The sequence below is a fragment of the Miniopterus schreibersii genome (assembly GCF_964146895.1).
Source record: "Miniopterus schreibersii genome assembly, chromosome: 3".
NCBI classification, from domain to species: domain Eukaryota; kingdom Metazoa; phylum Chordata; class Mammalia; order Chiroptera; family Miniopteridae; genus Miniopterus; species Miniopterus schreibersii.
The window spans coordinates 85,020,137-85,308,494 of NC_138103.1; the positions used below are offsets into that span (position 1 = coordinate 85,020,137).

Below are 288,358 nucleotides of genomic sequence, written 5' to 3' on the forward strand. Positions count from 1 at the left end.
TGGGGGTTAGGACTTCAACATAAGAATTTTGGGGGGGGATACAATTCAGTCCAGAGCAGATATTGAGGTTCTTAAGAGTATGAAATTCCATTTCAGATGCTCTCCAAATAAATTAAGATTATCATATGCCTGGATGATTTCCTTAGGATGGAATTCTGTTTAGCTGGAGGTCAATGACTAGTTTAATATTTTCCAGAATTCCAAGTCTTTGTATAACTCCATTCTCTGTCATCTGCTTGTGTACAAAATGGTTTCATTTTCAAGATAAAGTAAATTTCATTATGACCCGTACTTCTCCCAAGAAAAACTCTTGGGGACAGTTTTGGGGGTTTCCAGGTAAACTAATATTACGGTAAAATATGTTTTCTAATGAACTATTTCTCCTATTTTTTTCCTCTATACATTTATTTTTTCTAGTCTCAGAACTGCAAAGACATAGTAGGTCCCCCCTTCCCATCCTATTAAAAAATAATGAGCATTCCACAATCAAGAGCAAAAGAGGGTCATATAAGTGGGGTATTTCTAGAGTAATTTCTGTGTGAAACTAGCAATACTTCCTTCCAAGCTTGAGTGCAGTAGGTGAACCTGTGAAACTAGAATAAACCAAAAAGTACCTTTCCTGTAAATACCTTGAAGTTGGTGTACAGAATACCATTGAAATCTATTTTTTATTTCTGTGACAGTGGGGAATTCCATAAAGTAATAATGTAGGGTGTTTTGATTTTGTCATAAAATATGATATTTATGGTATTGAAAATGGAGATATGCATCCAACTTGTACTAAGTTCCTTACAGAGAATTAAAAAATCAATCAAACAAACAAAACAAACCCTCTAATGGCTCAGCAGTGTTCTTCATGAACAATTACTGTAAGTAAGGGTTAGCGTGTTCAAGAAAGAGGAACCACGAGTCTTTCATGCTTTATCTATTCTAGGTAAGGCGACTGAAATAGCGATATCAATTTGAGATGATTAAAAATGTAAGTTACCGGTGCCGAACAAGATGGCGCGTAGGTCACAGCTTCACCTGCCTCCCGCAACCACATCAAAATCACAACTAAAATACAGAACCACCATCACTCAGAACCTCCTGAAATCTGGCTGAACAAGCACCAAGACCAGTAGGAGGGGCGGAGACGCACGTGGATCGGGCTGAATCATGGAGACGCGGCCGTGGGCCCGCACCCAGGGCCTCCATTTAAACCCGGGAGGGAATCTTGGCGGTGGAGGATTCCCGGAGGAGGGAGGGGTCCCAGCCGCACAGCAGGCCCCCAGCCCAGGGCTCCAGGGCCGGGAAGAGACATCCCCACACCTTGGGGCTGTGAAACCAGAGGGGACTGTCCCTGAGGGTTGCCGAGGCTGCGGGAGCCCCAGGCTTTCCTATTACAGGGCTAGCGCACGGACTCCCTCAGACGCGCTCCCTCCGAGCCCAGCGCCGGGCAGCAGCCTGAAAGGACCTGGGACACTCGGGGAGGAACTAACCTGCCTGAAATCCGGGCGAGAGGTGGAGGGCGGCTTCCTCCCACGCAGAAGGGCTGGAAAAGGCCGTTGCTCCTTTGGCGAGTCCTCCCCGCACACAGCCGGCAGGCAGGCGCCATGTTTGAATCGCCAGCACCTGACTCACGCCTTTGGCCCCGCCCCGTGATTCCTGGAGGCCCCGCCCCTCCCCACCTGCAGCTCATCCAGGCCATTTCCAGGGGCTTTTCTGTGCAAAAGGCCTCTAGAGCCTCATGCTTAGGACTTTCCTAAAATCTCTCAAACAAGCAGCAGCTGGCCTCAGTGTGCCCCATACCTCTCGATAAGTGGCCCCAGGCCTGGCACTAGTGGCAGCCTGCATTGATTCATAGCTTGGCCTCTCCTGGGCACCTCCAAGCCCAGCACAAGGAGCAGCCAACTACGGTTTGCTGTGTAGCTCATGCTGGGTGGCCCTGGGCAAGGCACTGGCACAGGCTGACTTTGCACCTCCTGGGAGGCCCCAGAGGCAGTGCACCTGGTGGTCAGACTCGACCACACTAGATTACAACCCTACCACATCCACGAGTGATACTCAAGGGGCACGCTTGGTGACCACCAAAGCCCCACTGAAGGAAACCCTGCTCCCCAGGGGTGTCTCCAGCACAGCAGCTCTTCAGCTGTAGCTGCAGCTGGTCCTCACAGCTGATTGGCCTGGGGGTCAGTTCCTCCCAGTGATGCCAACAGCAACCAAGGCTCAATTACAACAGGACAGTGCACACAGCCCACACAGGGGAGCATCTAGAAGACCCAGCTCGGGACTGGGGAGGCTGAGCCACTGGTCCCTACAGGACACCTACTACACAAAGCCACTCTACCAATTCCAGGAGACATGGCAGCTCTACCTAAAACATAGAAACAAACACCTGGAAGCAGCCAAAATGTGGAGGCAAAGAAACATGTCACAAAGGAAAGAACAGAAGAAATCTGTAGAAGAGGAACTAAATGAAATAGATCCAAGCACGCTAACAGATAGAGAGTTCAGAATTTTGGTTATAAGGATGTTTAAACAGACTATTAGGGAAATAAGGGAGAAAATCGATAACATAATAAAGTACCAATTTGAAATGAAGGCTACAGGAACTGATATGAAGAATAATCTACAGGGAATCAACAGTAGAGTAGAGGACGCTGAGAATCAAATCAGCAATTTGGTACATGAGGAAACAAAAAACACCCAACCAGAAGAGCAAAAAGAAAAAAGAATCCAGAAATATGAAGATAGTATAAGGAGCCTCTGGGAAAACTTCAAAAGGCTCAACATTAGTATTATTGGGGTGCCAGAAGGGGAAGATGGAGATCAAGAAATTGAAAACCTATTTGAAAAAATAATTACAGAAAACGTCCCCTTCCTGGGGAAAGAAATCGACTTACAAGTCCAGGAAGCACAGCGGTCCCAAAGAAGAGGAACCCAAAGAGGCCCACAGCAAGACACATCATCATTAAAATGCCAAAGGTTAAAGACATAGAGAGAATCTTAAAAGCAGCAAGAGAAAAGCAATTAGTTACCTACAAGGGAGCACCCATACGACTGTCAGCTGATTTCTCAACAGAAACTTTGCAGGCCAGAAGGGAGTGGCAAGAAATATTCAAACTGATGAAAAACATGGAACTACAACCAAGATTGCTCTACCCAGCAAAGCTATCATTTACAATTGAAGGTCAGATAAAGAGCTTCACAGATAAGAAAAAGCTAAAGGAGTTCATCACCACCAGACCAGCACTACAGGAAAAGTTGAAGGGTCTTCTTTAAGAAGAAGCTAATGAACAAAAGAATCTGATAAAATAAATAGGTCCAGAGACACTGACGCATGCAACAGATGATCATATTTCAGAGGAAAGAGGGAAGGGGGGTGGAGGGTGGGAAGAGGTTAACCAAAGAAGTTATATGCATATATGCATAACCCATGGACACAGTCAATAACGGGATGAAGGCCTGGGGAAGGGGTGGGAGCGAAGTGGAGGGGGTCAATTGGGGGGAAAAATGGGACACCTGTAATACTTTCAACAATAAAGATAAATTTTTTAAAAAAGTAAGTTACCAAGTCTAAGGACTTAAAAGTTATAATATCATTATAAAACTTTTAGTTATCTAATTTAGGAATGTTTGATTGTAAGGGGAAGCTGGAAACTAAATGTTATTGTCTCTAGCAATTTTATTATATAGGCTTTTACTTTAGCTTATAGATTTTTGTTATTTATTGATATTGATATAAGAATAAGCTAATTGTTATAATTATATTACAGTTCATAGGCTTCTCACAATTTCCTCTAAGAAATTCTAATTTAGTTTTTTACTTACTTAGTTCAATATACTTGCTCTGTAATAATTTATTTCTATAATGTTAATAAAAACTGTTGGCATATCCCAATATATATACACATATATATATGTACACACATGTACCTGTGTTTTTATGTATTATGTATGCTATAAACTATAAAACATATACACAATAGAAATTTTAAAAAGATGAAGTAATTAAATTTAAAATTTTCCATTGAAGTTCAAAATAAGGACAATGTAACTAGTTATTTGTTATTTGGGACTGTCTTGGTTTAACACTGTAACATGGCCATTGAGTTTGATATTTTCTTAATAGGCTTTATTTTTTTTAAATAGTGTGGTTAGACTTACAGAAAAATGGAGGAGATAGTAAAGAGTTCTTATATACCCTGCACCCAGTTTTCCCTATTTTTAACATCTTACATTAATATGGTACATTTTTACACTTAATAACCAATATTGAGACATTATTAACTAAAGTCAAGGTTATTCAGACCTCCTTTACTCTAATGTCTTTTTCAGTTCCAGGATCCCATCCAGGACATTACCTTACATTCAGCTCTCATGTCTCCTTAGGCTCCTCGACTGTGAGAATTTCTCAGACTTTTTTTGTTTTTGATGACCTTGGCAGTTTTGAAGAGTGCTAGTCAATTATTATGTAGGATGCCTCTCTAATGGAATGTGTAATTTGTCTGATGTTTTTCTCATAATTATACTGGGGCTACGGTTTGGGGGAAGATCAAAGAAGGGCAGTGCCATTTTCATCAGATTACATCAAGGTTACAATCTATTAACATGACTTTTCACTGTACTCAGGTCTCATGTTGAGTTGGGGGCAAATGGATAAACGTTCAGTCTCTTTTGAGAAACCAAAAGCTGTTTCTCAAAAGTAGAGTCGTTACCCACAGAGGACGGCAGGACTTTGCTTCAAAATCCTGAGGGTGTGCAGTGTGATTCCCTATTGGGGCTTGTCAAAGACTACAAATAGCAGCTCTTTGCACCACTGCCACTTCAAGCACCATTAAATCTGTTGGATTGTATGACCCAAGTGGCAGAGCAGCTAGACCTGTTATAATTTTCTCTTCTCTCACTAGCTGTTGTGCCTCTTTTTAAGTAGTAGGAGGGGCCAGATGGAACAACTTACCCCTTTCCTTGACATACTCCACACTACTGGGTTCCCAGAAATTTCACTGAATTGGAAGGCCCTTGAATTTGAGCGGATTTGGTTCCCATCCTCTAGTATGCAAATATCTTACCAATATGTGTACAGTAATTGCTATTTCCCGTTTGCCAGGACAAATCAGCATACCATCATCAATATAATAGACCCGTGTGATGTTCTGTGGAAGGGGGAGAGGGATGAAAATCCCTGCAGCCTAAATTATGACATAGGGCTGAAGAGTTGCTCTATCCTGTGTTTGGACAGTGAGAATGTATTGCTTGCTTTGCCGGTTGAATTAAATTCCTTCTGGCAGTCTTTTTCAACAAGTGTAGAGGGAAAAGGCATTTGCCAGATCAATAGCTGTATACCAGGTACTAGGAAATGTATTGATTTACTCAAGCAACAAAACCACATCTGGAAAAGCAGTGTAACTGGAGTCACCACATAATCAGATTTATAAAAATCTACTGTCATTATCCAAGATCCAGCTGTCCTATGCACATGCCAAATAGGTGAGCTGAAAAGGTATGTGGTTGATACCACAACCTCTGCAACGTTCAGATCCTTGGTGGTGGCGCTACTCTTTACAATTCCTCCAAGAATGTGGTATTGCTTTTGGTTTACATTTTTACAGGTAGAAACAGTTCTAGTGCCTTCCATTCAGTCTTTCCTATCATAACAGCCTTCACTTTACAGGTCAGGTACCAATGTGGGGATTCTGCTAGTTGCTGAGCATGCCTATTTTAATCATGCATCCTCGAACTGGGGAAATAACCACAGGATGTGTTCCAGAAAGCCACTGGGCCTACTGTGAGATGAACCTGAGCTAAAATACCATTGATCTCTTGACCTCCCTAAGTCCCTACTGTTAGGTAGATACAGTGATGTTTTGGGTTTCCACGAATTAGTAGTGTCTACTAATCCCCCCAAAGTCTGATTTCCTTTCCCCCAATGCACAGTTGCCCTGGTAGATGGCCATAGGACATTTTAGGGAAGGCTGGGGAAGAGATTGACAATATACATTTTTGGCAATGTAGCAGGGTACTTCCTCAAGAGGACCTGCCTCCCCTTCATTCAGAGAATGCTGGGGTATAAACTGGCTCAAGTCTGTGAATTGTCAGACATTTCTGATTACTGCTTTAGTTCAACTGTCCGTTACAGTAACCACATCCACCTAGATTTTGGCAATTAAGTGCAACCCTTGGTTCCTGACACTGTGGGATCCCATAATTCTCACTGCTTTTAGGAATCCCAGTTTGATGATAGCAGTTTCCATTTTAAGATATATCTGACTCGAGAGAAAAGCAGTTGTGTATTTCTTCAAGGATGCTAAGGCTCCCATAACAAATTCATTTCTCATAGTCATGGTGAAGGGTAATGTCCTCGGGACCCTCCTGAGGTGAGTGAGCAGGTCTTACATGAAAAATCCACTCCAATATTGCAATCTTCCTATGACTTTTGATAGCTTCCTCTACAGTATCCTAGGCAGTTCTGGCACTTTAGTGTAGACACTTTTGGGTGGATGGAAGTCAAGTGATGAAAGGAGTTTTCACTCAGGTTCTTCTCACAGTGGGCCCAGTGGGTCCCCAAAGCCATCTTGTGGTTAACTTCTCAGTTTCACATTATGCATGACAGGAAAAGACAATCAAACAGTTAAGCTTTCCTAACTCTTTGGGGGAAAATGTTGTATCTAGAATATCTTAGTGGGCCCATATCAATAAATTTGGCCTGATAGCACTTTGTAATTCTTCATCTCGATCCCTGTATTAGATTCCTGGGGATGCTATAGCCAAGTACCACACACTGAGTCGCTTAAAACAACAGAAAATTATTCTCTCACAGTTCTGGAGGTTAGATATCTGAAACCAAGTTGTTGGCAGGGTTATGCTTCTTCCAAAGGCTCTTTGGAATAAACTTTCCTTGCCTTTTCCTAGCTCCTACTGGCTCCCAGTATTTCTTGGCTTGTAGCTACATCACTCTAGTCTCTGGTTCCATCTTCACACATCCTTAGTCCTCTGTGTCTATATATCTTGGCATCCTCTCCTCTTATAAGGACACCAGTCATTAGATTTAAGGCCCAGTCTATTCCAGCATTACCTCATCTTAACTGATTCAATCTGCAAAGACCCTATTTCCAAATAAGGTCACACTGAGGTTCCAAGTGGACATGAATTTGGGGGACATTATTCAACCCAATATAATCCTTCAATATCCGTAAGATGTATAATTCACGTATTCTTTTATTTGCTCTGATTTTTAAGCATGTGTATTTATTACTATTTCAAATAAAACTAAAGAGAAAAAACCCCATAATTCTTTGCCTTAAAATGCAAATATTCTTTCCATCCAGTTTCTCCCTTTGGTGCCCGCTACCACTTAGTCTCCCTACGCCGGTCTCCCAGGCTTGCCCTTCGCCAGTCTTTCCTCTAACTGCAAAGTGATCTTCCAAAGTAATATCCTTCCTGTCTTTCAGCCGGGATTAAGCACAAGTTCCCTAGTTAGCCCAAGGTGGTTTTCATGACCTGGTTCCCAGCATCCTCCCTCCGTTTCACCCGAGTAGAACCCCCCCCCGCCCCCCGCCCGGCACGCGCGCAGGTTCCCCGGCTGCCGCGCCGGGCCCCCGCCTGCACCCCGGTTCTGCGCCGGGCCCCCGCCTGCACCCCGGTTCTGCGCCTCTTGCTTGACGACGCCCCTTGCACCCCTGCCTGCTGCTCATCTTCAGAGGCTACTCCTGTTCCCTCCCCAGAGATGAAACGTTTCGCCTTCTGATCTTTGACGTCTGTTCATCTTTCCCTTTTGTTCCGGTTCCTCTAAAATCAAATGTTCTACCTGAAAGAATACAGCCCAAGAGCACACACTGCTCTTTGCTCAACTGTCCGGGGAACAGGCTCTCCTTCCCGCCCTCGCGCCGGGGACGGACCGCAACTGCCAGCCCGCTGACGACACCGACGGCCGAGGTTCTCCAGGCTCGGGCCGGGCGCGACGGGCCGTCGCTCAGGGAAGGCCGGCGTCGCTCGGTCGCCCACCTCCCTCTACGGCCGAGGAGACCGGGTCGGCGCAGGGCGACACCTGGAGGCCCGGAGTGACTGCAAGGTGCGCGAACACGCAGCGCCCTTCACACCTCGGGCCGGTTTCCTCCTGCCGCCCGAGGACGCGGCCGGTTACGCGTCCAGCGTTCCCTCCTCTTAAGCCGCGGGCTGCCGGCGGCACCCAGGACCAGGGAGGCGCCGCGCGCACAGGCTCTGGGGCCCGGCGACGGCTCGAGGGGGCGGAGCATGCGCAGTGGCCACGCCGCGTCTGACCCCAGGAGGCGCATGCGCAGGCCCCGCGTCCTCCGACTCCCCGCCCCCGCGGGCCGCGCCCCCTCCGTAAGGGTCAGAGGCCGCGGGGCGGGCGGCGGTGACGCGCGCGGAAGCGCCCTGCGCACCGTCGGAAGCCAGTCCGCCGACAGCAGAGCGGCGGCGGCGGCCACGGCCGGGCGCCCCGACGGGAGGCGCCCCGATCGCTCGGAGGAGCTGACCCTCTGCGGCGCGGCCGCCGCCGTGGTCGGCAACCCTATGAGTCGCGGGACCATGCCCCAGCCTGGCGCGTGGTCCGGCGCGAGCTGCGCCGAGAAGCTGGCGCGGGAGGCGGGGGCCGTGTCTCCGGGCCCGGTCGGAGCAGCGGCGCGGGAGGGCGGGAAGGCGGCGGCCGGCGGGCAGCCGCGGGCCCCGGTGGGGTGCCCGGCCGAGCAGTGAGTCGCGGGGCACGGCGGGGTGGGAGGGGGCACCGGGCTCGGTCCCCTCGGGAGGGCCGGGCGTGGGGTGGGCTAGGGGCTGGCGGGCGGAGGGCCCTTGGTACCCTCGGCTCTAAGTGAGGCGGTCGGGGACAGAGGCGTTTAAAGACACTTGTGTCCAGTGTCTCAGTAGAGATGGTTTTCCGGAGGGTCCCTCTCACAGTTATGGTCACCTAGTGCCTCCTCCCTCCCCCCTTTGACTATCTCCATAACTCTAAAGTTAAAGAAAGCTCCAGAAACTTGGGAAACGAACCCGAGAAGCGTATTATGTTAAAACCAGCACCCAGTGGATTTTTCCTTCACCCGGTGGGAAAGTGGAGCCGCGCGACATGTGTGTTCTTGAAGGCAAGTCGCTGCTTGACGAGCGTCCCACCTGTTGGGTAGACTTTGGAAGGAGTCTGACCCAGTTCTGTTTGCTCCTTAACGGCTTCGCCGAATATCCCCGCTCCCCCTTTATTTTTAAATACTGAAGGCAGTGCCGGTCAGGCCAGTTCCCTACAGAACTGTGAAGAAGGCGGCGTAAGTCGGAAGCGTTTATACTTTCTGCAGGGGGGTGGGAGCAGAATATAGACTTGAAGACTGAAACTTTCCCCACACTTTCCAAGCTCTACGCACATATAAATGTCTTTGAATTCCCAAATTGAGGAAAGCACTCGTATAACCAGTTTGACAGATAGCGTGACTGTAAAGTTAAATTGTAAAGTGTGTTAAAATGCTTTTTTTCCCCTATAGTTTTGCATTTCCTAAAAAGGGGTCCATTGCAGGCCTGTTATGCAGCTAGTGTATTATAATAACTCTCCTTTGTGTAGTTCTTTACCATGGGCTATGACGTTTCTCATTTATTGAGCACCCAAACGCCTTGGGTTGTAATTATCCACACTTAATGGCCACTGGGAAGTATTTGGAGTAGGAGGTCTCAAAGTCCTGCCCCCAGGAGTGAGGCAGGTAACCTGAGTAAAGCTGGCCAGGTAGGTGTTCTGGAAAGCTGGGGGCATCTCTGTTGGAGGTAGTCTGTTAAATTTCAGTCTATAGTGGCTGGCTTTTCTGTATTTAAAAAATGCAGCTATCCCGGCTTTTGTATGAAATGGCCTGATTTTTAAATAGTAGCATTTTATTTTATATTTTAGTTGAAAGCACCTAGCAGGCCCATGTGTGAGCTGATGTGGCCTGTGGCTTCAGTTTTGCTGCCTGAATTGGAGACCTACCTCAGACTCACTCCTAAGCTGATAAAATAGGAAGAGGGTCTTCTGCCCCTCTCCCTCCACAGCCCATGGGGATTCCTAATTGCTACTACTACACTTCTGCCCCGGCTTAATGGCCCTGGTCCTCAGATGCTGCTCCTCAGCATTGGACTGAGCATCATGCAGCTTGGGGTGATGCAGAAACTGTGAAGCGAGACTGACTTCCCGAAAGAATACATAGTTATTTGGCAACTTTTCCTGATGGATTTGTTTTTGAGTCTGAGCACCTGGGGAAGTGTGCCACGGTGTGGAAGTAGCACTCCTTCCTGATGAAAAGGTTTTGTGCCATATTCTGGCTCCTGTCAGTAGAATTATAGACCTAGAGCGGAAAGGAATCTAAGAAACCCAGCCTGTGCCTGGGTGGGAACCTCCTCCCATCTCTTTCTGGCTCCCTCAGCAAAGCAAGCAGAGGGACATGGTTTATGACAGCAAACTTCAGATTTTTCTTCTGGAATAGATGTTTCAATTTGCAGTTTATTTAGAGCTTCATTTCTTTTTCTTCCTGCTTTTGTTGTCTTCGATGATCTTACTCTCTTTTAACTCTCATAAGAGAACAAGGGGGAGCGAGGGAAAGGAGGTGAAGATAACTTCAGGTGTCAGCAACTTCTGAACATCACATCCTATATTTTGAGCTTTCTTGCCTATTATATAGGCAGTGAAGCTATTTCTGTTTGCTCTGTGATACTTTCTTAAGGACTAGAGAAACTGTACTGCGTCATATAAACTGCTTATTTTATAGTTTGCAATATAATGTGTGCATATCAGTTCTTACATGATGAATATGTAGCCTAATACTTGGGTATAGATTTAAATAAATAGTGTAATGCCTGGATTACAACCTAAAATACTTTTTAAACTGTGTTTTTCTGTCATTGGAGCCAAGACTGTTCTCAACGAAAGAATCAGGTTTGCCCTGTACAGGAATTGAGTAAAATATTTGCACCTGATGAGTATATGAAACACCATAAAACTGCAGGTGTTTTGTGATACCCTGCAGTCATTTTTAATGCAATCAGTAGACAGTAATTAGGAATATGAACCATAGCCCAGCTTTGCAGCCATTAATCATTTGGGATATGACTCTTTGAAGGTTGCAGTGATGTGAATGGGAGCATTGGATCATTTCCTAGGTAGTATTGTAAGATACTGATTCCTTTAGACCAGTGATTTTCAACTGGTGTGCTACAGGAATTTTTAAAACATGCAATGCCTGACTATTTAGTCAGGGCTACTGACCTCTTTTCCCTTAGATTGTTAAATTACAAGCACCGCCCTGGTCTGTGTGGCTTGGTTGGATTGTTGACTTGTATATCTAGGTTGCAGGTTTGATCCCCTGTCAAGGCATGTACAGAAGGCATCCATTTGATGTTCTTTCTAACATCGATGTTTCTCTCTCCCCAGCCCCCCTTCCCCTCTCTCTGAAATCAGTAAGCATATCCTTGGGTGAGGTTTAAAAAAAAATGACAACAGCCAACACAACAATAGCTGTCTGGTGTGAATGAATCAAAATTAAACCTATTATTTTTGGTCCGATCAGCAAAATTAGTTTATGTGTGCTATGAGATGAAAAAGATTGGAAATTGCTGCTGTAGACTAAGCTCACTGCATTTCACAAGGGAGAGAAATGGTGGGAGAGGGATATAAACACCACACAGATAAGCTACATTCTAAATCTCTCCCTCCATCCCTCTCCCCCTTCCTTCTTTACTTCTTAGCTCCTTTGAGAACTGTGGTTGACTGGTATCTCCCCCCCCCCCCCCCAAAGCCCTGAGGATGGCTCACAAGATGACTTAGGGTCCCATTTAAAGACATCTCAGGTCAGATCAGATTCAGTTGGCTTTTTTTGATGCTTCCTCATTGCTTTACCAGCAGGTCTATTATGCTTTATCCCCCGCTCACCCCACTCCTGCATTTGAAACTTAAGCTATGTCTGCTTCTTGCCTTTAGCTAAGCTAATCCATACTGTAGTCCTTGAGGACCAAGATGCTCCTGGGACATGGTTGGTGGCCAGGCCAGACATGCTTAGAGAATTGAGAAGTGAGACTACATGGCTCTTCTGCCTGCCTGCCTGATGGTGGGACAGGGTTTGAATCTGGGGTCCACAGACTGGTGATAGGTGGGTTGGGGGGAGCATGTCTATGAACTGCTCTGAAATTGAAGGCAAAATTTTTTGTGTATGTTTTTCTGGGCTGAGGTTCTGATGAAAGCTGTGGCTTCTCAAAGGGTCTATGAGTAACAACAGATTGTTAAACTATTGTTTTTGGGTGTTGCTAAATATACTATTGTGCCAGTGTGTCTATGAGTAACAGCAGATTGTTAAACTATTATTCTTGGGTGTTGCTAAATATACTATTGTGCCAATGTGTTTTCCCACCCACCTCACACCTTAGGAGCTCCTAGAGGTTGTATTTGATGGGATAACAGCTACTCCCTCCCGCCCCTTCCCCCACCTGAATGTAGAACGTGATTCAGGATTTAGAGTTTAGATGTCTCTGAGATTCACACCTCATTGAGCGTTCTGGGTTGTCCCCATATACCTCTGGAAGTCACATGAGCCAGTCATGGAAAGTACAGTTGCAGAAGGGAGGTGGAATTTTGGCCTGGGTGCTGGTACTTTCCTGCATTTGATGTGTTGTTCACCCATCTCTACAACCGGTAAGCGGTGGAGAAAGGCTGGGTTGAGTGGTCTTTGCTCTTCCTGTGTAGGAAGGTGCATTGGTGTCACAGTGGTTGACACTGTCTCACCAACACTGCCTGCGCCATTAGTCTCCTAGTGCAGGCCACGTTAAGCATGAACTGCAGTGTTCAAGTGCAGAGAGCTGAACAAAGTCATACTCAGTTTGGCTTTTTTAGACAAGTAAGGGGAAGTTGATACAAGTGTTCATAATGGTGAGTGATTAAAATCTTGTCTTGTTAGCTTTGCATATATGTCAACATTGACTTTTTTTATATTACATCTTTACTGATATTAGAAATTGAAAAATTGACTTCACAGAAAGGTCGTCTGCTTCACTGAGCTGTTTTTTGGCTTATAGCTTTTGTTCTTAGGAATAGTGTATTTTTTGTATATGTATGTAGTAAGCATTTTTAAGTTAAGTTTTCAAAATTTACTGTTATGCAGTCTTTGAACAGAGCAAAAGGAAGGTTATAATTTAGAATGCAACGTCATGTAACTTAATGATGTATATTAAGAATAAATATGTATATATTAAGAAGAAATATGTTACCTCTAGCTTAAGAGAAAATGGGAGCTTGAATACATACACTTTAAAATAACATTATGGTGCTAAACTAAAAATTTTCTAAGGAGGAATTGCTAACATTTTGGATTTAAAATTTAACTCAACTGTATAATTGTGACTTGCATGCCATGGTCCCCATGAAATCAAGTCACATTTACGACTTTGTCTTACTTTTCTTTACTACTTTTCTGGGTATCTGTATGCTTTCTAGAAGGAAACTCTGGTGTGGTGATCGTTTAAGTCTGTGGGCTTCAGTGACCTCTTTTGTGCCAAATGGTAGACATTCCCCACCCTGCCTCAACTTGGCACTTACAAAAGATTGCCAAATTTCGAAACTGCAGTGTTTTATCTTATCATTTAATATCCCTTTCCTATCATTGTTTCACTATTTTCCTTTCCCATAACAAAAATTCAAACCTTTAGCTATTTCAGATTCACGGTTTTAAATATAATTTCATTTTGTTGTTATTTTCAGTTTTAATATTTTGATGCTTAAAAAAGTAAAAGCAAATGTTTATTGAGTGAAGTATCTTCTTAAATAAAATTAGTTTTTCTTGCTCTTAGACAGCTCTCTCCAGTTGGTTGTCCTTATGTTGGATAAATATCTCATTTTGACTGTTAAGTGTCTTCTTTTTTGACCATATTGATTAAGCTTTATTGCTTAAATTTAAAATTTACCTTCTCTCCAAGGCAATACAACTTTAGGATAATTTTTAAGGTGGCCTTTAAAGGCCATATTACAATTTCCTTGATGACCTTGAAAAGCTAGCAAATGTCCTTGATGGCTATGGAAGTTAGGAAACATTTGTGCATAAGATCTGAATGAAATCTAGTTGTGGCCTAAGTATTTGAATATACTCTAGACCTCATTCATCAATTCCTGCTTTGCTGCTTTTGTATATCATGAAACACTCCTTTTTTATTTTCAGTAATCTCGCTTTCTCTTTCTGTCTTCCCTTTGATTTCTTTCTGTTCCTCTCCTGTTGGCCTTTGTGGGAGCTTGTAATTGTGGCTGTACTGAGAAATGTTTGTTCAGAGAACCCCATCTGGACACTGGTGTTGTGATTGCACTTTGGTTATTTTGTAGATTGAAAAGGGAGAGGACAAAGTAGAGCCAAATGTACTTTGTACGAAGTAGAATGTGTAGCAACTCATAGAGTCCTCGTCTGTTAGAAGTAAGAACTGGAAGAGGAACATGTAGATCAGCGACGTTCAACCGGTGTGCCGCAGGAATTTTAAAACATGCAATACCTGCCTATTTAGCCAGGGGCACAGACCTCTTTTCCCTTAGGTTATCAAAGAAAAAAAATGACAACAGCCAACGCCACAGTAGCTGTTTGGTATGAATGAATCAAAATTATACCTATTTTTGTCAGATTGGCAAAAAATATATTTTTTGATGTGCCACAGAATTTTAGTAGTTAGTTTATGTGTGCCAGAGATGAAAAAGGTTGAAAATCGCTGATGTAGATCATGTAGATCTTGTCCAGTCTTCTCATTGTGAAGATGAGAGAACTGAGGCCAAGATTAGGGAAGTGCTTGCCCAAAGACATGCTTCTGATAATATTTTGAAGTGATTCACTTGAGTGCCTGTTTTATAGGATCAGAATGTTTTATGTTTGATAAAGCTAGGAAGGTGGCTGAAAGGTATCATTAAATTAGTGAAAGAAGAACTAACATATTTAGTCACTTTTTATTTTAGGTGTTTGATGTATAGTCTCTGGGAATGTGGTTTCTGTTTGCTTTGAACTCTGGCACAGGCTCTGTGGGTGACATCACACCTTTTACTTGAAATCTGACTGGAGCCAGAGTACATGGAAAGTACCTTTTCCTTAATATGACCCCTTACCCCCAGAACATTAAAAAAATAGGCGCACATACACCATCACCTTTATTTTAGAGAGAAAAAAGGGATGAGAAATGGTCATTGGGCAAAATGTTTATTAATACTTTTTGCACCAATGGATATAGTATGAGAATTTATAAGAATAGCTAACTTTTTTGAGTGCTGAGTATTTTACATGTCTCTTCTCACAGCAGTCTTTTGAGGTGGATACTTTTATTGTCCTTTACAGTGGTTAAATTTAGGCGCTGAGAGGTGTAGTTACTTCAGTTCCATGGTTATACATATGGCTAATAAGGGCTTTAGTGAGGAGTGGTTAAACCCTGGCCTTCTAACTTTGGGTTTCTGTTCCATCCATGGCTCTCTAGCAGGGTCACCACAAAGCACACGTCCTGATGTGTTAGGCTGTGTGTCTATTGGGCAGAGGGAATAGGCAGAGCCAGTCACAGGTGTGAAAGCAGAAGGCTGAAACCTTGGACAGGTGTGGGTGTGTGTAGTGAATCCTGGAACACTGGCTAGACTGGTGGGTTAGGTCCAGATTTTAGACTTTGCTGCTTATTTGGGAGCATTGAAGGTTTCAGTGGGGTGGGGAGAGGCAGGTATGTTAGATTCAGCTGTAGTAGGCTGTGGAGGGGGGGGAACGACACGGGGACAGAGATGGGACACGGGATGGGAGGACTAAGGGAATTGGGGATGGGAGTGTTTCAGTGGTTCACTTAATTCCATATTGTTTATTGACCTTATTAACTCCCCCTTCCTGTGTTCCATTGTGCTTTGAGCCTCCCATCTTGTGTGAGGGTTGTGGTGTGCTGTCATCAGGAGGCAGTATAGGGAATTGAAGGTCTGATTACTCGTTTTGTGTACATCAGCCAATTTCCTTTTTAGCTCTGGGTGTCTCCTGTGCTTTCTGAAGTACTTGGCACCTCCAGATCCCAAGCCTTTCTGGGATTCTGCAGGGTTTACTGGTTATCCCTTCAGCAGATGCCCTTCCACAGGCAACGAGGCTCTCTGTCCTCCATCATTTTCTACTCCTTCATCCACTTTTGTACTTTCACATGTTTTGTGGTTTCAGCAAAGGATAGCGTTTCTGTTTCCCATCATTGTCATGTTGTGGTGGATGTTGAGGGGAAGAGAAGGCATCCTAAAACCAGAGGTCCCATTGTTCATCCTTGTCTAGCACCCAATAGTGTTATCTCCCTTTCTGGTATTTAGTAGGTTCTTTTTAGTTCACTAACTGAGACTAGAGACTCTTGAGGAAGCGATTATATAAGCACCAAGTTAGTAGCAGTGGCAGCAGTAAGCGTATGTGGGACAGAAGGGATAAGCTCAGTGGAACATAGGTGGCTGCTTGAATGTGAGGGTCAGGGAGCAGGGGGAACCTTGGGAAATATTTTTTTTAGCTTTGGGGATTTGTAATAATTGATGCTCGCCTGTTGTTTTCAAAGTAGCTATTGTAAAGTTTGCTTGTGACATTTGAAGTGGCCATCGGCCTGCATTCCTGTATAAATACTTATAATAGCACTATACCTATTCTTGGAACTTGATAGAATCTGACAGTGCTTCATTGATAGGACACATGCTAACATGCTTACATGTGTAGAAGAGGCATTAATAGACATTACAATTAAAGTGACCTCAGAGTCACGTGGCAAATGGAATGATTTAAAATGTCTCATTTAAAGTAAAAGTCTCTTAAGTGGAATGATAGAAACATGAGCATCTAAGATGAAAAACCCGTATTTTATCCAATTGTTATTGTGTAATATGAAAAAAATTAAACTTTAAATGTCTTATTAATTTTTTAAACACCTGCATTTGTGATAAGAGGGCAAATGTCAGTGTAACAAATTTTTGAAATGTCTCATTTGGTATGATTTCAGCGAGGAGGACATGTATCGTGCCGCGGATGAAATAGAAAAGGAGAAAGAGTTACTTATACATGAAAGAGGGTTATCAGGTATGTTGGGAGTTGTTTTACTTATAGAGTTCTTACTGTTTATAGCAGAAAATGATATTAAATCAGTCTGTCCATTTTCATAAAATATTAAGATGTACTTCCCAGAAAATATGTATAAGGTCTTACTTGCATGCAATTATTCACTTACTAAAGTCTGTTTGGAGAGTACTATTTCCTGAGGTTTTAACATTTTAATGAAAGTATTCTCTCTATGTCCTTTACATTTATGTCATTTTTGCACCTGTGAGGATTTGTTGAATCTCTTCACACCAAAGAAAGAATGGTCATGGGATCAGTAGCACTAATTCTTTCATTGTTTCATGATTTTGTGTCCATGTTTCTTCTCAGTCATACCTGCTCTTCTCACCTCAACCAGGGCCCTTTGACCCATCATTGCTGCTAGGGTGAGACATTACATCCTGGCCTCCTCCACTGTGGGCATGGCAGGTAGGGCTGTGTGTGAAGTACCTCCTTACTTCTCTGGCTAGCCTTGTGCAGGAGCCAAGTGGGGATGCTCAAGTGGCATTTTCTCTCTTAATGTAGTATAATGTGTGTGTTCTACTGGTTTGTCTTGAGAACTAGCTTCTGTTTACTTTATGGTTAACAAAAGTATTACCATATGTGTAATTATGAAGAAATGATACAAAGTGACGTTTTGTTGATAATTTTCAAGTCTCGCTCAACAAGGAATTGGTGGAACTCCTCACTGATGGCCATAGGAGATGTTTTTTGTAGGGGTCCAGTGACATGTGTTCCTGGGCCACACTGTTCTGGTCCTCCTTGAAATTGCTGAGGACGCTTGATTTCTTCTCCTATGGTTGCACAAAATTCACTCCTCATACAGAGTCCTTATTAGTCATATCTCTGAGGAGGAGGTGATTTTTGGCTATTGTGTATTCCTGCTACATTTGCAGAGACTTCTTACTTTGTCCTTCATTGTGAACGTTCTGTTGTGATTCCTTTCTGTCTGCCAGTATAGCCCTCCGCTCGTATGGCCCTTTGTAGTCCGTTTAGCTTTTCAGTGGGCCTTGTCACTTCCAGCTTTAGTCTGAGATTAAAATGGACCCCTTTATATTCTTTCTTGCATTTTAGCCCTCCGGGTTTATTCATTGCCTTCTTGAAATAACCTCCTTTGAAAGTGGCTGTGTAAGGGTCTGTTGGTGGGAAGCTCTGTATGTTTGAAAAAATTTTTATTTCATTTCCTTTCTTGAATAACTCCAGATGACTAGTGTTTTCTCTAATCTTTTTGAAGGTTTTATTGCTTTGTCTTCTGGTTTCTGTTGTAGTTAAAACACTGCAGCCATACTAACCCTTGGTAGATAATTTGCCTTTTCCTTCTTTCTTTGTCTTAGGTGTTTTCCCTTGATAACTCTTAAGTGTGGATTTTTTTTAACATATTGCTTGAGATTTTTGTTTGTTTGTATCCCTGGGTACCTAGTTTTCATCAATTTGGGAGAATTCTCAGCCATTATCTTTATGAATATTGCCTTTTTCCATTTCTCTGTATTTACTCCTTCCAGAACTCCAATTAGATATTTGCCAGCTCCCATTCACTCATCCGAGGCTCCCAGTTGCACAGGCTTTCACACATATTTTTGATCTTGTAGCCTCTGTTGCATTCTGGATAGTTTATTCAGATCTCTTTTCTTTTTCTTTCTTTTTTGGAAAAGTTCTGTCCCCCACCCCCCTAATTTGCATGGTTGTAAGTCTAATTATGCCAATTGCTATTTTTGCTTATTTCTTGTTTCTTCAAAGTTTGAATTGTAAGTTCAGCTCTTACATGTATCTGTGTACAGAGTTTGTGCAACTTGGCTTGAGTGTGAGAAAATTTGACCTTATTTTTGCCAGGCACCCAGGGTGTCAGCTGCCTTGGGCCACCTTATCTGAATTTCTAGACTTGGATTTCAGGGTCTTGTGGCAAATCTGAATCCATGCCCTGTGTCTGTATGAGAGCCGGCCTGTGGTTATGAATTCTCAGGAGAGATTTCCTCTCCCCCATGTCAGAGCCCAGGTCAAGACGAAGTTTTCTTAAAGTTCTCTTTTAAAGTTAGTGAAAAGGTTTCTTTCACCTTCTCCAAGGATGAGCGTACTGTGGCTCCCTAGCCAAATTTGATGTTTCACCTGGTTTTGTAAATAAAGTTTTATTAGAACATCTTAGTCTACATATTGTCCATGGTGGCTTTTATGCATGGTAAATTTGAGTAGTTGTGACAGAACTTTTAACTTCCCATCTTCCAAGAGTCTGATCTTTGTCTTTGTCAGTGCATGGTGGTGAAGGACCAGACCTTTGTTTACTTCATCTCCTGGTTACCATCTGTGTTTCAGCCCCCCTCCCTTTTTCTCCATTAGAATGTTCTTCCCTGGTGGAGTCTATGTAGTCTGCAGTTAAACAAAGAAAGGAGCTATTGTACTCTCTCAGCTGCTTGATTGAGGTCAGGCACTGCCTGTCTTGCACCTCCAGCCCCTGGCCTAGAGGATGGCATGCAGTGGCTGTTGGTGCCCTCCTCTCAAAAAACAGCAGCAGGATGGGCATTAAAGTACCATTTTGATGCTAGCAGCTGTGCCAGTACCCCATTTCCTCACCCTCACTGCCTCATACCTGAATCTGACTTAGCACTGGATTGTGGCCTGTGGCTGGCTTTTTGGCTAGGTGAGGTCCCCTGGCCCTATCCACCCTGCCCAGGGAGCAGGTGTCATCGTGGCATGTGCAGGAATGAGGGCTCCAATGGAGGAGGCCCCTCCTGAGCAGGAAGCGTGCTCCTGGTGGGAGAATATGGCCCAGTAAATGTCCTCGATTCTGGACATTAGCAGTTCCTCGTGGTTTGTGGGGAGGACAGTGGAGGGGTAGATACAAGGCAACCCTTCCCTCTAATAAGTAGACATTCAAAAAGTGGTTCTTGAATTTCAACAGTGATAGTTCTTTATTTGAAGATTGACTGTGCAGCATTGGTATTTGTGGTCTCTACATAATGGTTCAGGGGTCTGATTCACTTGTAAGCCAATCCTGACTTATGCCACAGATACATGCATCTATATTATCTGTATATGTGTTATTTCTCCTTTTACATACAAGGTTTATTTTCTTTATAAAGGAATTCAACATGAGATTTTTAAAAAATAGGCAGTTCTTAATGTTTTGCATTAAAAAAAATGATTTACTTGAACTGCAGGAAGGGCTTAGGGGTTCCTCTTTTATGCTCCTAATCAGTCATCTCAGCATCCATCACACCCTGGCTTGTGAATGCCTGTTGTCTTTTTCTTCAGTGGACTTTAAACCCATTCAGGGCAGAATCTTGGTCTTAAGCCTTCATATTCCTAGCTCAATGCTTGATGTGTGTTAGACACTCAGTAAATGTTTGTTGAGTTGAGCCGAATCTAATATTTTAATTTTACATACAACTTCCTCTGGAGTGAATATGTTGTAAGGTACTTATGTGTTTATATCCTCATTTTTTTCTAACATTTACTTCTTCAATAATTTTAAAAAAAGGAAATCAAGATATGCCTGATTATTTACTTCCCTTTTTTCCTAAAACATACACAGACATACGTGTGTGCATGCGTATGCGTAGACCACAAAATCAAACCTCAGGCAACAAAGAAAACTAAAGGCCATTTTCTTACTATATCACCATAAGTTGTACTTTTAATTTTGTTTTGTTAGAGTCTAATGAGGTCTGTGGTTCAACTAATGTTGAGAGCCCCATTAGTTTCTGGCTTATTATCAATAACTTGTAGTCTTTGGGGATCAGGGCAGGATATAAATTAATAAAATCAGTTAAATGTACGTTTTGTTATAGAAATGTTATCTCTTTGTATAATGGGTGAAAAAAACTTATTACAAATCATTAGATGTATTTTCTCATAGCTCAGATTTTTGCATGTTATTGATTCAGAACAGTATTCATGGACACCTGCGTTCAAGCAGTTGCAGGTGCTGAGGACACAGCCAAGAAATAAAACAAGCCCCTGCCCTCAAGGAGCTCCTGTTATGCTCTTTTTTGGGTGTGAGTGTAGATGTGGGTGTGAAGCAGGATGAGGAATACAGAAAAAGAAATATGTTGGGTGTTAGTCAGTGCCAGGAAGAAAAACAGAACAGTGTAAGAGAAATATAGAATGAAGGTATGTGACAGACATTATGATATGCTCAGAGGTGAGCAGAGACCTGCTTGGAATGTGGGAACAGGTACCTGGAATGAGATACCTGGGAGCTCTCAGAACCCAGGAGTGATGGATATTGTTAAAATGCATCACTCTGGCTGCCCTGTGGAGACTAGTTAGTAGAGTGTGGTGATAAGGCAGATCCATTGGGAGACCTCTGTGGTTATCTAGGAATGAGGGGATAGCGGTCTAGACCAGGTGGTGGACAATGGTGGGATTCTGGATTTTTTGAAATGAAGTGAAAGAGAAAGTAATCCCCACATAAAGCAGTACCATTGTTCTGATTATGCTTTGTTTCATTATTTCCCCCTCCCCACTTTTGTTTGACTCTTTAACAGAACCTAAATTAAGTGTGGCTCCTGAAATGGATATCATGGACTACTGCAAAAAAGAATGGAGGGGAAATACGCAAAAAGCTACATGTATGAAAAAGGTATGACACCTAGATGCACATATTTCAAGCCTTTCAAATAGTCTATCATAGGTAATTATTTAGTGTGTCCTTTTATATTTTTAGACATTTATTATGACAACTGCTGTTACACTATATAAATACTGGTGTTTGATTTTAGAAATAAGAAAACAGACCCCAAAGATAAGGAACTTTTTTGAGTCACAGTATTAAAATAGAATCAGCATCAGTATTTAAGTAAAATGATTTCTTTGAAAAACACAGAAATGACTCTGTGCTGTTTAGAATTGGTCCAGCCATTGCTTTTACTCTTAGGGTCATTTGGGAATGCCCTTCTGGCCTGGTGAGGTAAAAGATGTCCTATCCCCTACTGCCCCCACCTGGGTTTGATTTCATGCCTTCCAGTCTTATGGGCCTGCACTCCCTATGCACAAGAATCTGGAACTACTCCCCTCATTAGGGTGTCCCAGGAGCTGCTCCCTCCCAACAACATTGCATAGATGGTGACCCTAAGGTAGTCTCCAAGGCTGCGGGACATTAGGGATTCCCATGCCGTGGTCCTCTTTTGACTGGTCTGGATCATTGCTCAGGCCCCCATCCCTTGACTCACTCCCATTGCACAGCCAGCTGAGCAGCACATCCTATTGGTTGCCCATGAATGCATCCTGATTCAAACATTCCTTAGTAGTGTGAACTGTGTGAAACTGCTACCATTCGACCTTTCTGAGCTGCAGAAATGACACTTTCCATCTAACACTTCCACCACCTCTCGAAACCTTTGCTCATTTTGCCCTTGGGTGTATTTACATTATAAATTTGAGTGCAATTCATGTATATTAAAGATATTGATCTGTCATATTTGGTAGAAATTTTTCTAATATATGTTTTTTGTTTATAACTGTATTGTTTAGGATTTTAAATTTATAAATATTTGAATACATTTGTTCTTATCCTCAGAACTTGTTTTTGTACAAAGTATTGCACTTCTTTCAGCAGGAACCTCAGCTGCCCAGGCTGCCCGGAAATGGGCTGATCTTACTCAGAGTGTAGCTGCTGCTATTCAAGCTCAGAGCAAATGTCATCTTTGCTCCCTGCAAGTCTGGACTGTAGGGTCTTCGTGTCTCAGTCCCTTGTAAGAGAACTCAATCATGAAATAACAGGGACTCTCAGTTCCTGCCAGAGGTGAAGAACATTTAGATTTGTGAGGCCATCTGCTGAATATGCATATCTGCCACTCACAGATTTTGTAACAACCTTCAGCCTGGTATCAAACTAGATAACCAGTAGGCCAGGTATCTAAACTATACAGACATACTTCATTTTACTGTGCTTTGCTTTGTTGCCTTTTTTACAAATTGAAGGTTTATGGCAGCCCTGCATTGAGCAGATGTATTGATGTGATTTTTCCTGCAGGCTCAGATGATGGTTAGCTTTTTTTTTTTTTTTAGCAATAAACTGGTGGGGTTTTTTTTCATTCTTTTTAAAAAATTTTAGCTTTCAATTACAGTTTACATTTAATATTATTTTGTATTAGTTTCAGGTATACGGCATAGTGTTTAGATAATTATATACTTTACAAAATGTTCCCCCGATATTTCCAGTACCCAGCTGGCACCATATGTAGTTATTACAATATTATTAACTATATCCCCTATGCTGTACTTTACATCCCCGTGACTGGTAATTACCAGTTTGGTTTTTTAAATTAAGGTATATATATTGCTTTTTTAGACATAATGCTCTTTGCATACTTAATAGACTACAGTAGAGTGTAAACATAACTTTTATCTGCACTGGGGAACCCAAACATTCATGTGACTCACTTTATTGAGATAGTTGCTTTGTTGCAGTGGTCTGGAACTGAACCTGCAATATCTCTGAGGTGTGCCTATATTTTTTTCATCTTCCCCAGAAATGCTTTCACTGACTTGAAATTTTATTTTATGACCTCAGCCTCTTTAAGGATCTGTTCTAACAACTGGCACCTGAGGTTCCTTAATTGAAGATGACTCCTAAGTTATCCAAATATTCCGTATTTTGGAACTCATGCTAAAATCATTCCTCTCTCATTTTATTTCAAGAGAAAGATTTGACCCTGTCGTTGGACTTTTCAGTGACCAAATAATCAAAGGCACATCAGTTCAGAAAATGTCATATCAGGACCCATGGCAGTAATTAGAGCATCTCAGAGCTGGATAAGAGATTGGATCTTTGTTCTTTGTTTAGTCCTTATTTGTCTATTTTTGTTTTGGATCTTCTTTTTTTTTCCTTCCAAATATGTTTTTATTGATTTTAGGGAGGAAGGGAGAGGGATAGAGAGGTAGAAACATCGATCAGCTGCCTCCTGCATGCCCCCTACTGGTGACTGATCCCACAACCCCGACATGTGCCCTGACTGGGAATCAGACAGGTGACCTCTTGGTTCTTGGGTCAACACTCAACCATTGGGCCACACCGGCCAGGCTGTTTTGGATATTCATTTGGAGGTGTATATAAATCCAAATTTAATTTTAAAAGTTTGATTCACCTCTGAAATAGCTTGAGTAATTTATGCATTTGGAGAGGTGCAGTTGCTTTTGAACTAGCCATTGTGAATATTCAAGGCAATTGGGGTTCCACAGTAGGGAAGAGATGCACATTAGTAGACATGAGTCTGCTTGATGGACCCTTATTTGTCACAGTGATTGAACCACTACATAAAAATGGGACCCTTGCCCGGCCAGGTGTGGCTCAGCTATTGAACATCGTCGACCTAGGATCCAGGAGATCGTGGTTCGATTCCTGGTCAGGGCATATACCAGGATTGCGGGCTTGATCCCCAGTCAGGGGCCTGCAGGAGGCAGCCAATCAATGACTCTGTCATCATTGATGCTTCTATCTCTCTCTCTCCATCTCCCTTCCTCTCTCTGAAATCAATAAAGATATACTTTAAAAAAATGGGATTCTTAAAATTTTATTATTATAAAGAAGTTCTTTCATATCCACTGAGAACATTGTCCTGGACTTGAACCTTGAAAACTAATAATGAGAGTCCAGCATGACAGTCTGTGTAGTGAGAGTGATATTCCTTCCTTTGTGTGAGTACAGGGTAGGAAGCAGGTTTCTAGTGACTGTCCAGGAAGAGCAGGACAAAGGATGGACAGGATGGAAGTGAGTGAGGTGGGGGAGCACTGAAGTTGATACTGATGCCTGAGCAGTGCCCACCCAGGGAAATCAGGTGAGCAGGTGTCTATGGACCAGGTCACTAGGATTTTATGGTGTTCTTTTTTGGAGTATGCCTCAAAATGTTCCATTTCAGTGGCTGTGTTTGAGTGATGAGCGTGTCACTGAACATTTCATTTCCTCTTTTCACTTCCAGACTGAACAAGAATGACAAATCCACTTTTTAACAAGTCTAACAGAATTATCCAGATACTTCCAAGCATGTAGACTTTTTAAAATGTACCATGGAAATTTGGAATTTTGGGGTGTGTGTGTGTGTGTGTGTGTGTGTTAATACGGAGATACAAAGTTAGTATATCTCTCTCTCCTTTCCTATCTCTTCATTAAAGAATTCAGGGTCAATTTAAATACAGATTAAACCCTTCAGAAATCAGTTATCAATACATGTGTTGCAACAGTTGCTTAGAAAGAGATATATAACTCCAACTTTGGGAGTGGTTAGTGTTTTAATAATACTTGGTGTAGCCCGGCCGGGTGTGGCTCAGCGGTTGAGCGTTGACCTAGGATCCAGGCGATCGGGGTTCGATTCCCGGTCAGAGCACATGCCCAGATTGTGGGCTCAATCAATGACACTCTCATCATTGATGTTTCTATCTCTCTCTCTCCCTCTCCTTTCCTCTCTCTGAAATCAATAAAGATATATTTAAAAAATAATAATAATAATACTTGGTGTATTATTTATATGTTTTAGTGTGTTACATCTGTTAACATGCCAATATTTTGTACAGTACTAACATTTGTTAATATCTTTTGATTAATTAAAAAGGAATTAGACTGTTTTACATATAGGACTCAGCCAGTCTTGATTCCAATCTTTCAGGGGCACATTTTTCCACAGGAATAAAACTCTCCCTGAAGTCAGTAACAACCATTTTAAATTCTTTGATGCTTTCACCTAGGGCTATGAAGAGGTATCTCAGAAATTCACTTCCATAAGGCGAGTCCGCGGAGATAATTACTGTGCGCTGAGGGCCACACTGTTCCAGGCGATGAGCCAGCCAGCGGTGCTGCCCTCCTGGCTGCAGGACCCGGAGCTCACGCTGGTACGCTGCTGCTGCAGGTTTGCGTCTGTAATGTTTCAAATCGTTTTTGTGAGAAAAACTTCCCTTTTTTGCCCGTGCTCTGTGCTAGAAATGCCTGCAGTATGACGTCAGCATGTAGGTTCATTGGGTTTTGTGTGGTTGGGATGGTTTTGCATAGTAAAGCAACCAAAAATAGTACTTCCCAGAAGAAAAAAATGATAAAATTTATTTGAACAGTTGAACTGAATTAGCAGGTGTTTAGAGTTTGTAAAAAGCTCTTAGGAGCAGTTTGACTTCAGTTTTGGTGTCTGAATTAAATGGGGTGTACATTGTACTCTGAGAACCTGCTGAGGTTTTAGAATGCACATTTCTGTAATTCTAGCTCCAGTTCAAGAAACTAGCATCCTCTGTGTAGTGTTAGGAAGATTGGCTTAGTAGGTAGTTGAACAGCAGCACTCAAAGAGTGATGATTAATGTCACCCTGGGAGAGGCTTCCTGCAGAGGTGAAGGTCAGGGGCTGTGTCCCATGCTAGGCCCTTTTCAGTGGTTTAAATCTGAAATGTGGTAGTGACACCCCAGGAAGTCATATATCATTGTGTCATGTGTCCATGACACACATCAGATGAGGTCACATAATAGGTTGGATGATAGGATATCCCAAGAGAGTTTGTTGTACAGGAATGACTGAGCAGAACTGACAATATGACATTAACTATAAGAAGAAAATCTTGTGCTTATATTTTTTAAAAAGGCAAAAACAAAACTCAGAGTGCTAGCTGTGGGAAATCTACCTTACCAGCAACTTATGAGGGGGGGAAAAAAGACATGAGGATCTTAATTGGTTGCAAGCCCCATATGAGCCCACGTGACGGCATGGCTGGCAGTGATAGGGAAGCCCTGCTTTAAAAGGAGAGCTTCTAAAACAGTGACAGCCCCATCTTGAACTGGCTGGTCAGCTCCCATCTCAAGGAGCAAGTGCAGCTCTGTGCCTATATCCTCAGGACAGATGGGAGTGTGACCAAAATGATTCATCTCGTTTTGGGAACAATTGAAGGAGCTGGGGTATTTGGAGTTGAAAGGGCCTAGAATAAAGAGGACTTTTAGAGAAAACCGGTAGCCAGCTAAGCTAACTAGAAGTCTGTTAGGTGGATGAGGGATCACACACCCTCAGTGGGCAAAACCAGGACCAGTGAGTGGAGGATACTGCTTGCCCATCCTGTGATTATCAATTTTATAAACTGGTATAAAATCAGCACACCTGTACAAACTGTGAAAGCTATTTTTTCCTAAGCAAAGATATTTGTCATCTTAAGCAGGTTACTCAGTATTAGCTTACTGGTTTTTTTTGACATAGAAGCAAAAGCAGTTGATCCACTAGACTGTTTTATCCTTTGCAAATCCTGACATATTTCAGTAATGAAAAACTTCAGACTTGCTGATTACTTGGCAAAGCCTGCCCGTGCCTGTAAGACACAGTTAGGGAAGCAAACATGAGTGATTTCACTCTTTTTTGTATTAACTTCAGTGTTTGACAATCATAATAGATTATGATATAAAATCCTTCTCAATTTTAGGCTGAGTTTTCCTTTAAGCCTTTTTTTTCCCAAGGGGCTGTTTAGATTTATGGATTTGACACAATGAATTTGAATTTTTATATTTTCCAAGAAACTCTGGTACAAGTAGTGCTTTACATAATTAAACATATAAAATATGCCCCATAAAAGCAAAGCACAATGTCCCTTTTATTTTATTAACAGGATGCCTTTGGGTATTAAAAATCAAGGTGAACTGTACTTGCTTTCTGATCATTGTTAAAATATGTTGTGTGTATGAGCAATGGGGCTTTAAGGTGGTTTTCCTGATTTGAGTCACGTGGAAATAGCTTTTAAATTCTCAAGTGCTCTTTCCAATTTCTTCCCTTTTCTGTGTATATCAGCCAACAAATACAGTTTCTCTCTTGGGAGCATAATCTGATTGATTGGTCACAGTGGTATTATTTTTGTCGTCTAACCTTTATTTGAATGCCAAGAAGCCTTTGCCACAGAAAGTGCCTCATGCCTGCCTGTGACTTTAGTATTTAAGTTTATTAAATGTTAGTTCTGTTAAATGTCAGCTGAAGAAATGACTGTTCTTTTCTTGTTCTACTCTTACTAGAAGACTTGTGCTCCTGTTGGCTTCCAGCCCTCAGCAGCTTGCCTTGGTTTGAGCCTTTTTTTGTTTTACAGGGCCAGTTTTGCTGTATCACTTGAGCAGGTGACAGATGCTCCACATACTTCACATGAAATGCCAGTGCAGGAAGGGGTACCAGACTTGGTTGCACTTGACCAAACTGTTTCTAAGCACCTCCCTGCCCCCCCTCGTGCCCTCTGTGGACGCCATTGCACTCCTGTTCTCACTGACAAGGGCCAGGTTGAGTGCGAGTGGGTAGTGCAGCGTGACCATAGACATTGGGGTGGAAGGAACTAAGTGCATAGATGGAGGGGTTGGTGTGGCCTACTGAGGCTGGCAGTTCGCCCAAGGGTTTTGGGGTACCTGGACCAACTCACCCCAGAAGTGGAGTCTCTCTATTTCCAGGTATTACTTGTGTAACTCTGGAATAAGTAAACATCTTAATATTTATTTGTTAACACAGATGCTTAAGACAAGCAGATCTAGTGAAACTTAAATAATTCTATGGCTACAAAACAAAATTTTCCAGGGGTCTTGGTATGAAAGTCAGTGTTGCTATTTCCTACCCATCTTCTGCTATAGCAGAATAACTTGTGTTGTGTCATATTAAGTAAAACCCTGCTTGCTGTTAGAACTTGGCATAAATTGTTTGTTATAGTGGGGTTGGTTTGGTATATTAACTACTTGGATTAGACCCACAATAAGTATGACAATGGATCTATCTCAGTTTACCCTGATCCTTAGTCTTTCTGAAATGCTGAGGGCCTCTTCTGAACACAACCCTGTGTCTAGTGACAGTCATATGCCCTGGCCGGATCATGGCACAACACCTCTGGTTATTGTGTGTCCATGGGTCTTTTAGAAGACCTGGCCAGTTGTGGGGACACAAAAAGGTTGCTCCAGCAGGCAGGTTGGAGGGAATCTAGTTTCAGCGTTGTTAGGGTCTACGGAACTGTGCTGGCTTAAGTAACCCACCTCTTCAGCTTTTGGGGCTGGACAGGTCTTGGGACACCTAAGTTTTTGCATGAATCTGTAGAGCCAGAACTAGCTTCAGCCCATGGCCACATCTATGCTAAACATCCCTTGACCTCAGTGTACATTCCATCAAGGATTCATGTGATCCCAGTGGAGCCGTATTTTGTTGCCCAGGAACACGCACTCTTTAGCTAGCTGTATTTAAAAGTGTTCTCTGTAGCATTTTGCCCTCTTTCGTCGCTCATAGAACAGGGCATGAAAGGGATGTGGGAGAGCTGGGCGAGGAGGCCCTCCCCCAAGTCTGATCTCAGTGGAAGAGGGCCTGCACTTGGCTTTCTGCCGGTGCTCTGCTCCTCTGCCTTACTCCCTTCTCCGCCTGGAACGTTGGGCTTTGTCCTCCTTGCCCCAGGACAGTTCAGCTGTCCCTCACCTCCTTTCATCTTGCCTGGGCTCCCTATGTGTTTCTGCATCTGTCAGATCCCAGTTTTGGTGTTTGACAGCAGTCAGATTATCTATCCTGACCCCAACCTTGGAGGTGCTTGGTGTGGTTGTTCTTGGAACAGTGCCTGGGTCCCTGAGAGGTGGTGTCCTTCAGGTAGATTCCTTTGGTTTCCAAGTTTTCTAAGTTTTAGAATGTCTCTGAGTGGGTGGGACCTGTGACAGTGTTTTCTTAGAGTGGGTTAGACTGTACAGTATGTTGAAACTCATTTTATGAGTTAGTTTTAGGGATGGCACATTTTTATTTGCTATCTTTTTAATCATGGTGTTGATTTCAAGAGTTATAGACACTTGTTAGAAAAAACAGGCTGTTTTTATAGTTCAGTCACAAATGAAATTATACTTAAGCTAATTACCTACTTTATTCTTAAATATTTCCCATCATTATTTCTTGTTTAAGTTTTGTTTCTTGCTCAGATTTCTCTTATTATAACAGAAGTCCAGACTTTCTCTGCGTAGGAGAAAAGAATGGCTAAAGTTTCATTCACTGCTTTCTTCTGAATAAATAATTCCACCTCAATTATTTTTCTTTTTGTAGTTTCTTTTTCACACCTTATTTTTTGGACTTTCTCCACTGTCTCCCAGAAGTATGCAACCTGTGCTGGAGAGTTACTCTAGCGACACTTTGGGCAATACATGGAAGGAACGAGAAGACAGACTTTTATTGGGTTTCTCTCTGCGTAATTAGATCTTTGGGGTCTCCTGAGTAATTCATTTGAGTGTTGTGCATGCTTTAGATACCTGCACAGTGTCCTGTGATGCTAAGGTGGGCTTCTGGGCTTCCCTTTACTGGGTTCCTAGCTCACATCTGTGTAGCCAGAATTCTGCTCACTTGCAGTTCTCTGTGCCCAGTTGTGATTTCAGCTTGTTGCCACTTGAGGGCATTTTAGGTTCTGGATAAACCTGGGAACCTAATTGAAGGTTTGCAGCAGAGTTCCCCACATTCTGAAATGCAGGACAGTGTGGCGACGGAGCTGGGTGGCTCTTGGGTGGGTGGTCATTTGTTGTCACGATGAGCCTTCCCCCCCCCCCCCCCCCCCCCGCTTAGTGAGTGAATGTGGATCAGCATCACTGTGGTAACCCCAAGAGGAATTTGCATTCCCATTGTGGTTTTGTTTTTTTAGAGATGAAAGGACCTTTGTTTTACGTGATTGCTATAGATTGAGAAGGTAAAACTGGGATTATCATTTATGGAAGGGTCATCAGGGTCTTAGATTCCAGAAGAACTGAACAGATGATCTCATTTAAAACTATTTACAACTGTTAAACAAGCTCAGGTTCCACATAGGATATTGTAGGAATTAATTATTCTTTAGTGATGTTTTACTTGGAGGTGAATATTTGTTTCCTTTATAAATTTTATAGCAGTGACATGACATGCCTATGCCCAACCTAATTATATGGATTTTTCTCCCGACACACCCAAAACTGTTAGGAGAGTCTGAGTTCCCATGCTGTCATCCATCAAGTTTTGTCGCAGCTTGCCTTTCAGACTCCAGATTCCACTCATGATTGGGGGAAAATATCAAATGCTCTAGGAAAAAAGGGAAACAGGCGAAGTATTAATTTAGCTGTAATTTCTTCTTTTTTTTTTTTTTTTTTAATATTTATTGAGAGCATACTATATGCCACTTGTCCTCATTCTTTTTTTTTTTTTTTTTTAAATATATCTTTATTGATTTGAGGGAGAGACAGATAGAAACATCAATGATGAGAGAGTCATGGATCGAGCCCACAACCCGGGCATGTGCCCTGACCGGGAATCGAACCCCGATCGCCTGGATCCCAGGTCCACGCTCAACCGCTGAGCCACGCCCAGCTGGGCTAGCTTTCACTTCTTTAATGAGCTAGGCCATCAGTCACAGCTCCCCTAACCCCTGCTTCTTACTCTCAGTGGTATTTTTTATCTTATTATACTAAGCAGTTGAACTAGATACAATATTGCTTCATTGAATATTAAAACTTTGAGTATATGTGTTAATATCAAAATTAGGTTTTATTTTTCTAATCAGGAAGGGACCAGATTTTTACTCAATCCTAAACCACCTCACATGCTCCAAAATGCCTTTTAGAGTCAGGCATTAGGGAGGGCTAGGGAGTTTGCCAGCGAGTCCAGTGGCTACCGGAAGGTTTCTGTGAAGACGCTCCTTTACATACTCTCACAAATTGCTGTGTAGGGCTCTTGGCTGGGGTCATTGCACAAGGTAGATTATGCCCCTGTATCTCAACCTGAACTACCATTTCACGCTAGCTGTCCTCCTTACAGTGGTACTTTCTGAGTTCCTGACTTCCAGATTTAGGTGATCCATCCTAAACCACATGACAGGTTTGCAGGATGAATTCTGGAAATGAAGGTCTGTTTTGTAGGCTTTGTGGTTTCTTACAGCTTGGAACGTGTGATGGACTTTTTGGAAGGTTAACGTTCTTCTTCTCTGTTTTTTGATACTGCAGTTACCAGAAAAACTCATAAGTAAATACAGCTGGATCAAGCAGTGGAAACTTGGATTGAAATTTGAGGGGAAAAGCGAGGACCTGGCTGATAAAATTAAGGAGTCTCTCACTCTGCTAAGGAAGAAGGTTTGGACATGGATTTTCCTTTCTCTGAGAAGCGCAAACTCCTGCTCCTAATGGCCCCAGCACACCATTTCTTGTTTTGTTTTTTCTTGAATTTATTGGGGTGACATTGGTTAATAAAATTATGTAGGATTCAGGTGTACAATTCTATAATACATCATCTGTGTATTGTATTGTGTGCTCACCACACCAAGTCAAGTCTCTTTCCATCACCACTTGTCCCCCTCAGCAGACCACGTCTTAGTCCTCACTAGTGGACTATCAAGCATCCTTGGCTGGTTTTTAGGCAAAATAATTTTGGATGAACACAAACTCTTCCAGTGAGGTCTTTGGCAAAATTGAGAAATATCAACATCTTGTATTCTCAGAGGAGATATATTTAATGAATTGTTTAACTTTCTTAAAAGGAAACCGTAACAAATGTAGTCTTTGTGCTAAGTCATACTAACAAGTTTCAGCAATACTCTAGTCCACATTTCTTTCTTTTTTTTTAAAGAAAATGCTTTTATTGATTTTGGGGAGAGAGAGAAACATCAATCTGAGAGAAACATTGATCGGCTGCCTTCCTCATGCTCCCTGACCAGGGATTGAGCCCGTAAACTGGGCATGTGCCCTGACTGGTAACTGAACCGGTGACCTTTCAGTACCCAGGACAACACTCAACCAGCTGAACCACACCAGCCAGGGCTAGCCCATATTTCTTACAGTATTTTCAGTGATCATGAATTCGTGTACCACAAGCTCCATGCCACCTCCATTAGACTTTTAGCTCCATGAAAGACTATTGCTTTATAACCAGCGCCTAGACCTGAGCCTGACACATAATAGGCATTTGGTAAATACCTTGTTGATGAATGAACTAAGGACCCTGACTTCTTGGAACCTAGTTTGTATTTACAATCATAAGAAGTATTTACTGGAAAATACACTGTCCAAGGAACACTAGTGATAAGGAAATGGGAGGAAGAGAAGGACAGGGATTTTATTGTTCTTGCCTGTTAAGCAGAGCATAGGATTCATGGGGGCTGAAGGCCTGTGCTGCCCTGTCTCTGTGTCAGTGGAGGGTTGAGGGCAGGGCTCTGACCCTGGGGGAGTGAGTGAGTGGGAAGGCTCTACAGCTCAGCCACTGATGATGAGTTCCTTTTTATCTCTTTTTAAGTTCTTGTGAAATTGCAAGTTTTGCTTTTTTTAGTGTGTCTGCTGTAACTAGATCCTCATTTTGGGGAATGTTTAAGTGATTTCAATTTACAATAATACGAAAATGATTCATTAATAATCTGAGCCACATTAGTAGCACTTCCTATTGGCCAGGCCGTGACTAAAAGTTTTATGTATTTAATTATTACAGCTACCAAGGTATTGTTGCTATGGTTATCCCATTTTACAGATGAGAAGACTAAGGCCCAGCAATTGGTTAATGCCTTGCAAAAGCCACCAGCTGCTCTGGCGAGGGCTTCATTCCATGCTGACTCTGACTCTAGAGCCGTGCTCTTGACTGGCAGCTTATCTACTTCTGGAAAATAAGTTCCAGCTTTCAACCCACATGTTGGAGAGTCCTGTGGTGTAGTGATTACCATTAAAATTTACTCTTGAATTTAAAATTTCAATGGGTTTCAGAGGAACAGCGGTTACTGGTGATTCGTAAGGACTAGTGTTCTGTTGGCACCTTTCGTCCTCATTTCCTTTAGCTTAAAGTGACGTGCACATGGGGTCTTCTCGTTCACATACAGAGCTTGCCTGTTTTGATTGAATACCTAACACTTCTCTATTCTTAATCAGCAGTTAATAAGAATTTCCTGAGTGGATTTATTCATTTGAAACTCACATATAGATATATATATTTTTCAAACGAAATGTAAAGCATTTATTAGATGATCACTAAGAGTAAATGGAGGCCCTTAACAATAAGCTGCGCCCTTAAAATTTTCATTTTCTAGACCTGCAGATTTTTAAGAGGTTAGAAGGTTAAGTTTAGTACACTAATACTCAGGAGACCCCACAGTCTTCCTTGCCCATCTTCATTTTTGAAGGTTGGCTTGGAGTTTCTGGGTAACTGTACCTGTAAGCCCCTTACGGAGAGGAGTAATTTCAGCTACCCTTCACAGCTTCACCCCCAGGCCTCACACGCACGTTAGGTCACACGCACGTTAGGTCTTCCATGAATATTTCTGATTGACTGATTCAGTCACATTGCCTGGGAAGTTAGGGTTCATAATTGCCATTCCACGGTCCCAGTGTTTCTCCTTAGTACATTGTTCTTTTGTTTCAAATTAATGGGGCAAAAGCTGAATGAGGAATTTGTGTGGTCTGAAGAGTAGTACCATTGTTTGAGTTGGAAAGTTGAACGTTGTGATCATTGGTACGTGACCCATGGTTGCCTACTTTTGAAAATGATTTTGTGCTCGTAGTATGGAAGTATACCAGGAACTTTTAGAACAAAAATGTAATTATTACGTAACTTTTTTTTTATTGCAGTGGGCAGGCTTGGCTGAACTGAGGACTGCTGAGGCAAGGCAGATAGCTTGTGATGAACTGTTCACAAATGAAGAGGAAGAATATAGCCTTTATGAAGCTGTAAAATTTTTAATGCTACACAGAGCCATTGAACTATATGATGATAAAGAGAAGGGAAAGGAAGTACCATTTTTCTCTGTGCTTCTGTTTGCTCGGGACACATCCAGTGACCCTGGACAGCTACTGAGGAACCATCTAAACCAGGTGGGAAACACTGGTGGCCTCGAACAGGTGAGTTACTACCTTTGGGAGTATATTATCCCAAAATACCAGCATTAAGCATCAAACATTATCTCACAGCTTTTTGGGGTCAGGAATTCAGGAGCAGCTTAGTTGGGTGGTTCTAGCTTGGGGTCTCAGGTGGTTGCAATATGAGGACTCGAGTGGGGCTAGAGGATCCATGTCCAACATGGCTCACTCACCTGGCTATTGGCAGGAAGCCTCAGCCCCTCACTGGTAGGTGATAGTACCTTGCCGTGTGGGGCTTTTTATAGATAGGGCTGCGTGAGTGTCCTCACAACATGACAACTGGCTTCTCTCAGAAAGTAGTTCAAGAAGACAGGAAGAAGCCACAATGTCTTTTATGATCTATTCTTGGAAGTCATACCCCATTACTTACACCATATTATATTTTTTAGCAAGTCTGCCCCACACTTAAAAAATTGTGAACCTATTTTAGAACCACCATGGTTATCTCAGCCTGGGCTTTCTTCTGCAGGGCGGTGGATGGGATCAGTATCTTTGGTTCTGGTAGTCTACAAAAAAAAAAAAAAAGTCATCTAAAGGGCCTCTTTTAATCTTGGCAGCTGTAGCTGTATTAGCTACAAATATAGAAATGGAGTCACCTTAGCCAGTAGAGCGCAGCCTGCTCTTGGACCTTTTACAGATGTGCTAAGTTTGGAGTTTACACAGAGACCCAGTGTAGTACTGTCCCGTGAGCCAGCAGTTGACTCACTTTGCACTTTCTATCGTTGGTGAGTTCATTACGTTGCCCTAAAAAGCTTTAGTCTTTTTTTAGCAGAATAGCCAACCACTAAAGTAGCCTTAAGGTTATCCTTCCAAAGTGCTACCTTCCTACTTCCATGGCTGACTCTTTGGCTTGCCTATTCCTGGTTCTGTAGGAAAGAGCAAAGAGATGGTCAGGCAGGATTGAAGATAATTATTTAAAAATTTATCTGTACTTGTAATGTAGATGACCTACGTCTCCTGAACGTAGCTAATAACTTGTAGTAAAGTGTGTTTTGCATATCAGACTAAGTTAGTCCTTTCTGGGTCTCCACAAGGTCTGCTGTAATGGAGAGTCCAATTTTTAAAAAACAGCTTTATTGAGATATAATTTACCTACCATAAAGTTTACCCTTTTAAAGTGTGCAGCTCAGTGGTTTTTAGTATGTTTACAGAGTTTTGCAGCCATTACAACAGTCTAATTTTAGGCCATTTTATCACCCCTAGAAGAAACCTCATACCCATTAGTACTCATCCCCCATTCTTCCCAGTCCTAGGCAGCCACTAACCTATTTTCCATCACAATAGATTTGCCTGTTACAGACATTTCATATAAATGGAATCATATAATACATGGTCTTTTGTGACTGGTTTCTTTTACAGCCTAATGTTTTTAAGGCTCATGCATATTGTATCATGCGTCAGTTCTTCATTCCTGTTTATTGACAAATACTATTCCATTGTATGGATATATTATGTTTTATTCACCCATTCATCAGTTGATGGGTATATGGGTCATTTCCATTTTTAGCTATTATGAATAATCCTGCTATGAACATTCATGTACAAGTCTTTTGTGTGGACATGTTTTCAGTTCTCTTGAGTATAGGCCTAGGAGTGGAATTGTGGGATCATATGGCAGTTCTTTGTTTAGAGATTTGAGGAACTGCCACAGTTTTCTAAAGCAGCTGTATCATTTGTCCTTTCTACCAGCAGAGTTTCAGAGTCCCATTTCTCCACATCCTCACATGCTTCTTTTTTATTGAGGTGAAGCTCACATAACATACAAATAGCCTTTTTATTTTTTTAAATATATCTTTATTGATTTCAGAGAGAGGAAGGGAGAGGGAGAGAGAGAGAGAAACATCAATGATGAGAGAGTCGTCATTGATCGGCTGCCTCATGCATGCCCCTAACTGGGGATTGATCCTGCAACCCGGGCATGTGCCCTGACTGGGAATTGAACCGTGATCTCCTGGATCCTAGGTCGATGCTCAACTGCTGAGCCATGCCCGGCTGGGCCAAATAGCCATTTTAAAGTGTACAGCTCAGTGACCTTTAGTACATTTACACTGTGTGGCCACCACCTGTATCAAATTCCAAAATATTTCGTCGCCCCAAAAGAAAAACACATACGTGGTAAGCAGTCACTCCCCCACATCTGTCTTTTTGATCATAGCCATTCTAGAGGCTGTGCAGTGGTGTCTCACTGTGGTTTGTATTTCCATTCCCCTGATGACTCTTCATGTGCATATTGGCCATTTGCATATCTTCTTTGGAGAACTAGCTATTCAGATCCTTTGCTCAATTTTTAAACTGGTCATTTTTTTTGTTGTTGAGTTGTAAGAGCTCTTTACAAATTCTGGTTACAAGTCCCTCATCAGACATGATGTGATCCATTCTTGGCGATTTGCTTGTTTATAACGGCCACATGTAAGAGGACTGGGGCTGGACCCACAGGGAAGAAGAAAGGTTTTTGCTTAGCTGTCATAGCCTGGGATACCTGGGATGGAGCTGGTGGTAAGTGGCATCTTTCATGGTTGCTGCCCCCTACTTACTCGTTTGGTCTCCCCCCAGATTGAAATGTTCCTTCTCGCCTATGCTGTGTGCCACACCATCCAGGTGTACCGGCTCTCCAAGTACGGCACTGAAGAGTTCATTACAGTCTACCCCACAGACCCACCCAGGGACTGGCCAGTGGTGACCCTGATCGCCGAGGACGATCGGCACTACAATATCCCCGTGAGAGTGTGCGAGGAGACTAGTCTGTGAGAGACGTGCACCTGGACAGCCTGGCAGTGGGGCCAAGGTGTGCACGCAGCTCCTTGGCGCCACCCTCGGCCTGCTGGTCTCTTAGAATGAATTACACGAACTCTTGGACCCTGTCAAGTGGCCTGGGATATTCTGAAGACTAACTTTTGATAATAAGAGTTAACCAGGCTTTTCCCTCATGATGCAATATGTTTTAGTGGGGCCCTTCAGAGCACACCTGTTGGAAGGTGCAAACTACATTTTTTTCCGTAAATACTTTCGTATCAGGAGACTCGTTTTGGGAGGAATATTCCTTATATCTCAAATCAAACTTTCTCTAATAGTAAACTGGCTTTCAGTTTTTCTTTTTGAACAGTAATTTTTTTTGTTTTGGTGGTAATGGGTCTCTCTTGTGCCCTTCCTATGCAGTCTGCTTACGCAGTGTATTTCTGGGATCTGTTAATGGCACAGTCTGAACATCCTCTGATAGTCTCGTCAAGCAGTGGTTTGGATTTACATAATAATTAAAGATGTTCTAAACAGATTATTTAATAGAAGATTAAGAATTGGGTCCAAAAGTGAGTTATTCAGAGGCTGAAGCAGGAGCTGGAGCAGGAGGGAGGCGGTAGTATCTGGAAATTCTTGCTATTCCAGTACTTGACAGGTGTTGAGGCCACAGCCACACCGGGTCTGATGCTGGGTGCAAGTGGTGCTCTGTAGCTGCTTGTAGTTGAGTTCTAGTGTCGGGAGCTTTTATTACTGTGCTCATAGATTCACCATTATAGTCAGAACAGTGCTGAGACCTACCTGCGTTTTTAGAGGAGAAAGCCAAGGCCAAATGAGCTCAGGCACTTGAGTTCAGGGTGGGATGAGCTGGATCCAGGTCTTCCTGTTCCCTTTTCATGCTGTTTTTTTAGGGTGTTTCTATTGCCAAATTCATCTGCAGGTAGGGGATGAGTAGCAGCACAGTGTCTAAGGTTTTTCATGAGTTAGTATAAGCAGAAGTGACTAAAACTGAGTGCAAAAGTATGGCTGAGCCATATCTGTCCTTGATTTGGTATGGAAAGCCTGAGGGAGGCAGTGTTCCTGGCCGTGAGTGATTGCCTGCATGGTCACAGGCTAGCATGGTGACCAGATAGTGGTTATAGGGCAGCCTAGCTGAGCATGGTCAGCATGAGGGCCTGAATTGTCCATGTGAGGCATGGACTGTGGACACTGTTCCCAGTAACCAGACACGTCGCTCTTTAGGGTTGTATCAGCAGCTCCTGAATTGGCTCAGCATTTGTGGGGTGGTGTTTCCTTGAAGTACTGAGCTTTACTTTAGAATAACTTAAATCTTTTTATTTGGTCCAATTTAATAAAGTTTATAATCTTTCTAATCTGTTTTTTTCTCCAGAGGGGCAAACCTTTTTTAAAAATCTAAGTTTTGCTTTCACTTAAAAATTCAAATTCTTAGTTCAGAAAACTCAGAGGCCACACAGAACTGTGCAGACTGTTACATTAGTATGTTCCCCATTACCTCATCAGTAATAGTCACCACATTTTGGTAGATGCTAATTCACTGAATCAAATTCTCTAAATGTGTGTGGATTGGAGAGGCTTGTGTTTTTCACTGTGAAATGCAATGGTGCCTCGGATAGGAGGTGCCTAGAAGCCAAGTTCAAGTAATAATAATGACTTCTTGTTGGTTTTGATGTTTCATTTTAGTAGTTGTAACACAGGAAATAGGTACCATTCATTCTTGAATATTTTTAAAAGCTTTAATGTTTAGGTTGAACAAAGCAGTAGGGATCTGTGTTCCTCTGACTTTGTTCATACCCACTGTTGAATTTAATGATACTCATGATAATAACACGATCATTTGTCTTTGAGTTTTGAAAATAATCTAATCTCAGTGAACTTGAACTGGACTTCTGGGCAACTTAATTGTTTACATTTTATACTTTTTTCTTGTTCCTGTGTATGATATTGTTAGAGTGTGTGCAGAAATTGTGGTCTTCACCACCACACTGATAAAAATTCAAAAGGATGAGTTTAACTTATTTTCTGTCTCAAGGCCTTATTGTACTGCTCTCAGACTGTTGTCCAGGCTTAGCGGGATCATAGCATGAGAAGCAAAGCTGCAATGAAACAGAACCTCAGGAAATATAGATGGTTGGCCAACTTTAACATTTCTTTGTTGCACCATGCAACTTCAGTTACCCAGAGTCCTAATCCCATTTCTTGTTCCTGGTCTTGGGCTGGTCAGGTGACATGAGCAGAATGGAAATTAAATTCAGATCAAAATGGATTCAGGAGGATAATTACTTAGAGGGATCTCTAAAATGATTAAACTATCTAAAAGGAAGGTAGTGGGAACTACCCTGTGCTTATTTTCAGTCCAAGAGTTTATTGTAAGAGTTCAGAGGTTTTGGACCCTACGATTTTAACAGAAAGATGATCTCTCCCTTAAGCAGGCATGACTTACACCTTTGAGCTCATTTAAGGTGCATTTAAACCTAAAAGAATTTCCATCTAACAAGTTCCATGGAATTAACATTGCTCCTTCGGAACTCCTTCCCGGTCCCCCTCCTCACCTACATATACAGCGTCCATTCATTTCATTCATACACATGGAGCAGTGATGGCAGCGGTTGAGAACAAAAGGCCAGTGTGTGGTCTTTCACTTACCATCTAGGTGTAGGGGGAATTTGATCTGAAATGTTTGCAGTTTCTCTTCCTTTGGATACAGCATATCTGAAAATGTTTTAAATGCACAGAACAAGACTGACCCTGTTTTCTTTATATAGCCATTTACACTTCTATTATACTGTTATATATTCACTTAATGCCTGATGAAATTTTTCTTTGATTAAGGGAAACAGACATTGCCTTTGCATTCTTTCATTAGTTGTTTCCCCTCCAATTCTAGAGCTTATCAGGTAAAATCTGAGGCCACATGAGTCTAACACCTCTGACAGAGAAGCGACCTTTGCGACGAAACGACCTTTGTGGTTGTGTGGTTTGGTTTTTTTTAAGAGACTGTGTTATTCTCCTGCTCTCACCCTCACCCCAAGGTGTTGTTTTCCTTGTGAGCTCGTAGTTTAGTTTTTAAAGATCTTCCAGATAATGACTGTGAAGTGCTGCTGTATTGCATTTAATGATCTAGTTCCCGCCCTTACCATGGCATATATGTAGGACTCCAGTAGTCTCCCTGGCTGTGTCACTTTTCTGATGTTAAAATAAAGTTAAATTATTTTCTCTCTTAAGCAACACTTTGCAGATACTTCCCCTGGAAAGCCAGAAAGTATTTTCAGAAGTATATACCTCCAGGGCATCTCACTTGCAGGCATACATAAAAATAAATGCCTTTTAAAAAAGATCTGTGACTACTGTGAAGTGAATCTGAAATGTGAGAAACGCCTGGAGTCCCCAAATAGTTCAGCAGAAGCAGGGCCCAAGGAACTGTAAGAGGTGAACTGAAGAAGGACTGATTTTAGATGAGAAATCCCGCTTAGAAACAAAGCAGCAGATGCCCAACAGACCTGAGCTTCAGTTAGAAACGGATAAAAGTCTGAGAGTGGAGGGACTTATATGCGTGGGTTCTGCAAATTCCTTTTTTCTAAAGTTAATAAGTCCCCATGTAACAGAAGTGTAACATTTAATGCTTTACGGAAACCTCATTGTTGATCTTTTCTGAGGGGATGGAGAGACCAGGGAGTCAGTGCTGAGCTGTACGGAGAATAAAGGTGGGCACCTCTTTTTAATGCTTGTGTAATTCCATTTATAAGCTGGAGCTGTGAAAAGCACAGAACTAAACTGGTTTGACTGCCCAGCACCCTGTTGGCAGTAGCATTGGGGGCAATGTGGGCTCACCATGCCCAGGAGGGGCGTGTGTGTTGTATGTGCATGCACGTGCGTGTATGCGAGTGCTTGTGCTGGTCTGCACTCCCATTGTGACTGTGTTATGCGCAGGAGGCCTCACAGCAGGGGCCCAGCAGACTTGGGTATGGTGGAGGGGAGCTGTCCCATTTGTATTTTTTTAATGGTAAATTGAAATTTATGACTGGGAAGGATGGAATGGATTAGCCTGTATAATTAAACTATACAGAGTGGCCATTAAGTCTGGAAATACATTAATTGTATTGAAATGTCATATCAACAAACCATTTGTTGTGTATGTGTCTGTTCCTGGGCCTTATGCCACCTGTATATTTAAATATTTTGAGCGCTCATTAATAGCCAGACGATTAATGGAGAACACTGACTGGAGTTTTATCTCAGTCCTGTTGATTTCTTGGGTGTAAGTCTGGGTCAGGGATGAAATTGCCAAAGCCTGGGTAATACAAGGAAACGGTCAGGGGCTTGGAATGTCAGTTGATAGTCGTTTCCCTGTGATTGAACTTAATTATGAACTTTAAAGTAATTTCATATTTAAGGGTTTTATATATTGAACAATGCCTTCACATAAATGGTGCTAAAATATGGTACCCCTCCCTTTCAGGAGCACAGCAGTCCACGGTTCACTTTGATTTTTCTGAGCGTTTAGATACGGGAACAAAGCCAAAATGAATGTATTTAATGAGTTATCTGCTTGTTTCCATTGCTTTTATTAAAATGTTTTGGTATTGTCACCTGCACTTTAGCAGCTTCTAACTTTCTATAATGCGAATTTGGAAAGGAAACCCTGGGACTGATGCCCAGGGGGTGGTTCCCCCTCTGCAGGCTGGACTGGGAAGGGAGAGAGAAGTGCAGGAACATGTGGTGTGAACCTGGGCATGCTTGTCTTGGCTTGTTTAGCCAAGTCTCTGTTTACACTGTAAAATGTCAACATTTGTCAAAAATTCTCCTGCTCTGAAAAACATGGCCCCAGGCTCTGGTCAGTTTGGGGCCTCGCCTCCCACCTGCATCTGTGGAGAGACACCTGGGTCGGGGTGAGAGTTTCCTCTGTAACTTGCTGAATCTCTTCTTCACAGAGGCCCAGATGACCTGTGGCTTCGCTGTAGATCCCCTTTAGCAACCCTGGCCACTGAGGATTGTAAAAACAACTAAAAATAAACAGAAAATAAAAACTCAGAAGGCTGGCTGTGTTGCTGTGGTTCAGTGCCTGCCTTTGAGGACTTGGGGAGTTTGGGGTCCAATGCTTTAACTTTCCAGCACCCCAAGACAGGCCTGTGATGCCCAATGCCTTTACATGCCAAACCCATAGGAAGTGCTCCCCCCAAATTAGGTGCCTGGTTCTGGACTTGGGTCTGGATTCAGTAGCAGTTCTATCACCCATTATTAGGGTGAGTTCCGGCCAGTCACTTGACCTCTCCTTTCTGTCTTCATCCCCACCACACAGCCTGTCTTGGGTGGGAATGGGGGTGAAGTGAGGTAAAAGCACTTGAGAGACTGAGGCCGGGCAGCAGCCATAATCCAGACCCAGACTTCCTGGGTGTTTGCCAAAGAGAGGCCTGTGGTCCGTGCGACATCTGAGGTGTTCAAAACCATTCTGACTGATGGAAATGCACTCAGGAGTGTTTTAGCAAGAACTTCTATGCGTTGTCTGAATCAGACTGCCACTGAGAGAATGATTTGGAGTGGGGGAAGACGGTGGGCTTTCAAAGGTATTCTTGGGGATAGAGAACGAAGGATGAGCCAGTAGAGACCTGCCTGCCTGTTAGTGGAAGAACTTCTGCCCCCAGCACAGCCCCAGAGAGGCAGAACAGAATTGGCCCTTGGATGGAAAAACTGGGTGACACTCAAGCCCCCAGTGACTAGAGCTGATCGAGGATTTTTCCGCCATTCCCTCCATGACGCTGCAGCCCAGCCCTCCACCCTCAAGGATGGCTGTGAGGTTTGGTGACAGTGGTCTGCTACTTTACATTCATTAACAGTTTAGAATATTTCTTACAGCCTAGGATAATGCCTTCCAAATACTTCTGTAGTGCCATCTCCCCAAGTCAACTAGAATGCAGTTTAGGGCAGATAAAGTGCTCTCGTGCTGTGCTGTGCTGTGCTGTCCTGTATATTTAGGAAATGGCCCTCCTCAAAATGTCAAAATGCTGAGGAAATAAAAAGTAAGTACACTGTAGTAGTTGTCAGTTTATTTACATGATCGCATCCTAATTGTGCTAGATGGTGAGAAATAATGATATACTAAAGGCTTTTTAAAAATCTGTAAGAAACATATTAATACCATTGAGAATTTCAAGTTGTCACAGTTGTAAGTAGTGCTATAATGAGCCTTCTTATGAATCTTTTTATGCACCTCTAAGTTGAACTTGGTTAAGGCTCTTTTTTTTCTTTAATATGTCTTTATTGACTTCAGAGAGAGGAAAGGAGAGGGAGAGAGAAACATAAATGATGAGAGTCATTGATCGGCTGCCTCCTGCATGCCCCCTACTGGGGAGCGAGCCTGTAACCCGGGCATGTGCCCTGACTGGAAATCGAACCTTGGTCTCCCGGATCCTAGGTCCATGCTCAACTGCTGAGCCACACGCCGGCCAGGCCTTGGTTAAGGCTCTTGAAACAAATTTCCAAACAACCCTCCAAAAAAGTTGCAGGAATTTCACTAGGGGTAATTTCATTTTTAACTTTGACAATTCAGCAAGAAAAAGAAACGGAAAGAGAAAGACATCTCATTTTAATTGGCTTAGATTTAGTAACTGAACATTTTCCTTCGATATGTATCGGTCCCTTGTATTGCTTTCCTGCACTGCTTTTCCACGTTCTTTGCCTGTGATATTAATCTCTTAGTTGAGTGTGCTAAAACATCTTCCACATTTCCCTCTGAAGAAGTCTCATAGATTGGCATCCTGGGGAGCAGGAGTGCTGGTTACCTTAGGCCTTTGCCCACACGGAGCTCTCTCCAACTCCTTCATCTTGGCTGTGTTGATAGTTGGACTTTCAGTCTACACTCCTTTACTGGAGCAAGGCTGAGCCTGTTTGTAGAAGTCATTCTCGGGTCATTCTCTGGGAGCCATCTGCTCATGTCCTTTGCCCATCTGTCACAGTTTCTAACTAGACTGTTTGGCTTTCCTATCTGTATTTCACAGTACATGTAGGGGTGGTAACATCTGGAGGGGAAGGCTGACAGAGGGGTGATCAGGGATCCGTGTCGAGCCCTTTTGGTTGCAAGTGACAAGAACTGGGTCAGGTTATTTTAGGTCATGGAGGGGGTTGGAGAAGGTCACAGGAGGGAGGGCTGATGTGCAAGTGACCTAGGGTCAGAGCATGTTCAGGCAAGGAAGGTATGAATGCCTTCATTGATTCACTGAAGAGTGCCTGGTCTGGGCAGCACAATTCCAAACTCGGGGAGCTGGCCCAGCTCTCCCCTTCCTGTCCCTCCCTGGCCCTCTCCTATCCTCCCCAACCTTCGAGAGCTCATGTGCGTCTGTAGCAATGAGCTGAACTTGCACGACTCCAGGGGTAGAATCACAAAGCAACTTTATTTCTGTCTCCCACAGTTCAAGTAGAACACCTCCCCTCGCCAGGATGAAAACTCAGCCGTCCCATGACCCTTCTGAGCACACCTGGATGATACAGAGACCTTGTAATCATTTTAAGTTGCCAAATGTGATTCCAGTTGTAAAGTGGGAATTACCCATCTCGTATAGGAGTCAAAGCCATGACTAATTGCTAACCCCCTGTCTGGCCCTCGGAGTTGGGGCAGGAAGATGGAGGCAGGGCAGGAGGGCAAGGGAGCAGACCTTACCCGATGGCTGCCGTCCTAAACCAGCCTCCCTGCCTGGGCTGGGTGTTCTCGTTGTCACATTCTTGCCTGGGGTTCTCTCTGGGATCTTTGGAAACCCCTTCACCCCCAGCTCAGGGCCTCTCATCAGCAGCACCCTTGACGTGGCTGGTGCTCTCGCCTCTGGCCCACCACTTCGCCTCTGCAGCGATACCCCTCTTCTTTCTCTGAGCCCTGTTTACCTGCTCAGGACCAAAGACGACCCAGGTCAGCTTGTTGATCTGTGAGGCCCAGGTCTGGTTCATGGGAAGGAGCACCTTCTGCTGTGTCAGACTTGGCACGTGCCAGCCAGCCCCAGAGCCCCTCTCCTGCAGCCCTCTGGCTGTCAGATTTGACAGGACACCTAGACACGGAGTCCCCACTGTGGTAGGGGCCCATTTCAAGCTCCCCGAGTGCCTCCCGAAAAGTGCTATCCCTACACTTAAGGTATTGAGCTACTCTCGGCCCCTCCCCCACACGTGCACACACCCCTGAGGAGGAGAGGGGCTCCTCTGCAAAGAAATAATCTCTACAGACCCTTTTTCTAAATATCTGCTCTTGGTCCTTTTATGCCCTCATGGTGGACTAGGAACAGAAGAGTCGGGGAGAAGATCTCAGAATGGGGCCAGGTGTTCAGATGCCTGCAGCAGGAGGCTGGGTCCCAGCAGGAGTCCCCATTATCTGTTGCTGCTTCTCTTTGGGGGTCAGCACCCTCCTCCTCCCTGGCTGGGCTCTCGTTTACTACATGTAGCCCAGGCTGAGCCTGGTGCCCACCCATGTCGGTATGGGGCTGTCTCAGCAGCAATCCAGGGCCTGAATGAGAGGAAGGCCAGCCCGCAAAGACAGGAGAGGTGGGTGGGGGGTGGGTGGCAGACTGCTGAGAATGGTGGTATGGGTCATGCACTGCAGAATTCCAGGAGGTGTCGTCTACATCACGGTCCATGGGGACGTGAGCCCGGAGAAGGCTCCCATAGCCTCCAGGCCCCAGGTGACCGGGGTGCCTGGTTTGAGGACAAAGGGAGGGAGAGAAGTGAGCTGGCTGGACTGCGGGAGGGTGGGGCCTGGAGCAGTTTCTGGGTGGAGCTGAGGTGATTCACCTAGTTAGGAGAACGCATGCAGTGGGGCGGGAGGGGCTGAAGGCCAAGCCCGCTCTGGGCCCCTCTGAGATGTTGGGAGGTGGCTGGCCTGCGGCTCGGGAGCAAGACAGGGCTGGGAAAGCAGCCCGAAGGATCACCGTGTGCATTTGGAACTGGAAGCAGGCCCAGATTAGGTCACCTGGAGGCATGTGGAACCGGATTCCCAAGTAAGGTGGGAGTAAGCCTGGGGCCTGGGCATGGGGACCGTTTTCATTCTTTTCCAAAGAAGATGGAATTAAACAGCGCTTAGAAACAGTTGCGTGGCGAGAAGGCTGCTGAAATCTGGGCAAAGGCAGCGTGTGGGGGAAGGCAGAGCAGAGCCACGGTAGGACCTGGCCTTGCCAGGCGTGGGGGAGAAACCACTCTGACTGTCGCGCATGAACTTGTGAGCTTCTGTCCTGCTTTGACTCAGTCGTGCACAAACTTGTGAGCTTCTGTCCTGCTGGGGTCTGGGCGCTGGAGCAGCCTGGAGCCGGCCACAGCCAGTGTTGCTCAGCCACTTGTGTTCCGAGCAAGACAGCTTTTCACATGAATGAGATGGAAGAACTTAGGTGTGTGGTGTGAAGTAGAGTTTAATGATAACCGTTGTATTTGTTCATTCTGCACTGGTCTTTGGATTCAAAACCCCCAGTGGGACTAGAGAGGATACAGAGGGATGGACATGAGACACAGAGGGAGAGCAGATGGGGGTTAGTGGGATCCCGCTGGTGGGGGTGGGGTGCCATGGAGTAGAGTTCTGGGTGGATGGTAAAGTGATGCACCTGCGAGCACTATCAGGTGGGAGCGTCATGAGAGGGGTGCAGATTTGCCCTCGTGGCAGTACTGCCGTGGGGAAATTCACGATCTGAGGCCAGCACAGCTCCCCAGTCTGACATTAGAGCTGGGCAGGAAGACACGCCATCTCCCAAGTGCCATGGTGGAAAGAAAGATGACTTCCTAGACTTAAAATCATGGTAGCATTAAAGCATTAGAGGCAGTAAAAGGGAAGCACGGCAGAGGTGGGGCTGAGGCCTGGGATTTTAACTCAAAGACATGTAATAAAGCAGCTCAGGAAAAATAGGCCATTTCCACAAGTCAGCAGAATGCTTATAGCCTTGTTATTATAGGTGTGTTAAAATACCTTCTCCATGTCATCTCCCATAGGAAGTTATAAAAAGTGAGACCCCACATTCTCTGAGGTTAAGACATTCATTTTAAAAAGAGGCATGCTTTTTACATAAAGATTGATCAGGATGATCTCTTAGATGTGGGCAGGAGGGGTTTTCGGGTTCTGTTCCTCTGGCTTTCCTGACCCGGCTAAGTTTGGCACCCTTTTTTAGAAGGGCTGTGGAGAAGTTGGGCCTCAAAGAAGTACTTTCAGCATTACTGTAGTTATGGGAAGTAAAAATTCATTTTAATACAGAGTAAAATTTGAAGAAATAGGTCATATTTAAATAAGAGAAGGTATTTAGAGAACTACCCCAGTGGTTAGAGGTTTTAGCTACTAAGGCGAAATTTTAATATCTCCTGCATGTTTGACAAAAAAGGAAATTGTAGTCAGCAACCATGTGATTTGGGCGTGTAAACAGACTGAGGGTAGAATAAGGAAATCAAGAAGCTAAAAGCAATCTCAATTGTATCCAACTGTTGAAACTTTACTTAAACTAGAGTATGAAAGCTACTTGACAATATGAGCACAAAGCCCCCCCCAAATAATTAAAAAAAGGAAAGCAGATATGAATGCTCTTAACAGTGCAAAAACTCACATCTGTTAAACGCACACAGCACCTGTTTAAATGCAACATATATTTTATATTGACCTCTGCAGTCAATTTTAATCAAAGGTCGCGCAACTATTTTAACGTGATTGGTTTCAACGGTTTAAATTAAACCCACAGTTTTGCTGTGAAACTGAAAAGCTTGTGAACTGACAGCCAGGCACACGTGGAATGACTTCCAGTAGACTTCTATTTTTAAAAAATCTGGATCACTGTGTTCTAAATCCTAGATCATACATAGAATGTTGGCCCAAGAAGGATCCTTAGCAAGAATGGCCCAAGCCTCTCATTAGACAGGTGACCAAGGTGAGGCCGGAGAGGTGTGAGTGACACGGATGGTCATGCTATGAATCCATGGCCTCCAGCTCGGAAGCTCTCCTGAAATGAACGAGGGTAGGCTTGAACAGACCCGTGTGGCTCTGTCGAGATTTCTGAAGCTCTACAACTAGCTCCCTGGTCATTCCAGCTTTAGGCCTTTGCCCTCTCAATACATGGCTAGGCAAACCAAATATATCAGAGACCTAAGGAGCTGTGTATTTGCCCCACAAGCCTTGTGGACATGGCACCCCTGGGGAAGGGGCTGCCTTGTGGTGACTGTCCATGCTGCAGGTGCTGAGGGATTGGTGTGGATGTGCACCCTGTACTCCTTTGTTAGACCGGGGTGGTTTGAACTTCACCTTCAGTAGCAAGTTCATCCAAATAGTGGGTCCCCCATGTTCACGGCCCCATGCTTCAGGGATCCAGAGTCCACTGGCTGTAATGTTTCCTCCAAAGGCACCATTCCCTGTCCCTGGTACACAGTTCGAGAACATCTACCTCTAAATCTTAGCATACCAATTTCCTCATGCCATTGGCTTGTCTGTCTCCACCTTCCCCCCTTCATGTGTACTTCTGGAGAGAGAAAGGGATCCTAGCTCTTGTGCACTTTTGTTTTACAACGACTATAGAAGCTAATGCCAAGTTTTGTTAGTGAAGTGCACTTGAAGTCATCTTAGAAAGAGGTACCCTGTAAGAAGCGTGCTGAATCCATGTGGAGCTGGCCGCTGTCTATTAAAGTGCGTCTATCTTTGCAGTCTCTTAGAGACCCTGGTTGATTACAGAGAAAAATGTTCGTTTGGAACCACTTGGACTTGGCAAAGGTAATTTAAAAAACACACAACTTGGGTCCATTTGTGGTGCTCCTCTTAGCAGAGGCTGCAACCGCTAATAGTTCCAACTTCCCCTCTGGAGAAGCAAACGACATCAACTTAAAACAAGATCTCACCACCCCTCCTCATTACTTTTCCCTTTTAGACCTGACAGTAAACTACATAATTTGTCACTCCTTTTCTGACTCCGAAGTGGGTTATTTTGATTCCATGATACAATTTCTCTCGTTTGGAACTGGAGTGCTTTTCAGACGTGCAGCCTTGACAAGGACCGGCAGCTGGGCTTTCCTGCATCTGGCCTCAGGCTTTTTCTACAACCTGCTTTACCAGTGGATAGATCAGCTGATGAGTCACATGGTGTTTTGCTGCCGCAAATGACAGAAATAGAGACTCAACCACATGGAGGGGCATCTCAAATGTTTACCAAACACACTGCTCAAAAACATGCTTTTCTATAGTTCAAATGCTTTTTATGAAAGAGCTGTGTGTGAGGGTGGCTATCTACAGGAGGCAGGCAGGAGCGGCTGGTTGTAGGGAATCGGCTGCACGTGCAAAGCAGATGTCTCAACACTTGGAAAGCCCTGCCCATCACAATTGGGGTTACCAACACACACACAGACACACACACACAGACACACACACACACACAGACACACACAGACACACACACACCCCCCCCCCCCAACAATAACAACAAAAAGGGCAGGACCTGGAACACAAAAGACCCCTTTTCCTGGACGGTGCATCACTTTGGAGACTTCATCTTAAGTTCAGAAGTCAGCTCACCTGCAAAGTGAGAGGCCAGAAACCACGGCCAGTTAAGGCACGTGCTGTCTGGGGCCCTGGTCTGCTTAGAGAGTTATGGAGTAGAAAGATTTTGAAATACAAGAAAATATTTTTCAAGGTCATGTAATTTAATTACTATAGTATAAATACTTTCTATTTTTCAACACAGGTTCTCATTCTCCCACTCTCACAATCCAGAGAACTATTGTCTTAAAATTGTGTTTATAGAAGCTAAAGGTACATAAAAAGTTAGTCTCCCCCCACACCTTCCTACCCTTAAGAAAAGACCCCCAAATGAAGAACAATTGGAGGGAGCTGTTGACTTTTTTTACTTCTTACTCTGAGATATCACTGAATAACCTTTCTGATATTTGGGGATGGACTGACTAACCCAACCCCAAGAGAGATCCAGAAAAGGCTGCTTGTGAGGGCCACAGAGCCGGGGCCTGGTTGGGAAGCACCCTGGAGGCCAGAGAACATCCAGCTGCTGGAGCTGAACCGCAGTAGAGACTGGGCCTCCCTCATTGTGGGCCTCCTGCCCCCGCCCCTCCCATGGCTATTTACTGGGAGACTCAAGGAGTGGAAAAGTGCATTTATGACGGTGGAACTTTACTTGGTCCCACCCAATATATCCTAACCAACTCTAAATGTTTCCGGTTCTGAAGGTATCAGCCATCCTTGGACATTTCCAAGGCTAAACTACCTGCTAATGCTAAAACACAACACAGAACAAAACACAAAAACAAAACAGGAAAAGAGGATTTTAGGCACAAGATGAGCCCAATGCAGGCAGGAAGGGGGCACACCTGGCTTTTATGGAGTGATGTAAACCAACAGCTTTCTGGGCCCAGATTAAAGAATCTCAAACAGGTGAGGGGTTCCTATCAACATTCAAACACATCCGGAGCCCCGTGGCCGGCGGGCCCAACCCTATTGAGGCTTTCCTGGAGCAAGCCTTGCCTGGTTCTTCCTGCTCAATTCCTGGGTGTCTTACTGGTGCCCAGGGCCACCAAGATCCCGACTATTGGAGGCAGAGCACACACATGTTTAGAATAACCTCACATATGCCCCTCAAAAGGGCAGGGAGGCCACAGAAGTTGCTGCTCTGACCTGGGCTTGTGCAGAGAAAACCTTCCACCCAGAAAGACTGCTTTGAGCTGCCCAAACTCTCATTAGCATTTAAATAAATTCCTTTATGCTCCTGTAGTTTTAGATTCTCTTTGTCCACAAGCAATCACTCAACAGGAAAGTCACACCAGGTCTTTTCATGGTCCTTGACCTGAGACCCTCACGGGCATCACACCTTTCTAAATGTATCAGCTGAGCTACCTGCAATTAAAAAAAAAACCTGTGTTGTCCTGGCAGGTGTGGCTCAGTTGGTTGGGCATTGTCCCATGCACCTAAAGGTTGCTGGTTCGATCCCCGGTCAGGGCACATGCCCGGGTTTTGGGCTCGATCCCTGGCAGGGGCATGCAGAAGGCAGCCCATCGATGTTCTGGTCTCACATTGATGTTTCTCTTTCCCTCTCCCTTCCTCTCTCTAAAAAAAAATCAGTAAAAAAATATGTATTTTTTAAAGGCCCAAAACCTGTGTTGGGAGAACGTTTCTTTGGTCAGCAAAGTCAAAAGAGTGCCCCTCCCTACTCTGAAAAGTGGGAAGACGTGCCCCCACTTCTCTGGTTTGGATGCCTTTCCTGTCCATGGTGGTCGGAATAGATGCAGAAGATCCTGCCAGTAATAGGTTTTGCTTTGGAAGGTAAGGTGTGTGTTATTGTCAGGCTGGGACCTGTGTAGCCCAAGTGAAGGAATTGTGGGAGAGGTCATGTGCGTCAAGGCCAAAGGACTTGGACACGTCCTGCACAATCCCAGTTCTGTCATCGTGGTCTGGGTCTGGGGGTTGCTTCCTGTGTTCTCCAAAATTCTACCAAAATATCATAGTCTGTGAATCTGTCACCGAGGGGGCGTGTGAAGTCCTACCAACATGTTCTAGTTACCTAATGGAGTCTCTAGTTGATCTTTCTCTGATTTAGAGAATTAGCTTTCTCACTTTTAAACTCTAACCCCACAGCATGAAATAGTCACCCATGTTTTTTAAAAAAAAAATACTGCTGTTTTATTTTCTAGTTATGTACTTTAAAAAAGCCAATACAATTAGATTTCCCCCCATCTTCTCCAGATCTGCCCCTGAAACCACCCCAAAGCTATGCATCTTGATTTTCAGTGCTTGTATCTACAGAGGAGCACATGTGGGTTTGTCCTGGTGGGGGCACCCCCAAGCATCACCGGGTGTCCAGAAATGTGAACGCAGCCCTGTGATGCTCACGGCTGACTTTATGCCCTAACACTCTTTTTTCTATGAGGAACAACAGGATCACACAGCACTGAAAACAATACATACAAAAGTCTTGCCTTTTAAAAAAGTCTTTTTTGCCCTTCCAGCATCTATTTCCATCCTCACCAGTGCCTACACCAGCTGACTCATTTATCCCTGTTAACCATGGTTAAAAATAGTTCTGTCATTTACTGGTCCTTATATTTATGTACAAATGACAGGCTTTGTAAAACTGCTACAAATACGAGACAATGTTCACCGATACAATATGTTTCAACTGCAGATATGCCGACACACAAGCAATCACCTTATTGTATTAGAGACATTTTATTGAAAATGCGAAAATAGGAAATGTATTATAGCCTAAAATAAATTACATAACATATACAGTATATATTTATATCTTTAAAATATTTTTGTGTCTAGGTTCTTTCAGTCTAGGAATTTTGACGAAATCAAGAATTTACTGAACTGTGTCCATATTTTTTTTTTTTTAAAGAAAAAACCCGCTTTCCAAAACTTAGAAAAATATACTGCACTAAATGGATTTCAAATATGTCATCTCAGGGAACATCACATAGTGACTCTGAAATTGTTTATAAAATGTCTTGCTTTATCTTGTGAGAGGGGAGTACATGTAGAATTACCTGTACCGCATAGTTATGACTAAGAATGGCTGAACCAGGTCGTACATCTACTGCAGAAGTTATGATACGGCCGCCTGGCATTAGAATGCTAGATTATGACTTAAAGCTGCAGTTCACGGTAAAAACTAAAAGTGTAGAGTTAGAGCAACTCCATTTCCCTTGCTCTAGTGCCACCTTCAGGAGAGGTGAGTGAAAAACGAGCCTTCGGGGGAAGCCATGCGGAAGGATGTGCAGTTTGGAGGTGCGGTGTGTGACGGGTGTGTGACAGGACAGGGTTACAGTTAGCTCAGGTATGTACACGCGGGCGGGCGGGCGGGCGGGCGCGGTGTGAGCGCTCGCGACCCGGGAGGAGGGAGGAGGCGGCGCCGTCGGCTGGCGGCTCCGGGGGCATCTCAAGCTTCCCTGCGGGAGATCATTTCCCTCCCTCTGCCCAGCGCGCTCTCAGGTCCTTCCTTCAGCGTGAACAGCCCGTCCAGGCCGCAGCTCTGCCCAGGTGCAGCGCACAGGCGACGATTCCGCGGTGGAGGCCACCGGGGTTGCCTCGCTCTGCACAGCCACGTTCACAGAAAGCCCAGTTGTAACCTGTTGAATCTGAAGGGAGATGCACAGGGACAGGGTGGAGCGTGTGGCCTGCTGGGCAGTGGTGGCCACGGGGTGACGGATGGCAGAGCCGTAGTCCTTTGGTTCCAAGCAGAGATCGTCCGTGGGAGAGGGGGACAACTTGGACTACGAGGCAGCTATGTCTTTTGAGTTTTCATGAAGCGGGGGCATGGAGTCAAGTGTTTTGTTGGTTTTTACAAAGCAACGGCAGAGACCATTCTCTAGGTCCCCGCCTGGGTGTGGGCACACCCAGGATGCCAGAGTTTACACGAAACCTTCGAATCGAGGCCTCTTTCGTCACCAAAACCAAAGCAACTACGCGACGGGAGAGGAGATGCTGCTGGAGTGTGATCCCAGCCGTCCCTGCAGCGCCCGTGTGCCGCGAGCTACTCATTCTCCTCTCTCATTTCCACGATATCCGTCCCCTCCTCTGCTGGAGGTATGTCCGTCATGGCGGAGTCCTCCCCCTCCACGGCTGGCCCGCTCTCCTTCTTTTTCTAGACCAAAGAAGACACGTCAGGGTGGGCTGTGCCAGGGGCACATCAGAGCAGAGCCAAGAGCAGGGGAGGCCGCCAGGGACCTGGGGAATGGTTGGGGTGACCTCACCGAGGCTGCGCCTTAGCTCGGCTCGTGCCTCTCCGTTTCGTGACTTGGGCTCTGGCTGTGTGCCTGGCACTGTGTCAGGCACTCTGGGTGATCCTGTCCCAATGACTCCCCCCGGTGCCCTTTGGAACGCACCGTCAGCTGATGGATACCCGCCTCTACCTGGGGACACCTCTTCCCCGCCACCCTGCCCTTTCTGGCGGGGCTGTGCTCCCCCCTTCTCCCCGCACCCGTGCAGTCCCCTTCCCTCGGGAAGAGCATGTGACCTGACGCTGCTCCTCCCTCGGGGCCAGCCCCAGGCTCGCTGCCCTGCTCTCCCACCCTGCCCTCGGCCTGTCCTAATTCCAGGCGGCTGCCCTGCCACGCTGCCCAACTTGCGGGAACCGGCCTCTTGATGCCCTGACCCTGCGGAGGGGGCCAGAAGGACCAGATGAATATGAGGTGTCTCAGGGAGCCCAGTCTTCCCACACTTGGGAGAGGGCTTCCCAGACACGGCAGGCGTGTGTCTGTGACCATGTCTTACCTGTTTCCGGTAGACATAGCAGGCGGCTATGGCTACCATGGTGGATTCTCCCACAAAGCCCGCGAGGAGGGAGCCCACACCCAGGGTGGCTCCGTGTACCCTGGCGATGAGAGTGCAAAAGCCGTTAGTTTGTCAAAGCTATGCTGAGGCACACAAAGCCCAGCCGGAGCCCAGGACAGGCCGGGTGCAAACAACAGAGGCACCGGACAACTGCATTCAAGGTCTGCACCTAATAAATGGTGCACTGCATGGGGAGGGGGACCTGGGCCTCCAGGCAGGGCCATCCCCCACTCCCCCTCCGGGTCTCAGCTCCGTATCTGCAGGTGGCCGGGCCATGTCCCCACCCTTTGTGAGCCCGCAGCGCCTCCCACTGTCCTCTGCGCAGTGTGGGTTTCCAGGCTGGAGGGACTGAATAACACCCCTCCCGTGGGAGACTGGGAGCCATGGTTGGTGCTCAGTGAACATTATGTATGGGCGTGACCTCGAAAGTACTTTTCTAGAATGATCTCAACAGCCTCCCGTCTAGTGCACAGGCAGAAGGGCTCACAGACCCAGCCCGGACGACTTACCCCAGGTAGGGCAGGACCACAAGGCTGGTGATGAGGACAATGATCCGAAGCACGGAGCTGGGGGCCAGGACAAAGGTCTTCTTCAGCGTCATCAGCCACCCAGTGAAATGGGCCCTCACAGTGACTAAGGGGAGAGCAGAGGGTTCGTCAGCAATGACCTACTTCTCCAGGTCCCGCAGCCTTTAGCTTCTAGCCTCTGGGCAGCACATCAGGGCCCCTGGGCAGCTGGCTGGGACCCAGACCTTGCTGCTGCCCGGGCGTCACCTTTTTCTGCCAGGTTCCTTATCCCTGCTTCTGGGCCTGGGGCCCTACCCTACCTCACCTCCTACCTCATCTCCTGCCCCATCCCTACCGCAGCTCCCGCCCCATCAGAGCCCTTAGGGTCCAGACGGTGAGTGGCTGCAGGCAGCTCCCTTCCTCCACGGTGACTGCTCCTGGGACAGTCCTGTCCACTTCTGCCCCACCCCACCCTCAGCCTCAAGCTCTGATCCTTCTTCCCTAGAAGAGAAAACTCAGAGAAAAAAGACAACTTGATGGCGATCAAACCTGATTCTGAGTGAAGAGAAAAGCTGGACCGGAGCCCAGAGGCAGAGGTGTTGGGGACAGGGGGCTGCTCTTGTCCACTTCCCCTGTTTCCTCCCAGCCATCCCCGGCCACTGAAGCCTCAGGCATCTCCCTTCCTCCTTCTCCCGACAGTTCCCGGCTATTCTGATAGGCGGACATTTACAGAGACCTCGTCCTGCCTCCCCATCCAGACACGAACTGCGGGAGGGCCGGGCGCTCAGCCTGAGAGCAGCGGGGGGCTCCGGCGACATGTGTGAATTTAGTTTGGAGGAAATGAACACTGTTATCGGCAAGAAGTGCCCTGGATGTCTAATCTGAAGCTGGGGGTGGGTTTAAGGAAGCGCGAGGCCTAGTTCCTTCTCCCCTGTGGGTGGGACCTTGTGAAGGGGAAGGAAGTGCTCACTCCTGGGGTGAAAGCTCCTGTCCAGGGTACATTTGGAAGTGGAGCTGCTGTCCTCCTGGTCTAAGGGTGTGCCCTGCCCACACTGTATTTAAGAGGCACAGACACACACTTGGGTCTGGCCAAGGGCAAAGGCGAGGGTGTGCAGATGGAATGCTAACCTGGTTGCCCTGAACCCAGAGGGTTGCAAAGATAGGTGGAAGCTGATGGCTGTCCAGAAGCCCTTAGGATGACAAGGGAGGAAGTCTGGGCCAGAGGAGAGAGAGGTGAGCCCCACCCCAGTCTAGCTGGAGTTCTCTGGGACCTCCAGCCCCTCCTCCGGTCAATACTATGCCTTAATTACAGTGAGGGCAGCCACCTTTAGGTGGCATCTCCTTCTAAAACTTGGCTCCCCAGTGTCCTGTCTCCCCTCCGCCCCAACAAGTGGCCCTGATCCTCCATTCCTCCATTTCTGCCGCAGCTGAGAAGGTGACACGGCGAGAACCAGCCTCCAGGAATGCTCAGCCTCTAAGAGCAGGGCGGCTTGTGGCCGTCTCGGGGACAGCATGGGGCTGGCGGGAGCGCCACTGGCTCTGGCCTGGCTTCATGGCCCATTTCTCAGCCTCACTGTGGCTCTCCAGATTTTGGCTTCTCAGCTCAATGATTGGGGTGGAATTTGGGGGCCATAAAATTTGTAACAGGTAACAACATGCACTTGGTACGGAATATAGTACAAAGGTCTTCCTCCCAGTCCTGACTCCCTGGGGCCCTTGTCCTTCCCAGAGGCAACCGCTGTTAGCACTTTGGTGAGTTACTGCTAGAAATGGTCCGTAGACACGCAAGCTCTTAACCTAAACATAGTATATACAGACCTACATATACGTGTGACACATGTTATAGAAAAGGCAGCATAGTAATCAACCGCTCTGCAGCCCGTTTTTGTCGTTCCATAAAGAACTACCCCCTCCTTTATGGCATACCTCCCACTACTCTGTCGGTTGGGGAATTTTTAAACCGGCTTCTATTTTGGTGATGGGCTTTTCCCGCCTGGCCATGTGCCACCTGGCCTCAACTTCTGCCTCCCCAGCAGTCCCTCTCTTTTTTTGTACCTCTCCAGGTTTTACAGTCTACCTCCCCCCATTTTACTTGTTAAATTAACACACCTAAAGATTGACTTTTGAATATACAGTTCTAAGAATTTTAATACAGGCCTAGATTCGTGTCACTAATACCACAATCAGAATGCAGAGCAGTTCTCTGCCCCCAAATTTCTCACACTGTCCCTCTGGGTCTACTTTCTTTTCACTGTGTGTGCAACCGCTGTCCTCGAAGAAACAAATTGTTCCGGTTCGATTGGTTTCTTGAACTTTCATCCTATTGTGTAACATCTTTGTGTCTATCTTTCCAATCCACTGTGAAAACTTACATTTTTGTTTGGGACATGATTGCACACATTTCCAAAGAAAGAAGACAGAATCGGGCATGAAGGTAAATAGAAAGGTGTCTTTCATTCTGTTTTTCTGTACCTGGGACCGGGAAGAAGGAGAAGATGCGCAGAGGAACGACACAGAGTTCTGCAAAGGCGAAGTCCACGCCAATGATGTCTATCAAAATTTTCTCGGAAACGTTGGGGGTCCAGAACATCACGAAACAGAGCTGAGGGGGGAAATAATCAGCCAGGTTGTGAGGAAAACGCATAAAAGAGTGGAACAAGAGAGTCACGTGTTCTGTCACCCCGCAGAGCTCAGAGAGAGGTGATCCTGCCCAAGCAGGTGGCTGGCTACCCGTCCCCGAGCCACCATCACCCTGCTTTGTCCTTACCTGGCCCACCTGCCACATCCACCCCACAGGGCCCGGGGCGGCAGGGCAGATGTGGACGCGGCTGAGTGGGTGACCAGGCCAGGGAGGGGGACCAGTGTGCTCTCATGGAAGGCTTAACCAGACTGCTAGTTAAGGGCGAGCATATTAATTAACGCAATTTTTACAGCTTTCACCAAATAATAAAAAGTGAGCATCAGAACCACTGAATCAGCACAGCCAATGAAAACGGAAATGGCAATGCTTAGGTGAACTACAGGCCAGAGAATGAGAGACAGCAGCCATGGAATGGGGAACTTTGCGGAGCAGGGGGAAGTGGGGCGAAATCATGCCCGTTCCCAAATAATTCTCTCCCTTTCTTAAGATGCAAGTGAGCGATTCTTTTCTAAAACAAAAGTGAATATATTATAAGATGAATTACGGTCTTGTAAAAAGAGAACACTGAAATTTTAGATTACCACGCTCTTTAGGCTTTGGGTAAATTAAGTTTCATGGAATTAGGCTAGTCCTATTTACAATGTCATCTTGAAATATTAAAAAAAAAAAGTGCCTTGGAGGATCTAGTACATGTTTCACTTGATAAGTGCAATGGAGTTTTTATTCTGTTGTGTATTTTTCAGCACCTGGGAAGAACATCCCCTTGGTTTTCAAAAGTGACAGATGTACTATCATTGAACCCTATTGCCTGCTGCCAGTACTTACAGCCCGTCTTTGAGATGAAGGGAAAAATACTTCCTTAGATGTGGCAACTCGGAGCTCAGAGGCTTTATCACCTAGTGGCCTGGGTAAGTAGCCCTGTCATCATTTGTCCCACGGCAAAGCTGCCAGCCTGAAACCGTGGGCGTGGTATGGCTCACGCCTACAGCCCAGGTACGGCGGCAATTTCATATCACAGCCTCAAAATGACACTGAGCACAGCAGTGGGACACAATTGATTTCCCTGAGGAATATTTTCCATGGCGGTAAAGCTGTAATGATTAAGATAAGTGAACACTGCCCCAAGTCCAGACTTGATTTGTGTCTCAGGACCCACGGAGGGTAAGTCATCCTGTGCATCCTCAGTGGTTGGAGTGAGACCCCTAGGCCATACTCTGCTAAAAATTAGAGTTTCCAGGACGATCGCTGTAGAGCTGTGTGTATTTTATAGCCAGCGATGATCTGAATCTGAGATAATGTCTCATGCTGCAATCTCTCTGTGCTTTGCAAAATCACTGTAAAGTGGCTTTTAGGTTACAACAAACCGAGGGGAAAGGAGGGTGTCGTTGCATGTCAGCCAGGATGGTGCAAGCAAGCGCATCCGTAAAGCCAGGTGATTCCCCTCTCCGGATTCTCTGCATGGACGATGGGCACCTGGAGGCTTTTTACAGTCTTGGAGGACATGACCAATAACCTTTGGAGGAGGGAATCCAATTGGAGGACACAACAATAGTGTGTGCACCCAAATCACTTGATATATCTACATAAATACTCAGGAACCAGGGCCGATGACCACAGTTCTGGCCCCTTGAAAACAAAATGTTAAGCTTTGATGGATCCCTAATAGAGCTTCCCAGGACAGCGGTTACAATATTCCATTTCCAAAATTCCACAGTGTGATTGAACTTGGCACCACTAAACCACTCTGTTCTCTCTCTGGTACCTATCTTTGCCACGCATGCCCTAAATACCCCTACCCAGGCCACATGCTCCTGAGGTGCCTCTTCAGAGTTTTCAGCCACAGAGGTCTACAGCCTAGGTGGTGTCTTCTAGAACAACTAACTGAAAGCTGTGAGCATGGTCTGGGCTTGAGCAATTACAGGTAATTATTTAAAGGGAAAGAATGCCACATGTAACAAATCGGAGCTTCCTTTTTTTTTCTGAAATCTCTGAATTCCACCCTTGGCCTTCGCTGTGCTTCCAGTATGAAAATGCTCCTTGCTTTCCAGTAAGTTCCTAAAAAAGTGACTATTTCTTGCATTTCCCAGAAAGGAATACATGCAACACAGAAGTAGGTATGGTGGTGGTTAAAAGCTGCAATACCACCCTGGCCGGAGGTGGCTCAGCGGTTGAGCATCGACCTAGGATCCAGGAGATGGCAGTTCTATTCCCAGTCAGGGCACATGCCCGGGTTGCGGGCTTGATCCCCGGTCAGTTGGGGGCCTGCAGGTGCAGGAGGCAGCCGATCAATGATAACTCATCATTGATGTTTCTCTCTCTCTCTCCCCCTCTCCCTTCCTCTCTCTGAAATCAATAAAGATATATATATATTTTTAAAAAGCTGCAATACCTATCTGCAGGTTAATGTTTCCTAAGAAAAATATTGAGCCCCAGCATAATAATCAGAGCAAATGTAACCAGTCTGCCTCAGAAAACAGGAAGCTTTAGGAGTTAACCTAACAAAGAATATTTCAGGAAAGTGTCATTCTAATGAGCTCACCCAGAGTAGTATTGACTTAGAACATGCCCTCCCAGTTGACCATGACTTGCCGTGTTCCTCAAATATTTGCAGAGCCTAACGACATTGACTTTTCTAAATCAGGACACAAACCTAATAATAAACTACTGACAATGAACGTGATTTGTTCCTTTGAGCAGCTGCAGGGCTGGCTTTTCTGCTGCAGAGCTTGCTGTCAATATTATCTCATTAGGAAGCAGCCATTTAACCACCCACTCGGTGCCCAGATCTTCGTTTTTCTATTTATCTTCCAATAGAAGGACCCAGGGCTTCGTGGCGAGATGGCTCATTCTAGGACTAGGGCTGGAAATATACAAGATGATCAGCCTGGAATAATAGTAAAAGGACACGAGAGCCCAGCAGAAAGTGTTCCCAATGGGCAAGGCTGAAACAATTTGAGCAACAAAATATACAGTGTAGTGCTGAATCATGACCCAGAGTACACAGTAAATACCCATGAGTCAATACTGATATAAACAAGCAAACGGCAGATCTCTTGCACAGAATTTCAACTAATGTATGTAGATGCTGCCCTCTCAGGGAGGCGGAGCACATCTACACCTCCCCATCCACAAATGTGGGCTGACCACGGGAACTTCCTTCCAGGGAGACTGTGGCAGGGAAAGGGGGGGAAAGTACCTTTACAGTGGAGAGACCTGGCAAAAGACCTCGGCCAGGTGACCAAGGTCAACATCAGCAGTGATAAGCCATGTTGATAGCAGGTACTATTGATAGGATGTAACGGGACTGGCATGTTACCTAGGTGGTCTTCCTCCCCCAAATCCAAAGCCTCCTCTAACCTCAGCAAAACCTCAAATTGAGGCAATTTCTACACAAAACCTAATGAGTACTCCTTAAATTCACAGACCAGAGGAGGCTAAGGAGACAAGATGGCAACGTGGATGGGGGCCTAGAGCAGAACAGGGATGTGAGGGGAAAGCTAGTGAAACCTGAATGACCCGTGGTGTTTAGCTGATAGTAACGTATCAGTGCTGGTTTCTTAGCTGTGACAAATGAACCACAGCAAAGGAAATGTAAAATAATTCTGAAATAAAAAGGTTATGAAGGAGGGGGAGGGGGAGGGGGAGGGAGAGGAAGGGAAGGGGGAAGGGGAAGGAGAGGAGAGGAAGGGGGAGGAGGGGGAGGGGAGGGGAGGAAGGGGAGGGGGAAGAGGTGATCTGTGACCTACTACCCTTTTATTTGACAGACTGTGGGATCCTTTTTCTGAGGACGAGGCACTGGCCATGACATTTCTACTTTGAACTTTGAAACCCCTATTTGTATTTCAACATATATTCATCTCTCTAGAGTGCAGTCCACTCCAGACACATCTTCTGCCTTCACGATCACTGGCATTCTTTTCTTTCCTTGTATTAGCCTCCTTGGAAATGAACCCTGGTTGGGCTGCAGTCATACTCGCGGCCTTAACACGCAGTTTCTGGTCAGATTTCTAATGATGGATTGGTTGGCAGGTCAATGAGTAATGTAACGTCTTCCTAAGGCGCAATCCATTAAGCAGGCTTTACCAATGTGTAGTTGTTCTGCGTTGGGGGAAGCATTTAACCTTTCACTTCTAAATGCCTAAGCTAAGTTATGACACGATTTTACCATAGATCAAGATCTCCAAATAGGATTATAGTGTGCAGAAGGATGGAGGAAGTCCAGCCCTTACAGATATAACACCCTGTCTAAGATGCTACAGTCTGAGAACATGGGACTAGACCCACAGAAGGGGCATCCTTCCCAAGACCTGCTTCTTCACCCAGAGTCCGTTTCTGACCTGCCCTGGACAATCCCAGATGCTTTCCCAAGAATTTGAGATTGGGACTTGAAGAAGCCAGTCGTCTCCACCAGCATTTGAACTCCAAGCACATACCAACCCAGCCATAGTGGGGCAGCCATTTCTGCACTTCGGAGAGGGTTCCACTCCACAAGGAACACTGCCTAGAGCTCTGGTTTTGACTTAGTTTCCAGAGCTCCCAGAGTTCTCGCCATTACCCTGAATAATCAGGATTAGTACTAAGTCATAGATTCTTGTCCCCTGCAGTTAGAAGTAAAACATATGCAGCTGTTATGAATTAAAATAGCTGGCCCTGGGCATCATTTTTATTTGGAGCCTTTACTTAGAAAGAAAGGTTCAACAGCTGTTTAATTGCATTTAAGTCTCCACTAGGTAAACCAGTGGATAACCCTCAACAATACCGCATACAAAGAGGTGGTTACAGCCTGGCTCTAGACTGTGTGTTTGGTGAATAAGTCGATTTACATTCTGGTTCCAGCTCCTTGCATCTCGGATGGCCAGGCCACCAGCGTGTCTGTGGCCCCGTGATCTGCACAAATGCTTCTACCTGTGTGGGGCACAGTGAGTGTGATCCATCGGCCTTCCTATTATTATTGTAAAAGGTTTCCTGAGGCTGTAATAAAATGTGAACAGTGGAGCCATCTGTGGGTGGTGAGATCAGAATTGATTTAATTTTTTTCTTTGTACTTTTCCCTGTTTTCCACAAAGAGCGTGTATTTCTTTTTCTTTATCAGAGAAACATTTAAAAATAACAGGGACCCCTGTATCTGTCAATCTAAACATGTGCTTAGGACAGGGACGTGCGAAGTCTTGACTCAGAGAGAGGGGCTGACAGCTGGGCTTTCTCAGCCAGCATCCTGGGAAACTTTGTCCGGTATCACTCCACGGAAGGCACACTAATTTGATTTACATGGGAGTGGAGGGGCCCAAATAGGGCAGGACCCTGTCAGATAACCCCCACGCCTACCTTGCTTGAGTTTTCAGAGAGCTGATATAGATCCAAGGAATGCCATTTGGCCTTTGATTCTTAGCATCAAATTGCACTGGCTGTACACAGGTGGCATCAGGGTGCGTGGGGTGGGGAAGTTCATTAAGTGTTTTGTGGGTCATGGTCATGACTCCAGCTTTGCTCCCAGAGAGCCATGAGAAGTGGTGAGTAGAAGAGTGATGTGAACAGATTGTCATTTAGACCGGCTATGTGAGAACAAACTGGGGGGAGGGGAGACAGGGCAGAAGCAGGGGTCCCATCAGGGGCTACTGTGACAGTGAGGGGAGATGGCCTTGGGTCACCAGGAGGTGAGAGATGGTGGAATTTGGAGATACCTGCAGTCAGCGCTAACAGGATGTGACGAGGGACCAATGTGGGATATGAAGGAGAGAGAGTGATGTGAATGAGAGTATCTCTGTCTTCAGGCTGGAGGCCTGGCTGCCCTCTGGGGACCCTTGTCCTGTCCTCTCCATGGTTTCTCACTCTCGCTTGCTGACTGTCAACTGAACTAGATGGGGTCGTTTCTTAGAGCCTTCCTAACACTACCAGCGAGTTCAGGAGAAGTCACCACATCCACTATGGAATGACACAGCAGTCTATAAGGATCACTCCTAGAACCAAGGTGAACTCCAATTTTGAAGGAAAATATGCCATTTTATTAGAGTGCAAATGCCTAATGTGTAAAATAACATGTGAAAATGGCCAATGAGCCCACTTTCTGGGGAACAGCATTATAGAGGGAGACAGGGAGTGAGCCTGTAGTAATGGCCAGAGGAATGGGGTAAAAGCCATGTGGGTGGGCAGGAAAACCGCAGCAAGCACAGGAGAAAGTCATTATGAGAAAGGATCATTATTATTACAATATATATACATAATATATAATAATATATAGCATTATATATTATTATTACAATAATATACAGTGAGGAGATGCAGGTGACTTTTTATGTAAGGTCAGGCAGGTAAAAATTGTATCAGACTGAAATAGATGGAATAAACTCCATCCATTACTGAGAGAAACAGAGCTTGGTTTCCAGTTAAGCTAGGAAGCTTGGATACACATATTACAAAGTGTTTACACAGTACCTCATATTCCCAATGTGGCTTGTGGGCCATCGTAACTACTGTCACACACCTATCTGGAATATTTTCATAAGGGAGTTGACGCAACCACTATTATAGTACATCTAAGGGTAAATGGTTAACATTTTCAGATGTAGTTTTAAAATCAGTTATTTTTAAAGATTATGAAAACTAAATCAGCCCAACTATCATTTAGATTTAATGAAACTGCCAACAGACACTTCATCAGAGCACTCTGTTCCTTTCTAATCTAAGTGACTCAATTATTAGGAAGGCAAAATATTAATTCAAAGCAAAAACACACTTCAACCAGCAGGGGGTGCCACGCACCAAGCCTGCAGAGGGCACTCTGGCTGTCAGACTTCTGCCCATTCCATCTACCTGCAGAGTGTTTAATTCTTTCCTGTTCTTACTGTGATTTGGAGAATATTTAAAAGGTTCCAATCCAGCTTCTGTTTAGCCTTTACTTTTTCTTGACTGTTAACAGTCAGACTGGAACTTGCTGGGGCTGGGAGCAGGGGGATGGGGAGGAAGTGTTCAACGGGTCTAGAGTTTCAGTTTTGCAAGATGAAAAGAGCTCTGCGGATGAACGGTGGCGACGGCATAGTAACAATGTGCACGTACTGACCTGCACACGTAGAAATGGCTCAGATGCTAAGTTTTATGTTAGAGTGTATTTTACAATTAAAACTTTTATTTTTTTAATTGGAACCTGCTGATAACATCCTAGTGTGCTCCTTCATCTGCTAGTTGTTTTAAGAGTGCACTGTGGATTTGTACTGTCATTTTATCATGAGGACTTAGGTAGAGATTTGGGGACCAGTCTTAATTGCTTTAATCTCTTCTGAGTTTCCCTGAAAAAACCAGTCAACTGAGGCTCTGGAGACAAGTGTGAAGGGAGGGCAGAGGGTCGGTGGGAAGGAACTTACTAGTCATTATACACCAAGAGCTTTCCACAGGTTATTTCATTCAACCCTCATAATATCCTGGGTGAGTGGCAGGATTTTTTTGCTCCTTTACCAAGGACACCAGGGCCTGGAAGGGCTGTGTGACTTGCCCCAGGTCCCTTTGTTGGTAAAGGGTGGGGCCTTGGGGGCTCAGAAGCCTCGCTCCCTCCATATTTCTGGGATGTCTAAGGGTGTCCAAAGGGCACACACTATGCTCCCAGGGGCGCCAGATGAGAGTTTTCAGTTGTTTCTTTACCGCTGGTCCTTTCTGTCTTCCCCCCATGCACAAGAGAGTCATTTTCTCCGGGTTAATGTGAACAATGAGAAGGCAGGCTGGCGGCGCGGGGGTGGGGCCGCCCAGCAGAAACAAAGCCTCAAAACAGGCTGTCCTTGTTGGAGACACAGGGTCAGCGTGGCACGGCGGCCAGGGCCCGAATGAGGCGAATGGTGTCCCTGCGGGGCTGAGTGACAGCTCATGGGTGAGGTCAGCAACAGGAAGGTGAGGCCGGGTCACCATGCTAGTGGGAGCAGCATAAACTGCATTTTAAGATCAGCTGACCCTCACTGAAAGGGACTGTCTCAGTGTGTCGCGGAGATAACCTGGGCGCAGACATAGATAGGCCGCTGTTCGCTTCCCTCCCCTGCTGGCCCGGGCCCTCGGGCTTAAAATTCTGACGCTTTGGGCCTAAAATATTTTAAATACTAAATATCTTCACCTTAAATTCTGTGTGGCCTCCACCCCTTGATGACATCTATTGTCCTCCTGGCCTCAAGGTCTCTGGCGGGCAAGGTGTGACGGGGACAATTGGCTTTGCTGTCTACAGGCCACTATGTCACCCTCCTTCCTTTCCAGCAGTGGCCAACCTAATCCCCCCTAACAAGGCTTATCTTGGGAAGCTGGGGGCCAAAAGTACACCCTCTTCTCAATCCTTAAAAATAAAAAAGGGCAGGAAGGTGCCATGAGAGCCCAGGGACGTTCATCTGAACCCGTCTCTAGTTCAGAGATGATGGCTCCGGCATGTGCCCCACGGCTCTCTGGAAACTTATTGGTTTTTTTTGTGTGTTGTTTTTTAGTAAGTGCCACCTCCCAGGGAGGAATAGAGACAGGCCCTTGAAAACCTCCTGGGACCTGATGAAAGGTGAGTAGGTTTTCTAGGCACTATTGTTTGCCATGAGTGCTTTTTCTCAACGTCGCATACTGGTTCTTTGAAGCTTGCCCTGGGTTCAGAAGGTCCGAAAAGATCCCCAGAATAATCTCATGGCACAATTCATGGTGTTAAACTCACTGTGCCCAAATGAAGGGCCATCTGACCCAGAGCTGAAAATGCAGTAATAAACTCATTAAGGTAAAAATAAAGAATTTTTCAGCAGCCCGGCTGGGCGTAGCTCAGCAATTGAGCGTCGACCTAGGATCCAGGAGATCAGGGTTCGATTCCTGGTCAGGGCACATGCCCGGGTACGGGCTAGGCAGCCGATCAATGACTCTCTCTCTCTCTCCCTCTCCTTTCCTCTCTCTGAAATCAATTAAGATATATCTGGGGAAAAAAAGAAAGAAAAGAGTTTTTCAGCAAAGGCCATATGTCAATCTGCTAAAAGCAACTTTCCTTTCCAGGTCACTTCTGTAGTTTGTCTGCAGATGTAGGTGACAGCTAAGTGCCAGGAGAGGTCAGCCAGGGACATACTTCTGTGGGACCAGGTGGTTTTTTATTGTTTTCTTTTGTTCCTGGGTCTAATGGCTTCTGGCTTCATTAAACATACAAAATGACCACTTAGCATGCTAATCGGGTGTTGTGTGTCCTTGCCTTGCTCATTTCACACACTGCCTGATGTTCATCCTTCAATTGGGTGTTTCTTGATATGTTTTTGAGATAATTTACAAAAACTATTTTGAAATGTTTGACTTGGGCTTTGCTGAATCCCCATATGCGGAACTGATGTAAATCAATAAGACACAGAGAGCTTCGGGACACCAGGAATGTGCTCCTGTTCAGAGCCCAACGCCCCTTAGGGGGTGTGAGCAGGTGCTGAAATTGGAAACTCAGGCGCCACAAGCACCACAGCCATGTCTGGTCCCCCACGACTTATTGTGATTATTGTCAGAAGGGCCTGGACTACGCATCTGATCCAGCCGAGGTGTGGGTCCTACACACTGTAACGTGCCCCCTGGGTAAGAAGAAAAGTGCTCCCTAGACTGGTTCTGTCTTTAAGCTGAGACTAATAAAAATGATTTTTGTTTTTAAAAGCCATAGAGAGTCACAAAATAAAATTCCTGGACGTCTATGGGCTAATCCCCGCTGAGTTACTTTGCCATTTTCATGGCACAACAGTTTGTGACTGCCAGCTGCCAAATTGTTCCCTGAAAATTGGGGACATGTTTTGGATTTTCAGTGTTAATATTAACAGTGGATTCTGCAAGGGCCTGGTTGAGGTGCATTATAATATTCAAATAATGGAAAGCAGAAAAAAAGCAAATTAACTTAAATTTAGTACAGGTACTTCTAGTGGGTGCTATGATGCCAATTACACCCCTCTCCCCCAAAGCCATTCACAAAGACATAATTCACATGAAGAACATTTCTAAGCAAATCCTCTGCTCAGAGTATTTCATGGAGAATATGGAATAAAGTAACAGAGATGTCTTTTGGAATCACTAAATGGAGAATTTAAAAAGGAAATAAGTCACTCGAATAGTTATGTCTGGTTAATCAATCTATGTCACTGTAAATGGCAAGAAGATCCCAAACATCAGTGTATGAGTTTGCTAGGGCTGCTATAATGAAGTGCCACACAACAGTGGTTAAAACAACTGGTAGTATTGCCTCACAGTTGTGGGGATGTGGGCAGGGCCACGCTCCCTCTGCAGGCACCAGGGAAGGATCTGTGCCAGGCATGTCCTGGCTTCTGGTAGCATAACCCTAATCTTCACATGTCCAAATGCCCCCTTCTATACGAACACCAGTCATATTGAGTGAGGGGACCACCTTACCCACCAGGATCTCACCTTAACCCTATTTCCAAACAAGGCCACATTCCGAGGTACTGCGAATTAGGGCTTCAACAGGAATTTTTGGTGGACACAATTCAACCCATAAAAATAGAGTAGAAGATTCAGGTTTGAGCACAAATTCACACTTTCCCTTTTTACTACCCGCTGACATCAAAAAGCAAAGCTCAGAAAGATCCAGAGTGAAAGCCTATTTTAACCTTTTAAAGAAATGTTTCTATTAAATGTATTGAGATGACATTGGTTAATCAGATCATATAGGTTTCAGGTGTGGATTTCTATGTTACAGGATCTGTATATGGCACTGTGCCCACCACCCTAAGTCAGACCTTGCACCCTCCTGTGGGAAGCACTGTAGTTTGATGGCATACAGGCAGGCTCCCTTAACTCTCTGTCTTAAGTGACAGCAACACACACACACACACCACCACCACCACCACCACCTAACCCTAAACCTAATCCTAATGCCACCCCAACCCCAATCCTAACCCCAACCCCAATCCTAACCGTAACTCCAACCCTAACCCCAACCCTAACCCCAACCCCAACCCTAACCCCAACCCCAACTCTAACCCTAACACTCCTCAGGTTATCTGGGACATCAATCACTAAGTGCTTGCCCCACAGTCCTAAAGGCTGCTGGGAGAAGTGAAGGAAAGATGCTAAGAGGAAAATGTTACTTTTCTAGTCTATACTCCTAAATCCACCTCCCCTTCCAAGTGGGGAGAGGACATTTGTTGCTTTTCTTGAAGCCCCGTGGTTCAAAAGAAGATCCTGGATAAGAAAGAATATGAGGGAAGAGCCCACTTTTGGGGAAGGAAATACCCTAAATTTAAATAGGAATTCTATGCTAGGGGAAAAGCGTGTATTGTAGCATGCTGACACACTAACTGTTGAAAGTGGCAGCCACATGTTTTCACAGGCAAAGGGAGAGGTCGAACCCACGATGTCAGGGCCTAAGAGTGCACCTGTTCTGACGGGAAGATGGATTTTCGTCCAGGACAGTACGCACTTCCCTCTGAGTGTCTGCAGGACCCATGGGGTGAGCTCTTCTCAGAGACACAGGGAACAGAGCCTGACAGTGCAGGAGTCCTAGAAGATGCATGGAAAGCTGTGGGACCTTCAGAAAGCTTGTCTTCAGTATGAAATATTGTCCCCTGGAACAAACATGAAGTGTGCCACTCTGGAGTCTCAGCGACCTCTGCCATGTTCATTTCCTGACACTAAGAAGTTTTAAAATTAAAAAAGAAAAGAGACTCGAGAATAAAGAGCCTCTTAAAACTTTAAAAATAGGATAAACTGAGTATAAATAAGGGGACTGTCGCTCACAAGGATGCCATCGATGCCTTTCTGATCTTTATCTCACAGTTTAGTATTGATGGACTCGCGTGTTTATTAACCTTTTACTGTGTGTGCACCTTCTATGTCAGGCAGGGGGCTGGGTCCTGCAGATAAAAGGTGACTACGTCGCAGACCCTACACTTCAGGAAGCTCGCAGCCTTGGAGGAGAAATAGATGTAAGGAATAAATATGGTAAGTGCCATAAAAATGTATATACACAGTATAGTGACAGCTTAACATTTAATTTGGGGGGAAAAACCTCACATTTTTTAATCACAATTCCTTTAGCCAAGATGTTGGACCAACTGATTGAATCACTATAAGAATAATGTATGTGAGACACTTCATAAGCTGCAAACTGAAATCCTACTGTTTTTAGTGTTGACAAAAGCTCCGTTTCAGGCATGGCAGCAGGTGCCTGGACCGGCGCCTCTGGGCCACACATCTGTTCCTGCTCGCTGAGCGTGAGCATGGTTCAGAGGAGTGGGCCCTGGAGTCGGCCTGCAAGGCTGGCTTCTAACTGGTACACTGGCAAGTCACTCACCCTCTCTGAGCCCTTTCTTTCCCTAAAATATGATGGGTCTTGACTAGTTTACAGCCAAGGTCCTTTCCAACAGAGGATTCTCAGTGTCTATTTTTATGGTGGAAATCTACCCTCGGATACTTCCAGTTACAGATGGTAGCATTAGAATAACTAAATAAATAAAGCCTCTACATGGGAAACCAAAACATTTTTCTAGATCTTAGGTAGTAGTCATGTCAAAATAAACCTGTACTTGTTTTAGAGCTGAAGAAGAGATGGAATATCCTTAAACCATCTGGTCAAGTTCTCCATCAGACTCAACTGTAGGAGTGGGAAGATGATTTGATAGAAGGAAAGGAGACAGGGGAGGTCATGCTCAGTAGCAGAGCCAGCAACAACCCAGAGCTTCCAGTTTCCTATGAGGTCCAAGTCACAGAACCTGGCATCCCAGTCAACTCAATTTTGACTCCCAGTCATTTAACACGGTCTCCAAACGCTGAGGTCTGTTTCCGGAACAGAAAACTTCTCTGTTTTTCCTAAAATACTCTTAAACAGATTCACAGTTGTTCAGAGTTTTTCTAATATGTTACAGAATTATGGAAAAACTTGCAAAGCATAGAGAGAAATAATGCAAACAGGGGAGCTGTGTTGCATGGGGTAACCTGTCCTGACTCAAACAGAAAGTCCTCTGGTCAGGTGGCACTGGAATACATTTCTGACACCCCACCCCCTCCCCCAGTTCCATGGGAGACAGCTGGGAGGGGCTGGGTTGGAGTGACGGGTGGCTGAGAACGCAAGGTCATCGGCTGTCAGAGGTGTTATGCGATGGTCTCTTTGTCCTGTGTTGCCCTTGTTACAACCCATTCAGGTGTTGGATCAATAGATCCGACAAAGACCTGTGGACTTTGAATAAAAGATTCATTAATGGTTTAAAACATATGTAGGGCTTGATTTTAAAGGCCCACTGCCATGATTCATCCAGCTTAATGGTTCTGTGATGATGGTAAGAAGGGCTACAGTTACTGTGTCCCTGTCGCCAGCACAACCGAACACTTCTCACTGCCGTAGGTCCCGTTATCAGTCACCTACGATGAGAACTGCACACAGGCATTCCGGCAAGATGCTCACGCGCTAGATAAACGGGGAATCCCTGCAGGACTCAACAGGCAACGCGACCACCACCACAAGGGAAAGCCGAACAGTACAAAAGACCTGCGTTTCTTTTGCTTCGCTTCTCGTCTCCATCCAAAGGGCACAGTCCACAGTGTAAGTTTGTTTATAAATAGTATGTGTTTGTTCTTGGTTTTTTGCTACTGTTGGTGTCATAAACAACCTTAAATTATGTACCATGTGCGTTGGATTACAGCGTGCGTAAGTATTTTCTCCGTGTTTTTGAACACCATGTTCTACCTCTGGACTGCCGCGGGCCTGAAGAACCATGTGCGGCTGTGTGTTTAAGGCTGTGTGACCCACGCCTGCTCACAGCTGTGTCTGGGAAGAGGGCACAGCCCTTGGGATGCAGTAGGTGCTCCATCAATACGCGTGGAACGGAGACCAAATAAGCAGGATACATCAACATCAACGTAATTAGGAAATTTACCAGGGAAATCAAAATATCACCAATTACGCTTGGAAAAGGGGCACGGATGGTAATACGGTTGACTCTGGATGCTTAAAAACGGGCTGGAAATTATGCAGCAAGACAAGAGTACGATTAAAGGCAAAGTCTGCCTTTCCTCAGCACATAAGAAGTCCCAAGAAACACTGACGACCCTTTGTTCCCGGATTCAATGACTTCCTCAAACAACAATCGTTCATATTTTGGGATGAAATGTTTCAAAGACGTTAATTCATCCAGCATAACGTCACATTATGGAATATACGATGTCTCCCTTTAAAATAACCACTTCTCCTTTTCCAAAAACTAAAACGGGGTGGGGGTCTCTCTCCTTACCGTGAGCGACAGGGCCATGCACACGAACGTGAACCTCTTGATGTGGGCAGCTGTGACCGTGCTGCTCGTGGTCACCAGCTTATTGCTGGGGTTATTCTAGGGGGAAGAAAGAGACAATGGTGACCAGGCTCCAGGCATCTTTGATTGACCACACATGCATCTTAAAGAGCATCTCATTTGTGTTCTATTTGATGTGTCTAAAGTATAGATTTCAGGTGACAGCTTGGAAAATGGCTGTCACTTTGAGTCTCTCCTTCAGACAGCTGTTAGGTTTCTGGATGTGAACAGTAACCAGAGGGAGTTGCAGACCAAACACCAGGCGGTATCTCCTGAATCAGTCCCCGCCCCTTGGTGCTGGGTGCCCACCTAGCTAGCCCCTGGCTTCGGCCCTGTGTGCCCCTTCCTGGCCACTGTGGGCATCTACCTGAATGCCATGCCATGGCCCTGCTCTGTGACCTTTGGCCCTTCCTCCCCACCAAATGGGTTGTAAGCTGGACTGGCCATTCAAGGCCCTGCTTGCCCTGACCCACACTCACTTCCCTGCCGTGATTTTTCAACCTGAATCCCAAAGGGAACCTCCTGCTCTTCCTCTAACACACTACGTGCTTCCAGGTTTCTGTACTTCTGTTACTCCTTCTCTTGTTGGATCTTCTGATCGTCAAACACACCCCTTTATTCAAGGCTCATCATCGTCACAGCCCAAGGATCCTTAAAGCCTCTCTAATCTTTTAGGGGCCTCTGGCCTCTTCCTGTGGTGCAGACCACCGAGGTCAGATCTGGCATCCTGGTCTGTACTCAGGGGCTTGTGTCAAAGCCCCGTGAGGTGTAGGCTCGCTCTCTGAGATAAAGGGCTGTGTATCCCACCCATCTCTTTAGCTCCTGCAACTCAGCACAATCTTTCCTGAGTATAAACAGTGCTCAAAATCCTTTGTTAAAATGAATTTTAAGTAAATAATGCAGATGGCTCAGCTGTTTAATTACACATCCCTGAATCTGAGCCTTGCTGAGGCCTTCCCAGTGCCACTGCTAAGCATGCCCATCACCCAGTCCAAACGAGTGCCTGGAAACCAGCAGAGAAGAATAATTCTTGCCTTGTTAGGGATCCAATTAGTCCCAGAGCAGACTAATGCAAACATACTCCGCATCCAGCCTGATGAAAGACATACATGCAGAGATATTACAGGTTCCACTTGGAAAAGAGCTATTGATGCTTCCTTGACTTCAGAGGCTAAGGCAATCTCTCCAATCCCTTCCCCTTACAGACGCCACCAGCACAGACAGTGGATGAACTGACATTGTCTTATTTCCAGTCTCTAAAGCGTATCTGCTTTTCTGAATGAGAGACTGCTGCCCCGGCAAAGTGCAAATCACAGTGGGTAGGACATCCGTACATATCCACCCACCCCAGGGATCTGTGGGAGTGGTGCCTGGTGGGCTGAGCAAGAAAGTGGCCACCCTGGGAAGAATTAGGCACATGTCGCTGTGGTGACAGTCACGTGCCACGGCTCCTTCAGGGGCACTTTTATTTTTAAAGTAGCTAATATTTCTGCACATGGAGTTAGAATAAATGAGCATGTATCATTAGACTGGTATCTGTGCTTTGTTTTGTTTGCCCAATCTGCTCAGAAACATGCTCTTTGGCAGATGATAACTGAACATTAGAGAGAATGCATGCAAGGAGAAAACTCTCCCAGTTCAATATTGAGCTAGAACCATCAGAAGTTATATGAGAAAATTTAAATCTCTTATTCTGCAACCCACAAAGAGGCTAAGGATTTCAACTGTCAGTGTGGCGAATTCTGGAAGTCCACACAGAGGTGTCTGAGATCGGGTGAATAGATGCATTCCCACGAATGGCTGGGGCTGCTCAGTGGAACGCCTGGAAACAATGGGTGGGGTTTCAAAAAGGGTTCTGAGCAAGTACCTACAGCTTCTGGCTAGAGGTACGCTCGTTAAAGAAATTTTCTCATAGCGCCTAACCATTGTGATCATGAATAAAACAATGTTGTTCTTGGATGCTCCTAGCGAAACTGTATAGTGTATTGTTAAGTTTTATTATTTCAAGGGAGTCGAAAACAATTTCAGATGAGACTTTCAAGGATAGGAGGTTCTAACACTTCAATACCTGCTATTCTCATCAAGCTTTATTATATAATCTTATTTTCCAAGAGCTAGAAATTTAGCAAGACGACTTAGGTCCACTTTGGTTTTCTAGGATTTACTTGTATACACATGTTCCTTGAAATGAAAACAGTGATTTCTAGACTGGGTGAAACCCACTTAAACACAGACTGTCCGCTTTCTCCCGCGAGTGACTCATGCCTCTGAAGTCCACACTCAAAGGCCTGGGAAGCAGAAATCAAATGCTTTTTCTAAGAGATGCCCTGCATCCTGACGTTGCAAAGAATGTTTGCACTAGGTGGAGGGTCCAACCAATGGTCTACTGAGGGAACTCCATGCCTGGTAAAGAGTTCCGGGCAACACCCCCACTGCCCTATCTCTCGTGAGGCTGTGTGGCGGCGGCAATCCAAGGAGTGTTTTGAGGTGAGTTGCTATTCAAGGGTGATTATGGGTGTGGGAATAGAGGCAGGTGATCTGCTGGAGACCCTGGCAAAGAGGCTTCCTCTCCTTGCTTCACAGGGCTCTTGCTGGGATAAGATAAATTGATATTGGTGATCACTTCTTAAGGTATACAAATGTCTAATCACTATGGGGCACACCCAAAAGTATTATAACATTGTATTTTAACTGTAATTTGAAAATAGATTTAAAAAAGAAGATAAAATGACATTGGCAATGGCTCTGTGCCAGTTCTGTAGAAATTCAAGAGTATTAAGAGTATCAGGAACAGTGCTCCTTGCCTACTTTTATTTTAAAGCTTTGCACACTGTCTTTTTAGGGGTCTGTTTTGCTAGACATTTGTTTTAGGGTAAAAAGTTTTAGGTTCAAATAATTAAGCTTAATGAAACAGACATTTATAGGATGGTCTTGACTCAGCCAAAGGCTACATATCCAAAGGGTTAAGTGCCTCCCTGGGCTGTGTCAGCAGCAGCAGGACCACAGAGCTGCTGTCAGCAGAGACCTTCAGCTGCAATGAGTCTGCTGCACCCAGACCAGCATGGACCCCAGCCAGCTGCATGGAAAACTTCTGCGTGCATGTGCCCCACACGCGAAGCCTTCCGCAAGCTTCTGAGCTCAAGCACACACTCCTGTCTGTACCTTCACATCTGCTATGACATCAGTAAGTATTATTTAACTAAAAGAACAATCCATAGAAACAAAATCCAATGTATTAATTTTTTTGAGAGTATATTTTCCCTTTTGCAAACAATTTCTCAATAGGATTAACCTAAACATGAACATCAGTTTGGAGAGGCATTATAGGCTCAGCAGAAAGGTAAGCTTCAAGTTGCCTCTGCTATTTTCTGAGGGAAATATTCCACAATTACCTTTGATATCCCCAACACCGCATTAACCTTCCCAAGGGAGGTAAGATTGGGAAACATCAAAGTGCTCCTCACCAGAGATCCCTGTCTATCAAATACTAATTTATAGAGTGTGTTTCAGATATCACAAGGCATGGGTTCTCACCTTGTCAAAAGCAGGGTAGACAGCACGGATTTCCGTCAACCAACCATATGGCATGTGACCCACGGGGTACGTGGCTGTCAGAATTGCCACTGCCTGTAAGAGGAAGAGCCAGCAGTTACCATCGGCATGCATAGAGAGCATCTCCAGTAGGTGCCATCTGCCACGTGACAAAGCAAGCTGTCTCAGGTGTGACCGTAGCTAACAAGTCACTCTACAATGGGTGACAAGCATCAGCTAGCCACAGGATGGCCTGGTCAGTGGAGGAAGGGGCAGGTGCTCCACTGTGGCCCTGGGAGAGCACCTGAGGCCAGGGGCATGGGTCTTGTTTTAACGAAAATCGAACAAGAAACAGGTCCAAGTCCAGATTGCTGGTTCAAGAAGCCAAAATTTCAACCCAGGTCCAGACTCCAGAATCTTTGCTCTTTCCATAGAGCGAAACCAAACCCTCTAATCCAGCCCAATTCTTGAGTCTCAAATTGTGATTCTGAACCCTCTCTGCTCTCTAGATAGTCTTTGGCAAGGACTATCTATGCCTCCATTCTGTCTTTCAGAGCGACTGATGGTACACATTTGTTGATGGCTTTTTGTACTCTCTCCTCTGAGTCAACTCACTTCCAATCTGTTCAGGCACCATGGCCCAATTTTTAATCTAAGAAGACGAAATAACTTTTTCTTACAGGAAGTCAAACATGTTCTTCCATGAAAGTAGGTTTCTTTCCTTCTGTGAATGACAAGGAAGGAAATGAAGAAAAAGCATCTAACCCTACGTTGTGGCCGACTCCAACTCTCTAGCTAGGGAGCAAAGGAGAGCAGGCTTCACCGATTTTAATTAACATAACAGCCACGCCAGCTGTGGGGAAGGAACAAGGGTCCTGGAATTAGGCGGGCCCGTTTTCAAACCTCCACTTTCTCACCTACCAGCTGTGTGAAGCATGAACCTGCCAGGCCTCCCCCTCTGCTCCCCCAGCGGAACCAGGGCAATAACACCACCCACCCATCGCACAGGGTTGTGGGGAGTCAACGAAATGTGCACAAATGCCGACACGTAAGTAGGTGATCAATAAACGTCCATTCTGTACCCCACATGCAGAGCCTCTATGCCATTGAGGTCACTTGAGAAATGGCTCTAATATACAAGGTTGCCTTGTTTATTTTAAGGGGAAGATGGAGTTCTAGCACACAGGTGATGGGGTCACATACTTTTTACTGGGCAACTTAGACTCCGGTATTTAAGTAAAACAGCGCTGTGTTCCAGAAGCCACCCAAGATGATATGACTCAATACACAAAATCCAGGAACAAACAGGCAAGAGAAGGCGTTCTGCTTGTGATTTATGTGCTCCTCTTTCCAAGCCAACATGAGCTGCTTCCCAGGACATGGAAACTGGCAGGAGACCCCGGGCTGGAGACATGCTGACAGCGCAGGCAGGGAGATGTGTAAACAGGAGGCCCTGAGGAGCAGCCACCAGCCTTCCCGAAGGATCAGCCGTTCCAGAGACAGAATTCCTTCTCAGAGGGCGGCGGCCGAGGAAACAAATGAAGTCATTCTATTTGTTCACACCATACTTGAAAGATGGAAAAGGGGATTTGACTCTTTCTCTGGAGTAGCTGCCAGTTTCCAGGTAAATTTCTTGAGTCGTGAGTGAGCTCCCCGTTTGGAGGAGGGCAGACTGCCAACGAGCACATACAGCCACGAAGGGTTGGGTGGTGTGTGCAGGAGGGCAGAGAAAAAACAGCAGATGGTCCAAATGGAAGCATCGGGCCTGAACCTGGGTATTTCCACTTCTGCAGCCGCCTGGGCTGCTCCACTATCCTCTGCAGCTACAGTGAAGGGGCATCATGCTGACTCCATGGAAAAATGGAGGGGCCCCTGGGCCAGAGTCGGAAAATCTGGATTCTAATACTAGCCCAGCTTCTTGCTAGTTTTGTGTCCTAAACCATGTGGCCTTGCCTCAGTTTCCTCATATGGTCATTGAGGGGCATGAATGAGATGTTTTCTTTTGTACTCATAAAGATATAAAATGAAATGATTCTAAGTCACCAAATGAGATGCTCATGGCTTCCTAGTGTGAATGTGTCACATAATTTATTATCACAGAATTACTTGTGCTCTCAAGACAAACTGGAAACAAATTTGCTCTCCACCTCCCCCGCCCCCATTCTTTACAAGATGACAACGAGTGCCCACATCCCCAGAAATCACCCTACCTCTGTAGCCGCAGAGCTGCCACCAAGGTCCCGGGAAACAAAGAGATTGACGATAGGCCTGCTGATCCTCTGTGTGGCCAAGATAAGAGCCAACGGCCACCAGAAGCTCAGCATCTTTCTTATTGTTGCATCTCCCTGCGTCAAGAAATAGAGGCATGAAATAAGCCAGCCAGAGAAAGACAAGTACCACCTGATTTCACTCATATGTGGAACTGAATGAACAAACTGAACTACCGAGCAAAGTAGAGACAGATTCATAGAGGAGAACAGGCACATGGCTCTGGGGGGCGGCGGGGAGGGGGGCGGATCTTGGGGTGTGTGTGGAGGAATTGAGCAAAAACGGAAAAAAAAGGGAGCGAACTCATGGATATGTATCACACTGTGGTGATTGCAGGGGTGGGGTAGGGGGAGGGGGAAGAGGGCATAGAGGGGATAAATGGCAATGGAAAAAATAAATAAATAAAGGTGAAAACAAAGAACAAATGGAGGTAAAAGTTCACTAAACTCTAGAAGCAGACAGGAAGAACAATTCGGAGTCAAAGCCTTTCCTTTTGGTGTCAATCATGAGTCAATTCACTATACTCAAAAATAATATAAAGAAAAGCATCTGTAGACAAGCCAAGCTGAATTAAAATAAAATGTACAGTGAAAATAAAATGAACTCAGACAAGTTGGCAAGCTACTGTAAAATCAAAACACACATTTAGCCTTGAGGGAGCCAAACCACTATTTTCCACACAGGGCAACTCTAACCCAGGCAGAAACCAATGCCATGGCCTGAGAAACAAGTTGGAAATTAGTTTTTGTTTAAAATCACCAAGCTGACTGCGCTAGAAGCGATGTCAGTAAGAAGTAACTATTTTTTATTATTATTCTTTTTTTGAAATGGAATTTATTGGGGTTACATTGGTCAATAAAAGTATATAGGTTTCAAGTGTCCAAGTCTATAATACATCATCTGTATATTGTATTGTACACTCACCATCCAAAGTCTGTTCTCCCTCTGTCACCATTTATCCCGTTTACCCTCTTCTGCCTGCCCCCACCCCCAAGGGGTAACTCTTAAAAGTAAAAAATTATTATAATTTTAAAAAGTATTTTGGAATCAGCTCACAAACGTGCCTGATTATTTGGGCCGTATACACACTTCCTACAGAGGTCCTTATTCTCAAAGCTCTAATGGAAGTCACGGAAAGGTTCAGAAGCGTAAGTAAAATAAAAGCATGGTAAGGAAAATGTGATTTGTTGAGAATTCTAGAGCAGAGATGTGTGCTACCTCTAGCCTGGCTTTCGCTATTTAACTTCAGTTTATATTCTTCATGACAGTATAAGTTACATCAGGGGACCGTCTCAGCCACTTTGTTCATTTCCCTTTGCTGGTGGCTGCATGTTAAGAGATGAAGTGTGCTCCCATCAAGACCAATTTGATGTGGATGTCCTTGGGACGGAAATAACTAGGTCAGGTTTTATTGGTGGCCTGACCTGGGACTGAGGTAAGTGAGCAATCCAATTAATGTTCTGACACGACAAAAGTAACATGTGGTCAGAGGTGGGGTCAGGGGTGGAGTGTGGTGATTTATTCAGGGCTACATATAATCACGCACATCTGCCTTATAGCCAGATGGAAATAAATCCAAATGATGTCTAATACAATGGAGAGGAAAGATCAGCATACATACAAGCAGACACTGAATACCTATGCTGAAAAGGAAGCTTTGGTCATTTGTGTAAGATTGTACCCTGCTTGTATCTTACTCAAATTTCGAAGCATGGGCTAAGCTCTGCCTCCACCAGGGAGGCATCTCAGCCCAGCTCTGCCTCCATCGGGGAGGTGTCTCGGCCACATCACCAGCTTCCCCCTCTCGGCATCAGTGCCTTATGTGTTCTCACTGCATCTATGTACTGTCTTGGGTTCACGTCTGTTGCTTCTGTACTGGTCTTACCTGCCAAATGGGACGTAAAGCTGCTTAACAGTAGATATCATATTTTAAAATTTTCTTTGTCTCCCTATGGTACCTAAATGCCCCTCACTCCACAGAAGGTACCTGAATGAGCAACTGTGTTTGGCCAACATAGAAAGTAGGAACAAAGCCTGGATATCTGGTGTAAATGAAACATAATCAAGTGTGAGTTCATAGGTACCATGGGGTTAACGTCTTTGTTGACTGTAGACTGACTTACTTTTGACAATACAGAGTAAGAAAACCATCAACGCTGTATGAACTCCTCGGCCTGACTTGCTCCGTGCCCCAGTCTCACAGAGATGAGGAGGCTGGAGAGCGACCCCTGAGATGGCTTCCACCTCCAGGGGCCATGAATTCCCCACCTGCCTGTCCTGTGGACACTCCCCGGCCCCTGACACATCAGCGAGCGTGCGGGGTGACACGATCCCACTCCGTGCACAGGCGGGCTGCCGGGGCCCTGAGGACCTACCCCCAGCTCGGGCCCGCTGCGGTCGGGGATGATGTCGTGGATGTTCCGGTAGTAGCCCAGGCACAGGGTGGCGCAGCGCACCAGGGCGCCCATGTACAAGGAGAGGATCGGGATGAGCAGCGGCTCCCGGCACTCCAGGTGGCTGTGCAGCAGGATGGCCACGAAAACGACCTGCGAAGGGAGGCGAGAACGGGTCAGAGGGGGGAGGACAGCACCAAGCAAGAGGCACGGCCCGACTGCCCGCACCCGGAGGAGGCTGATTTCGGAGCGGAAACCTCCGTGTCGATGAGAAAGAGGAAGAAATTGGGCTGCGGCTCCACGCTGCTCTGGCGGGACTCAGGGCCAGACGCCTGGGAGTCACAGGGCGAGCACACGATCATTGTCACATTCACCACCAGGATTCTTTGAAGGCAACTGCACATCTGGTTAAGGCTACTGCTAAAAAATATCTACAAATGTTGGCTTCCCAGACCCCAAAAGATACATTAGAGCTTTTCCCTCTGAGGCTGGATACTGAAGTGCACATATAATCCACACCTGAGGACCTAAGTTACTTTACACACACACACACACACACACACACACACACACACACACTCAGTGGTGATCAATGACAGTATACAGAAAAGTAGACATTAGCATTTATAAGATGGAATTCACTAAAAGTGCTACAAAAGCACCCATATTAGTTATTATAAAACAAGCTAAGTTTAAAATATTAACTTATAAAAATGGAATTGGTAAAAAATAGGCAAGAGGGATATAAGTAATAATAAAGTCTCTAACACAAATATAATAATATACTTAACCTCCCTGTCCTGCAGAAATCTGCAAAGCAACCCAGCCTCCGTCTAGAGTCCTGGGACTCACACGTTCAGAAGACCACTGAGGTGTACTGAGTGTAAAAGTTGGGTAATGGGCAAGGGGGGGATAGCCCTGAGTTACACCAACCTTAATAGCCAAATATCCACCAAATGACAGGCATGTAAAATACACCACCACTGAGTGATCCTGACCAAAGGAGGCTTATCCCAATCACTGCATTATCAAGAAATCCGTGATGACAGAAAGGTAAAAATGAAGCTGGAGGCTGAGCATGATCCATTGAATGAGCCCACTCATTGCCATAGTGACCACAGAAAAGCAAGGTGGTCCAGAGAAACTCTTCTGAACGAAATAAAAGTGTTATCTATACAGGCAATTTGCTCATAGCACAGACTGGCACTTGTGCCCAGGCTGTAGTTTCAAACCCACTAAATGGATCAGACTCCAGCACAGATGCCCTTAGAGGGGTAGACAGAGGTACTGCATGGCTGAGTAGACACACCAGGCTGCTCGAAGCACACATGATGTGAGCAGACACAGGTTGGGGTGGCACTCAAAGCCACACGCATGCTCATGCTCTTCCAGGATACAGCAGAGTCCAAAGGCAAAAGCAGAGATGCCCATGGCTGTCGCCATGACTGTTGCTTCCCAGTAGAACAACTATCCTGTTGACTAAAAACTGCAGAGACCAACTGGGGAAACCTTGTGAAGAATCCATTGTGTTTGGATCAGAAGATTGAGAGTTTTGTGCTGGGGCCAAGATGCCCACATATTTCACTAATGAATTAGGGGCATTTAAGGCGCCCTAACATGAAAACTCAGACTAGTATGTCTACAGCAAGCATAACATCAGACACATGCAAACCTACAGTGAAAACTGAGATGATCAAATTTAGAAATTTAAAGCTTGCATGAAAAATGAATAGGTGAAGGCCAATCCTTTCTCTGCCAAGTCCAGGAAGGCTTCTGGGGCCATCAGGACGGCCATGCAAGACCAAAAAGGAGGATCTGGACTTGAAGGAATAGGGAGCCACAGGCACAGACATAAGTGTGGAGATGACAAGAAAATGGTCTGAGGAGCACGGTGGGCTAGAGCGGGGTGGAGGGGCAGGAGGCTGCATTCAGCCAGCAGTGCTCCTGAGGTCAAGGTGAAGATTTCGTCAGTCTCTCCCATCTTTTTAATGACTTGGTGCCATGTGGTCCAATACTTATCATAGCCCTCACATCTTTCATGGTAGATTGTATCATTTATCAATTTAAAACAGCCCCTGAGCCTTTGCGTTTCAATCCAGAAATACGATTTTGAATCTGACATAGCCGTCAAAGAATGTTGGATTATTTTCTGAGGGAAACCTACTGTCTCAGTGCTGAGGGTTTTCCCAGTGAGAGCCTGTTATGTGCTGGCCCCATACTAGGTTCTGAGGAGTCAGCGATAAATCACAGTCCCGGGCTCTGTAATCTTGGAGCTGACAGTCTGGTGGAGAAGACAGAAATGTTGATCAAACAATGATGCCAGCGAGCGACCGCTGACACACTGTGACAAGGCCTGAGAGGGAACGAGGATGGTGGCTAGAGAGCCAGGCTGTGGGGTAAGGGAGGGCGCCCCAAGTGGAGTGTGTCTGAGACCTACTGCCTCAGCAGAAGCAGAGGGGGGAGGTGGGGAGTCAAGGGAGGCGGAGAGAATTGAGGCAAACACTACCTTCTGGGCAGAGGGATCCGGGCAAAGACCCCAGTGGGAGGGGGCTGGGCCACACCGAGGTCCAGAAAGGAGGACCTGCAGCTGGAGTGCCGAGAGCAAGGGGACAAGAGGCCAGTGCCCGCTGGAGAGGAAGCGGGGACCATGGGTCTTCAGCCCCATGCAGGCCATGATCAGGACTTTGGCTTTTATCTCATGAACACCAGGAAGCGATTTTAAAGCAGGTTCCAGGCAGGGGGTGAGGTGGCTGGAATTTCACTGAGAACAGATCACCATGGCTGAGGGGGGAAGGATGGAGAAGAGCCAGGGCAGAAAGGAGGAGAGTTAGGACGTGTCTCAGGTAGTGCTGGTGACAGGGGTGATCCCTCGGACCAGGGCGAGCACAGCAGAGATGGGGAGAAGAGGGTACGGAAAAAAAAGTCTAGGGTTAAAACTGAAAAGACTTGGTGATGAGAAGGGATGCTCTAGGGTGGCTCTCAGGTGTGTGACCAGATCCGTGGGATCTAGCTGACTTCAGAGGGCAAGTGCTGCCCAGGCCAGGTAGCCCAGTTGGTTAGAGCGTCGTCCCAATATGCTAAGGTTGCGGGTTTGATCCCTGATCATAGCATATACAAGAATCAACTAATGAATGCATAAATAAGTGGAACAACGAATTGATGTTTCTCTCTCTTTCAAATCAATCACTAAATTAAAAAATTTTTTAAAAAGAAGGCGAGGGTTGATGACAGCAGAAAGGTTAAAGGGCTGGAGATCCCAGGGAAGTCCAACAACCAACCTCAAGAGAATTCTCATTTTGATATTGAGAAAGCGAGGGACGGCCAGGTGATTGTGATATTAAACAAACACAGCAATATTTTTCATAAATCCCTTGGCAATATAATTTTAACATATGGCTATTACAATAATAGTGGCACAGAAAAGCATTGTGTGTTTGAACCAAACCAAGAGGCTTTTTTTGTACTACCGTGTGAAATCAATTAACTTAGTAAAAATTTTTTAAAAAATAGGAGTTACCACTGCAATCCAAAGCATTAGCAACTATTTTCCTTTTATCACTGGTGATTACTTGCTATCTATGCCATAGTAGTATTTCAAAGGACTTTGCCTAGGATCTATTTACTCACTATCAAATTCAGTAATTAACAAATGCTATCAGGTAATAAGAGGAATGAAGCTGAGGGTGGAAGGGTGGGTGGGGGTGGGGGTAAAAGACTTAAGAACAAAAATCAAATTTACTCCCCCAACCATACTGTGTTAGGAACTCAAACTACACAATAACGGTTTAAAATAACGACTTCACCAGAAATAGACAGAAGCCAGATGCCAACTGAATCCAGCTTCCATGGCTCCTACTAACCAGACACATTTATTCTGAACTTGGGAGCCCTCCCAACAGGCCAGGGCCAGGACCAGGTTTACAGCTGAGGAGGAAAACGGCTGCAGGTTCACACGCACGTGGGTATGCACGAGGCACACACAGTGCTGGCGGAAATGAATTTAAATTACTTTCAATTGTGATCCATGGAGCAGATGCAATTAACCGGGAGATTTAACTCTTGGTCTTTAGGGAGGGACTGACAGTTTAACAGGAGGTTATTTTAAAAAGATGGCTCAAGGACCAGCGTGTACACCAGGGGAAAACCAGGAATGTTCACGGGCTGGAAGGGAGGATTGGGAGGGGAGCGTAGAAATCAGTCTCACCTCCTCTACCACGAAGAAATCATTCCCCTAAACCCCCGAGGGAAGGAGCTAAGTCTAATTTATAGATTACAGAAATTAAATCTAATTTTCTGCCGAAATTTTTCATGTGGTATCCTTGGTGGAAGAAGAAAGGACAGAGAACGGAAAACCAGGGCTGGTGCCAGACCCCAGGGAACTGGACTCGGCAGAAAGTGCAATGAGGCTCCTTCTCAAGCAGCATCTGACTGCCTGGTTCTTTTAAATGTGGGGAGATGATGCGAGGATGGCAGCCCTGTGTGGCAGCAACGTGGGCAACAACATTTAAGAAGAATTCCTAAGAGCTCTCTCTAGAACCGAGCAACAGGCCACACACAGCGCCGAGTGTCCATGCAGCCAAGTGCACAGCGACCCTGTGATGACCCCAAAATGCCCACCTGTGGCTTTTTAGTTATTCCACATGCAAGCTCTTTAAAAATAAAGGTTAGAACCTCTGATACTGAATTTAACTTCCTAACACCTTAATTCTAGCAAGATTACACACACTTGTATCACAGGAGGCTCATTTTCTCATTTGTTTCAAAAACATTTACTGAAGCCCACGTTTGATTTGAGTAATGCAGGAACATAGCACAGAGTGAATGAATGGAGTCTGTCCGTGAGTCTGTCACTCATCAGAAAAGGGCTCCAAGAGCTCTGACACCCAGACCATATTTACCTGAGCTATGACATCTGAGATTGAGGCGCATCCCACCAGGAAGCTGTATTTGTGTTTTAAGAGGATGCCAGCATGGGTCCATGCCTGCCAGAAGAAAAAGAATTGGCATGAGGTACACCTTTGGGATTATATTATTTCTGGTCATTGTGATATAATGGACATCCCTGAAATAGACTTTATGCCCTCTAAAACCTCAGTAGTGCAGGTTGGTATATCTTTGGTTGGTAAAATGATTGTAACTGGTGGCTACATCCCTGTTAGATTTTTAAAGAGGAATCAGTGACTGCACAGTATTTATCTTATACCAACTATATGCAGATTAGTGCACCGGTTAGGTTCACAGGCCTGGTGGGAGAGCTGGGTGGACACCAAGAATGGAGAAAGCTGGTCACTCTCTTGGAGCAGTCGGAATCACAGAGCAGCAGCTTCTCCGTAGAAAAAGCATGTCATAATGAGGGCTCTCACTTGGTCCTGAGTTACTACAGTCATTACAAGCTCTCACTCATTGATTAGGGTTCCACTGTTACCTTCTCTTCAAGTTTGGGCAGGACTTGACCTGCCACTTTGTGCCTTTGAGGGAAATTAAGAGGAAAGCCCTTTAAGGGGAGTAGGTGATGAAAAGCCCAGGGGACAGCAGGTTTGGAGAAGGCTTGAAGTTCACGAGAAGATTGCTATAAGGACTATCCTAACTGGAAAGGTCGACCGGCCTGACCAGAAATAGCATTCAGCTGTGCTAAACAGGTCTGTGTCAAGACTTTACATAGCAGCTGCTACATCTACTTCCTTCCTCAGCCTATGGGTCCCAAGGTGCCAAATGTGAAAAGAAATGCAAACTATAGATAACATTTGCAAACAGCAGCTTCTGGGCTATCTTTGTTGACCAAAAGCCATCTGGATGATAAGCTTTGTGGTTCTCAAACATTATCTCTCCAACCAATATATCAGGGCCATGCTGCAGGGGTGTGTGTGTGTGTGTGTGTGTGTGTCTGTGTGGGCATATGTGTTTGGGGAGATGACCTGCTCTTTAGAAATGCTCCTTAATTTGTTTTTTATTAGAAATCTCTTACCTTTGGGGTCTTTGGGGGAACCGATAGAGAAACATGGAAGAAAAGGGTGCCAATCACACACGTTTTTGGTGTTATACGGAGTGTTAGAAACTCTACCATGGCAAATATATGCCCTACGAACTGGTGGAAAGCTGTCAATAATCTAACTGGAGGCAAACTAAGACTTTGGTAACATCTGAGAAGATGGGCCATTTATTTTTACCTGGCTTCATTCTTCCATGGATTTGGGGCTGCAGCCTCACTTTAATACAGATATCCACTCCCTCATGCGTCTAATGTATATAAAACCTGAGGCTGGGATGGTAAAAACTGTACAGATTAACATATTAAGTCTCCTTCCAAGGGTAATTTAAAATGAAGCCCAAAGAAAGGGCTTATTTTTCAGCATTGCATATGATTGGCACATGTATACATATGGGTTTTTTTTTTGGTTTTTTGTCTTTGCTAGGCCTCCTTTATGTCTATAACACAGATGGATAGAAAAAAAGCATTGTATGAGAGGTCTTCAGAATCCTGACAAAGAACTTAATCTATGGAAGTGAGCTGCCCCCTTAGCTAATGTGGTAAAGCTGGTGTTTAAAGGAATGAAATCCTATAGTACGTTAAAGAGATTCTTATTCTAAAAAGCTTTAGGTGTTTATACCACACAAGTGGTAAGTTTATCAGAAAGCTATCCTGATCCCTCAATCCTGAATATATCAGAAGAGAACTTTACATTTAAATCAAAATTTTCAAATGGGCTCTGGTGCTGCTTGCCAGAACTTACCACAAGTACAGACAATTCTCATAATATAAACTGACAAGATGGACTGGTTCAAGGCCAATGGTTGATTGGAACCCTTCTGACTACTGTATAAAATTGTGCAGCCACTATGGAAATCAGTATGGTGGTTACCCCAAAAAGTAAAAAGAAAATTACTATATGATCCAGCAATTCCACTTTTGGGTATATACCCAAGAGAATTAAAACAGGGACTGAAAGAGATATTTGTACCCCCATGTTCATAGCATATTATTTACAATAGCCAAATGGTGGAGGTAACCCAAATGTCCATTTTTTGAATGAATAAATAAAATGTGGTATATACATACAACAGAATATTATTTATCCTGATACAGGACATTCTGATACATGCTACAACATGGATGAATCTTGAAGACATTATACGAAGCAGGTCACAAGAAGACAAATGCTGTATGATTCCACTTATATGAGGTCCTTAGAGTAGTCAAATTCATAGATGCAGAAAGTAGAAGGGTGGTTGCCAGGGGCTGGGGGAGGGGGCATGGGGAGTTAAGAGTTTAGTGGGGACAGGGTTTCAGTTTTATAAGTTGAAAAGAATTCTGAAGATTCACAACAGCGTGACTGTACTTCATGCCGCTGAATTGTATACATAAAAATGGTTAAAACGGTAAATTTTACGTTCTCTCTGTTTTACCAATGATATTCTCTACTCACCATCGCATCCATGAAAGGGAAGGCAGCAAGATAGAGGAAGGCCCTTCTCGTTTTGCTCCCCACGGATTCGTCCACATGGTGCAGTTTGTTGATAATGTAGTAGCCTAGGTCACTATAAGCTGCGAAGGGTCCAAAGAACATACAGGGCAATATTTAGAAAACGTTACCTTTATATGCTTTTCTCTCAAAAGTTTAAATGCAATTTTAAATATAATATATTTTTTAATTAGAAAATTTAGATGAGCAAAAAGGAAACCATCTACAATCTCATCCCTCTACCGGGGTGGGTGGGAGGGGTCATGGTAAAATACTCTAGGCCCTAACTACCCAGTTCTTTTATGGGGGGGGGGAGTGTGTGGGGCATGCACGTGTGTTTTAACAGAAAATGTGCTCATACTTATATATACTCCTTCGTAAATCCTGAACACCTTTTCATGACATGCTTCTACATTTTAATGGTTGCACTGAATTCCTTTCTGTAGGTTTACTTAGTATCAACTTACTCAGTCTCCTATTATTGTACATTTAGGCGGTTTCCATTATTTTGATATTATAAAAGAAGGCTTGATGGATAGGTTTGAAGCTAAATGTTTACACATATTCTTAATCATTTGCTAAGAGAAAATTCCTAGATATTACTATGCCCTTTCAGTAAAAATTTTACAGCTAGTTTTTCGCCATTTGCTATTTGTTTTGTTTCATTTTTGTGGGGAGGAGGGCGGCAACCTTGGGTATAGCCCTGCCCAGTGGAAAAATGATATCTCTGAGGTGCTTTTGAAGTCCCTCCAACATCAGGATTTTCGACCAGTGTGTGACTGGAACATAATGGGAACTTGACAGAAGTGGGCTGAATGGCTGTGCAGGTGCCAAACAGATATAAAGGCAGAAAAACGGTCTCGTGTCAGCCAGCCATCCCCGTGGAGAGCGGCAGCCAGGACGAAGCAAAACGGTGAGGTTTTCTGCCTCGTTGATACATGTTCAGACTCCATGGCAGATGATCGTCTCTGTGCTCCTCCTAGTGTCTGACATAGTGCTCTAATGGCAGTGCCCCTGGCAGTGCTCTTTCATAAGTAAGAGCATCCGTGCACTTGACGACCAGAGAAGCTGCTTCGAAAGCAGAAAGGAGATAGACGCAGCGAGAGTCCCACTTCATGAGAAACAATAAGAACCTCCCCCCACTGAAAAGCTTGGGGGATGACTTATTACTATATTACTGGTAAAAAAAAACACCCCACAATTCTCCATCCTTTGTCAGGGTTAGTATTGAATTATGGGAATTGAGGTCTTCAGGATACCACAGATATTTAAATGCACAAATGGGAATCCCACTGCGGGCAGAGGTGCAAATAAGTGATTTCAAGGGGTAGAGGCAGGAAGGGCTAAGACATGCAGAGAACAAAGAAGGTGGGGGAGACAAATGCAGGAGCAGAGGGCCAAGTCCTCCAAGGAGGGCAGAGGGGAAATCCGTAAGGGGAGCCGCCAGGTGAGCAAAGGTGTCGGGTGTGGAATGTGGCGAGGCCATCAGGGCCCCTGCAGCAGCAAGAAGATACATCCAGGAGGGGAGGTGCCACGTGGCAGAAAGAAGAAAGATGTGGGAGGGTGGGATTAGTGACAGCCAAGGGACAGGGAAGGAAGGAGGCAGCTGCATGTGTTTGGATCAGAAGGCACACGGACAAAACTGGATTAGAGAAGGCTTGACTGAGGCACTAAGACAAGAGATAAGCTGACAGAATCACAAAGCAATGTGAAGATGTACTTCATCACACAAACTGTCTATTTCAGGCACCAAACCTTGGAAATTTCATCTCAGAGTTTATTGTTGCTCCTATTTATCTGTACATGTGCTTTCATTCAGTCAGGAAACGTCCATGGTGCTGGGACCTGCAAGCAGATGGTGCTGACCTTGCCCACATCACTGCCCCACCCCGGCAGGGGCCACCCCAGCATAGCCACACACAAGCTACTCATGCTGGCGAGCAGAGCAGTGCGATGCCAAGTGCAAGAGCCCGGGCCTGGCTATGAATAGCTCAGGAGCTAAATCTCCCTGGTAAAGGTTAGGGTTGATATAAAATGCCAGCTGAGTGGACTTGAATGTACAGCCAAAGCTGGGGCCACACAACTGGTGAAAGACGGAGATCTAGAGGGTGGTGGAATGGCTTGAACTGTGTCCCCCCACAATCCCTATGTTGAATCCTAGCCCTCAGTCCTCAGAACATGACCTTATTTGGCAACAGGGTCACTGCAGATATAATTAGTTAAGATGAGGTCATCCTGGAGTAGAGTGGGCTCCCAATCCAATACAACTGGTGTCCTTCGCATTTGGACAGAGATAGACACACACAAGCGGAACTCACATGAACCTGAAGACAGAGAGCAGGTGATGCCTGCACAGACCAAAGAAGGTCTCAGATGCCAGCAAAGCACTTGTAGCTGGGGGACAGGCCTGAACAGAGTGGTCCTCCCAGCCTCAGAAGGAACCAACCCTGCTAACACCTTGATCTTCTGGCTCCAGAACTGGGAGGCAACACATTTCTGTTGTTTGAGCTGCCCCGTCTGTGCTACTTTGTTAGGACAGCGCTAGCAAGCTCATATAGGAGGCTTCTGAGAAAGGGGTAGAGAAGTATTTTCCTGGGAGACTCCGGGGCAGTGGCAGGAAAGATGGGACCTGTGCTTGAGAGCGGGGCATCTTGTTAGCTGTGTGGCCTACAGGGTAGAGATCAATGTAAATAAGCTGTTCTACCCTTTGTAAATATACCTACTTATGTCAGAATATTTTAACTAACAGCGCCTTTCTGCAGGGTAACAGAGGAAACATTACAAGCTTAACAGGGTCTGAAGGGTTGATGGGGGATGAGCCCAGCCCAGCTTTCTAATGCCACCAGAACGTCCCTCTCATCCCTGCCCTTTCCAGCCTGCAGCTGGTGCTGGCTCCTCCAGGGTCCCCAGGCCCCAGGGTACTTAGAGACCTATGGGTCCAAGGCTGCCTTCGCTTCTCTCTGCTTCTTTTCCTCTTTTAGGTACTAGAAAAATTCAGAGGCCAAGGACGCCCCCCCACCCCATTCATTTTTTCCTTCCTCCTACTCCTCCCCTACATGGTGGAAGAAGAGTCACAAAAGTGGTTTTCACCCTGTGAGCTGGGAATATAAAATCCCAGCAGCTGTCTACCTCCTCCCCTTCCCTCCCAGCCTGTGCCCTGGAGCTGCTTCTGGCTGGAGCTGTCGGCTGGGGGTAATTTGTTTAAAGGGCTTTGCATAATCCCTAATTACCAGGCTAGCTGCCTTAACAACACCTAGTAACCTTCAACTTCTATAAATTGCTTTCCCAAGATTGTTCTGAAACAGCTTGTATTCCTTATAAAAAGCAGAACATTAAAAAGAAAAATTAAACAAGGTTTTTAAGCAGATGTAAATGGGTTTCCTGACGTGGCTGCAGCAAGAGGACATTGACCTGACCTATTTACAGGTCAGCAGCTTTGACCCCACCCAAACAAGAAGAAACCAGAGGTCCCATTCAGATCCCTGGCTCCTCTGACCTGAGCCCGCCTGCGGCATGGGCCCTGTCCAGAATCAGTGGTTCTCAAGCTTGTTCATCCAGTAGTTACCAGCCCTTGTTGCAAAATGCCACGAAATAGTAATATTAACAGAAACAAGTCTATATACCTGTATTTTCCCATGGGAATTGAGGAGAAAGCCCTCCTCCCATTTTAACAAAAGGATAATATGTGTATTGCCAAGAGGCAAATTTGAGAACCCTTACTCTAATTCAAATCCCCAAGTTACCATGCTTGAAAGTCTCAATGTTGATCGGCTCACTATGTTCTGTTCATTAGGCTTTTCACAGGGGCCGGTAACTTCACCCTTGTGTCTCTAATGTATCATTTCCAAAGTGTGTGTTTGCATGACTGATATTTAAATCACTTTAACACAAATGGTTGAATGACTTATGTGTCTAGCAGTGTGCCACCTAACCCAGCAGTAGAGAGGCTGGTCATCTGCGTCAGGCTGAGTCACAGACATGCGATAAGTTGGTCTATAATCCGCACCATGCAACGTTCATCTGGAAGATGTGGGGATGGGAGGTAAAACATTGCCCAGGCCTTGGAGAGGTAGCATAAACCTATACACAAAGTAAGTAAAGTTAATGTAACAAAAACTCTATCTCACTGGTATCAAGACTTGGAAGAGTGGGTTTTGTAATGATTTACTGTATAATATGTGCTTATTCCCTAGAGAACATGCCTTAGTCATGTCTGAATTCCTAGGATCTAGCCCAGCATTTGCCATATAGGAGGTGCTTAATATATATTGATTGAATAAATGCATGAATCCATACTCCCCAAAGAGGTGATTGGGACAGACTGACTGCAAACATGTCCCAGCAGAGGCCATGTAGATGAACCAGCGAGCCCACCAAGATCAGGAGAGCCTCCTCCTGACTGTCAGCTGACCACAGAGGCATAAGCACAGCCACGTCCAAAAGAACCGCCCAGCCAACCCATGGTCTGGTGAGCAAGAATAAATGCTTGTGCTGTTAATCACTGAGTATAGGGGTGGTTTGCTTCTATAGCGATAAATTATGAGACTATAATGAAACTGCCTGTTCCTTCCTAACATCCTTGTTGGTTAAATTACATCGAACTGTACCAATTCACCCTTTACAGGGCTGCTTTATGATCTATTAATAATGGGAAAGTCTGTTGACAAAGGAAGACTGAGAAACAGAACCATCCAGAAATAACTTCACCTGTTCACCAAAAAAGTGCTGTTCCTCTGAGCTCTGCTGACTGCCAAGGCTGTTTTGGGACATGGAAGAGGCCTTACAGGTCACTGCTGACAATAAACATGTCAAGAAATAAGAAATCCACAGCAGTGGTTTCTACATCTATGTGAATTAGGGGGTCAGGCAACACTAATGCCACACAAGTGAGATTAAGTTGAAACTGAAACCAAATGCAAGGTCATCAAGTTTTCCTCTCTTTTATAGATTGAGGGAGAAACAGGATAACACCCACTGGCCTAATTTAAGATCCGGCGATAGTAAACCCTATGATTGCAATTTTAAAAAATGGTGTCTCATGCCCTAACTAGTTTGACTCAGTGGTTAGAGTATCGGCCTGAAGGGTCCTGGGTTCAATTCTAACCAAGGGCACCTGACTTGGCTGCAGGCTCAAACCTTGGTGCCGGTCAGGGCGTGCGAGGGAGGCAACCAGTTGATGTGTCTCTCTCACATCGATGTTTCTCTCTCTATATATCTCTCTTTCTCTCTCCCTCTCTCTCTCCTCTCCCCCTTCCACTCTCTCTGAAAGGCAATGGAAAAATTATCTCTGGGTGAAGATTAAAAAAAAAAAATGGTGTCTCATAGATGAGTCCATGACAAGAGTAATGGCTGCTGCAATTTACTTAAAAAGGGACACTTATTGGCAAGTGTCCAAAAAGGCCAAAAACAAAAAGCCAAAAATACTCTAAAGTATTCTATGTGTGTGCACAGAATAGACATGAACTTCTGGGCCAGTGGATCTTCCAGTCTTCAAGTCTGTCAGTCCAATACCATTTGAAGTGTCTTCTCATTGGGCGTACTGCACAAGGTTTTGGGGTGGGTGGTTGTTGGATACATTTTTTCCTGCAGCTATCTTTCCCCCACAAACTCCACCACACATTGCCAGGGAAGTGCCTGTGCAGTTAGTAGGATCTGCTCCAGCCACGTTTAGGGAAACCCATAACCATGTACAATCTCTCAAGGACAGGACACTGCCTGGCTCACTGGTGGGGTCCACAGAGAAAGAAAAAAAATCAGAGAAAACAAATATGAAACACAAGGAAGAAAAATTCTTCAACCGCTGCAAATGTAATGAAAAGGACCTAGTACTGGGGCAAACACAGTTACAGAGCTTTTGGTGCTCTTTGACCTGAGGCTGCCTCTAAAGTCCTACTGTGACCCGTTAACTGATGTGCAGAGATGACGCAGAGGGAAGGTAAGGAGCTATGTCTGAAACTGGTTTTTCAAAGCTGGAGATGCTCACATTCGAAATGCCTTCTTAGTGAGGAGGACCTTCCAGCAATTGATAAATTATGAGTAGATACTGAAGAGTATGAAGCGTCAAAATTTATCCAGATTGGGGGGAAAAGCAAAGGGAGAGAAGATTGTGCTGGGAACCAGGATTTTTCTAATGCCTGGAAGCATCATGGAATACACAATCTTGGAAAAAAATAACCTTAGAGTACCTAGCCATGGCACTAGTTGGTAACCAAGGAGATTATGCAGAATGATAAAATGCATCTAACTTCTCTAAATATTAAAAATTTCTTTGGAGATCTTGAGGTTATAAAGAAGCAAAAAGCAGAATATATAGCTCTTTCTTGGCTAAAGCTGTATTAAACATTATCACACAAATGCTAGAATAAATCTGCTTAATTCAATATGGTTGTCCCTGACACGTCACAAAAAAAGCCCACTGCTATGAAAGGGCCTCCAAGTTACATGGATACAGCCATAGGGCTCCCTGCATAATGTCCCCCTGCTCGTTTCTGCTTCCTACTTGGCACTTCCCTGATCTCTTTCCCTTTCTCTCTTCCTCCCTCCCCCTTTTGCTATCTGGGTTGTCTACTGAGCTCTTCTATAGTCTCAGGCTCCATACTTCCTTTACCTGGTCACCTGCCCCAATCCTAGTACAGGGTGCCTCTCACATTCAACACTGAACTTTTTTTTTTTTTTTTAATATATCTTTACTGATTTCAGCGAGAGGAAAGGAGAGGGAGAGAGAGAGAGACAGAAACATCAATGATGAGAGAGTCATTGATCAAGCCCACAACCCGGGAATGTGCCTTGACCTGGAATCGAACCCCGATTGCCTGGATCCTAGGTCGATGCTCAACCGCTGAGCCATACCCGGCCGGGCAACACTGAACTCTTTCTTGCTTTATTTCCCAATTTCTAAATGCATGACTACTGTGTGGCTCCCACATCCTTTCCTCACCAAGAGCTCCTTCCCTCCTATTTGCTCACTGCTACTCTGCTTTCTCAAGTCCAGGGGTGGTTTTTAAGTCTCCCAACTTTGACTTTGGTTTACCTTTACCATCTCTCAAAAGCTCTCACTAGCTGCAAATGGCTTTTGCCAGCATTCCTCCAGAAGTTGGTGCTAAACAAGCATGTTTCCCTTTGGACTGCATCTACTCAAGGAGAAGGGTGTATCTGGCCACCATATCTTCTGTACCTATCACACCTCTGTCCCCAACTTTTGATCAATGGGACCTGGAATAACATGCACATCCTATTTGCTCAATAAATCTTTTGTTGGACCAGTGATAGGACAGATGGGGATTAGATTATTTTAAAAGCGAGTTAAAGAGCAATTCTTACTTTCGTTCTTCTTTAGTCAAAGCAGGAAGATCAGCTCTGTTAATACCAGTGGTATATCTATTTACAGTTAACATTCATATTAATAACATCATAAGGGAAGATGGATGAATTGAGAAAAATTTTTCTTTTTGAGGCATCATGCTGGGAAAAGTAACTAATATTGAAAAGAATAAAATGAATAAAAGATTAAGTAGGAAACAAAGCAGATAGAAACCAAGAAAAGTTGGCCATTTAGCTGGAATAAAAAAAAAAAGCAGAACGCTGGGGTGTTTGTTGTTAAAACCACAAGCTACGTAATAGGCAAGAAGAGCCACCTTTTGGAATTTTATATAGCTATAGCAAAATATTAACTTAGAGCACTGGGTCAAATTCTCGACCCTATCTTATATCAAAGAGAAGGGAAAAATTAGAAACAGTTGTGCTGAAATACAACTCACGCATTCAGAGCCAGGTAAGAGATAACCCACTCCCTCCATGAGGCCTTTCTGAACCAACCCCTAAGAGAAGGAATCTTTCTCCTCTACACTCTCACATGTCCTCATATAAATGCCATTGAAAAATTGGAAGATCTTGATAAGAAAATAAATTCACTAAGGCAATGGGGAAACAGCGCCTAAAAGGGGAAGTTTAAGACCATCAGGCTAGCTTCACCTGAACAAAAAAATATAGCGAAGTTAACTTTCAAGCCTGGATTCCCCTGGTTCGTATTTCTACTCTGTGAGTTAAGCATGGTGAGTTTGTGACATATATATGGCTTCCTGTGCTTCCTGCAGGCCCCTCAGGAGCTGTGCATGAATGGAGTAGATATTCATTTCAATATCTGTCCAAGCAAGTATCATTAGGAAGACAGCCTGAGAGCACACAATGGCTTCTCGAGTCTGATATATTTGGAATATTTGCCTTTTTGGTTAATCTATTGTCATTGTTCCCCTGCCACAAGCAGTTATCCAAGAGGTGACTGGTAAAGGAGAAATGTAAGCAGCTGTTTTCAGCATTACTAAGACATGCATATGGGTTTAAGTGTCTAGTGTAGGTGACACATATAGTAGAATCTGAATGGGGGGATGTTTATTGATGGTAGAAAAATAGTTTTGGAAAATATTGGGGATGGCGAGAGAGCCACATATGTCTGGAGCCTGTGGTCAAGTTAATGGGAAACAAAAAATGAGCAAGGCCTGGATGTAGAAAAGCTAATGGGATTACTAAAAAGGGGGGAGGAAGGAAGGGGAGCAAAGATGCTCGCTGCGGCAGACAACAGCAGGCAGAGGGGTTAAAGACAGTGACATGAGGCCACCAAACTAGAAGAGGGCAAGTCATTAAAATCTGAGTTTTGAGTGTTCAGAAGAAACTGATATGTGCTTTCTCAGCCACTGTAGAAAGCACCTGTTTGGTGGAAGGAAAAACACTATGATTGTAAAAATATTAGAAGTGAAAAAACTAATTGCTAAGTATATCTGGAATGTAGAACCACTTTGGTTCAAAGTTAAGATGTTATGATTCTACTTTAAACTGGAAAAGCCTCGATTTAACTTGGAAAATGGCACTGACATTTTTCTTCATGACCACACGCCCCTCAGAGTTTCCTAACACAGGACACAGCTCTTATCTTCCATAGTTCCTGACAGCTACTGGCAAGCTATTCCTCCCGAAGCCTTATTCAACTGTGACTGAGACACAGAGCGGTGGGTTTATCCAGAAGCCCAAATAAAAAGACTAGTAGCAAAAAGGAACTAATCTATCTGTTTAGACAAAAATTTATTTAGACCTAATTCATATCATGTACGGGAATTGTCTCAAATACATATACCATCTTTGAAAATAGCCCAGATCAAATTTAGCTGCAGAAAGTTTCTTTAAAACTTAGTTCACCAGCTAGTATTTGGGGCATAAGTTGGGGAGAGAAAGGCATCTCCTCTCAACCCCACACCCTAAAGCTCTGAGCTCACATTAAATGGTGAATGTCAACACTTTGGCTGAACATTTGGCTCATGAGCAGCAGCATCCTCTCATCCCCACTGTTCTTAGCACAAAATTCTATGCTACACTGAAAAGGCAAACCACAAGGACCTTACTCCATTAGCTTACAGATTCACAGTTAGGCGAGTAAACATTAGCTGCCATCTGAATCCACTGGAAATGGCTTGGGGTTATCCTCTGGCTCCTTTATTCAACATTGTTCTCCTACACCCAGTGCCAGTTTTAAGGTACACAATGGGTTTATGAAATGTCATTCACAGGTTCTGGGCAACTGGGTTCAATAGGTGTGCCATTCAATTTTTATGCCAGGTAAGTCGAGTTGTTTTAAAGCCAAGAAGTCCTAACATTATGGCCTTGAGGTTTTATCACGGAGAAGGCAGCAGAAGTAGAACTCCCGCCCTAAAGGAAGGTTTGCCGAGGTCTTGGCGTAACTGTAGGCGAGTGACTGACTATATGTATGACACAGCTTCCTTGTTACAAGGAAAGAATTCTATGACAAGAGTATTGAGTCTTGCCTTTGAATAAAACAGAATAATGAAGTCCTTTGGAAGAAGTTAATTTTAATACATAAACTGTCATTTGTTCTCACTACTGACAAGTGCTAATTTTAAACAACATCCTTTTATACTTATTCTTCAGGTTAAGTGAGTGTATGAGAATGCACGTCCCTAACAAAAGCCCCTGCTACCCTGTGGACCCTGCTGAATGCTGATCCTAGACCGCATCACCTATTCATGAAATCTCTCCCTCTGCGGCACAGCGTTTGGAAATCAGGGAAAGGAAACTACAGCTTCCCAGAGAAATCACATCTTTTCTTGAGCTAGGAGCACAAGCTCCATTCCTTCCAGCTCTTGAAATTTGCATGAGAAAGTTAATCATTACCGTTTAAATCACTTGTTATAATAAATGCTTTTAAATGAATGAAGAAGACTGAGAAATTACCAAAGCTAGATTCTTAAGTGATGTGTCAACAGCCTTACCTATGAGGGTGTGAAAGACAGCGGCGATGGCACCAGCGACCACCATGCACAGGACAGCTTTGGTTCTGTCGCGCTTGCTGTTGACAAACACCAGGCCCACGTTTTTAAAGTCACTCATGGGGCCCGTGAAGAACTTCATGAGGGAATAGGCGAGCCCATAGCTGGCCAGCATCTCCACTGCGTCCTCCTTGACAGCCGCGATGCCCCGGTTCAAGGCCTGAGGGAAGACAACCCACAAACAGATTAGAACGGTCTCCTCTCCTGGGAATCACACCTCAGAAAGCAAGCACAACAGAGTATGTTCCCATGGAAACACTAAGCAGCTTATAGGGTAAACATCACTGTAATTTCATGAAAGTTATTAGTTTTCATTTTCATCCGTATTAGCTTCAGTTTGAAGTAGCTTCCTGTGGGGGAGATGCCTGTCCATTAAAGTCATAGAAGAAACCTCAACGAGCATTTTATGTTAATATCAGGAAATAATTTGAAAATGTTCTGGTTAAAAGCTTAACATGTTAAATGTTATTTGTAGGCTGAATTTGTTTAACAGCAATAGGCATTCTGGAAATGAGTCAACCACTTTAGATGGAGCAGATGATTTTTTTTTAAATGAATGTGTGTGTGTGTATGCACATGCCCAAGCATGTGCATAACCTGAAATACTGTGCATGTATTAGGTAGGTATCCTTCATAGCCTAGAGTGAGTTCTAGGCTGTGAAAAAAGGTATTGAATAAATTTATTATACCATCAATGGATGCTATTTACCTGAATCCTACTGTATTTTAACTTGAAATACATTCCTAAATTCTGTGCAGACAGATATGAAAAGAAAACCTTTAAACCATAAGTACTATTTTTTTTTTAATTTATTTTTTTACTTTTTAAATTTATCTTTATTGTTGAGAGTATTACAGGTATACCATTTTCCCCCCCAATTGATCCCCTCCACTTCCCTCCCACCTCCTTCCCAGGCCTTCACCCCGTTATTAACTGTGTCCATGGGTTATACATATAACTTCTTTGGTTAATCTCTTCCCACCCTCCACCCCCCTTCCCTCTTTCCCCTGAAATATGATCATCTGTTACATGTGTCAATGTCTCTGGATCTATTTAGTCCATTAGATTCTTTTGTTCATTAGCTTCTTGTTAAAGAAGACCCTTCAACATTTCCTGTAGTGCTGGTCTGGTGGTGATGAACTCCTTTAGCTTTTCCTTGTCTGAGAAGCTCTTTATTTGACCTTCAATTCTAAATGATAGCTTTGCTGGGTAGAACAATCTTGGTTGTAGTTCCATGATTTTCATCACTTTGAATATTTCTTGCCACTCCCTTCTGGCCTGCAAAGCTTCTGTTGAGAAATCAGCTGACAGTCGTATGGGTGCTCCCTTGTAGGTAACTAATTGCTTTTCTCTTGCTGCTTTTAAGATTCTCTCTTTGTCTTTAACCTTTGGCATTTAAATTATGATGTGTCTTGCTGTGGGCCTCTTTGGGTTCCTCTTCTTTGGGACCCTCAGTGCTTCCTGGACTTGTAAGTCGATTTCTTTCCCCAGGAAGGGGACGTTTCCTGTAATTATTTTTTCAAATAGGTTTTCAATTCCTTGGTCTCTTTCTTCCCCTTCTGGCACCCCAATAATACAAATGTTGGGCCTCTTGAAGTTGTCCCAGAGGCTCCTTATACTATTTTTCATATTTCTGGATTCTTTTTTCTTTTTGCTCTTCTGATTTGGTGTTTTTTGTTTCCTCATGTTCCAAATTGCTGGTTTGATTCTCAGTGTCCTCTATTCTGCTGTTGATTCCCTGTAAATTATTCTTCATTTCAGTTCCTGTAGCCTTCATTTCAAATTGGTACTTTATTATGTATATGTTATCGATTTTCTCAGTTATTTCCCTAACAGTCTGCTTAAACATCCTTATAACCAAAATTCTGAACTCTCTATCTGTTAGCGTGCTTGGATCTATTTCATTTAGTTCCTCTTCTAGAGATTTCTTGTGTTCTTTCCTTTGTGACATCTTTCTTTGCCTCTGCATTTTGGCTGCTTCCTGGTGTTTGTTTCTATGTATTAGGTAGAGCTGCCATGTCTCCTGGAATTGGTAGAGTGGCTTTGTGTAGTAGGTGTCCTGTAGGGTCCAGCGGCTCAGCTTCCCCAGTCACCTGAGCTGGGCCTTCTAGGTGCTCCCCTGTGTGGGCTGTGTGCACTGTCCTGTTGTAGCTGAGCCTTGGTTGCTGTTGGCGTCCCTGGGAGGAACTGACCCCCAGACCAATCAGCTGTGAGGACCAGCTGCAGCTACAGCCCGAGAGCTTCTGTGCTGGAGACACCCTTATGGATCAGGATTTACTTCAGTGGAGCTTTGGTGTTCACCAAGTGCGCCCCTTGAGTGTCACTCATGGATGTGGTAGGATTGTAATCCAGTGTGGTAGACTCTGATAACCAGGTGCACTGTCTCTGGGGCCTCCCGGGAGGTGCAAAGTCAGCCTCTGCCAGTGCCTTGCCCAGGGCCACCCAGCATGAGCTACACAACAAACTGTAGTTGGCTGCTCCTTGTGCTGGGCTTGGAGGTGTCCAGGAGAGGCCAAGCTATGAGCCAATGCAGGCTGCCGCTAGTGCCAGGCCTGGGGCCGCTTATCAAGCTGTATGGGGCACACTGAGGCCAGCTGCTGCTTGTTTGAGAGATTTTAGGAAAGTCCTAAGCATGAGGCTCGAGAGGTCACTTGCATAGAAAAGCCCCTGGAAATGGCCCGGATGAGCTTCAGGTGGGGAGGGGCGGGGCCTCCGGGAATCACGGGGGGGGGGGGGGGCCGAAGGTGTGAGTCAGGTGCTGGAGGTTCAGAGAAGCGCCTGCCTGCCGGCCATGTGCGGGGAGGACTCGCCACAGGAGCAACAGCCTCTGCCAGCCCTTCTGCCTGGGAGGAAGCCGCCCCCCAGCTCTCGCCCGGATTCCAGGCAGGTTAGTTCCTCCCCGAGTGTCCCAGGTCCTTTCAGGCTGCTGCCCGGCGCTGGGCTCAGAGGGAGCGTCTGAGGGAGTCCGTGCCGGGCCCTTTAGAGGAGCTGCTGGGGCTCCCGCAGCCTCCCTGACCCTCAGGGACAGTCCTGGCTGGTTTCACAGCCCAGAGTTGTGGGGACGTCTCTTCCCGGCCTGGAGCCCTGGGCTGGGGGCCTGCTGTGGGGCTGGGACCCCTCCTTCCTCCGGGAAACCTCCGCTGCCGAGATTCCCTCCCGGGTTTCAACCATGGACCTGGGTGTGGGCCTGCAGCACGTCTTTGTGATTCAGCCCCGATCCGCCCGCGTCTGCGCCCCTTCTACCGGTCTCGGTGCTCCTTCAGGTCCCTGGTTGTCGGGCTTCTGTTCAGCCAGATTTCAGGAGGCTCAGAGTGTCGGTGGTTCTGTATTTTAGTTGTAATTTTGATGTGGTTGCGGATGCGGCGGGTGCAGCTGTTACCTGCGCCGCCATCTTGTTGTTCCTCTACATATGATTTTCCAGTAGTATTTTTAAATAATGCTTGCTCAAGGAGATGGGACCATAGCATACTCTGATTATGTTAACCATCCTCCGTGAGGGACACTCTGAGGTACTGAGTTCCTGGTCAGGATGGTATTTCCAAAGGAACTTTCCCACCAACCAGACAAAAATCAGTTACATGGGAGATGGTGGCAATGGATGTCCAAGTGGAGAGAATTTTATTTTTAAAATGTGACCAGAACACTCTCTCTGTCGTTAGGAAGAGACAACAGACTAAGTCAGCTTTTTGTAGAGTTATATACTTTTAAAAATAGATGTTATGGCCCAGGTGTGGCTCAGTGGTTGAGCATCGACCTATGATCCAGGAGATGGAGGTTCGATTCCCGGTCGGGGCACATGCCCGGGTTGGGGGCTCGATCCGCAGCAGGGGGCGTGCAGGAGGCAGCCGATCAATGACTCTCTCATCATTGATGTTTCTATCTCTCTCCATCTCCCTTCCTCTCCCTGAAATCAATAAGGATATATATTTTTTAAAAAGATATTATGTTTTAGAGTAGTTTTAGGTTCACAGCAAAATGGAGCAGAAAGTACAGACTGTTTCCATACAGCCAACACTCCAACACACACACAGCCGCCCCCTCTATCAGTGTTCCCCACCAGCGTGGGACATTTATTACATCAATGCACCTACAGTGACGCATCATTATCACTCAAAGCCCATAGTTTGTTAGGGTCCACGCTTGGTGTTGTACATTCTAGGGGGTTTTGACAAATATGTAATGACATGTGTCCACCATTATATAGCTGAACATTCTATGCAAAGCACTGTTAGCAAAATATGTATTTATAGGAAAGTACCAATGTGCAAAATGATTTGAGAAAAATCTAGAATAAAAATGAATGATAGCTACAGGAATTCAGTACCATTCTTCTGACAAAGTTGGTATTATATAAGGTAGTTTCTGGTATTTGTTTCCAATTATTTCTCTAACCCTCTTTGCGTTTTTTCCAATAATAACATAAAAATTTCCATAAGAACCTTCTTAGCCTTTGCAGAGCACACCTACCACAATGCTTTCCTTAAAAGCAAATTTCCCTTCTGCCAAAGCTGATCTAATACCTTACACCCCAAAGCACGATAAAAACTGAGAAGCTCCCTGATGCTAAGTCCTGTGTTCAATAGGCAGATTTAGTCAGAGGGCTCCTGCTATGTCAAAACCTACCACTTGGTAATCTTCCAAATTAATTTCGTTTTGGACTTCTGCAGTGGATGGCGTTGGCATCCCGCCCAGATCCCTGTACTGGGCAATGCACCCATCCCCAGATATTGTGAATTGGCCACTAATGGCTCACAGCTGCCTGCTTCGCAGGGAAAACTGCCCCCAGCCACTTTGGGTAGGTTAAACTACATTTGACCCCCAGGCAGCACGCGGCCAATGGATGGCTGACACGGGGGTGTAAAAGGTCAGCTCCCCTGCCTTAGTGAGGGACCATTCTGGTACAATTCATGCTCCAGAGCTCCCCGTGGGATCAGGAGGAAGCTCATCTCCAGAGGAGACCACATCCCTACTTAACGCTTCCCTGCCACCCACTGCTTCCCTCTCCTTCTCCTGAAAGCACTTGCTGCGTGTGTCACTTGACAAGAATCCCCAACATGGGACCTTCCACAGAACCCAGCTCAGGAAACCTGCTAACTACGTTCCTCTCAGGCACTGAGAACGGTGTACAGTGGGTTCTTTTCCCTTCTTGTCCTTCCCCAAACCTATAGCTGTAAGTTGTTTACTTGTGTCATTGCTAAAATTTTGGTTAAATTTAAATGATACATGTGACTTAGCACAAGTTTTAAAAGCATACAGGAGGGCACCTAAATAATGTAGGATTAGGCTTTTATGTGTCCACTGTGATGCTTTCTATTTGCACCAACAGTTCACTGACTGAATCCGACACCTAGGGAGGGGCAGGTGACAAGGAAGCAGGCACAGGAACGACAGCGCTGTCAGCGAGGCTGAGTGTGAGAATCACGGTCACTTAGCTCAAGAATCATGGTCATTTGAAGAAAGACGACTGGGTTTAGAGCCATGCAGACCGGAGTTGGATCTGCTCCTATCACTAAACTACTGAGTGGCCTTGGCCAAGTTCCTTATTTTCGCTGAAACAACCCAACTGATCTTAGACTGATATAAGCAGTGGACAGGGCACCAAGCAGTGACCAGAGAAGGCACTTAAAAGCATGGATTTTTGCCTATTTTGCTTATCACTCTACACCTACCCCCTTGCTACAGCACAAGCACGCAAATATTTGTTAAATGAATGAGCTATTTTCTACCAGGAACTTTAATGTTCATACTAATTTTTGTGAACTTAAAAAAAATAACATTGATTGCAAGATGTTATTATTTTTAAGATATACCATTGATCTAATATTTTTAATGATCACATTAAATGTACATGGTGGTTGAAAAACATCCTGATTTTGAGAAACATTAAAATGCAAGGGAAAGGTGGGGGTGGGGAAGAAGGGGTCAGTGGGGAAGAAAGGACATCTATAATACTTTCTACAATAAAGATAAATTTAAAAAATAAAATGCAAGGGGGAAAAAGAGCTTTAGAATTGAAGACATGTGATATATTAACATTATCAGACTTTTTATTAGTCCCATTTGTAGCAAGTATTTCCCCCAATTTGTTCCCTTTCTTAACTTCATGATTCTTTTGACACAGAAATATTAAGTTATTATGTAGCTGATCAATCATTTTATGGCGTTTCTTTCCTTACACATGGACTCTGCCATTCATACCCACCCATAGATAAGGTAATTTTGTTCTAGTTTATGGTTTCACTTGCACACTTAGCTTTTTAATCCTCCTGGAACTCATGCTGTGAGATATGGCTTAAAATTAATTTTCTCAAAATAGTTTATTGCTTTAAAACCAGTTTGAATAAAACACCCGTTGCCCATTTATTTGGGATGTTTCCTTATCAGTCATTAGTTCTTACATGGCCTTCAGTCACTGATTGTTTGCATCATCTGTTGGTCTCAATTTGCTTACCCTGTTTTTCTTCACAGTATGTTCATCATCTGACATTATATTGTCTATTTACTTGTTATTTGTCTATTGTCTCTCTTCTGCATTTGAAAGCAAACTCCAGGGCACAGAGAACTTTGTCTGGTTCACGTTACATCCCCAGACCTACAAAATGATAGGGGATCACATGACCACTATTTGACAGAATGAAGTGAAATGTACACAAGCAGTATAAATGTTTTCTGTGGCAGGTGAAGAAATGAAACATGCTAATGAGCCGGGGACTCCTTAGAGGAGCTTATTCAGATAGACTAGACCAGGAGACCCCTCCAAGGAGGTGACATTTGAGCTGAATCCTGAAGTACAAGAATGAAGAGCTAGAGGAAGGCAGAGGCCTGCAGGAGGGTCTTTAAGGAACAGAAGGGAGGCCAGTAAGAGAAGCAGAGAGGGGTAGGGTGAGTTTGGAAAAACAGGCCATGGTGAGGTCATTCCAGGTCATGATGAAGAATGTGTATTTTGTTCTAAGAGCAGTGGGGAGCCATTAAAGGGAGGCTCACACTGGCTGTGGGGATAAGAGTGCAGTGGAGAGGGAAAGGCAGAAGCAGGCAGTCAAGAGTTTTGTGGTTCCAGGAAAGAGAGGCGCTGGCTAGGACTAGGGTGGGATGGTAGAGATGAAGAGAAGTAGAGTGATTGAGAGCTTTTTTGGAGGTAAAAAGAATGGAACTGGTGGTGGATGACATGGTAGACATGAAGAAAAGGGAGAAACCAAAGATGACTTGAATTTTTTGGCTTGAGTCAGTGGTTAAATGGGGTAGCTACTGACTGAGATAAAGGGACTGGGTGGAGAAGATTTGGGAGGAAAAAGCAAGACCTCCATTTGGGAGCCCCCTGTGGAGTCTGAGCTGCCCACTGAATTCCAACAGAGAAGTCAAGTCGGATAGTTGGCTACATGAGTTTGGAGTCCAGGGGAGACATCTGGGTGATGGATATAACACATTTGGAGGTCGTCAGCATATAGATAGCATTGAAAGGCAGGAGATGACTGAGATAATCTAGACAGACTATACATAGAAAGGACTCCAAGATTCAGCCCTATAGCACTCTAGGAATAAGTTTAAACACTGTAAGGATGAAGCAAGCCTTCCATGCCATATCAGTGTTAGAACTATGCTGCAGTTGAGCATTAATGAGCTAGCTAATGCTGTTCTGGCCATGCTACCCCCAAACACTGCTGCATCTCTAGCCAAGACCAGAAAGAACAGTTGCTGTGGCTGGTAAAGAAGAAGAGCTACGGTCTTCAAATTCAGCTAAACAAGTGTCTGAGATGTCTTTGGAATGAATCAGGCCTTGAGTCAGAATTCTGTCCCCAGATAGTCATAAGTAGAGGTTCACCTGTTATTTAAAGGCAAGTTTCTAAACACTCGTGAACTTCCAAAAGGGAAGACATGTCATTAGATGAGGGCCAGATTTAACAGTACTCCAACCATTGTAAATATGAAGCTGCCCTTCAATCACAGCCTAGTTTCGTCCCAGATGGAATGGGATGGGACCTTGCTCACACGCAGCGATGTGGAACATCTTACTTAAAAACGTACCAGGGTCTAGAAGGTGTTTAGTGGGTCCTAGATGTCTTAGTTTCTCCCAGTGTCTGCCAAGTTCATGGTGTTCTGTTGTATGATTTTTACCGCCCCCAGAAAGTTAGCAAATGAGAAGATATTAAAACGTAAGAAAGAAAAAAACAACCTCCAGGGAATTGGCTAAAAAATCCCACATGTCATCTCCTTGGTATGAACGGTCTTAGATCGTTACACCCTAAGGGAGATACTGACATTTTAAACTTGGGCTCTGGAAACCAGAAACATCTCTGTACTGCATGGAGATTCTTCAGACCAAGAGTCAGCCAACTTGCCTCAATCCTGCCAATCATCTCATGCAATTGTTAACAGTAAGCATTCCTTGCTAGCTGGGAGAATGCTGTGCTCCCTGGGGAACGGGTCCAGGAGGGAGCACCTCCTCCCTGAGAGCAGGTCTGGAGCACAGCTCATCTTCTGTCTGGGAGATCTGAGGCTCTCTCTCCGTTTCTCCCACTTTATCTATTCTAATCATTACTCTTGTCACTCTCTTGACTCCTCTGCCTTCTCTATCTTGGCTCCTCCTGTCTGCCCTTCCTTACTACTCTAGCTTACATTTTATGATCATTCCTTTGACCACACCCATGTCAATACCCACAACTTATTATCTGAAAATCTCTGACCCTGAGTCATCGAATCATTTAACTATTCCACTCTTATCTATATTTATAGACTTCTACTTGGGCTTTGAAAGCGGCTGAAATCAAACATACAACAACACAGATTGCGGCCGCTACACACTCATCATCTCCACCCTCCACCGCTCTGTTACCCTTTCATCTTTTCCGTTCTCTGCTCTCAATAATCCCTCTTACTCAGCAGATAAAGTCACCTCTTATTTCATCTGGAATATGAAATCCATCAGGTAGAAAGTAAATTTTTTGTTACTTCTCCCCCTAAAACAAACCTCCACAAAACTCATTTGCCCCCAACCGTTCCTCACCTCCTCTCTCCTACTCCAACCGAAGGGTCAGTCTGACCAAGGTGAGCTTAGGGCTGTCTTCCTAGGTCTTTGCATTTTGTCCCTCCAACCTTGTCAGGAGCCTTGTCATGAGCCACCATCTTCCTATTCTGCTCGTCTGATTTTTGCCACTTGCCTGGCTTTTTCCCATCATCACCTTTCCCCCTTAGCCATAATGACTTGGAGGTTTCTAGGTTTTTCTCTCATCTCTTCTGCTTCAGCTCTTTCTCCTGATGCTTTCTTTTTTTCATCTCTTAAATACTGGTGTTCTCAGATATCTGTCTGGGGCTGTCTCCTCTTCTCACTCTATTCTTGCTCAGTGGTCCCACCCCCTCCCACACTGCAATTACTTTCTGTCTGCTCAGTGTTCTCAGAGCCACCTCTCCAGACTTTCTGGACTTTTCTTGAGCTCCAAATCCACATATTTCCAGCTGAGTATCCCACTGACACCTCACAGTCTATATTTCCAAAACTGAGTTCACCAACTAGGCTACTTGGGTTCCTGCAGACCCGGCTTCAATAAATGTATGCAATAGAAAATTTATCCATACTTGGAACAGAGCTCTGGCTATCTCAAGCAGAAGAGCGATAAGCTGATGTCCATGAGAAAGGTTAGGGGGGCTAAGCAGATGCAAAATTCGAAACAGAAGGGAAAACCTACTGGGAGGTACAGGAAATGACAGAGAAACCAGAAATGACAGCAGAGGAGAAGCAAACATTACTAAAGAGGAGACCGCTTGCAGACGAACTTAAAGATGTTTGTAACAAGTAAATTTAAAACTAATTTAGCCAGACCCCCAGACCAGCTAAGGTTTTTGAGCTGCAGGTTGCCCAAGAGAACTGGTGAGGAGTTGCCCTCGCAGTCACCCTGCCACCTGGGCTATGTGTTTTATGAGGCCTCAACTGTTTGCAGTTTCCTGGATATACCATGCTCTCTCTGGTCTAAGGGCCTTCGCTTAAGCCCTTTTCTCTACATAGAACCACCTTTACCCCTGTTCCTACCCCATTTACCTGGTAAACTAGTCATCAGTTTAGGAATCGCATTTTCTGGGAAGTGTCTCCTAAGCCCAGCTCCTTGTCTGTGCTCTGCACCCTGCACGGATCCTGGGCCCCATTACTGCAGTCATCAGGTGTGCTGTGGTTGCCTGTGTACTTGACCCCATCTCACTAGACTACTTGAGACAGGGATTGGCTTATTTGTCACCAGTTTTCCTACATCTACCCAGCACAGTGCCTGACACAGTTGAAAATCATTACATTCACAAATGAATGTGTTGTTAACTGTATCATACAGCTCATAGCTGGTAGCAAATCTGGTATCTTATGTCTGATAAATAAAATCTCCAACTGCAGATTTGGTTTTCTGGGTAAATAAACCTATGTTTGGTAGGTTCTATATATTTAAAATATGCAAAGTGATGGCAGTAGCACCGTACACATTCTTGCAGTCCTGTCCTGATATTTTCTCAAGAGATAGGCAAGGACATCCACTGGCATTTCTACTCTGCCACACTGGGCACCCAGGATGTACTGGATAAAAGTTGGCTGCTTTACTGCAGACATAAATAGAATTCAACACTGGGCCACATGATTAGTCTCTTAGGTGTAAAGCTTAAGCAAAGATTATTTCTGACTTTTTTTTTTCATGTCCTTTGGACGTCAACTGGGATACAGGACAAACTGTTCCTCTATGGAGTCAAATCCTATAACAGAAATCAGCTGCTATCAGAAGAAAACAAGAAGTTTAGATTCAAAGGATAAGAGAACTTCCCTGCCCAGATCCTGGAGAAGTCGAGAGAACCATGCCAAGAGCTCGGTATGCCACTGACAGATAACCAGGGCATGATCTCCAAATACTGAAAAGTGGGTACTTGTATGGGCAACAAGGCATCGAGAGAGATGGCCACACGATTCAGGAAGTACCAAGGGCTGGTGGACCCTGATCTTGTAACTGACATTCATGGTCACATGGTAAAAAATTGATCATGTTGCTCACATAGAAATGGCTTTCCAAAATCTTCCACACAGAGGTGATGAGTTGGAAACTGATACTGTTCCCTAAAATAGCGAGAGACTATTATATGAAATGCTAAAGTCCCTTTTTTCCCCTTTGAGTAAGATGAATACTCCCTTCGCTGGCCTCATCCTGGATTAGAAAAACCAATGGCACACAGGGCTGGCTAATAACTCTGTCTTGCTAGACTGCCATCTAATCTCTTTGATAAAAGACCACTCCTGACTACAGCTTCGACATAAAGCAAACTCACTCCTGTTGCAGATGAAATATAGTTTAAAAATCTTTCTCAAACCCGAGATCCTCAGAAATTTGACATCTGTGGAAGTGGGAAAATTCAGAAATCCACGTGCAGCCAAAGAGACCTGTGGGAATCGCTTCTCCCAAAGACGTGGATCATCACCGTCTCTGGATTTCAGTCCTCTCCGGGAGCCCGGGTTCCTGTAATTTTCCACTGTTATTGTTCTGCTGGTCTGTATTTTAGAAAGTGGTTTGGGTTAAATTAGATCATTTGTCTTCCCGGTAGTTTTCCAGCCACGCTTTATTTTCTCAAGATCTATAGTGCTCTAAATGAGACACCCTCGCTCTGTTTAGCTGGAGCTCCAGCCAAGAACTTGACACCCACACATGAGGTTGTGGTTTGGAGGGAGCAGCAGTCAGACGAAGCCTGGCCTCCGTACTAGTCACTGCTCCGTGTAGTGGTGTCCACATTTAGTGCTTCCTGAACACCCGGAGACAACACAGGGCAAGTCCCAAATATGACACTTTTATTGTCACTTCCCGCACCTAGAGAGGAGTCTAGAATAGATAAACTGCTGAACAGGTAGGGAGAGGGGCCAACTCACTTCTCTCCTGTAGGTTTCTTCAATACTTCAGGGGAAATAAAAGCACATCACTTTTGACCTAATACAAGTATGTTAGTTCATTAAATATATTGTAGTGTCACAGGACCCTCCTCAAATCCTCTTGACTCTTTCGTTTAAACATGAAGCTTATTCACCTAAATTTAACTTTAATTCAAGATGGTGGGAGGCTTGGCAGGGAAGAAATGTTACTGTGAAAATTCCAGCGAGCTTAAAAACCCAAAGTCTCCCGGGCCATTTAAGGATCTTACTCCCGTCTTGGCCTCACATCTTTATTACAGAAATGCCCGCATTCTAATAAGACTAATGAGTACATTAGTCTTATACTTATGAAGTTTACATGGTCTCCAAATAGTAATATTTCTTGGTTAATATCTCAAGATTATATTCATCCCACTTCAGAACTGAGTTTAAAATGCTTTTATACTTAAGAAAACATGACAACTCCATAAAAAATAGTCTGGAATAGAAGATTAACTCAGATCCGGGGAGTTTTGTTTTTATTTGCTAACTTGCCATAACTTTCTCCCTGCCTACATACCTATATACCTACATACCATCTCCATGCTTAGTACCAGATTTTTTTTCCCTGATTACTCTAGCACCTTAAATTTAGCTGTGGACCTGTTTTTCCGAATCAGCTGTTAAGTTCAGAAGTGCCGTCTATTGCCTCCTATTGACATTTATAATGCGTTTATACTAGGAGAAGAAGGGGTGCCTACTGCATTTGGATCTTACACAACCCAGAAAGCACAATCATGATGGTGACGAAAATATCTTAGCAGCCATTTACGGAGTGCTTGCTCTGTGACGGACGCTGTTCTAAGATCTTTACCTCTCCCGAAAACTCTGTGAGGCAGGTACTACTACTTCCCAGCTGACTGGTGGAGAAGCTGGTGCAAGGAGAGGCTAAGTCACCTTGCCTAGGGTGACACAGAGCCGGGGAAGAATCCAGACAGCTTGACCTCAGGTCTTTGAATCACAACCATCACTCTATGATACTGAAACCAAGCCCTCCTCCACAGTTAGTGCCATTTGCTTCCTTTTACAGAGAGAATTTGCTGATTGAGCAGATCAAAGAGAACTTTCAGACAAAGGCAAAATTATAAAAAATTCCAAAGGCCCTGAAATGAAGATTACTTTTTCTATAGTAATGTGTAGCAAGCACTACAACTGCAAATGTGGAAGATGAATGGAGTGAAACTGAAGTCATCCTACATTTGAGTCATGACAAGGAAATGAGAATAAAAGAAATCAGATCAGTTGTGCTCTGCAATGGGCACCACACAGCGTGGGGAAGGGCACAGACCTGAAACCGCAAGGCCACCAGGGATGCCTGGAAGGCCAGGCACCGGTTCCACCATCACCAGTGTGGCAGGAATGCTCCGTGGCCCTGGACAGTGGACAGGAATATTTATGGGCTTCTTTTATACACGGGATAATGCATCACCCCAGTATCCATAACTTGTCCAAGTTTTATTCGCTTCCCAGCTGTGGAATTCATTTATCTTTGCGTGGGTTCAGCTATGACTCACTGCTGGTATTTACGACTGGCACACATCAAGCTTAGCAAAAGATTTCTAAGGGTCTGAGCTTTTGAACTGATTGCTTTTCGGTGGCGGGTACAAGAGGGTAAAAGCAAGTTATTAAACAGGTCAGTCCATCTAGACCATGAATGTTCTATGCCAGTGACCTACACACATGCACAGACATGTACATACACACCCAGAAAGGAATCCCAACAAAACTCAGAGACAATATTGAATGTGACAAAGCTGTCTTCAGTGTTTGCCTTGTAGACGCCTCCAGGGAGGTCCCTGTGTAAGAACCTGGCAAGGGTGTCCGTCAAAACAGAACAGGTACAATCAAGTTTCCAATGATTCCTAACAGAGGAAGACTTGTGGTGTCCACAGTGACAGCTGGACAGTAACTGTGGCACCACCTGACCCCGAAGGGTCTACTGGTCAAACCCAGCACTTGCTCTCAGTGGCCCTGGATACTGTGTGGAATCGTATACATGCCATGGGCTTGGGGTCTTTCCTTAGTTTCTGTTATATTTCTGACAGTTGAAGGCTAGTGTAACTGGCCCGGCACAAACTGAGAACAGACGGTGAAGCTCCTTCAAAATACCCTCCGCCCAAATGGGGTTATTGAAGCCTCTGCACGTCCTGTGAGAGTTCCACTAGGAGCAGGAATTCCAAAGCAAGGACACACATGTAGCACAAGAACTGAATCTTACCAGCTGAAACTGAAACTGGTATTTTAAAGCATCATTTGGGAAAAGCTGAATATAAATGAGTATGAGAATAAGTCTAACGAAATTCCTTTCTGCGTGCTTATTATTTAAAAGCACAGTGTCGAGGAAAAAAAGAAAAGCCTATTTTCTCTGTTTTTGACAGTACGGTCTGTCTTATTAAATTAATAAGCTTATTAGACCAATATTAGACCAATAAGCTGCCTTTCTCTCTCCAACTGTAAAAGACGAAACTATAACATTCTTGGGAATAAATTCAACAACGAGTAGTTCCTAAATGAAGAAAACCACAGAATTTTCCTGAAGTGTGTAAACTAAGACCTGGATAAATGGAGAGGCAAGCTTTGGTCCTTGATGACAAGACCTAACGTGATAAAAATATGAAGGATCTTTCTGAATTCATCTGTAAGCTGACTGGAGTTTCAATCAAAATGCCAGTGATGTGGGTTTTCATTTGGACCTGGGTAAAATGATTTTCAACTGTATATGGGAGGATAACCAAAAAAATATGATAAAGGAGTCAGGAAGGTGTTAAGTTAACAAGAGAAGGTGACTCACAGAAGGAGAAATGCTAGTGGGGCACGAACAGATGAACAGATGCTCTACCACAAGAGCAGTCGGGGAAATAAAAATGGAAACGACTGCCATCAGATTAAAAAGTTTTAATTATCAACAAAGTAACAGCACTAGCACCTAACGGTATGCAGACAAAGACGTTCATTAAGGCATTATTTGCAATGGCAGACAGCTGACAACAACCTGTCTGTTAATATGGGAAAAGCTCAATAATGATGGTGCATCCACACAGGGCAATGGTACCCAGCTATCGCAATGCTTGGGGTGGGATTCACTGTATCAGACTAGAAAGAAGCCCACGATACAGGGTGAAATAGAAGTAAGGTGCCCCTCAAGCAATACAGTATATTCACACTCCATTGAAAAGATAAAAAAGACCCTCAAAAATGTGTAAACATATCTGTATGAGCAGAAAGAAAGCTGGAGAGTGACATGTCAAACTATTAATACTGATTAAATTAGAAAAGGGATTAAGAGGGTGGGTGGGAAGGGGAAAATTATTAACTTTATACACACAGTTATATTGTTTTACTTATGACAAAGAGCCCGTGTGACTTTTATAGTTTAAAGTTTAAAAAAGAGCAATTTCATTAATGCACTAATTTCCACTCATTTTGATCACTTTGAATTAAGTTGAATAATCAAAATAAATGAAATGCCTGATTTTGGGGTGCAAAGCCAGGTAACCACCCCACAAAGCAAATGATGCTGGCACATTTTTTGTAATACCTGGGATGAGACCTCTTAGAAGAATTCCCTCTGTTCATCTCACTTGAGATATGCCATGATTTCGGGCAGTTTTAACAAAGCTGAATACTAGAAGCTGTGTGCTGGCCAAAAAACAGTTGTAAAATCTCCACTTTGGGGCAGGAGAAAAGAGGAATCCCCTCTCCTTTAACACTCTGACCTGCTGCTGCTTATAAGGTGACCTACTCCCACCTTTTTTGACTTTAGCACCTAAATCATGATTTGTTTACAAATAGATAAAACAAATATTCTAACGCAGTCTGACTAGAGCATAACCCAGTCTCCAGAGTCAGAGGAGCTTCCTGGAGTCCTACTAACTCAACAGGCCATCAATGCCCCCCCTTGAATTTCCTCACTGTGCTCTTGATCCAGCTAAAATGCCAGCATTGTCTTTGTACCTTCAGCCCATCCTCTGAGATCAAGATCAAGTCTCTCCTCCCCCAGGAACCCTTCCCTAACCACCCTCAGCCACATGCTTGCTCCTGTCACAGGTCATCCCTTATTTATTTATAGAACTATTTCATTCATTCAAGTATGCTACATGAGTGTGGCATATTGTCCTGGCACCATGGGCTTCACTGGCCAATGAACAAGATACAGTGGTCAAAGTGTTAACCTTTGATGGCCACCGAGTCATGCACATTAGTCAATAAAGAGTATGGTGCCAGGCCAACAGCACACACTTCCTAAGTATATTTGAATCTTTATATCCCTCACAAATCTTAGAACTAGGGGCTTGTATGAATACTCCCTGGTTAACCGTCATAAGGACTAGGGCAGTTTTGTTTGACAAGGAGAAGGACAGGTTTAAGGCGCCGAAGATGGAAAAAGTGGTGGGTGGGGAAAACGGTATAAAGGCTGAGAGAGATACATGTGGAAGGGCTAACACTGAAACAAGAGCTGAAATAGAAACACAACACTACAGCTATTGAAATCATACAGACAAGACGACAATTCCAATTGATCAAATGGGACGAAAAGGGAACTTCCAAACAAAGGCACATGGAATGTGTCCTAAATATCTGTGCAAAAGAAAAAACAGCAGCTTGGACTCTGGGTATAACCACATCTAAACTCATTTGGCATTACCTATAACAGCATTTATATAAGAATTTAAGAAGCATTCCTGCCTCAATGTTAGAACTGTTTTACCAAGTCTAACTCTTGAGCTTCCTTATGGGTTAAACTCATTTTTTGAAAAGCAAATTTAATATCCCCACAACATATTCCAATTACCCTAGTCTAGTTCAATTACCCTAAACTTATGTTGTGTTCCCAGAGTGGGAGTGATAAAAAAAAAAAAAGCCCCTTTTCTAGAAACCCTTTGAAGTGTTCCATGCTTTGGCCCGGTAACCTCTCCTTAACACCAAACAATAAACCAAGGGAAACATTTCTTCCTATTTTACTGAAAGTAAAAGGGAATCTCCTAAGGTTATTTGTTAAGTTTCTAAATGGCAAAGTGCAGATCTTTTAAATTCCACTTTAAGGATAAAAACAATGGTAATTCTGGACTTTGAGTAGTAAATAGATTTCCTTTCTCATTGTGTAAAATTAATAACTCTGACAGTAAAATGTAACCCACTTTAAAATAAGCTTTATAATGCCTGTCAATTGTTCAGCATAGAGTATGATGCTTCCTCACACATTAAAATGCATTCAGATTTTCCCCTTGGCCTTTCTAAAAGACCCTTTCTACAGAACAAAAGACACTTCTCTAAAATTACTCACTTCTATGTGAAGATGAAAGTACACTCAATAGAGAAAATATGACATAAACTATTATAGCATGTAATTTCTAGTCCTCTCATTTAGGACCCGTCCCATATGACTGTCATTTAGGACCTGCCCCATATGGCTGCCGTTTAGGACCTGTCCCATATGACTGCCATTTAGGACCCACCCCATATGACTGCCATTTAGGACCTGTCCCATATGATTGACATTTAGGACCTGTCCCATATGATTGCCATTTAGGACCCATCACATATGACTGGACTACACATTTTCTCGGCTGATGCAAACATGGAAGAAGTCAAAGAGAAAAACACCGATCAGGGAAAAACAGGAAGTCCCAACTTGGAAAAACACTCATTCCACCTTCTATGCAAACCGCAAAAAGATTAGACAAACTAAGTATTTGTTGACCTTGGCTGTAAATTTTGAAAACGAACAGAGCCTTAAAAATATTCTGGAAGGAGACTCAAATTCCCTTTTTACTGGTTCTTTTCTAATTCTTTCCTTTTGTAAAATATATTTTAGAAGAACTGCTAAGTAGAAATCTAAAATTATTTTCTAGTTCCTCCCTGTATAGATAAGTAGAGTTGTATGAAGCTCCAACTGGTGCCAAGCAACCTCTTAAGCAGGTACAGGGGTCTGTGCTGGGCATTTTCTCTTGAGTTATCACATTTCATTTCATCCTCTGAAAACCCAGCAAGGTAGGGAGTCTCAGCTCTTGTGGAAGATGGGAAAACTGAGGCTCATGGAAAAAACCAGAGCTATTAGTGGCAGAATTGGACTCTGGCCTCTAAATCCAGTAAGGTACCCTGGAAGCATGTGGGTCATCAGTTTAGACCCAAGCTTCCCCACGTACTAGCTGTGCGGTCTTGGGCACATGACTTCACCTCTCTGAGATTCAGGATTCTTGGCAGAATAGGAATGCTCACCCAAATCTGTCTCCTGTAGGACAGATTTTAGGATTAACTGAGATTATGTGTGTGAAAGAGCTTAGTACCACAGGAGACATGTTACCAACCTTCTCTCCCTCCTCCAGTTAGATGATCAGAGATACAATGTTTGGGTGTGAGTCCCTGACTCAGACCACAGGCCCTGACACATCAGGGATGGCCAAGTGCCCATGGGGCCTCAGGATGCAGTTTTGGTTCAGGGCAGACTGAAAATTAAGAAACTCATAGACACAGACAACAATATGGTGGCTGCCAGATGGAAGTGGTGGGGGACAGTAAAGGGTAAAAGGGGCCAAATATATGGTGAGAGAAGATGAGTTGACTTTGTGTGGTGGGCACACAATGCAATATACAGATCATGTATCATAGAAATGTACCCTTGAAACTTATATGATCTTATTAACCAATGTCACCCCAATAAATTTAATAAAAAAATTAGTCCTGAAGACCTGTGGAAGGTCTAAATATCTTCTGGAATTTACCTGCTTTTTAGAATAGCCACAGCCAGTGGAGTGATCCAAGGCAAAAATAACTTCCTTGACCCATGGGGTCGCGCCCACTTGGCCCCTCAGTGTGGTCTCATGGGGACTGTGAGGGACCCTAACTCTGGGTGATGGGCAAGCTCAGTTTTCCAGAAGTGACCATGCTGACCCAAACTGCCTCAGAGTTCATGCCTCTCCAGCCAGTAGGGAGGAGAGGGGCAGCAAGAAAACAGAAAACTGTGGTGGTTGCTTTGTGATTTCTATAAAAAATGCAAAGACACAGATTCAATGATGTAACCCCAAAAGCACCTTCTATACCATGTCCCAGCGCTGCCCGGCCAGGCTCCTCCAACTGTAATAACCCTGTCTGCCCCTCATTGTCTTCTTATAAGCAGGCTCCCTGGCTTCAAAAATTCAGCCTCACAGTCAAAAGCAGTGGTAGCTAAGCAAAATCAAGCAATCTTCTCATTACGCAATATTTGTCCTCATTAATCTGACAGCTTTAGAGGGAAATGTGCACAGTGTGTGCCATATACACGTTCAAAAGCAGCTTTCAGTGACACCTCATTATGTCAGAAATCTACCCTGCCTCCAAGATCATGGAGAGGCCACTTGAAGGACAGCTGAGTGGAGGGGGTAGGGCTGGGGGGGAGGGGATCAGCTGGGGTCATGTGATTCCCAGGCACAGGAATTTAGGTTGGATGTGACAGGCAATAGGAAAGACCTGGAACTTGTGAGTATAGAATTTATGAAGACTGATCTGGTAGGAATGTGTGTAATGGACTAAAATGGCAAGAAAGTAGAATTAGAAAACCACCTCTTGCCTCAGTACCCCAGGGAAGAGGTGTGGCTTCCAGGACCCATGGCGTTGGTGGCAGGAAAGTTGGGAGCCAAAAGTTATTTTGATGCAAGAAATAAGGTCTGTTTCTCATCTGCCTCGAACATCCCACTTCTGAGTCAGACTCCCTGAGGGCAGGGCCTGTATTTAGATTGTCAATCAACACTGGTTGTCTAGCTGAGGCTCACCAGGGGTGCCACTGCCTGAAATTGGGTACCAGTGACACAAGCTGAGAATACCACCTGGAACTATCCATCCTCCAAGTCACGTAAAATAAAAGTAAAATAACACTTCGTTACAACGAAGCCTAAAATAAAAGAGGTGAACTTCCCGCCAAAGTTTAAAGGGGGATATAATCCACAGGGAAGGATGTGTGGCCAGAGCCAAGCTGCCTCAGGCTCCGTCAGCCTTGACCCTGATGTCCGAGGATCCTGGACATGAAAAATGGAGATATTGGGAGTTGCTGTAGACTATACTTCTGTCACTCAGTCAGCCACACACTGATTCCACCCTGTGTGCAGTGACAGCTCAAAGGACCCCATTGATGGCTGGACCATGCATGTCACAGACCTAACTGTTACGTGCCCCTTGCCTTCAGTGGCTTTGCCCTGAGAGACTGTGCCTATGTGGAACTGGTAGCCTGGCAAGGACACAAGGGATCAGGGCCAGTGAGACCACCAGACAGCTAGCAGCACAGTTCCCCAAGAGGGACAGCAGGCTAAGTGGTGAGACGCACAGGGATGAAGAGGAAAAGGCCAGGTGGCAGAACCAGGACACTGACAGCATCAGGGGACACAGAAAAAGATAGTCAAGACAGGCGATGGCAAGAAGGGACCCTGTTGCTGTTCTTGCCTTCACTGCACCTATTCCCACAGTGAAGACCCCCAATCCCAAGTGAGTTTGCCCTGGAAGTTTGCAGGTGATGGTTCTGGTAGCCTCGGGAGGGCAGCAGGCAGGGCCCTGGCAGGAGCAGTTCCTGCCCTGTTTGCCCTCTCGTGGGGCAGTAAGTCCTCTCCCTCTTCATCTGCTATCATTGCTTTGCTTTGTTGCTGACTGTTGAACAATGAATGCGGTGACCGCCCACTGGGGGAAAAATGTGTTTCTCTAAGTGCAAGAAGTCATGCTAACCAACGATGCACTTGCTTCTGCAAAGCAAATGTGTTTGCTACGCCGACACTTATCTGATGGCACACTTCTGTTGGGATAAACGGAAATATCACCAGGATCTGTTTACACTGGTGAGAAGCAGATCCCGTGGGACGTGGAAGAAGTCCCTGAAACGGCATAGTTCTATTCTCTCGGGCAGAAGATGACGTGTTGTGTGGCCTCTGGGAAGTCCTAACAGTTTCAGGCAGGGAAGCCTTGTTGGGAAGGGTGCTGGGAAACCAGCCTGTTCTGGGGCAGCAGGACCTATTTTCAAAGGACACTTATTTTAGCCACAGTGGATGGAGACCTGAGAAAAGCTGAGTTACTAAAGCTGGAGTGTAACCTGCAGTTTCTTGTGCGCCCAGCCCAGACTATGAATCCACAGTGTGGCTGCAGTCGGGATACACAGAAAGGGGAAGCGGGATAGCAGAGAGAAGCCCTGACTGTGAACTGAAGATGCTCATGGGGCTTTGGGGGTGTTCCAATTAAATGCCCTTTCTCTCCCTCTCCTTACCTCCTTCTCACCTTAATTACTTAATAGTTCTCCTTCCACAGAATATCCTTTTGCTTACTGTTAGATGAGTTTAAAGACACATTTTCCCAGGGTTAGTAACGTTGTACTATGTGAACAGGCTGCAGTTAAAAGCTGAGCCTCACAGGCAGATCACGTCTTAAGGTTCAGTTTAACTATTTTTCCCATGGAGGCGATAAACACAATATGCAAATATTGGAGCATGCTACAGCTCATATAATAAGCTTGCTTTTTAACAGACTCGGCCTTAAGAGTTGTACATCAAGATTTGGAACTGACTAATCTTCTTGGAATGGGGTTAAGGTCGCATTTAGCACTATATTTATTATCCCAGGACTTCAAAGAAATACATATTTTAGCATTTGCTTCAGCTCAAGGTGAGCAATGGAAACAGAATTTGTTGTGTGCTTTGGGAGGTACACTCTTGGGTTTGCCTTTGCTGGGCTGTTTATGTTCTGGGGTAATGGGACTAGATGGCAGTGCATAGAAACAAGGTGTGTTCCATGCAACTTGGCTGAGTGATACACCAGGTCTGGTCCAAGCCTTCTCCACTGCTCCTCCCTCATCATAGGCAGCTGCTGCTCTTTTCTGAAGCTGGATTCTTCGAGTTTATGCACAGAAACTTTTACCATTTACTCTGTGGCATGTTAATAGCAACACAAAATTTGGTTGCTGATTTGGAGTCCCTACCACCAAACATCAAAATACAGTCAGCACCAGGAGGGTGGAAAAAATGGACCTTCATTAATAGCAAAATCCAATCATGCCTACTCACTATTTGAATAGACAGCAATTTTTTGCATTAAAAACCACAAAAAAAACAAAAAGAAAATGCAGATGCAGCTTTTCTCCTAAATGAGAAGAACTTAATAATACTTTGTGGTTCTTAAACTCACTTTCAGTGAAAATATATCCAAAATTATGTGAAATTGATTAATGAGGTATTAAAAAACCAAGAAGGAAAGTGCTGGATTTTTAAAGCAAACCTTCACTGTTTTCAAATGAGAACCGTACAAGGGGTGGTGCAACAGCAGATTGTAGCATGAAAATTATAAAAACAAATATCCTGAGATGAGTCCAGATACTGTGGGCTGGTTAATGATTCCTTTTGCAACATGATACATTTCAGTGTTCTATTCCTTGGAGCCTTTTATAGTTAAAATTATACTGTACACATTTTCATTGTCTGAGTGGATTGCAGCTGAAAAACATCTTTCTGATATATTTTTACAAATAAATTTGTATCTGTGCCTGTTGAGTATAATTTGATATATATATCTTAGAAAATTTAACAGAACTACTAGACTAAAAGGTTGGTGTGTGTGTGTGTGTTTAAACAGGTTGCTTTATTAACCTCCTTTCTTTATATAGGACCCTATTTGATAAATTTTCTATGACTCTCCCGAAAACAAATTCCACTGCTTCTACTCTCTCCCTATTGCCTACCCTAGAGATTAGCAACACTTGCTTCTTTTTAAAAATATGTTTTTTATTGATTTTTAGAGAGAGAGGAAGGGAGAGGGAGAGAAACATCAATCGGCTGCCTCCTGCACAACCCCTACTGGGGATCGAGCCCACAACTCAGGCATGTGCCCTGACTGGGTATCAACTGGCAACTTCTAGGTGCATTGGATGGCACTCAACCATTGAGCCACATTGACCAAGGCACCAACACTCGCTATCTGATGAACTCATGCAGTGCTTCTGAACGTACATTCCAGGAACACTTTCTTCGAGATGTTAATAGGTGCTATATATAAAAAAAGCCCTAGTTATGTAAATAACTTTAGGATACGAAGTTACACTCTTTTTCAAAAGATAGACCTCTCAATGACTTTATATGCCAGTGTGCATTATAAATCTCCAAGGGAACAGTGGTATTACCAGATGTTTTTGCCTACAGAACCTTGTCTTTTAGGTGCACACACAGCTGAAGGAGTGACTAGAGAGGATCGTATATCTTCGGAACAGGAGAATACTCCTTATCAGTGCTCACTGGTGGTTCAAACAGGGGATGCCAAGAGGAGCAGTAGAATCAGCTTGTTAGGATCTAGTTCCTTCTCTGGCACAACTGGCTTTGGCTTTGTAGAGGTCACTGAGTCACCTTGTGTGATCTGAATGGTCTCTGTGGTCCTTTCATGGTGCGATTCTCATGGTCGTCGTATGACAGCCCCAGGAAGCTGGAGATTATCAAGGTTCAGCTCTGTTGAAGGTTAGTTCAGCCTTTCTTGCTTTAGATTATAGATCTTAAAAAGCAGGCACTGTGACCCCCCTAGAGGAAGTGGCACAGGTGCGGGAAATGTTTGAACACTTTGATGAGATGTGTGTGCCTCACAACAGAAAGCTCTGATCCCCCACCCCCCACCCTCCAGTTTTGTATTTCTTGAAATAAACTGTTCATGGGATGAAATGAAGCTTTCTAGAAAGATGAAATGCAGAAGTAAGTACGACCTGCCACTGTTCGATTCTCATCCCTCTGAGTAGCCCAGATTTTTCAGGCTGAGACCAGGGGCTACTTGGATGAGAAACTTCTAAAGAAAACTTTGGAGCCACGGGAAGTTGGGCGGGTGACTCAACAGGAGGCTCCTTCCTCTGGGTCAGCTCGGTCTCAATGTCACTATAGAGTGGGCAACTGAGCTCCTGAAGTCAAAACAGAATTAAGATCTGAAACCAAGTTTTTGCTCCCAAAGGAGCCTAAACAGGAAGTTAGTATTCGGATGCCAGCTGAACTGCAGCCACAGACACGGACTCTGTTTTCATTCTCTGGTGGCACTGACTTGTCAGGGGCTGTGCACCAACAGCTTCTGAACCCTGTCGTGGGGGGGCAGGGGAAGGCGGTGGGACCATGATGCAAGATGCAATTCTAAATTTCACCGGAGAGGAAAATCATTATTATCAAAGCACGTAAATTATTAACTTGTGAAATGTAAAGTAGTACAATGATGAACAGTCCCTGATTGCACTAAGTCCAGGATTAACATTCATTGATTTTGAGTTTAAAGTATCCAAGTGACAGGACTAATTACATTAACCGTGAACTCAGCGCTTGGCCATTTATTTCAGTGTTTTCAGGTCTCAGGAATCTCTTGTGACACCAAGAAATTAAAGAGACAATTGCATGTTTAACTTTACTTCCTGTGCCCTCAGAAGCCACTACTTGTCTGTCCTTAGCTCTCTGACTTATTATTCCTGGGGGAACTTTTTGTTTCTAAATTACAAAGTCTGCAAAAGGAAAAATAGATTTTGTAGGAGACTGAACCCTGTGAATCACTGTCAAGGTTATTTTTTACCTCTTGTACACCTGGACTCCTGGATGGTAGAATAGTGAATTCATAAAATTCCAGATTCAACATTTCAATGGCGAGAAAGTGTCATTTTACAGAACACTGTGGGTGAAGAGGGTAGGTGGGAAATACATGGACTATTTATTAAAAATTCCTACAAATACAGCTACTGATCTGTCCAGCACAGCCCATACAACCTCCTGAATAAGGGAACTTCACTCACCGCCCCGAGCAGCATGGTGCATTCTGAACTCTGACTCTGGCTGGTAACAGAACAGTCACTGGGCTTTCAAAAGTCTCAGCTCTGCCTATGAAATAAGCTCTGCCACTCATGTCCTTACTCACTCAGAAGAAAAAGACAGGGCTGACCAATGCCTACAGGCCACAGACAGAGAAGGAGAAAAGAGAAGCCTGTGGTCCTAGGAGCCAGGACTCCTCTCTGATGGCTCCACTGGCCACCCAGACCAGACATGAAGGGGACTCCATGTGCAACTGCCCAATGTCCGTGGGAGGCAGGATTGCTGGTTTCAGCTCATTAAAACCCCAGTATACTGCAGATCCTTTTTAAATGCCTTGTGGGTGTGTGCTGTTGGAACTAACAGCTTAAGAGCATTCTGATTATGTTACACACTGTCCCCAAATGCAAGCAAACAATTAATCTTGTGTGATAAAAACAACAATAAAAAGGACACTGAGCCTGGCTGGGCATGGCTCAGAGGTTGAGCATCGACCTAGGATCCAGGAGATTGTGGTTCAATTTCCAGTCAGGGCACATGCCCGGGTTGCGGGCTCGATCCCCAGTCAGGGGGGTGCAGAAGGCAGCCGATCAATGACTCTCTCATCATTCATGTTTCTATCTCTCTCTCCTTCTCTCTGAAATCAATAAAGATGTATTTAAAAAATAATAATAATACTGAAACTTTGATTTTTTTCAATCCACTGAAATTTTAGGTTACTAACATTGGAACACATTTTGATTTCAGAGGAAACCTCTTTTCCTTGTAGTCCCGGGTTCCACCTCAAAGAGGAACTTTGTCACTTTCTTTTAAGTTCCTGTTTTCTGCTAAAAATAAAGATAAAAAATTCTTGACTTCTGTTAATGCTTTTCCAAGTTAAACAACCAAATCAACCATGGCAACAAGGGCTGGTATATCACATCCACTTTTTTATAATGAGTCCGTGTTTAACATCCATCTTACTCAATTTCTCCTTCTATCCTTAATCCTTCAAGCTCTGAAGACCAAGAGTTTCGAAAAGTACACAAGACCATGATGGCTCATTAGTAGACCCTTTTCAAGTTTGAATGCAGAAAAAAATATATTTTCCTAGTTCAATTCATGGTACCATCACAGTCCTTTATTCCGTCTCCCTATATATTTTTCTCTATCAAATAATTGACTAGATACTCTTAATCATTTGATCCTGCAGGTAGTTTTTTTTCTGTTAAGAGTATATACCTTTTTACAAATGGATACCAAAGTGGACGGATTAAGCCAGTTCCTTTTTTGTAGCTCAGTAGTCTGTTTCTGATACCAAGGTACATTTTATGGCATTCCTTGACTCAGACTCAAGGATACACTTTAGATCTACCCACCTCCAATAGCTCACACTCTGAACATATACTTCCTGGGGTCATTAAGTTCACAAATAGTCACCCAATCCACCTCTCTGCCTCCCTCTCTCTGCTCTCTAGATAAAATTTTACTTCCTTCAAATTTCACTGGGGGTGGGTCCTAATTCCAGAATGCCAATATTTACTAAACAAGGCCATTTGTACTCTACTCATGCTTGAAAATAGAATTGGAATATTTAACAGGGCCATTCGCCTCTCTAGTCTGAAGAGCCCTAACGTTGGAGGTGTGTCCTTTCCCACCAGCCTCTTATCTCTGTCCTTCTGAATACTTAGCTACTTCTCTTGGTCCTTTCTAGGAATTCTGTAATTCCTAGACCAACCATGCTCAGTATTCTAGGGCTACGGCTTTCTAGGAAAGTACAGGAACATTTTCTGTTCCACTTTCAATATCCTCCACCTAACGATACCTACTAGGCTGTAGGAGAACCTCTGAGCTGATGTGTTCAAGAGAGTTTACAAGTTTCCTGGGCCCTACTGCATGCAAGGGTTTAAAAATTGACATTCACTATGCGATAATCAGAGGGATGTTTCCCCCATAAATGCACTAGTTAATAGGTGTCCAGGCTGAAGCTCATCTGTATGTGGGTGTGTATGTGCATGTGAGTGTGTAACAAGAACATGGCCACAGCCTTGAAGCTTCTCACTGATAGTCATTCCCATCATTTGCAGTCTTAGCTATTTCACTATATACTTCCTTCCATAGAGCATTATGACTCCAGGGAACCCTGGGTTCTACATTTCCCTAGAGATGTGCCAGTTCTTTGTCTCTTGTGGTCAAAACTGATTTCTATGGATTAGAAGGTACTCATTAGCCCCTACCACGGTGTATTCTTTAATTATAAGATAATAACCAAGGCCTGGCCAAGTCCAGACGAACAGAAAAGGAAATGTTAAGCGGCCACAGAAACAGAGGCCACAAGGCAGAAAGGAACATTGAGAAGAGTGTCCAGAGCACAGAGGAGCCAAATACAGAGACCAAATACTGCTAAATGCAAGCAAGTTGGAAAAGATCCTGAATGTTGCCTGGTTGAGTCCAGCTAATCTAAAAATCAGCTTGCTCAGACTCCTCAGGTACAGATCAAAGGCCCTGGCCAGTAGGCCCAAGGTGGATGGATTACTACTGCCAATGGCCAATTCCAAGACCCGGTCCCTACATGTTTCTGTTTGCATGCTGTGTTTACTAAGCTGTCCAATCCAGCTACATGTATTTTTGGCAAATCAACTGACAATGCACTATAGGTAAGACGGTGAACAGTATCCCGACCTACTAAATGTCCCTTGTTGTTATTCTAATGTAGAGACCATATTATGCTGAATTTTTGTCTTTTCCCAATCTAAAAACATTTTACTTTGTTGATGTAAAGTGCCTGAAGGAAGGAGGTGGCTGTCTTAGAAGAGACATTCTACTTTTGGATCTTCCAGATCTGAGTGTGTTACCTCTAACAGCTCACCTCTTTGGGCCTCAGTTTCCTTACATACAAAATAAAAGAGGGCTGGTTTAGAAGATCTAAGCAAAGAGAGAGGAGCTACTTTAAATGGGTCTAAGTTTTAATTTCTTTTAAACCTTGAACAGCTGCACTGCTGATTTTCTCTCTCACAATGCTTTCACTCCCAATGCTCTGATTTACACTCAAGAGTGATTTGAGGCACAAGAAAGGAACAGACATAAGAAGGAGGGAATGGTTCAGATCAGAAATAGTCAAATGTAGAAGGAGAACAGACCATGACCACCTGACAAAGGATGGGGAAGTCTTGTGGATGACTCGTTTTTCTGGATCTCCTCTCTCACAAAACGTTTTTATTCAGGCATCAATATTTTCATGAGACCCGAGCCTTTCTGCTGCCTTTCCTGGAACAAGGATGACAAGGACACCTGACTGTTCTTCAGTGGAGCCTCTGTAACAGGTTGGTCTGGCACCAAGAAAAGCTTCTCAAAAATTCACCCAACCGAGACGTGGTGCAGTCAACACTACAAGCCACAGGCTGTGGCCAGAATGCAACGTGCTGGCAAAACAAACTCCCACTGGGAAGAGAAAAACACTCATTTGGGATATGAAGAAAGGAAGGGCCACAGGCTGGGAACACGTGCTTTTATCTGATTCTATGGATCTTGGCTTTGCTACACGTATTGCCATGAGTTTCTGTTGGATATATTTTTTAAATTAAAAATTAATATAGCTTCTGCTTTGAAGATTCTGGGGTATTTTCTAAATTCAAATATTACCCTAAATGAGATGCATAAACTCCTTTAGACATGGTTTCTCATTTGTCTGTTGTTTTTGCCAAAGAGACAGATGGAAAGGATGTATCGTGTAAGAGTCTAGGGCTGGTCGCTGTGGGGTGGTATGATGAATCAAGGCTCACGAAGTCTGTTTGGCTTTCCGTGGTGTGTCCTGGCAGCCTCTGCTACATGTGTCAGAGGCTGTCTGACTCTGCGTGGTACCGGCTGATGGTGGGAGGATTCTGTGTGATGCTAAAACCCAGGGGAAGGAAACGATGAAAACTCTCAAACAGGAGTGGAAATGAGTGAAATGCAAGGGTGAAAATAAGAAGAGCAAAAAGAGATAAAAAGAAACATGAAGAGCCCACAAGAATGTAAGAAAGAACATAGATATTTCTGAACTACCAGGAGATGGGACACATTTGTAGTGTTGAATCAACCCTCCCCCAATTATACGTACACTCTGCATTCACTGTCCAACCACCTCTTCTGTCTCCCACTGTCTCATCCTACATAGAAATAGTCAAAAGTGTGACACCAGCCATCACTTTATATGTCTAGGTTCACAAGTGGGAAGAAGCAAAAGGCTGCTCATTTCCTCAGGATATTTTGTCTAGAGAATAGTTCCCAGGTGGCACCCATGTCTCAAGTCTACACAACCTCTAAGAGCAGCATTCAGCATAACTAAGCTTTACCTCGATAGAGGTGTCATCCACACATTCATGGTAAAAGATAAAAAGCTTGTTATAATAATATTAGTAAAATAAAAATTTAAAAGTGGATGCAAAAAGAGCAAGATTTAAGAGAGCAATAGCTAGGTACATTTTGTTACCTATCCAATTAATTAGCCTGCCCATAATGGCTGATTCATTATGCATCCTGGTGAAACCTTTAGCTTTTTTCTCCCACCTTCTTTATTTCACATGGAAGCCAAGGTTTTGCCCATACTCCATGTTCAAGTTTTCATTGCTCTCCAGCAGAATCAGCAGGGGGAGAAAGCTGGCCCCCTCCACCAGCATCTACCCCTCCTGAGCTGTCCCAGCTGCTTCTTTTTTTAATGAGGCAGATGCAGAACAAGGATCACATCCATATAAGCAGTTGCATTTGTGCAAACCGGCTTTCACATATCCCCAGTCTCACGGTTGCCACTCTTCTAACAGGAATGTGGAGATTCTGCCCTGGCTTCTTTCACAAAGAAATAAAACAACTCACTGAAATACTATGATTCCAGTCTGTGACTTGTTGAAATATGCACATAATGGACAGTGAGTAAAGGATCTTTCAGCAAAGGCCTTAATAAGATTTTCTATTTAATTGCTTCTGCAGAGCTCCTTTCAAAAAGAGCTAATTTTTTTTTTAAATCGTGAAATACCTTATTTTAAAAACAAACATAAGTTTATTGAGGTTTTAACATAGAGACTGGAAGTAGTTTCACTATAAGCTCAACTCTGAATAGGGAATTCACGATCAGGCTGCTGGCAGGAGCTGCCCCTTTTCTGTCACTAATGGGCACTGTGGACCAGTGTCCTGAAAGAGCTCATCTAAGTCCTGGAAAGTGACTGTGGGGAGTTTCCATAGTTATCTTCAGAAAAATGAAATGCTGAAAATACATATTATTCTGCTGTTTTTCTCTCTTTCTGTTGTATAACTCATAGCTAAACACTGAGGAAACCCATTCTGGCAGGAAACAGACTGATGCACAAGTCTATGCATCCCCATGTGACATGGGACCACACTGTAGGAATGTCACGAAGGCCTGCACCATGGGTCTGGACTCTGTAATGAAATAAACCTTCCCCAAGGGGCCCAGCATTTATACAAGGAGGTCCTCTCTGCAGTGAAAGCTGTTCTAAGGTTACAATGTAATCCTTTATCATCTCCTTTTAGGTATGCTTATTTTTGCCCTAGAAAGAGCCACTTTCCATGTGAACTCTCATTGACTTCCCGCAAGTGGGTTAAAATAAATTAAGCCTAATCTCTAACAACCTTTGCAACTCAGTAGAGAACATCACTGGGAAATAGATTCCCACATATTTTAGGCCAAACACTATGGTATAAATTAAGAACAGTATGGTAGTTACCAGAGGAAAGGGGGTTGGGGCGTAATAAAGGGTAAGGGAGGCTAAATATATGGTGAGAGAAGATGATTTGACTTTGGGTGGTGGGCACACAATGCAATATACAGATCATGTATCATAGCAATATACACTTGAAACCTATATGATCTTATTAACCAATGTCACCCCAATAAATTTTATTTTTTAAAAATTATAGCAAGAAATTATATTTTTTCTATTAAAAAACACATTATTCCTACAGAAATTGTTAAGACTAGGGAAATTTAGTACTTTATAAAAAAGCTTTTAATAAAGTTTTAGGCCATTTTTTACACTTTGGTTGCAATTATAATAAAATCTCTACATAATATAATAGTAATAAACAATGAACTTCCTAAATAAGTAAGAACTTCAACTCTAATCACTGACTTTACTTTAGACTGCCTAAAGTAGTGGGGGTTTTTAAGTTGGAATAAAATAAGAACTTACTACATATCATTATAAAGTAAAATTGTCCTAAAGTTTTAATAAATAGGCTTTCTATGCAACTTATTGTTTTGTTAAAGAAGAAAGTTATTTTGACACTTATCAAAGTAGTAGGGAAGACTTTATTGGGGACTACTGCCACAAGGGGTCAATACTACTGCAACAGGAGAGAGATCAAGGTCAACTCTGAATACAGCAAGGACAAATGGGGCTTTACAGCTAATGAACAGAGTGAGGGGGTCAGAGATAGAAAATTACTAAGAGAAGACATCAGGGGTAAGGGGATTTTTGCCAAACTAGCCTAAGAAGATTCTTGGTAAAGGCAGGCCAAGGACTTGGACAAGGAGGGTTGTGGATGAGGAACTTGACCAGATATTGAGATATCAAGGGTGGGGGATTCCTCTTAACTGACAGGATTCTTGCTAAAGATGGGCCAGGCAAGGGCAGACAGACACAGAAGGCCAAGGTCAAGGTCTAGTAGAGAAGAGGGCTAATGAAAATTTGCTTAAGGATAGAATCTTTGTCAGTTTCTACCATACCAAAAATTTAAGTTATTAAACTTCAAAAACATGCAGACTTTATGAGGGCCCTACATCAAGTGGATGATGGATCTGTGGGTTTGTAGAGACGGCCCAACTTAATTCTGAGCACATGTCTCTATTCCTAATTCTTTGAGGGTAAATCATCTAACAAAACCTCCATCTCCAGTCAACAGTGAAATCCTCAAAGGTCACAGCTTCTTCAGAATCAAGGCCATCTGGCCGGTCATCTCTTCTCACTGACCACAGAGACAGAGCGTGTTATCACCTTACTTAGAATTACAGTAACAGCTCTTTACTCTGAAAATGGAATGGCATAAAAGAGCCCATACCCCAGAGAAAGCAACAAGGAGGAAATTCACCACAAATAAAGACTCAGTGACCGGTTCTGGTAGTGAGTTAACACTAATTGTTTTGGTAATTATGGCTTATAGCTGCTGTAAGTAAGGGCTTCCAAGCATTTGGATTGGCAGAGAGCCATTTTCCCACTGGTCGAACCAAATAAAGATATAAGCATTCATTAAGCAAAACTTGCACATTTTCAGCGGGGGAAGCCCATTACAATACAAACAACCATTAGCTGCAAAGTAATATGATAACCAAAGAAAGCGCTGTGACTATAACTGGAGTCTGTAATTTCGGCTGTACTGCATCCATGTAGCTATGACAACGGCGGGCCCAGATAAATGAGTGAGAGAGAGAAATCCTGTACATTAAGACTCTATGATGTTGAGTTTTAATTTCCTTTAGGAAATGACTAACATTAGGTCAGTGGGGGGTGTTTTTTTCCATAAAAATAAAGTCAACACTGCTATAGAGCAGTATTCGGCTTGTACAAATAAACAATTCAGAAATTAAGTCATATTTTCCAGAAAGTCCTGTCAACATCTTCCTTCTCAAGAACCAACATTTAGTTTCCTGCACATGCGCAGACATTTCACATGATCCCTTTCTTCCCCCTGAGGGAAGCTGCAATCAGACCATCAGTGGATTCACTTCATATGAATGCTCGCCCTGGGCTGTCCAGTGCAGCAGCGACTGGCCAAGTGCGGCCACTGGGCACCTGGACTGTGGCCAGTCTGAGCTGAGATGTGCTGTAAGCGTAAAACACACTCTGGATTTCAAAGACTTAGTACAAAAACACATCTCATTAATAACTTTATTTGGACTACATGTCGAAATGATAGTATTTTGTATATACTGAATTTAAAAATATAGTACACAAATTCTTTTCATCTGTTTATTTTTACCTTTTAAATGGGGCTACTAGAAAAGTCTGAGTTACATACGTGGCTCCCATGACGTCTGAGTTGGACAGCGCTGCCCTAGCCAGCTCTTTGGGGGAGGCTGCTTTTCCTAGGCATCCTTACAGAATGAATAGTTCACACTTTAGAAACAGCACAGCAGCAGAATCACAGAATGACCCTACAAGGGCCCATCTGCTCAGAGGCGGAGATAACTCTCTTATATAATCCTTTGACTGTACATAAAAAGAGATCGGCCTTCATTTTTCACAATATACGGCACGCATTCACAAGCAATACGAACCTCAACAGTAAAAACTCTGCCAATAAACAACAGAAATTTCATGACCACAAGTGTTCAAATCCAAGAAATACTAGAAAAACCACTTTTGCCCTTTCCTTGTGCCCTATGTACCTGCCATTTAAAACCACTAAAAAGGTATTAATTTGAGGTTATCTGGGCCTGGTGACATTAAGTACACCATTATGAAATTTTACAGCACTCAATGACACCACACTCTCAACTACACAGCTGACACTGACCATATTTGTTGCAAAGGGCAAAGTATGCACTTCAGAGATTACTGCTGACAGTTGCTTGGGTAGTCAAAAAGCTGAATCCATACTATTTTTTACCTACTTTATAAGGAAATAACGTTAGCTTATTTATTTTATTGGTCCTAAGTGCTTTGGACTGTGATTCCTTTAGACGTCAGTGTGTCTGTCTCTAGAATATCAAGAAAAACAACATCAATAACTAAAAAATAAAAGTGGTTTTAAAGAAGAGAGATCCTGTTTACAAAATGATGAATTTCCTGTGGAAATGAACAATTTACAATGATATGTGACAAGAAAGCAATCACAGCATGAAGTTTGAGTGGGTGGTCCTCCTACAAATAATTCAATAATTGGGAAACAGAGAGAGAAAATGGGTAATTTCCAAGCCAACTGGAGATCAAAACTAACAAATGACTTTCAAGTTCACAGCCTTCTGATGCATAAGGAGTCATTTCCACATTTAAACTTTCCTTTTTTCCTGTGGCACCTTTGCCCAGATAAACAGGCAGCAGACAGAAACCCACTCAACAAGTAGGTGGTGGCAAGAATATCTTACACTGACGAAGAGTCTGCCGAATCTTCAGACAGCCTGGGCTGAAAAAACACCATCCCCACGACATTTTGTCTCCACAAATACCAAGGCTGAAACAATCTATTCTCAGTAGGATAATCCTTCCTTGAAAGAGAAGAAACATACGCTCTGATGAAATATGAATAGGAAAAAATTAAAAAGTGACGGAAAACTAACCACCCCCCTTTTTTGAGATTGGGGGTGGGTGGTGGGGGAGAATGAAAGTCGGGTGGCCTTAGCCTAGAAATGGTTCGTCTGATGCATGCAACCTATTCTTGTTCAGAAATCAAAACTAAAACTGGACTAGAAGCCTAAAGGGCAATAATGACTGAGTGATTTGTCCAAGAGTAAGATAGTAAAAAGTGATTTCTTTTTTAATGTCCTAACTGAGCTGCTGTGAATTAGGAAAGGAATGGTCACGCTCGTCCATGGTCATGGACTCTAAAACACAGCAGCCCTACGTGCCACAGAACCCAAGATACCCTCAACAGCAGCTGGTGGAATGAGAATCACCATGTTATGTTATTCATAATATAAACGAGCAGTCATTTCCCAGCAGTACCAGCTAATGAACTCAATGACAAGTCCCGCAAGTGTGACGGCATTAATCAGCTGGTGTGAGTGCCTGCCAACACTCCTGGCTCCTGGTGTGCTATAAAAGGGGGCCCTGGCTTTCAAGGATGAAGTCTCAAGTCCAAAGTCCCTACGGAGTTACCAGTGTTACAGCCCAAGAAGTCGACCTTGGATACTTTCCTTTTCTGCCTGGCCCTGACCCTGGCCCTGAGCTTGGCCTGCCAGAGCTCTCACCTCAGTGTCCCAGGGATCTGGTTACACACGCTGTAAGGTGAGCAGGGTCACTTTATCAACTCAATGTAAATTACTTTAAAGAACAAATGTGACAAGGAATATTATAACTCTGCACAGTGGAAAACACCTAGAGATCTCGAGGTGCAAAGCATAGGATTATTATCTGTTAGAAATGGAAAGATCAGATGGTTTGTCTAATTTTCTCGTATTTTTATAAAACCGAAACACGGTAGCATAGAAACGAAAAACCATATGAGCCAAATATTCAGAAGTAGGTGCTTTCCTCATTTTGCGGCCATACTGAGTCTTTTCAAGAGGCAGATGAGGCCACAAATAACTGGGCAAACATCCAACTGTCCTGCGGCTTGGCCAAACGTGTTTAGGTAGAGACGCCGGCACACAGAAATTCTAATTACTCAGCTATTCCATGGCCTAAAAAAACCCTCTGTACCATTACACATCTGCCACTGCCATCTGACATCTGTTTAAATTTCAACTTTTCAGGGCTTTTACAAACATATCTTAGTTCCATAGAGAAACTTGACATCTATAGAATCGATAAAGATTGCAATGAGCGGACTCATTTTAACCAACCATGCAGGTTCTCTTAAGAAACTAAGTGCCTAATTCAAAGATCAGTCTTTACCCTGTTCACCTACAAGGGCTCCCAGAACTGTGCTTTTATCTTTTTCTCTCTTTGATGCTACACTCAAAAGATTATAACACTCATATCAGTGACATCAGGTTATTTAACCTCTGTGATTAAAATATTAATTGCAGATCCAATGTAAGGGACCTAACTGATTTTTTAAGGGATATCTAAACATATATCAGAGGTTGTTTAAAACACTAAAGCTCCTTTTTCAGACTAATACTATGCATGCATGGTTAGCCTGATAATAAACACAGCATGTTTAGCTAAGCAAATAAATGAAAGTAAACCAACGGATAAAGTACACACCGATGTGTGTTTTTCCATGCACATGTGTATTAGGTTTTCTTGACAAGCCACTCAGCTCATAACAAATTAATGGGTGCTGTATCAGGTACAGTGAACACCCCATATTGGATTCTCTTCTGTTGTGTATCTGGATTTGATCCCCTAAGTAGAAAACAAACAATAAATTTGCTTTCTACCAATTTTGTCAGGTTATAAAGAGATAGAGGAAAATACAAACTGGCAACTCGGCTAATCCTGTTTGTGATTCATCAATTTGTATATTTTTATTTGGATTAATGGCTTCTCTGTAATTCAGTTCTTTCATCCATCAGATGTGCACAATTCTGGTATTTATCTCATAAGGGATGCAGTGAGGATTAAATAAATTCATTTTTATTAAATAAGATGAAATAAGCATGTAAAGTTCTTAGTTGTTGTTTTTTTAAAATATATCTTTATTGATTTCAGAAAGAGGAAGGGAGAGGCAGGGAGAGAGAAACACCTATGATGCGAATCACTGATCGACTGCCTCCTGCATGCCCCTGACCGGGATTCGAGCCCACAACCCAGGCATGTGCCCTGACCAGGAATCGAACCGAGATCTCCTGGATCCTAGGTCAACGCTCAACCGCTGAGACACACCCAGCCAGGGAAGTTCTTAGTATTTTGATATACAGTAAGTGCTCCATAGATGTTAGCTTTTATTTTATTCAGAAACAATAGTCACTGAATTTCTGCATGAACCTTAGAATTTGGGTGTTGTGTGCCAAATAAGAGTAGATTTTCCCATTCATTCTTAAAATGAAACTGAAAAATACTTACGCTTCATAGTGAAACCATAAACCAATTACCAATTTGCTATTGGTTTATTCATGTTTCTGACCAATATCCATGTTCTCTGCTTCCTGGGCATGTAGCTAAACTACATTTCCCAGTTTCCTCTGCAGGTAGGAGGGGCCATGTGACCAGTTCTGGCCAATGGAATGTGAGAGAAGTAATGAACCATAATAAGGTCAACAGAATGTGGAAGATGTGGGAATGTGGGGGGTGGGGGGGGGGTCTGGTTCCTAAGAAATCCTGAGCAAACCGTTTCTTCCCTCACTTGCCAGTTGGATACTGAAAATCAGAGAAGAGACTCAGAGGCTCTAGAATATGGCAGAACTGTGATATACAAGGAACTCGGATTCCTAGATGTCTGCGTGGAGCAGAGCCACCTTGATGACCGGGCTGTGGCACAAACAAGAAACTTTTATTATGCTAAGTAACTGAGCCATCAGCACTGGGTGCTCAGGCAGTCAGACCCTAATCCAAGCTTTTTCGGTCCCTCAGGCAGGACTCTAACCTATTTTAGTAGTAATAGCAGCTAATCCTTTTACCAGGAGCCAAACACAGTTCTAAGTGCTTTACATAGATTAGTCCTTTTAATTCTCTCAACAATTCTATGAACCAAGTGTGTTTTTCTTCAGACAAGGAAAGTGAAATACAAAGAGTTTAATAATTTATCTAAGGTACACAGCCAAGGCAAGTTGATGTGCTGGGGTGCAAACAGCAGTCTAGCCCTAGAGTTGGTATTCTCAACCACTTATCCATACTGCCTTTTAAATATAAATGTACACACACTACACACACAATTACCTAGGGTCAGTCCAGGCATAGTGTCAATAAAGGGTCCCCAAAGCACCCTTCACAGCACCTCACTCCCTCTGTGAGGTGGGCATCTCACCATTCCTTTGCTTCCCTGGTCTCTAACTCAAGGATCTAACCTGGGCACATTCCATAAATTCTCTGACCTTTGTTTTATCTCTCCTTTCAAAACTGCTCTGTCCTATGACCTATTTTTCTTGGGATCATGCTCGCAAAAAGTTGATCACTCAGCAATTTTACACATCATGTCAAGGTTCTCCTCTCAGATTATCTTTTTATTTTAACTGAGGTTAAGAGGAGGCCTTCAAGAGACAATGTCATAATCTGACATGGTTAATCTGATTGCTGACAGTTTCCAACACCTCCAGGTAGGTGTAGGGGCTATATTTGTTTGAATAAAGGGGAGTATTTGGCACACCGCTGATCACACCATGTGGGCACTACTGTATCATAGGATGAAAACACATTAACTACAGACAAATTGTGAAATACATCCCCTTGTTTCTAGGCTGTTGCTGCAATACCCTACCTTAACCACTACCATCTATTTTATGTTGTTTAGAAAAAGCAACCATGGTAATCTCACCACACAATTAGCCATAAAGCTGTCCATGACAGGTCAGCTTGGATACCACCCAAAGACATCTTCTATCATTAAAAACAAGCTTGTCTTTACTATAATACAGTTCTCTGGGCTCCTACCATGGAAAATAAGCCCATCAGTAATATATGCCCTCTAGTGAGGATCTCATTATATGAAAAATTTACTTGTGAAAATGTTTCATGGCCTGGACTCTTAGCCATGCTATAGGAATATATGAATGTATCAGAATAAGGCACATCTCCTTGCACTGTATCCAAATCAGAGGTAAAAGAACCAGCTAGCAAAAAACAAACAAAAAACCAACTAGCAAATGAACTTTGCCCGAGTCCAGTGCACCAATCTTCAAGGTCTGAATTACTCAAGGAAATTTCTTATGGGGCAATCATTCAGAAGAAACAATTTCAAAGCATGGACCTTCGCTACAGTTTTAGTTAACTGATTACTCTTACTGTACATTATAGTGAAAACAATAGAATCCAGAGGACCTTAAATATTGGGCTCTGTGCTAAGCACCCCATGTGTTTTCTCTAGTCTGACATTCACTACCACCCTATGAAATATGTTTTACCACCATTTGTTTACCAGCCCTTTACAGAGGAGGAAGCAGGCTGGGAGAAGTTAACTTAACCAAGGTCACACATCATTAGTAAGTGGCAAAGCCAGTACTGAGCTCAGGTAAATTCATCAGTATTCCACACTGGGTAAAACAGAAAACATTTATTTTGATATGCAGATGCTGAGGTCCCTCCGTTCTTCTTCAGTCCAGGTGGTGAGACTTCTAGAAATAACTCGATCACACAATCAAAAGCCAAACATACGACAGAGGTAGAAATCTGCTTCTCTGGAAAATGTCAAGTTCTACAAATAATACAGCCTTCTCTGAGATACAAGAAGAAAAGTGTTAAAGCCCTGCTTTATAAATAAACTACCAAATGCTTAGGAAGAACGTGTTTAGGCAAGCTGCTTGTTCTCGTGCAGAGAATCAACAGGAATGCCTGACATGATGCTGAATTCGCTGCCAGGCTAGTGCCGCCCAACCATTACACATGTGTCTTGAGAATCAGTCTTTGAGAAAACCTTCCCACAAAAGTCAAACCAAATCAGAAGCCTTGCTGCACACTCCCTGTGCAACAAGGAAATTTTAGGCAGGGACCTGAGACAAATATAAGCAGTTCTCCCCATCCTCAGGATCTAGAAAAGATGTAATACATTAATAAGTTCTATGTCTTCATCAAAGTTCATTAAGTCTCTCTTAACTGAATAGTAGGTTCAGTTCAGGAAAACTACTCTTTAAAATAGTACTTCACAATATTTGTACCATGTTGTATAAGTCAGGGAATTATTAATGTTCAATTTCTGACCCTGGTTTTGCCATTTTTGGATTATGAGGATAAAGTCACCCACCTGTTCTTTACCTAGAAGATGGATGAGTGGAAGAATTAATGCCAGGCAAGTACAGTGTGTTTTAAAATTTATTTATTGATTTGAGAGAGAGAGAGAGAGAGAGAGATCAATTTGTTGTTTCACTTATTTATGCATTCATTGGTTGATTCTTGTATGTGCCCTGATGGGGGATCGAACCCACAACCTTGGTGTATCGGGATGACTCTCTAACCAACTGAGCTACCTGGCCAGGGCCAGCAAAGTATGTTTTACGTTGGAAAGCACCTTGTTAAATAATACACTAAAATCAGCATGACAGATCGAACACAGACTTAAGGATGCCTACTAGGGATACTTTTTAAAATGGGTCTGGCAAGCAAAATTGTTAGACAAAATTCTTGTGTATCTGAGGCTCCCCTTCAAAACCTTCACATCCTTTTCTGCCTGGGCTGGTTGGGCAAACATGTTTTCCTAACACAGTGCTGTACAGTGAAAACATATTACTTGTGGCCGGTCCCTAACACCGGGGCTGCCTTGTTCAGGTTACACACACCCTCACAGGCTGTAGTAAATGAAGGTGGGGACAACGCAAATAGGAAATCGAGGAAAGCATCGCCCCTATGATACCATGCTAAGTTAAGAGGCCAAATTAAACACTGTGAGGGTCTGGGGGGGAAGGAAGATGTTCCCTGACGGCTTGGGGTATTTAAATGTTGTGGGTTGGGAAGTGTGAGTGTGTTTGTGTGTGCGTGCATGCACATGTGTATGGGGGGGGGAACACATGTGTGTGCACCTTTAGGGATAAAAAGCAACATTGCTAATTTAGAAGAATAATTTGGCCATAACTAAAAGGTTACAACAGCCAGCAAACCCAAACACATTAGCAAAGAGCAGTTAAGAGCCCAAGGTTGTAGGTCCGTTTCCCCAAACTGCCTCCCCACTGGCCATCTCCACATGCACTGTCCAGAAAAAGAGCCCGCGGGGCGCACCTGCTGGCAAAGCTCTGAAGTTCACCCCACCTCTCGCCTGGCACCTGGCCTTCAGTAGGCACCAAGTGGCCTGGCTTTCCTGGGACTTTGCCTGGTTTATCACTGAAAGTCCAGGGTCCGGGGAACCCTGCAGTCCCGAAACTGGGTCAGTTGGTCACTCCAAAGGTATTTCATGTTAACTCATTCTCTCAGTATGCAATTGTCCTTTTGTCTTTGACTTTTTTTGATAAATAGGACATAATTCAACGGAAACTATAATTTTGAATAATCCCAATACTGGATCATACATAAAGTGACAAATTCAAACATATTTAAAGCTGTTTCTAAAATCATACAAGGCAATCTCTAGTTCTTTTGTCATTTTGTGTTTTTTTACAATTAAAATGTACTATTTAATAGCAATATTCTTTCGACTGGAATTTGCACAGAGTTTTATAAGTTGTGGTTTGAGAATTCGTCCCATGCACTTGTACCCCTGGAAGCCACTGAGCCAGGCTGTAATGTCCCAGGAGGAACTCTGCCCCTGGGGGAGGAGGGGCGAGGCAGGGGACACTGGAACCCAGGGCAAATCCCCAGTCTCCAGTCTCCCCTTACCAATACTTCACCCCGTCCCTTCTCCATTCTTGGTCGTGAAATGCCAGCCTCTCGTACTTGCTCGCTTCACTCTCAAGGAGAGGTGGACGTGCCACGGTAACGCAGCAGGAAAGGGCTCAGGACACAAGGAAGGACTACGGAGTTTTCTCATTCCGGCTCGGCCCCTGGTTTGGCCCATGTTGCAGCCAAATGCCTGTGACCCTTCCTCAGGCATTTGATTGCCCCCTCAGGGTCCTCTGTGACCCCAGGCTGCCTGCCTAATGGTGTCCTTTTACTCAGGTTATTGCTTTGGGATTCTGGAGACACAGTGTGAGGCTGCCTTTCTGTCATTAATTATTTGCTGATTTCGAAAAAGTCACAGAACCCCATTTCTCCCTATGAGTATTTAAATATAAACTAATTATTGCTCCTGATACTAATACAATTAATTTCTAAGGTTTTAAAATAAACATAATTCTGGATTTGGACAGAGCTTATAAAATATTAAAGTGCTTCCACACTTACTGTTTATTCTGAGATTAAGAGAGACGAATGTTGCTAAAGAGTTGAATGTGTGCCTCTGGTTAATCATTAGAATAATTTGTCTTTTGGGAGAGTGTGTCTTGTTGTAAAAGGAAACCTTAGAAACAGCTAACAGTCTGTGCCCAGTGCAGTACATGCTGAAATGCTTCTCAAGTCCAGCACCACTGATCCTGAAAAACAATTTTCCAATCACACGGGTCATCCTTATCATAGTGTGGCGGGTGGGTGATAAAAAGCTGCACGGGTCCCACATTCTGCCCTAACAGGCAGCTCCTCCTGCTTACCAGCACTTCATTGCGAGCCTTCGGAAGATCCAGAAACACCCGTACAGTGTCACTGTGAACTTTTGGCATGTGATATTCTGGCAGATGTTCCTGCTGGCTCCGGATTACTTTTCCTGTTTGCCTTTCTGCTTAACCACTCAACCCTCTTAGTTTCCTGACAGAATCACGCTCCGGGCTAATCCTCTCCATCTTCAGTAAACCACAAGCATCTTTCACTCCAGAGCCGTGCTCCTCCTACCTGCAAGCCTAGAATCAGAAAGCTCACCTGCAGGAGGGGAGCTGCCCTGCCTGAGGTGACAGAGGAAGGGGAGGCGGGAGGGGAGACAGAAGGGGAGAAACTCCAACACTAACGACTGGTCCCCGAGGGTGGAGCTGTTTGCTTAACTCCAATGGGATTATTTTATTTGGCAGATGACTCTGCACACTTTCTGGTTAAGGAAAGTTTAGAAACAGGTGTTTTTCCCCCCCAATAAATCACTTAATGCACAGAACAAAACACTGTGCGGTGTGAATTTTTCTGCCAGGGTATACAAACCGCAGGTGTGCCCAGGCGAAACCCCAGCCACATCCCTCCTGGTCCTAAGGTGTGCATATGTTGGCCACGGAACAGAATCACTATCCAGCGAAGGCAAAGAGCACCACAGGCCTGAGCCTGGGGACTCGGGTGTTTGTACGTAACACTAGCATCTCTTCGAACAATAACCTATTGATAAATGTCTTAGCAAAGTGATTTTGACTTAGTTATCCAAATAGATCTGTCCTTCGCTTTTAGCAAATTGAGCCTCGTGCCGTGTTAGTTTAACAGTGGGACAAGGTCTTGAGAACAAAGCATGAGATGTCTGAGTTGCCATAGTGACCATAGCCCTCATTTTTTCACTTCCTAATTTGCATCCTTAGGTTTAAGCCTAAGTGCTGAATTGGAAAAGATATAGACTTACTTTTTATATTTCTGGAAAAGGAAAGGTTATGCTATTTCATTCTAATCCTTAATATACAGTATTGAACATAGGTTAAGAAAATGCTAACATAAGTTAAATTAAAACTTTGTAACTTGAAAACACACACACGCACGCATGGTTTTGGTGTACCTTGCTGTCCACTTGGTCCTCTTAAAGCACAGTATACTGGTGTGTTCTGTCAAGGGTAAGCGTCTAGACTGAATTCTTAGAGTTTTATCAGCTAAGAACAAAACCCAGAGAGAGTTCTTTTTTTTTCATCTTAAGTATAAAAAAGAGCTTTTGTTTGGTTTTGTTTTCAAGGCTGGCTAGATTTTGATCAGTCTCCAAACTCATATTACATTCAGCTTGAAATCAAGACTAGAAAATGCCAAGCCCTAGATTTTCATTTTCCTGGAAGAAACTGCAAGACACTGGACACCAGAATGAAAGCCCTAACGGCACTCACTTGTTAGCATTTCGGGCTCCATATTCTAAACTTTGCACCATAAATAAGACACTTTATGTATGTCATAGATGTCTGTAGGACCTAGGGTTTATTTTGACCTGTGAAAATGTGACGGCAGAACATTCGCCATGAGAAGTAAGAACTCAGTCTTGACTGTCAAGCACCATGGAACCAACTGCAGGTTGAATCAGAGAAAATGGTTGATACTGGATCTTTCTGTGAGCTACATAATAAATATCCAGGCTGGCCTTGTCCATGACACTTAGCCACACTGTCTATGAATGTCACAGAAACCTTTGGAGAATAAGCTAGAAAATATATGGGAAGTTCTTTTTTTTATAATTATTTATTTTTGTATTGATTTTTAGAGAGAGGAAGGGAAAGAGAAACATTGGTGTGAGAGAGAAATATCAATAGGTTGTCTCCCACATGTGCCCCAACCGGGAGTTGAACTATGGGAAGCTTTTTAAAAAAACATGTATTTTTTTATTTTAGAGAGACAGGAAGAGAGAGGGAGGGAGAGAGAGAAACACCTATGTGAGAGAAACACAGATTGGTAGCCTTCCATAACGCCCCAACCTGGGACCGAACCTGCAACCCAGGTATGTGTCCTGACTAGACTTCCGGCAACCGTTCAGTGCACAGGATGACACTCAACCAACTAAGCCACTCTGGCCAGGCTGGGAAGTTCTTAAATGCAAGAAGTTCTTACACGGCAAGAGCCATATAATGATGGGTAGCAATACTACTGTTTTCATCCTGGCCATACATCCTATAGACAGGATTGCTCATAAAGAGACTCCAACATTCTTTTATTCTCAGCAAGTAGAGCATTTGGCCAGGGCAAGGAATTTCCCCAACTTCTTCTTATGAGAGTTTATTTTTTCTTCTTTCTGTATCCTAGATACAATCCAAAGGTTTTAAAGAAGGAACGTTATATTATTCCAGCAAGGTCATCATTCTCTATTTTGTCCTAGGTCAGAACCACATTAAAGAAGTTGTTTCTCCTACAATTTTCTACAAAGTTGGTGACTGTTAAACAGCTAACTGGTGTCTCCTGTATAATGCTGATCTCCCCTGAGGATGGAGTGTGGCTTCTTACTGGCTCATTGCCTTGCCAATCATTTCTTCACCTGCCAGGTTAGGAAATTGTGTTCCAGGAAGGAGTGAACCACATGAAAAGTTCAGCTCACTGGCAGACCTGAAGGCCAAGGACAGAGACCAGCTCTGACCAAGAAACACATCCAGAGACTGGCCTTCAGGGTCCATACCAGTTCAGCAATGTCTATGGAGTCCTGGAGCAGTCTTGGTGGTTCGGTCTTGGCGAGTGTGGTTTGGCCTATAGCATACCCATTGGTTTAGCCCCTCCTAGGGCCCTAGGACCCAGCTGTGCCTCACTTTGCATAAGACATGGGGCACTGAAATGAACTGGTCATCCAGTCCTGCAGAGTGTCAAAGCATTTAGCACGACAAACACTGAAGAGTGTCCTCCATTCAAGTGCCATGAGCCATGACAAACCGATCCTGTCACCACTACCTGGTGACTTACCTCCTTTTCTTCTCTCAGTAGCGGCACTCAGAGCAGAATGTTCCAGACACACAAGACGGAACACAAGCCCAGATAGAACACCTGTTCTACCCACCTGCGTTGGGCATGCTCTGTTCACATTGTGGTTCCATGGCAGGACAGCAAAGCCTTGTGGAGACCTTCGAAGGTAGCAGAGCATGGAAGCTGTGACGAGAGCGCTGGAGTGATCAGAACATTCACTGTTATTGCAGCCTGAGTGTGGTAACTGCCGACATCTCAGCAGCAGAGCCCAATTCCTGGGCCATTCAGTTCCCTAACCAATGAGTCACTGGTGCTCTCATTTTTCTATAACACATTAGACCCCAAACCAATGAGACCCCTCCCACACAAGTATTGGGTTGGCCAAAAGGAAAAAAAATGAACCCATCTGAGGGTGCAGAAGAGGTGAAACAAGCAATGCTGAAGTTAGAGGTGACTGCCAGGCCCCAGTCGGAAGAGTGAACCTGGCTAGGAAGCAACCAAGGAAACTTGGGTAAGTTGGGTCCTTCTACAGCATGGTCCTAGGAACACTCCAGTTACTCCATCACTCCTGATGCCCGCTCTGGGTGGGAGAGGGGATGGGTCATCACTAATGATGATGTCAGGGACTCGGTAAGGACAACAGGGCTAACAAAACTGACTGCCACACTGCCCGGCAGCGCCACTCACTCGGCCGGCACACTTTTCGCATACTCCAGTAAGTAAATATAACTGTGATTTATTTTAGAAGCCTGAGTGCAACCTTTTTGCAATAGACAGGATACTTTTATCTTCCTCCTGTGAGTCCAAGAAGCGGGGATAAAGGGGGAAATAGTGTTCTTGCATCATCCATGAGATTCTCTGCCTGGAGGCAAGTTCACATTCACAGTAGAGCAAATGAGTCCTTGGCTGCAGGCCAGAACAACTTCATTAACTGGGCTGCGGGATCTGTCTCCCTCTGCCTCATGCCTTAGTTCCCCTGAATTTCGCTATGACATAATGACTTTTTTTTTAAGATTCCCCAAGGTTGGCAGTCTTGGGACAACTCTGGTGTTTGCTTCTCTCCTATAGTCCATCTTTCTCTACACAAGAAGCCAACAGGATTGCTTATTTCCTAAGCACACAATTATCTTTCATTTGCCAAGTTCCCCTGACGTTACTTATGGCCTAAGGTGTTTCTAGCTACATGTACTCTTTCAGTGCTTTCTCCAAACTGCTTGGCTCCCAGCTCATAAGCAGCAAACTTTCATTTAGAAGAAGTTCTTAACCTAAAAGACACAAATGCCAGTTCTTTCTCGACTGCAGCCTTCTAACTCTTCAGACTTGCTCTCACTCTGCTGAACTTTCACTGTGGCTATTCAAATTAATCAGGGGGTTGTAGCTATAGCTCAGATCTGGAGACACAGAGGTGGTCAAAGATATATATTTTTTTCTGTTTCCAATTGCACATGGAGACCCACCCATGTGGCCTCCCTCAGGTGGCTGTGTGAAGAGGGCCCCCTCCCATAGTCCGCCACATTCTGCTTCACGGGGCACACGGAGACCTTGCAGATTTAGGATTTGTCGGTTGGCACACTCCTCACAGTTTAAGGATTTTTCATTTGTTTGAGAGTTATTTCTGCCTTTTGTGCCCCCCCCCCCTTCTTTGTGTATAACAAGCTCTTTGTCTGGATCCAGGAATTCTGGTGCTTCTAGGACCGTTTTCCAGGAGGATTGGAACCATCAGGTTGGTATCATTTTTCTACTTAAAAATGTTTCCCTCAGGGGGAGAAACTGCTACCAACCTATCACATTATTGGCTTCTTCCTGCTCTTCTATTCCTGTTTACATAAGCGTGAAAGGGGGGAAAGCTCTTTCTTTACAACTGAACTTTCGGAGAAAACTTTAAAAGATATCTGATCATGTAACGTCCAGATTAATGGTGTTGACAGAAGCATGCTTTCCAATAATGCCCGTTTTGTTATTTTGGCAAAGGACAAAAACGAGCATTATTTTACCTGTTTATCTAATTTGTGAATATGGTGAGAGCCTAGTTTGAGTGAAAATGAGTCCAGAGTTGTCTTTCTCCCCCTATCCTGCACCTGAGGCTACCATTCTGAGGTCTGAAGGCTTCACTGTTGGCAGAAGAAAATTTGGTGAAAAGAAGGCAGTAAAGTAATCCAACAAAATGGTGTGTGTGCGTAGGGGTGTGTGTCCAGGAAGAGCTAGCTTGGAAGAGTTTCTCATAAAATATTAGTGCCTCCTGCCCTTGTCATATAGTGCCAAATATTTACGGGGTCTTCTGAACCTCTACACAAAGGCTTGGGTTGACAATGACTTGAGAGAAGGTTCCTCTTGGTCTGGCCCTAGGGGAAGCAACACCTAGGAGTTTGGACTATGACAAGAAGTGGGCAGATTTATTTAATAGTTACATGTAAGCCCTTCTTAGTCATTCAGTTGTTCAGGGGGTGCTAGAGTTCCCCTAGGGTTCCAATCCCTCGGAGGGAGCTGGGCAGAGCCTAATCTGACTCTCCCCACACTGGGCTCTGTGGGGTGACTTTAAAGTCCTACAACACTGGTCAATGACCATAGGTGCAAGAAGACCTAGGGGATTGTCTGGCAAGCGAAGAGCTAAAGGTAATGGATTAATTACCCTGGCACTGCAAACTGTGGCCACAGAAAAATCCCTATGCAGGCTTTTCACCAGCTAAGAGATTCTAGTAAAACTCTTATGTTGACACAGACACATCCTAACCTTGTGAGTATCTTTTGGTAAATCAGGCTTAAAGCAACACGTCAAACTGCTAGGAAGTGATTATAATTTTAAAAGTTTAAAGACTGTTACTAGAATGTCTAAGACGGCTACTTTCAGGATTTAAGGAGGCATCCCCACTGCTTTCCTTTAGTTTTCCATCCAACAAGCACGCACGCCACTCCGCACGCGGAGCAGCAGGGGAACAGCAGCGTTTCCAGCTGCACTTACATGTACCAGGTGTGACGGAGTTTGGACTGTGACAAGAAGTGGACAGATTTATTTAGTAGTTACATGTAAGTGCTTCTTAGTCATTCAGCTGTTCAGAGGGTTTCTTTTTAAATCACTTCACAGGTGGACAATGAGAGTTCAAGAGTAAATGACAAAACCATAGATATGCAACTCCTGATTGTCCCGGGCCCGTTTCTACAGAGACCTAGTTTCCGCCACCCATGCTACTCGCTTGAGAGAGAGCCCGCGACCGCTAAGGCTAAGGTGAAACGCACTGCTGAGAACGAGTCTCAAGTTCAGAGCTTTCCAAACCGGAGCCCTGCAGGTTGTCCTGTACCGTGAAGGGCTTTTCATCAAAAGCAGTGCCTTGCTCTTAAGGAGAGGAAGGGAGCCGGTAAACCACTAAAAGCACAGTTGACAAGAGCAAAATCTTTATTGTATTATTTTCATCCACATTGGGGGAGGGGGGGATACAAAGAGGTAAAAGTAGGCACCTCAAAATGAATGACTGTGTGGCCAGTAAAGAAAACTGAGGTCACTGAGGGGGGAAAAAGTGCTATTAATGGTTTTCGGAATACAAGGGCCTTTGCTGTGGAGGCTGCCACCACAGTGCTCTGAATACCAGCCGTCAGGAGGATGCCCTGACTGGAGGAGAAAGGAAGGTAGTCTGCCCTGGCTGGGTAGCTCGCTTGCTTAGTCTGCCCTCCTGAAACACCAAGGTTGCAGGTTCGGTCCCCGATCAGGTCACATACAAGAATCAAGCAATGAATTCATCAATAAGTGAAACGACAAATCAATGCTTCTCTTTCTTGCTCTCTTTTACTGTCTCTCTGTTTTCCCCTCTCTCCTCAAAATGAATAATAATAAAAAAGGAAGGTAGTCTGTGATCCTTCGGATCTGCAGGCTTCAGCATAGAGAAGCAGCAAGTTCACAGTGTGGCTAAGTGAACAAAAGGGTTGTAATCCAGAAGGGTGTGTAGCAAGGCTTGTATCTGTGTTCCCGGGAGCCACCTATGCACAGGGCAAGCCTTTCATTTCAGCTGTCCTTCGATCCACAGCTGCCTTGGGCCACATCTGCTGAGGGACAATTTAGTGCTCGGGTTGCCAAAACATATGTAAGGGTCTATGTATTTCATGCTCGTAGACATGAATCTTTCTGACAATCTCAGGATAAAGAGAGTTTCTCCCATTCAGTATGGGAGGGCCACATGCTTTCAAATAACCACTGCTCACTGTGAAACCCAATGAAAATGACAGTTGAAAAGTCAATAAGGAGTTTTAATCTGCTTTTTTAAAGTTTTACACTCTGTTCTAGAAGAAGGAATCTTCTAGTGTCATTACTGCACCATTTTGTGATAAAGCAGTAGCAATTACTAGGAAGAAAATTATATTTATTATAAGGAAAGGTTACATTATAAATTATTTTTAAAGATCCACTGAAAGGAAAATAGTGATTTATCTTCATTCTCCCCCTCATCCCATCTTCCCAACCTTCCAAAAATAAATTAATTAAATAAATTAAACAAAAAGCAAGCAAACAAACAAAAAACACCTCAAAGAGAGGATAACAGAAAATGTTTTCATGCCTAGGAGCCGTCCACCCCTGTAAAATAATAATAGCACACACATAAAAAGGTAATTTCTACACTCAGATATGTACAAATAATAATATGAAGGCTATGTGAGACTAGAGTGACTAAAAGATTAATTGTGCTGAAATGCCATCCAATCTGGGTTGCAGGCTTCATTTTCAAAGTCCCACTATCAGCTTTATAGCAAATCCATGCTTTGCTTGCTAAGGTTTTTTCTTTCTTTCTTTTTAAAATGGAACTCCATTCTTTTTTCTTTTTTAAAAAATATGGCTTATTTGAAACAACCTATAATATTTTACATCACGCTAAGGGAAACACCCAACAACAGAAAACTATCAAAATGTTGCCCAGGTCACCTAATCAATAATTACCTGAAAAGGGAAATATCTGTGAGCAAGTACATGTCCCAGTTCAGAGTGAAAGGAGACAGGGGTTTAGTTTACCAAACAGTGTTGTGTTTTGAAAACATATCACTCTCATTTCCATCTTTTCCCTTTGGACTTTGCATCTCAACCCCAGTTGCTAAGGAACTGGTGTGTACTAGAGATCAGATTTCTTCTTTATAAACTTTGTAAGGCAGGTTAAGTCCCCAATGCATTTTTGCTTCTATCTTCTCATTTGGATTTTGGGCAGGGAAAGCATTCTAGGTCTACCTTGGACCATAGTCTCTCCTTTTGTGTTACGGTAAATGAGGTAACAAATTCAGAATCCCTACAGCAATGGACTTTCCCCTCCTACAATATTAAGTACATATAGATAGCCCATCATTTATGAGTGTTAACATTAATTGCCTAGAAAATTATTACAGGTTGTTTGGCTATATATTCAATAGGGGGTGGGGGGGTGGAGCAGACTTAAGAGCAATATTGTTGGCTAGCTATTAGATTACCATTATTTCAGTGTTATTCTCTGCTTGGACCGCATGCTGACGTGGCATATAGTATCGCCATTGTAATTACGTATTAATACAGCACCTTAAAAGCTTTTTTGTTTGGCCACAGCCCACTCTGATGATCAAAAGTGCAAAGTGCAGAATGCTCTTTCCTAGGAGATAATAGCTGATATAGTAACAACTCTTCTCACTCATGCTGCTCTGCATCCAGTCTACTCAGTCTAATTCTAGCCATGGCTGTGCAGGATGATTCCTTCCTGGGATGAATATAGATGCGTGTCAGTCAGATAAGACTGCCACCCCTTAAGAGACTGCTTCAGTGCTCACTGGGATGTGCAGCCCTGAAGGGAAGTTGGTCTTCTCGGTGGACTCTCAGGGATGAGGGATGGGAGTGCTGGGGTGGGGGGTCCCCAGCATCCCTTCCACCTGCCCTCCCATCTCTTCCTCCTCACCAGGGAGCAACTTGATGGTGCTCAAAGCACCCTGACTTTTCTCCCCTCAGGTGAAATCATCATCATGCAAAAGGCATGGTTTTGCATGTTTTCTTTCACCAAGAAAGGATTTCTCACCCAAACTCAAGAACAATTGTTTTTCAGGGTAGTCAGTCTCACTGGTATCCACACGATGACCAGTTGACAAGCCCGAGTGTCAAGTCCAGTCCACTAATAATTCCCTCCCTGACAGGGTTCCAGACTCAGCGTTTAGGAGGAGCTGTGTTCCTCTCTGGGTGGTGAAGGGAGGCTGTTCTGGTTGCAGGTTAACACACCATCTTCCTGCCGCACAGCCTGAGCTATGTGCATGCACAGGGGGTGTGCACAGGCAGAATCTAATAAACTCAGTTTGTTGCCCCTTCATTTAGAGGGACAGATGTGCTTCAGCTGATGGGGACATCTGCACTAATCTTGAACAAACTGCATTTGTTATGTTGCTTCTATATTCAGGCATTTAGTCACTTCATCCATCTATTTCATTCCAGCACCCTCTGAAGTCCCTCCTCTGCACTGAGTGCTGTGGGAAAGGGACCAGCAGGCAGGCACAGGAGGAGTCACACACCAGCCCTGCCCTCAGGGGTTCCTGGTCAGATGGGAGACAGATGTGTAACTCTGGGGACAGATGGACTGTGGAGATAGGAGGAGGCACCGGATGGATGGCAGCAGCCCTGGCGCCTCCCAGAAGGGTGAATGACTGACTCTAGGCCTCTTCTGCAGTTGGCTGCCATGAAAAGGCAAGAAACTCACCACCATAGACACCCAGGTTACCTAATCTGAAATTAATGAGTGCTGGGAAGGAAAAATAAATCTTTAAAAAAGACACCTGACTTATGAAAAGGTGCTGAAAAGCAAAGAAAACTGTAATGTCTGCCAGGAGGTTCAGCCAATTAAAGCCCAGAGAGGCCTCACTGAGTATTTTTTTCACCAGATGATTAGATTTTAAGAAAGTAATACTTGGTGGAGGGCGAGGTAGGTTAAGGGGTTCAAATATATGGTAACAGAAGGAAATGAGATTTCAAGTGGTGAAAACGCAATAGAGTACACAGAGGTTGAATCAAAATCTTGTATACCTGAAAATTATATGTTATTAATCAGTGTTACCCCAATAAATTTAATTTTTTTTTAAAAGTAATACTTGGCAGCATAGGTAAGGAGAAGGAACTTTAGGCACTTATGTTAGTTCTGAGGAAGGCAGGGAGGGGCTGGGTGAAACAAGGCCGAGTGGTTTGCTAAGGCAGAGCCATATGTCATGAATGTTTAAGGAATTAGAGATCTGTGTATATAAGGTCAGAACTCAGGAGCCTGGGGCAGAACCTACAGGTGATATTGAACCCTGCCAGGCCTGTGCTGTGACCCCACCTCAATGCTGAAAGGAGCACCCATCCTCCTCACTGTGGCAAAGCAGGCCCTGAAATAGGGGAAGGAAGGAGGCTCGGGACACAGAAGGACCCAGAGAAGGAGCAGCTGTCCACAGGCTGCGGTCCTTTGGCTCAAGCACGGATCACAGGCTCTCAGCAGCTCTGAGCCTCATCGGCTCTCTGCTCTCCGGGTCCTTTTCCTATAACTCCAAGATTGGACTCCATGCTCCTCTGCGTCTGAGAGTACCCCTGCATCCCTGCTAAGAAGCACCATCCAGGGAGCTAAAGGAAAATGGAGCTCTTGGAGGAGGAGGGGAATGGGCAGCTGGGGCCAGTGGGCTCTTGCGTCCTCTACAGATAAGGCTGGTGGTGACCTCACCCTCCTCCCAGGCAGGGCCCGTGGATTGTGGAACCACTATTACATGCAACGAGCATATACTGTACAATCTAAGGTGCTCTACAAATGAGGAGCACGCACCAGGCCAGGGAAAGGGCAATGTTCCTCTTGTTGCATCCTAAATAAGGCCGCTACTTCTGCTCAAGTAAGAAGATAAAATCAGAGGTAAGCATTTGTTTTCCATTCTCTCAATCTAAGGCTGTATTACACTGGTTGATTCTAAAACAAAGAAGGGGTACATGTAAGCGTATGTCAGTGTCTGAATGTAATATATATAATTAGAGGTATTTCTTTTATGATATGGATGTGGTCTAACTACAGAAAATGCTGATCTTCCTGGTAGCTATGGGTCTGTCTCTTAGTATTAAACGCTGCTTTTTTGGTACTATTTTTCCAGATGTCCATGGAATGGAGACATGGATCAGCCTAAGTCTATAGATACAGGTAGGAGTTTTTAAATTTCACTCTCACTAGAAAACATAGCAATAATAACATGTAAAAATAGAACTTGAATGTCACTTAAGAACTAATTAGGGAAAAGGAAACACGATATGGAAGTGGCAGGGCCCTTGGAAACTAACCGGGTGTGCAAGACATGACTGTGTAACAATAAATGACAGGGCAGGGAACATGAATTTTAAAGTCCAGGTAGCTACTTGTCTTGACGAGTAGAACAAGTATTTCTCTCTGAAGAAATAGGTTATTTCCCATGTGAACCATTGAGCACTGCCTTCCTTCCACGCTGTACAGCGGACAGCTCACCACCAGCATCCTTCAGACTGCTGCAGGTCACCAGCAACAGCTTCCAACACAAAGGGCTGACGACACACACCTTCTTCAACCCCGATCACCATCCCCAGCCGACCCCGGGGTCCTGGGTCCGAGGCGCCAGCCGGAAGCAGGAGTCCTGCAACAGCCTGCAGGGGCACCCCACCTCTGGTTCCTCTGTCCTTTGGTCTCCCCCAGCCCCACCTGTTAATTCCACCCTGGGGGACCTCTTCCCCATCCATCCTTCCCTCCTCCAAGTCTTGTCGAGTTATCCCCTGGGTGTGTGTGTGTGTGTGTGGCACTCCCACTTATGAGTTTTCAAATTAGCATAATCGCAGCCTATGAGTCACATGCTTCCAGAAGAGGCTCTGATTTTAAATTAACCTCCTCCCCTCCCAACTGCCACCACCTTCCTTTCATTCTTATTAAACCAACTGCTCTTAAAGTTAACGAAAACAAATGATATATTTCAATATTACTGCTTTCCCCAGTTACTATTCTAACAGTGTGGCTTTGAACTCCTCCTCCTTGCAGATATGGAATATTTTAATGATGTTAGGGCTATATAACTTTGGTGGAGTGGCCTAGAAACCTAACCACGACCACGATTTGTAATATTATTTCTATAGGAAAATGTATTCTAAATACATTTTATGAATTACAACCAGACTGTAAAATGTAGACAGTACTAAAAAAACAAAACACAAAACAAACATCATAAAGCCAAGGTTAGCCTGCTCCCTACTGCTTACACAGTGAACACTTAATGTACAGACAGAGCAACCAAAGAAGCCCATCAGAGTCAACTCCAGACGGCATCTCTGCTGTCACCAGGCACCTGGTCCTATTCTAATATCAGCCTTAGCGGAGCACGTGATACAGAGATAAATTAGGACTTCCCTCCAAGTCCTAATGGTGTATTCCAATGCCAAGCACTCAAAAATATTTTTGAATTATCCATTATCATTCTTTCATTAACGCAACCAGCTGAGAACTGACTATATTATAATAAAGCAGTTTTACATTATGAAAGAAAAAAATGAATATTCATAGAATTTGCATTTAGGTAAAAATGCAAAAATTTCCCTTTTACAGAGAACTAATGAAGTTGCCCAAGGAAGGGTGGAAGGGAGGGAGGGGGAGAGGGGGAGAGGGGGAGAGAAAGAGAGAAAGAGAGAGAGAGAGAGAGAGAGGAGGCTACACAGATACTAAGTATTTACTGCAGCTCCCACCATTTTGCACAATTTGTTTTCTCTCTCAAGCAAGCAACTTAAAACGTTTCACTAAAAGAAACAACACGCCTGAAATGGAAGCTGTTTTCTTCACTCTAAACCAGCTCTTTCAAACTTTGGTGGTGTCTGTCGCCTGGCCCGGCGCGGCTCGGCGGCTCAGCGGTTGAGCGTCGACCTAGGATCCAGGAGATGGAAGTTGGATTCCAGGTCAGGGCACATGCCCGGGTTGTGGGCTCAATGCCGCCAGCGGCGTGCAGGAGGCAGCCGATCAATGACTCTCATCACTGGTGTTTCAACTCTCTCTCCCTCTCCCTTCCTCTCTCGGAAATCAATGAAGATATGTTTTAAATAAATAAATAAATGAAGTTTGGTGGTGTCATCCCTCCCAACCCCTCCCACGTCCTCACGTGAGGGCAAAATCCATTTGATCCTAGCTTTTCTCTTTCTCCCTCCCTTCCTGCCCCCAAGCCTAATATCTAGAATCTAGGTCGCCTCCATCTCTCTGGTAGTCACCACAAGGGCCTTCCAATTGATTTCCCTGCCTCTGGTCTCACCTCCCTCTAATTCATTAGCCACACTGAAACCAAAATTATCTTTCAAATATGTGAATCAGGCCACACCCCTTCTAAGAAACCTTCAGAGTTCCCAGGGCTCCCAGGATCCAGGCCGAGCTCCTTGCCCTGACCGACTGGGCCCTCCCTGGTCTGGGTCCTGCTTGCCCTCTCTTCCTGCCCTCCCGCTCCCTCCTGGTCTTGTTCCGTTCCAATCAAACTAAGCACCTGCCTTTCCTCACCTGAAACTCTCTTGCCTTCCAGGACAGGGACACACTATCCTCTTTAGGTCTGAGTTCTCAGCTTGAACAGAAAGCTTCCCTGACCCTTAGGATGATGGGTTAAAGGCTCCTACTGTAACAGGAACCTTAAACCCTCTGTTGAGATAAATCCTCTGCATACCCTCTTCTTTCTCTACCTCAGACCTGATCACACTACACTCTTTGGTAAGCACCTGCCCAGCTGCTTGCCCTTCCAGATAAATCTCTGTGCAGGCCGGGACTGCATCAGCCCTTTCTTCTTCTGTCTTATATGAGTACCCAGGACGTAGTAGGTGTCCAAGAAACATTTGCTGAATTAACTCATTCATGAACACACTCTTTCTTGCCCTCTGTGTTCCATAGTCCTCATTATTTGATAGTGAAAACACTCCATGTCAGTATATTAGCGCTTGGAAGTGAGGAGTAACTTCCATCTCATTAAGCAGCCACTCCACGTTGTTTCACACAGCTTGGTGTGTTACTGCCATGCTTGTCAACAAAACGGAGAAACGCTTGGTCCCACTGGTAAGTCTAGATTAGAGAAGGGGTCAGTGGTATATGTAGCCACCCTCCTCTAAACCGGTGTCAAACAACAGCCTATAATGAAAAGAAAATTAAATTTAACTCATCATTTCAAAAAGCATGTTACCTAAATCCAAGTAATTCAATGAAAAAAAACAACACTATTGAACAAACCCAGCCTTAAATGTCTTTTCCACAAAGTGTAAAAATGACAACAAACACAAAAAACAGCAGCAACAATGTTGCTGACACACATGCTATGAAATCCAAGTGTCCCCAGCACCTTCCTTCAGCATGCTTCAGCTTGTCCCCAACCCAACTGGTTTTAATTTAAGAAATACCCTTAATGCAAGCCACTGAATCAGTACAAAGCAAGAAAAGTCAGCTAGTCAAGAATGTGTGAAAATAAACAGTCGCAGCAGCAGCACGCCAGGCTCAGAGTCTTAAGCAATACGGCCTCACAGATGCATAGGGCTTCACACTTTTCAAAGCACTTCTGTGTCCAGTCTCTAGTCTCACCTCCAAAAGAAGGTAAGCCCTTTATCCCCATTTGAGAGTTGGGAAAGCAGAATCCCACAGAGGTCAAGTTCTTTGCTCAAGGTCATAGGGCCAGTGGGTGCAGGGATGGAGGTCAAATCCAGGGGTCGTGATTGTCAAGCATGGGTGTTCTCTCACTCATGCTATGGTCAGCTCACACCACTGCTGGGAACGACAGAGGAGGAGCCATGGAACCCAGGTCACCTCTGAATGAGCAGGAACCACTTCCCCTGTCCCTCTGCTCCTGCCCCTTTCCTCTAAGGTGGCCTGTAAATAGCAAGGAGATCGGGTTAAATGGAGAAACCCCAGTCAGGGTGGTAGGAAAGACAGAACATTTCCTCTTCCATTTCCTTAAATGTCACTAGCTCCACATGTCCCGAGAACACAGCCAGCACCAAATCTCCTATGAGACTCTAAGCATGAGCCATCAGTAGGAGGAGCCAGGCTGCTGCGGAGAGGCTGAACAACCTGGCACAGCTATTCAATTCATTTTTAAAGCCAGGAAGGTGACACCCCACAGTGCATGCCACTTGCCTAGAGCAGGCCCCAGCACTTACGAAGGTCAGGAAAGTTTTTCTCCTCCCCCACGTGTTCACTGGGAAGTTGTGGGAAGGAAACTTCTTGAGCATCATTGAACTCATCTCACACACACACACACACACACACACACACACACACACACACACACACACACAGCATTTTCTCTGCCTTGAAACCTGACCCCACTCATAGTATGTATTTGATCCAAAACATGCTGAAACATATTGAAAAGAATTAAAGTCCTAAACTGTATTTTAAAAGTATTACATCATAAAAAACTGAATTGATCTCTCAGCATTAAAAAACAAACTGCTTTTAGTAAAAGAAAACATTTTAAGGAGTTTAGCACCATGTGGCTCTGAGAGAACTAGAATGCAGATTCCCGGAGGCAGGTGTCACTGGACAGTTACCAAGCATCAAAGGAGGGAATGGGAATGCCCACTGTGGGCCAGGGACATGCGCCTGCAGGAAAACTGGAGTAGCTTTCTACAGAAGCACGGTGCCACACAGCAGAGGCCCTGAAACGGTGCACTAATCCAAAGACCGCTCAGCTGTGCACAGGGATTTCTGTACAGGAATGTTTCAGAGCATTATTTATACCAGAATGAAGCAAACCACTGAAAGTCTAACCACAGGGGATCAGTTAAGTAAATTAAGGTAAAGTCATGTGAGAGAAAGCTAGGAAGCCATTAATCATCACATTTTAGACGAATACTTAAAATCAAGGAAAACTGCCTATGATATCAGACTGAAGAAGGCTATAATTTTGTTACAAATATATGCATAGGAAACAGATGAGAAGACGCACTAAAACAAGATACAGACTTATCTTTAGGTGGTGGGCTTACACAGAATTCTTAGTCTCTTCTAAATACTTTGGCTTATTTCCCTTCTTTTTACAATGAAAACAAATTATATTTATAACTAGAATAAAATTAATAAATGTTTTGTTTGTTTGTTTGTATAGAGAGATCCTCTTCCAAAGCCAAAGGCTTTCCCAGTAGCTTAAGAGTTAATTAAATTTTTAAAAATTTTGATAAAATATACATAAATAAAATTTATCATTTAACCATTTTTAATATAGTTCAGTGGAATTAAATACATTCGCATTATCCTGCAACCATCACCGCCACCCTTCTCTAGAACTTTGTCATCCCAAATTGAAACCATGTACCCATTAAACAATAACTCCCCATTTTTTCTTCCCCCTAAACCCTAGTAACTACTATTCCACTTTCTGTCCCTATGAATTTGACTATTCTAGGTACCTCGTATAAGTGGAGCATGTAATAGTTGTCCTTTTGTGTCTGGCTTATTTCACTTAGCATAATGTCTTCAAGGTTCATCTATACTTAGTACACATAATTTCAGTCCTTTTTAGGGCTGAATAAATTGTTTATTGTGTATATATGTATATATATATATATATATATATATATATATATCACATTTTGTTTTATGATGTTAGCTTTCTATGAAGACTTTAATTTTTAGGCATATCTGAACTTCAAAACGATTAGTAGTTTATATAATTGATGGATGGATGTCAATGGACGAATTCAAAGCACCAAACAGCACAAATTAAGGAAAAAAGTTATTTTACACAAAGTCAAACTCTCCACCTGCCTTAAATCCACTAAAATTCACAATATTGAGCCATATTTTGCAGCAGGAAAGAATGTTAGTGCTACACAAAGCAATAACAATGAGTGGCCCCAAACTCCGTTATCTGGGACTAAATGTATGTGTCATTTTGCATGAGCAATTATAAAGGCTCACCACTCAGAATAGTGGCTGCGTCTGGCGGAGGGCACCAGGGAACCTTCTGGCCTGATGGAAATGTTCTGTAACTTAATTGGGGTGTGGGCTATATACAGGTAGGCATTTGTCATTTGTCAAAACCTGTGGACCTGTACACATAAGATCTACATATTGCACTGTATGTAAATTCTACTTTGATTTTTAAAGAGGAAAGGAAAACAGGTGCACCAGCCTCCTCCCCTGAAAGAAGGCAGGGTAAGCCTAAAGGAAATTAGAGTAAATAAGAGTGTTAAAAAACCAAAAGTGGTTCTGCAGTTTAGTTATAGATGCTCACTGCCCCTGTCTCCTTTAGGGTCTACTGTCCCAGAACTAAGTCCAAGTTCCTTTCTCCTGGTGGTGGAAACACTGGTTTGTCTGGGGAAGTCTGGTAATCGCACGGTGGACTAACTGCACAGTGCCAGGAACCTACCCAAGTTTGGGACACATCCCAACAGGTGCGAGGTCAGGTGGCGAAACACCTAAAGGTGTGTGGCTCTGTGTGGGAGTAGAAAGCAGGTACACCCTGACTGCACGTCAGGCTCCAGGTGAAGAAATGCTGCAAAGGGAGGGGTAAAGCCATAACCGTCCCAAAGGAAAAACAAGGTCACAGAGAGGGCAAAGGAACCAGGTCTGAATGTGGAGTCTGGAGCCGAGAAGAGACACTGGACTCAGGCTGCATGCAAGGTGTCCTTCTGTTGCCCGACTGCTTCGGCATTGGACTTGGCCAGAACCCTGGAGAGGTGAAAGTTACCTCTTTCTTATTTATGTAGTTATTTGTTGCTCTCCTCTGCGTAGTTTGGCTTTCTAAACCGTCAAGTTTAGGCCACACATCGTGGGAGGCCTCAGTGTCCTAGCCATGGTGAATTTCCTGCCAGACCATTTAAAGCACTGTGACCATCAGACAATCTTTTTCCTTTGTAATCTGCTATTTTAGATTCTCCGCACTACTACATCCCTTTATTAAAATGCATGGCCCAGTAGCCAACACATCTCAGATTGTTATGGAGCAGCATTCAAGAGCATACGAACTTCTTATTGGTCTAAAAAGCAGCTTTAAAAGCAAAACAGCCACACCTATGCCAATTAGAAAATGGCAAACTAGAAAATGACAGGGACTCAAATGCTTCCCTAGACTTAATGTTATATTTTAAAAAAAATACCGAGCAGAGATTCTGACATGGATTTACTATCATTAAATGAAGACAATAACTGGAGTGACCAGTTCTCATGGCGTAAATACCGATACAGGACTACTGAACCTGAAAGCTGCCTGACGCATACTAGTCCTCCTAGGGTCTCTCACAAAATAGCTACCCTGACTTCTCACATGCCAGGAAAATCACATCCACACAGCCACCTTCTGCCCCTTCTTCTTTTTTCTTTTTTTTAAACAAGTTTTTATTGATTTCAGAGAGAGGAAGGAAGAGGGAAAGACAGAAACATCAATGATGAGTCATTCATCGGCTGCCTCCTGCACGCCCCCGACTGGGGATCGAGTCCGCAACCTGGGCATGTGCCCTGACCGGGAATTGAACCGCGATCTCCTGGTTCACAGGTCGATGCTCAACCACTGAGGCACGCTGGCCGGGCATCTGCCCCTTCTGGCTCATCCTGCTAGAAAAAGTGTCATTAACCTACTGGCAGACATTCTGCTTTTCAGCCACCTAACTTCCACTAACTGCCCCGTGGAGCCTCAGCCTCACCTTTCCAGTCATCTTTGAAAGTTCTCACCCAGGGATTCCCACTTTGGCTTTTAACTTCCTCCCAGCCTTGAGTCAGGGTCCCCACTGCCAGCGTCGGCTCCACCCAGGTGGGGTGACGGCTTACAGGCAAACTGCAGACACTGAGGAGGCACGGGAAGAGCGCTGGGGAATGGGGGCTTGGAGGTGCCTGGGGCTGCCTCTCACCTCCTTAAGCTCTAGAAAGAGCCACACACACAGCCCCTCCTCCAGGCCTGAGGCTGGGGTCAGAGATGTTGGCCTGTGTTAATAAGAGGACTGCTAATCCATACCAACAGCCCCATCTTTCTACAGAGGCAATCCTCTAACAGGGCCAAAGGTGTCCAAGTCATCGAAAGCCTTGCCAACCTAGTCACATCAAAATCTAAAATCTAAAAAAATCTAAAATCAGCTAGGACCTGTGAGCTAACAAACCAAAATGTACTCCTCCAACTAAAAATGGAAGTTGTCCATCTGTTCCTAGGGACCCCATGACATTTCCTGAAGCAGATGTACGGGCTGTTTTTCTGATAAATCTTTATCTAGGGGAATAAATATCCTCTTGGCCCTGATAAATAATCAAACTAACCCCTTCCCAGGATGGACTCTGAAAACACTTTCAGTCCGAAGAAGCAACCATACAGGCAGAGCCAGAAAGTTGTGATGTATAGGTCTTCTACTTGACAGAGGTAACTAGTGTCTTTGTCGCTTTAAGCTCATTTATTCTCAGCACTGTGAGTGGTTATTTGGTTGTTGGAACAGGAGCTGAATGATTTCAAAACCATGGGAACAGCAAAAACAAACAAGAACAAATTCTGGGTTTGTACAGCTTAATGGGAAGCTGTTAATTTACCTACCTTGTAACTACCTTCACCTTCTCAGATGGGTGCTATCCACTTTGAGGACAAGATCATTTAGAGAGAAGGAAGCAGGGGCTACAACCTCCAGGTGAGAACTACGTCTAAAGAGCTTGCCATGACTACACTCTTGCTGCTCTGCTGTAATTACCTCGTCATATGTTATCATAAATGCACTGTGCAATTAGACACTTTGCTCTGTGATGCTGACTGCAAAGGTGCTTCACGCATCTTTTCTTAACCAGGATCCAAGCAATTTGAGGGCAGGGGCTGTGCCAAATAAGTCAACGCTTCCCTTGTGCTAAGGTCTCATCGCTGCCCGTTAACTCTAGAATCTCTCTAGAACAGAAACAAAATCAGTGTAGGGCAGGAAAGCAAGAGTAACAAAGCATATATGCTTTTCCCCAAAGGAAGCCTCCAAAATTATTCACTATTTATTTTTCATGGAATGTTAATGAATTTTAGTTTCCCAGAGCAGATCCAAAGCAGAAAATGAAAAAGCAAGTAATCCACATGTATTAGCTATTTTTATTACTTATTATTTTTGTTTTATTGGTTGGTGCCAAACTCTTTGTTAAGTATTTTGAAGATACCTGCCAGGGGATATCCATGATTGCCCAGCACAATGGACATTCAGGAGCCAAGAAAAAGTGTTACGTTACATTTTGTATATTATGTTTATTCAGCAAGGCAGAGAAATGCGCAATATAGACTTCCAGCAGCATCATACTAAAAAAAGAAAAAAACAATAATTTGCATTTAAAGGATAAGCTTCAGTTATCACGTAGGTAGCTCATGCCCACATAACACTGCATAAAACGGTTTTCTGTATTTCTAATTCATCTCCACAGCAACTAATAGTCACAGATGTTAAAAAAATACCAGATTGATTTTTTTAAATGCAGATATCATCCGAGTCACTTTGGTATGTTATACCCGCAGTTTAAAGTTTATTTATTTCAACGCACGTGGTCTCCAGCCCCCCATCCCAACATACCCTGCCCTACTGCCTCAAATAGACAAGCAAAAGTGAAACAGCATGGAGACCAAATTATTTACCACTAATATAAAACTGAACTTGTTGCATCTACAGATTATGACAGTAGCATAAATGATAGTATACAGTACGCTTTAAAAATGGCCTTTGAAGAATTTGACGTATTACTTGAAAGAGATTTAGATATTGTCTTGATGTGTGATGTATTTGAATATCTGTGAAGGACATGCTTGGAAAGAAGTATTCTGACAAAGTAGTAGTTAGGCTGGTCATCGAACCACCTCAATAAATAAATGTGCAAACAAACCAACCACAGGATTATACCTTCGTGGCTCTAGGAATAAACTGCTTTCCTAAGTACATCGAGAGAAAGAGCCTTTAAATGTAGAAGTACATCTGAAGGGAACTGGGAAACATGGTAGAGAAGTCAGTATCAATTGGACTAAGGAGGTCACTGTGTCCTTGACTAAATATGGACTGCCAGAAAGGAGTGACCTCATTTTCTATGTATGAATGAGAAGCTGAAATAGGCAGCAAGTTATGCCAGGCAGAAAGCCCAAGGTAGTCACAGAAAACATATTATCTACTTATTATAAAAAGATGCTTTATATTGCAAACAAACAAACACCCCCCCCCTCCACCCCCCGCAAACCTCAGCGTTTTAACAATAGGGGTATATACAGCAAAGGAAATTACAGCATGCTCATATAATCAAATACGCTACTTAAAATCATACTTAAACACTTTTAAATGATATAGGAAAATGCCTTTCTGTTCTGTGAGATCCTCAATTACAGTGAAATAAAATTTTTTAAAAATGGGAGGAGATACCAAACTGACAGAGGAGGTTTTTGTTTCTTCAGAGTGGAATTATAGGTAATTTTCCTCTGTTTTTTTTTTTTTAATACTTAACCAAACTTTAAACAGCATATATTACTTTTATAATTAGAAAAAAAATTATTTTGAAATTTATTCCATTAGTATAGAATAGATTGGAAGGGAAAATGTCTCCCCCCCTTACAGTTACTTAAAAACTTTGGATTTACATTTCTGTCTTCAAGTACTTTGGAATATAAAACATACCACACTTTTATTATTACTTAGGGCAAGCTCTGTCTCTTCCATGACTTAGTGAGCTTGGATGAAGAGTCCTTTCCCAAGAGTGGCCAGTGCCATGTACCACATTCACTCTTTTTAATCCCTGTGGGAGAGCTTTTGTGGGGGCTGAGAGTGTTTCTCTATTTGGTAGACAGGAATAACATTTACTAAGTTATTTTTCCTGGGCTTCTCTCCCCTCCCCCCCATTTTGTAATATTAATAATTCAAGACCCTCTTTCTTTTACTGTGGAAGCCTAACAGTAGATTTTCTAAATTAGAAAGGTCTTTCCTAAGTTAGAAAGGGGGGCTAGGAACACATTTTAACATTCCTATTCTACATCTTACTCCTGTCATGGAAATAGTCCATATGCAAAACTCTTTATTCACAGATAAACATCTGGGGTCACTGAATTGCCATATTGGATCCAACCAAATTCAGGGAGTGATACAGGAGACAATTTGAAATACCTAAAGATATCATTTGAGTGTGAAAGAGCTGATTACCTGGCACTAGGCAGAACACATAGCTCTCAGGTTGAACAATTTCAACTTTCTTTTACCTTTCAAAACTATAGCAAAGTCATCCTTAACATTTTAAGTGTCGTTTGGCACCTTAAAAAAGTTGACTGCTTTATTTTACATAATTTGGTGGATCTGGCTTTTAAGGTATTCAGGGACTTTGTACCAAGTTTAGCTTTAAGCAGAAATAAAAGGACTTTGAACATGGTAAGACCAAATGGACATCTGCAGATACTTTTGAAGAAATACATTGTTCAAAATATATCTTAGCACCCTCCTTCTAGCCTTAGCAATCTGTATTGCTCCAATGACAAAGACTAATTGATTTCTAAATAATTTTATTGTGAAGTATCAGTTTCTTCCTATCTTTTTTCTTCTCCTTGACCAAAAGGCTATGTCAACCTTGTCAAAATAAGATATAGTGTTGATTTAATTAATTACCTGGAATAATTTGTCTCTTCTTACATGAACTTTTTGTTTACGATCTATCTTTCCTGGGAAACTTTGTTATGATTGCCCTAAAAATTGAGTGTTTAAAATTCAAAATATGATAGCTAAGATTAAATTTAAACCTAGGCTGAGAATCTTAAAAGAACTCCTGGGCAGAGAGTTCTCAACACATGAACGTGACTAGAAGAGGCAGAAAGCAGCATGGCTAAGGGCCAGGCAGATATGGGCATGACCTAGGCTCTGCCCTGTACTGCCTGTGTGATCTTGGACAAGTAACTTAACATGCCTAGGCCTCTCATTCTTTCTTCATATATAACATGTATTGAGATGTTTTAAGCACATACGAAGTGCTCAAAGAATGGAAGTAATTAATACTTTTGATTATCAATCTGTAAAAATAGACACAAAATAATAATTCTAGATACACTGCAATTATCACAAAATATTCTATGCACCTAAAGGGTTCTACAAATGTTATTTTAGGTTTTGCAATAATGGATATATTCTCACTTTTCTATGGTGCTTATGCTTAATATTATAAGGCAGGCCATTCTATTCCATAACTTTTTTTTTTTCCAGTGTAGAATTCAACCCTTCCTCCTCCCCCGAAATGACTGCCACCATCAAAACTGAAAAATATAATAGGTTTTGCTCTTGTTAGAGTAAATAGTCCATAATATTTGGGTTCCTCCCTGACTGAGCTATGACATTACAGGAAAATCTATATACAACAGATAATGTTCACAGAGAATATCATGAGGCTCTGGATGAACTGTCACGGGCTTCCGCATAGCCCCTCCCCCACATGCACTAATAGCTGAGATAATTATGTGTAATTCCTATACCCAATCACATATGTGCTGCTTATTCAAATTTCAGTGGAATCTTTGATATAGTTGGATTTCCATTTTAAAAGTTCTGTCTACATTTTCTACAGAAACCACAAACTGAGATATTTATAATCATTTAAAAAAAAACCAAAACCTCATCTAAGAAACATTTAAAATGATTTTAGTATCCTTTTGTTCTGGACAAATCAGAGACTTAAAAGCTAATGAGATGTTTTATTTTTTAATTTTGCATTTCTTGATTCTCTCAAAAGCATGAGAACCAGGAGTTGTTTTGACCTTTATACTTCCATGTCACCTCCCTACTTTGGGATTAGGCAATTGCTGAAATATGAAATCATTGTTCATTCAGGGCAGGTGTCATACACCTGCTCACCCTCAAAGGAGATAGAGATCTGTATGTGTCCATCTGTCTAGAACTTAATAAAAATTCATGTCAAGAGCTGCATATTTTCAAAGTCTAACATAGACCTACTTTTGCAAATAGATTCATTTCTCTTCATCTTTATTGTGCTTTGAAGAAGCTGGGGTAAAATGCTCTTGTATTCATTACCCACATACGGCCAGGTCATGCCTTAGTTCACTCTGTAATTCTTTCCCTTGTTTAATATTAAGAAAATGTAAGTTCCACTCTTCTCACCCCGTACATTTTGCAAAACAATGACCATTTGATACGAGAAGGCAAAGCAAGGCTTTGGGAACCTATGACTTTCTTCCTCCCATCTCTCCACCCCTAACTCTGATAAAATATCTCCACTTTCAGGCAGCCTTTAACGTTGTAAATAGGCCGTTATTTAAAGGATAAGGGCCTCAGACAACACTTGTTGATAAAACTTGCTTCTGTACAAAAAGATAACTGTTCTAGTACTTTGTTTATGTCAGCCATGATTATGAGGTTAGCAATGTTGTAAAGATGAGTTTGGCTTAGTAGACCCACTAAGATAAACCATCTGTATAGCTGTCTCTTATGTCTAGCCACCCTTTGTACCTCAGGAGATCCTTTCCCTTACACTAAAATCAAATCCTTAGTTATCTTAGCCTTGTATTAAATCAAGGCAAATGTGAGACAATACAGTGATATGCTTCAGGTCATTTAATTATGACAAAGAATACGCTTGTTTCCTCCAGTTGTCGCTATATATAATTCTCACACACACACATGCCCACACACACTACAGTTCAGGGAGAAGTGATCAGGTGGGTATCCTGGGCTGACAAGCTTTGGAGCAGCTCCAAGAAAATAAACCTAAAAATAATAAAAGGTTCAGGTGAACATACAACACTTGACTCACCTTAAATGTGCAATGTAGTGAATTCAGGTCTAAAAATCTTTCCACGGATTATAGGAAATGTCCCCAAAGTCACGAGTCAATTATGAAAGAAGGTAAGGTGGGCAGGAAGGAGGTGGAGAGCAGGGAAGCCCTTGGGGAGGGGTAGTGGCAGGGCCCAGTGGCAAAATAAAAGATATAATAATCAATTGAAAATAGCTGGCTTCTAAACAAAAGTCTCTAGAGACTGTACTATATTGTGGACACTTATCTGCTATAAAATTCGAAGTAGAGGTAGCTTACAGTGTAGCTTACAATGTCACTAAGATCAGGGAGCTTACAGAGTTACCATCAATCGGAAGTTCTGAGCAAAGAGAGACAAATCCAAGCAGATATTCAGTATCAAAACAACCCTATTTTGAAAAATGGTTCGTTGTTTTTTTTTTTTTATAACTAAAAGTTCATCAAAACAGATGCATTTTAAAAACAGAAACATCCTTTGAAGTCTCCTGACTTAAAGAAAAAGGACATAAGTAAGGTGCTGCAGCGCCAGGAGTGTTGCTCTTGCGCACCCTGGCCAGTCCCGACCCTCGCGCATCTAGGGGCCTGCTCTGCCCCCGCCCCTTCCTGGCCTGAGGACACCGCCGCAGCCCGCGGGAGGCCCTTCGGAACACGGTCCCCCGGGGAGGTGCGGGGCACCCACGCCTCGCTGCCGGGGAGTCTGCGGCGCCAGTTTTGCAATGACGCCACATGGAGACAAACGGAGAGAAACATGAAAAAGAAACAGGGCCGAGAAGGCAACACACAAAAATGTGCTCCTCTTTTGAGGGGTCCAAGAGGAATAAAACAAACCCAAATCCCAAACTAGAGATGGTCAACCGTCTCTTATCAGGACACGCCGGGGACACCCCGAATCCGTACCTAGGCTGAAAACAGATGATAAGAACCTGGGAAATCAACCGGGACACATTCTAATACAAAGTCTCCCCATCGCCACCGTCACCACCACCACCAACCCGGGGTAAATAAAAAGCCAGCACGTGAACTACTAGAAACTGCATTCTACTCACAGACCCGCGGTTTACATAACCACAAATTACATAATACTCCTGCTGTGCACGAAAACCCTTCTATAGGTGAGGCGCCAAATCCTCCGGTCTTTTCACATTTCCCAGGGAGAGAACTGGGCAACTCTGCTGAATAATCGGGGGGAGAGGGGAAGTGGAGTCCTGGGAAAGTCATCCTCGACAGGCTGCAAAGCCAACCAAATGCTCCAGGATGGAAAGGAACTCGGAGCAGGTGACTCCCTCCTGCCCCCATCCCACGGCGCTGGAGTGTCCAAGGCCGAGGCGGGGCGCGCGGGGCGCGGGGCGCGGGGCGCGCGGCCGGAGCCGGGCGGGGGGCGCGGCGGGGCTTACCTGCTCCCCGAAGTCGATGGCTATGTTGGTGATGCCCAGGGGCACCAGGAACCGGATCAGGGGCCAGTAGTGCGTGAGCGCCGGGAATTTCACCATAGTCCCCACCGTGGGCTGACCCCACGCACATCTGCCGCCGCGGAGGGACTCTGCCGGGGGGCGCGGGGCGAGCGGGCCGGGCGGGGGCGCGGGCGCGGGCGCGGGCGGGCGAAGGCCGGCGCCGGCGGGGCCTCGGGGCGGCGGCGGCGCTGGCGGCTCCTCGTCGCGGCTGCGGCGCCCTCTCCAAGCGCGGCGGCTCTAGCAGGAGATCCGCAAGCTCAAGTCCATCCCTGCTGCCCTCCCACACAACAAAGATCTGCCGGGAAAAAAAAGAGGAGGGACGGCGGCGGCGGCGGCAGCAGCAGAGGGCTCGGCTGACAGCGGCTCCATTATAAGCGCTCTGGGCCCGGAAATAAATAAATAACCGCGCGCACGAGGCGCTGCCGCCGCCGCCGCCGTGCGGAGGAAATCGGGGCGGGCGCGGAGGTGCGGACACCGCCGGCCGCCCGAGGGCGGGAGGGTGGCGGGCGGGGAGGAGGCCGCGCCGGGAGGGCGGGCGGCTCCCTCCTTCCCGCCGCCCCCGCCTGCGCTCGGCGCGGCCGCGGGGGGCGCTGCGCGCTCACAGGCCGCGGGGCCGCCGCCTCCTGGGCCTCGCGCCAGCGCCGCCGCCTCCGCCGCGTCCCCGCGAGCGCGGGGTGGGACTCGCAGCGGTCCCCGGCCGGCCCGGGGCGCTGTCGCGCGGCCCGGAGCTGGAGGGCGCGGCGGGGGCTCGAGGCGATCGGGAAGCCCGGGGGCGGCGGGGCTCTGCATCCCGCGCGGGGCTGGGGTCCCCGCTCTGGCTTGGGGGGTGTGGGAGACTGGCGGGGGGGCAGGCGACAGGAGCGCGGTCACGAGGAGCCATCGGGCCGTTCGGGGGCCCACAGGGGGCGGGTTTGGGCAGCGGGGACGTGCGGAGGAGGCTGCTGAGGGCCTGGGCCGTGGTCCTTTCCGGGCCACCAGGGCCCAGGAGAGACGGCGGTGCCTCTGGGAAGGCGCAGGGGACAGGTCCCCGCGGCCCACTGCGCCTTCTGACCCGGGGACGCGGGTAACGGTCGCCTCCGGCCGCTGGGAGATGCTCAGCTGGGCGGCCCCCCCAGGGGCGCCCAGACCCGCCTCCAGCAGTTGGCTCACAGGGAGCCACGATTCTTCTCAATGCAGCACTGTTGTAAAAAACAAAACGAAAAACTAGAAAAGTCTGCCTTTTTAAATAAACAAGGGGAGAGAAAGAATAATCTGTTTGATAATACTGTGGCCCAGGGATTCAGGGTAAGAGCTGGGCTGTGTTCGGGGCAGTGAGACCCCAACGCCAGCCCCACGGGGCACCCAGCGCGCGGTGGCCGCGGCGAGGCCCGGTGAACGACCCGGGCTCCGGCGAGGCCGGGCCATGTGCATAACCGCTGTACCCTTCGCGCGGTTTTTCCCTGAACCCAAAACTGCTGAAAAACAACGACAGGAGAGGGAAAAGGGGGCCTCGTGCATGGCCGGTTTCATGTGCAGTTTGTCAACAAGGTCCCGGCACTTAGTAGGACCGACGGTGGGTTTAATGGCCTATTGATATTCGTAATATTTGAAGAAGGGGCGGGGCAAATTGTGTAGCCAGTCCTGCTCCTATTGTTTTGAACTCCCCACCCCCAACCACAAGCATTTTTAAAGTTTAATTAGCATAAGGAATTTTAGTAATTTATTATTAACAGTAATAAAGTAATTTTGCACCTAAGAATGAGGCTGTTGCCTCACAGCTTTGTAAAGCTGTGTCAGTAGTGAGCTTGAGACCACAAAGTCCTGGTTTCGGATATTTCACAATTATCTGAAAGTATTAAAAATGTTTTCCATATTTTATGCCCTTTAAAGAGACCTTTTAAAATTCCACACAGAGAGAACAAGGCCTTGAGAAATAGAAAGCTAATTTACCTGGGCTCTGGTGTAACCTCAAATTACATCCTCTGTAATTAAAATGAAATTTTGGTAATTATTTATTGTGTTAAATGTGTCAAATAATATTATTTAAAAGACTTCCCAGCAAACAGGAAGTTACTGTGTATAGGACTCTCCTCGGTAGCAAATTCCTGAAAGGTGTGTTTTAATGCAGTCAAATCTCGTTTTAAATATACAAAGAGAGCTTGTTACTTAAAGGAATTCTCTGGGAAGGAGTTCTTTTCTAAAGCAAATATCACCTTATGGTTTATCCATTCTGTTAGTCTAGGTTTCTGTGGGCTCATTCTACCTAGAGCAATCTAATTACACTGACCTTTGTCTAGAATGTGGGTTGATGAGGTCCCCGATCAATCCTCATGAAGTCCAGTTTGCTTTGGCTGGTCCCTAGACAAGGACAGGACACACTGCTGCTGCTGACTGATGCAAACACACACCTGCAGTCTCAAGGAGGAATGGTGAGAGAGCTCTAGTAAATCAATGAAGGATCATCATCCCTGTTCGAGTATTCTAAAAGTGTATTTTTTTAATGAGTGATTTAAGAGCATCATCTTTGATTATGGCAAAGAGCACTTTTTAGATCTGAAAGGCCTCTGAATTTCAATGACACTGTGGCAATGTGGATGTGAATGAGACATTTAATTATTTTTTTCTATCAAAGAGTCACAATCAGATAACAGATTTCAAGGGGAATTTTTGGCCTCTCTCTCTTCCTCTTTTTAACTTAATAGTTATTTGAAAAGACAACTCCAGAATATAAGTAATGATAATGAATAGGAAGTTTTCTGTCTTACCCAGAACCCCAAGAAGAGATTCCAAAGTCATTTAAATTAGATTCAGAGGGTGTTATTTTTCAGAGGGTATAGCTTTATCTTTAATTCACTATTCAGTGAATTGCTATACTGGACAGTGTAAGAAAAGACAATATGTACATACAGGAAAAAATACTGGAAAAATATGCTCACTTATTAACAGTGGTTAGTTGTAGCTGCATAGTATTATTATTTCCCATTTATACTTTTCTATGTTTAACTCAATGGGCATTTATAAGTTTATAAACAGAAAAAAGAGCTTTAAAAAATACAAAGCTTCATCAGAAGTTCAAGTTAGCACTGATTTCAGAACACAGAAAAAGTTATGCTTCCCAAAACAATTTTATAAATTACCAGCAATGTATTATTTTTGATGCCTTAAATTATTAACTCCAATTTTTGAAGAAGCTAATGCAAAAAGAGAAACTAAAAGTTACATATGTGTCTGATTTACTTTTTTTCTGGAATTGATCTTAAATGGATATGTTGAAGTTACATCTGCTCCAAAGGACAGGATCAAAAAGATCATCCAGTTCTAGAACTCTAAGATTTCCTTGACTTGAAGAGCACAGTAGCAGCTGATCAGAACTGCCGCAACAGGCATGGTCTGGGAGATTTGCATAAGACTGACTGTTTCCTACATTGGTCACACAAAATTATCCTACATCATATATTTAGTATAACCAACTTCTTTAACAGATAGTTTTGATGGAAGATTTAGTCCTGGACATTGATGTCTAGTTTTGAAATGAGTAGTAAGCCCTCCCCAAATAGATATAAATTCAAGCCCTATAGTTCTACATCTGGGCCTAATGCAATTTTACAACATGGCTCGTGGGGGATGTGGTGAGGCTAAGCCTCTGATTGACTAGGCTTAGTCAACATAATTATTAATAAAATAAAAGACTAAAATAATTACTTAATAAAACAGACTATTTCACTGTGTTCATATAAATATTGTTCTGTTTGATGAAGTCATGATTTCTGTTCTGCCCAGATCCGAGCTTTCGGAGAGCAGAGAGCTTGTTTCCTTGCCCCAACTGCAAGTTTCACTTTGGCCGTCACAGTGTCATTCCAGCCCAAAGCCTAGTTGTAAGTTTCCTGTGCTAATTATCAAAGCCAGTTGTCCTCATCCTGACAGTTGAAGGCAGAATATGAGTGGCATGGGTGAATTATCCTGAAATTGAAAGTTTGCTATAGATAAGCTAGAATTAGCTAGTTAAATTCTGCCAAGAGTTGTGGATAGTCCTTACTTTTAATGACTAGCTGCATTAATAATTTACTTACTTATTTTTGCTTGAATAATATTTTAAAAAGTACCGCATAGATGTTTTCAAAATGTTGAGTTGTAAAAAAGGAAGGGGGAAATTTTTTACATGTTGATATGGAGTGATCTGCAGAGTATCTTGGTAATTGAAAAACTCAGGATGCCAAACTGTAAAATTGTATATTAGCTTGAGGGTAAAAAGGGAAAGAAATAGGAATATGGTTGTGTGTGCATGTGTGTATTTGTTTATATTTGTGAAAAGACAGACTGGAAGCATAAACCAAAAATATGTAAATAATGTTTAATTTAAGAGAAAGAAAACACTATAGAATAGGAATGGAAGAAGAACTTCTCTGAATGTATCACGTTATCTAATTATGGCTTTAGAAACAATCATGCTTTACATGTTGAAACATCAAGTTAAATTTTAAAAAACAAACGTCATGCTTGGTTTTTTCCTTATTTTCTCCTCTTTAAATCTGGGGAAACGACTTGAGGCAGCTTTCATCAGAGCACAGGTATACATATGCCCTAACCACTTTTATAAATTTTGACTTTCCTGTAATCGCTAGAAAATAAAACAATTGGAGGGCCTCTTGCCAGGTTAGTTATGTAACCTGGTGGCATTGTGTATTGGCAACTATTAACTCACTCCTACATCTGAGAAGTGGCCTGAAAAACAAAAGTTGGGGTTGGATTCTGCTCGTGCCACTCAAAACACCACCACCACCACCATCACCTGACTGTCAGAGCTCTGAAAATAATGTACTTTTTATAGTCGAGCATTTGATGATTTTGCTGACTTATATTTGGCTCATTACACATAAAAGGTAAGTGTATAGGTAATTCATCCTGCCCTGCAAACCTAAGGTCTGGCAATTCTTAATGAATCAAATGAAATGGAGGGTGTAGCTAAGATTAAAATGCAACTACTTTTTGTTCCCCTTTTTTCTCTTCAACTTCTGCTTTTGTTTTATTTAATGACCAAAATAACATAAAATGCCTGTAATTAAAAATATTTTAAAAGCTTAAATTTTTATTCTTGCTACCTATTCAAGGTCTACTTACTTTTTACAGCTCTTCAAAAATATCATGTCTTAAATATTTCCCATGTAATTCTAGCTCACTTTGACAATTTTTCTTCTATTTTATATTTTGGCAATCAGAGTGAGACCAGTATTATTCTCTATTTCTAGTATATAAGTCTGATATCTACCACAAAATATTAAATTTTCTAAGATTGGGACTATTTAAAGTACTATTCCACTTCCTTTCTCCTCCCTACTTCTCACTTCCACTCATAGGACAATAATCAGCACTAAATAATATATTTTAAACTGAGTTTTCCATAAGTTTTTAACTTTTTAAAATTGATCTTTAGAGAGAGGAAGGGAGAGGGGGAGAGAGAGGAAAACATCACTGTGATCTCCTACCCGGGATTGAGCCCACAACTGGGGCACATGCCCTAACTGGAACTGAACCCACAGGCAAACTTTCTGTGCCTGGGACAACACCCAACCAACTGGGCCACACAGACCAGGGCAGTTTTTAATGCTTAATCTCCAAACCAACAAGTGTATTGTCCTTTCCATTATATAGTTAATACTGACTCGACATCCTTAACATTTTGATAATACATAGAAATCAGATTCCTAGCACTCAGACTTTACTATCCCAGAGAAGAGACAAAGAATGGTTCTTTGGATTGTTACCGTATTTAATAGAATCTATTTTTCCTTTTCTGTGCTACTCTTAAATTAGAGTATTAAATTAATTCATCAGACAAATATGTAGTATAGTGTCACTTTCACATTAATATATAGCTTATCCTTAAACTCCTATATCCTCACGAGAGCATGTTTATTTGAAAAATGTTCCTGACTTCAAAATGGTATCCTGCTATTTATTACATAATTTTATTTGTGACTCAATGGATTGATTGATTAAGCTAGGTGCTAATGAAACCAGTGTCACTTTAATCTCCATAGAGATCAGTTAGAATTGTTTTAATTCATTCAGCAACCTCTTTTGAGTGCCTGTGGTATGCTAGGCCTGGTGCAATGAGCTGGGATAATATAGTATGGAATAATACAAACATAATCTCACTAAGATTGGGAATGAAAGTTATGTTCTCTCACTACTCCTGTTCAACACCATAGTGGAGGTCCTAGCCAATGCAATCAGACAAGTAAAAGAAATAAAAGGCATGCACCATTGGAAAGAAAAAATAATTTGTTATTCACAGATGATGAGATCATTTACATAAAAAATCATGGAGATTTTCTAAGAAAACTACCAACTAATAGTAGCAAGGTCACTGGATAGATACAAAGTCAACATACAATAATCAATTATCCTTATATATACTAACAGTGAAAAATTGGAAATTGAAATAAAAAACTCATTTACAATAATATTAAAATCCATGAAATACTTAGGAATAGATCTCACAAAACACACACAAGCTTGTATGTTGAAAACTATGAACAGTAGCAGTTTAAAGAAAACGTAAATAAATGGACAGGTATGATGTGTTAATGGATCAGAAGCCTCACCATTATTAATATGTTAATTTTCCCAAAATTGGTCTACAGATTAAACATAATCTCAATAAAAACCCTTTGGACAAAGAAAAGCACAGGACTGAAGATAACCAAAACAATTTTAAAACAGAAGAACAAATCTGGAGAACTCAGACTACCTGATTTCAAGACTTACCACAGTGGGTGCTGGAGAAATAGACATACAAATCAATGAACCGGCATGAAGAGTCAGAACTAGATCACCACATATATGACGATTGATTTTTCACAAAAATGCCAAGGTAATTAAATGGAGATAGAATAATATTTTCAATAAATGATACTGGGACAATTGAACATCCATATGTAAAACTATAACCCTTGAGCCATACTTCATGCCATATATACAAATTGAATAAAAATAGATTATAGATTGAATGCAATGACAAAAAAATAGGGGAAAAATCTTTGTGACCTTAGATTAAGGAAAGATTTCTTAGATGCACATCAAAAGCGCAAACCACATACAAAAACCATTCATTTCTTACAACTAATCTATGCGAAGGTATATTAGTTGAATCCCTTTATTGAATGTAAGAGAAATTGGCTTAAACTAGCCTAAGCTGAAAGAAGGATTTGTTATGAAGGTACAGGTATGTTCCACAGAACCCAAGCCTCTACCAGTTTCCCTCAGGAAGGGACTAGAGCCAGGGACCAATCCAGAGGCTAAAAATGCAGGATTGATTCTTCTCATGAATGTGTTTTTACTATAAAATCTCTCAACTTTTCTTTCTCCTTCAGAACACTCTGGGTATTGCCTAATCGTGTTTCTGATTTGTAAAATCCTAAGACTCCTGATCTCCTGATTCATTTAAGCTTGGTTGACAGGTGGCTGGCCTGGTAGAGTTGAGTCCTTAGATCCACTACTTTGTTGCCAGGAAACAGAAATGCAGAAAAACGCTCATAGTGGTTCACCAGGCAGGCCCACTCATCTGCACAGCTGAAAATGGTAGACACAGAATTTTTGGTCTCTCTGATTCCAAAGCCAGTCCTCCCAGTTGCTTCTCTATGCTCCTTCTGGCTTGACCACATCCATGCTAAGTTTGAGTTGAGGTTGCTGCCTGAGCTAGGAATTGCTGAGGAAGGTAGCCCCAAATTGGACTGAGGTAGGGCAGCCTACAGGCAGGGCTGGGACCTGTGGCAGGTCAGGAATTGGGACACACCAGGGTGTGGTCCCTGTGCCAAGGTAAAGACTGGACGGTCAGGAGAAGCTGGAGTGGCCTCACCCAGGCGGAGGCAGTGGCTGGAGCTGCTCACAGAGAGACTTGTTTTGGTTGGAGGTCAACCTCTAAGCTTGTTTTTTGTGAACTGCCTAACCCAAGAAATGTTCCAGTCATGTCTTAAAAGGCTTAGCCCCTCCAGAGAGGGTCTGGTTTTCCTGAGTCAGTGATTTTGTCTCCTTCTGTCTAAGAATGTTGCCAGTTTGACTCCAAAAGAATGTTTTGCCCTTAGGGTAGATAGGGGATCAGGTAACTCTGGAGCGAGACCCAGCCCTCTTAGCTTGGAGTTAGTAATTTTCCAATTCTCTCCTGGTGCTGGGCCCCAGGTGGACATTTGACCTGAGCCTGACACTAACTAACTCCATCAGCTCCAGTAGCCAGGGTATCTGCTCAAAACAGGTAACCATGGCGGGCCTTATCTTGGGGTGGCTTTGCTGCCTACCAGGCCAGAGTTGCTTTGCTGGAGGCCCCATCCCAGCAGTAAAGAAAAGCATCTTATCCTTGCTCAGCGTTTCCTAAGAACTCTGCTTTAGTGCTTTTAAGGCATGTTTACAATGATGTATCACACACGTACTCAACTCTCCTTGATGTGCCCATGCAGAACATGTGGCCAAAGCTCAAAAAGACAAATATCACGTGATCTCACTTATATGTGGAATCTAAAGAACTTAATAAACTGATGAACAGAATAGATTCAATGACATGGAAGCATGGATCAGACTGACGAATGTCAGAGGGATGGAAGGGGGTTGGTGGGGGGAGGGGGAGAGATTAACCAAAGAATTTATATGTATATATGCACAACCCAAGGACACCGACAATGGTGTGGTGAGGGACTGGGGAGGGGGGGTGGGATGGGGTGGAATGGGTCATTGGGGAGAAAGAGGGACATCTGTAATATTTTAAACAAATAAACAAAAATGTGCAGATCAATAACAAATTAGGTTTGAGACAGAGCCATTGGATAGCAGTTTCCAATGCAAATTATGGGGCCCGTTTATTTGGCTTGCTTTTCCCAAGACTTTCCTAACTTTTCTCCACAAAATTCCGTATATTTAAATCTATACAATCTTCAAAACAGCATAATAGTCATTAAAGGTAAGACTGACTGTTTTCTGAATCCCAGATACTATTTTTGGCTACTTTTCAAAGCCAGTCTGGGAGGTGTACTTTGGAGGCAGAAATCTTTAAGTTTAGGCTGGTATATAAAAATGAAAGAACACATTGGAATTGGAAGAAAATGTCCAGGTCCTTTGCTGGTTATATTAGAAGACTATTTAGTCCAACTGTCCTCCTTACGTGTGTTTCTGGCAGACGCAAACCCTGTGACAACAGAAGAGGGTTAGCCAATGACATTCCTTCTTGTGTCTGTGATCTCCATTTCTTTCTTCTTACTATGCTTAGGTTCCAGTGGGGAGGTTTGGGTGTGGCCATGGGCAGTATAAATGTTGAAGGGCCAGGAGGAAAGACAGGGTGTGTAAAGCACCTAGACAAATAATTAATAATAAAAATAACAAGCATAGCGGCAGGTAGAATTTCCCAATTACATAATGTGTGCCATTCTTAATGTAGCACCTCCTCATTAATTCATCCATTATTCATCCATTCTTCATTCATTCAATTATTCAACAGTTATTAATGGGTCAAGCAGCATTCTAGGTGCCAAGGATACAGCAATGAATGAAACAAAGTCTTTGCTTTCATGGAGCTTACATTCTAGTAGGGAGACAGACAACAAGCAAATATACATATAATGCAAAGTAGACAAGACCTAAGAAGAAAGAAAAATCCGAGCACAGAGAGGGGCCAGGGGAGGGGCTAGGGGAGGTCGTTCTGTTGAGTTGGTATCTGTCTGCTTTTCAGGCAGAGGGAACAGCAGTTCCTTGAGCCTGGGAAGGAGTTGGTTTGTTGAGAGAGGGAGCAAGAAAAAGAGTGGTTGGTGATGAGGTCCATGGGGTGGCTGGGGTCCAAGTAGAAGGGGAAGCCATTGAAAATCATTGCTTAGGGACACGTTTTGCCATAGGTTTTAAAGGAATTGTCCCACTTGCTAAGTGGAAGAAAGGCTGGGTTGGGAGCAGGGAGGCCAGTTAGGAGGCTACTACATTTGTCTAGGAGGGAGATGGTGATGGCTTGAAGCCATGAGTTAAAATTGGAGGAGGTGAGAAGAGGTGCATTCTGGAAATACTCTGAAGCTACAATGGCTGTGTTTGCAGATGGATTTGGATGTGTGGTGGGGACAAGAGAGAAGGCATGTTTTGACCTGAATTCGAACAAGCGATGCCGTTTACAGACACAGGCAGCACTGGGGGAGAGCTAGCTGATCTGGAGATGGAAATCAAGAGTTTGGTATGGACATGCTAACTTTGTGACACTTATTACACATCATGTGTAAATGTCAGAGAAAGAGATGAGTGGTGAATTAGTCTGGAGCTCAGATTGGAGGCTGGAGATTAGATTCTGGTGATACCAGCAAAAAGATACTATGCAAAGTCATGGGCCTGGATGAGGCCATCAAGGGAGTGAGAAGATAAGAGGTTCAAGATACTTCACCAGTCATGTGTAGGAAACGGACAGATGCTCAGGGGAGTTCAAAGAAATGGGAGGAAAACCAAGAGAAAGTGCCTATTTTGACATTAAGTCAAGAAAGTGACCAACAATGTCAAGAGTATTAATAAGTTAATAAGAATTGGCCACAGGGTTTAAAAACATGTATTCCATTCATTTCAAAACCTTATGTGGTGGGCCCGGCCAGGAGCAGATCCATGGTTGAGTTATCAGCCTAGGATCCAGGAGATCGCAGTTTGATTCCCAGTCAGGGCACATGCCCAGGTTGAGGGCTCGATCTCCAGTGAGGGACGTGCAGGAGGCAGGCAATCAATGACTCTCTCATCATTGATGTTTCTATTTCTCTCTTCCTCTCCCTTCCTCTCTCTGAAATCAATAAAGATATATTTAAGACAACAACAACAACAAAAAAAACACCTTATGTGGTGAGTACTATAATTATCCACACTTTACTGATGAGGAAGTCAAGACTCAGAGAGGCTTCGTAACTTGGCCAGGGCAGGCTCACACAATCAGTGATGAAGCTGGAGGTCCCACTCAGGCTAAGCCTAAGCCCAGGACCTCATAGCTCCTTGCCTAGGCTACGCTGGGGACACAGATTTCCCTTCCTACTTCCAGGTTGTGAGTCCTGGGCTTTTGGCCTCCCCTCCCAGGTGAACAGTGACCTGCTCCAAGGAAGAAGCCTATCTCAGCTCCATTTGGAGGGTGACAGATGATTGCAAAATCTTCTGAGAGAACCATTCAAAATGAGGACAGAGAGAGGATAATAAAGAGCATTTAATAGAACCCTGCCTTACCACTTACCTTCAGTTTGACCTCCTGATTGCTTTAACGTGGTCTTATTAGCGTGCATGCGTGCATATATGTGTGTGTGTGAGAGAGAGAAATAGAAAAGTATTTATATCAAAAGGTAGTGGGGTATTTTCAGGCTTTTCTGAGAGGTTGCAGGCTACAAAACAGATTTGTGGGTGCAGTCTAAGCTCTTTGTGTTTGTTCTTTCTCTTTTCCTCTCTTTTGTGCTTAATGCACATTAAAGAAAGCTAATTAGGGCGCCGTAGGAGTAGCATAAGTAACTCGCATCCCTAAAGAATGTTATCTATTGACTGCAAAATATTTTGCACAAAAAGGCATTTTCATTTTTTGAGGAAAAAAGTAGCTAATACACACTGCCCTACTTTACATATATTATTTTCTGTTGGTATATTCTTAAACTTAGTACTACATGGAACATCGATTTTCAAATCTAAGTTCCCCAATCTAAAACTGAATGGAACTGGAGTAGGTAAGTTTCACAGGCTTTAAGTGCCGGTACAGTTTTTAGATGATAGTTACAGAATGGCAGACTCCTAATTTCAGTGTGAATTAGCTTCCTAGGTTTCCATAACCAAATTTACTACAAATTGGGTGGCTTAAAACAACAGGAATTTATGTTCTCATAGTTCTGGAGGCCTGGAGTCCAAAATCAAGTTGTTGGCAGAATTATGCTCCCTCTGACAACTCTAGGGGAGGATCCTTCCCAGACTCTTCCAGTTTCTGATGACTTTAGGCATTTCCTGGTTTGTGGCATCAAAACTCTAATTTTGGTCTTTGTCTTCATGTGGCTTCCACCCTAGTCTCTACCTTTCTCTGATGAGGACTCTGACATTGGATATAGGACCTATCCAGAATCCAGTGTGATCTCACTTTGTGATTCTTAATTATATTTGCAAAGACATTTTTCTCCAAAAAAAGGTTTCATTTACAAGTTCTGGGGCTTAGGGTTTGGATGTAAATATTTTTGGGCCACTATTCTACCCATTATACAATATTCGTAGAACAGAAAAGGGGCACTGTAAATAATCCAACTGAAAGTAACCTCACAGGGTGATTTGATCATAAATTCCTAACTGGGCAGGTCATGGTGGGTAGTCATGCCTCAGGCATATAACTTTTTTAGTAAAAGGTTGATTTTTGCCTTAAGCAAGCCCTGTTCACTGTTTCCATGCAAGTAGGTTAACACACCTTTGAAATGTTTGTTTTTCAGAGGCCTGGGAAGAGCAACCACTCTCAAGAGAATAGTGATCTTGTTAACTCTCCTGCAATTTAATCCCTGCCTTGCTTTCTCCCACCTTCATATAATCATCTTTAGGCTCCCTCCTTAATTCTAAATGTGTATAAGAAGCTGCAAAACTGTCATCCTCCCAAGCATTTGAGATCTTGCGTCCCAGCAATTGTCATCAGTTTGGCTTAACGAACTTCTATAAAAATTCTGTGCAGTTTGGATGTTCTTACCTCCACAAAACAAAGACCCTTTGATAACCCTTACTTAATCCTCATAACAATGCAGTGAAGTTTTGCTGTCTCTCCATTTTATAAATTTAGCAAGAGAAGCTTAGAAAGGTTAAGTGACGTACCTAAGGTCACCCATTTGTCAGGTGGTGGAGCTGGGCCTTGGGCGAAGGTGTGTCTGGCTCCTAGGCCCAAGTTCTTCCTAATCACTTAGGAATGACTGGATGAGTACATGCACCCATAGTGAACTTTATGTTTACCATAACCTGCAAAGTGTAGGTGGCTAATCATAGCTTTGGCCCGAAGGGGAGCAGAGTTTGCCATTACAAAATACGCCTCTGGGAATATTGATCATTTTAAGCTGGCTACTTTTAGGAAACTGCAGACGTGGGAGAAGCTCTAAAAAAACAAGTAGAAGTTACCCTTTGTAAAAGGACACCTCCATTTGTGAGGGTGTTTCCCTCACTGTACCAGGAAGAAGAGGGTATCTAAATCTCTAGAAATGCTTTCCAATGTAGAAGATAGGACTTGAATCTGCATAACCATCTTACCCTTGCTTACTGTGTTTTTCCCATCACCTCCCATAACTGACACTCCACCATCTTCTTTGGACTTTAGCTGAAGGTGGTATTTAAGGTGATGGTTTTGGTCATTTGTCAGGCTACTCAGTTTACTTGGGTCTTGCCCATGTATACAGGAAGTATACATATTATTAAACTTTAATTTGTTTTCCTCCTGCTAATCCATCTCATGTCAGTTTAATTATTAGACCAGCCAGAAGAACCTAGAAGGATAGAGGAAAATATCTCCTCTCCAGCAGGCCAAACCATCCAGAGCAATGGTTCCCAAGTGCTGGTCCATGAGCCAGCGGCAGTTCAGGATGAAAGATTTACCAGTCTTTGATATAAGGAAATTATGAATATAAAATAAATTTATTTAATTTAAGAACCACCTTTATGATGAGATCATGTCCATTCTTTTCTGATATTTACAAAATAATAGCAATAATTACTGGCAGTTATTATTATTTTTTTAACATTCTTCCTTGGCAAAATAGACTGATCTTTTTGGGTTGGAATCCCCTCTCTCTCTCTATTTTTTTAATCCTCACCTGGAGATATATATTTTTTTTCCATTGCTTTTCACATAGAGTTAAAGGGAGAGAGAGAGAGAGAGAGAGAGAAACATCGATGAGAGGGACACATCGATTGGTTGCCTCCCACACGCACCCTGACCTGGGCCGGGGATCAAGCCTGCAACCGAGGTACATGTCCTTGGCTGAAATCGAACCTGGGACCCTTTTGTCCACCGCCGATGCTCTAACCACTGAGCAAAACTGGCTAGGGCCCCCTACCTTTTTTTTTTTTTTTTTAAAAAAAAAGACTTCTGTGAGATCCCAATACCTGGAAATGACTATTCTAGAGACAGTTAAGAAGCAATCAACTTCAGAGCTCCTATTTGAGGGCAGATAGGCTGATGCCTTTAGTGGATGATTTTGAGATTGCAATAAGAACTACTCAGAAGTACCCTCTTTCCCACCATGCCCAGCTGACTCTGAGCAAGCCTTCATAAGGTGTCCCACCCCACCAAGTCCATGAAAGGAACACCCCTTTGATTTGAGCAAAATGGTTGTAGGCTTTGTCTTTTAAAAAGTTTTGTTCAAATGAGGTCTTTGGAGAGTATACATATCTAAAGACTGATTAAGGTGATTAAGGGGTGAGTAGAGGGAGGGGAACAGGGCACTGCTCAGAATGGCCAGGGGTGTTTGGTTGAGGGAACAGGGCATACCCAGAGTGTTGGCGAACAGCACAGAGAAGGTGAAAGAATGGGGAGGGTCTTGAGGGGCATTACGCTAAGTGAAATAAGTCAGATGGGAAAGGGCAAAAACAGTATGTCACTCATATGTGGGATATAAAACAGAAAAAGTAACAAATAAAACCAAACAAAAACAAACTCGTAGATATGGACAATAGAATGATGGTTACCAGAGGGGAAGCAAGGTGGGGGAAGGGTGAAACGGGTAAAGGAGGTCAAATACACCTTGACAGACAGAAACTAGATTTTTCATGGTGAACACACAACAGAGTACACAGATATCAAATTATAAAGTTGTACACCTGAAACTTATAATTTTATTAGCAATGTTACCTCAATTTAAAAAAAAGAATGGGGAGGTCAGATTTTGCCTGTCATTCTACCTCAAACTCAAAGCAAAAGTCCAAATCAAAATAAACACAACAAATGAAGCTCCCATGATGTCATCAAAAGTGGGCCAGTTTCCACGTGGGACTTTCAGATGAACTGATGGAATTCTTTTAGTTTCTCTAATTCAGAAAAGATAGAGTCACGGGGAAATCTCTTTGTCGTAGTGTTCGTATCATTGCTGGTGATTAGAGTGACTGATAGGATAAATATAGGCAATTACAATCTTTTCCTTGCCCACATTTCACAACATTCAGCCTTGCCTAACAGAATCGATCTGGTACCCACAACTACAAAAAGAATATACTGAGCAAACAGCAGAGCACAAAATATACGACACAGTTAGGTACGTACCATGACCCCAGAAAGGGTTGGGTGTGTGGCGGATTTCATTTTTATTGTCCCCTTGGTGAGTCATAAATCACTGCACCCAATAAACTGCTGACACACTTTCCAGCCTGATGGTAAAACTACCCCTCGCTGCTGAGGTGCTCAAAAGTTAAAAAGCCACCTTTAGGAGGTAACAAGTATTAGAGCAACATCAGAAAGATTAGATATGGTCGGGACTGGAACTATCCTGCCACACAATGGATTTATTATGTCTGATGTATAATTGCTTTTTTTCCTGAACCAGATCATGTTGAAATTAGCAATGGTCAGGAATCAAATCTGGAGATATTTCCCATCTGTAAATATTTCAATATTTTAAGGAGACAAGGACTTTTGAATGGCAAAGGAGAGAATGGCCCAGGAATATTTCTTCACAGTGAAAGATCTGACCCTTAAATTTATATTCTATCTCTATTGATTTGTGGGTGAGGGTGGGATTAAAGTATTTGAAGGTTGGAATACAGTGGATCTCCAATGAAAACACCAAGCAAATACCCTCAGCGTCTGCATCCCAGGAAAGTGCAGGAGATTTAGCAGTGTGATGACAAACAAGATGGAATCTCTGCTCTCAGGGTGCTTACAATACAGATAGGATGTAAGGTATGTACGTGCATAACTCTAAAAGGTAGAAAGTGATGAAGGGCTGGAGAGATACAGAGGAAGTGAGAGGGGAGAGCATTCTCCTGGCTGGGGCACGGAGGCAGCCTCATGGAACACTTGGCATTTGCACTGAGCCCTCAGGGTGGGGTCTAGAAGAGGACTTAAGACATTTGAGATTCTACTAAATAAGATTAGGGCTCCTCAAGATGTAGGGATGTGCATTCCTGAAAGACAAAACAGCATGAGTGTGAAAGCATAGGGCTTTTTCCATGGGGACAACCTGGGGCAGGTGGAAAATAGGGCTCCTAGTGGTGAGCAACAGAGTTAGTTGGAAGACAAGAGGGACTTAGATTGTGGGAGCTTTGAAAACCAGACTGAAGCATGGCCGGTGTGGTTCAGGAGTTGAGCATCGACCTGTGATCCAGTAGATCGGGGTTCGATTCCCGGTCAGGGCACATGCCTCGGTTGCGGACTCAATCCCCAGTCGGGGGTGTGCAGGGGGCAGCTGATCAATGACAGCTCTCTCATCACTGATGTTTCTCTCTCTCTCTCTCTCTCTCTCCCTCTCACTTCCTCTCTCTGAAATCAATAAAGATATATTTTTGAATAAATAAATACATCTCTTCATTAAAAAAAATAAAGAAAACCAGACTGAAGAGTGTGACTTTTATTCTGTATGTAATTATTGCAGACGGCACTGCTGTTTGCCAGCTCAGCAGATATTACTCCTTTTTTCCTTTGCTGACAGAGCCACAGTAATCATAAAGTTTGCATTTTATAGACCATTAGCGGTTATAAAATAGCTTTGTAGGTGTTTGGCCAGAGAAATGGGGTTTGAGCTGATCAGTCCTTTCAATGGACAGCCCTGGAGAGGGGGTGGAGGCGTGGCAGGAGGGAGAGAGACTTGAGACAGCCAAAGAGACAAAATAAAGGCTGTGAAGCACAGTAGTAATAGGATACATCTGGGAGCCTTCTAGAATAAAAAAGTAATTTACAAAAGTCACTTCACAAAATATTGGGAAGGCAATAACTTTATAAACAGCCTGGAATGATAACAACACACTTTGATTTAATTCATTCTAGGGGACAACTTAATTTCACCACAGAACTATGAGACCTGTTCCAACCAAGGACAGGGGCCACTGGAAGGCTCTCCTTACATGTTGTGACCTAGGTTGTTGGCACACATTGCTGCCCTTCCCTGCCCCCCAATAGTATCAGTAAGCATGTTAAACATAGATGGACTATAGTGGGTTGAATTGTGTCCCCCCTAAAATATATGTTCAAGGTTTTGATACCTGTGGATATGATCTTATTTGGAAATAGGGTCTTTGTTGATGTAATCAAGTTATGATGAGGTCTAAGAGAGTAGATCCTAAGAGTTCTCATCACAAGGAAAGAAACACACTTTTTCTATTTATGTTTGTATTTCTGTGAGATAAATGTCAGCTAAACTTACCATGGTAATCATTTCACAGTATATGCTGTCAACTCATTCGGCATACCTCAAACCTGCACAGTGCTGTATATCAATTATGTCTCAATAAAACTGGAAAGAAACCATTAAGGTCCCACTGAATGAGGTGGGCCTCTACCCCAATGACCATTGTCATTAGCAGAAAGGAAGATTTGGATGCAGAGACAGAACAGACAACAGGAAAGAAGGCCACCACGAGGCGGAGGCCAACGGACGCAGAGGTTGGCGTTATTCTGCCACCAGCTAAGAAGTGCCAAGACAGTCACACCATCAGAAGTTAGAAGAAGCAAGAACGGATTGTTCCTTAGAGCCTTCCGAGGAAGTGTGGTCCTGCCGACGCCTTGACTTTGTGCATCTAGCATGCAGACTGTTAACGTAAGAAATCATTCAAATCTGTGAAGGATTTTTGTGAGGTTATTTGAGCGAAACTGTCAACTGCTGGGAAGCCAAGACCTCAATGGATTGAGATAACAATCTGGAGAATGGCAGTTTTGCACTGTGCTTTATAGGTTACAATCAAAGGGAGAGGCGTCTGCGGGTTACATGGAATCCGTTGGTGATAGATTAGGGAGGTGGGAGATGGTAAAGGGGAGAAACCTCTGGGATTGGATACAAAGTAAAATGATAGACAAATACTTCTTTTCCATAGGTGAGGACAGGCTAGTTAACAGTCAACAGTTAACAAGACATCAATAACAATGAGAAGATTCCTGGTCTCTGCCCTGGTGCATTGAGGGCCCTGAAAAAGGGGAAATTACTTTGTTTTGCAAAGGCCTGTGTTAATCAGGTATGTTATCTCAGACGGAAAAGATAACTGACAGGCATAGTTAAGGTGAAATTTAACCTTTGTTAGGGAAAATACTGCCTTAGGACATGGCTACCGACCATAAACTGCTTATGTTTAAAAAGTTTTAATTTCAGACCATCCCTTGTGGTTACTTTAGGTCTCTGAGTTTGCAAGGCCACCATGCAGGCCTCCCCTGAGCTTGTCAGGTTTAGCATGTGGCTCCTTTTCATCCACAAGACATTTGAGAGAATACATTTCTGTTGAAGTCATCCAGTTTGTGGTCAACTGGCTATGACAGTCCCAGGAAACTAACACATGGACAATGAAAAGACCAAGACTGTTGTGCTAGATGAGAAATAATCTATACAGATGCAGCTAGGCTGAATGTAAACAGATGGAGGGTAATATACCACACAAACCCTAGCCGACAGAAGGCTGTTGTGGCGATATTTGCATCACACCAGGTAGACTCTAAGGTAAGGGGAACACGTCTCACTGATAAAATAAGCTATTCAACAGAAACACGACAATCCTAAATTGTATACACCTAATAACATGGCTTTAAACCATACGAAGAAAATTTATCAGAACTAAAAGGACAAGTAACAATCCACATTAGATCATAGACAGACACCCATCTCTCAGTAACTGATAGAAGCAGTGTGGGCAAAAAATGGGGTTCTATGGAAAGTGACTGATCATAAATTCAAATCTGTGAAGGATTTTTGTGAGGTTATTTGAGCGAAACTGTCAACTGCTGGGAAGCCAAGACCTCAATGGATTGAGATAACAATCTGGAGAATGGCAGTTTTGCACTGTGCTTTATAGGTTACAATCAAAGGGAGAGGCATGCTCCCAGGAGGGAGACCACACTGGGTCCTCCATCCTAAAGCTTTTAAGCGAGGAGATTTTAGGGGAGGTCCCAGGAGAAGATCTCAATAGAATATTCAGCAGTTTTCCAAGTGTGTCCTTGCAGGGTTGTGGTCTCCACTGACTGGTTGGAGCCAGGGTGGGGTCATTATTCAATGCAGCTAGCTGGACCTGAGGTCAGCTTGGCTGGTTTTGTTGCTTTTCTGGGCCTGGAGCTGAAATACTACTGAGGCTTTGATGTTATCTCTAGGGAGGCAAGGTCAGGGGGTCCAAACCATAAGACCAAAGATATGCTAGAGAAGGAAAGGCCACCCTGGGGGTAAGGTCACACCCTACAATTGTCTGTTGCTAGGCATCCAGGGCTCTCCACCCTGATGACCTTCTGTACCTGGCCCTTTGTCCTTGCTCTGCTCATGTCTGTCTAACTGCCTATCACAGTTTAATACATAGCAACCTGAATGACTCTCAAAATCTAATATTAGTGAAAAAGTAAGTCATAGTGTAATAAAATTTTGAAGTACACAAAAAGCAACATTTGCCTGGCCAGCATGGCTCAGTGGTTCAGCATCAACCTATGATTCAGGATATTACGGTTCAATTCCTGGTCAGGGCACATGCCTGGGTTTCGGGCTTGATCCCCAGCAGGGGTCATGCAGGAGGCAGCCGATCAATGACTCTCATCATTGATGTTTCCATCTCTCTCTCTTCCTCTCTTTTTTTTCCCCTCTTTTTTTTTAGAAAAGGCAAGAAAGTAGTCAGCAAAATTAAGGATGGGATAGGGGAATGAGATCATGCACACGGTGTGATTGTACGTGGTAACTGATAGGTTCAAGGATGATTATTTGACTATTATGCTTCATAACATACATATTACCTATATTCCTTTGTGTGTGTAAAATACTGCATAACAAAAAAACATGATTTTAAAAATGAATGTTAGAGTAATGTTTCCAACTTAAAAAGAAACACACACAAAACCACACGTGGCATTACCCAGTGAGTTGCCTGGTCCTGCCCTCAGTATGTATTCTGTCTCATGCTTATTTACCCACTTTCTTGCCACATTCACATAGACTCTGCCTAGTTACCATCCTGGTCCCCTCTCCCAGAACCCTCATTGTGGCTTCCTAATTCCCTATCCATTATTTTCTCTAATTATACCCACTGCTGTCCAGCGAGCCTTTTTTTTTTTTTAATCTTATTTATTTATTTGTTTAAATTAATTTTTAGAGAGAGGCTGAAGGAAGTGATAGAGGGGGAGAGAAAAAAAACACATTGATGTGAGAAAGAAACATTGATTGGTTGCCTCCTATAAGTGCCCTAACCCGGGATTAAACCCGAAACCTGGGCATGTGCCCTGACAGGGAATCTAACTTGCCACCTTCTGGTGTGTGTAATGGTGCTCTAACCAACTGAGCCACACCAGCCAGGGTCCAGTGAGATTTCCTGAAGCATAACTCTAATCCTGTTTTACATAGCTCCAGTACCCTTCAGTGACTCTCCATGGCTCTTGAATTAAAATCTAGAGCCTGACTTTCTCAGCCTGGCATTCAAGGCTCCTATAATCCAGTTGCTGAATGCTCACAAGGCTCAAGCGAAACTGTGCCATTTCCCATTTATGCCCAAGATCCCCTACCCTGGTAGCTTTGTCCTGCAGTTCCCCTTGCCTCTCTCTTACTTCTCTACCTTTCTATCTTTGAAAGTTCCATTACCTCCGCTGTTGTGAGGCCTTTCCTGATCCAGCCCTGGGATAGACATGCACAAGTGTCCCTCCTCTCAATTCTGCTAGGGCTCTCAACGCTATCAGGTGGGACACTCACCATTTTCTGCCTGTAGTACTGGTATGTTGGACCTGTTCACATCCCCTGTGGGGGAGGGGTCATATCTGATTCATTTTAAAGACATATTTTTTAAAAAAACATTATATGATGTCAATGAAAGCATAATATATAAAATTTAATAAAAATCTAGACTAGATGGATGTATACTCAGGAAGAGAGGGTTTGAGACTAGGAACAAAGTGGACTCAAGTGCCATGTGTAACATTCTATTTCTTTTTTTAACAGTTTATAAGTGTTATTTATTTACTTATTTATTTTAAAGTCCTTACCCGAGGACATGCTTTGAGAGAGAGAAACATCGATCAGTTGCCTTCTGTCCTCTCCCTGACCAGGGATCAAACCTGCAACCCAGGCATGTGCCCTGACCAGGACTAGAACCACCAGCCCTTTGGTGCACGGGAGGATGCCAACCAACTGAGCCGCTCCAGCCGGGCCATTCTATTTCTTAATTAAATATCTTAAGTAAAAACAACAGTTAATTCTGGGTGGAGGTCCATTATTTTCTTGTACTTTCTCATATTTTCCCATATTTTCTTTTATTTTGAAAAACTTTTCATGCCCATTATAGAAAATTTAGAAAACAAAGCATGGGAGACGCCAGTAACTAATAGCATCATTTTGTCCTATCAGGATGTGTGTTTAGAAGTGTGTTTAAAATTGTACTGCATACACAGTTTTATAAAATGCTTTTTAAATTAATGTATTATATATTTTCCTTTGTCATCATTTAAAGACATGACTTTCAGTGGCTACAGAATAGTTCATCTTCAGCATATGTTATAATTTATTCTATCATTTTTCCATGACTGGATATATAAACTGTTTCCAACTCTTTGTCACTGTAAATAATGAGATTGTGAGAACTGTACATTTCTGATTATTCCATTAAGACAAATTTCCAGGAGTAAAATTATGAGTTCAAAATATATGGCATTTTCAAGGCTATTGATACACATTGCCAAAATGGTTTTCTAAAAGTTTGGGCCAATTGACACTCCCACCAGAACTGTATGGGATATGTGCTGATTTTAAGGTCCTTTAATCCAATAACAAGACTCCTAACTCACCCCACCTCTTTTGCAAATTTGTTTTTCCTGTTCCTCCAGGCCTGTTTTCTTTTGGATTTCCTCTAGTGGTCCTTCAGGCCCCAGGAAGGGAGTGGCTGCTGGCTGCAAGACAGGCCAGGTGGGCGATTTCCCTAATATTTGCTCCTGTGGGAACCTCAGAGCCAACCTCTTCCCTCTGATGAATTCAGTCACTTCCAGTCATTAGGCTGAGGGTGTCTTATGACTGCTCACCACCTCTTCCTCTGTGGCTAACACATACACTGTAGTCTTCCTTCATAGAGGAAGGACAACCTGTTATTTTGTAGTTGTTGCTGTCTTATATCAATAGGAAGCCAGTGACAGTACTCTCAGCCAAAGCACAGATTCACCCTAAGTGACTGTCCCTTTCTAAATGTAATAAGCCAGCTGTGATGTTGACTATGGCTGGCAAAAATCCCTTTCATCTGGGAACATCTCTCCATATCTGAAATTTATTCTAATCAGTGGGCTACTGATGAATGTCAAACGGTCCAGTGAAAGAACTAATGGTTTAGTTCTGGCCTATTGACATGTAACATGTACGGGGGGTGGGGGGGAGTAGGTTTACACTTGTTCGTATGGAAAATAATACTATAATTAATAAATATTAATATAAGAATAAACTGTGTTTTGTGTACTCACAATTGTAAACCTACTTTTGCTCCACCCTGTATGTTACAACCCACATATTCACTTCTAGCATATTTGTGGACATAAGCCCCAACTATTTCTAGAGCCTTCCACCTTGTTATAGTACATTGCTTTTAAACTTACATTGACATAAAGCAGAAATTATTTGCATACCCAACTGTCACCTTAAGATTTAAATCCATTCAAGATTTTAAAGTAGGATAAATAGCCATATCCTCACCATGACCCATAAACCTGTCTGATCTTATGCTATACAAACTCTCCCCCTCAAACCTCCTTGATCTTCCTTCTAGACCACAAACACAGCATGTTCCCTCTTGCCTGAGGGCCTTTGCACGTGCTATTTCCATTGCCTGGAATAGTTTGCTTCCTTCTGGAAATTATTCCTGACCCAGCAGGTCCCACCTCCTCCCCAGGCCTTCACCCCGTTATTGACTGTGTCCATGGGTTATGCATATATGTATATAACTTCTTTGGTTAATCTCTTCCCACCCTCCACCCCTCTTTCCTTTTTCCTCTGAAGTATGATTGTCTGTTGCATGCGTCAATGTCTCTAGATCTATTTAGTTTGTCATATTCTTTTGTTCATTAACTTCTTCTTAAAGAAGACCCTTTAACATTTCATGTAGTGCTGGTCTGATGGTGATGAACTCCTTTAACTTTTTCTTATCTGTGAAGTTCTTTATCTGAGCTTCAGTCTAAATGATAGCTTTGCTATGTAGAGTCATCTTGGTTGTAGGCTCTTGCTTCTCATCACTTTGAATATTTCTTGCCACTCCCTTCTGGCCTGCAAGGCTTCTGTTGAGAAATCAGCTGACAGTCATATGCTCCTTTGTAGGTAACTAATTGCTTTTCTCTTGCTGTTTTTAAGATTCTCTCTTTGTCTTTAACCTTTGGCATTTTAATTATGACGTATCTTGGTGTGGGCCTCCTTGGGTTCCTCTTGTTTGGGACTCTCTGTGCTTCTTCGACTTGGAAGTCTATTTCTTTCCCCAGGTAGGGGAAGTTTTCTGTCATTATTTTTTCAAATAGGTTTTCAATTTCTTGCTTTCTTTCTTCTCCTTCTGACATCCCAATAATATGAATGTTGGCCCCTTGAAGTTGTCCCAGAGGCTCCTTATACTATATTCATATTTCTGGATTCTTTTTTCTTTTTGCTCTTCAGGTTGGGTGTTTTTTGTTTCTTCATGTTCCAAATTGCTGATTTGATTCTCAGCATCCTCTACTCTACTGTTGATTCCCTGTAAGTTATTCTTCATTTCAGTTCATGTAGCCTTCATTTCTGATTGGTACTTCATTATGTCATCGATGGTCTCACTTGTTTTTTTTAATAGTATTATTAATATCCTTGAGCATCCTTATAACCATAATTCTGATCTCTGTATCTTGTTGCTTGCTTGGATCCATTTCATTTAGTTCCTTTTCTAGAGATTTCTTCTGTTCTTTCCTTTGTGACATGCTTCTTTGCCTCTGCATTTTGGCTGCTTCCTGGTGTTTGCTTCTGTGTATTAGGAAGAGCTGCTATGTCTCTTGGAATTGGTAGAGTGGCTTTGTGTAGTAGGTGTCCTGTAGGGTCCAGTGGCTCAGCTTCTCCTGTCACCTGACCTGGGTCTTCTAGGTGCTCCCCAGTGTGGACTGTGTGCACTGTCCTGCTGTAGTTGAGCCTTTGTTGCTATTGACCTCACTGGGAGAAATTGACCCCCAGACCAATTGGCTTTGAGGACCAGCTGCAGCTACAGCTGAAGAGCTGCTGTGCTGGAGCAGGACTTACTTTAGTGGGGTTTTGGTGTTCACCAAGTCTCCCCCTTGAGTGTGTCACTTGTGGATGAGGTAGGATTGTAATCTAGCATGTTCGAGTCTGACCACTAGGTGCACTGTCTCTGGGGCCTCCTGAGAGGTGCAAATTCAGCCTCTGCTTGTGCCCTTCCCAGGGCTCCCCAGCATGAGCTACACAGCAAACCGTAGTTGGCTGCTCCTTGTGCTGGGCTTGGAGGTGTCCAGGAGAGGCCAAGCTATGAGCCAATGCAGGCTGCCGCTAGTGCCAGGCCTGGGGCCACTTATTGGGAAGTATGGGGCACGCTGAGGCCAGCTGCTGCTTGTTTGAGAGATTTTAGGAAAGTCCTAAGCATGGGGCTGGAGAAGGCACTTGCACAAAAAAGCCCCTGGAAATGGCCTGGGTGAGCCTGCAGGTGGGGAGGGGCGGGGCCTCTGGGAATCACGGGGCGGGGCCAACGGTGTGAGTCAGGTGCTGGCGATTCAAATATGGTGCCTGCCTGCCAGCCGTGTGTGGGAGGACTTGCCTAAGGAGCCATGGCCTCTGCCAGCCCTTCTGCCTGGGAGGAAGCTGCCTCTACACCTGTCGCCCCAATTTCAGGCAGGTTAGTTCCTCCCCAAATGTCCTAGGTCCCTTTCAAGCTGCTGCCCGGAGCTGGAGCTCAGAGGGAGCTCGTCCGAGTGAGTCCGTGCGCCGGCCCTTTAAGAGGAGTTGCCTGGGACTCCTCAGTGACAGTCCCCGCTGATTTTCACAGTGGGAAGGTGGGGACATCTCTTCCCGGCCCTGGAGCTCTGGGCTGGGGGCCCGATGTGGGGCTGGGACCCCTGGCTCCTCTGGGAAACCTCCTCGGCCGAGATTCCCTTCTGGGTTAACCTGAGGCACCGGGTGTGGGCCCTTGGCCGCATCTCCGGGATTCAGCCCCGATCCACCTGTGTCTCTGCCCCTCCTACCGTCTTGGTGCTTCTTCAGTTCCCTGTTGTCGGCCTCCTGTTCAGCCAGGTTTCAGGAGGCTCTGAGTGATGGTGGTTCTGTATTTTATTGATTTTGATGAGGTTGTGGGGGGCGGCGGGTACCGCAGTTACATGCACCAGCATCTTGTTCCCCATGTCGCCTCAGTCTCATTTGAAAATGGGGACAATATCTTTACATTTTCTCCATCTTAAGTCATCACCAACTTTAAGATGACCATCATTTAATTATAACTTTTTAGTGGGAAAAAACCCCCATACCCCCTCCCCAAATCAGCACTGCTCTCATATTAAATATACATACTAGTTGTAAAACACACCCAATATCTGACATGTTAAGAAGTAAAAAATAAATAAATAAATAAATAAATAAATAAACATCTTAGAATTTAGACAAAATTTGGAGGTCCCTACCACAAAGGATGGCTATCAATATTAAAAGAGATGAATGCATGCTGTGTCTGGCTAACTGCCTAGCACACAATAAGCATTCAATAAAACAGTGCTTATTTTATTATTTTTTTAAATCCTCACCTGAAGCATTTTTTCCATTGCTTTTCAGAGAGAGTGGAAGGGAGAGAGAGAGAAACATGGATGTGAGAGACACATGGATTGGTTTCTTCCCACAGGTGCCCCAACCAGGGCTGGGGATCGAGCCTGCAACCAAGGTACATGCCCTTGGCCAAAATTGAACCCCCGGGACCCTTCCGTCTGTGGGCCGACACTCTAGCCACTGACCCAAACTGGCTAGGGCAAAATGATACTATTATTGCTATCATTTGAGTTTGAAGTTAACTTGATTTTAGCCTGTGGGCTGTATATCCCCAATGACATTAAAGGGCCCACGTCTTCTCTCTCTTTACAAAGTCAACCCCTCAGCCCCGAGTGTTTAGTAAGGAGCAGTGAACACTCAATAGGTGTCTGTAGTGGAAATAAGTGAAGAGTCAACCACCAGGACCAAAGCTGTTTTGAACCTTGTCTCCGGCATGGTCTCGAATGGAGGGAAAGAAGCCAGAGGGTGGGGTGCTGGTCCTCCTTAGACAGTCACCCTCAATATCCAGCTCCTTTTCTAAAGAAAAGCCCTGGTTTGCTGGGCCTGCATTTGCTGTCTCTGTTGTGGTCAGGATGTTATTGTTGCCTTTTCTGTGTTTTCACGAAATAGCATAGGAGCATGTTTATTCTAAGAGATTATTGTTGGGCGTTTTCAGTCCTGCTGCACCCCCTTTCCAGACCCTCATTACTTCTTGTTTGCTCCATGCAGTCACCTCCCACACACCTCCAACTTTCCTCCCTATCTGCCTCTCTAGCTGTAGAACAAAGATGACAGCCCTCCCCAAAAGTGAGAAGTAGATAAAATGATGTGTGGAAACTTATCCTTAGACTAAAAGGCCATATATACATTTGATTTAAGAAGTATACCTAAGATATTTTTAGGTGCTGTTATTTCTTTTTTTCTTTTTAAAAAATATATCTTTATTGATTTCAGAGAGAGGAAAGGAGAGGGAGAGAGAGAGATAGAAACATCAATGATGAGAGAATTATTGGTCGGCTGCCTCCTGCACGCCCCTGATTGGGAATCGAGTCTGCAACCCAGTCATGTGCCCTGACCAGGAATCAAACCGCAATCTCCTGGATCCTAGGTCGATGCTCAACTGCTGAGCCACGCCCGGCCGGGCAGGTGCTGTTATTTCTATGTAGATCCGTCATAAAATATTTCCACTCAGTGACAGGTGACAAGTCATAAACTAGTTGTAAAAATAATTGATCTTTCCCTTCTTTTCTGCATTATCATCATTTTCAGGCACTGCAAAAAAAAAAAAAAAAAAAGAAGGCCTTGTTTTCAATGACAGACACCATCTGAGTGGTCATTCTGTCTGTGTGTTCCATGCCTCCCCTGTCCCTTGAGAGCCATGAGCCAGTCCCCAGTGCTGGGGAAGAAGTTCCCTGTGTGCCAGCCTTCTGGGTAACAGTCACCCACAGAAGTGCTCCGGGTCAGGAGGCTCCCCTGAATCTAATTTTTCTTTCATTATTTTAACCAGATGCTAATGGAAATCAACAGGTGAATGAGTGACTTTTCATCATGCTTTGGAAAATTTCTTAGTCAGAAGCTGTTCAATGAGAAAAGTAATTCTTCAAGTCTTTTTGAATCTTGTATGTGTTTTTTTTAAGATTTTTAATTGATTTTTAGAGAGGGAGGAAGGAAGAGAGAGAGAGAAACATTGATCAGCTGCCTCCTGCATCCCCCCACCTGGGATGAGCCTGCAACCCGGGCATGTGCCCTGACCAGGAGTGGAACAGGCAACCTTTCCATGCCCTGGACAATGCCCAACCAACTGAGCCACAACAGTCAGGGTGAGTCTTGTGATTTTTATCAGAATAAAGTTATTTGCCTTAAGGTTTTTCTAAACCCATTACTTTCCTGTAAACGACTTTCAATTGAAATAATACATTTCTCATTATGTAGTTATTTTCATCTCCTGGAGACTCAAAATATTTGAGAAATATTTTAAACTCCTATTCAAGGACCATTTTCACCACTGTAAAGTTCACATATGATGATATACAGTGGCTATTTTAATACCTTGCTGCCATATTAATAAAATCCAGACGTACTAAGAAAAGAAAGGATCTGATACCTTAATAATATTGCAGTGCTTTTTTGGAAATGCTGAATTATCACTCTGGCTGGAGTTGGAGAGGCAAGGGCATTCCTTTACTTGAGAGCATCATATGATGCCTAATGACCTAGAGAAGGTATGGCCATGCTTCCCATCTTACTTGAAAGGCACCCATCCTTCAGCTCAGCTTTGTGGGGATAATGCTTCTGAAGGCCACATTTTCTCATTTGCCTTTCTCTTTCACTTACATGAAAGTCGCTAGTTTTAGGGTAGATCTCACATAATTGCTCGTGGAGAATGGTGTCTCATCCCCTTTCTTCTAGATTACAAAGCCCATCTTCGAAGCACTGCAACCTTATCTACTCCCAAGTCTGTTTAATCCATTGGAACTGCCAACTTTGGGAGTCATCTGAAGGTTTATGTAGACTCTGCATACCATTCTAGTCTGGCTACAATGCTACCATCATTTAAAATAATACTTTGTAGCTGCCTAAAAATGTTCAAGGTTACTTCTGAATCATAAATACATAATGTGCTTAAAATGCGTTTATAAAATAATTCATCGATTGTATTTAGGAAACTATTTGTTGTATGAAAATTATTGCTAATGGTCTTAACTCGATAGGATTAAGCAAAAAGGCAAGATTATTAGTCATCAGAATTTTTCAGTGTAATAAACCTTTTATTCCTTAAAAATAATACTTTGTAGAGTTTCAGCACCTTTTATTTAAAATATTTAAAATTGTTTTGTAGGAGATAATTTTTCAGTTTCACATGTGAAGTGAGAAAACTCACATGGTCTATGAGAATATCAGTTGCACAGTTAGAAAAAGAATCTCCATAAGGGCTTGTTCTAGCAAAATAAACTTTTCTAGAACTGATATATCTTTACTTAAAAAGAGTTGACAAGTTGATATTTATTTCTCTTTCTCTCCTCCATGGGAAGGACTTCCTCGGTTTTAATAATATTTTAGGTATACATAGTTATTTTCATCCTAAGATATTATTGCCTGAAACAGTCCATTTCAAAGAGGTAAGGACAGTTTCCTCCAGCTGTAACAAAAAAAGATTAACTTATTTGCTTACGATTGTAATGAAGTTCATGATAACTGCATCATGGAAATATCTAGTGTCCCTTATATTTTTATCATGCGTTTTAGCAAAGAATTCACATTCATCTTAGTATTGTTGCCCAACTGGTCCATGTTTTGCCCTGCTGGCGTGGTAATTGGTTGTTTGGGTCAGAAAAACATCTTAAATTCCTTCGTAAGTTGTCTTTCAACACATTAGGGATGGGAGCGCAGATGGCATGCCAGCTATCTGGAACTGAAACGGAATGTCTGTCAGCATCAGTTGCGTCACAGATGGTGCTGTTGCCACTCCTGCAAATTAATGTTCACAGAAAAGCTGTGACATGGGTGTAATGGAATATAGGTGTGTCAACTGGAAAGAACATCTTCTAAAGATTCCCGAGATCATATTTATATTTGTGTTACAATTTCTTTTTTAGAAGTGTGTGAATAAATGATTATTTAGTCACATAAAAATGACCCTGTGAATGAACCCATTACCATGAATGCTTGCCCATCAATGGTGATAATTGCTCTAGGTTTCTTCACTGTTTTTTTCAGATCCATTTCTTACCAGTATTCTACAGTTGTGAAATAGTTGATCTTCTAAAAGGCTGTGGCCTTTGATGGCATTTTCCCTGATTGATTATTCTTTTTAGAGCTATGGTGTCTCACAAAATGTTAATAATTGTTCCCGGCCGGGCGCGGCTCAGCGGTTGAGCATCGACCTAGGATCCAGGAGATCGAGGTTCGATTCCCAGTCAGGGCACATGCCCGGGCTGCGGGCTCGATCCCCAATGACTCTCTCATCATTGATGTTTCTGTCTGTCTCTCCCTCTCCTTTCCTCTCTCTGAAATCAATAGATATATATTTTTTAAAAAGTTAATAGTTGTTTCATAAAAACAGGATTTTCCTGGCTGTATTAGGCAGGGTTCTCCAGAGAAACAGAACTGATAGTGAGTGTATAAATAGAGATTTATTATAAAGAATTGGCTCATGTGATTACGGAGGCTGGCAAGTCCACAATCTGCAGTGTGGACCAGCAGACAGGAGACTCAGGAGAACTGATGATGCACATGTAGTCTGAGGGCGTGATGGAAAACCCTCTCTTGCTTGGGGAGGGCTGGTCTTTTTGTGCAATTCAGGACTTCAAATGACTGGATGAGGCCCAACCATATTATGGAGACAAATCTTCTCTATTCAAAATTTTTGGATTTAAATGTTAATCTCATCCTGGAGGATGTGGGCCATTAATAGTCCTGCCTGGATTTCATTGTTGTACTTTTATATTGATCTTAATCACAAGGCATGGTACTGTAAGAGACACCCTAAGGGATCTCCTGTGTTCCAGACACCCTAAGGGGTCTTCCTTAGCGCCATTGTGGAGTAGCAGTCCAATTTCCCCTTGGTCGTCAGGATCAATCGTCCAAGCCAGCACAGTAACTCCCTTCTGTGCCTGTTGATTCAGAGGCATAAGGAGCCCAAAGTGGCCAGGTGGCAGTCTTAACTTCCAGCTCAGTGGAATCACTGTTGTGTCTCCTGGTGGAAGTATTTCTCCTTTTGGAACTAAGATCTCTAGGCCATGAGGCCTAGAGTAAAAGGTTATGGGGGCAGGAAGCAAAAATTTTGCTAGTGGGTCACTAGGCGTAATAGTGAGTGGTGCCACTCCCATTTCCACCTTGATTCCTGGACCTGTGAATCCTGTCTTTTGGAGAAACAGCACATGCTGGACACTAACACAGAGCACACACATCCTGGAGAACCTTGCCCTAGCCCTGCAAGGATAGGGCTGTTCTATTGAGCCAGCTGCTTTGGGATGGTGGGGACTATGGGAAGACCAGTAAGTCCATGAGCATGGGCCCATTGCTGTATTTCATTTGCCATAAAGTGGATTCCTTGATCAAAAGCAATTCTGTGTGCATACCAGGCTGGTGGACAAGGCATTCTGTAAGCTCGTAGAGAGTAGTTTGGCAGAAGCACTGCATGCAGGGAAGGAAAAGCTACATCCAGAGTTAAGTGCCTATTTCAGTAGGAACAAAAATGCCACTCCTTCTATGATGGAAGCAGTCCAATATAACCAATCTGCCACCAAGGTGACTAGCTTATTACCCCACTTCTGGCACTAAAATTTGAGTTAGTCAGGGTTCTTCCAGTCTGAAGGCCAGCAGGCTAGAGACTCAGGAGAGATGTTGGTGCAGTTGAAGTCTAAAGCATTCTATTGGGGGATCCCTTCTTCTTCTGGTCAGGTCTTTATCTGATTGGATGAGTCCCACCAACATTATGGAGGACAGTCTGCTCTACTCAAAGTTTAAATGTTAATCTCATCCCAAAACACCCTCCAAGTTGACACATAAAAGGAGGTACTGTGCTGGCTCAGGTGATTGATCCTGATGACCAAAAACATGAAAGAAACAAAAACAAAAAAATAGGGGAAGGGAACATTGCATGTTTTAGTCCCTTTTGGAGGAAGAATCACATTCACATAAAGGCCCTGTAGTGAAGGTGCCTTTTTAATCTTTCTATGACCCCACTTATCCCAAGTTTACTTACTTATGAAGCATCCCTCCTTTTTCTTTTTGGAAAGCATATTACCATCTTGCTGGGTACTAGTGTTTAAGCGAACACAGTCAGGTAAAAAGCTGGTCTAAGGAATGGTGTCTATTTAAGCAGCTGGCTCATTTGGGGACTAAATTGATGATACAAACTTCATTACTGGCTTTATTAACTGAATGGGTATTATTAGCCTATTGGGTATTTATGCAATTGATTTGTTGGGTGTTTCCTATCAGCTCTGTTGTCTAAATCACAGTACCAAGGAGTGGGAAGCGAGGGATGGGAGCGGGCATTGTCAAATCATGAATGTGTACAGTAGTATCTAAGCAGATCAGGGGTGGGGGTCTACTGCTGGTTTTGCCTCATTCCTTGTTGAAAAGCCCAGTCGAGCAAAAGACAGTAGCAGAGAGGGTGTGATGGCTGCCTCCAACTCGGAGTATAGAGAGGGTCCCAGGATTCCACACGTAAAGGTCAGATGTGAAACACCAGGCACTCTCATGATTACTGTCAGCACTAACACAAAAGTACCATCCGAGAAAGACACAAAGAGAAAGGGGATCCTACGCAGCCATTCTTTTTCCACATGCGTATTCATAGGCTTATGAGTTCTTTTTCAACTCAAGGAAATAATGAAGCATCTTTAATCCCTGGGAAACTTGATGAGTACATGTCTGAGGGCAGAAAGGCATGGAAATATGATATTACTTGATAAACATTTTCTGAAGTTGACTTTCAAGAATGTGACATTCTAGGTGGATCACACGTAACTTTCAAGCTGTATAGTTTTATAAAACCAAATGTGGTTTGTCCAGTTAATCCAGAGATGATTATCACCCCCAGCCTTAACCCCTTTCACTTTTCACCCAACCTCAGCCATCATCCCTGGTCCTCACAGCAGAAAGGGGCATTGGAGAGAGACAGGGGGGTAGAGGGCAGAGAAGTGGGGAGCACACAATCAAGAAGTGTTGAATTGGAAGATGCCCTTGAAAAAGACAATCTCTGAAAAATTGACCTGAGCACTAAATTATGGGCTATGGATTTAGTCTACCACAAAGACCTAAAGCAGCACTGAGACTTTTAGGCAGGGAGTGAGTGATATGACTAGGTAGGCATGAAAATCATTCTTATACCCACTGGTTGTTATGGGGAGTCAGGTGGGAATAAGTCTTTGTATGCTTTGTGGGTCTCTATCTTATATATTTAATAGGAATATAGCTTCTGGAAGACAGATCCATGTCCTTGCTGACAATCTGGCTGTAACATGGGCTTTTAGGGCCCAAATGAGCTCCCACACTACTTGTTAGTAAGAGAATGTCAGCAGGGAACCCATTTCTGTCACCTTTCCAAATATGCTCAGTACCCCCACCCCTGCCCCGCCTCTGCCTCTTCCTCCCAGCCAGAGAGGCCTCTGTGGTGGCTTGGGCTGCTACCCGGTTTTCAGCTAGCTGTCACATCCGCTGGGTGCGACGGTCAGGATTGGGCCAGCTGCAGTGCCCAGTCTGCCCAACTGGACCCTGCTGCTACCTGGGCTGGGGGTGGCAGGTGTGACACAACCTGTAAGGTGGGGGAACTCAACTTTACCAGTGAAGGACAGGAGACAAGAAGAAGGTGGCAGACAAATTGCCTGCCCTCCCCCCACCTCCCAATCTTTCCTGAGATGCGATGGTTCCTGATGGCCTTTCTGGAGACTTCCCACATGACCCAGAGGCAGCCTGGTCTTTGCAAAATTGTGGCCATCTTGGTAACAACCTTAAATTTGTTCCCTCCTTTTCTGCTTTATTTCCCTGTCCCCTCAGTCCTGCAACCCTTGCCAACAGGTAAGCGTTGCCTCAGGGCCCTGTTTTCTAAGGAAGTGAGTAAGGGTGATGCCCACATAATAATATGGAAGTCATTTCAGCTCATATGCGATCTTTCCTACAGAAGGGAAGCCAGAATAGATAATGGGGGTGGAACTATAGCCTTCATCAGGTAGGGGAGAGGTCTTCAACTCAGCAGCTACCCAAGTAGCAGGAGCCCTTTGGCTGCATTTTAAGATAATTAAAATGAGTGTCCGAGTCTGGGGCTCCCTCCCTTGAGAGGCACAGGCTGGCTGTGTGTGGCTCTAGGCGGGTCAGATTCTGCTGCTTTCTGGGCCCATCTTCACCAAAGCCCCTCCAGCTCAGGGCTCCCTCCCATCTGCATTGTCCCTGTTCCCCCCCTCCCCTGTCTCCCCCCAGCTCTGCTCTAATTAGAGTGTAGCTAACATTTTCATCCTGCGGTTTCTAGGCATTTTAAACAGCCTGGTGGCAGCCTCCAGCCAGGCTGAGCTGCCTGTCTGCTCTGTTCAAGTTATCTCCCCAGGAACCAATTACCGGTTTTTTGTGAGGACTCAGGTTACAAAGTTGCATAGGTTTGGAATGGTCTGCCCTACCCTACTTTTCTCATAAACTCTGTGATTTTAGAGTGTGATTTTCGAGAATGTGAGGTGTCGTCAGGTATGCATATGTTGCAATCTAGCAGAAATGTTGGTGTCTTTTTAAGTAGATGTGAAATGAGGTGTTGAATGAATAAAATATATTTAAAAACATTTCTAGAGATACGGGAAGTGACTTATCCACATAATAGTGTGATTATTTAAAAAAAAACAACTTTCTGTGTATGTCAGGGAAGATTTAAAGTCCCCACACTGTAGCTAATTAAAAAACCCCACAGACCATTTTCCCTTGGTAGTAGTACATCACCGGTAAGGGGTAAGCATATGAAGCCGATCGCCTTTTTCTGTGCCCTCTGAATCCACCCTTCTCCATCACGCTCTGTGCCCCGGGAGGCCGGACTGACCAGGCTGCATCAATGGTGACTCTCTTGCCGTCTGGCCCCTGGTTGGGTCCAGCCAATGTGAGGCAAAAGAGGGGATCCAAGGGAGGGAGAAGAGTGAGATGGGGTGCCCACACCTTTAATACTCTCCGACTGTGGTCTGTGTGTGCCCCCAGTTCCTGCTGTGATCCTGCTGGAAAAACAACTTTTTGAAGGTTTAGGTATTTTCCAACTTTCAGTAGATGAATGAGTGAGAGGCGACTTTATTAACTCTTGTCATAGTCATGCTCAACTAATTAGAACTTCACAAGAAATGGAGGGAGAGATATTTCACCATGTCTTTAAATAAGTAAAGAGTGTCTCTTCTTTGGCAAATGTGCATTAAAAAATACAATAAAATACATTTGAAAAAGTGCCATTTAAAACATAATTCCATCTGTTTTTTGATGATTCAGAAGATCCGTCTGTAGACAGCAGTGTCTCAAGAGCCATGATTATGAGTAACAATTATAATTGTACTTAAGATGTGTGGAAAGTCTGGTTAATAGAAAAACGCAGAGAAGAATTTTCTAAACTTTGGGTATAATAACCCTGTATATGTCTACTATAGAAATCCCCTATGAACACTGCCAAGTTACTAATGAAACAGAGACCCATAAAAATGATCCCATGATAGATTTTATATTTTGAAAATAAAGTCAGAAATACTTGTTGATTGTCTCCTACATTCCAGGCTCTATTATGGTGTGTTTACCGTATTTCCTTTCATCGTCAGGGCAACCCAACAAAATGGGTTTTATGATCTCTGCTTTATAGATGAAGAAATAGGCTCAGAGAAGGTAGCCAGCCCAAGATCACACTCCTGGAAAGGGGCAAAGCCTGGATTAGAGAACACATCTGTTTGATTCTATGGCACATACTCTTTCACTAGACCAGTGGCCATTTCAAGGATTGTGAATGGAAATTCAAGAGTTCACAGTTTGGCTTTTCCGAGCGTTCAGTTTTGAGTGGCCCTAAAGAGGTTAATCCCAGCAGGCAACAGCAACTGGTGCTTTCCCTTTTGTTTCTCCTTCTAGGTGTAACTGATTCTTGTGCTCCAGGCAGCGCCACGTGTCATTACCCACTGCGGCGGCATAAGGCCCCCACGTCAGCGGGCAGGACCACCCTTCCTGATGGTGGCCAGCAGTGAGCGCACCGCGAGGGCCTAGCCTTGACCTTCTCCCCCGAGGGAGTGGTGGGGGCCACCTCTCCAGGCAGTCACTCCCCGGACCGCGGATTGGATCGCAGAGTTTAGATCTTCTAATGAAAGCAGCAGTTTTTTCTTATTCTTGAAGACCTGCTTTAAAATACTAGCGTACCCTCAGCAGACAAAAGGCAATTTTTATTTTTCGTGTCCCATAAACAAGGCAAAAAGCTCTGTGTGAGAAAGGAAAATCAAGGCTTATTCTTCAATATTTTATGGTCCTCAGACTTGTATCTGCGTGTGTGTGAAATCCTGAAGGGTGACTCGGACCTGGACAGTTCATCGGGGCGGCCTGGTGGATGTGGGGGACAGTGATAGAGGAGCAGGGTGGCACACCAAAGAGTGTGTGTTGGCGGGTATGTGCCTGCCTTTCCTTGAAACCTGCTGTTGGTTGGCAAGCTGGGGAGGTAGTAGAGTTGAGAGCAAGGGCTCTGGAGAGACACTGCCTGGGTTCTGATCCTGGCCCTGCCGCTTACCTCTCTGTGCCTCAGTTTCCCTGCCCACTGGAGAGGTTCAGAACAGGCCTCCCCAAGATGTTAGTGTCTCTTTTCAAGTAGACATGAAACAAGGAGGTATTGGATGAATAAAATGCATTAAAAAAAGACATTTCTAGAGATATGGGAAGTGACTTATTTACATAACAGTGTGATTCACTTTGGCAAGTGAATTATTCTGAGCTGAAGACAATTGAGACCATGTGGGCTCATGAGAAGCTTCTACTTCTTCCTTAAAGACTCTAAATTGGGAGACTCACCCATTATTCGAGTTATAACCAGAGATTACTTTTGATGAGCTATCTGTAAGGCAGGACAAACACCTAATTACTGAACATCTGTTCCTCTTATCATCCTGCCAATGACCTTCCTCTCCTCTGAAGCCCCCAGGTTCCTTACCTCACCCTTAGCTCAGAATGTCATAGGTACCTCATTTTAACTTTCTATCTCTGAACTTTTCATGTATGTGGGCTCTCTGACTCTCTCATGTATGTGGGGCTCCCATACATACATATGTAATTAAATTTGGTCATTTTCTCTTGCTGACTGTCTCATGTCTATTAGATTATTAGACCAACTGGAAGAAATAGAGGGTAGAGGAAAGTTGAATGTATGTGGCGAACTTAGATCAGTGCTTTGCACAGGGTATACCATGTACATATTAATGGAAATTATTATAATTCTCATTTTTCAGAGGCTCAGAAGTATGAATCAACTTGTCTAAGGCCATACAGCCAGTGAGTGAGTGACTGGGACTGGAACCCAGGTCTGCCCAAATTCGAAACTCTCTCCTCTCTTATGGGTAGAGAAGAGTGAGCCAGGGGAGCTGCTGTACAAGCTGGTGATGCTCAGCCGATGTCCCCAGTGACACCTTCTTTCTAAAAAGGGAATGCTGGACAAGGTAACCCCAGGAACTATCCCGAATAGGTGGAGAGTGAGCATTTTCCATCCCAGGGCTGCCCAGGGGACAAGTTTGTGGTGCCAAAGGCAAGAGTCAGCATTAAAATCCAGATCCATGTGAGATCCCACTCAAGATAATTCTGCAGGCATGTGGCTTTGATGCAGGCAAATTTTGAAACAGTCTTTCTCTCCCGGCCCATCATTCTTGTGTTTAAAGTGTTAAGCCATTTTCTCTGCTGAGAAACATGTGGATCAGGGCCATGGGCCGTGCATTCACAGTCCCTTCAATATTTGCTCAGTGTTCTATATCCAGTTCCTAGAATTGTGCCTGGGTTTGAACGCACGCCTGGTGCTTGCTGAATATTTATTAAATGAATGGGTAAGTGGATGGATGGAGGAAAGAAGGGAGAGATGCATCAACGAGTAAACCTTTTTCATGATGGGAGGCAGGCAACAGCTTTAATGAAACCCACCCAGTGGCCTCCAAGCTGGGGCCAAATGTGAGCCCCAGAGCAGTAGCCTAATGTAAATGGTGGGTTCTCTGCTAAGCCTCTGTACACTTTCCCTCCTCCCCCTCTCCCTGGTGAGCATTAGTACCTGGGTGTGGATCCACCCACATGGGACCCACACGGGTTTTAGGACACACAGGGAGAGAAAACCCCTGGCATATCCATGTTTCACTTCCCTGGGTCAGAATGGCTCCTGGAGCCTTAACAAAAAGCGCATTGTGGCATTCATCTGGCGATAGGGGTGGAGGAGTGAGCTTGGCACAGCAAGACTGGTGAGAAGCTGTTTTACTAATTCAGGTGAGAACCGGTGAGGGCGTGCGTTCAAACCCAGGTGGTGAGAATAGCCTGGAGGTGATGTATTCTGGAAATATTTGCAGGGAGGATCGTGGGCACTTATTGCACTCATCATATCCTGCCCTGAGGCCTTAGATGTCCCCAAATAAAGTGAGTTTATGGTTTCCAGCTGAGAATGTTGGCAAGACACCAGCTGCTGCTAGGAACTGGCGTTTTTAGAATGGCCACTATATTCACTGTATTTGAATTTCTGAGTACCATCTGTTTGGCTCTACAGTGTGTTTCTTTCTATAATGAATAGAGACCTCTTGAAATGGCATTTAATTCAGAATTTTTGCATCTAGGAAGTCACTGTACCTTTTCCCACTACATTGTAGCTAGTACCCTTCCCCTCCCTGTTTCTCTGTTCCTCTCTCTTTCTCTGTTTCTCTCTGTCTCTGTCTCTCTGTTTCTCTCCCTCTCATCTTTCTTCTTTAACCATGACTCCTTCTGCATATTGTAGAAACACCCTACCCTATAAATTTGATTCTGATCCCAGGAAAGCAAAACTTTTGTAGCTCGAAGGCACCCCCAAATTTTATTCATAGTTTTCTTGCCCCTGGTCCATAGAGTTGCAGTAGATGGAGGCTCTGGCAGAGAAAGGGCTTATCTGGTGTCAGCGCCCCATGTCATTCTAAAGGCAGGTTTTCACTTGTTCCGATGCTCCTCCCATGAATTCTCTAGTTCTTTCTCCAGAGATGTGCTGCAATCACTAACAGCTTCAGGGCTTGCCCTTGCTCTGATGAGTAATACCTGCCTGCCAACCATTGTCTGCCCCACCAGGAGGCTGCTTCAACAAGGCAGAGGGCAGGCCACAGTCACTTTGGAAGATCTACTTTGTGCCATCCTCTGGGGACCTGCCTTTTTGCTCTTACCAGTTTTTTTGTGTTGGGTTCCAGCCTCAGTCTATTCGGATCTGTGCCTCCCTGTTTAACATGGACTCTTGGGTGCTGGCTTCCTGACCTCAGCGTTACCCGAGTTCAGGTCTCCCACTCATTGCCCAGCTTGGGCCTCTGGATGCCATACTCTGACTTGGAACCTTCTCTGGTTCAGTCTGGAGACCTGGCCATTGTCTTTTCCCTGTTGGCCTGTCCTGAGGCTCTTTATGTCCCTGGGTGGCAGTCAAGCCATTGGCCTAGCTGTCCCCACTTGAGCCTGCTTGGCTAAAAGAAGGTGTGCATTGTTATATGACCCCTACACCTTTCAGTCACTCCACAGTGATCCTAAGATTTCTAAGTTCTCTCTCTCCCATCTTTCATCAAAATTTGAAAATCCAACTTCTTATACAGAAATCTCATTCAATGAACCTAACTACTTTGATTATACCTTTTAGGTTTAAGCTGTGCTCTTGGTCTGTGTTTAAGGATGGTGTCTGCTTTGTTGGGAACCTTCTATTTTCAATTTGGAGAAGTTATTTTTCAGTTTAAATTACTTTCTAATGGAACCAAAGGGCCACCAAGAATGTAATGCGATCAAGAGTAAGGTTAGAGAAAATTAAGGCTTTTGATGATTACTGAAAGGTGATTTCTTTGTGAAATGGAAGTAATATTAAGAAAAAATTAATGTACTTCCTCTTCTAAATTTTTGGATAAGTTACTTTATTGTTGATGACCCTGAGGTTATCCATCTGCCTCAGGGGTGTGCACCGGGGTAAGTAATGGGGATTTCTGTTGACATTACAAAGGAAATGTCAAGGAAAACTAAAAAAGCAGTCCTTGGCTTCTGACACTCCAAATAGGTTCTTGCTGCCAAACAACGGGCTTGAAAGTCAGGTTTTGCTGAGAGAGGATCCCAAGTGATCAAGGTCTGAAACCCTGCCTTTCAGTTCCTGAGCCTTTGTGGGAAGAAGGGGGAGTGAAAGGCTAAGAAGAGGAAGTAAGAGCGTAGTCTTTCCCTCCCTCCAGCTTTATTAAATAATAATTGACAATTAAAAATTGTTTATATTATGCTAAGTAAAATAGGTCAGACCGAAAAGAACAAAAGTGACACGATTTCATTCACATGTGGAATATAAAACAAAAAGTAGCTAATGAACTAACAGAACAGGCAAGAACAAACTCATAGACACAGACAGCAGAATGGTTACCCGAGGAGATGGGGCAGAGGGGCAGGGAAGAAGGCAAAGGGGGTCAAATACATGGAAGGGAAGGAAACTAGGCTTTGGATGGTGAGCACATAATGGAGTACCCACGTGTCAAATCATAACCTTGTACACCTGAAAATTATATAATGTTTTTAACGTGTTATTTCTAATAAATTTAATATAAACACTGTATATATTTTAAAGTATACACTTGATTATTTGATACATGTACACATTGCGAAATGATCATCACAATCAAAGTAATTAACATATCTATCACCTTGCATAATTTTTTCTTTTTTTGTGGTGAGAACACTTAAGATTTACCTTCTTAACAAATTTCACATGCACCGTAAAGTATATTTAACTACAGTCACATTGTTGCACATTAGATCTGCAGAACTTGTTCATCTTACATAACTGAAGCTTTGTACCCCTTGACCAATACCCCCCATCCATGTCACCCTGACCCCAGCTCCTGGCAACCACCATTCTACTCTCTATTTTAGATTTCACAAAAAAGTGAGATACGTGGTATTTTTCTTTCTGTGTCTGGCTTATTTCACTTAGCATGTCTTCTAGGATCATTGATGTTGTTGCAAATAGCAGGTTTCTTTCTTTTTTAAGATTGCGTAATACTCCACTGTACATATATACCATATTTTCTTTTTTCAGGCAACCATCGATGGACACCAAGGTGGTTTGCATATCTTGGCTATTATAAATAATGCTGCATTGAACACCAGGATGCAGACATCTCTTCGGGTCAGTGATTTAATTTCTTTTGGATGTATATCCAGAAATGGGATAGTTGGATTATATGGTAGTTCTAGTTTTAATTTTTTGAGGAACCTCCCTATGTTTTTCATAGGGGCTGCACCAGATTACGACGTTCTTACCAACAGCGGGCAAAGGCTCCCCTTTCTCCACATGGTCTTCACTACATCTATCTGGGGAGAGAGTACAGAGAAAGAAGGGGTGTTATTAAGTTGAGGAGATGTTGAGACTGTGGGGCTTTTGTTCCAACTTTATGTTTGGAGTCTGGGAGGGGATTGTCTTGCAGGCTGCTCCCTCGGGAACCTGGGACACCCACGTGGAAGTAAACTAGGAAACACAGAGTGGGCCAGGGTTTCATTAGCCTGAGTTACTCTTGTTCTGGAGGGGCATGAGTGGGGCCTAGGTTTCTCGGGAGCTCCTGGTGTTGGGAGTGGGGCTGGAGACTCAGAAGGAACTGGGTTTCAGACCAGTAGGTGAGCAAGAAGTGAACCTTCCACAGAGGCCGAGGAAGGACCACTCAGGCTAAGAGCTCAAGGGGGATGTGCTGGCACTCAGGGCTCCAGGAGGAGGGGACACCTGACCAGGGGATAGTAATGATGTATTTTGACCCAATAAAGGAAGATTCGAGTGTAGTATGCTTGATCACATTTCCTTAATAGCAGAACCTGGGAACCCTGGAAGGATGTGCTATGAGAACTTGATGGTGTTACACTGGTTCTTAGAATTGTAACCTGGACTTTTTCCTTCTGCTTTTCTACTTTCTAATATATTTGGTTGTGAGGAAGTGCTCATTTTATGAAAAGAAAAAATAAAGCTATTTTAAAAAATAAACAACAAAAGAGAATCATACTAGACACATTACTCTGCAACTTAACTTTTAGTATTCCAAAGCCATCCCTACATGTCTATAGACATAAACCTGTTTTTTCTTTAACACACACACATATAATTTTACACAAATAGAATCACACTTTTTTGGTTCAATTTTATTTTTCTCTTTCCTTTTCCTTCTCCCTTTTACCTTCTCCCTTATCACCCCACCTTCTACTTTCCCAGATAAAATGTTAGCAACCTCATGTGTACACTTTAGTTCATTTTTCTTTGGATATAGAAATATATTTAAATATGCATATAGACATGTGTACATCATATGCCTACATACATTTAGACACACACATATGTAAGTACATTTACAATTTTTTTTGTGTGTATGTGATGGGACCATACTATAAACATATCTGCATTTTATTTTTTGTACTTACTACACCTCCTGGAAAGTCTCCCCAGTCAAGTGGTGTAACTCCAATTCATTTTTAATGGCTCTGTAATATTCTATGATGTTGTTGTATTATAATCCATACATCCATCTATGAGATTTTTGAACATTTCTTAATTCTTATAGATGGTGGCTATTTGGCCACTGTCCTTTGAGAGTTTATTATATGTCTTATGTTCCAAATTATTTTAACAATGAAGTTTTATTAAAATGATGATGTTAATACACTGAGATTTTTATCTACTTACTTCTAATGACATTCAAATGTGTTATTCTATTTTAGGGCGAAGGCAATAATCCTTGGTTAATGTGAGTGATATGGAGTAAAATTGTAGAACAATAAATGAACGAATATTAGAGAATCTCTACTATGTAAGATATAAATCTCACTTTAATTAGCGGTTTGCCACAGAACTCTTTACTAGAACACATATCAGGGATTTCTGTGGAGGGCTGAAATTTGGGCCAAAATAAAAAAAGGTAGTGACTCATATCTGAAATAATCAATTGTTGGAAAAAAGGCTTGATAATCAGAAAGCAATAAGGTTTTTATAGTTTTATTGAGATTTTCATTGCAATTATTACTAATATTTTGCATTCAGGTGTAGACCATATCTGATTTTTAGAGGTTAATAAAATAGTATTAGCTTCTCATTTTCAAACTCTCTTTAATCTCTGTAGGAATTAGTTTATGCCCCAAAGATTTGAGTTAAAGACAGTCAATACTTAACTGAGATAACTCTTGCTTATACTTCTAAGTCCAAATTTTTGAAAGGTTATGTACATGTAAACTCCCATGTAATTTTTTAAAAACCTTTTTGAGTTGTGAATCTCATTGACAATAGATGAAGATTATACTTTTTATTTTAATTTGCCAAGCATTGAAGACCGTGACAGCTAAGTGAGATAAAAGCCAATATTGCTTAGCTGGGTTAACTCTGATGACGGTTTTTAAATCATTTCCTATCATTTTAACCACAGGAAGGAGAGGTTGTTAGCCTGTCACTTTTGCTTTAAATATCTAACTGTGGCTTCTATTACAAACAAGAATTGTGAAACATACTCACCCACTGTCGTAAACTTCACTATTATAAGCAAGCACATAATAAAACTTTTAACTCATAAGCTCAAGTTTAAAACCAGGCGTGTGGGCCAGGAGGTTTGCTAACGCTGAACACAAGTCTTTAGTCACACGCACAGTTTGTAGCGTATAATGGATAAGGTTGATTTTTTAAAACAAAAATGTTCCTTGCAGGAAATAGAACCAGAATTACCCGAGAATCTGCCCAATGTTTTCTTTACTCTTTCAATCATTTGACTCTGGACGAAAGTCAGGGCATCCTCAGCTCACAGTCAAGAGACTAAACGGGAAATTGAGGCTCGGGTAAAGCCTGTAGAGAGAAGTAGAGTCCCCTTTGTAATAACACGGCTTAATCACCACCTTTGCCTTCTGAATGTTTTTTTAGTATTGCATCTCATCTCTGGGGATGGCAAAGAAGGTGAAATGCAGGCAGCCCCGGTGGTGAGCGATCTGGCGCGAGAGAGCCAGTCTCCGCCTCCCACACAGCCTTCCCGAGTGTGGGCTGAGTTCCGGACGCAGGCCTTTCCCAACCTCCAGGCTGACTCACCCGTGCCTGCGACCGAGTCACATCCCGTCTGGGCACCGTGTCCCACAGGCAGGCCCGGCTCCCGCTCACCAGTGCTGGGCAGAGGCACAGTCCTCTTGGGCCTTCAGCTGCTAGAATGAGGAGAGACCTTGACGGCCACCCCTTATCTTGCTTGCTTTGCTGCTGATGAAGTTGAGGCTCAAGGAGATTGAGTGTCTTGTGGTCAACTCCTAAGTGGATCCCATTTCCCATCTCCTATCCTCTGGATCTGTGTCCTTTCTCTCCCACTGAGCTCACTGCTACTTAGCTCTGATTCTCCCTATCGGAGGCCCCCTCCTTTGGAATTACTCCGTTCTGTTACTTTGGGAGAAGTGCAGTCTTGGGTCAGCCTCGGTGCAAAACTGTCAGTCACCCTCCTCGTTACAGAAGATGGCTGTAAGGGTGCTGAGGGCATGGGACTTTCGTTGAATGAGATAAGATTTCCTCTGGGTTGTGAGGTGCTGGCCTGGGGAGCTGCAAAGAGCAGGGAAGGTGAGCTGGACTGTCACTGCTTTTTCTGTGGCATCCTCCATCCATATCTGCTCTCCCACCCAGTCCCCACCAGCAGCTTCCACCACCCGAAATGCTCTCAAGAACATTTAGGGGCTCTCATATCTCTGATACATTCAACTGTGAGCTTCGTGGCTGAGAGCTGCTTCATGAAGACAAAATATTATTATTGATACTTTGGGATCATTAAGACTTCTGGTCATATTAGCTGCTCAACTCTTTTTAGCCTCTCTTGTCTGCAATGTTTTCATTACCCTAATGAAGGAAAATAGACTTCTAATTCTAGATAATGCTAAATTGTGACAACTTCATCAGGATTTAGGTAGAATTAAATTTCTTTATAAATAGTTTAAGTTCTGAATGGATTAAATGACTTTCCCATGCTTTTTCTTTACTTCAAAAAATCAGAAAGTAAGCTACATTTTACCTTCTCCTGGAGCTTTCCAAACAAACAAACAAACAAACAAACAAACAAAAACTACTAGATGGGGGCCACCAGGTTCAGGTAGTGAATGAAATAAAGAACCTTTAAGAAATATGAAGCCATTATTTAGAGAATTAATCACTATGATTTCAATGAAAAATGTAAGCCAGCCTTAGCTGGAGGCAGCATCTGATTCCTTTTTATCAGTGTCATTTACTGATGGCTTCTCATCTAAGTGAATCTTGATTCCAAATTACTTTCAAAATTTCCCTGTAGGATTCCATGAGATGCCATAGGTTATTCTGTAAAAGGGAATACTAGCTATAGATTTTTTGCCCTTTAAATTCTCTTGAAAAATTAGATGTAAGAAGACTGCTGAACACATATGACATTCCATCTGCCAACGACAGGGAGGCAGATGTCCTATTAACATGGGCATTCTCTTTGAGGATCAGTGGTCTATGCTCTAAACCCTATGTCTTAATTACAATATACATTAGTCATGTTATTCCATGCATGAAGGCTACTAACCAATTACGTCATACAAAGTCACTTCCCAAGGTCCGTAGCTGACAGAGAAAATGTAAACAGAAAAGTGAGCTATTGGGGTATTCAAACTATGTCCACTCTAAAGGAGCTGAAACAGGAATACATTAAAGGGAATGTTAATCAGTGTCTTTGGTTTCTATAAAATTATTCAAGATAATCTACACATTTTAAAGTAGCCTAATTCAGGATTACCCAAATTTTATAACCCTGGCAGTTCACATCTCTGACTTGCTACAGTGTACCTATAAGAAATAGAATTTTTCCTCCAGGCCAGTGTGGCTCAGTGGTTGAGAATCAACCTATGACCCAGGAGATCTCAGTTTGATTCCCAGTCAGGGCACAAGCCCTGGTTGTTGGCTCGATCCCCGATGGGGGGTATGTGGGGGGCAGCCGATCAATGACTCTCTCATCATTGATGTTTCTATCTCTCTCTCTCCCTCTTCCTTCTTCTCTCTGAAATCAATGAAGATATATTTTTTTAAAACAAGAAATAGAACTTTTCATAATACAACATTGCAGTGAAAACAAGAGATGTAAACTTGGGGTACTGCATTGTTGTTGAGATCTTGGGATTTTGTACAACAAAATGAGTTCAAAACCAGACTCCAGCAACTTACTCTCACTTTGAGCATTATTTAACCCCAGTAACTTGTTTTCTCACTTATAGAATGAAAACAGCAGTGGCAGATGCCTCACAGGTCTGTTTTGAGGGTGAACTGTAAAGGGTTTAAGGCAGCATCCGGTAAGCAGTAAATGGCCAGGGCAGATTAGCTATTTTTATTAGTTTTTATTCATGCTGCCTCCTACATCAAGACTGAATTTAGCAACAGCATTCTTCCTTCTAGCAGCATACTAAAAAATAAAAAATTTTATTTCTTACTTTATTTTTGCTCCATTAAGAAGTTTACAAATCTCAAATAAATTTGGGGTCATTTCTTATAGCAACTCATGATAGTATTTTATCTTAACTCCTGTTAGGATTTAAGAAAGTTTCTTGGTCAAATGATCTTGAGAAGTGGTGAGACAAGCTATCATTTATCTATATGAAGATTAAAAAATTACTAGTTACAGTAATAAGAAAATTGAAAAGTGGCTTTTCTATGGCATTATATACCATGCTTGATTTAAAGTGTCATACAGTTGGACATTTAAGCTGTTTCTTACCTTTTGCTGTTGTAAATAATGCAGAACATGAATAATAGGTAGAAAACAAAATTAAAAAAATAATATTTGAAAACCCTTTCTGAATGACTATAAAATGGTCCCCAAAGCTTGACATAAAAAGTGTGACTCAGACATGGCCAGTGGGAGTGTAAAATGGCTCAGCCACTGTGGAAAAGTTGGTGGTTCTTCAATAAGTTAAACACAGAATTGCCGTATGACCCAGCAATTCCACTCCTGGGTATATGCTCCCCCAAATTGGAAACAGCTGTCCAAAAAACTTGTGCATAAATGTTCATAGCAGCACTATTTTTGCCCCAACCTCTTGGAATAGGCTTATTGAAAGACATTTTGATCAACGTAAAAAATTCCTGGTTTAGTTGAGATGCTGTCGAAGAAATCCATTTCCCAATAGACACCTCTTGCCCAACTTCTTTTTTCTTCATTTTTTCTTTCCCCCATCTCTCTGCCCACTTCCCCCTTAACTGTTGCTTATATTTCAGGTCTCCTGGCATATGGAAGAATATTATTTTGGTGGCACTGAGAATGGAGTTGGTTGGTGTTCTTGCCGCTTTGTCAGAGTGAGACCATCAAGACTTTAAAAACTCTCACGGGCTGGCAGCCCAGACAGGCAGTATGGGGAAGCACTGGAGCTGGCAGTGCCCGTGCAGGGGTGAGCGGTTGCTCACTCAGCAATAAATCACTGCGTCACACCAAATCCTAAATATACCACTACAAAAAGTGAAAGAAAAAAAAAGACCTTAAAAACTCTCAGGAGACATAATGGACTCTGATAAAGAATTGTCTGTGTTTGGATTCATGTTAATATAGATATTGTAGACATAACTTTTTTCTTAAAACATCTGCAGGGAACTGCCTCTATTTGTTGTCTACAGTTGGTCAATTCTTTTGATAATTTGCTGCCAAATAGCTTTAAAAGGGACATATTTTTCACTTTTTGTCCCTGATGATGATTTTTAAAAACCATCATTGGTATTTAATGTGGGAGGGTATGAGAACTAGGAACATTGGACTGGACCTTAAGAATACTACTATTATTTACCAATAAAGTAATGGCTTTTTAAAAATTGAAGTAAAAAAATAAGAATTGAATATTCACCAACTATTCAATTAACCATTTTGAAGTCCATAATTTAATACATTCACAATGTTATGTAACCAACCCCCTCTCTAGTTTCAAAGCTCTTTCATTTCTCCAGAAGAGAGCACATTAAGTAATCATTCCCCGTTGCCCTTTCCTCCAGTCCCCTGGGAACCACTTATCTGCTTTCTGTCTCAATGGATATTTCATATAGAAGAGTCATATAATACATAACATTTTGTGCCTGGCTTATTTCATGTAGCATAATGAGTTCAAGGTGCATCCATCATAGCACGGATCAGTACTTCATTCTGTCTTATGACTGAATAATATTTCCTTGTATGGATATACCACGATTTGTTTATCCATTGATTCCTTTGTGGACATTTTGGTTGTTTCTACTTTTTGGCTATGTGAATACTGCTGCTATAAACATCCATGAACAAATTTTTGTTTGAACATTTGTTCTTAATTCTTTTGGGCATATAACTAGGAGTGGAATTGCTGTATCATATCGTAATTTTGTTATTAACTTTTTTTAAAAAGTTTATCTTTGTTGTTGAAAGTATTACAGGTTTTCCATTTTTCCCCCCCATTGGCCTCCTCCACTTCACTCCCATTCCCTCCCCAGGCCTTCACCCCATTATTGTCTGTATCCATGGGTTATGCATATATGCATATAACTTCTTTGGTTAATGTCTTCCCACCCCCTCCACCCCACTTTCCTCTTCCCTCTGAGATATGACAGTCTGTTGCATGCTTCAGTGTCTCTGGGTCTATTTTGTTTGTCAGATTCTTTTGTTCATTAGCTTCTTCTTAAAGAAGACCCTTCAACATTTCATGTAATAATGGTCTGGTGGTGATGAACTCCTTTAGCTTTTTCTTATCTGTGAAGCTCTTTATCTGACCTTCAGTTCTAAATGATAGCTTTGCTATGTAGAGTCATCTTGGTTGTACGTTCTTGCTTTTCATCACTTTGAATATTTCTTGCCACTCCCTTCTGGCCTGCAAGGTTTCTGTTGAGAAGTCAGCTGACAGTCATATGGGTGCTCCCTTGTAGGTAACTAATTGCTTTTCTCTTGCTGCTTTTAAGATTCTCTCTTTGTCTTTAACCTTTGGCATTTTAATTATGATGTGTCTTGGTGTGGGCCTCTTTGGGTTCCTCTTGTTTGGGACTCTATGCTTCCTGGACTTGTAAGTCTATTTCTTTCCCCAGGTAGGGGAAGTTTTCTGTCATTATTTTTTCAAATAGGTTTTCAATTTCTTGCTTTCTTTCTTCTCCTTCTGGTACCTCAATAAGACGAATGTTGGGCCTCTTGAAGTTGTTCTAGAGACTCCTTACACTATCTTCATATTTTTGGATTCTTTTTTCTTTTTGCTCTTCTGGTTGGGTGTTTTTTGCTTCCTCATGTTCCAAATTGCTGATTTGATTCTCAGCGTCCTCTACTCTACTGTTGATTCCCTGTAAATTATTCTTCATTTCAGTTTGTGTAGCTTTCATTTCTGATTGGTATTTTATTATGTCATTGATGATCTCACTAGTTTCCTTCATAGTCTTACTAATATCTTTGAGCATCCTTATAACCGTAATTCTGAACTCTGTATCTAGGAGCTTGCTTGGATCCATTTCATTTTGTTCCATTTCTGGAGATTTCTTCTGTCCTTTCCTTTGTGACATGTTTCTTTGCCTCTGCATTTTGGTTGCCTCCTGGTGTTTGTTTCTATGTATTAGGTAGAGCTGCTATGTCTCTTGGAATAGGTAGAGTGGCTTTGTGTAGTAGTTGTCCTGTAGGGTCCAGTGGCTCAGCCTCCCCCGTCACCTGATCTGGGTCTTCTAGGTGCTCCCCAGTGTGGGCTGTGTGCACTGTCCTGCTGTAGTTGAGCCTTGGTTGCTATAGGCCTCCCTGGAAGGAATTGACCTCCAGGCCAACTGGCTGTGAGAACCAGCTGCAGCTACAGCAGAAGAGCTGCTGTGCTGGAGACACCCCTAGGGAGCAGGATTTACTTCAGTGGAACTTTGGTGTTCACCGAGTCTACCCCTTGAGATTGTCACTCGTGAATGTGACAGGGTTGTAATTGAGCATGGTCAAAGCTACCACCAGCTGCACTGTCTCTGTGGCCTCCTGAGAGGTGCAAATTCAGCCTCTGCTTGTGCCCTGCCCAGGGCTACCCAGCATGAACTACACAGCAAACAGTAGATGGCTGTTGCTTGTCCTGGGCTTGGAGGTGTTCAGGAGAGGCCAAGCTATGAACCAATGCAGGCTGCTGCTAGTGCCAGGCCTGGGGCCACTTATTGAGAGGTATGGGGCACTCTGAGGCCAGCTGCTGCTTGTTTGAGAGATTTTAGGAAAGTCCCGAGCATGAGGCTCTAGAGGCCACTTGCATAGAAAAGTCACTGGAAATCACTTGGATGAGCTTGCAAGTGGGGAGGAGTGGGGTCTGGAAATCACCAGGATGGGGCAAAAGGTGTGAGTCAGGTGCTGCAGGTTCAGAGAAGGCACCTGCCTGCTGGCTGTGTGGGGGGAGGGCTCATCAAAGGAGCAATGGCTTCTGCCAGCTCCTCTGTCTGTGAGGAAGCTACCCCTCCAGCTCTTTCCCTGATTCCAGGCAGGTTAGTTCCTCCCTAAGTGTCCCAGGTTCCTTTCAAGCTGCTGCCCAGCGCTGGAGCTCAGAGGGAGCATGTCTGAGTAAGTCCATATGCAGGCCCTTTAAGAGAGCTGCCTGGGAACCCCACAGCCTCAATCCCTGCTGGTTTTCACAGCTCGAGGTTGTGGGACTTCTCTTCCGGGCTCTGGAGTCCGGGGCTGGGGGCCTGATGTGGGGGCTGGGACTCCTTGCTCCTCTGGGAAACCTCCACCGCCGAGATTCCCTCCCGGGTTTACCCGCAGCACCAGGGGTGGGCCCGCAACCGTGTCTCTGGGATTCGGCCCTGATCCGCCAGCGTCTCCGCCCCTCCTACTTGTCTCGGTGCTGCTTCAGCTCCCTGGTTGTAGGGCTTCTGTTCAGCCAGATTTCAGGAGGCTCTGAGTGATGGTGGTTCCTTATTTTAGTTGTGATTTTGATGAGGCTGCAGGAGGCGGCGGGTACGCGGTTACCTGTGCCGCTGTCTGGTTGTCTCCCTGTGATTAAATTTTTGAGGAACCATCAAACTGTTTTATACAGTTGGTTGCGTTATTTTAAATTCCCATCAGCAATGCACTGATTACTTTCCTCCCTCCCTCCCTCCCTCCCTCCCTCCCTCCCTCCCTCCCTCCCTCCCTCCCTCCCTCCCTCCCTCCCTCCCTCCTTCTCTCTCTCTCTCTCTCTCTCTCTCTCTCTCTCTCTCTCTTTTTCTTTCTTTCTTCTTTCTTCCTTTTCTTTCCTCTTTTTTGGGTATAGTCATCACCAAAACCTATTTCATATAGATATGAAGTAGTATCTCACTGTCGTTTTGATTTGTAATTCCTTAATGACCAATGATGTTGAAAATTTTCCACAGGCTAGTGAGCTCTGTCTCACTATTGAAGTTATTGTTTCTTTGAGGAAATAAGAACAGGAAAGTGAGGTGGGGCCAGGGAATCAGGGAATGGATGCCTTGTTTCCACCTGCGGATTGTCAGAGTACTGTAGGAACTTATTTTAAACCAGGGATCAATTCTCTGTTTTTTCAATTAAACCGAGTCTATAATTCCAATAGAAGACATTGAGATGCAAGACAATTTCTACTCTTTTTGGATTGGCAGGGGAAAGCCATAGCAGAAGTATTCCAAGAGGAGACTGGTTATGCCTTATAATGACTTTTGCAGAAAAAGTGAGCTTCAAGTTCTTGACAAGAGAGAAATGGTGCCTCTGAAATTCTGCATCTCTTTCCTGGCATTTTGCAGACTCTGTTTTAATGGCTATTCGTGTACTAGCCTATAGCTGATCCGGACTGGAATACCATTACCCACTGCCAAAAGGACAGCTATCTAGATACGTATGTCCCTATGTGTTCCTTGATAGAGAAAACAGTTCTTACTTGATGAGAAAGAAATAATTAACTAGACACTCTGTGTGTTTGGATGCAGTGGAAATTACTTTTCCTGATGAAAGCTTATTGGAATAAGACAAATCCTCATTTATTTCATAGCTTCATCTACAAACACACAAAGACAGTGTTTATAATGAAAGCCACCCCTGTATGAAGAATTGTTTCTGTTATTTGACCCCCTGAAGGAAATATTTGAGGACGTGAGGCTTCCAGTATCAATTGAGAGAATATTCTGGTAAATTCCTGATCTGGACAACCTACCTAAACTGTTCTGTAACTGTTTCCCTGGGTGACTGGAATCCGTTTAGCCTATCAGGTGCCCCTTAGCCTTTGCCTTTTTCTTTCACTGACTTCTGTCCCTCTTCTTACATTTGAATGAACGTTTGATGTTGGGACAAGAACAACTCATTATGCTTATCACAATGCACAAAAACTGTCTAGAAAGTATCTACTGATCACGTAATTACAAACCATGACTAATAGTTATCTAAGTGGAATTAAGGGTAATGACTCCAAGAGGTCCATAGGAAAAAAGTGCTCAGTGTTTCCTAGCAGTAACAATTAAATAATGTTTTCCACTTTCTTTTATAGAACCTTTACCCTAAATCTCAAAATGCTTAGGAAGAACCCTTTTTCTTATGCCCTAGAACAATTCCTTTTGAAAGCGCTTATAAAACTGTCCTCAGAAACATCACACTATAGAGAAATGGAAAGAAGCTTGAGGTTGGCCAAATTAGTCAAAAGAGATGATTTTTAAATGCTCCCCTCTCAAGTCACTGATGTCATTAACTTTCTCCCCCTCTGTTGGGAACAGGCTGTTGTAAAAAGATTTTCTGAAAGTTCAATTTCAGGGCATGTTTCTTGCCTTTTATTTTTAATTTTTAATATAGTTAGTGTGGGCAGAGATCTCCAGTAGAGACTGTTCTTCCGTTATGCTTTGGAATTAAAAAAGATAAAAGTGGTAGATATTTCTTTCACTGACTGCAGTCATCTCTTGAGGGGAAAATTAATTCCTCCAGGAGCACATGTTGGCTTGAAGTACAGGGAAGTGAGGTAGCTGGTGTAATATCCTGAAGCAGGCACCTGCATGCTCTGTTCTTCCCAGCACCTCTGTGGAAAGATGAAGAGACCTCAGTGAGCTGAAAAACCTACCTCCTCTGCTTGCAACCTATGGGTCCTAGAGGTATGGAGTACATTTCCTCCATTTTCTGTGGAACACTAACCTATCAAACCAAATCAAATGAAACCAACCGTACTTTTTATCTTAGGCATTATTTCTGGGTTACCTTTTCACTTCTCAGCAGATATGAACAACTCAGCAGGTTAGAAACTGTGACATCAGCTTGGTTCAAAAATAACCTTCTGAATTCATTATCCCTTTCCTATTTCACAAGCAGGGTTTGAGCAAAGGGGTGATTTGGTATATTTTTGTTCTATGCTTTAATTCCATTAAGCACCAAAAATATAAATAAACAATAGTTCAGACAAGCAGAGAACTTTCACCTAGACAGTAAAAATCAGAATCCCATATTTATAATAGTCTTTCCACACAATTTCATGGTCTCAGGGGAAATACATGCTCTGTAGATATTCATGGAGGCAGGAACTAAAGGATCACCTCACCTGAAATCCCAAACCTGACAGCTACTTACATCTGTCAGGTTAAATATAGTTTAGTTTCTTTGCCTTACTCACCAATGTGACATTTATCAAATCCTCATACAAAAGTGTAGGTCGGAGAGAATGACGAGATTGTATTATTTAATGGACTCCTAAAGTCGACTAAAATTAATGAAGTTTAACTTTAGATGTGTTTCTTTTTGTTTGGGCTTAAACGAGGGCCTGCCAATATGTATATACACCACTTAGGGAGTTTACATTCAGGAAAGGGGCTATATCTGAAGTGGTTTGTACTTTGAAATATTGGTATGAGAGGGAGTTATGCTGATGCTCAGGTTTTCATAGAAATGATAAGACATCCTATTTAATCAACTCTAAATGATATACCCGAAAAACATTATCACTTTAAAAACATATGCATTAATTAGACCCTATAACCAATCATGCAAAGTTGCGTTTAGAGTTATATATTATAATGCATTATTCAAAATTCTCATTTTCACCACTTCTACCTTATTTTACTATAGTACAGCAATGCATCAAATGGATAAATAGATACATCAGGGTCATGGTGCCACAAAGGGCCTTCCTGTGGAACATTTCTCAGGTATCTTTGATTATCCAAGCTGCCACTACTATTAGCTTCCACCTGATAACAAAGCATATCCGTTATTTATACACATTGCTTATCTTTTGATCTCTCATAATTTCTTCTGAAAGTTAAAAAACCCCTTCTACTTAAATGATGGCTGACTTCAAGGTGCACAGCTGTGAAAGTGACCCTGTATCTATCTCCATTGCAGGGTTTTTCTGTCCAACTCAAAGCCCAGTGTTATATTGTTATAAAAATACAGCTGTCATTAGAATTGGGGTTTTTGTTGTTGTTGATGTTTAGAGAATATACAGGGTGTTCCCAAAAATGCACATACACTTTAACAGCTGATAGCTCAATTTTGAAAATGAAATTTATTTTAATAAACACTGTCTTTACAATTATTCATAGTGTGTGTATACATTTTTTGGGGACACCCTATATGACTTAAGTCAAAGGATTGGTTTTTAACTATCATAACAATAAATGCATCTGTCCTCAATGTAGGCATTTTATTTGTTCAAATAATAGGCCATTTTTTAAATTCCCTTGAGAGAGAGTCTATTGCCCACACAAGGGAATGAATAATCACACTGAACGTTCTCTCACTGGTTATCCCACACTCTTTGCCTGTGTCACTCACCTGGCATTACCCTGCTTTCTCCGCCACTTTCACTGACCATTCATGAGCCCATGAGCAAGCCGACCCTCCCTCTGGAGCTCTCAAGAATCTACAAACAAAAACTTCCTGGGAACTATATCAATCTTTTCCTACAACCCAGCCCAAATCAAAAATCCAAGAGAACAGTTCTTTCCTCCATTAATCAAACTATCTTCTGAACTCAGTTTTTCTAAATGTCTTCAGATTCCTCAAATGTCACAGGTTTCTTTCCAGCAGCCCCACCTCCCATGGTTTACTCACCTGGTGAAGTGATATGGACTTTCTGGTTAGATCTCTTCTTAAGTCTTCTCCAGGAAAATATTAGAGTTTCAGCTACTTTGCATAGGAGTGCTTCACTGCTATGTATTGAGCTTTTTTGCTGGCATCCTTTAAATATTATATGGAAGTCACCACTAACATATAGAACCAACCTTAAATAATAATAATAATAATTAAGAGCCTTGGAATGACCCTCCCCACCCCCACCCCCAAGTCCTGTCCCCTTGTATACAAAACTAATGAGATCTTTTTTAAACTGAAAGTTGGAAGGGTTTTCACACAGTTAAACTTTATAAGGAACTTCTGGTGTCTTACACTTTTTAAGATTGTCCTGAAGTATTATTCCATGAGGTCAACAGTGCCTATTTTTGTGTACCATTGTAGTTCTTGTGCTCAGAACAGTGTTTGGCACATAGTAAGTTCTCAGTGAGTATATACAGTCTGCCCTTTGGCTGTATTGAGAGGTTGTTGGTAGTGCTGGTGTGAGGACCCGAGCATGGGAGAGCAGGCATTCTACACCTGGTCCTGAGTACCTGGGAACTTACAATCACGTTGGCCACATCATGCTCAGAACCATTGAAGCTGGAAGCTGTCTAATGTGTCCAGACAGAGAGAAATAAATGGGGAGATTTTCATTCTAGAACATGTTAATTGGATGCAGGTTTTAAATTTTGCTCAGAACCATTTAAAATGCCTCTGATCAGAAATCACATCCTATTCAAACATTTGGGAAAACAGAAGTAAAAATTTCCATCCTGTTTATGGCCATCTGACTGGTGGGTTGAGAATTGTGCTGGTTTGGGGCCCCATTTAATAATTCTATTTGTTACAGTGCACTATTCTATTCACTGATATGTAAAAAACAAAGACCCAGGAATCATGGGCTTAAACAGCACAATTGCCTGGTTGAGGCTCTAGCATAGGGAATACAATCTTAGGTTCTCAAAACACAAGTTCTCTGGCTGGGAATGAATGAAGAATTGGCATATGCCATCCACCAGAGGGCACCAGTACATAGTTCAGCCTTAGAGCCCGTGGTATCAAAACAGGGCTTTAAATTTTTATTATTATTATTTTCAAAAATCACTTTAAAGGATTCACCAGAGTATCCAAGAATGTTTGCAGTGGGAGGGGCTTCATTACCACCCAATCATACATCCGTCAGCAAAGACATTAAGTACTTAGAGGTTCCATGAGCTGGCCAGCAGTAAACAACTGGTTAGAAACAGGGCCAAAAGTTAAATCCAGTAGCATTTTCTCATATAATGCTACCTGTTTCCTTTTCTTATGCTCTCTTCTCTGAGCATCATTAATCCAGTCCCGAACAGGAAGGGCTCATTTCTGCAGTAATCTGCCTACCCCGTGCTGGAGCCTACCCAGGGGGAGGCAAATTCTTCCTGCAGGATTTTTCCTGGAAGCCTTGCCCTTTGCAACGCCTAATGTGCCTTTGTGGTGTTCCTTCCTCAGGAACTAGTTAAGAAGAATGGACAAGACTCTCCTTTCCACTTCTGGGCCATTGTGGTGCTTCCCGTGGCAGTGATGTAGTGAGGAGGACATTGGGGTTTAAGATTTTAATCTTTTTAGCTTAAGCCTTGCCGTGATGTCGACGGGCCAGGAAAACACAGCACAATTTGTATATTGTATTATGAAGATTTCTTTAGGGCATTTAGAAACTTGAGTGGAAAGAATAGAACGAGACAAAGTAACAAGAGGTTATTATAAATGCACAAATAAGTTGTATACTGTCTTTGAAAGTAATTTGAGCATCTGTGTCGTCTTTTAGCCTTCTCAAGCTCCCAATGCAATTCCAGGCAAAATCAATCCCTTACATAGTCCTACACACCTATATGTTTTTGAAGAAATAACTGTCCCCTCTCCACGTTTACTATTGTTCTTATAGAATAGTAAATGTACATATTTGTTAAATTAAAAATAAATGTTTAACTAAAATATAACACAAATAAAGGAAATTATGTATTGATTTTCACAATGTGAACACAAGTTATAAATGCCATCCAGGCCAAGATATAAAATGTTACTGGCAACTCTGAAGCCCTCCTCAGGACCCCTCTCAGCAAATCCTCTCCTCCCCCAAATGGTAACCAATATTCAGAAATCAATCAGTGGTTGTTGGTTTTGCAAGTTTTTGAACTTTTTGTAAATGAAATTACAGACTATTTTCTAGTGTCTGGTTTCTATTAGTCAACATTTGTCCATGAGATTCATTTATGTTTTTAATGTAGCGGGTTTGTTCATTGTCATCGCCACATGCCATTCCAGCATTTGAATAAACCACTGTCCACTTACAGTTGATGGACTTGTGAGTTGTTTCCAGTTTCTGGTTACTATGCAGAGAGCTGCTGTGAGCATTCTTGTGCATTTCTTTGGTATACATGCACCATTGTCTTCTAGGGATTATTCTTAGGAGTAGAATTGCTGGTCATGGAGGAAGCATATGGTCAGTTTAAGCCAAACTCTTTTCAATTGGTTCTACCAATTTACATTACTAACAACAGTCCAAGGAAAGTTCAATTGCTTGATATCCTCTCCTGCAGTGGCTGTTCTGGTGGGCACATAGCAGTGTTTCATTGTGGTTTTAGTTTGCATTTTCCTGATGACTAATGATAAACAACTTCCCATATGTTTGACAGCCATGTGGATGTTTTTTTGCAAAGTGCTTTTTCAAGTCTGTTGCCTATTTTTTTCTATTGAATGGCCTTTTTTTCATTAACTTGTAACAGTTTTAATATATGTTGAATATGAGACCTGTGTTGGACATTTGTATGCAAATATTTCCCCCCAGTCTGTTATTTGCCTTTTTACTTTCCTAATGGTATCTTTTTGATGAACTGAAATTCTTACTTTCAAATTTAGTAAATTTTATCCATCATTTTATATATGATTATTGTTGTTGTGTCTTCTTAAACACTTTTTTACCTACCCCAAGGTCCTGAAGATATTCTCCCTTTTTCCTTCCCTATAATTTTTATCTACTTTCCACCTACTTTTACAGCTACAGTCCACTTGGAGTTGGTTATTATGTTTGGTGTGAGGAAGGGGTTTAATATATATTTTTTCCATATAGGTTTCCAACTGCTCCAGTACAGTTTATTGAAAAGGCCATTCTTTCCTCACTGATGTGCCACTTTTGTAAAAAATCAAATCCCCAGAAGTCTTTACTTATTCAGAATTGAGCCCAGTTCTATACTGACATCTCTTTTCCCCAATTGCAATAGTTTCTGAATAAAATGTGTTCTAACCATTGTCTGGCTCTGGTTTTCTCTATCAGACTGGAGATAATCTTCATGGGGTTAAATAATGAATACAATTTCAATTTATTTATTGGAAATCTAACTATTCAGATTTTCTATTTATTCTAGTGTCAGTTTTAAGGTTTTCAAATAAGGAATATGTTCTTTCATCTGCATTTGCAAAAAACGTTTTTGGAATAAATTTTGTAAGATCCTCTTAAAATCTTTTTACATACTTGTAAGATTGGAAATGATATTCCTTTTCCACTCCTTATATTTATATTTTGTAGCATTTTTTCTTTTAATCAGTCTTGTTAGAAGTTTATTAATTTTGCTGATAGTATTTATTGTACTTTATTTTCTGATTTTTTTTCCTTCATGTTTCTTTGAGTTTAATTTTTCCTTCTTTTTCTAACTTCCTAATATGAACACTTAGGTAGTTGATTTTCAGTCCTTCTTTTCTAACATTTTTAAAAGATACACAGTTCTCTCTAAGCAGTACTTCAGCTGCATCTCTCAAAGTTCGATATATCACATTCTTATTATCATTAAAAAGATTTTTCAGTTGCCATTGTGATTTATTCTTGGATCCATAGTAGTTATCTTAAGTTGGATCCCTGGGAAACAAGTTCTGAGATGAGAGCTGTATGCAAGAGATTTATTGGAAGGTGCTCTCCACATCTACACCTGTAGGAGAGAGATATAAGGATTGTGCAGAAGGAATCATCTAGCTATTAGACTTAGATGCAGAGGTCTTAGCCAATCTCCTGTGGAGCTCTGGACATGAGACAGAGCTTCAGGGTTGCCTGATGAAGACAAAGGCCTTTGTACGTGTGCATCACTAGATGCAGGATGTCCCTGGGGTGGGGGTGTAACTTCAGGCAAGAGGGCTCCTGGCAAGAGTATGGTGTCCCTAGCAGCTGAGAAATTAAATGTTTGGGTTTTGAAGTGGGAAGATCTGCATATACCTCAACAGCTATTTAAAATCTCAATTTCCAAGCAGTTGAGAATATTCTGGTCATCTTTTTCTTACTGACAGCTAGTCTAATTCTACTGTTGTCAGAGAACAAACCCTAATTTATTTCAATTTCTTGTATTTGTTGGGAATTGATTTGTGACCAGCATATGGTTCATTTTGGAAAATGTCCCAAGTGCACTAGAAAACAGTGTGTACTTTTCATTACTGGATGGCTTGCTTTCTCTCTATCAACTAGGTCAAACTTATTAATTGTGACATTGACATTTCTTATATCCTTGCCATTCAGATCTTTTATATCCTTACTGAGCCCCCCCTCCCCCATTCTACCAGCTGTTGAGAAGGCATGTTAAAGTTTTCCACTATATTGTGGACTTCTCTATTTTTCTATTTAGCTTTAAAAATTTTTTACTCAATGATATTAGATACGTACCAATTTATAACTTGTATTTTCTTGGTGGATTAACACTTTTGTTATAAAATGTTCTGCTTTAACTCTGCTGCTATTTCTTGTCTTAAATTGTAGCATGTTTGATATTACTATGGTTATATAAGCTTTATTTTGCTGTTTGCATGGTATACATTTTCCATCCCTTTACTTTGAACCTTTGTACCTTTTTATATTTAACATGTGTATCTTGTAAACAGCATTAGATGGGTTTTGTTATTTAATGTAGGCTGTTAGTCTTTGTCTTTTATTTATACTACTTAGACCATTTATATTTTATGTAATTATTAATAGGTAAGTTTTTTAAAAAAAATACATCTTTATTGATTTCAGAGAGAGGAAAGGAGAGGGAGAGAGAGAAAAATAGAAACATCAATAATGAGAGTCATTGATCAGCTGCCTCCTGCACGCCCCTGACTGGGGATCAAGCCCGCAACCCAGGCACATGCCCTGACTGAACCCCAATCGCCTGGATCCTAGGTTGATACTCAACCGCTGAGCCATGCCTAGCCGGGCAATAGGTAAGTTTTTAATCTACAATCTTTATTATTTTTTATGCTTGCTCTACATCTTTGTATTCTTTTGATTTTTTTGGTCTCTTTTAGATTAACCAGCTATTTTTTTAATTACTCTTTTTCCCTCTACTGGTTTTTTGTTTTGTTTTTTAAAGAGAGATGTTTTTATGCTCTTCATTTGGAAGTTATTATAGAATTAAAACAATTCTCCTTGACTGCTGAGTATTGGACTCATTCTTGGTGCCCTCCTTCCTTTTGGTATCTTGGCCTCTCAAGGCCACTTTTCTAGCCTCCAGTCCCATTTTGTCTTCCTAGCCCCATAAAATTGCTCAGAGCTCTGCTGCCTTTTCTGCCCTTTAGCATCTGCCCCCTGCCTAGCTTCTCAGTCTCCAGCCCAGTACCAAGAATTGGCACATACCCCGCAGGTGAAATTGGGATGCAGAAAGTTGGGCTTTTTGCAAGTTCCCTTTTTTCTTGGATCTGGTGCCCAAATTCTGCCTAGTTGCCTTGGCAGCTCTCCCACGCCTTTAAACAATTAAAAACAAAGATTTTTTTATCCGTTCTTTTTACTTTTTCTTTAGTTTTCTTTAAGCTACTCCATGACAGCCAGAATCAAAAGTCTTGTAATTGTACTTTTAGCACATGTATTTTCTGGCATATAGGAAGCCTTGGTCGTTTAAGAAACCAACTAGTATGTTGTCTTGGTCGCTTGGGGCTGCTTTAACAGAACACCTGCTGTATACTATGAGAGCTTGTAAACAACAGAAATTTATTTCTCACAGTTCTGGAGCCTGCAAAGTTTAACATCAAGGAGCTTGCAGATTTGGTGTCTGCTAAGAGCCCAATTCCTGATTCATAGACGGCTATCTTTTTGTTATGTCCTTACATGGTGGAAGGGGCAAGGGGGCATTCTGGGGTCTCTTTTATAAGGGTACTGAACTCATTCATGAAGGCGCCACCCTCATGACCCAATCATCTGCCGAAGTTCCCACCTCCAAGTACCATCACCTTGGGGATTAAGTTTCAACATATGAATTTTAGGGGACACAGACATTCAGTTTATAGCATATGAGGTGCTTAAAGAGTCTATATATGGAGAGAAGTGATAGAGAGATTGTTTTGTTCCAGTAAATCCATTGCCAACTCCAGACCCTCCTTCTTCTGAATTGGCCTATAGTGCAGAGAGACAGCACCTCACCCTACACGGAGTCACCTCTCACCTTCACTGCAGCTCCAGAGTTACACCAACAATGCAGGGAGTGACTGCCTGAGTGTATCATTTAGTACCTTAGGAGGGCCCTCCAGCCTTAAAATGCCTTCTTACTCCACCCACCCCAGCCTGATGTTGATGCCTGACATCCCTTCAAGAATGAACAGATCCCATAACTAGAGGAAGTTTAAACATTTTAAAACTCTGAGAGCACAGGGTAGGTAAGATATTAACTTTGGTGAATGATAGCTATCAAATTATTTCTTTTTAAAAAATATATCTTTATTGATTTCAGAGAGAGGAAGGGAGAGGGAGAGAGATAGAAACATCAATGATGAGAGTCATTGATCGGCTGCCTCCTGCATACCCTCAACTGGGGATCAAGCCGCAACCCTGGCATGTGCCCTGACTGGGAATCGAACCGCGATCTTCTGGATCCTAGGTCGATGCTCAACCGCTGAGCCACTCCCGGCCGGGCTCAGATTATTTCTTCAGAGCAGGATTGAGGTGAAGGGAGAGGCTATGACAGAGGGAACTAGGTGGAAGACAAACAGTCTCACAGTCTGCCAAAGTTTTGTGAATGTCTCTGTTTGAGTCTAGGGCACAGGAGCAAGTGGTCCTTACATTGCCACGATAACCAAAGGGGCCAGGTGGCTTGACAGCCTTTATCTCCTACGTGGACCCACAGTCCTCGGCAGATAGATAACCGAGAGGGTGTTAGCCCATCCATCCTCTGATGACTTTTACCCCTATGCCACTTCCTCCCAGGTCACAGCTGTGGCCCAGGGAAAGTCAGGTGGCAGGAAAAATGACCCCATTTGATGCTCCTTAGTTAGATCTTTGAGATTTTTCTTTTGCTAAAATGTCAGGGGCACAGCCTTTCTAAAAAATTGATTACTGGTAACGCTGGCATGCTTCTGATGGATAGGCGTTCTCTCCTTGTCTGTTGTCTGTTTGCGTATGCTGTTCTATAAATATGTTAATTGGTGCCACTTTTCATTTAACTGTCACTGCTGTCTCTCTTCTTGACAAGCTTATATTAAACTCTCTTATGATGGAACAAAACAAAACCACCCAGCCATAGGGGCCTATTTTGGCAAAAGAGGAATGTAAGAGGAAGAAAATTTGTAGTCTTCTGTGGTGTTAAGACTCATCAGTGATAGTTTGCATGAAAAATTTAGAATGCAAATTCTTTCATAGCTGTGGACTAAAAAAATAACAAAAAAACAGCCCTCCAAGAAACTACTGAAATAAGGCAGGTGGGGTGGAATGATCAGAACAGCTGCAATTTAGGGAATGGGATGAAACCAATTTCAACATTCATCAAGTCTACTTATTTTAGATGGCTTTGGTTTTGGTAACGTTTCAGAAACCATATGGGTTCCTTTCTGCCTTGAAGGGCTGCAGCCACTTAACAACAATGGAAACTTAACTGGTGTAGGCAACAATTTCAAGCGTCTCTCCAACTGATAGAAATTGGGATTAGCTACTTGTATAATAGAGTATATTTGTACTAACTCCCCTCTTCTAAGAATATAGCAGCAAGTCATTTTAAAGGTCTGTTTCTGTATGCTCAACAGTTTATAAGACCAATGTTTTGGGATTTGTCAACTGACTAAGATTTAGGGTATGATGAGGCCCTTTATTTCCAGATGAACTTAGATTGATACCATCCCAGACCAGTCGACAAGTGTATCAGTCAGGGTTCTACTAGGCAAACAGAACCAGAGCTAGCAGGGCTGGCGAGTTACTGAGGCAGGCCATCAGGAAGAACTCTCTGGAAGCTCTCAGGCAGGCAACTGCTGTTGCAGCCTACAGGTGAAATTCCTTCTTCCACTGAGAAACCTCAGTTGTACGCTTAAGGCCTTAGGTGGATTGGGCCAAGTCCATGCACATCACCAAGAGTGGTTTCCTTTCTTTAAAGTTAACTGACTGTAGTGTTAGCCACATCTACAGAATACTTTCACCCTGACCAGTGTTAGGTTGAATAACAGGGTAATGTAGCCTTGCCAAGTTGACACCTAAGACTAACAGTTGGTCATGAAAAACTGTCCTCTGGTTTAAAAGGAATGTCTGGAAGGACCATGCAGTGTATTCATTATAAGGGCACGAGCCTGAGAGGCTGGCTGCAAGGTCTGCTCTCTCGTCCTAAATGGAGTTCTCCCCGGGGTGTGAGACAAAACCCAGATCGTGCTATCCTGTTCTCAGGGCTTTTAATACTGTGACAGGAGGACACTAGACTCAAGGCAGAACTTTCTTATTTGTCAGAATGAATATCCACAGTCTCAGTCCACCATCTCTTTGCCACTTTGTCTTTGCTTCTGGAGAAGGGGGTGTAGAGAAAGGCTTTTGAGAATTTGTAGTCTGTGCTTAGTTCTGAATTCAAAAGGTACCAGAATGAATACAGTTGGTGTAGGTAGGGATTCTTTACTTATCGGTAATGTTTTGTTTTAGAACAGAAAAGACAAAATGTGTGCTTGGTCCATCAGAATTTATTCATAGAAACTTTCATTGTGGCTTCACATATTGTATAGTTGGAAAAATGTTAAATTGGACAGACAGAGCTCTTTTAGTTTGTTTAGTAATTTTATACTTTTAAGTATATATTATGCTGGAACGTACAAAATGAATGCAATGAGAATGAATGTAACATGCATCCAGTAAGAAATAAACTTTGAACTTAGGTCTAAGTTCAAAGGAATAGGCCTAGAATCCTTGGTCACTAAACACTGACCCCTCAGAGGTGAAATACAAAGGGGAATAATTACCCAATTTATTTGTTAAGTGTAGTTTGTCAAATGGGATTGTACAAATTCTTCTTCTTTCACCAGAAGCTTATTTGATCTTTTTGTCTCTTGGGTTGCCTGCACTTTATCAAATGTAACTTTAAAATACAAGTTCAGTTTATATGAATATATTAAACACACACTAAGACACTTTGATGTTTCCTGAGCATGACAGATATTCCTTGTAAAACCTTTGGTATTTTTACTGTTAGTGCCAGTGAAGAGGAAAAGGAAAGTTTAAATATTTTGATTTTTATTTCAAAATAAAATTATCTTGAGATAATTCCAAGAGAAAAAAAAACCCAAGCCCTTTGCAATATTATTTATTGCCAGAAAAACCCCTCACAATGCTGTCCACATTTTGTGCAAATGGGAGTAACCCCAGTGCACATGCAGCGAGCTGACAGGAGCTGGACCCACAAGGACAGGCAGTGAGGGCAGCCGTGCTGCTCCACCAGGACATCTTTCAGCGTGTGGTGGAAAAACTCAGGGCTTGAAATCTGCTGCTTGGAAAGGAAAATTTTTGTCCCTTGTCTTTTTTGTCTTGTTTGAGGATGAAATATAAATGGGAGTGTTTGTTTTTGAGCCTCTTGTAGCTATTTTCTTGGAAAGTAATACTTAAGTGTTTTCTTAAAACATCATTTGAAATTGAAAATGCAGACTGTGAGGCTCTTTAGTTTATTGATGGGTGGTCTTCAGAGGCTGGGCAGAGACTGGGTGTTGGGGTGTTTGCTGTGTGTGGTGATGAGGTGTGGGTAGGCCTGGACACATTATTTCTGAGAAACCTTGGAAATATGCCCCACAATTTTTCTGCTTTCACCTCCTTTCAGTTCCAGAGCATTTGTCCCCACAGTATCCCATCGAGGTCATGCTTCAGAGTGTCACAGTGCTGGGGAGGCCTGTGTGCAGTGAGGATGGGCTCATTCTTGCCTTTGAACACCGCTCAATGGACATTTTGCTGACAAGCTAAGCCAACGTGAGCAGTTCTTTATTTATAGGTGAAAACTGGCAATTGCTGGGGGTAGGTGAAGAGCCTCATTTCTATTACAGTAGTGTTCGAACTCTGATGATGCAAGATCCATTTCACATTGTAACTTAGAACACAATTGTACTTGTGTGTGTGCACACACACTTGCCCATCAAACTTAAATAGAAGTCTCACAGACCAGTTCTCCCCCTTGTTCCCTGTGATTTGTTTTGATATTTTGTATCCTGAACTATCTTATCCTATCCTATCCTATCCTATCCTATCCTATCCTATCCTATCCTATCCTATCCCATCCCCTATCCCATCCCATCCCATCCCATCCCATCCCATCCCATCCCATCCCATCCCATCCCATCCCATCCCATCCCATCCCATCCCATCCCATCCCATCCCATCCCATCCCCTGTCCTATCCTATCCTATCCTATCCTATCCTATCCTATCCTATCCTATCCTATCCTATCCTATCCTATCCTATCCTATCCTATCCTATCCTATCCTATCCTATCCTATCCTATCCTATCCTATCCTATCCCATCCCCTATCCTATCTATCCTATGCTATATGTACCCAAAATACTAGCCATGAATCATTCAATTAATTTTATGACACTTTAATGTCTTGTAAAAAACACTGGATCTACTCCTAGAAAATAAAATCAGTGGTGGTACATTTTCATGAACACTGACAATGAAAGAAGCCTTCTGGACTGAACAGTCTGGGGCCCACAGATACACTGATCTGCCAGCATGCCCAGCCCTTCTCTTCCCGCAGTCGGAATGATAAAGAGGAGAGAGGTAAAGGTGCGCTCTCTCAGTAGGGTACAGATGCACACAGGGCTGTATGTATTTATCATTTTTTTGGTACCATGCATAGTCTCCAAACTTGACTTTCCTTTCCCTGAAGTGGGGTGGGAAAGGGAAAGAAGAAAACTAGTGTCAGTTGAAACTGGACAGTGCACGGATTGGTGCTGGGAAGAGGGACTCTTTTCACAACTCTCACACCTCCTCCCAGCTAGTAGTAAACAGAACTTTGGGTAGACTGACTAGTTGGTGATCTGGGTGAATGCCTTGATGTGGCATTCATTTGCTCTCCAGGGTCAACTCTGGTAGACATTCTAAAAGCCCCTAGGAAGGAAATTAATTGCCCACTTTTCCTGTGTCTAAATGGTGCTCCCTTGGGTTTTCAAAAGCAACTTTCAAAGGAGAATGTCATTTGGTCCAGAGTTCTGTTTATTTTGGGGTTTCCAGTGTCTGGACTTCTTTATTAAAGGCTGTGAACCTAAGGTTTTAACCACAAAGATTTACCACCATGTTTTTAAGAAAAAGAAAGTCAAATTGGGGTTAATGAAGGTTAAAAATCTTTGAATCTCCCTGTAGGACTCTGTACAGACACTTGTTTTGCTCCTGTCTCTTCCCTGGTGTGCCAGGTTATTGCAGAGCAGCTCGACCAGAGGAAAAACAAGGTAAACATCACCAGCAGTGGCTGTTGTAACAGGCAGCACCCCCCCCCTTTTCCCCCCCACTAGACAAACCTCTTCTTTTTCCCTTTAAAATTTTGTCTATTTGACATTTTGAATCACCCCAGAAGATAGAATATTGTTTTTGTTGAAGCCACTGGGTAAGCGTCTCTTACCTACTTTGTCTGGAAAGAGTCCCAGACATCCCTTGTCATTTTGCCCCATCCCAGGAAAATACTGCTCTTCCCAACTAGTCTGGGTCATGGCACTGAGGTCTATAGCTCACGTGGCCCCAACATCCAGTGTGGAGACAAATACCTGAGCCAGGGTGCCTGAGCACGGTGGAGTCGAGCTCACGTGTTACAATAACCCTGAGACCTGGTCTAGCTGGACTGTTCATTTGCAATGGGCCTGCCTAGACTTTAAAACTCAGGTGAAATGAAATGCTCAAAACTCTGAAGATGTTAGTCACTTAGTAAGTGAAAATATGGAGATTCTTGGAGGAGACAGTGGTTGGAGTATTAGAAGCAGGCTTGTAAAAACAAATGTCTGCTGTCATCTTTGCTTTGCCTAATGGATAGGTGGGTACCAACATTGGGATATAATTCTTAGGCTGCTTGTCTGTCTTCATACCTCAAAATAGTCACCATCTACTTTCTGGTTCTCCCAACACTTGGCTCCAACACTTTTCTTTTCCTTTATATCCAGTTCCTTCTTTTTAAACAGGGATTCTTTTCTTCCTTGTATGCAAACATGTTTAAAATATTTCCCATTTTGGAAAACAAAACCCTTCCTTGACCTTCCTCTTCCTTCCGCCAACAGCTTCTTCTTTCCTCCAGGTATAAACTTCTCTAGGTCTGTGCCTGTCAAGTTTTGGCATGCACCAGAATCATCTAGAGAACTTGCTGAGCACAGATTGCTGGGCTCCATCCCCAGAGTTTCTGATTCAGTAGGTTTGGGGTAGGATCCAAGAATGTGCATTTCTAACACGTTTTCAGGTGATGCTGATGGTTGGAGACCCAGTTTGAGACCCACCACTCGGGAGAGCACTCTGCATTTGTTAGCTGCACTCATTCTTTTTTTAAATCCACTACCCCAGCTGCTGCATGCAACCTGACCTCTGCCTCGTCACCATCCACATGTCAAATCCAGAGAATGCTTTGTGTTCTATCTTACTCTAGATCTCTGTGACATAGGTCACCCAACCTTTTGGCTCCATGACATCCCTCTCTCCCCAGTTATCACCTTCCTTTCTGCTTGCTCCATTTGAGTTGCCTTTTCAGGACCCTCTTCTACTCATGATGGGTTTCACTCTTTCTCAGGGCACTGTCCTCATCTTGTACTCTTATTCTATACTCCTCTGGGGATGCCTCAGCCACAGGTATGCCTTCAACTGGCAAGTCAATAACCCCAACCAACTCCTCTGCCACAGACTTTGCTTCTAGCTCTGCATCTGTATATCCATAGACTCTTGAAGATAAGCATGTCCTCAAATGGATTTATTATGTTTACTCCCAAGCCTTCCCTCTTATTTTTCTTATCTTCTTGAATGACACCTATTTATCCTAAGCTAGATATCTGTATGCCACTCTTATATATTTCTCCCTCATCCTTAATCAATGATGTCCAATTCATCGTCAAGATCTCTCTTATATGTCCCTTCTTTCATTTTTCATTGCTAATGCTTTTAGTTTACTTTTGGCCACTGTTACTGATATTACTAAAACAGCCTCCTAATTGTTGAGTTGGTTTCCAGTTTGGGAAAGTATAGGAGTAGCACATGAAGTAAAGATTCAAAGACACAAATATTAGCTTTCTGATGCTTCAGTTTTGTTTTATTTTTGCTATTGTAACTAATCCTCATGGAAAATGTAAATAAGTAGCAAAGATGGCTAGAATTGGAGTTTACTTCTATGTCTTTGTATGTGAAGTTGACAAAACTGATATAACTTTCCATCTACGTTTGAGATAGTGGCTGAAAAAGTCTTGGTATTACTTGTAATTTTTTACTCACTGCACAGCTCATTGAGTCTTTCAAAATTAATTAAATGTTTCTATTCTGCCAAACTATTAGAAGAGAAAAATCACCAAAGGAAGCACATAATAAATGAAGTTGTACTTGAATAATGGGTACAGCATTATAATTTTGTATCTCTGTTTGGATTGTTCTGCTCTTGAATGGATATACTTAAGGTTTTGAAGAGCACCTTGATTTTGTTTCAGCTGTACCTTTGTCTCTACCCCAAATAGCCTGGTTTGTAAACACAGAAAATTGAGAAGCACAATTTCTTCTTTGCTAAAAGAAAGCCCATCTGAAGGGTTGGAACTCTACTTTCGACATTAAAGTGATACTAGCTTTAGCCTCTGTCTAAGCCTATTCAGGTTGCTATAGCAGAATACCATAGACTGTGTGGATTAAACAACATTTATTTCTCACAGTTCTGGGAGTTGATAAGTTCAAGATCAATGTACCAGCCAATTCAATTCCTGGTGAGAGCTCTCTTTCTAGTTTGCAGATGGCTGCCTTCTTTCTGTGTCCTCACATGGTAGAAAGAGATCATCTCTCTCAAGTCTCTTCTTATAAGGGCACTAATCCTATTTATGAGGGCCCCACCCTTATGACCTAATTACCTTCCAAAGAACTCACCTCCAAATATCTTCACTTTGGGGATTAGGTTTCAACATATGAATTTTGGAGGAACACAAGCATTCAGTCCATAGCAACCTCCTGTAGGAGGTGAGAAGTAGGGAGTTTTCTGAGAGGAGATAATTTGAAGTGAAAAATGTGGCCTTCACACACAATTGAGTTTTTAGGATGATGCCATCTGGTTTTGGCTCATGCCACCAAATATGGTATATTTACAACTAAAGTTTAAAAGGACATACCAAAGGCATGTTATATCTCTGCCCCGAGGGAACTTATTAGCAGAGCTGAGGTTTTCTCATTGTTTCCTATTCTTATTCATAAATAATCCTCCAAAGTTTTTTATGCTTAAAAAACAAAGACATCCCTTTATGTCCTTGTTAGGGTGGGATGGCAAGAGGATAAAGATAAATGATTCTCAGTTTTCATAGTTCCCTTAATATACTCTTTCTATATATGAAGAGAATTATTAGGGAGTGGTATTGTTTTCTCCAAGTCTACTGAGCTCTAACTCATTCCATCTATCTACAAAGTTTCAGTTTTAGAGTCACATAATGGTCTGTGGCTCTCTTATGAAGTCTACTGTTTGGTGTTGGAAAATATTTTGGATCTCTTCTTTTCCAGATCAGATTTGCAAATCAGCTACATATTATGAATAGCCACTCTTCAATTGTATGCACCATCATGGGTAGATTATCTTTCTTAGTCCATGAATTGTACAGGGAAAAGTTCTATCTATCCTCTAGAGTAAAAACCCTGAGCATGTTTGTTGATCAAAGGATAGTGAGGGGAGCATTTATGGCTGGGGGTGAGTTGAGAAGGGAAGTAATGTACATGGGAGTAGACACTGTAAGGCATCTATAGAGATAGTCAAGGTAGTGAGTATAAAGGTTTGTTATCACAATCCAAAACATGATGTATATTTAATATTATTTACATGTGGACTATGTTTTTATTCCTTACTAATTTTTAATTACAAGTTAGTTCATTTATTGAAAAAATCCAATTTCTTTATTCACTTTTGTCTTGGCAGTGGCTAACTCAGCCTGTAACTCTCCTCTTGACTGTGGTATTCATTTTATAATATTTATCGCTTCACATAAAAACAAACATGGGAAGTGATTTATTATGAGTTCATATTTATATTATATGCTAATGTGTTCCAGAATTTCATACATTGGTATTAGTAGAAATAAATATAAATCCATTGATTTAAACAACCTAAGTGAAGCACTTACGTATTTCTGTAAAATCTCTCAACACTTTGAGCAGATTTTATATCTCTGGAGAGAGTTGACTTTGCTTGCTAAGCTGCTGTGGCTGAGTCACATTTCCAAGCCTCCTTTGCAAAAGTGTGGTCAAGCTCTTTTCTCTTCAAGGGCAATCTTGGAGGGAAAATTGGGATGACGGTGGGACCACAAGAGAGATTTAGTTCTCAGTTTTCTGTTCCTAGAACAACACTGCTGTTAAGACCATGAGCTTTGGAATCACAGACCTAGGATGTGATCCTCTTACTAGCTATGCAGATATTCTAACTTTTCAGGACCTCAGTTTCTTCTTCCACAAAGTGGGGATAGAGGACCTGTTTTTCAGGATTACTGTGAGGATTAAATAGAAAGTACTTTGCACAATGCCTGGTATATAATAGTCAATGATGGGATGGGAATTATATTTTATTTTTATCTTTTTCACTTCATAGTAAAAATGCTTCTGATTTAGTGAGTTTTAGCTATTTTCTCTCTGATTCCTATTACTTATGGTCAGATAATATGCTATGCATTTCTATTTAATTGGTTCTTTTCTTCATATTGTTTCTCTGTCTAAACATTCTTTTATTCACCTGGAAAAAGATATCCTTCAAGGTCTAGCTCAAAGACTACCTGCTGTAGTAGATTTACTTTCCAAAAACGGCCAAAGCTATATTTTTGACCCCACAAGCTCTTCCAGGAACCTTAGTATTTCTCCATCAAGTTGTAGACAGGACTTTGTGATCATGCCAATGAATAGAATGTGGCAAAATTGATGATGCATGGTTCCTGAATCTAGGTCCTCTCTCTCTCTCTCTCTTTCCTTAAAATCAAGTCACCATGTTGTGAGGGAGCCCAGGTAACATGGAGATGCTACATATCAGTGTTCGAGTTAACAGTCCTAGGTAAGGTCCCGGGCAGTAGTAATGAGCATCAGTCTCCAGAAAAGGGAATGAGTGAGCCTTCGAATGATTCCAGTTCCAAGACTTTGAGCAGCCCCAGTTGAAGCTGAGTAGAGCAGAGCAGAGTTGTCCCCACTGACCCCTGAACAAACTGCAGATTCAAGAGCAATGCAAATGTCATCATTGTCTTAAACTACTAAGTTTTGGGGTAGTTTGTTAAACAACAATAAATAGTGGAAACACCTCCTCTATGAAGCCACCTTTTGATCTCTTGGTTTTCTCCCTTGCTCAGAATTAATAATTTTTCTCTGTGTTCCCTTAACATTTTATTTATTTTTCTAACACTTAACAGTTTGTTAAAGTTTGTGAAATTCTTGAGGGCAAAGATCAAAGCTTATTCTTTTTTGTATTGCCTGTAGCACCTAATACAGTACCTGGCATAGTGCAGGTATGAGCAAATGCTTATTAAAGGATGGTCGAGTTTATGTTGCCTTGTCAGAGCTGTTATACCACATATAGAAATTTCTACTCTGTGTTAACTCCTGGTGTAAAATGGCAACCAGAAGACAAGCAAGTCACATGAAACTCAAGGATGGTGGTGACCATCCCAGAATTTGTAATAAGATTGGATGGGAAAAACCAAAATGTATGACCAGAGAAAATGCCTAGCAGTCATTATGCAACACTCACTGGTCTTTTCTGGTAGTCTATACACCAAATTATCTTGTGATCATTGCTGTCAGGGCCTCTAAACATCATGGGGCCTTGATTACCCTCATCAGAATTTCCTTTGTAGCAAGAGTTCTTCAAGATTTCAGGAGCTTGCAATGACTCTCAATGGTGCTCTCTTTACATCACAGAAGTGTTCCACAAAACGTTCTGATATGCTTAGAAAGCATAACTCTCATATTACAAACCTGTTTTCCACACTATCAACTTTGCTACAAGGAAACACATGTGCGTTTCCAAAGCTTCAAGGTCGCATATTTCTCATAAATGGAACGAGCACTTAACTGAAAGTCTAGAGACCTGATTTTTCATCCTTGCTCTGCAATTGGCTGGGAGTGTGGTCCTTGGAACATCTTTTTCTTTTTTTTTTTTCCCTTCAGGTTTCCACTTTCTCATTTATGTCCAAGTCTAGCACTCCTTTTCAAGAGCAACATGATAACACAACATTTTTATAGATATACAGATCAAAACTCAAAGTGCTTAAAACTTCCCGACCCATACACGAAATTGAGGGTGTAGGGAGCATTAGGATTTTAAAATTATGAATGCCTTCTCAATGGCTGACAAGACTAGCCTGTTCATCAGCTGTTATTTTTGTGGCTGCAACAATCCATTTTAACCACTAAGAAATGGTTAGAGAGCAGTGCTGTTCTGAAGAGGAAATCCCAGCAATGCTCCTGGCACGGCTTTGATTGGTCACATCAGATCATCTAACTGTGGACGTTCACTGAGCTGCAAGATTAGAGAAGTTTTTATGACTCCTTTAAAGCTAAATTTGTTTCAGGTCCGTCTTTATTGACTTTAAAGAAAAAGGAGGGGGGAGAGAGAGAGAATATCAGTGTGAGAGTGAAACATCCATCCGTTGACTCCTGTACGTGCCCTGACCGGGAGCTAACCTGAAACCTAGCTATGTGCCCTGACTGGGAATTGAGCCCGCAACCTTTTGGTGTTTGGAAGGACACTGAAACAAGCTGAGCCACCTGACCAAGGTTTGTCTTTAAGAGATACTAAGAAAAGGCTAAAACATCACCCAAGGTTGCATTTTGAGACAATAAAGAATACCCAGCAATGGGATACAGTGGCAAGCAGAATCACACTTATCCTCAGTATGCTCTTTAAAGGTGGTCTAGACTGAAACAGAATGGAACTTGTCTATTTACAACATTTTTCAGTTTTTCTGGGTGGTGAATAAAGCATTACACTGCCACCATCACTTTTTCTCACCTGAGCCAGGAGATTTTTCTTGTTTGATATTTTGAATGCTTTACCCATTATGAAAGTTTTTTTCCCCCCTCTTGAATTTTGCAATTACCAGTAAAAAGAAATGAAATGACAATTTGTTTAAAAGCCATATAATGCCCAGCCAGTGTGGCTCAGTGGTTGAGTGTCCACCTAGGATTGAGGAGATCATGGTTCAATTCTTGGTCAGGGCACATGCCCAGGTTGCAGGCTCGGTTCCCAGTGGGGAGGGGGATGTGCAGGAAGCAACTGATCGATGACTCTCTCTCATCATTGATGTTTCTATCTTTTTCTCTCTTCCCTTCCTCTTTCTGAAATCAATAAAAACATTAAAAAACACACACACACACCTTAAAAGACATATAACAAGAGTATCTTAACAATACCCTAAAAAATGAAACCCATGGCATGTTGCGTGGAGTATATTTGATGTCTTGTGACATTAGATCACTTTAGGTTTCATCTAATTCCTTCAAAATCAGGTCATCTTTGCCCCGTTTCTATTTCCTCATTGCTCCTGTGTGCATATATGTTTAATATATTTTTGTGTGTATTTTATCTGAGACAAAGAGTATAAAATAGTCAGGCTCCAAGAACAATGTTGAAATGATGTTCTCCAGGGCATAGAATGCCTACCTGATATTTCAATGGCATGATGAGCACAATGAGCTCTTTTGTGCTGGGGGTCAGGGCCAGACTGATTCTGCAACTTTTTCTTATTTTATGATCTTGTTAAGGTTGACCTCTATCTCTCTGTTTTTTTTTTTTTTTCAACAAAAATAAAATTCTTAACTAGGCTCATTTTCATGACTGACTATAAAATTTTTATTTTCAACCCTACCTGTTAACAGAGGAAAGCAGCACTTCCTCTTCCCTGTACTTGGAAGAAATTAAATGAAAACATCAAATAATATAGCTACTAGAAATATTGGATTAACTAAAAAACCAAAAAAAACAGGAATTGAGTTTAATTTTTAATTGTGTGAGATTCTCAAATAGTTCTCAAATTTAATCCTTAATTTAATTTTTAAAAGTGCTGTGTATTTCTGCCCGGCCAGGCATGGCTCAGTGGTTGAGCGTCGACCTAGGATCCAGGAGATCCTGGTTCGATTCCTGGTCAGGGCACATGCCCAGGTTGCAGGCTCAATTCCCAGTAGGGGGCGTGCAGGAGGCAGCTGATCAATGATTCTCTCACTATTGATGTTTCTATCTCTCTCTCCCTCTCCCTACCTCTCCCTGAAATCAATAAAGATATATTAAAAAAAATAAAAATAAAAGTACTGTGTATTTCCTATAACACTTTTCTCCCTTTCTCTCCCCCTCCACCACTACTCTTGGAATTCCTTTGCAATGGAGACCTTTCCATGGTAGAATTGTCATTGTATTCATTTTAGATATGAGTTATTTTGAGGATAATGGCAGATAAATTGAGGGGAGACTGCTTGGGCAGTCTTTATTATTTAAAACTATTTATTTAGAGTAGAATTATTATTGCTATTTTTAAATACTTAGAAAATTTTTTGATTAAATTACACAGAATCACTTTGATAAACATTGCAAGAGGATACAGTAATACAATCCTTCTTTTAGTACTGTAATATTTTATTTGAGTGGGTTTTTAAATCAATAAAGACCAATTCAGTCCCCTGAGATGCATAGGCAATTTCCATAGATTTGTATGCAATTCTTGTGTATTTTTAAAAGTGATGAATGGTTTAGTGTGATTGTTTAAGAAGAAGAGTGCATCACTGGTCTGGAGATGTTACACTGGAGAGAGATGGCATACATATATCAGATGAAACTGGTAATGGAAGTCCATGATGCCTCCTGGATGACCAAGTATTCCTGAATGTTTGACTTCTGTTTCCAGGATGAATAATGTTTTCCAGTGATTCTCTATCACATGCACTTTGGTTTCCCTGTATCCTGGACAATGATACAGCCTATCTATAGCTGTGAAACTCTTAATGAGTTATTACATGCAGATGCTTCGAACCCTGTCTGGCATAGAATAAACATCATTTAAGCATTAGAAATAATTATTACGAACCATTCTAAGACCAGCTCAAACAACTCACCAACCAGATAAAACAGAAATGGAAAGTATGGGTTAAATCAGTGTCAGGAGGAGGAAAGATATATTAGTTAGCATTTGCTGTGTAACACAGAAATCCAAAATTTAGTGCTTTAAAAATAACAACTGTTTATTTAGCTCATGATTCCATGGGCTGTGCTCAGGATGGCAATTTTTCTGCTCTTGGCTCTGTTCTCAAGCATCTGTGATCAGCTGGTTGGTCATCTGATGCCTGGTTAGTCTAGGATGGGCTCAGCTGGGATCATTTTCTTTGCTCCACAGCCTACCTTGAGCATGGTCTCATGATGAAGACAGAAGAGCAAGTCACAAAGTCACAAAAATCAGCCAGATTGGCCAAAGAAAGCTGAAAAGTCAACCAAGATGCACTGAGTTAGAAATAAACTTTACCTATGGATGGGAAGAGGTGGAGGATCACATTAAAGAGGGGGTGGATAGAGAAGAATGAAATACTTGGCCATTCTTACAATCCACCAGACAGGGTGAGATGGCTGATGTGAGAGCAGGAATTAGAAGATTTGGAGATGTGTATGTGTGTTTGTACATGCAAGGACTTGCATTTTGGGGAGCAGAGCTTGTGTCTGGTGTAAAGAGGGGAAAAATAAAGAATAACTCCAAAGTCATGATTGCAGATGACTTAGAATATAGTGGCACAATATAGATAAATAGCAAATACAGTGGGAGAAACATTCACCTTTGAATATATAGATTTTGAAGAAAAAGTGAGATGTTTAGGAGAAACTAAGAGGTCCAGAAATTCAAAAAACAAACCAGGCCTACATACTTAGGATGCAAATAGATGTAAACAACAAAAGCCTGTTGTCTCCCCCCAGCAAGCATCCACTCCTCTTCTCTGGTGACAGCAATGATGTGATTTCCTTTAGGGGACCCCCTTCCAACTCTTAGTTCATGTGATCTGGATGAAGGTAACCCTGGTCTCTTGCCACCCAGGCCTGGCCAATCAACACATTCCATCCCTCTGGGCACAGTGATTGGGTTAGAAATGGCACCTGACCAAACTAGGTCTAATAAAACTAAATTCCAGCACTTTTGTTGGAACCACTGGAGCATTTCCTTCCACTGGAACAGCTGAGCTGGGAGGCCATGGAGCTGCTGGAGGCCATCTTACCAGTGGAATCAACCTAGGAGCAGAGCCAACAGAAACAAAAGCAGAACTGTGTGTGTGTGTGTGTGTGTGTGTGTAGGAAGAGAGAGAGAGAGAGAGAGAGAGGAGAGAAGAAATAAAATCTAGATCTCTAGTCCAGATGTACCTACAGCCATACATACCTCTAAGCTTTTTAGTTTCAGAAACCAATAAATTTCCTTTTTTACTTGAACTAGTTTGAATTGGGTTTCTGTCATATGTTACTATTATGAAAAAAGAAAAGAATGTGAACTTAGAAAACAATTACATCTTCAGGGCTGATGAAAAATTAAAGAGTGAGTAATAAAAGCCTACGGAGACAAGAAATGCATGAAGGGGAAGACTAACAGAAAAGAGGGGTGGACAACAGTGTTGATGTCACAGGTTGGGGAGCAAGGGTTCTACACAGCAGCCCTGACTTAGGAGCCAGGAAGGACTCCGAGGGAGTGCTCTTGGCAGCCGAGAGGAGGACTGGAAGGTGCTAGGCCAGGAGTGAAGGAAAGAGTAGGTGAGTTGCTTTTTCCGTAAGAGGGACTCCTAGTCACTTGGGCTTGAAACCTTGGAATCAACTCTCCTGCCTCCTCCTGCCACAACCCACACGTCCAAACAGTCATCTTGTCCTGTAAATTCTCTCTCCACAATTACTCTTGGACTCGAACCTTTCTTCGCATTCTTGTTGCCAACAACTTGGTCCAGGTGCCCAGTAGTCCTTTCCTGGCACCTGTAAAGGCCTCCTGGCTGTTGCCGTGCCTACGGTCTTTCACTTCTGTCATCTCTTTTTTATTCTGCTGCCAGATTATTTGTCCTAAGGCTCAGTTCTGATTGTGAAATAACCACACACAGTGAAGGGCCTGGAACTGGGAAACCAGAGCCAGCTCTGACTTGCTATGGGATCTTGGGAAAGACCTTCAGCTCTCTAGGTGCAGGGTTCTAATCTTAAAGTGAGGGGTTGGAGCTAGATCTTCTGATATTTGTTGCCTCTGCACTGCCTTAAAAAAAAAAAATTCTAGCCCTAATCTAACTCTTTCAACCTTAACTCCTTTAGATTGGACATCTAATCTCAGTCATATTCATTGTTGTAGCTATCAAGGCATCTAGAACAGTAATTAATCCTCAGTAAATGGTGAAATGAATGAAAACATATGAGTCGTTACTGTGTGGCTAACTCAACCGTCTTGCAAGCTGCCCAGAGCAGTCTGATGTTGTAGGTCTGCTGAACAGGATTACACAGAAGAGAGTGGTCTTCTCATGGTTTAGCTCTTGACAGTGGAGAGGAGTGTGGACAGGCCAGTCCAGGAGAATAAAGCCAAAATGGAGAGAAGGGAAAACTCTAGAAGACAATGGTGGGTAAAGAATGGGAAATATGGAGATGACAATTATCCCCAATAATTTCTTTTTATAGCAAGATTATCAAGTCCAGATCTGTAAACTTGTTGACATGTGGTGAGACTGAGTATTGAGTCAGTGCCCATAGCCAGTAGCTAGAATTATGTGGCTCTTTCCTACCTTACGCGTGAACCTTGAGACCTTCCTCTGGAATGCTGGTTTTTTATAGGGCTGAGGGGAAACGGGCAGCTATACTTGGGTGAACCTTTGCTGCCTCCTTATTGGCTTCCCCTGTCCACCCACAGCAACTTAAATCATTAAAATCCCGTATAATTAAAATTTCATCCAAGTTGCACCAGTTATGTTTGCAGGCCACAGCGGAGTGTATAAATATCTTAGAAAGGAATAAAGACAGGGGCTGCTTCCTGCCGTGGTTTGTCCCCTTGCACAGGAAGCTGTCTGCTGCCGTGTGTGCTCTCAACAGCCCAGTGCAGCCTGAACTCGCTGCTCCCACCAGTCCTGCTCTGACTGGACCTTTGTTTTGTAGGTTTATTTACGCAGCTTGGGTCTAAGGGTGACACGTTGGTGGTGGGGGTGGATGTCTTTGCTGGACTCTTTATGGGACTTGGACTCTGTCTGTCTGTCTGTCTTCTTTTCTCTCTCTCTCTCCCTCCACTGTTGTCTCTCTCCTTTCCTCTTCCCTCTTCTCTCTTCCTTTCCTTTCTCTTCTCTTCATTTCCATCTTCCTTTCTTCTCTTCTTTCTCTCCATTTAAAATTTGACCTCTTGTCACTGATTATATTTACAATATAATATGTAAATAAATGCTTTATTATCTCATTTAACTGGAAAATAAGAGTTTATCTCCCTTCCTACCCATCTTCTGTGCCAATGTCAAATTAATTTTTCTGAAACACAATTTGTATTGCTATTTTATTGCTCAGAATCCTAGTGGTTTTGCATTACTCACAGATGATGTTAAGAGTCTTCTGTATATTCATTCACTGAACAACTAATTTTGAGAACATGTCACATGCCAGGCACTGTCAGGAGCTCTCTTGCCATCAATGCTCCAGCAGCTCCAAGGTTGTGAAGGGACTAGCCTGCAAATTGGCCCCTAGCATGGGGTTCTGGAGCCCTGTGATCATGACCACTTCGGGTTGTGAGCTGTGTGTGTCTCTAACTCATATAATACTTTGCTTGGTGTGGGTATCATTGAACTGGTGGTGACTTTGCTTTGGCCTCACCTAAACTGAGATGCTTGAGATCAACATATGTCTTTGGGTTCCCACGTAGCAGACCTTGAGACAAGGATTTGAGTGCATGTATCTGAGAGATGGTCCCAGGCGTGTGAGACAGGAAGGGAACAAAGCTACTGGAGTCCACTTCCTCTGGGGAACTTTGGGAAGCAGTGCAGAGTATGCCTCGGAGTAATCCCAGTTAAGGCTCCAGGAAGCTGCGCATTGTCGGTCATATGTGCCCAGAAGTTATTGGTTGAGAGTAGAGCCAGGGGCCTGAACCTGCTTGTACCTGCTTCTCTGCATGTCCTGAGGTCGGATAGAAGAGCTCAGAGTCACTCACATTGCACGAGGCAGCCTTGCACACGTAGAGGTGAGTGCTGTGGGGGGTACAAGAGAGGACTGACAGATTCACTATAGCAGGGGAGATCCGGTTTTGTGCTTTTAGAGTATCTTGTACAGTTGATTCTCATTAGTTGCGGCAGTTACTTGCTATGGAGCCACTATGAGCACCAAATTAGTGAATACTGCACCATTGCTCCCAGAGGAAATACAGGGTTGGGTACCCATGAGCCGCGAGCCAACAGATTAACTCATAACCTTGTTTGTGTTTGTGTTGAAACAGTGTATTTAAAATAATTGTCATTAATGTTGGACTCAAAGACAACAGCATTATCACCCATGCCTGATGAAGCTTGTCTAACTCTTGTACGTTCCCCATAGAGTGCATCACAACCTTTTGCCCTTAGGAACACTAAAAAGCACTTCAGCACTATGATGAGGGGCCATAAACAAAGAAAATCACAGCAAAAAGAGCAGAGATGTGAAAAATGTGGCACTAAGTAGACTTTGAAAAGGACACTCCTGCAGCGTGAGAGCTGAAACAAGCAGGCGGACGCCTAGGTCCACCTCAGCCGGGACCGTGTTCATCAGGTGCTCATCAGATACATGTCGTGAATGATCATGACAGTGGCTTGAGTTTTATTGATTTGGGTTCACAAATAAATTTTATCTAGCTGGTGAATTTACAAATATGAAATCTGAGAATAATGGGGATTGACTATATCTCACCGTAGGACAAATATGGTAAAAGTCTACTAAACCCAATCACATTAAATATGGCCTTGTGTTATTGGGAGACTAAAGAAAGACTAAGGCAGGCCTGTGCAAACAGTCGGAAGTCTGTGAAATAGTGATCAGTCTATACACAGTCGTTTAAAATCACCATTAAGTTATGCTATCTAATAAAATAACATTTTTGAATTAGAATAAATTGTCTCTGGCAAATTTGGATTTTCCTGGAGACATCAATATCTTTATTTGCATTAGAACAAAGAGGTCAGTGCCTAAATTAGATGAATATTCATAGGATTATTTAACTGAGTATATTTTAGGTCACCTTTTAAATGTGTTGTACATGGAGGAAGGGGCTTAGAAATATGACCTGGTGTGGGAATAAGAAAGGAAAGCAAGAGATGTTAATTTTTAAAATAAGGCAATAAGCCATAAATTTTGCATCTGTGTGACTATATTTATATATAAAATTAAAATGTTTATATATAAATATATATTTAGGCATGCATATATTAAATGTAAGCTAAGCCAATGAAGGACGAATGCTGTATTTGTTGGAAGCAATGAAAGTATTGGGCAAAGGGAACTAGGTTTTGCGGCTGCCCTTAGTCATCCCTAAATGGATTATGGTTGGGTGAAGTTGGATAGAAAATTAGATAAGTGAAAGTACCAAAAATGTTTCTATTTTCTTTTGAAAGATTTTTGGTTGCTTTTATCTGTTGTCTCTGTGGGTTTAATTATGGCCAGAGCTTGGTTATGGCATGAAGAAAACAAAGAATACTTAGGGATAAACTTTGACGATAAGATTATAATGTGTGATAATAAACATCACCTGTGAGTTTCTGTTCATAAAATCCCACTAAGATACAATCTCTCACAGTATTTTAAAATGAGTGCATGCATGTTTGCATTCATTCATTCATTCATTCATTCATTCATCCATCCATCCATTCACTTGCTCATCCATTGGTTATATACAGAGTGCTCACTCTGTGTCAAATGGACTTCTGGGTATTGGGGATGCACTCATGAACTAAACCTGTAGCAATTCTTACCTTTGTGGAGCTTACACAGTAGTGGGGAGAGACAGATACTGAATAAATACATGCTTAGCACAAGATTCAGATGCTGGCAAGAACAATAGAGAAACACAGGGCAGGGAAGGGAGATGGGCTCCTTTTATGCATTGCTTCAAGTCTTCACTGTCCTCCCTTTCACTCCGGCCACTGCTGCCAACACCAGTCCTGCAGACTTTGGCCAGGTCTGCACAGAACTATGCACAGAACTCTGATGTTGAGCCTGGGACACTCTATTGGGACTATGTCTATACTCAGATGTGCACAACCCCAAAGTGTGGGCAGTTAGTGCCCAGATGGGCAGGAGGGGTCAATAAATGCTTCTTGTTCTTGTTCCCCAGAGGGAAGGTTCTCATACACATTTCCTAAGGTCCCTCCAGAGGCGCCTGGAAGGATCAGTCATCACATGGAGACAGCCAGCTAGATTGCATGCACATCTTTGACGGCCCTTCCCTCATTGTCTCTTTCACCTGCCCAGTCCTGCCGTTTTGCTCCCTAGGATCACATTCTGCTTTGCCCATCTTATATTTTGCTTTCTTACTTTATAGTTACATGATGTACTTGGATCCCCATTTTACGGGCAGGCAAGTTGAGTCTTTTAAAAATATTGTTCATTTGAGTTTTTTTTTCGTAGCCAATAAAGTGGTAAGTCCTTTGAGGACTGTACTACAGATACTGATGTACCATATTGATGGGTGTTGATCTTAGAGTATCATCCCTACCTTCATTTATTGAGCAATTACTTACTGAGTACTACTATGTGCATGGCACTGTGAAGCAGCAGGAAGACACAAGGCTTCAAGAACCTGAGAATGTGGTAATGTATGATGCAATCCAATTCCTGGAAGTTTTCTATTTAAATATTCTATATTTAGTGTGTCTCATACACTATTTTTTTTCAATTTTATGGGAAGGACTTCCATATATCAAAGCACGTTCCTGCTTACTTCAAATCCCATAAGCCCCATTGCTATTCTCAGCTGCCTTACATCTCTTCTCTGATTTATCCTATTGACTGACTACAAGTTAAATTCTCCTTGGCAGGGGCAAGGTGAGGGGGGAGGAGAGTAAGGGTGGGGGGCGTTATTCAGTGGAAATAAATGAATAAATTGCCATGGCCTGAAAAATATGGAAATTAACAAAATCATGTAGATCAACACTCAGTTCTTCTACTGACTGAGCTCATTTAATGTGACAGAGGTTGTCCAAGGGGAGACACGTTCAAGAATGTCTTCCATCTTGCTGCAAAGAAAGTCTCCTTTGTGGCTTACACTCTTTCCACCAGCCTCACCTGTCTTGGGTATGGCATCTCTGGTTCTATTTTTATAGGTCTTTTTTGTATTGTGCCCTTTACTGCGTAGAGATCATTTGTAACTATGTTGTGTGGTTTTCATTTTCATGGGCTTCTTTTCCCTCTTGAACCATCTCATTCTCAGGGGACTTACCTCTCTTTCCTTGGCAACTGTTGGAATGGGCAGCAGGACACAGATCTGAGCGTGCATTAAATCTCACATCTCCTAGGAGTTCCTCTTTATTAAGGAGAATCACATCCAAAGTAGCCATTCCTTTGCCACTTTCTGAGAAGTGAAATTGTAAGGAAGACAAGTTAAATTCAGACATTTATCAGATGACATGATTTTCAAATGGAAATTTGTAATATTTCTAGGTAATTGAAGTCTCTCTTTACTCCCATAACTTGCCGATGTGCCAATTTTATGATCAGTATCAGGATTAACCAATTTCTTTAGCATACTCTCATTACACTGCCTCCTTTGTTGCTCTCTACCTATGTTATATACACTTACGTATGTATGTGTATGTGTAGATATTTTACTGTTACCCAAATTTCTCTACTAATATTTTACTCTTGTATTGATAGATTTCCCCAAAGGTTAGAGTGACTGTATGTCCGAGTTTGCCTGAGATAGTCCTAGCCTATCTGTTGTTCTTGGGATAGTTAATAACTAGTATCTCCTTTTTTTTTGTTTTCACAGTGTGCTAGTTTGAGCTTTAAATTATATGATCACCCTATTGAAGTTTTCTTTTCACATCTGTATCCTTTCGAAATCCTAAATTAGAAATAAAGATAAAAACAACATCTGTGCCCCCTGACCCTTTAATTTCCTGACCAACACTTCCAGCTTTTGGGGATTTTTCCAGTCACATGCTCCTGGCTAAGTCAAGTCCAAGTATGACTAGACTGACATGCCCTTCATGGTTTTTTTTCCTCCCTCCTGGGTCTTTGACCCCCTAGTTTCAATGTGCTGGTTCCTCTGATTCTTTTCTGCAAGATGTGTGGTCATGGATTATCCTCAGTAGGCACTGATTCATGGTCCTCGTGAGAGTGAGCTATTCCTGTTGTACAGGTGAACTGGTTCCAAGTGTCTTCTCTTATGTTTCTTGTTCTCTTCTTTTCAGCAAGCTGTATCTTGAGAATCTTTGATATCCTGAATTGGAATTTTCTTCATCCCCTCCACCCCCCCAGGAACACTTGGTTGTGTGTAAAAAGCAGACATGTAGACAGGAGCTGGCTCCACCTTTCACAGGCTCTTGAAACAGGGAGACCAGTTTGGCCAATTGGGATTGCTAGCCCCAAAAGAAACCCAGCAAATCCCCACAGGTCATAGAAACAGTCCTCTCTGCTTCTCTACTTTTTGGGAAATAAGTTGTATTGAGAATCAAGCCCTTTGCTTCTCCTCTAACACCCCCTAAAGCAAGCTCCCCTTTGACTTGTTCCAGTGGGAGGAAGGCAGCACATCTCAGTGGTCAAGATCATGGCCTTGTAGTCAGACAGCTTTGGGTTTCATTCCTCACCCTGTGCCTCAGAGATTAAGTTACTTTATCTCTGAGTCCAAGTTTCCTTGGATATAGGGGAAATCTTACCTTATCAGATACAGGGGAAAGTTAAATGAGGTCATGTATAGAATATGCTGAGCATTGTGCCTGGTAATTAGTATATATTAGTAAATAGCTGTTATTCTTATAATAATATTCTTATTAGTTTCAGTGTCAGAATTATAGCAAGCTGTCGATTCATCACGTTTTATTTTACAAAGGTGACAGCAACTCCTAATGCAATGCCACCAGCCATTGAGCCAACAGGGAGGTTCTGAAGGCAACCCTACTCTTGGGCAGCTATTGGTGGCTGAGAATTCCTGAGTCAATCAACCAACCAGTAGGCCATGTGATGTAATAAAATGATTCTCTACGTGTGAGTAGTTGGGGGCTCGATCTTTGCTTTGCAGAGTCCTTCCCTTTTGACTCAACAAGGAATAACATCCACTATTGCTTTTTCACTTGAGGAAAGATAATCTGAGAATGAAGGATGGAGAGAAACCAGGATCTTGAATCTGTAGCCTGACCAGATGGGAACTATTTGGATGTCTAAGAGTGTGATTCCCCAAGTGAAGTTTGAGTTCTCCTGCTCAGCTACATTTTCTTCTGGAGGCCAGGAGCAAGACCCCCAAATTCCTGACATTCCTCTCCCTTAGATTCTTGGTTCTTTGATTTTCTTCCCATCATAAATTGCCTTTTAGATACTGGCTCAGTCAGGACCCATACCCGCTGAAGCAACACTTATTAGAGGAGTCTTCAATGACTCCTTTCAGTTGGTAACATTAGTTAGAGGATCCCGTTTTTCTTCCACATTTATCATTATCCATTTCATGAAGACTTGTATTCAGATGTTGTTATTTCTTTTTAGAGGTGTACTTATTTCCCATTTCAAATTGTTGGATGATCTGATTATTTCTGAGCAATATCTCTAGGTAGGAAAAAAGTGAACAAATTGAGGCTCACAAGGATTAAGTGACTCTCTGAAGATCTTATGATGAGTCAGGAAGCAAAACAGGAATAGAAACCACGACTTTAGTCTCCTAAACTGTTTTTCTGACCACTAGACCACACTTCCTCTCCAGACTATGAAACACTGGAAAATGGGAGTCAGGCAGAGAATAAATATGGAGGCGAACCCACAGAAACACAATTTTACTTGTTCCCAAATCATGTCATTTAGCAAAGGAAAACAGAGAAACACCCCAGTCTCTTTGCTGTCATCAAAATTATAACCTAAACCCACAATGGATATAGAATAGGAAATGAGTCTGCCCTGAATTGACATACTTCTTCCATTTAAAATGAATTTGAAAAAATTGTCCATTTTTCAGTCCTGATGTTTTTCCCTTTCACAAAAGGAGCATCTAAGCATTTGGTTTTATTTAGATTTAAGGGTGTATAAATAAAACACCTTTAGTACTCTCATTCTTCACACAAGAAAGACCTAGCCAATAATTATTTATTACATATTTAAGGTCTTGTGGGAACAGTAAGTATATTAGATGTAGTCACTGCCTTTAAACATAAAATATGGTTGGACAAAGACTACATGTTACCCATGAAGAGCCAGAGGCAGTTGATGAATATCAAATGAGCAGAAGTGATTAAGAGGCAGTGTTTGATGTGTAATAGTGAAAACCAAAACGATGTTGATCAAAGACTTGGGGTTGAGTCCCAACTCTACCACTGGCTAACTTTCAATCTTGGGCAAATCAGATCCTATGCACTGACAGGTAGTGGTAGTAATTGCCTGCCTTGTCTTCCAACAGCATTGGTGTGGAGACCGACATGAGAAAGTGCATGTAAAATGAGCTGTGAGCTGGAAGATGAAATATGGGAGGTGTTCAAGTCATGGGAGGCATCTGAATCATGCCAGGGTTGCACAGGCTAGTCTTTCTGCTTTGAATCCAGAATCCCCAATGATGCATCTTTCAAGGGGTAGTCAGCATGTCCAAATGGAAACCAAAGCAAGACATTAAAAACAGGCTCCCTTTGAAATTTTTTTTGGCTGTGAGAAGAGAAGAGAAAACGACATGATATTTTCCCTTTGGCAAACAGCTCCTCGCCTCATCATTTGGAATAAGTGTGAGTGAGAGATGCCTGAACACCTTCTGTGAAGTCTGCTGATAATGGTTGTGAAGAGAGAACTTTTCCATTTGGAAGAGCGAGGCATGGAGCTCAGGGAAGAGTCCTCTGTTGACTGGGACAGAGGTTGCCAAAACCCTTCCCACCTGTGCTTCCCAGGGAGAAGTGACAACAGTCTTCCATCACCAAGGCAATGTGGCAACCAGCAGGAATCCTTAAATGACCCTTTCATGGAAACTAGCCTGAAGTTGTGTTCAGGGCTTCCATCTGTGGCTGAAGCTGGGTATTGTTGATACGGAAAACTTGAACAAGGGCAGGAATTTACTTTTAAAATGAGGCAGGGAAAATTGATCCTCATAATTGTGAAATTAGTCTGGGAGGACATTTTAATTCCAGGAGGTCTTATGATTTTTCTTCATCAAGGAGAGAGCAAACTGTAAAACTTCGTTCTCTAAGATTCTTTCACTGACCTCTGCTTGCATCAAGGCCGTCTTTTATAGCAATAATTCATCACACTTTACATCTAGCAAAAAAAATGTAGATTTCTTGTGCTGACTACATGACCCTAATTGTGACATCAAAAGGCAACTATTTAAGTTGTCTTCTATCTGAAATAAAGCAATTGAAATACAACCCTTGTCTTTCTCTCGGGGTAGCACATGGCCTATTAGAAAGAGCACTGTAGGCCCTTGTGACAGAAGTAGAATAATAGATAACATTTAGAAAATAATACCCTGGCTCCTGCCAGCCCTCAAGCACATTTTTTATTGTGAAATTTATATGAAAAGCATTGTGGGTGGGTTATAATATATTAGCACCATCTAGTGGTGATGGGTAAGACTGTCTTTTTTCACTCCCCCCTACCCCACCTCCATCAAACAAATTCTGGCCAAAACACAGCTGATTGAACTCTATTTATAGTCTTTTATCTAAACTTGTTGCCAATTTATGCTTTGAAAGTTAAAGGCACTGCCCAACTGGGGTAAAACGATGGAGGGGAAGTGTGCAAACCTATTGTAATAATAGCAATAGTAGTAATATCACTAACATGTATTGAGTACTAATTATATGATAGACTTTGTACTAAATGCTTTTTGACATTATTTGCTCAACTCTCACAAGACTCTAGGAGGTAGATGTTATTCTTAATATCCCTATTTTACAGGGGAGGCAGGAAGAATTTGAGGAGCTGGCCTAGGTTGCACATCTGGTATTTAGAGGACAAACACTTCCCTTGTCTCACCGACGTGAAATTTTCAGGCTTTTCACGTTGGTGCCGCCAGGCTCACCTCTGCTGGGCCGCTGTGACACAGGTGGAACCCAGGAGGCTTCCCAAGCTCAGAGAGTAACGGCAGCTTGGGGAGCAGTGGGCGTGCTGATTGAGAATGGGCGCTCCGGAGTCACATTAGAACTGGATCCAAGTCACAGCCCACTCAGTTATTCCTCCTGTGTTTGGCCAAATTAAGGTAGCCACTGAGAACTTCAGTTTCTGCTTCTGTAAAATGGAGATGATAATATATTATTCATGAAGGAGTCGGAAGTGCGGAAGTGTGTGCAGTATGCGTGGGTAGAGTCTGGCTCATGGGGGATAGTAAATCTCTATTATTAAATATCTATTTTAATTCTCTTGAGTGCTAAAATCATGCAATGCCTGGAGCCCTTCTACCTTCCTCCCAAGTTATCAAAACACTTACTTTGTGGATGAAAAATAATGGGACAAGAAGGGTTTGTCTTAGGGTTCAGTAGCAAATCTGGGGTGGAAAAGAAAGTAGTGTAGCTCATTCCTAATATGTCATTTATTGTGGAAGGAAATGTGGCTCACTCACCCCACAGTGTTGCTGCTGTTGGCAAGTTTGCCCATCAGGGAGTCCAGAGGAGGTTCACACAGTGGTCAAGGGGCTCCTCCAGCCTGTACCTCAGCTGCGGGGGGTGGAGAGCTGGGAACTGGGCCTGTCCCCTCTTTAGTCCTTGCAGAAGCCCTTTCATTTTCAATTCTCAGGGGACTGCAGGAGATCATGGGTAAACAGAGCCATCTCTTCGCTGGAGTTTTTCTTCTCTGTTTGTGCTCCTGTCTATCCATTCAGCACAGTCTGGGTTTGTGCTGAAGGGGTTGAGAGTTTAAGATGGGCAAAGGCAGAATTTATATCTGGAGGATGAAAGACAACAAGTCAGTGTAGCAAGAGGGAGTTGGCCTCAATGCAGCTCATTTAAATGAAAATAAGACTCTTCCAATGCCCAGGATCAGCAAGGAGGGACTGACTCCTTTCTGCTTTGCTGGGCACGACCATGGCCCTATTCCTGTCCTATCATTGTTGCTCTTTCTACAGTTCTGAGCTACTTAAAAATAGAGAGGGCTTTAGGTTAATGTGTCATATTAGGTGATATTATATCACCTCCAATACTCTCTCTGCCCAGGGATGCCCTTTATTACCACAAGTCTGATAAGGTCACTTCCTTATCTAACGCCAGACAGTAGCTTCTCATTGCTGTCATGCAAAAGTGTGAAATCTGTAACTTACTTACCAGGGCCATAGTCCTGGCCAGCCAAGCAGAGAGGCGTCAGGCTCTCATCTTCAGCCTCATCTCCTGCTCCTCCCAGCCTCCTTCTTACACTCCAGGCACCTTGTTTCCAGAAGGCACTAAAGCTCCTTTCAGACCTTGGGGTATTTGTACACGCCTTTCCCTCCAGCAGGACATGTTCGTTGGACTCACTCTTACTTATCCTTGTGTTCCCAAACTTTGGCGCACACTGGAATTGCCTAGGGAGCTTTAAAAAATCCTGATGCCCAGACTTCACCTTACAGTAGTTTAATTAGAAAGAATCTCTGGAGGTGGAACCCAAGAAAAAGTATTTTTTAGAGCTCCCCAGGTATTTCAATGTGTAGCCAGTCTGAGAACCAGTTCTTAGATCAGATGTTTTCTCCACATAGATGCATAATTTCCCAGTCTGGCTTGGATGCCTTCATTCCATGTTCTCATAGCACACTGCACATTTCCACTCGACTGTAAGCTCCATGAGGCTGTGCCTATTGTGTTCACTTCTCTATGGTGTCACACAGAGCCTGCCGCCCTGAAGGTGCCCATGGGTGCCAATAAATAACCATGGAAAGAATAAAAGCTGGAACGTGGATTTATTAGTTTCCTCACTGCCAGTAGCTGGCAATCTCCAGAGGATGGGAAGCTGCAGCTTGATGTGGCTCAGGCACATGCCCCAAAAGGAGAGTCAATGAAACAGCTGCTAAGAAGCAGAGGACTCCCTGCTGGGAGGGCACCTCAATCCCATCTCCTGGGGAGAGTGTTTCCCTACCTTTGGGAATGCATCTATTGCTGGGCCATGGCAAGGACCAGAATTATCAAGGATTACATTTGATCATTGGAGAGCCCCCCCTCAAAGGTACTGGCCTATTAACTTATCTTTAATTAACTGTCTTCAGCAGGAAATATTTACCAAGAAAAGCATTCTCAACACTCAACAGTCAAAGGATAGTTTCATTTGACTGTTAACTCAAATTGACAGTGTGCTTCTTGGTTAGTATTCACTGGTATGGACAATAAATTAAAAATAAGTTAATAGAGCAATATATTTGCATGAGAGCAATATATAGAGTATCAATATAGTCCTAGAATCTAACTCAGAGAGACCAAACATAGGCTTAGTTTACAACTCCTAATGTGCTATATTGAGAGACAGCATAGATATGTACTCAGGATAAAAAATTAAAAATATGTTTTCATGTATAATGTACTGTATAATTAAAGCATGATGACAGGAAAATCTTGACATCCATCTCAATAGTTTGTATTTTCTTTTTTGCATTCACTGCTACAGATTTGTTGCATAGTATCCCAAGCATGGAAAACTACCTTATTGAAAGGGAATGGAAGAAGTAGTAACATATAATGAATAGACTTCTCGACTACCATTTACCAATAGATTTTGCATCTGATTTTTTCTGCAGCTGTTGATGATTCACTTTATGCTAGCATCTCAGGTTCCCCACCCTTAGAATGAGAGGAATACAATTTGCCTTTAATTGCCCTGGCTGGTGTGGCTCAGTTGGTTGGAGTGTCATGCGTGCACCAGAAGGTGGTGGTTCAATTCTGGTCAGGACACATACCCAGGGTGCGGGCTCCACCTGGGAGGCAATGATAGATGTTTCTCTCTCACATCTATGTTTCTCTCTCTCTTTCTCCCTTCATCTCTCTCTCAAATCAATGTCTTCCAGTGAGGATTAAAAAAAAATTGCCTTTAATTAAAATCTCTATTTCAAAAAAAACCACAAAAAACATCTCTTGGGAAGCTGGGTCCAATGGAAAAATAAAATACTTGAGAATCTGACTTAGCCTATGCTAGGAATTTTATAGGCACTTCATCAGGGATTTTTTTCCAAGCGATTTGCACGATATGCAAAATGTATTTTAAGCCGAATCCCGGCTGGGAAGCCGAGCACAATAACCTGTCCCAAAAGCAATTATCACATCAGGACACACCCGTTGGGATTGGAGGCTCCTATTTAAAGTCTGTCCAAACACCGCAGCCCACGTGTCTAATGCCTTTGGCAGCACGGGGAGAGCCAGCAACTGCCAGAACCTTATTTAACCAAACAGGAAATGGATGTTTTCTGAACCAAAGTTTTGAAAGTCGAGAAACACCTATTTTGTGAACAGGATTTATGGTTTCATTTGTATGAGAAGAAATAAAAGCAAATGGACAAAATTTAATTTTATATTAAAAAATCATGGCTCTGGAGCCCATTTTCCAGTTGGAATTGAGGGTGTTTGTGAAGCCAGTTGGCTTGAAAGGTAATCTCCTTGAAATGCAGGGACTTTCCTAGGCATGTAAAAATATTTTGATCTCTGGAGATCTCTGAGATTTTCAGTGATAAGATTCAGTGCAGGCCTTGCCTTTCCCAGGGAGTGTTCGCTCATAACTCCTCCCCTTCTCTCTGAGTTAGACCCCCCTTTTGTGCCACATACCCATCACTGGGTTTCCGTGTTGTTTTGGATGGTCCTCTTCTCCACTGGATTGTGAGTTACTGGTGACCATGGATGCTGCTCCATTCACCCCTGCTCCTGCTGGACCTAGCACAGTGTTGTTCAATATACAATTGCTCTATCAATGACTAAAGGAACAAGCAGTGCTGTTACCATTATAGGCTTGGTAGAGTGTAGGTGGTGATACTTGGAACCCAAGCAAATAAAGCTAGTGAAGAGCCACTCTTGTTTGCGCATGACTAACTTGTACCACGATCTTGCGTCATCCGAAGGCTGAGTGTTCAGGAAACACTGTGGTTCCAGTTAGTCAGTGTATTTTGGCCCTGTTTGATTCTTGTCACTGCCCGCTGCAGCGGTGTGGGTAGGCAGAGAAGGAGGGATGGAGAGAAGCCCAAAGTAACTTCTCAATAATCAAAGACTGTCTTCTTCAAGGCCCCTTTTCCTGCCTTTAAAAGAAAATGCTTCTTTAACACATCATTTCCTAAATCACCTTCTAAGAGGAGAGAAGCATAGGAAATCACTTATTGAAGATGGTCAAGAATTATTCTGGTTCAGTGTTATTCAAAGGGAATAGCTGCCTTGGCTCAGAGCCCAGGTAGCCTTTGGTTTTCTGTGGAAGATAGATTTTAGGGGTCTCAGAGTTATGGGTAAAATGTTTAGAACAACCAGGCGTATCAGCAGTTGAGTTAGGGGGTTCTGGATAAGAGGCAGGCACTTGACATAACAATCAAAGGTGCTTTGACGAGTGGCAGAAGGGACAGAATCCTGGAAAGCCAAGGAGTGAACTTGAGAAAGGAGATCTAAGTTTAAATAAGAAAGCAGCAAAGATGACTTAATTTCTTGAACAAAGGAAGTGTAATTTTTTCCCTAACAAAATCTCAAATTAGCTAGAAAATATGTCTGACTTACATTCCAGTGGTGCATTAAAATTATTCTAATTCTCAAAATACTAGAATGAACATTTGTGACTGGAAAGTGCCTTTATTTAAAACTGTTGCTCCCCCAGCATGAAACGACCTAGAGGGTTAAGTAAAATAAGTCAGACATAGAAAGACAAATACCATATAATGTCACTTATATGTGAAATCTAAAAAACAAAACAAATGAACCAAGAAAATAAAACCAAAACCAAGTCATAGATACAGAGAACAAACTGATGGGAGGGGGTAGGGGTTGGGCAGAAATGGGGAAGGGGGTTAAGAAGTGCGAATTTCCAGTTATACAATAAGTCATGAGGATGTGACGTATGGCACATGAAATATAGTCAATAACATCATAATCACTAAGATGATGACATAGTTACTAGACTTACTGTGGTGATCACTTTGTAAGGTATATAAATGTTGAATCACTATGTTGTACAGTTGAAACTAATAATAAAATGTCAATTATAATTTAACATAAGTTCAAAAAAACCAAAAAGCAAATAAAACTGTTGCTCCCCAAATTATACAGAAATAAGTACCTTTACATTATTGTGGTGGAAATTCTATGGAAAAGAATAGACCCCATAATATCCATGGATGAATGAAGTCTGCTCAGATTTACTTGTGGCGATTCAGTACCCAAGACCTCAGATCCAAGAATCATCAATTCTGGTAACTCTCTGCCCCCATGTCTATATTTACTTTCCAAAACCCTGTAATGTTTACCGAGGGAGTAAATGAAACTGAGCAACAGCAGCTAAACTATTTGTTCATAGGAAGGTATCTTAAGTAAAAAAGAAACATTAAAAACATCTATTGACATGTTCTTGGGGCAAAAATAAAGAATAAGTTAATTTTTGTGTTCATACTATAGATTTCTCTTTGAAAGGTTGTTTTTTTTTTTTTTTTTTTTTTTTTTAGGTTATGTTCTCACCAGTCAACTAGTAAATAGTAGGACAAAATATTACCTAAGCCAGCATGCTTTAAACATCTAAGATCTGAATCTTCTATTCAGAATGTGAGATTTCCTTATAGAAAAGTTGTAGAGTCAATGGCAGTAGAATATCATTTTTTAAACTAATATCTACTATGTCTCAGGCACCACACGAAGTAATTTATATTTTATTGATTCTTCCTCACAGCCCTAGAGAGGTATTGCTAGCCTGGTCATGTTATAGATGTTGGACATGGAAATGGACTCAGAGAGATACAGATGCTTGGGCCACGTGTCATGGTTTGTCAGTAGAGGACAGAGGTCTAACAACTACCAAAGCTTGAGCTCTTGCCTAGTTAGATAATGTCTTTCATAAACAAAGCCTTATATGGGGGCACAAAACATGTTTATAAAATGCTTCACTCTAATTTAGAAAACAAACAAATGTAAAACGAGGAATACACAGGAGAGAAACATTTATATAATAAATTTTTATTTGCAAGTCAACCCCAAGTGAATTTTAAGCTACTTTTTGGACCATGTGCTTTCTTTTCAGAATATTTAAAAATAGAATCACTTAAGGTCTATGGCATTTGAAGAATTTACATGTTAGTGCTTCCTATGAAGATAAGAAATCATCAATTCTCCTGAAAAGGTCCCTTTTTCTTCTTTTCCTTCCTAACTCAGAAAGTGAAATTGAGGAAGTGGGTTGATGGGCATGATGCCCCCATGGAACACTTTGCAAAATGATTCTATTGCTGTCAAATGTGTTTCAAAATGTCCTGGAAAGACAAGGCATGGTTCTTTAAGAAAAGACTGTATAATGTTTTGTTATATCCGAAATGACTATTGGGCCATTAAAAATGCTTAGCATGGAAAGGCAGTCACTTCCAGTTACATGAAAAAGACAGTTCTGAAATAGTGTACACAGTAAGATTCCACTGTTTGGAAAGGCATACGCATGGAAGAAGAGACACAGGAATGCTAATGTATTAGTTTGCTAGGGTTGACATTACGAACTAGCATAGACTGGGTGACTTAAGTGACAATTCTGGAAGCTAGAAGTCTCAGATCAAAGTGTCGGCAGGGCTGGCTTCTCCTGAGGCCTCTGTTCTTGGCTTGTAGATGCCCATCTTCTTCCTTTGTCTTCACATGATCTTCCCTCTGTGTGCGTTATGTCCAAAAATTTCCTCTTCTTATAATGACACCAGTCATATTGTATTAGGGCCCACCCTAATAACTTCACTTCAACTTAATCACATCTGTAAATACTCTACCTCTGAATATAGTCACATTCTGAGATCCTGGGGTTAGGACTTCAACATATGAACTTTGGGGGACACAACGCAGCTCCTAGTTGGCATCCTGAGTGGGAGGATGGTGGGCAGTGCTGCCTGCGGAGCCGTGCAGTCCTGGGCAAAGAGAATCAACCGAGTTCACAGCTTATCCCAGTCAAGGAAACTGGAAAACTCATATCTTGGTAACCATCTGAAAATTCAGTAAACTCTTAGATTTCAATTTTTCTAACCCAGTTACCACAATTTAGTTTTGATGAGTACTTTTGAAAAGAAAAACTTACTAAAAATCATTATGATAATAAAAATTCAACCCTTCATGAACATTAAAAGCAGAGTAACAGGGGAAAGTAAAAAATGATGTGGAGCAAAAACGTAGATTTGTAAATAAAGGTGTGTTCACAAGCTAGAGTTCAGCAAATGTTCTCAAAGTGCCTGCCATCCCAGATGCACCAGGTGAGGAGCTTGGGATACAAAGAGGAAGCATATCTAATCCCTGCTCCCAAGGCACAGGTGGGGAAGGAAGATGAACAGAGAGTTCCAGCCCGTGGGATATGGATTGTCACAGAGGTATGTTCTGGCACGGTGGGAAAAAGAGCAGGTGTTAATTAAACAGACCCGGGCAGGTGTGTGGGAGTGCTCTTGGTGGAGGCCACCACAGCTGGTGTGGTAGAGATATAGAGGCAGGACAGGGCCTGCTGTGGTTCTGGGAACCATGAATACTTTGGCCCAGTTGGTGAAGTGGGATTGATGGGGAGAGGTGAGCTTCAGAATTTGCAAAGCTTAGAATTCTTGAAGTAGGCAAGGGAAATCCTTTAAAAGGTTGAAGCAAGCACTTAGAAAGATGTGGCAGTGTGCAGAAGGATAGACAAGAGTGGGGTGAGTGTGGATACAGAGTTTATTTAATAAGTTATTGCAAGGATGTGAAGGATGGGAAAGACCTTGACAAAGTTGTTGGAAATGGAGGGAAGAGGTAAATTAGAAAGACATTTGGGAATAGAATCGGGGTCTTGATTGCTACTCTTAGTAAGTGGAGAATGTGAGAAAGGGAGGAGTTTAAAATGTTTTCAGTGACATTTACCTAACCAAGGTTTATTAAACTCCTACTATATGACAGACCCAGTGGCAGACATTGAATGCACAGTGGTGGGTAAGATAAATCAGGTTCTTGCTCTCACATCCTCAAGTCAGGTAAGGACGAAAAGCAACTAAAGACACATTGAAAATGAAGTGAGAGAAGAGTGATGATGGTGGAACACCTTCCAGATTTCTGTCTTGGTATCTGCTGGTACTTACTGTCAACCAGATCAGGAAATCTAGAAGACAGAAAAGACAATGAGTCTGTTTGGGGACACTTTGAGTTTACAGTGGAATATATAGAATATAATCCATTATTTCCAATGTCATTGGAAAATAAGAATATTTTTCCAAAAGAGAATCTTCTTTTTCTTCTTTTTATTTATATGTTACGTGAATATTATATGGGGGCCACTTTCTTCTCTTCCTCTTCTCTTTTTAAAAAAATTTATCTTTATTGTTGAAAGTATTACAGGTGTCTCATTTTTTCCCCCATTGACCCCCTCCACCTCACTCCCACCCCCTCGCCAGGCCCTCACCCCACTACTGTCTGTGTCCATGGGTTATGCATATATGCATATAACTTTGGTTAATCTCTTCCCACCCTCCACCCCCTTTGCCTCTTTCCTCTGAAATATGATTGTCTGTTGCATGCTTCAATGTCTCTGGGTCTATTTAGTTTGTCAGATTCTTTTGTTCATTAGCCCCTTCTTAAAGAAGACCCTTCAACATTTCATGTAATACTGGTCTGGTGGTGATGAACTCCTTTAGCTTTTTCTTATCTGTGAAGCTCTTTATCTGACCTTCAGTTCTAAATGATAGCTTTGCTGGGTAGAGCAATCTTGGTTGTAGGTTCTTGCTTTTCATCACTTTGAATATTTCTTGCCACTCCCTTCTGGCCTGCAAGGTTTCTGTTGAGAAATCAGCTGACAGTCATATGGGTGCTCCCTTGTAGTAACTGCTTTTCTCTTGCTGTTTTTAAGATTCTCTCTTTGTCTTTAACCTTTGGTATTTTAATTATGATGTGTCTTGGTGTGGGCCTCTTTGGGTTCCTCTTGTTTAGGACCCTCTGTGCTTCCTGGACTTGTAAGTCTATTTTTTTCCCCAGGTAGGAGAAGTTTTGTGTCATTTTTTTCAAATAGGTTTTCAATTTCTTGCTTTCTTTCTTCTCTTTCTGGCACCTCAATAATACGAATGTTGGGCCACTTGAAGTTGTTCCAGAGACTCCTTACACTATCTTCATATTTCTGGATTCTTTTTTCTTTTTGCTCTTCTGGTTGGGTGTTTTTTGCTTCCTCATGTTCCAAATTGCTGATTTGATTCTCAGCGTCCTCTACTCTACTGTTGATTCCCTGTAAATTATTCTTCACTTCAGTTCCTGTAGCCATCATTTCTGATTGGCACTTTATTATGTCATTGATGATCTCACTAGTTTCCTTAATAGTCTTACTAATATCCTTGAGCATTTTTATAACCATTATTTGGAACTCTGTATCTTGTATCTTGCTTAGATCCATTTCATTTAGTTCCTTTTCTGGAGATTTCTTCTGTTCTTCCCTTTGTGACACGTTTCTTTGCCTCCACATTTTGGCTGCTTCCTGGTGTTTGCTTCTATGTATTAGATAGAGGTGCTATGTCTCCTGGAATTTGTAGAGTGGCTTTGTATAGTAGGTGTCCTGTAGGGCCCAGTGGCTCAGCCTCTCAGTCCCCTGAGCTGGGCCTTCTAGGTGGTCCCCTGTGTGGGCTGTGTGCACTGTCCTGTTGTAGGTGAGCCTTGGTTGCTGTTGGCGTCACTGGGAGGAATTGACCCCTAGTCCAATTGGCTGTGAGGACCAGCTGCAGCTACAGCTGAAGAGCTGCTGTGCTGGAGACACCTCTAGGGATCAGGATTTACTTCAGTGGAACTTTGGTGTTCACCGAGTCTCCCCCCCTTGAGTGTGTCACTCGTGGATGTGGTAGGGTTGTAATACAGCATGGTCAAGTCTGACCACCAGCTGCACTGTCTCTGAGGCCTCCTGAGAGGTGCAAAGTCAGCCTCTGCTTCTACCCTGCCCAGGGCTCCCCAGCATGAGTCACACAGCAATCCGTAGTTGGCTGCTACTTGTGCTGGGCTTGGAGGAGCCCAGGAGAGGCCAAGCTATGAACCAATGCAGGCTGCCGCTAGTGCCAGGCCTGGGGCCACTTATTGAGAGGTATGGGCACTCTGAGGCCAGCTGCTGCTTGTTTGATTTTAGGAGAGTCTTAAGCATGAGGCTAGAGAGGCCACTTGCACAGAAAAGCCCCTGGAAATGGTCTGGATGAGCTTGCAGATGGGGAGGGGAAGGGCCTCAGGGAATCACTGTGGTGGAGTCAAAGGTGTGAGTCAGGTGCTGGAGGTTCAGAGAAGCGCCTGCCTGCCGGCTGTGTGCAGGGAGGGCTCGCCAAAGGAGCCGTGGCCTCTGCCAGCTCCTCTGCCTGGGAGGAAGCTGCCCTCCAGCTCTTGCCCTGAATCAAGGCAGGTTAGTTCCTCCCCGAGTGTCCCAGGTTCCTTTCAAGCTGCTGCCCAGCGCTGAAGCCCAGAGGGAGCCCATCTGAGTAAGTCCATGCGCCTGCCCTCTAAGAGGAGCTGCCTGGGCCTCCCCCAGCCTCCGCTCACTGAGCCACAATCCCCCCTGGTTTTCACAGCCTGAGGTTGCGGGATGTGTCTTCCTGGCCCTGGAGCCCTGGGCTGGGGGCCCTATGTGGGGCTGGGACCCTCACTCCTCCGGGAAACCTTCGCCGCCGAGATTCCCTCCTGGGTTTACCCTGCAGCACCAGGGGTGGGCCCGCAGCCTATTCTCTGGGATTCAGCCCCAATCCGCCGGCGTCTCCGCCCCTCCTACCGGTCTCGATGCTTCTTCAGCCCCCTCGTTGTAGGGCTTCTGTGCAGCTAGATTTCTGGAGGCTCTGAGTGATGGTGGTTCTGTGTTTAGGGGTAATTTGATGAGGCTGCGGGAGGGGGCGGGGACGGGGTTACCTGCGCCGCCATCTGCTTGTCTCCTTGGGAGCCACTTTCTTAATACCCAGTGTAGTGCAAGAGTGAACTTTCCTAGTTTAGTATGAAGTGAACAAGGCAAACAAAATGTGGCAAGTGTGGAGCATAGTTTTTACTAGAGAAAAATAGTTTATAAAAAAAAGAACCAAGTAAAAAGAAATATAAACTATGGAGAAGGAATATGGATTATAGATGCAATTTTTAACATGGTGGCCAAGGAAAGCCTTTCAAAACAGGGGACATTTTAATAAAGACCTGACAGAAGTGAGGGAGAAAGAAGTGGGGGGAAAATTTCAAGGGGTTGGAACTATAAATGCAAATAGCCTCCATTGACGCAGACCTGGAGTTAGAAGGACAGCAAGGAGGCCAGTGGGTTGAGTGAGGAAGGTGAGTGGCCAAAGGGGAGAATGGTCCGCAGCAAGGACAAAAAGGGACAGGATGTGGTGAGGACTGAAGGTCATGGTGGGTGCCATAGGTCTTTATAAAGTTTTCAGTTTTTACTTGGAGTGAGGTTGAAAGACATCAGATGGTTCTGTGGATGAAAAGGGGGCTCCAAAATAAATCTGGCAAGCACAGTGACAGAGAGTAAGCTCACAGGGTGACCTGATCATAAATTCCTAACTGCACAGGTCTTGGTGCGTAGTCATGCTACAGACATAAAACTTCGTTAGTAAAAGGCTTGTGTTTACCTTAAGCAAGCCCTGTTCATTGTTTTTGTGCATCTATGTTCACCTTTGAAATGCCTCTTTTTCAGACCCCTGGGAAGCATAACCACCCTCAAGAAAACATATAAACTTGTTAACTATCCTGTATCCAGTCCTTGCCTGTTTTCTTCCATAGTCATGTAATCTTAGGTTCCCTCCTTAATTCCAAATACATAAAAGAAACTGCAAAACTATCAGTCTCTGGAGCATTTGAGATCTTGCTTCCCCACAGTGTCATCAGTTTAACTCAAATAAGCTCTTATGAGAACATCTACAGGTTTGGATGCTTTTTATGTTGACAGTTCTTAGCAGAGTGAACCTCCTCCAATATATATCTTTTTCCACACTACTAAGCAATTAACTCAATTGTGACACCATCTATCAGGAGATAGTGTCAGATCCCACAGATTAAGGACTCAGTCCCACAAATCTGTTCCCCTCCAGGACACCACTTTAGATGTCAATCGAAAGTCCAGGTTGTCACCTGTGCTTCTGACTGCCTATAAGTTGGAGGTTCCCATGATGCCTTCCTTAGGTTTGATTAATTTGCTGGAGTGGCTCACAGAACTCAGATAGTTACTCATGTTTATCAGGCTATTACTAAGGATAGTATAAATGATACAGAAGAAGAGGCAATGAAGAAGTACATAAGGCATGTGGGAAGGGTTTGGGAACCTCCATGTTCTCTGGGTGTGATACTCTCCCCAAATCTCCACATTTTCACTAACCTAAAAGCCCTGCCCTTTTAGGCTTTTTATGGAGGCTTTATTACATAGGCATGATTTACTAAAACATTGGCCATGATGATTGAACTCAATCTCCAGACCCTCTTCCCTCCCAGGAGGTTTGGGTGTGACTGAAAGTTTCAGCCCTCTAATCACAATGTTGGTTCTCCTAGCAACCAGCCCATATCCTTAGGTACAACCCAAAAGTCACCTCATTAACATAACAAATGACACCTTAATTGTTCTTGCCCCTTAGAAAATATTATGGGTTTTAGGAGCTTTGGTGCCAGGGATTGGACAAAGACCGAATTCATATTTCTTGCTGTAAGTCACAGTACCACAGAACCCATTATGTTTTTTGGGTTCTTGAGTTCACTCTGACTCTTCTGATGGGAACAGAATGAAAGGGGAGGAGGGTAGAGTCAGGGAGACCCCTTGATGCTATTGCAATGCTGAATGCAGATGATCGCGGTTTGGCTCAGGTGGTTCATAGGCTTTATTTAATTGGTTCATCTAATTAGCAGTGGGGTTTTTGAGAAGTAGTCAAATTCTGGATATATTTAAAACTGATGGGATTTATCAAACTGTTGGAAGCAGAGTCAGAAAGAGATTTGAAGATGATTAAAAAATTTCTGACCAGTACAGTTTGGAATGAAACTGTTGTTATGTGAGATGGGATCGACTGAAGGGGGAAACGTTGGGCAAAGGGCTAAAGCATGGTTTTGGATATGTTAATTTCAGATGTTCATTAGACAGTGAAGGGGAAAAGTTGAATTGGTCATTCGAGATGGGAGTCTGGAGTTTTGGAGAAGGTCCAGGCTGCAGATAAATACATAAATACACTTGGGAGGCTGAAGCATATTGATTGTATTTAAGTCTATGAGTCTTATACACCATGTTCCATAACCTCTCATACAACTGAGAACTTTGTTTTTACAGACAAGCATGCCGATATTTTATCTAATATATACATCATTGCATTCCTAGTTGCATACCAGTTGAAACACATCTTTTTAAAAAAAGGCACATTCAAGACTGTTCATAATAATACTACTTACAACATCCCAGACTGGAAACAACTGACATACTGGAACTACCTGCAATGATGTGGATGAATCTCTCACACATAATGTTGACCAAAAGGAGCCAGACGCAAAAAGTATATGTTGTACTTTTCCACTTATATAGAATTGGGGGAAAAAGTGTGAGAAGTCAAAATGGTGGTTAACATTGGTGAGTGGTGAGTTGAAAGGGGGCCTGAGAGGGACCTCTGAGATGCGGGTCCTACTCTTTTTCTTGAACTCTGTGCTGGTTACATCACTGTGATCTCTTAATGAAAAACCATCAAATCACACACATTTATGATCTGAGTACTCTTCCGCATATATGTTGTATTTCAATAAAGTGTTTGCTTAAACTGTCTTTATTGATCCCACTTCTTCCTTCAGCTATTGATGTTAAAAAAGATACAGTAGAGATGAAGAAATTGAAACAGTGGGTGAGAGCAAAACATTACTAGAGAAACATCCTTGAGTAGACAAGAGGATACGGAAAGTAGTAGACAAGCAGGTGGTTTGGCCTTTGCTAGGAATATGAGAAGATCATCTGTAGTGTCTGGAAAAAATGGGTATGGAAAATAGTATGGTGTTTTCCCCCTTAAAAACTAATACATGACCCAGCTATCCCACTTCTGGGTATATACTCAAGAGAATTACAGTCAGGATCTCAAAGAGATATCTGCACCCCCATATTTATTTTAGAATTATTCACAATAGCCAAGATGTGGAAACAACCTAAATGTCCATCATGGATTAATGGATAAAGAAAACATGGCATATACATAACAGTGAAATATTATTCTGCCTTAAAGAAGAAGGAAATCCTTCCATTTGAGACAACATGGATATGTACTTGGAGGTCATTATACAAAGTGGAATAAGCCACGCACAGAAGGACAAATACTGCATACTGAAGTATTTGTCCACTTATATGAAGTATCTAAAATAGTCAACTCGTGGAAACAGAGTAAAATGGTGTTTGTGGGGGCTGAGGAATGGGGGAAATGAAGAGCTGATGTTCAATGGGTATAAAGTTTCAGTTACACAGGATGAAGCTCTTCTAGAGATCTTCTGTGTAACATAGAACCTACAGTTAACAACACTCTACTGTACATTTGAAAATTTGTTAAGAGGGTGGATCTCATGTTAAGTGTTCTTATCACACACATACAAAAGGGGGGGGGCAGGAAGGGAGAAACTTGGAAACAATGGGTATGTCTATTACCTTGATTGTGGTGATGGTTTCATGAGTTCATGCATATCTCCAAAGTCATCAAACTGTATACATCAAAAGGGAGTCTTCTTAAAGGGAGGAAGAAATACTGAGGGATTTTATACATTCCCTAGTTTTTGAGTGTATCTGAGGAACAATGTTGCCCTCTAGTGTTCAAGTTTGTTTCTTTTATTTCATGCTGTGTTGGGTGGGCAAGGGTCCACATGTGACTGCAGACAAATTCACCTTGTTATTTTGGGTCTCTGTGACATTTTAAATTAAGGTTTTCAATGAAAACAAAGGTAAAAATATTACCAGTGTTTCTTTTGCTTGGTAGAAACAGTCCATTCTTTGAAAGATACCAGGAAAAGGCCATTTTGAACAATGGCGTAAGGCTTGTGTACGTAGCAGATCCTTTATATGGAGTCACAGACAATCTAAGGTTCAGTGACAGCCAAACACAATTTACATTGTTTTTAAGCATTTGTGAAATGTTCGGGATTTCTGTCAGGGTGATGTGCTAGGCAGATGATACACATGCTCGTGCACAAACACACACAGGGCGAAATTTTATACTCAATATGTATAGTTTGGATTTTTACTAAGATCATTCTTCCAGAACATATTTCTTGAAATAAAATAGCATTTAACCTCCCCCACCCCCACTTTGCTCCTAGTATGATAAGAAAATTTTTTTATTTTGAACTCACAATGATGTCTTTTGGTAGGTCAAAGTCAAGAGAATGAAGTAAGTATAGCAACATTATTTTCACTTATAAATTGAGGGGAAGGGTGTATAAAAGAAAAAACAAAAACACACAACATACAGGCAAGGTTTATCTGCAGTATGTAGCTCCCCTCCTTTCTTGAAAACATTTCCTCTAGAAGCTGTGAACTTCCCAGAGCCTCTCTAGCTTGTGGGAAGTTGTGTAACTAAATTCACTCCATGGGCCTTCAGACAAACCTGGATGAGTCCTGGACTTGCTAGTTTTCTCTGAAATATTGGGCAAAATATCTGACCTCTCTGAGTCTCAATTTCTACAAAATAGGAACTGTAATCTAACTTATCACTAGAGAAGTATTACATGGGAAAAAGTGTGTGAAAGCATTTAGTACAGTGACAATGAAGAATATGACATGAAGGACCTATCCCACAGTCTTTGCAATAGTGAATTTTGCTGACAAAAAGATATTCCAGGATCAAATGAGAATAGGTTGTTGCCTTTGGAATTCTTTTCAGCAATGATATCAATATACAGTCTAGATCCCAAAGCAAATTCTATATCCCGATTGTAAAGCCCTCTCTCTAGCTCTTGCAGGTAAAGCAGTCATATCCACCCCACCCCCACCCCCGGACTGAGCAACTTACTCTTTTCTGTTCCTTCCAAAATTTCCTTGACACTACTGCCAAAAGTTGGGAATTGTTCATAAATTCAGAATGAGCCCTCCCATAAGATCACCCCTTCCTTGTGAATATATTTACTTTTTCCTGATTCTAGAAACTCCTTTTACTTAATTTCTAGCTGATAATTATTTAGGCTTATCTCTCCATCAACATTGGCCTCACATCTTGCCTATTTTTAAAAGTTCTCTATGAACTTTGGAACAAACTTTCCATCACCTTAAATTTTTCTTTTTTTTACTTTTTAAAAAAAATATATATATCTTTATTGATTTCAGAGAGAGGAAAGGAGGGGGAGAGAGAGGGAGAAACATCAATGATGAGAGAGTCAATGATCGACCCCGCAACCCGGGCATGTGCCCTGACCGGGAATCGAACCCCGATCACCTGGATCCTAGGTCGACGCTCAACCGCTGAGCCACAAGCGGCCGGGCCTTAAATTTTTCTTTGATAACGGTTTTCAGTCAATGTGGGATGGAACTTCAGGAGGTGGTATCAGCCCGATCTGATGGGCATCCCCCCACCAAGCCCCTTTCCTGGAGTATGTGGGAATTCCATCATGACGAAGGATGAGATTGGAAGTTACCCTTCCCAGCAACCACCAATTTCAGAACTCTGTATAGCTCAGGACTCTTGCAGTTGAAAATCACAGGAGCCCTTGCCTGGCTGGTTGTGGCTCAGTGGTTGAGCATCGACCTAGGATCCAGGTGATTGGGCTCGATTCCCGGTCAAGGCACATGCCCGGATTGCAGGCTTGATCAATGACTCTCTCATCATTGATGTTTCTATCTCTCTCTCTCCTTTCTTCTCTCTGAAATCAATAAAGATATATTGAAAAAAAAAGAAAAAAAAAAAAAGAAAGAAAATCACAGGAGCCCAACTCAAATTTGTTTAAGCAGCAAAGAGATTTATTGGTTTGAGAGACTTAAGAGTCTAGAGCAGATAACTCTTTGTGGACACCTCAAAGAGTTATACCTGGGGCCTGGCAGTCTATTTATGTGCATTGCATGGGATACACAGTCAAAATTTTGTCTTCATTGGTGTGTTTCAAAATACAGTCTCCAAGACAGCAACGAGTCTACCATGGGTCCCTTCCAGCTTTGTGAATGGCTAGTTCATCCCCCAGACATGCTTTGAAACACTGTTCACTGCTTCACTGTCTGGGGGTGGGGGTGGGGAAGGTCTTTAGTTTGAATGCTCTAGGCAAGGCTGGCTACCTAATCTGCAGGGCTCAGTGCAAAATAAAAATGCAGAACCCTTTTTTCAAAATGCAAGGAAAAAGTGCCATTAAAAATACTAAAATATAAACCTTTTCCATTTTTCTGTGGTCTTTCTCTCCACCTTTCATGTTTATGTTTTCTAAACCATGTTGCTGAGTCATTTGGTTTATATTTTCTAAGTCATTCCTTCAGATTTTCAAAAATGTCATGTCTTGTTCCTCTAGCTTATCCCTTAATCTTATTTGACTTTGTTTTTTGAAAGGCATTTTTATTATTGCTTAGGTCAACATCTTACCCGTTTTTGAGTCAGGACTTTGGGAATAAAGGGCATGAGAGTGGAATGATTTCTGTGTTTTGTGCCAATATTGTCATCTCTTGGCAACACTGAGTTAGAGACAAATGATGTATTGACCCAGTAACTTTCCATTTTCGAGGCCAGTGCCTTCTGTTTAATGACTTACTATATCTAACTTTGGAGATTTCAAGTGTGTTGAGTATTTATGGTTCTGTTGTGAGCTCCTAGTCTCTGAAGAGAATAATAATAACATAAAAACATAAAGCATTTCTCTCCTACTTACCTGAAAGACAATGTGATAATTTCAGCATTTTTCTTCATGGGTCTAATCGCTGTACCTGTACAGTTGAGTTGAAGGCATAAAGCCATTAGATCTGTATCTGCTCTTTTCCTGGTGTCAGAATGATTCAGATAGCCCCATACTCTTGCTCAGAAAGAACTCCACCTTCCTTGGGCCTTTGCTTGGCTTTCTTCTGTTCAGTTTACTACCAATTGCATTCACATATTCATATATCTTTTCCTGATGCACCAACAAACTCCCTCACAAAAGCCAGATCCTTCCTATGAGCTATAAATTAGTAAAGTTTTAACCTACCTTTGTCATGGGCTTTCAAAAAAAGTTCCACTGAAGATTGATTTGCCTTAAATAGATTTTATAAGGCTTTCATGGAAAAATTACATTTAGATTTTACCACTTCCCCATCTTGTAATCACATATTTTAACTGAACAGTCATGTGTTTATTCAACTTCTTGGATAGGACACACGACAATTTGTATTTTGTATACCTACCTATTACACATTATATATTTCAGTTAGAAAAAGATTTACAGTGAACGATAATCTTTAAATTCTTGTTTCAAATGTATGCTCTTCATTTTGAAAATAGGACCATTCAGAAAACACATACTATGGTTCATAATGGTGTTATAACAACCTTGAGACTGATAGAGAGGTTGTATAAATCAAGAGATGAGAGCCCTGGGAGAAAAAGTTCGGAAAACTGAGATCTAGTTAGGATTATGCCCTCAATTGAGGCCTTTTAATGGTTTACCCTTCTGTAAAATAAGAAAATTAATAATGATGTCAGCTTCCCAACATTGGAAATGATATTAAAAGGACATTTAAAAGAAAAGATAAATGGGATGCTTCTGTACACACCCACCTATGGTGAGGTTGCACTTGGTTCATGATGGGAAACTCAGGGTGCAGGTCTCCTGATGCCCCATGGTTAGTTAGGTTTTCAGTCTTTACCAAGACCCAGCCACAAGCCAGAAGCTGTTTCTCAAAAGGAGACTAGTTCAGATTTCTGATTTATCTCATTAACTGTCTGTATGAAATATATTTTAATACAACCTTTCTATTTTTTAAAGTAATTACCTATGTTCATGTACCAAGCAAGACCCAGTCAATATACAATCACCATACTGTGTTAGCTGATAGATCTTTACAGCTTGTTTTCATAGGTCAAGTTTCTCTCATTGTTCTTTGAGTTCTACATTTCTCTTCCATTTTATAATTAACTTCTCAATTTCAATAAAAATATTGGAATTTTGATTTAGATTGTACTGAATTTCTCTGATTTTATGGATTTTCAAATTCTTGCAAGTATCCTTCATATTTTAGCCTTTTGTTTCATACCTTTTTTTTTGTCCTGTGCAGAATTCTGGGAGAATTTTTCAGCTCTGTGCTCTAACTTCGTAATTTATTTCTCAGGGGTGTTTATTTGTGATTTTTGTTTTGATAATCTTGCTCTTTCATTTCCAAGATGTCTAGCTGGTTCTTGTCAAAAGAACTCATTTTTATTTCATAAATAAGATAACCTCTCATAACCCTGAGGTTATTAATTATGCTTCATTTAAAATCCTCTCTTGTTTGTTCTATTGTGCATGTTTTCCTATTTGTTGCCTCTTATGCTTCTCTTTCAAAATGTTAGTTTTCAAAAAATATTTTCTTGTTTCTTGCCCAGGTACTCATTTATAAAGTTTGAGATTTTCTGTTGACACATGTGTGATTTTGTTTGTTTGAAGTGACCTGCCTCCAGTAGTTTTGGAGAAGGGGCCAGGATGGAGCATTTGATTTCTCTGTCTTTTGGGTATGGGGGCTTGCTCCCTGCTTCCCTAATTTGTCAGAAGTTACTGTTGGCTCCAGCCAGCCTCTCCAACCTGAGCATTAGAACTGCTACGGTCTAGGGCAAAATGCTTTCTTCTGATTGCAGTGGAGGTGTGGAGTGAAGGGATGGTGAAGGCAGGGTGGACCCATTAGGCTACCTTAAATGATCCAAAAGTGATTTCACAGCTCTGATGGTTTCCCCAGCTCCCTGTAACAGCCACATTCAGGCTTAGTGCATACCCAGCTCTGCTCTGATTTTTTTCTAGCTTTCCTCTCCTGGACTGAATTTTGGGCTCTTGTTTGCTGTGTCAAAGCAAACTTATTTGCCTTCCATCTTTTGAAAATTAGCCAAAAATCTATACTAATGGATTTTTGAAATTATTCTCATGTGTAAACACACATGTGCACACACACACACAGACATACACGCACACTTTCTAAATTTCCCGTATTTCTGGGGATTTGGGACAGAAGCGGAAGCAGTCTATGTTCTCAGTCGGCAATCTTGATCTAATTCCATTTCATGTTCTTCAAATGATGTAGGTTCCCTTTTGTGATTCTATATTGCCTCAAACCACAAGTTATCCCCGCTGAAATATTCACAGTCTTGCAGTATAAAGGCACCAGAAATAAAGCTACTGGAACATAATGACTCATAGTAATGAGGTTTCATTCGAGGGTAATATGAACAACTGGGGACTTTGGTCTTTGCTCCCTGAATTCTGGAATGCTTTCACATTGGGAAAGCAGGGGGTAGTGGCTGGTTCCTTGGCTTTTGTTCACGGACTCTCTAGCAGACTGCCTGCTTGATGGATGTATTTTCTCATTGCTGGTGATGATTCCACAGGGGGTGATTCTCTAGCAAACAAAGGCTGACGCAGTGCATTTGCCTCCTCTACAGACTCATGCTCATTCGCTTTGCTATTCACTCCCAGTGTCCATTTCTCCTACTCAATATATCACCTTCTGATGAGAAAAAAAGTACAAAATGTTAGTCATGTGATGATTTGGATCATGTTTAATGAAAAAAATTTTCTCCTTAATCCAGTATTTGTCTGGAGCCACAGCTTGTGATTGCCAATGATTTTGTGCCATCTGAAGCCCAGATAGCTTGCTCCCGAACCAATTTTGGGCTCAAAGGATTCGTGCTGAATTCCTGCCGAGGGCTGAGACAGCCTGGGAATTAAACTGTAAATCAGGGATGATTCGAAGTCACAACTTTGCTAAATCTGATCTTCTTTCTCTTCCCAGTGCCTTTTCTATTTTTCTATTTTTCTATTCTTCTATTATTGACCAAACCATCTTGGATTCAATGCTATACTCATACCTCAGATTAAGGGGGATGGGGCATGCAGAGAACAGCTAGCTGCCCCATCACTTCCACAGAGAAGAAATGGATGGACTCTCCCCTGTTTTAAATTTAATTCTTACATATCAGACTCTTAGTGAGTTGCATATCTGTTTCATCCTCACAAATCTTATGTACTTAGGTGGGAATCTCTTTAGGCATCATAGGAATTTTCATCTCACCTGACTGCTTTTATGTAGGTATGTATGTGTGTATGTGTGTATTTTTGGCCGAAGCCTTGTTTTCACCTCTTCCTTACTTTTTTTTTTCATTTTTCTTGAACTTACTGAGGTGACATTAGTTAATAAAATTATATAGTCTTCAGATGTACAATTCTATAATACATCATCTGTATATTGCATTATGTGTTCACCAGTCTTCTGTGTCTTAAGGAAGTGAAAGTGACACACATTAGCTGCTTTCACAAGAGGTTGCCTATTTTTAAGAAAATAAGCAGCTTCAGTTGACATGGGAAGCTCATCAGGAATTATGGCCCTCCTAGACCACTGCTGGTTTCCTTCTCTCTCTCATGGTCCACACAACCTCTTTTTCTTTTTTTATTCTTTTTTAAAAAAATTTTTAAAAAATATATCTTTATTGATTTCAGAGAGAGGAAAGGAGAGGGAGAGAGAGATAGAAACATCAATGATGAGAGAGTCATTGATCGAGCCCGCAACCTGGGCATGTGCCCTGGCCAGGAATCGAACCCCGATCGCCTGGATCCTAGGTCGACACTCAACTGCTGAGCCACGCCCGGCCGGGCCACACAACCTCCTTTTCTTGTTGCATCTCTGTTTTGCTGTTTTCCATCTGCTTCCAACTAGACAATCCTCTGCTGATCTCCAGTGGGAGTACAGAGGAAACCAGTCAGTTGACTTGCTTAATCACCATTGTCCTGGTTCCCTTTACACCAGGCCACTGCCTTGGTCTCTGCCTGTCTTGGGTCAGACACTCACACCTGCTCCAAGCAGTGTCTTCCAAATAGGGCCAGTTTAACTCAGAATGGGAAGTGGGGGGACTGGTGGGCACCACAAGGGACATGTCTAGGATCTCTATTTCCTAATACATTCTTCAGGCCACTTATAGTCCCTATCAGGGGTGGGGAACCATTTTTTCTGCCAAGGGCCATTGGATATTTATAACATCATTCTTGGGCCACACAAAATTATCAACTTAAAAATTAGCCTGCCATATTTGGTGAAACATGTAATTGACTCACCCCTAATGTGACGGCTGGAACTGCTCTTTGGTGAGGCTTTGGCAGGGCCTCATGGGCCGGATGTTCCCCACCCCTGCCTAAATGAAGAATATGAATGAAGAATATTTTCTACACTGGTGTGTGGCATGAACAGTTCCTTCTGAGCCTGTCTATAGGTGCAGTTGACTCCATACTTTACTGGCCTGTGGGTAGGACTATGGATCTCCAAAAGTGCTCAGGCATGTAGGGTACTCTGAGCGCTTTTCCTGTGCACTACAAGGCTATCACTTCTGATAGAGCACTGCTTTTTCTGACTTGATCTGGCCATCAATTCTAGCACTCTCAATCCTCTTACTCAGTGATCATGACAACACTAATGAGTCTATGAGATTTTTCTTGTCTACCTTTATTGCTTGAGGCTGTGTCAAATCTGTCATCAGGAGAGATCCTATGGGTAATCAAAGTAGACAGTTCATTCATTTTCTCTCAGCACACATTTAAAGAACACTTTGAGAGGCATTGGGGGTTTACAGCAGTGAATGAAAACAGCCATAATCTAGCAGAAAATAAAAATGTCATGTAATTAAAAGGTCTATGAATGTTGTAAGAGGAAAATGGTGGGTACTCTTATCAGAGAGAGAAGCATTGGACAGCTGGTGCTCATTCATTTACTCATTGGTGCATTTATTAAAACATACTCATCGAACACCTACTATGTGCTAGGCACTGATCTGGCTACTTGCATATAGCAATGACAAAGACCTCTATCTCACAGGCTTTATATTAAGGCAAGAAAAACAATAACATTTCATGGTATGGATAAGTCCCACGAGGAAAGCAAGGTAAGGATCAAGGAAGTGATGGAAGAGAGTTACTATTTTTCATAGTGTGGCTATAGCAGACTTCTCTGAACAGATGACAATTGATCTGAGTGCTGGGTGAAATGAAGGAGGAAAACCTGTGAATATATGGGAGAAAGAGTTCCAGACAGAGGGACCAACACATACAAAATCCTGAGTCAGGAATATGCTAGGCATATTTGAGGAACAGCAAGGTGGCCAGCATGCAGTTGGATACAGAGAGAAAGAAGGAAAGAGGCAAGGCGTCCAACTGGAGGCATAGCCTGGGACCAGACCATGCAGGGCCTGCTAAGCCTTGGAAAGAAAAAGATTCTGGATGTGGTTCTAGTGAGATGGCTTTGAGTTGGGGTGTGACATAACCTGATGAATCTGGTCTGTTTTAAAAGGATCGTCACAACAACCTTGTGGAGAACAGATTCTATTCTTGAATCAATTTACTGCTGTTTGTTTGAAGAAACTATATAGATTTTATTTATAGGCTTTCAAATACTAATTATGATCTATGAACTGCAGAGTAGGCTTAGTTCCATTTTTCTCTTTACCAGAAAATTTCTGGATTGTTACGCCAAGGTGAAGGCAGATTTATTGGCATGAAATAACTAAGCCATGACAATTACATTAGGAAGACCTGATAGTATCTTTATAATGGCTGGAACTTTCTAAACATAAAAGGACAAAATGACATTACCCCTTTTTATAGTATCTCATCCTCTTTTCAGTGAGTGCTTTATTGGTTCTCTTGCTTATGAGGGTATCATAAGCAAGTCAAGTTCAGTTCTCATTATTCATCATAGCCATCCAGGAACAGACCCAGGAGAAAGGAAGACTTCTGCTGTATCTGCACAGACAGTATTATGCTCAAGTTCAATGTAAAAGTGGATGGGGTTAGGGTCTTGAGAGTCTAGAGTAGGTCTTGACCATGTGCTAGGTGAAAAATTAGCAAAACAATAAAAACATTTTGTTGAATGAGCAAGTACTCTGTCAAAACAAAAGTACTTTATTAAAAACACCTATGTGTTTTTAAAGGGCTGCAAAATGACATTTTGGACAAAAGCTATTCATTTTCCTTTAAATAAGTCATTAAAGTAAGTCTTACTGCCTTCAGCAGAGTGGCAATTTAACAAAATCATCAGCTACAAAGCCATGAACAATTAAGACCTGTGATTCTACAATTAGTTGTTGATTTAACAGTCTCTTAGGTTGGGCATTTTTTGGGGAATTTGATTTGTCCTGGAAGCATTCGTCCTGGCTAAGTTTTACTGAAGATTTTCAAGCATAGGCTAGATTACATTTTGGTAGAGTTCTCGAAGGGGCAATAGCAGTCATGAAAAGGATGATTGGCTTAGATGACCTGTAAGGTCTATTTCAACCTGAGATTCAATGATAATAGGATGAAATCTTGAATTTGAAACCCAGAGGTCTTGAGCTCTGCTTTCTATAATCTACTCTCCTGGTGATTCAAAATTAATCTGTAGAACATCTCTTGAGTTCCTACATAAATTTGAAAAAAGCAATTTTCCTTTTGAGAAAAGAGTGTTTCAGTCCTTGAATGTCCCATTAAACCTTTTTATTAATGATAGCAAAAATATGTGTGTGAAAAAATTGCAAGACAGTAGCTGTCCAAAAGAACTACCATGATAAATATGTTCCATATCTGTGCTGTCACATTTAGTTGCCACTAGACACACAGGAATACTGAGCCTTTGAAATGTGGCTTGTGCAACTGAGAAAGTTAATTTTAATTTTTATATAATTTAATTAATTTAAATTTACATGGCCACATGTGGCTGGTGGCCAATTTATTGAACATTATAATTCTTGGGCTACCTGAAGAATTATTCAATACTAAATAGCACCTTAAGTCAAATTAAGCATGGTTATTTTATCTCTAGTCTTCACATGTATGTATGCATGTACATATACATTATCTCTCTTTCTCTGTCTTTATCTTGTCTATCTATCTGTCTATCTATCATCTATGTATCTATTGATCTTCTATCTATTTATCATCTATCATTTACCCATCCATCCATCCATCCATCCATCCATCCATCCATCCATCCATCCATCCATCCTATCATCTATCTAATGTTTTCAATAGCACATTTTGCAATGTGTGGAGGGAAATGTGAGTGAACGGAGGATTGAAAGAATATAATGAAGGTTCTTTGTGTTCATTCCATAGATAAAATTATTATTTTTTTCAAAAAGGGAAATAGATAAAAAAGAGGGCAGAGAGAAGTGCAAGCAACCTACTTGCTTAGTTTTTGAACCTCATTAGGGCAAATCAGCTTTATTGGTGCTTGGAAATTCATTTGGAAGATTGAAATAATATATTCCCTAGAGGCAATTCAATATTTCAAAGCAATCCTTTCTAGGTCCTTCCGATCTTCACTAACACTGTGTGCTCTGTAATATATAGACAAAGGTAAGATAAAGAGTGTTTGGAACAATTGAATCCAGGGTTCACTTTCCATAACTCTGATGTTTTCTTGTAATGGCTTTGAAGAAGGAGAGCTTTTAAAGAGAGGGTAGAAGGAAAGAATTGATGGGTAGAGTGAAGTTTGATGAGTTTGTAAGAGACTATGTTATTAGCCTAGTGATCATATAGTAGAAATAAGATGATTAGAAATTTTAATAAAGGATTAATTTCTTTCTTTCCCTCCGCTGAACATCCCATTATGCAAGAACTCTTCATCTTAAACCAAAGTCATTGCATTTCCAGTGCTCCTGTCCTCCATTTCACTGTCCTCATAGATTGATAGAATTCTTCTACTTTGAACTTTAAATGGCTCCTCATTGCTTCCAAAGACCATAAATATCTGCTTCTTACAATTTGTCATTGAAGTATACCTAATGTAAAGGCCATGAACTTAAACCCTGGGAAATCAAGGGAGTGGCTTAAAGCCAACTGCAAGTGGGACATTCTTAAAGTTTTGTGTTTAATCTTAAAACTTCATGTGTCACATCCAAAGAGTCAGTATTTCTCTGGTTATAAAAATAATATTACTCTCAAGACCAAAGACAAATATGGACAAACCTGTTTCCTTCCTGAAACCCTATTTCATTGGTGATTAGTTTATAGGTAAAATATTAATGTATTAAACTTATCATTTGCAGAAAATTAGGCTGAATTGAACTAATGCATCAGATTTGCCATATAGGCAATTCCTCTGCTGCTTCTTAGTGTCACGTAATCTAGTAAGTCAGACTTAAAGAAATCTGTAAATATAAAAAGCATTTTTTCTTTATTCTTATATGAATTTGTTAGAGTAATCTCTGGAGAGAGAAGTCCAAGTGTTGCCAGAGGGAGGAATAGTAAGGATTTCAGGCTGCTCTTGGATATTTTGATGAGTTCTTCCTTGAGAGACATGAAGGTTGAATAATATGCAGACAGGAATAATTTCCGATTCATGAGTCAGGTCTCCTCTATTGTCTCAAGAAAGCACTCCTCAGAGTAGTTCTTTTCCCTAGAAGAAAGCTGATTTTTTTATCTTTTATTTTACTGCTGATAATTTTAATCAGATGAAAATGAACCAACAGTCTTAACTCTTAGTTCCCATGAGCTAGTCACTAACTTTTTTATTTAACTCTCAAATTTAATTTTTCTACCTTAAATTTTTTATATTAATATTTGTCTCTTTTATCAGGACAATACATGCACATGGTTAAAACATCCCTGCCATACTCTATCACTGGCAGGAAGCAGCCCACGGAAATGAGATGATGTGAATGTGGGGCTGCAGGAGCTGTGCTGTCATTCAAATGGCCCTCCTTTCCATGGCAGAAACACTGCTGTTTGTTTGACATGCCATGAGGCCTTGTCCCCTTGAAGTGTGGTCTCATATCTCAGGCCTGGGTAGGTGACTACTGCTGGAATATCAGGAGCTTGCAACTGTAGTCAGGCTGGCCTTTGAAAGGAGACTCATTATTATCAAGGTCATGCACAGCTGCTTTGCTCGTGAGCCCCCTGCACAGGAACAGGTAACGGAAGGAGGAGACGTACCATTCACAGAGCAGGTCACCCTGGTCAGTGATGAAGGATCTCTTGGTGGTGCTTGGAGGAGGGAGTCAGAAGAGTCTTCCCTCAGGGTCTCTCAAAGATTCCTCAAACCCTTTCATATGAGGGCTCCCAGTTGGTAAAATGGTTCACATCTGGAAACTGTATAAAACAACAGCTACTATTGACAGTATCAAATCTTTCAAATGTCAGGAATATCCCATTTCTATTTTCTGGAGTTCTCCATCATTTGGCTCCCATCTAGGCTGGGTAGGAAGGGAAGAAAGGAAATGAGGGCTCCCTGTAACAGTGTCAACAAACGTCCTCGAATTCAGGCCCTCTTTTCACTCCTGCCCTCTGTCATGCTTGTCCCTCCAGACTGGAGTCTTAAATCCCCTCCTCTTACTCATCCTCCAGCCCCCTTTATATGTATTCTTAGCTTTCACTTCCTCTGCTCCTATGAATCAGCTGACATTTCTCAATCTATTTCCTGTCTCCCAAAGTAAGGTTTCAAAGTTACTTCTCATTTCATGGGAGACATCTCTAAGCACTCATGGTTTTTTTTGGTCAAGTTGTTTGTTCTATCTAAGTGCCTCCCCCCCCTTTTTTTTTACCACCCCATCGAACACAATGAGAAGATCAAGAGGCAAGCCCTTTGGTCTTGGCGAATGATGAAATGAACACTGCTGCATTTATTGGTCTTCACAGTCTGGAGTCTGACAACTACCACTCCAGCGGTTTGTCTTCATTGACTTGGCACCACATTTGCTATTTATTCAGTTTTTCCAGTTCACCCTAAATGCTCACTGACATACTTGCTGATCTTTTGTTTTTCATTTCCTCTCACCAGCTATTTTCCATCAACTGTGCTGCAAATCGACATGTTTTCACAGAAGACCATCACTAAAATGACTAAATATTGAACATTTGTTCTTTCAGCCATCTGTAAAAAGAGAACCTCAGTTTCTCATCCAGGTTTTCAATATGTCTTTTGAGCATATTAAATTATGCCATTAGAAAGTTTATTTGATAAAGACATGTTTTAATTTGTTCTCTATTTCTGACCTAAAACAGATCTGAAAATATCTCCATTGAAAGGTTTTATGAAATCTCTCCTGTTACTTGAGTTCCACCTTCTAAGGCATTGTTGACACCAGTTTAAAGAGAGTGTAAAATAATATGGATATTTTTAACTTTTTTTAATGCAGAGAACTATGGTTTTATTTGCATTTTTTATTAGCATCATCCTGATTTTTGCTTCTTAAGATATTTATAGAAACACAAAAAGTTATATTGTGTAGAGGAGTAAGAAGTTATAGAAAGACCTAGATAATACTATGTGTCTGCAGTAGAAAATGAGTATTTATCAAGTTTTATTTATTTATTTATTATTTTTTTATTTTTGCAAGTTCACTGGTAGTCTTTATTATTTTTAAAATTAAAAAAATATTTATCTATGGTTGAAAGTATTACGGATGTCCCCTTTTTCCCTCCATTAATCCCCTCCACCCTGCATCCACTCTACCCCCAGGCCTTCCCCAGACCAATGTCTGTGTCCATAGGTTATGCTCATAAACATATAAGTTCTTTGATTAATCTCTCCCCACCATCTCCCCCACCCCCACCTTCCTTCTGAGATCCCTCAGTCTGTTCCATGCTTCTATGTCTCTGGATCTATTTTGTTCATCAGGGACTTTTTTACTTTTAATTGTGCTTTGTGTTTGTGATTGCAGTCTAACAAGTTTTCATGATTAATGTAAATATTGCTGCAAAGGTGATCTTTCATGTATTTATTGCTAATGTTTCTTACATGAAACATTAAAATTAAGTTCATTTGTTCTTTATTTAACTTTTTAAAAAATACGTTTTTATTGATTTTTAGAAAGAGAGGAAGGAAGAGCAAGAGAGAGAGCAAAACACCAATCAGTTGCCTCCTGTAAGAACTCTGACTGGGCATCATGGAACCGCAGCCTAGGTATAGCCTGACCAGGAACTGAGCCCACAACCTTTTGGTGTACAGAACACTGCTTCAAGCAATTGAGCCACCTACCAGGGCTGTGAACTCCCCCCCTTTTTTTTTTTTTTTAAAGTTTTTATTGATTTCAGAGATAGGAAGGGAGAGGGGGAGAGAGAAGGAAACATTAATGATGAGGGAGAATCACTGATTGGCTGCCTCCTGCACGCCCCCTACTGGGGATTGAGCCTGAAACCCAGGCATATGCCCTGACCAGGAATCAAACAATGACCTCCTGGTTCATAAGTTGATGCTTAACCACTGAGCCATGCCGGTCAAGCTGAACTCCCTTTTTGAAGAACCAATCCACTGCATGTTTCCTGTTAACTCCATATGACATTCTGAAATAAGTCTTGATCAGTTTAATATTTAAATGACCACAGGGCAGAGGCATAGCCTTATGTCTCAATACATACTATTTGACTATGGCTTTGTAGAAATGCAACATTCTTTAATTACAAGAATTATCTCCAAGGAATATAAGTGAGTCTCTACTCTAGAAAGTCTAAGACACACTAAAACATGAAAAATTGTCATTGAGGCTCTGTCTACTGGATGATTAACTGAGAAATGGGAATCAATGAATGTGAAATATTTAGGCAGCAGTTTCCATAGAGAAACTCAATAAGCTGATGTAAAACAAGAAAATTGCTCTTTTTTGTAAGAGAAACACCTCCCCCTTTTTAAGATGCTGTGATGAAATGCTAAGAAGGACTCACAAGGTGAAAGCTGATTTTCCCTGAAGTGCACATTGTAAATTCCAAGCCAACATTCTTTCAACAAGATTAATAAGTGCTGTTCATGGTGTTCCCTGGGTAGATCAACAGTGTGAAGAGCACAGGTATAAGGCTACAAAATAAAATCCTCTGTTATTTTCAGATGTATTTGAGCTGCAGCCAACCATAGGAGGAGCTCTGATCATCTTCTGTTGGGAAGGAAACAAAGTGTAGAGGGTCAAGTTATAAAACACAAATCATTTTTAGGTAAACCTGGTGGTTAATTAAAGGGCTGACTTGAAAGCTAAAGACCTTTACTTGAGAATATAGAACTTTCCTGCCTTCTAATTTGCAACCCTTAGGAACATAAAAGTGAGAAACCCTCCCTAAAGGCTACAAATATAGAGTAAGTCAAGATGGGCTCAGGTCAGATGGGAAGTCAAAACTTTGAACACAGGGAAAGAACAGAACAGCTCATGCCCCTTTTCCATTCTGATGAGTAATTAATAATTAAAATTCAATGCATATTTTTATTTATTTTAAATGACAATTGGAATTTCTATATAATTGTTGGAATTAGTTCCTTAATATATCTACATTATTGCTGGAATTAATATGTTAATTAATATCTTGATTCCAACAATAAGGCAGTTGAAAAATAAGGGCCTTGGGAGTGAGAAAACCTAGATTTGGACCTGCCTGCTTTCAATTTCTGTGACTGTAGGCAATTCTTTTTGCCTCTCTAGGATTTAGTTTCCTTGTCCGTATAAGGGCTGGGCTGAATGATCCTAAGATGCCTTCAACTTCATGATTTTTATGATTTATGAAGCTTGGGTTTCAGAGCTGGCTGACTCACTGGTGATTTATCTGAGAAAAATAATATTGTTGACTCTCAAATGAGAGACTAATATTTCCTGTGGGTGAAAAATTAATTTTTAGCTATCATTAATGTCAAACCAAAGAAAATATCCTGACTCCAATAAGAAATTTAAAGAGTCTGCTCAAAGATAGATGACTAGGAATTAGCAGTGTGTGAGTTCCCATAATTAACCAAAACTCCACACAGGAATTCTTTCTAATTTATTAAAAAATTCTGCGGTTCCTTTTCTTTTCCAAACTAAATATTCTCAAAGAAATAAAAATATGCTTAAGGAGTGTACTTAGCTAGGAGCTACTATATTGTATTTTCCTACTAATATTGTCTAAATCTTTCAGAGGTGAAACTAATATTACAATGTGATAATAACACACCACCACATGCTAATCCACCACTTGTACTTTCTATTGAATCTCCAAGAAGAAAACGAACCGCCAGGCACTTGAAATGTATATCTTAAATGCAGGTGCTATGAAATTTGGAAGAAAGAGATGATCCTGAGGCCATAACCAAAGTGACCTACCGAGTCATAGTTGTGTGATCAATGACTACGTATGTAAAATACGGCAGTGGATGTTTAGGAATTGATCAGGGGGGATGCTGACATTAACGACAAACTCGAACAGACGTAAACAATGAGGCAAGTCCAGAAGGAGGGTGGGATTCGGGGCTGACCTAGCCCAGACCTCTCTTTGCTTCCTGGTGTTCTTTCTTCCCCCTCAGGTCCCATGTGTTGCTCCATCCTTGGTTTAGATGCTCGCTCCAGAGTCAGAATGTAATAAGCTCTCTTCTGGCTCTGCCTCTCCTTGACAGATCGCAGTGCCTGGAACCCAGCGAGCATACCATGAATAATAAAAACAGTGATAAGTGCTGGCATTTATCAAAATCTCATTGCATGCTGTATGTGTTTGACATGTATTGATTCATTTACTCTTTATCATAATCCTGTCAGGTGGTGGGGTACTTAAAAATATGGAAAAAATTAAATAAACAACAACAGTCAACAAATTCTTTGCAACGCCTCCCTTCAAGGTGAGGTCTAATTTCCCTCCTCTTGTATGTGAACTGGACTTAATGACTTGTAATGAGTAGAATAAGGCTAAAGTGATGATGAGGGACTTTGGAGAGTCATAAAAAGGCTATGGCTTCCATTTTGGTGATTTTCTCTCTCTCTCTCTCTCTCTCTCTCTCTCTCTCTCTCTCTCTCCCTCTCTCCCCTTTCTTCCTTTCCTCCACTGCCGCCCTCCCCCCACCCTTTCTCTTTATCTATCCCACCCCTACTCACTCAGGGAAGAAGTTAGCTGCTGTGTTTTGGGGACACTCAGACAGCCCTGGGGAGAGGCCCTCATGGTAGGGAACTGAAACCTCTGACCCACAGCCACGAGTACTGCCAACGACAGGAGTGATTTTGGAAGTAGATTTTCCAGTCCAGCTTCAAGATGACTGCAGCCCTTGTCCGTAGCTTAATTACAACTGCATGAGGGTAACTGGTCCAGAGCTACCCAGATAAGCCACTCCAGGATTTCTGATCCTTAAAAACTGTGTGAGATAATAAATACTTGTTGTGTTCAGCTTCTAAGTTTTGGGTAATTTGTTATACAGCAATAGGTAAGTAATACAGGCAAGTACTATGACCCCCATTTTACAGATAAGCACGTTAAAGCAGAGGAAGGTAGAGTAGCTGGTCCTAAGTCACAAAGCTGGGAGGTTGTGGAGGCAGGAGGCAGACCCACCCAGACTGATCTCCCAGTTCACATTCTCAGCTTCTGTTGTACATACCTGTGGACTACCTAGTTTATCTGAACTATTTAATCTTTCCTTTTAAATTGTCCAAAATATCAGAATTGGTAAATAATTTCAGAGTGATTAACATGAGCAGCTAACAGATAGTGTTAAAGTGTTCTTAAACTTATTTTATTTGTAGTTTAAAATAATGTTTACATGTCTTAGGAACCATATGTCACTGATATCATGGATTATAGATGTGAGAGGTAGAGCATAGCTTTAGGAAAGGGGTAAGAAGTTTGCTGATTTTCCATATAAAGAGAGAAAATCACTTTGAATTTGAATTCTATGTTGATAGTTTCTACTCATTAAAGGTATGGCAATGAGACAATAGTACATTAGAAGTACTATATATAGTTTTATAAATTCTGGTAAGCATAATTCTAACTATGTCAGGTGTCGGTGATTTCTTTTGACATTAAGATAAGACTTGGTGAGGTTTCTTTGTTCTGACTTCATGAGACCATTGACCTAAAAGTCAAGGAAGCCTAGGTTTTAACTCCTGTATCATTGCTGAGCTATCCTGGTGAAGTTCCCACCTTATTTTTTCCTTTCTCATTTGCAAGTCTCTCCTAGTTTCCTGCTTCTCAGTTGGAGAGAGGAAGAGGCTGGAAGCTAGATTTTTCCTGAGTCTCCCTGTTCATACTTTCTTGTTTCTGAACCGCAGGTGGGTGAGGGCCATGTGGATTGGCTGTGAGGTCCTGGGGCAACAAGTGACCGTTTCTGTTCTACACAGAGGGTTCCCTCCACTTTCTTGAGAACAGAGTCCAGAGGGGGAAGTTGCTGCCTGAAGTCACTTGAAGAATGAATAACAGGGCTTCATGGCCTGGTTATTTTTTCACTGCTGTAATATTTGCTTCCAAGTCTTACCTGAGGGTGGGATGATTCTGTACCCAGCCTTGGGAAGTGACCTAGACAACATCTATCTTGTATTTCTTGTACCATGAATATTCAAGTGTCTCTTATCTTGCTAATGGATTGAAAGCTCTTGGAAGCAGAAAAATGGAAACAATGCTCTACTTATTAGTAGATAACTAGTGCTACTAGTAAGTGAAAGTGAAAGGATGGATGAATGGGTGAATTGATGCATGAATGGGTGGAACTATAAAGCACATTTAATTTTCCTACTAAGGCTGCATTGTTAGATGCGCATTGAAATAAAAATAATCTTATGAGTATTGTAAAATCTTGAATCTGATGCACAAATGAATGGCTTTGGAGTAAGAAGAAGCGATAAAGGAAAGCTTTCTATACTGAAGGAATAAGAGGGGTTTGAGGTGGGGTGATGAACATTGATTCCCAGTGGTCACACAAAGAATGGAGAGTTAGACTTTGCCTGGATCTATCTAGGTTTTGGCCAATAACTAATTATAGCTATGAGACTTAGATTTTGATAGTAATAGTTGCAAGTAGTTTTACATTATAAAAATGCCTTTCCTCATTAAGATTTAATTGACATTAAAATTTACTATTTACTAAAGGTGAAGGACACTGTGTGACATATATTAGGCACCCAATAAGCCAACAGCAGCACACTGAGTCATGCTTCTAATCTGTCTGTCTTCTGCAATATCTCCTCTTCCCTCAGCCAGAGAAAGCTGCATTTAAGTCACCTTATATGATTGGGGCAAGCCCATCTGGATAATCTCTGTATCTTAAGGTCGACTGGCTTGGAACTTTAGTTACATCTGCAAAGTCCTTTTTGTCATGTAGCATAATATGATTATGGGTATAACACCACAGGGTAAAGATCATGTGGACCAAAATTCTGCCTACCTACAACCATAAAACTAGAAAGTGGCACATTCAACTGCAAATTGAGGTCTAAGGAGCTTCAAAGTCTATATTCATTCATTATACCATCAATACACTACCCATGGGTTAAAATAAGAAAAACGTATTAAAAAATAGTTTAGCATCTCCAATAGAATATGAGTAATTGTTGACATCATGAAACTACCCATGTTCCCTTCCTGAAATTAATGATTTGAAAATATAATCCAGAATAGATAAATCAAAATGTTGAATTCAAAAGGATAACTGATATTGGGCAAAGTACTGGAAGTCTCTGTGCTTTAGAATGCTCACCTGAAATATGGAAATGATAATAACAGTACTTATAGAACTATTGTGTGATTGAATGTGGCAAAGCATGTGAGACAATTTCTAGTGCATAGTAAATGCCCAATAAATACTAGTTATTGTACATACGCAACAGTGCCCTTGACTTTATAATAACATTTATCACACTTTTCCTGTCTGCTTGTTTCATAACCTGTCTTCCTTTCTTGACTGTAAGCCTCATAAGAGCAGGGACCAAGTCTTTTTTCACTGCAGCATTTCTGGAATCTGGTACTGAGCTTGGCATGCATGAGGGTACTCAGTAAATATTTGCTGAATACATGAGTGAATAATTTTGGATGAAATCTCTCACTTATTTTTAACACAATGTGGGTCAAATAAAACACATATGAGGGCTCCACTTGGCTTATGGATATCCAATTTGTGATTTCTGCCAAAAAAGTATGGCTGTAATAATTTAACATGAAAGTTTTTCAGACATATGCTATTAATTTTCTAAAGAACTCTAGAAGACTCAATAAACATCTATAGTATGTCTAATTTTAAATAACATAGATGCTGGTGAAACTTTGACATTTTCATAGTTTGGATGATTGAAAATATTTCTCTCCCAAACTGTAAGAATGACAAAGTTGTTTTATTCTATTTTCCTTTGAATTAAAAACAATTTTACCTGCTTTTAAAAATGGCAATGTGTCTTGATAGCTCCCTAATTATGGTTCCTAGCACTTTGCTGGTTCTCAGGGGTGTGTTTCATCTGTTATTTTTTCTTTTTCTTTTAATATATCTTTATTGATTTCAGAGAGAGGAAAGGAGAGGGAGAGAGATAGAAACATCAATGATGACAGAGTCATTGATTGGCTGCCTCCTGCAAGCCCCAGACTGGGGATCGAGCCTGCAACCCGGGCATGTGCCCTGACCGGGAAT

General features: G+C 42.8%; 2 protein-coding genes across 4 annotated transcripts; one reads left to right on the forward strand and one right to left on the reverse strand.

Annotated features, from left to right (window-relative positions):
- The first annotated feature begins 8,350 nt into the window (after positions 1 to 8,350).
- OTULIN (OTU deubiquitinase with linear linkage specificity) lies at positions 8,351 to 41,636 on the forward strand. 3 transcript variants are annotated; one of them, XM_081131635.1, is made up of 7 exons: positions 8,351 to 8,693; positions 16,942 to 17,018; positions 21,518 to 21,612; positions 25,713 to 25,856; positions 31,929 to 32,054; positions 34,527 to 34,796; positions 37,368 to 41,636. In XM_081131635.1, the coding sequence occupies exons 1-7, from the start codon at positions 8,518 to 8,520 to the stop codon at positions 37,560 to 37,562; spliced, it is 1,083 nt and encodes a 360-aa protein (XP_080987761.1). In that variant the 5' UTR covers positions 8,351 to 8,517; the 3' UTR covers positions 37,563 to 41,636. The 3 variants fall into 3 exon arrangements, with proteins under 3 accessions (XP_080987761.1, XP_080987762.1, XP_080987763.1); XM_081131636.1 differs by lacking the exon at positions 8,351 to 8,693 and adding an exon at positions 8,956 to 9,084 and having other exon boundaries at positions 16,946 to 17,018; XM_081131637.1 differs by lacking the exons at positions 8,351 to 8,693; positions 16,942 to 17,018 and adding an exon at positions 17,374 to 17,465.
- An 11,368-nt stretch (positions 41,637 to 53,004) lies between these two features.
- ANKH (ANKH inorganic pyrophosphate transport regulator) lies at positions 53,005 to 166,328 on the reverse strand. The gene is made up of 12 exons (XM_081131954.1): positions 165,754 to 166,328; positions 98,157 to 98,373; positions 87,844 to 87,962; positions 85,318 to 85,401; positions 80,402 to 80,572; positions 77,969 to 78,103; positions 75,762 to 75,854; positions 72,171 to 72,266; positions 57,804 to 57,933; positions 55,335 to 55,458; positions 54,766 to 54,865; positions 53,005 to 54,136 (listed from the first exon to the last, which is right to left on the reverse strand). Exons 1-12 carry the CDS (start codon positions 165,847 to 165,849, stop codon positions 54,026 to 54,028), a joined length of 1,476 nt encoding a protein of 491 aa, XP_080988080.1. The 5' UTR covers positions 165,850 to 166,328; the 3' UTR covers positions 53,005 to 54,025.
- Positions 166,329 to 288,358: the final 122,030 nt, after the last annotated feature.

Coding starts and splice junctions, on each gene's coding strand:
- OTULIN (XM_081131635.1), top strand. CDS start 8,518: ATGAGTCGCGGGACCATGCCCCAGCCTGGCGCGTGGTCCGGCGCGAGC. Junction 25,857..31,928: donor AGGACCCGGAGCTCACGCTG/GTACGCTGCTGC, acceptor TTGATACTGCAG/TTACCAGAAAAACTCATAAG. Junction 34,797..37,367: donor ACACTGGTGGCCTCGAACAG/GTGAGTTACTAC, acceptor GTCTCCCCCCAG/ATTGAAATGTTCCTTCTCGC.
- ANKH (XM_081131954.1), bottom strand. CDS start 165,849: ATGGTGAAATTCCCGGCGCTCACGCACTACTGGCCCCTGATCCGGTTC. Junction 72,267..75,761: donor TCTACCCTGCTTTTGACAAG/GTGAGAACCCAT, acceptor TCTTCCCCCTAG/AATAACCCCAGCAATAAGCT. Junction 54,137..54,765: donor GCTATGTCTACCGGAAACAG/GTAAGACATGGT, acceptor TCTTTGGTCTAG/AAAAAGAAGGAGAGCGGGCC.